The following is a 254391-nucleotide window of genomic DNA, read 5'->3' as shown; positions in this document are numbered from 1 at the left end:
GCTATATTAGCATATTCAAGGGAGAAAGTGAGCAGCACAAGTTTACATTTAAACCCTATGGAATTTGTAGTGGGTTTGTAGAAAGTCATCTATTTGTCTCAGACATTGTACTTTCTGTACTAACACATACACAAGTGTTAGTTTATGAAGTATAGGTAAATCACAATAACCCTTTGAAGGCATACGTCCTTTCAGCAGTTTTGGATTCCTTTGGATGAAGAGTCTGGCTTAGGCCAAGAGGTTGGCAATGAAGCATGGAAAATTTCACCTCCAGTGATGTCAGAATTAAATTCATACGTTAGTATCTGATAACTCTCTGTCAACATGGTCTAAGTTGATGATCTTAGCATATATATTTCCTGAAAAGCAGGCATGTCTAAATCACAGGCAACACAACTGATATGCTTTTTGGATTGATAGTGAGGACTGACTCAATATTGCAGTTGCCCAGAATAATGCTTTCCTCCAGGTTAAGACTAAAATGAATCTAGGGTCAAGACTGCAGCACAACATTACAGACTATAAATACATAGCACTGCTCTCTGTAGGATGGAATCTCAGTCTCTGTGTTTGGCACATAACCCCCAAATTTGTGGAACGGCCCTCAGAGAAGCCCCCTTACAAAATTAAAGACAATTCTTTCTCTCCCTCTCTCTTTTTTTTTTTTTTTTTTTTTTTTTTTTTTTTTTTTTTTTTTTCCCCCCCTGGAAAAAATGCACCGTGTACACAAGTCTATAGTTTAGACCATGAATTCTGTGGCAAAAGAGTACACCAGACCTATTAGCAGTTTCTATTAATTGATAAATTCATACAAGCAAATGGATTTGTTTTTAGTTTTGTCCCCTTCCTGCCCCCCACTGCATTGAAACACCCTTCACTGGGCTGCAATAACAACCCTGAGTAGTTATATAGCCTTTCATGTCTGAGAAGCACTTTACTTTTAGATTAGAAAGATTAATCAAAGTTGCTAACGCAAATTAATTACTGCTACAGAGAAGGCATAGTAATTATGCATAGTTTGGCATGGTTCATGATTAGTACATGCCTAGTTTCAGCAGTATTTAGTACAATATGAATTACGGGTAGTTCATTAGTCCAGGCCCCAGATTTCGACTTGAGGCAAAGTTTCTTGCTCATATAAAATTCCCTCCCACCTCTTCCTGGGAGAAAACGGGTTTCACTACAGTCTTTGTTTTACCATCTGGAACAAAAAAAAGAAAGAAAAGAAAATAAAAGAAAAGAAAAAAGAGAGCAAGATGATGCAATCAAATCTGCATGGTGTATCCTCCCACACAATGTACATAACACATTGCCTCTCCACAATGCCAAAACTTCTTTATACCTCCAAGCGTGCTAAAGCGTGTCACATTCAAGCTGATGCATGCTTGTGTTTCTTATGCACTGTTTCATGGTTAAGACATTTTTAAGCAATCTATAGAACATCTCCAAAATACCCATCAGAAAAAGAACTTTTATGAAAAGTCTATTCAAATATTTATTGTCCGTTTTGTCTGACTTCATTAAATAAATTGTACTTTAAATTCATGTGCAAGCTCTAAATACCCAGTCATCCAATACAATGCTATCTAGGTTTGCATAAGTGGTTACACAGAAATAATCGGAGTGTCTGTGGTTCAGCTTTCTGAACATTAGCCTAGGTACCTGAGGTCTGTACTTCATATGCATCTTTTCTATGGAGATACAGATTATGATGCTATAGGTCACTATGCACAGTACTCCATCCTTTTATTCATCTTTCACTTACAAATCGATATAATATGAATTCTATAGAGATATTTATCAAGCTTAGTCTTAAGATTGAGATGGAGTCATTTTTTGACCATTAGACCTGCAGCCAATTCAAAGCATTGAAGCAGATTTCAGGAGATTGTAATTATGGATGAAGAGACTAAACTAGGTTTGAAACCACCACTAACTCTCCAATAAAAATAGTCAAATAGTACTAATGTACTTTGTAAATATTGCATGTACTCTGTATACTTCCTCCTCTGCAAGAACAAAGTCACTTCGCTGAGCCAATGTTGTCTCAATGAACAGATCACATACAATGAAACTGCTATTTACAAAACTGAAAAAGTCATTGTATATTGTCTATGCGTTGACATGGTTGTTGCCAGTATTTTGCTGAATACTATAAATAAATATCCCAGCAAGTTGTCCATCAACAACAGCTTCCAGTGAGGTTGGGTAAGATGCTGAATATATCCAACAGAGCTACCTAATGCCTTTTCAGACTGCCAGTCATGACGCCTATTTAGTAACTGAGATAGCCACGTAGGGGCTGGATATGATACAGATATGATACAGGATCTGTGGGACACCTGGGCTATTCTAAAATGGCACTTGGAGGCCAGGCAGGATATATAGTTTGATTTAAAATGGCACTATTTGCCTGTGTTTGGGACAGAGATTCCCCTTAAATCTGGCTACTCAGCTATCTCACGCTGTGTAATCATTCAGGTGTGGAGTAAGAGCCACCTTAACTGAGCTCTGCCTTTCTTCTCCCCTGACTAAACAAAGCCGTCTAGCAAGCCAGTGCTGTAATCATTTGAAAAATTTGATCACTAATAGAGTTTATCTTTCCATACCAAAAATAACTAGAAGTGAATGACTCAGAGGAGTTTAGGAAAGATTATCTAAATTGTCACGAATGCCAGCACAAATGAAATTAAGTTCAGAGTGAGAATAGGTCTCCAATATGGAAATGCTTTTTATTAGACATGTATTTCTAAACAAACTTTTTTTTTTTTTTTTTCTTCCTAGATGATTTTAAAATCCTGTGTGAGATGTTTCAAAATAGGTAGCTAAAATTAGTTTTCCAAATGCATGGTCAGTTCTGCAAATAAGCAACCAAATTTGCAAAATCACGTTTTCCTCATTTCCTCTAATTCCTCCTCATTTTCTAAGGAAGCATGTTGCACCTCAAGATAATAGTTTATATTAATGTTTGTGAAGCATTGATTGGGACATCTGTAGTTACATTCTTGCACCTCAAAAATTAATTTAAGAACAAATGCAAATAAAATTAAGAAAAACATAAAAAAATAAAATAATGTCTAGTGCATCAAGTGAGTTCTTTAAACTTAAAACGAGACAAGAAGAACAACAGAAAGACTTTCCCCCTGTTAAACTTTAAGATAGACCAGGAGTAAAAAAGACACGTTTGTTTGTTTGTTTCATTGTTTGTTTTTTTTGTTTGTTTGTTTGTTTTTTCCCACAGATCATGTTACTAAGAGTTAGAAAACAATCCAATTAAAAAAAAAAAACTCTCTCTCTCTCTCTTTTTTTCTCTCTCCTTTTTTTTTTGTTGTTTTTGTTTTTGTTTTCACTAGGACTGGAGTTTTGACTTATTTTAGTAGTGGCAATACTCAAAACATCCAAGGGTGGATGTGGTATTTAAAAAATAATGTACTTTATGTTACATGACAGATAAGTCTTCCTGTACAAGATATGCACTGTACTGGGAGAAGATACCTGGCTTTATGGCTAAATCTGTGCTTTGTACAAGTGATGGCAACAGAAAATAAGTAAAATGCAAGATCAATCGACAAGACTGAGAAGGGATTAATTGGAAGCTTAACTCCTCACATGTGGTATTTGTTAGCATTTACTCTTCCTCCTAACCATTCCTATTTCATTCACATATGCCTGTTCTTCTCACAATTGCAATCAGCCAAATTTACTATAAGGATTTATAAGCTCTGTAGAGTATCTGAATTTTTAAGGGCAAATCTTTGAATTGTTTTCATCTTTTGCTGCTGCTCTATGCTTCCTAACACTGTGAAGATAGATGGAGAAAGTAATAGAAGATGGAAAGCTGACTGTTCTTCATTTACTTTCTTAACTAAGAGAGAAGCTCTGATAAAAGGTAATGTAGATTTTAAAAGTATGTGGACAGGCAGTACAAAAGAGCTTTTTTCTATCCAGATGGGAGACAAGAAAAAACAAACAAACAAAACCAGTAGTGCATACAGGCAAGCAGCTAGCCATTTTCTAATTTGGGAGCTACTTATCAAAAGTCTGTTACAAATATTTGAGTAACGAGCATTTTTTCCAGAGATAATCTAGTACAGGGTCTTAAAATTATACAGATAAATCTCTTCCATTAGTTACAGGATTACTGAAGTTATGAAGAAACATTAGACAGTACGTTAGACACATGAAACTAAAATTAATGAGAGCTGTACTTCATTAGTATGCCATGTTCCCTTCTGAGGCTGTAGCAAAACCTAAAGTGTGTTTTTGATTTTCCTGTAATTCATAACAGTGAAGATGATCACCAAAAGAATAAACATGGTCTGTGGAGTCAGACTTTCAGTAGTTCTACTCCTAAGGAAATCTAATGCTATTTTTCCCTCACCCATCAGGTACTTCACATAATTCTGCCACCTAACTCTCCTGACGCTTTGTTTGCGGGAACTGGAGCTATTGGGCAAATGCTTCTCAATTAATCAGAAGGAGATATCAATGCAATTATATATTTATCTCATTCCTACCCACTGTAATAAAATAGGAGCATCTCGCATCTTCACATAATGTGCTGCTCCCCTTAAAGTTATGAGGAGCTTTAGCAAAAAGGGAATGCATCCTTTCACTAAGTATCTGCAGAATGCCATACACTAACACCTCACTTGATAAGTGTGCTCTAACTGGGGATACCGTGTACGAGTCTCAAACTGATGATTATGCAAATCTTACAGATAGGCCCTTTAACGAGTAGATTACTATCCCGACTACATTTGCAATCACTGAGTCCTTCATAGTTCTGGCTAGTTCAAGCCAAACTCCTATTATCTTTGCTGTTTTGCACATTTTTCTTTCTTTGCAATAATAATAGTGTTCTGAGAATGAATATATCTCTAGGCATGTTTATCCCCACGCGTTTTTTCTGTCATGCAGAGCTTGGGACTACATATTCCACTGGCTTCGTGTGAAATGCGGCGTGCTACTTAAGAGACTGCCAATAGAACCAGGCCACAGATTAATTCTACTGCCAAGGTGCCGTATCAGTTTACTCTCCATGTAAGATCTGTCCCGCATGGTAGATCCACCAAACATTTGTAAGTGAGAGACATTATAGCTTAAAAAGTAGGAAATTCTTCTTTCCTCCAGTCTCCTCATGGGGAAAAGGAGATTAGTTGCCTCCATCCACCAGCTGAACCAGACCTAATTGCTACATAGAAATGACAGTAAATCAGACTGTAAATCAGTGCTGAACTGCATTAGTTGGCTGTTTGTCTTGGTGACAATTTAAATATATTAATTAGCCATGTGTGCTGTATGATTCATCTTAAGACTCCTAGGAAACTGGTAGTGTTTCCATATAGAACAGAGTCCACCTCAGACACTTACTACAGAATCCCAACCAACTATTTATCTTTCAGCGATCTTGAAAATGGGTGTTGCTAGCCACATCCACTGCTATTTACTGTAAAGAAGTCTTTTCTCATTGCTTGATGGAATTGTAACAAATTTGGGTATATGGAAGAGGCCTGTAATTTAAAGGCCTCTGCCCCACCTGTTATGGGAATGTCTCTGAACTGGGATCAAGGAAGCATTCTTTTTCTTATTTAGATGTTTTTTTTTCTGTTTGCAAGTCATGACTTAATCTATTGAAAACTGAAATGGTTGTTTTAAAATTACAATGTATCAATCTCTTCTACCCTTAAATTCTAGTTCACTGAGAGGTGATCACCACTCTATAATATATATTCATTTACTCAGCTTTGTTCTACAGTACATTTTTAAAGACATTAGCATTTTTCACACCTTTTTTTTTTTTTTTTTCTCTTTTTACTAGAAAGGGAAAGCATGTGCATTGACTCTGAGCCATACAGAGCTGATGTAATTTCATGGCAAGAAGACTCCTGCTGCCCTTAAGAATGTTAGTACAAGTTCTGAACTGACTTACCCTCCTCTGGAATAATTATGCATTCCACTCTGGCACATTTTATCATGCAATTCTCCTGCTTTGTAGATTACATGTCTTGAGGAGGTACAAAAGGGAAGAGCAAAGACTGTTTTATTTCTATACATGCATCTAACAATTATATATATACACACATACACACCTCAAATAGTACTTTTAAATGTAAAATTATGTGAGAATTTACTTTACAGACTTATTTAATATGTACATTAAATACAGGTATCCTTTCATGCATCAAGGAGATGCAAGCATCTCTTGGGAGGAACACACAAAGTATGGGGAAAATACATTGTTAAATTATAATTGAACAAGCTGGAACTTGTTCACGTTAAACAGCCCACCCTCAAACTGCAAAAAGCCAAATTACGCCCTCAGCGACTTCTGAAAAGCAAACTGCCTTCAGTGGATTTCTGCAAATTTAACTGTCTAGAGCCTATAGCCACATCAGAATAAGTCTCACTGATCTCGGAGATTAAGCAGTCCCCAGCCTAGTAAGTATTTGGATATGAGACCACTTGGCAATTCCACATAGTATTAGATGTTAGCACAGGATGCATTTATAATTGAGAGCTTGGGTGTGAGGGGGTGTTCACAACATCAGACTTACAGATATCATAAATGAACCTTCCAAAGAGGCATTAGGAGGAATTTAATAGCTTACATCTCTCTGACTACAGCAAAAGCCTAAAATAGGTTAAAAACAAACAAACAAAAATTTGGAGGCTTATCTTAAGTGGTGTGAGTTCTCTTTGCTAATAGCAGATAGTAAAATCAGAATGAATGAAAAGACTGAATTCATTTATCTGTTCTGAAAAATGGAGAATAAAGTATGGTTACGTTCAAGAAAGACTACAGACCGGATCACTTTTTAGACTGAAAGATGTAAATACATATGTTACCAGAGTCAGCAGAAGCATACTGGGAAATAGATATGCTGCATAACGCTACTAGGGCCCTTGTTCTTCAGGATAAAGCCAGAAAGAGGAGACTTTACCATCCTTACAGTCACTCTTTCAGATATTACAGTGTATTTCCTTGAGGTTTGTGTTTCAAATCAGCATTTCTTTTTGGCTTTCAGGATGTCACACGTGAAACTTTGAAGAGGTTCAAGTGCTAGGAACTCTCTTTATGCAGTGTTCCATAAGAGATCATATTTCATCCCCTGAAACTCTAATTAGGTTATTAAAAATATCTACCTTGTTGAACAAAGCAGATAATTTTCCTTACTAAGAATTTATCTGGACTGATTGGTCAGTAATACTGATTTGGAAAGTCTGCGTTTCTAGTGGATATGGAATATATATAAATATATGTAACTAAAAAGTTTAAAAAAAGACCCACCAGTATTTTCAGTTCTCATCTAATTCAGAACTTCAGGAAAACTAACAAGACAGAATAGTAGCAGAATGGAGTAACTAAGACTGCTGGACCTATCTATATATATGAACTCTACCTAAAACTTACAATCCTTTCTACTGTCTGCACACAAGTCTTCCTTTTTGGAAGTTGCCAGCTTCATGTTCAAACCAAAAGCAAATTTTCTACAAATGGATCAGATTTGTGATGTGGGGTAGGGGGGAAAATACACAGGGCATCACAGAGGCCACATAGACAAAATGCAGTTATTCTTTATTTTTATGCCTATTCTCCCCACTACCAAACTGAAGCCTGTGTTATATTTTTTTCACTTTTTTTAAAGTCAAATTTTCCATTAAACTGAAAAATAATGTGTGAAGTTGTTAAATGATACTGATGCTTTTTGTTCTCCCTCACACATATGGCTAGCTGAGAATACATAGCAAGTCCAAGCTTGAAATGAATTTTTTTAAGCAACCAGTATATAACACTAAACATGATTTAATAATGGAAAGACTGGCACAACCTTAAAGGAATATCATCAAGTAGGCAAGGTATGCTTGTGACTTATTATAAAACAGTTAAATCAAGTAGGAAGCATAATCCAGATTCTTTACATAATTATGGCAGAAGGGTGTGGAAGAAGGAATATCAATTATTTCTTAAAGTGGAGATATAACAGCAAAATAAGCTATACATTGATCTCCCATTTCTCTCAACTGTCTTGAAAATGCCTGTAATACTTCAGTTAATGCTATCGGCAGCTTAATGTTTTGGGAACACTGGGCTTACTCTGTTGTTGCAGAAGTTAGTAAAAAAATTTATTGCAATTGTTACCAGGTAAAGCTTAACATCCCTAGGATAGTATTGTCTCTCCTTAATCAAACTGATCACAGAAAAAAATGAAACAGAACTGGTAGTCCTTGTTTTAACTTTAAATTAGTCACAAGGAGAAATTGCTTGGTAATAATAGTGGAAAGATACTATTCAAAGTTATGTATGGCATTGTAGAAGTGATTCAAAACACTGAAGACAATTTTATTTATGAAGAATTTATTTTATAGGGTTTGCATTTACACTCAGTTAAAGCTCATATAATTTCTGCTACAATTAAAAACAGATTCTGTGTCAAATGGCACACAACAAAGACTTTTGACTAGTATTGAGAATGAGATACACATACACATAAAAACATGTTAATAATATTCTGCATTTTAAAAGTACTTTCTTTCTGGATCTCCTTGTGTAAGCCACCTTGCAATTCCATGGTAAAAGACTGAAATTTCCTTAGAATTTTGTCCTTTAAAGGCTCTCAAGTTTTACGACATTATTCTTAGAGATTGAGACTAGAAAACAGAAATGTGATTTGTACACACTGGGTTAGGTCTGAGGAATCAACAGTCCTTTACTAAAGCTATTGAAATCAGAGGTGTGTCTGTGATTACCAAAGAGATCTTCCGGTGATAAAAGAAGAATTGCATCAGCTTTTGGCTCAGCATGTCAGAATGACTCAGCATCTCAGAAGAATGTGTTTCCATTTTCTTTCCGGTTGGAAGATGGTGAGCCTTCGTTAATACTTTCTCTTAAAATGCCATGAAACAGGCAACAGGAGGATGTTAGATTTCTCAGTGGACTAACTTGACAGCCTTTATTCAGAATAGTATAAAACCCATACAGAATTCACTAATACCTTTCTAGCATATATCCTTTCTTTGCAGTAGTAGAAGGAAAAGGTTTGTTTCAACAGCTCTGAAGCTCTCCCATAGTAAGTTACCAGATCATTTCTGCAAGTTTGTACAACTCATAGCACAGGAAATTCTAATTTGGAATTAAAAGTTAATTGTGTGAGCAAACATTCCTGGTAATTCTGGTGATTAATTAGTCCTTTCTTCTATGATTTTAGCCCTCAATCCATAATTTTGTCCTTTCTATAGAAATTCAAAGGAAAAAATAGAACATCTCAAGAAATTCTCATTAACCATTGCTCTATATTTTGGGTATTATATCAAAGTACCATCATCATCAAAATGCAATTAACCATATAGTATAGCATTTTCTTATTATCCTTCATACTGCCAACAGTCAGAGATTGAATAGTGAACTATATAGCTGTTGGTTTGACTCAGCAGGATGTTTCTTGTGCTCTTTTCTTCCCTGTAAGCAATGAGTTTGCATGAAATTAAGGCAGCCCAAGTTAAAGTTAATTTGGCAGGAGTTTCTTCTGAAAACAGAATTATAACTGTGCAAGCCAACAAAGTCAAAAATTGCCAGCAAGACTTGTGAATGCTGAGTAAATTTACCTGGATATTTGATTTTAGTCTGCACTGAATCAGTCAGTCTCAGTTAGAACCAGGCAACTCTATAGCTGTTCCTGGAGAATACTGCTGATTATTCTGAGTACTTCTAATGCTATCACTGAGGACTAGAGTTAACATCCAATTGCAGGCAGTTTACGCTTGTATATAGCCTTTTATCTACACTTCTGCTCTGCTCATACAACTGCAGCACCCTCTGACAAGCTCAGACCACCACACCTTACTTTCTATTCTGTCCCTGCTCTCTAATATTCAAATCACTTCCTTGACCACTGGCAGGAAGCAATTACAATCTCTGCATACTTTAACAAGATGTTTAAACAAGATATCATGAGACCTAAACTAACTAAATTTCATCATCAGACAACGACAGACCCAGCACTTCCTTTAGGCTCTACTGTGCCTAAAAAGTGGTCTCAAAGAACTGGAAAAATCTAAAAGCTACATCTCCAGTTAGCCTTATTCCTAGAAAAGGAGCCTGAAAAGATCCCTAACAATTACAAACATGTGGGGATAAAATAGACACAGTCAAGAAAAAGAACATGTATTTAAATCAATCAATCATTGTCAAATATTATACAGTGTTCCAGAAAGTCTGTTTTTTTCTCCTGATATAAGACTATGCATTTTCTAGGTTATATTCATGAAGTTTGAAAGGAAGTTTAAAAAACATTTTTTGAAGTCTGCCATTTCCTCTGCATCAAGTTTAATAAGTCTGAAATAGGCGATGAAATAATGATGAAGTCAAGACTAACTTTTGTGTACAGTTTGCACAATACAGTTCTAAAATACAATCCATCATCTAATCTAGAAAAGCATCTCAATGCCAACTGTGGTTTTCAGCAACATGCCCTTTTGAATCAGCATTGAAAGTAATTTAACAGTGTGACTGATCAACCCCCCCAATTACTTAGTTCCTGACACACAAAGAAGGCTAAGGGATTTTCTGCTTATTTTGTTGATCTTGCTGCAACAGTGCTGAAAGTTGTTTTACAATAATTAAATTAATTTATGTCGTTTTTGTAGGAGTTGGTCATTTCTTGGAACAGACTGAGCTTTGAGAAGACTGGTTTTCTATGTGAAATATTGGCACCCAGTCTGCTGCTACAGTAAGCATCCTCTGTTCACAAAACCCACAACAAAAAGAGTCGACATTTACAGGCCAACTACATTTATTTTTAGCCTTGGTTGATAAGCAAGTCAGGTGTGTACTATCAGAAGGACTGAAGCCAGAGAAGGCCATAAAGTTGCAAAATTGCTGCCTAGCACAAGGACATTTCCATTTTAAACAAATGGAAGCATGGGTGGTGTTTTGTTTTGTTTTGTTTTGTTTTTGTTTTGTGTGTATCAGCATTTCACAGGGTATATTCTTAATGGAAGAAATATTTTACTGGTGAAGATACCAGTAAAAATTTCAAAGCTCAGGAGGAGGAAAACATGTTGATTCAAAAATTAGAAGCCTCCTTTCTGCCCAAAGCACCAGTCACCTTCTCAGAGTTATTTTACCAAAAAATCCTGAAAAGCAGGTAACTGCCAGCTATGACCAATTATGCTGCCTTACAAGAAAAGTGGCGATGAAATGAGCAGCATACCAGAACACTAATACATGTGTTCCATTGTGAAAGATAAGACACAGGGACCAAACATTGGTTGATAGGAATCAAGAGGCTAGGACCCCTCTGAGCGAAACACTGAAAATCAATAGCTGAGCTGTTCCATGCCCCTAGATGCCACCTGCAGTGACAGACGCCCAGATGGGTATGTGAGTGTGCTTACACTGGATCCCTGTGTGCCACCTTCCAGCGAGCAGAACAGCATTAGCCTTAAGTCTTAGCAAGTCTTTCATGCTTCTGGGTGAGGAAGAGGAGATTCCCAAAAGGAACCACCAACATCAGTAAGAGGTACTTTCTAATCAGGGAAATTTTTTGCAGTCTTATGTACATAGATGTTTAATAGTTTCATGCATCTTACCCCAACGTCCTGCTTTTCAGTTACCAAGAGAAAAGAGTTCACATCAGTGTCTTGCTTCACAATGCACACAGGACATGTAATCCATATGTGACTCAGTGACCTGTATTCTCTCTCACTCTCACAACGTAAGTTTTTGTAACAGTGTACTAAAAATATATATCAAAGACTCACTTCAATGCAAAAGGCCTATTTTCTCTCTTCTGTTAAGCAGATTTGGATAGAATGGACCTTCCAAGTCTATTGCCACCTTCTCTATAGAGATGTAACTGTTCTTTGGTTGTTGTCTCCTTGATACGATTATAAAAAAATCTCACAATGAAAATTTCTGTACTAGAAAACTTCTGTTAAGATACTGGGTCACCTACAATATTATCAAAACAAAAGCAAAAAGAAGGAAAATTAGTAGGATATATTAATTCACCTAAGTTTTCTGCTATCTTATTCCTTCTGCAATACACAAATATCCTGAAAGTAATACTGTCTATGTGTGGAATTAGTGGTTCGTCACTCATTGACCATTCCAATCATTACACCATTGCCTAAATTGCTGCTAAGACAATGTTCATGTGTTATAAGTTCCTTGCTTTTACATTAATCACTAGAAACGAAGGCATTGCACCAGTTCAGCAACTGCTACCACACCCGGTTCCACCAATGTCAAACAAACATCTGATAGAATTTCTGCCTGATGCAAACACATACGAGATCAATCTTATTGATTTTGTGAGATGGCTGCTAACTATTCTCAGTTTATTTGTAACTGTTCCTGGAAGAGTCTTACACCTTTACACCTGTGTTTTGGATTTGAACTTATCTGAAAGAATGTAATTGAATGACTTCTTATTATTACATTAAAAATTAAAGACCAAATAAATTATATTTGGAAGATCAATCTGGATAATCGAAACAAATCTGGATAAGGCAGCTTTCAGTTCTATTTTGGTTTTGAAATAAAGATTCTGTTGTCTTAATAACACAAAAAGTTTAGAGAAATTGATATTCAATTTCTTTATTAAGTTCAGTTTCAGTGTTGAAAACTGCAGTGACAGACTTTAAAAGACAGATTTTAAAAGACAGATTTTTAAAATTTTACAAAAAAAAACACTAATATATTAAAAAAAAAAAAAAAAAAAGTATTTCACATGCTTTCCAGCAGGGGGCAATACCATATGGAGCTGCTTAACCACATGCCATGAACCCTGTACTCCACAGCAAACAGGGGAGTAACCCCCAATCGAGTAGTGGAGTTGTCCACTTCTTGATCAGACAAGTTCTCCTGCCCATAGCCATCAGGAAATTTCAGGTTATAAACGGGGTGTATCAACAAACTTGTATTAGCTTTTCTTCCAAAATACTTGCACAGAAATTAAGAGCCCCAATGCCATTAAAACTGAAAGCATGGTAAAATTCAAATACATTTATTATTTCCTCATTTCTACTTTTTTGTTTAACTCAGCTTGGGCTACATTAGCTTGGAAACTTCTGCCTTCAGACAATGAGAAATTATATGAAAAGGTCTTGCAAAAAGAGGAAATAATACAACTAACAGAGAGACAGTGGGCTACAAATAACTGAATGACCTACGGAAATACAGCCAAATCATGTCCTATATTTTACCCATGATGGCAAGATTGTTTTCAAAATAAATGCATGGTTTTAAATAATACATCTATTTTATATTTTTAAATAAATTAAATTTTATTAATTTTAAATAATATAATATGAAAAATAAAGCGTGCTGTAAAAGAAAACCTTAGATAGCACTCTAAAAATAACACCAAACCAAACCAAACAAAAAAAAAAAAAATCCATCCCTACAATTAAGATTTTCCTGTCAAGTTCTTTGGCTGAGTATATGCAGGCACTAAATTTCACTTTCTTGTTTATAACAGCTGCAGGAAGGAGGCTTTTGGGGTTGTTCCTCTGGCCTCAACCCAAGTGCATGCACACACAACCACATTGCCAAATTCCCCCAGTTGACAATAGGGAGATGGGAGGGAAAGGAGGGAGCAGAAAAAGAAGAGAAATAAGTCCTATTTTTCCCACCCCTGGGCTCTGAAACAGGTCTTGGCTGCACTACCTATAGGAAAGATACAATTGCAATCAAGCTCATAACAGTGTAGCATCCCAGTTAAACACCCACATTTTTATCATTTTTATCCTTCTGCATCTTTGCACATAGACTCTGTAAGTCTTACTTTAAAAGGGTAAATTGCTCCAATGCTGAGCCATGTGTTAGCAGAATAACTTGCCTTTACCATGCAAGACAATTCAGACAAAATATGTCAGATCAGTCCTGGGATTACCTCCCACAGGTGCACCCAGACACCCACCCACTCCCAAAATCCTGCCAGCAGTGTCACACTATGCTGATCAAATGCCAGTACGCTCCTGTTCATAAGGGACTGGGCTTATAATGAGAATACCCCAGTACTGCATATCTCCAGACTTGGGTTCTTCACAGTATCTAGAGCTTAAATGTCACAATGTGCTTTCCTTCCCCTTTCATAACAGATAACTGGATACATCTACTTTCATCTCCCATGTCTTAAACAGAACAGTATAAACCAGCAAATTGTTCACTGACATAGAAAGTATTAAGCAAAAATTGTTTCACCTTGTCCTGAAGTAAAACGCTTTTCTGCTGTGCTTCAATGGACACTGGGTTGCCAGAAACCTCATATACATTTTATAATATGAAACAGTAACTGCATTTAAAGTCACAAATGCTTACTGCCATTCATGAGTAAATTAAAAATAGCAGAATTTGTTCCTGATATTTTACCTAAGTGCATACAAATATATATATATATAAATATACAAATTCTGATATTCCTTCCCTTCATCCTCCAAACGGTTAGGAGTAGAAGTGATCATCAGAAGCTGAAAAGCATTTTGATCTTTGTTACATTGGGACTATGGAATCTAAGCAACTATTTTACAAGGCATTGTAATTGTTTGTACTTGCAAAACTGGATTAAGAAATCACTGCTATTCTTAAAACACATTTATCACATACATACAAAAGTCAGCATATTTCTGCTTCGAGCTGAGCCTTCAGCCAACCAGAGTGAATTCCCGTGCACCGCCCACGCTCATTCTCGCATCCTCCCCTTCCCCAGAGCAATCACTGCATCTGGCCAGTAAAACATAAAAAAGTCTCCAACATGCCCTACCAGGGTACACCTGCCCTATGGATGACCCATGTATATCTCACCTATACTCTATTGATGTTGTCACTATTTCCAGCAATTTCAGTGTAATTACTGAAACACAGGCATTAGAAGTACTGAATAAAGAAGGTGAGATTGTGGGAAAAGCTTTCGTTTAATGTAGAAGCCCAATTTTATTTCAAAGGAACTGAGAATTAAAGCAGTGGCATTAGTCCTTCACAGTAAAGCAGGGAGAAGAAAATGAGGTAGCCACAGAAAGCAAGGTTTCATCAGACCTCTAGAATTTATAAATACAGGGCTTTTCTGCACTTTTGAAAGTTCTATGAAATATTTTTTCCTGTAGCTTACATCCATTTGTTCTTTGGTAGAAGCTTAATTTAAAAAACATGTCTTTTGAGTTGAGTGGAAGTCTGACTAATTCTGTTGTAAATGCTTTTAAAGATGAACAAAACTAACACTCTAATTGAAAAAAGGCTCACGCATATACAACAGCCACAATCAGGCTAGTGCCTGAGTTATGAGACTACAGCTCTCACTTTTATTAGCCAAATGAAAATCAACATCCATACTGCTAAAGTTTGTAATAGTCCATAAGGAAATCTTCACAATTAGGGATTCAGAAGCCAGAGTTTTACCCACCTATTTTCTCTGCCTATTTCTTCCTTTTTGAAATGTCTGTCTCTTCTGTTACAGCCCCAACACCACACCCCCAAAAATACTCTCATTTAGATTTTATCCTTCCATCTCTTTAGTGATGCACTCTCCTTTGTAGTATAAACTGAACAGCATTCACAGCCCTTTAGCACCATTATCTCTGCCATGTTTCTTCTAAAAGGAAGTATGGTTGGTCTCCAGCCCCTGCCTCAGTGGCAGGTCTGCTGCTCTTGTCTCCACTCTCCACACTTCACAGAAGATGAGAAAAAAAGCAGCAGGGATATCCTCCTCCTTTCCTACCTCACCTCCTCTCTCCCTCTCCTGCCCATGAAAAAATTCAGACCTCTTGGAAACTAGATGAAGCATCAGTTTACCTGATGAAAAGTAGTGGTTCTGTTCATTATGGTTCGTTCTTTATCTGCTCCTATACTTCCAGAAACCTCTCGAGTCTTCATGATATCACTACTTTTCATATTAGAATTTCTCTTAATGATATTAAGTACTTGTAACACAGTGCCTATAAACAAGATATCCTAATATTTTTCATAGGTACCAATCTCATCCTTTATTTTAAATTACATTTCCTGCTATGATCTATACTAGGTTGCAAATTATGAGATGTCCAGTTTCCTTTCTACTTAAATCCTTGAATACATCTTCCTTCCCTCCATCCTCTATATGCAATCGTCTTTAAAAAGAAAAGTCATTCTAAACTCCTAAGAAAAAAAAAAACAGTTGCTCAAAGGAAACTTGATTTGAGTTATTGGAGTCAAAATATATTGTTATGCCCTTCTTGCTGGCTAAGAATGCTGCTTTAGCCTTACCTATATTCTACCACTGCCAAAGAAGGAAGTCTATTTTTTTTTTCCTCTTGGCAACTCTTTTGGAGGTACACTATTGTGTTCCCAGAGTACTCGTTCTCAAAGGCTATTGTGAAAACTGTAGTAAACAGAACGCTCAGCATCAGGATGCAAGAAACAGGATCCAAGGCTGAAACTATTTGCCAAGAGTGGATGTGACCGCTGCCCCATTCAATCCTGGATGGTACAACAGTTCATCTCAGCTGCTAGATATAGCACATTCTGTAATGAGGAGGACAAAGGTGGCAATTACTGAGAAACCATGTTGTTGGAGAAAACAGCATCAGGATGTAAAAAAAAATTTCCTTTCCATCAGGCAACTAAACAACGGATCTCAATTACAGATAGTAGGTTATAGTCTCAATTTGTATCGGCGTATTTCCACATACTGTTGAGGAGCTGCATGATTACGACAACTGAGTTGATGACAACTGAGAATTTGGCCTACAGATTGAAACTGAAATGCTCAGAGTATTTCAATTAGCTCCTCTGCTTTTTGGCAGAACATGTGATGTCAGACTTGCCAAATGGTTCACATTTGTATAAAACTAGAGAAGAACCAGAAAGTGGTAAATCTAAACATTTAGGAAGCTAAGATTAAATACAGAATTAAACTATAAAGCAGAAGTAGTATTACATAGGGAATAAAGTACTGTGAATAGCTATGGAGGCATTGATGTTCTTTCATTTAGAATATGGAAGGAATAATGAAATGTACAGGGAAAAAGAAAAAAAAAAACATTAGATGATAAATCTGATGGTAAGAAGAATATTTAATGGATTTTACTAATAATTAAAATATTTACCATAGTGAATACTTTACATAGAGAAATAAAGTATCAGAAAAACTCCAGTCAAAGGCAAATAATTGCTTGATACTACCAACCATTAAAATTCAGGCACATCAAGAAAGACTGTGGATGTTAAAGACAGAAAAGATTATTATCTGATTTGAACCCCTATAAACCATAGAAACTTCTACAGAAATTGCTCTATCAAACCTGTAGCTAATTCCTGGTAAATCAACCATATCTTCTAGAAATATATTCAAAGTCCGTTTGAAGGCTCTGGGTAATAATACGGAACTTTCCAGATTACTTGTTTCAATTATATTCTTAATCTGAATCTGTATAGTTGAAATCATAAGCATTACATCTTGTACCTCCTCCTCTAGTTTCCACTGCTAGAAGAACCCTCCCTACATAGATAGTTACTTAGTCAACTGACCTTTAACTTCTCTAGGTGGGCCCAAGACCCTGATGTTGACAAGTTGTAACAACACTAAGAACTGTTGTGCAGCAATCTTACTCTCTTCTAGTACAGCTTCCCACACACTATTATATTACACTTGAGTCATATCAACAGTCCTCCAATGATCTTTGCAATGTAGAAGCCCATTTAAATTGTGAAGCAATTAGGGAAACATTACTAATTTTTACTAATAATCCACCACTTCTAATCTTATTAGTAAGTGGATTCATTGGTGTTGTAGTAACCAAACATAAAGATGCTCTTTGCAGTGTCTGTACATCCTTGCTGGCACATACAGCCAAAAAGGATCACTACTATCCATCAAAAACTTTCTGTGCAGTAAGATGTCTTTTCTCAGTCTTAACACTTTATCATGAGCCACCAACAAAGTGGCCAAACAGAAGTACCTGGCACACAGTTCCTTAAAGAGGAAAAAGAGCACCTGTAACCACAGAAGAGATTCAGGTAGGAGTTGTCCGTGAGAAGGACAAGTAGAGGGTCATCTGCAGGCACAAATTAATACTTGAGCAAAGCAGGTGTTCGTATAACATCTTAGAGAACTTAGTAACTTTATAGAAGCTAGTTTTCTCACCTTTGTCACTTAAGTCAAGTATGGGGTTTTTGTTTGTTTGTTTTTTAGGAGGAACAAATATTTCTGTTTGCTTAATAGCTTTCACCCACGCAGGAATCTGAAACAGTTTTTAAGAACTGGGAAACAAAGGTACAGGCAAGTAACTGTTTTATTCTACAGTTCACAAATGGCTGTTTTCCATAATGGACTGCAGAAAAGTAACCAAAACCAAAGAATTGGGGCAAAGAACCCCCTCAGAAACTAGCCAAAATTATGAGGAAAGGAGCAAGAGATTATATTTTGTTTATTTTACCCTCAGGCATGTAAAAGCCTTGATTCCTGCAGTTATAGACACACACAAACAAATAACTACTACATTAAAGTAGTTCCATGGCAGTGACAGTAGATGTGTGTAAACATATGTGGCGTTGTGGTCTAAGTCTAAGCACTAGTACTACAGTGCTACTTTTTAAATCAACAAAGAATACACAAGATATTCGGTGACACACCAAATATCTTCCTCAACTTTTCTGTCATTCGAGGTACTGCTCAATCCTTCAGCTCCATACTTTAAGGAAGGTCATAAACAGACCAAATCACCTAACTGGTTTAAGCAGTGAAAATAACATTAAAAAGTAATAGCTTATGGAAACGTTTTTATTCACCAGGAACAATTTTGTAAAAAGAATTTCCCAAACTAAATTTTGAGCAGTGAACAGTCTGGAAACTATCACTATAGTAATGCTTTAAAAATTACTCACAGCCTAATTAACATCTGCTTTAAGAGTTTAAGTTATTACAGGGTCATTTATCTACTCAAAGCATCTTCTACACAATTGAGCAAATTTTTAAGGTTTAACATTTCTACCCATAAACTACCAGTGAAAGACATTCACCTAAAAGAACGTGATAGGTAATTCAAGTCTATGTTTCCCATCAACGTCTCACCTAATGACGGTTTTTCTAATCACAAAATAGGTAACAAAACATATGTAAGAAACTTTTTTATTATTTTTTTTTAGAAAGCTCAAAGCAGACAAAAAAATTTAGCATCAAAAGAGAAAATAACCAAATAACCAAAAAAAAAAAAAAAAAAAAAAAAACAAGCAAAAGAATAAATAAATAACAAATAAATAATACAAATGAGAAATTCTATAGATGGAAAAGAAAATATCCTCCAGAAGTTCTAATGAGCATGATCTTAAACGCATGCTGTTATGAAATAAGCTTAGAAACATACACATCTTGGAAATGTCCTCTCTAAATTTTCCCCACCTGCAGTAAGTCTTTTCTGAAACATAGCTGACTAGAAGGTGATTAACCAAACTGCAGCTATTCTTCTTCCACCAAATGCTGTCCTAATCTTTTAGGGGAATTATTCCTCTGAATTTCATTTTCCACTGTTAGATTGGCCAGGGTCTTACTAGAACAAATGGGATGGACATTGGGGAACATGTATCACAGGTTGCACTGTTCAGACAAGGAAGAAAGTTCAAGCACTCAAGATTCACTTTTCTCATCTCAGGCAAACTGCAGCTTGCAGCACACGCATAGGTGTGTTTCTCTTCTGTCCCTATGACTGAGAAAGTATAGGCTTTTCTAAGGGAAATTTGAAAGTTATGAAGAGTTCTGTGTTTAAATACAAGTAGAAGGGAGACCTAGGAAGTCAACCCTTTCTAATCTCATTTTGTTTTTCCTTAATGTTTTGTATTATGTGAATCAATCTAAAGACTCTGGAAAGTCTTTTTGATCATCATTCTGACAGTTGTTTTACTTTTGGTTTGATGTTTGGAATTTTGTTGTTGCTATTGTTGTGCCCTACACAACAAGCATAAATTTCTAAATTAAGAAAGTATTTCTTTTAACTAGTTTGTGTTAATCTGTAATCTCTTTTAACAGCATTTGGCAAAAGCTGAGAATAGAAAACGTATCTAATTAAAACAGTAGGGAGAATCAGAAAATACAACTTTTTTGTTGTTGTTAATGGCATTTTTACTAAAAGATGAGTTCCAAAGCATACACCTGGAATCACTGCTGCAAAGTACCCATGAGAGATCAAAAAAGCCTTCCTAGTTCCTTGCTTCCCCAAGCACAGAAAGAAAATCAAGGCAGTGTTTCAGTTAATGCAATAATGAGGTCAGAAGAACACAGAAAATCTGCTCCTTGTTATAAGAAACCTCAGAAAACCTTCTTTTCCTTTTGTCTGTGACCCCACCCCAACCATACACACAATTTATCAACTATGTTATTACGTTTCCTTGCTTTCCCTTTTCTCACTCTCCCATTACGAAGCCAACCCACTGAGGGCCCCAGCCAGACCCCGGGGACCCCAGCTGCGCACTTGCGGATCACGATGCACTCTTCCCTTTTTTGGACATTGGGTGAAGCTCTTTGCTGCTGCACAGCAAAAGGGGATGCTAATTCAGGCTGTGCATGCATTGGACCAAATTCTGATCTCAGACACCCACACAATTCCTGTTGCAAGTCACATGTGTGCACATTTCTGACAGCAGGATATGCCCACTTGCACTGTCTTAATGCATCAGCAAGAGTGGTGTGGCTGCCTTTTAACAGAATAAAAGCGTAAAGAAATTATTTTGTAAAACTTGGGGGCGTAGGCAGACTGATAATATTCCTCTAACTGAATTCCAATGGGTAAAAGAAGAAAAAAAAAAAAAAAAAAAAAAAAAAAAGGAAGCAAACCAAAGATACTATAACAATTTTCTCACTTAAAAGGGATTTTAAGAGAGACTGTCAAGCATCCAGGGCAACTCTCTACCTCTAATATGGGTTGAGCGACAAATTTCAATTTGAAATTAGTTAGGGAGATATTTTATAATTTATTCAAATGGTCATATGGAAGAGCTTCAGCATCAGCTCAATTGTTATTATTTAAGCTTAAGGAACCAGACTGTAATTATCTATATTGTCATTGGCAATTATCTATGATTGGCATATGGAAAAAGCAGTACAGTGTTACAACTGAAAGTGTAGCTGGAAGTCAACACTATTCAAAATGTTTAAAAGAAATAACTATTAAATCATTTTTCGGATGTGTGAAGGAATATACAAATATGTTCTCATAAATACCTTTTACCAGATCTTAGGGATACGTGATAATGAAATATTCTAATAATCATTCTTAAAAGACAGGAAGATAATGCAATCAGAAAGAGGTGAATTTAACCTCCACTAAATTGGTTTTGCTCTCATACCAACAGATCTCAGAGCAGGTTGGTTTACTTTGTTTTCCACATTCCTAATTTCACCTGGCTACTAGAACTCATCATCTGTTCTTCCCAGTTTAAGTGGTTTCAGAATGTTAGAAAAGTAAATTAACATAACTGGGAAATAAGATATATTGTCCTCTGTTTCAAAAAATACTGCCAGTAATAGAAATGCATATATACTTACATGAAGGTTTCTCAAAAATATAAAAATTAATTTAAAGAAAGGTTTGAGAGCACTTAAAAACTTAACCTGGTAAACAGATTAGGCTGTAAGAGATCACATCATGTAATTAAAAAACAGAAATCTTCTCTAAGAACAACAACAACAGACGTTGGAAAAAAAAACAAAACAAAACAAAACAGTACAAACGTAGAACATAGCTGAGGTTTCTAACAAAATAAATAAAGAAATACATGTAAAAAGGTACACTCATGGATAAAGAACTCCAGACAAAAAGAGACTGGGTCTGTGTGATGAGTAAACAGGAAACTGGGGACAGAAAAGTTAGAATGGAAGGAGTTTGCTGCCATATGTGAGAGCAGTTACCCTAAATCACTTCTTTGTTCTGAGCTAAGATTAGACATTTCAATAATATAATTCAAAGGAACAGGCTAAATTCTTAAAACCAATATTTTTTCCATTTTTAGTAGTCTTCTGGATATATACCTAAAGACAAAAATAATTCTTTTTTCTCCCAATAATTACGAAGTTAAAATCTTGCAATACTCTGCATCTAGCTTTATAGTATGCAAAATCAAGTCTGAAATTTTGCTTTTCACATTTTAGGCATCTGTTGTTATGCTTTCACTCCATTCATTATACACTACTGTAACGTAGAGAAGTTGTTCTATCTTGCCTGCAAAAATGTCTTTGAAGGACAAAGTGGTCCAAGTCACAGTCTACAATGCAAGTTAAACAAGACTTTCATTTTTTCTTCCCAAAAGTGTTGCAACTTCTATATTCTCTCAGTAGTAAATCATCTATTTTTAGTCTTGTAAATTATCAGGGCTATGTCCCCAGTGAGTTGAAAGTTTTGTGGAGGACTTTGCTGTAATTTTTTTTTTACCTCACATTTCACTCACATTTACAAGTGTTTTCCTCACACTGTACTCATTTGAATACAGTGTAAATGATTATTGAAAAAACAAATTATGGAAAAGCAGCTGTAACTGAAAAAGTGAGTTCAGTTGTGACCCAGTATGTACCATTATACTCTAAAAAGCGGAGCTATGGAAAAAACATACTTTGCAAATAAATATATTTTCTCTGTAATAAAAAATACAACATAATTTCAATCATAAATTCCCAATTTAATCAGATTTTCTGCCCTATCTACTCATATTTTTCATGCTCTGGTAAGCTAGTACTCCAAGTTCAACTGCTGGGCCAAAGAAAAATTCAGTAAAATGACAGTTCCACAAAGACAGATGAACACATAACAGGATGCTCTGGCCCAAACAACAGAAGTTTTCAAATGAAAGTAAGGGAGTCCTCAAGGTGACTTTAGTTCGCTGTAACAACAGTAGGTCACCAAGTTATAGCCTACAGTGTACTAACCTGCTGTATTTTATCATTTATTCATATATATGGCTAAATACCAGAAATCAACGTCATGTATATTCCCAAGATAACATTTTTTTTTGCTTATACAATGATACATGGAGTAAGAAAATATTAATAATTCGGTTCACAGAGTAAAATCTTGCATAAAGAAATTACTTTAATGGCATCTGATACATACATGTCACATTGAAGAGACACTTGTATATTAATTTATACTGATGCAAATACAAGTAAGCATACTGTACATGTCAACGTGCTATCAATAACATATTACCATTTGTTACATATATATGATGGACTCTTTAAACAGCATACTATTTTACTTTTGCTCTGCTAATACTGAGTACTCAAGGATTATTACAATACAAATAATAAAAATTTCATTCTGAAAAACAAGTCACAGGAAAGGTTATATATCAACTAACTTCAGTTGTAGTGAATGACAAGTTCCAGTAGTGTGGAAATAGTTTTAATTACTATTTGACACATATTAAAGCCACCAACCAACAACACTCCCTAAAACATTCCCTTTTTTAATCAATTAAATTTTGTAACAAAGAATTTTTAGCAGTGAGTATTTATATCCTAAATTAGAAATACAAGGTTTCTGGCTGCTTTGTGTTTTGTTCCTGACCCAATGTTATTTTTCCTCCATTTCTGATCCAACCAGCTATTTAAATTCACCAGGATGTTTGCACATGTTTCCTAACTCACATTACATGTTAACTAGTACATTCTTTTTTACTATTATTATTATTTGTTGGCATTCAACACTTAATATTAAAAAGCAAATTCTATACTACGAACGTCAAGTCATCAGTACTCAGTAAAAGGCCTGCAGCCTTCTATAAAATGACAAATAATCTTCACAGATGATACAGAATGTCATTCCATGAGAGAGATTACAATATGACAAAACTGAGAAAGAACTTCTGTATTGATAATGAAGGGTTTCAAGAACACAGTGGGCAGAAGTCCTAACATACTTGAAAAATATTTAACTGAACAATAATGGAGCAATGCCAAATACTAAAAGTTACCAAAGATAATTTTAATTGTTGTAGATATAATAGTGTTCAATGACAGCTGTTTTGGAACAAAAAGGTTATTTCCTGCAAATTATTATAATATTTTTCTCCCAAAATAGCCCCTGATTCACTGCTAAAGTTACCTGGCATTCTCTAATGGTTAGCACAGACTAAAAACCAATTATTAATTTTATTTTTTAAAGATTCTTAAGATCTTAAATGAAAATAATGATTTATTAAAAAGCCTAATAGGAATCAATTCAGAAAAGCTGCTGACAAACCAATGGAACTATTTGCATGAGTGAAACATCAATGACCTTAATACAATAGCTATTTCAAAGATCAATAAGAATTAAAGGTACTGCTTCTCTACCTAGCAAAATTTCATGAATGCTGGCAGCACATTTTTGGGTTGATTTGTGATTTAATCAGAGCGCAAGCAGATACCATTTATGTAGTAGAAACTAACTGTCATCTGAGGCCTTTGAGTTTACCATTTGTACACATTTACACAAAGTAGCATTATAAAAATATTATGCCCTAATACTACAAATATTTATGTACTTCTTCACTATGCTACCGTCAGGAGTCTCACAGTGATTGTGAATCCATGTGTAAAAGTTAGCAGTCAGAGTTGTGTGTGAGCTTATTTTGTTGGAGTATACCAAGGAGGTCACAACTTTCATGAAATAAGAAAAAAGCCCTTGCAATATATTTTGTGAGATGCAAGAAAAGTGTGATTACATTTTATTGGTTTGCTACTCCTTCTGGTGATTCTTTTAGAAATAACATTAATAAAGTTGTATAATTTTAGGATGCTTAGCACTATATTAATATATATTAACTAAAAAGACAAAATAACCCTGCTTTTTAGCCTTTGGTTTTGTTATTGGAAGATATGCAACCTATTACTGCAAAGACTAATGAAGATATTTAATTTAAGATAATTAACTCTCTATAATTGTCTGAACACCTAATTCTCTTTTAGACTTTATGATGTACATCTGCCTTATGTTTGTAAGTATGCAAGTATATAAACCTGATCTACCAGCCATTTGAAAAAGACAGATCATCTCAATTCTCCTCAATTTAAAATCCTCTAGAGTTTCTCTCAGTAATGGAAATCAAAGTTGTGGTAACATCACTGTGAGGTCTGTCCCACAGTGACTGAAATTCTGAGAAACTAATCCTTAAGGCTGGACAGTATACTGGGAGATGCTCTTGATTCAATGACTTTCACTGGGATTTGGCAGTTGCAGTGTATACTGTTTTCCTACAGAATCCTCATTTATTTGAGCGATAGTATTTCTGACATCTATCTGGAGCACCCTGGAGACTGGGGTAAAATATGTAAAAAGCAGGGATTTTAAAAATAGTATTTCAAATTAATTCCATCACAACAATGTATAAAAACTATAAAACAGGACAAAGGTCATAGGAAATGGAAGTGCCAAGCGATCTTCACACAATCCTCCAAAAGAAACAATAGGAGGGGGGGAGTTAATTCTTTTTTAACAATTATGAGGGAGTAAATATCACAAAAACTAACTTTCTCACACTCTTAAAGAGATTATTAAATTCTCTTCCTGAACAAATGTTCATTTTGAAGCTGGAAGCAATGTTCTCTAGATGCTTTAAGTTAAATTTTGGACTTAGGAGTTTTCAGTTGTCTTTACTGGAATCAATGAACTGCTGTGTGAGAAGACGTAGCAAACTACATGAACATTAGAAATATGGGGTTTGATCTGCTGAAACAGTTATATACCAAGTCCATTAATGAGCATAAACAATTGTATAAATACTAATGACTTACTTTAGTAATAAAAGTATTATTCACATTTTATATATGAGCAAAATGAGCCACAGCTAAGTGACTTAGCCAGTGACCCACAGGAAGTCAGTGACACAACCAGGAATAGAACATAGACCTCTCAGCAGCTAGTCCCATGCTTTAACCACAAGACCAGCCACCCTCTTCCCATCTTATATTAGCACAACTGTAAATCTTGGTTGCATCAGCTACTAATTTAAGATGTCTAAACAAGTTCAACTGTAGAAATCTCAGTTTTGAAAGTTTAATGACTTAGATTCATAAATCTCTCTTAACTTAATCACACAACAAATTAGGATAAAATGGTGTTTTTAATAGAAACTTAAAATGACCACAAACTTTTTGTTGCTTTAAAATGATTCCTTCAGAAATAAATTTCTGATGTATTAGAAGATCTGATGGATAGCAGTATATGCTTGAGCTCTTTATTACTACATTCTTTTGTCTGAAATCTGCGTGTGATACAAAATTTAGATCCACCTGATCAGAATGGACTATAACATGAAGACAATATCCTATTACAGAAGAACCAGACAATCCCAGAGAAAACTTATTCTCTTCAAGACAGAAAGAAATCGGAGAAGTTGAGAGTTGGGGAAAGACCAAAGATAATGAATAAACCATTATAATTAGAGGTAGGCAGCCTGGTGTGATCTTGGCTTTACAGAATTTAAAGCAGGCATGATTTGGATTTTGATCTCTTTTTATCTGAGCTTCAAGGTTCAGGAAAAGGAGGATCATTTTTAGTTAAAAGGGTTCTTGTTTTGACCCGCTCAATAGTTATCTACAAAAAATCTGCATTATGCCTAGTCCTATCACTTTTGCTGGATCCAAGGCACAGCATGCTAAAATGCAGTATAACAATACTGTAGGGTGATCTCCAAAGAGAGTCTGGAATCATACCAAGGGAATAGTCTTCCACCATCACTTATTATTTCCATATAAAACTCCACTGATTGCAGTTTAAACTCCTGATTTCCTTCAAGTAAAACTGCATATAGAAAGAATGTGAAAATTGAAGATAGGCATGTGGCAGAATATTATGAAATACTTATTGCAAACATATCTTCCCAGAAGACCAAAAACTGCCAGTAAAGAGAGAATAAGATATGCTAATGCAAAATTCTTGTTATCAATAAATGAACAGCAGCTATGTAAATTGAAAAAATACATAACCCAAGATAAAGAAGACAGGGTAACTGTAAAAAATGCAGCAATACAATAGTTTCATAGCTTTCTTAAACCCCTTTACTTTAAAACAATGCAATTTACACAGCCAGAACTGTTCTGACTGCTAGATTTATAGTCACACTGCTGGAGTATGAGATTGCCCTCTAGATGTTACGCTTGGCTAGATAATTTTTCATTCTTTCCAGTATACCGAGATGGGACACACTGTGTGATTTGTGATTTTAAACTTCTGTAATGCACCTGGAGACCTAAAGCATAGACACAATGGAAACATCAAAATAATTAAGTAAATTTGAAACTAGTATATTTGCAGAGACAGGAAGGCGTATACATTTTTCACCTCCGTATCCTTAAAAGATTTCTACCCTTTTCAAGACCTACCTGGCATACCTTAGAATCAGTTGCACAAAAATTCCTTCATTAAGATTGGAAAGAAAAATAAAATTGTTTAAGACAGACTATTTGGGCCATACCCTTATCCATCCCAAGATTCCAAAAGTACTCTTTCTCATTTCAATGGGACTATTTTTGCTGTATAATTCAAGTCAATCTGCTTCAACTTTTCTTAATAATTAAAATGAATAAATAGTATACACACACCACAGGAATAAAATCTTTTTTTCAGATGCATCAAACTTCAAAAGATTTACCATTTCTTCCATGTGAAAAGAACTAATTAATCCTTTTAGAACCAGTAAGAAAAATAAAGTAAAATTGATCTTTTCTGAAGACAAGTTGTCATCTGACTTTAAAATCAGAACTGATGTTGAGGCCCTTTGCAACTTGCCTCTGAATTTAGGGAAGAATTGCCCGTGATTCAGGAAGGCCTGAGCCTGACATTTCATTCTTGTTTCATAATGCTTAAGGTCCCAGCCAAACCTGGGAATTCGTTCAGATAGCAGGGCAGACAGTCGCCATAATCAAAAGCCTGCAGTCAAACGATGCAAACAAAAGCCGCATGAGAAATTGATAAAGAGATCTCTTTATTATTACCATTTCATTACTGAAAAAAGAAAATCTAGAATTAATTTTAGAAAAGATAATGTATTTGTAGCCTGCTTTCATCAGCAACACAAAAACAATTGGCTTTCTATCTTCCATGAGTGAAAAAAATGACCTTTGTTGATAAAAAAAAAGCCAGATTAATTCAAATAATAAATAAGGTGTATTTTTGACTACCAAAGAAAATTTAAGAATTCTTCCCTTGAATCTTCAAATTAATATTAGCTGTCTTTCTAAAAGATACAGGGCACCAAACACTACATAAAAAGCTGTTAAGCAGGAAATCAGATTAAGTAATTTATTTTTCCTTTCCTGTCTCAATCTGTTAAAATGCATATTTACAAAACCTAAGTAATTTGTACATAATAAGCCAATATTACATTTCTGCTTTATATCCTACAAATTCTTTTCAAAGGATGAACTTGTTAAAACAGCACAATGCTTATAACTTAAAGAAAATTGTATAGTATTTGTAACAATTCTCTGAAAGCTCGGTTTGGTTGATTTCTTTGGGCTGAGTTGGATATGTCTTTATTCCACACATGGAATTTAATTAAAAGTATTATTTATGTGTGCATGCAATTTTATTACAATTAAAAGTAAAATCTAAAGTATGTTTTTTTTTCCTGCTTTACTCATGACCTTATTAAAAGTCTAGCATCAAAGTCTGACTTTATATTCACAATCAGATGTTTATTAATACCTGCCATTTTCTGGAATGCTCCCAGTTTCATGGAGTTTTTTAAAATGTGCATTTTAAAGTCCTGAGTTTTTGAAGAGCTCCTCTGTTAATCAGACAAATTAAGGGGGTATATTCTCCAGTAGTTTGCACAGAGAACAGTGTTGTTTCTGTTCTCAGCAGAGCTAAATTTGAACTCTGTGGAGGTGTCCAGCTAAGATCCTTCTTTTAATATCCTATTGAAACTTTACATAAGATATTGTTGTAAAGTGGTTAGAAATAGTATTAAAATAGGTATTTAAACCTCTTTTATTGGTATATTATTTTTACCCACATTTGCCTGTTTATTCATCCATGGCATCTTGAGCTAATTCTGAGGTTTTGTTTTACTTGTTTTCAGTCCCTGGCTTCTAATTCTGAGTCAGCGTACTACTGAATAGGTATTACTGCAGTAAGCCTAATTAAAAAAAAAAAAAAAAAAATATAATGAAGAAAACAAACAAAAGATTTCCACTTTTCTAGAGCTAAAAAATTCCAGATGGAAGGAAAATAGAAAAAAAAATCCTTTATATGTCAAGGCAGAAGTAATGCTTGCTTCAAGCCCATACAAATAGATAATTCTCATAAAAATTAACACGAGGCTTCAAGCCTCTACAGAGATTGTTCTCATAAACAAAAAGCTGTAGGCAATGTTAGTATCTATAAGTCAACCAGGTATTTTGACGTATTCAACTCTAATCTATAAATTGCCTTCAGTATACAAATAATAAAGCAAACGGAGACTCTCTTTCAAAATGCCTGATGACTAAGAACCATAATGAGGCAAATTTAGGATCCTCTGAATCTTCTAATGATGTCCAATAGATCAAGGGTTTTTAAAGATAAACTGTTGTATCCTGGGGCATCTTGACTTACAAGATGACTCTCTGAAGAAGGTTGTTGATCTTATGACTTACTTTTAACATCTAACTTCTATTTAAAAGAATCTAAGGGTGAAATGGAAGGAGGTGACATGCTTGTTTGAACTTGCTCTGTCTTGAGACTTACTGAGCATAGTCTATACCGCTTCTCTCTGCATGCCTGAGAGGCAAGGGGAGGGGGGGGTCTGTAGCTAAAAAAAGTGGGGGAAAAAAGAATTTCATTTACCTCCGTTACTGCTAAGAATCTTTTCAGAAAAGCATTTACTCCTGCCACAGTAGGATGCAAACTGACGTGAGGTGACCAAAGCAACTACCCGCAGCGCAGAGAGGAGTTAGCTGGAGGAGAATGGGAATGCAAAAGAGAAAGCAGTTAGCAGCCGGAAAAACTAAATTTTCAGTTACAGGAGATTACAGGGAGCAGAGATCAAATTCCAGATCCACTCCAGGGCCCGCGGTCTGCCCTCACGCAAGGTACACGCTTGTGATTTGGCTTAACGGGCACGGACCCGGAGGGAACCGGCTCGGGTGAACGGACGGGGTCTGACGGGGAAGGGCAGGGGAAGGGGAAGGCGCGCCTCCTCCTCCTCCTCCTCCTCCTCCTCACCCTCACTGACCCGTTCCCTCTCCGCGTCCACCACCTCTCCCGTCCCTCTGGGTGCTCGCCCGCCCCGGCGGCCGCAGCCGAGCCCCGCACCTCAGCCCCTGCCCCTCCCCGGAGCCCGCCACCGGCCGCGGCTCCAGCCCCGACCCGCGCAGCTCCCTGAGCCCCGGCCCGCGGCGTCGGCTCGCCCCTGGGCGACGGCCGGGTGGGCCGGCGGGGGGCGGCGCAGCGGCGGGGGAGGCGGCGCCTGGCCGGTAGGATGGGCCGGGCCGGGGAGTTTATCCCGCTGGAAGGGAACAGTGTCCCCGGCTGAGACTTGACAGCACCAGGTCAGTGCGGGCTACCGGGGGAGGGGAGGAACCTTCCCCTGAGGTGAGGGGGGCGCGGGGACAGCCGCGGGCTCAGGGGGGAGCCGCGGGCTCCTGAGGGGCGCCGCGGCTGGGGGCGAGGAGGGGCTGAGGGGAAGCGCCTGGGGCGGGAGCGGAGCAGTCCCGGCGTGGGGACAGGGCTCGGGCTCGGCCCCGGGGCGGGGGGAACCGAGCCGCCGGGGATGCTCGGGGACCGGGCGGGCTTCGAGGGCGAGCGGGCTCCCAGGGGTGCTCCCGGGGCTGAGGGGCGAGGAGGGGGAGTTCGGGAACGCGGGGCACGGTCCGGGGGGGTCGGGGGGGCTGCCGGGACACGGCTCCGCTGCCGGTGGGGGCCGCCTGAGGGGACGGCACGGGGCGGGCACGGGGAGCCCGGCGCCGGGGCTCCAGGTGCGCCTTGCCGGGCTCGGGGTCCGGGGGCTGGGGTTTGGGGTCCGGGGGCTGCCGCCCCCTCGGGGGGGGCCCAGGGGCCATCCGCTGCCCGCCGGGATGGGGGCACCGCGGGCAGGGCGCAGCCCGGTGCTGCGAGAGGAGAGCGGGGCGGCCGGGGAGCTGCTGGCGCTCACCTGGCCCCGTTCGCGTAATGAATGAAGAGCGTTGGTTGGCGGTTTGGGTTTTTCTTCTTTTTATTATTTATTTCTCAACCGCAGAAAGTCAGGGAGCCTTCCTGAGCCTGCAACAGCCGAGATGCTGTGTTGAAATGTGTTATGTCTTGATGGCATGCCTCAGGTTCGCAGGAGCATTTTGTAATCTTCCTGGTGTCATTTCTCTCCAGGGTATTCTACAACTGGAGAGTGCAAGTTCCTGTGGTGTTGTAACTTCACGGCACTGTGTACACATGACCATACAATGCTGACTTAACAGTGATGTATTTATTAATAATCAGTGACGTAAGACTGGTATTTGCTCTGATGGAAAGCTCAGGAAATTATCAATTTCTCCACGTGCTGTGGGCTCTGGGTTCCTTTAAATCAGAAGGATCGATTACAGCTCTCCCCGAAATACCTGAGGCCGTGGGCTAGCCTGGTAGTCGTGACCTGCTGCCCCATCTCTGAACAAGCTTTTGCTGTGGAACATGGTTGTAGCGTTCCACTTAAAAATGAGTAGCCAAAACAAAAATATATAAATATGTACATTGCTGGTAGCAACTATTCCATAATTTAATCAGTAATTTAGCTTTTAAAACGTTACTATAGTTTGTTACTAGTTAACTAAAATTTTCCAGTGTACACCATGTATGACATATGATACTCAGTGCTGTCCATGGGAGTGAACTTTCCTCTGTTGTGCTCCCATTAATATCAAAATTTATTGTGTGAAGTGGTGTTTGACATCATTATTCTTTTGGCTGTCACAAAAAATAGCTTCAAAAATTGTGTAGAGATTTAATTATAAGATTAAAAGAAATCTGTCTAAGCAGTGTGTTAAGGCATGTGGTGCAATATAAGCATGAACTTGTCAAGGGGAGAGAAAATTGAAAAAGTAATTGGCATGGAGTTTGAATGATAACCAATCATAAATGTACTTCAAAGGTTTTTTTTACACAGGCAGTACTTGAATTTGAATGTTCTTAGGCATCAGTTTTGTAAAATATCTCATTAACTAACTAAAGATAGTATGTGTTTCTTAGCAATGCCTCCGTGTCAGGTTCCTGGACATTACAACTTATTACACGTCAGCACTCAATGAAACTTCCATTACAATATGGTCATTACACAAATAATTTTTTCTCCTCCAAAATGCATTTATATTTCATATAGTGAAATATCACAAAAAAATGAAGGTGGCAAGATATTAGAAATTAGCTGATGAACATTGAAGCTATGCCTCTTTTAGCTTTCCCTATGATACTGATTAAAAACATCCAGTATCAATACTGTTTCTATGTCCGTCTCTTTTCTGTGAATTTTTGGAGACATCCATAAGTCCATTTCTAAATCAATAAAACAAATTTAGGTCCCACATCAATTACTAGCACTGTAATTTAGTACTTCTAGCAGTGGCTCATAAAATGAATTTTGAAGAAAGTTATATGGAAAAAACAGGAAAAAGTTTAAAAGTAGAAAGAAAACTGCCTTGTGAAATGATGGATTAAATAATGAAACGTATCTATCATAGGTTTTTTCCGTCTTGATTTCTGAGGCTTCCTTTTGTTTTACATGTATGTTCTGTTCAGAGTGGCATCAAATATATTTACTAGCCAGTTTTTGTAGCCTAAATGTGAATTGTTAGTTATGCATATTTGATATTTGGAATTTGAGGATTTTTACTTTTTTTTTTTTTTTTTGTCACAAGAATTATCCCGATACTATCTTCTGGCATACAGTAAAACAGTTTCCAGTGCAGTTACTCAAGAGAAATTAAAATACAATTATAAGTTCTCTACAGTGGGTACTTTTGAAGTCATGGACACAACACTCTCCATTAGTTGTTATTAGTTTCATTTTTAAATCACTGGTAGACTTATTTAATAACAGACTCTGTCCCAACTTAGCATCATATTAGATGAGTGCTAATTACTCTGTACTGTGTTTCCATAATGATCTATATTTTTTAATGTTAGGGATCTATTTTTCATGTACTTTACAGCAAGTGTTCACTGTGTGTCAGTTAACTTTTTGTGGCCTGACAAAAGAAAAAGTTAGAAATAACACAAAGCAAGAGAGCATTGTTATACTCAAGTCCTGCGTACCCATGCCACAAACAGAAGCTGGGATTTCCCAGTAGCAGGTCAGTTCTTAAGGATTTAATTTAACTGCTATGGATCACTTGGAAAAAATCCCTACTGCCACCTCTTTTTTTTGCCTGCAGAGGCTTTCCCAAGACTGAACAAAAATGAAAGAGCCGTAAGATTTGTCTTCAGATATTCAGATTCCCATGAGCATGAAACATAAATTGAATCCTACATTAAATGATAAACTTCTTGCGTTTCTCTCACCAGTTCCACACCACCACCTTGGCCCAGTGGTGTCGTTTTTTTTCTTCTTTTTTTTTAAATGAAATATAGTTTGTCTTTTTAAGTTGTTATTTTTCACTCCTCTCACACGACAAGAGAAATATAAACCTAAATCTTTTGCTTTTTTTTTTTTTTTTTTAATTCAGGAGGGGAAAAAAAAAAAAAGGCAAGGCCTAATCTGCAGTCTGCATATCTCAAAGCTTTCACAGAACTTAAGACAACTTGATCACACTCAAACTTTCTTCCCCCTTTTGAACTCACCTTCCAGCATATTATTTGGTCTGTTTCTCCACTCCTGAACCACTCAGGAATTGAGTGCTTGAACTGAATTGAACTAAACAATTGCATCATTCTCCAATTAAGATTTGTGATATATGAACTACATAGATATTTTTAATTACCTGTATTGAAGTAATGCCTAGCAGCCCGGTCAAAGCTTGGGCCATTTGGTACTCAGTCAAACAAAAAGGTTTTCCCTGTCCTTAATACCATGTGATCTATGAAACGAGAATGCAAATAGTTACATATTTGCAATGGAGACACAATATAGTAGTGAGATTGATGCAAAAATTGTAATTTACACTTTCAGTGTTTCAATTTATGCTCATAACAGTAACAGATTCTTACATTGGTAACAGATTCTAAACTGTATAATTACAAATGGAAAAAACTAAGGTGTATTTGTTACAACAAATGTGGTAACTTTCAGCAAAAGAAGATTTCCAAGCAGCACCTTACTATCTATTGCTGTTTCACTGGCCTTCACTGTAAATAGGCAAAAGAAATCCTACTTAGAAAGGAGGAAGATAGGTAACTACCTCAAAAACCAGGTTGTATGTTTCTGGAATCAACTACCAGATGATGCTTTGTGGACTTGCATAAGCCACCCCCTTCCCTCATGACTAAGCAGATCACCTTCATGCCATGCAGTCTGCACATTCAGGACAAAGTCTATGAATTCAAGTCTATGAATCCCAAAGTCTACTCTGCTGGTTGATAATTAGCAATTTAAAAAACACAAAGCTTACGTAGCTTTCTGTATGTATGTTCAGGCACAAGTGTGCTTGATGAATGCCGTGATGAATGTATATGTATTGTTGTGCACATACTTGGAGGGCATATGTGTGCGCAGGTAACGTATTAACCCTATGTTATGGAAAGACTTCCTGCTTATCTCAGTGATGTAGAAAATCTATATATAACATGAGATAACACACTGTGATAAATATTGGACAATATCCAAACGGAGAAATACAGAGAACATTCCACTGTATCAAAAAAAGGTCACGTCAGTTTATTGGAAGATGCATAGAGGCTAGAAAAGAAGTCCCGGCTTCGTTTAAGTCAGTGGAGGTTCTGATGTTTCAGTAGGGTCAGGTTTGCCATCTACGTGCAGTGTTTGAAATGTCCTGTATGCGGCTTGCTACAACTACTGAAGTCAGTCAGTGGTTTTAGTATACAGAACATAGAGGGCCCAACTCTAAATGAGTTGCTGTTTTCCCAGTGAGACTAAAAGGCTGAAATGAAATAACCGTGAATATATATTACAGTAAAAACCCTAGGTTTTTGTTAGTTTGTTTGTTTGTTTTTAATGGTTTAAGAAATGTAAGTAAAACAGGAATGATATATTTCTCTTGCTTTTGTTCTAGAATTTGTATGATCACTTTCTTAAAGTATTTTAACTGTAAGTGAAATGGTGACATTTTGGTACAGACTTTACAGTTGGGATTAGTTTATTCCAGGCCCTCAAATTAGGCATGTGTCTGAGGTCTTGTAACAGCTATTAGGAGAGGAAAACATGAAACTTCACACTGTTTTACGGATCGTTGGTGATGATAATTCCATGATCTCCATGGGGGAATTGTGTCTTTCCTCTTTATCACAAATTTGATTGTGACATATTTTAGACTCCCTTCTGCCAGAATCCTATTCCTTTTTTGTAGGGAACTTCCAGCTACAATTCAACTGACTTTACCTGTGTGCGTTTCTATAGTTCTGAACATGAGATTTTGCGTACAATTTTAGCTGTCCTGTAAGACTTATATAGAATAAGTGAGAGGGATGGAAATGTTCTTATTGAGTCTCGTGTTTTTCCACTGAGTTTAAGCACATTACTTTTCAGAGAATTTCATATTTGCACAAAGTAGCCCTGCCCAATTATGATCTGGTCTTAAACTTTTTACACAAGATGTGATTACAGTACATTGCATAAAACAGGATTTTATGTTATAATATTGCATTGTAAGTCCATAGTACTTGTGTGTTTGTTTAGATTTATTGAACAGAGGTGTTGTGTAACTGCTGTAACTATTCACAGTTGTGCAGCAGCAATTCTGAAGTTTGGGAGGCTTTCAGCTTAGGTTGCTATCTCTATACAAATAGAGTGATATATGTTCTTCATATTTATGCTAGGGGAATATTTTGATGTTTCTCAACCATGGTGGTTTGAAACATATGTCAGACTACCAAAAGAGTCAATCTGTTACACCAAAAAAAGGAACTATGAAAAGAAAAATGTTAATTACAGGCTTTAACACTCACACCAAGATCTTCTAGTAGGGGTGGTCAGAAAAACAGGTTTTACTACCTAGGCCTGGTGCTTTGTGGTGCTATCTAATGTGGGGGCTTGTGGAAAAATGCAGCCACTTCTATTTACTGCCTTTCATAACGCACATATTTCCTCATGGTAGGTTTAGGTTCTGACTTCTTTATGTCTACAGTAAATAACACTCAAGAGTTTATCCTTTCATCTTGAATATGTTTTACTTGGAGTTTCTGTTCATTCTTCCCTACAGTAGTATTTCAGCTACAAAATTTTATATGAAATCTCAGATTTTAAGCTTAGTAGAAGCTTGTTAGAGTATGGTATCTTGCTAAATTGATTTCTAATCCTACCTAAGAATTTGAAAAATATAAAGCCAAATTTTATTTCTAGTTACACCCAGAGATACCTGTAGATAAGTAAGTACAGCAGTGCGGGAGGGCAAAAGGGTGCTTTGTTTGCACAGAATTTTATCTGTTTTCTCTAACCTTATTCAGGACCATATTTGATTGAATCATGAGAAAATTTGAAGAGGCTGAGTTGCTCGTTCCCTCCAGAACAATGAAAATGTCTGTTGTTTGCTTTCTAGCTTGTTGGATATGTGAACCAAAGTTATTTCACTGACCTAGCAATGTAGCTGTTCCTCAGAATCTGCTGAAGTTCACTACTGACAGTGGATGGAATTGCTTCTTGGAGAACTAAGTTCTGTTAGATTGCTACTGTGTTTCGTCTTTATCTCCTGGATGCCATCATTTGCATTTAAACTATGTGTATCTAACAAGCCTGATTTGTGCATTAAGACATGTTAATATGTATGATTTTTAAATGATTAGAAATATTATGAATAGCAGTCTAATACTTTATTTATTTTAAACATCCCATAGTAACAGTCAGCATAAAGTAGCTTGGCAAATGACTAACATATTGTAAAACTCATAAGAAAGTGTAGATTTTTGATGTTTTTGCCCAGAACATGATTAAAGAGGATGGAAACAAAAGTTCTGCAAATGTGCTTTCACTTTCAGAATTTCCAGCTGTTGCTGAAGATGTTTGAGATGATAAACAAGATGAAACTAAGCTATATTTAGAACAAAAGGATTTATCATTAAATCAGTTCTCTGAATGAAATAATCACTATTTAAAAGTGGGGGTCATTTCTTTTCTGGATTTTTTTTTTATTTTTTTCTATTTTTACATTCATTCCAGAGTTAGTGCCAGAATTGCTAAATTAGCCCGGAGTAGGTTATTTAGTAAGGATCTCAGCTAAGTATGAATTGTTGTGATTAACTATAGAGTAAGTTTCATCATCAGTATTGCAAAAGGTTACTATCACAGGTACTGAAATTAAAATAGGGAATTTAAAAAGTGGCATTGGAAATTTACTTTGAAGGTTCCAGATTTTTGACAGTAGTTTTAAAGCATTTCTCATGGTTAAGACAATGCAAAATAACTTCCCCAAAAAACTATGGAAGCTTAGTTTTTGTTCCTAGATCACTTTTTTGTTATTGTGATGTGTGCACTTAAAAAATGCAAGCAAATTTTACCCTTGCTTCCCATGTTTATCTTTCCAGTTGATCTTGGTTCTAGTTTTCAAGCTTCTTGGAGTATTAGTTATGATAGGAGTTTGCCTCTTGTCTTGAAGTGGTTAATTGTTTTTGTGATGCAGAGAAGAACATCATGGCATGATGAATAAGAGACCCCAGAGGGTTCCTTGCACAGTTTCCTTTGGGTACTGCCCAAAGACTTGTTCTCTGGGTCTGCCTCATGTGATCAGGCTGGCTAACTTTACCCAGTTAAATTGGGTGCGGCGGATGTTAATTATGTTCACAATATCTCATTTAGTGTTTTGTTTTGTTTTTCAGTAGTCCAGCACCTTGTATAGAATACACATTTAAAATCATCGCATGGGTTCAGCCTAGATAGGATGAAACATCAAGTTATGGAAGTTACTTTCTGGCAGATAATTAGATTCAAGGAAGGAATTTTCTTAGATCAGGATTACTGATTTCATAAGGAATAGTGATTATAGCATAATTGATGTAGGCAGGAATTCTTGACAATTCTTGAAGAAGTACTAGAAAACCCTTCTGTATCAAGATCTTATTTTTCCCCTGGTAAAGATATTTTCTTGTAGACACATCTTGAAAATTTTGGGATTGAAAGTCTTAATCCAAAAATACACTTTTCCCACAAACACATCTTTGTGTTTTAATTTTTATATATATATATATATATATAAAAACAATTAAGCATGCTGATGTCATACTGCATAGTAAGTGCCTCATTATGAAATGAGCCTGCGTCTATCAGTCTACCATTGTTTCCACTGTTCTCTGCATTGGAATACAGAATCTGTCAAATTTTTAAGGAGTCACAGTTTTGTTAAGACGTTTTTATGCAAGTCCTCTGCATTGTACATAATATGCTGTTTCATCTTTTTGTGACGTAATACTGAGGATGTGGAAGTCATGTGCACTTTCCATTCTTTTTTGGGTCATCAGGGTGCCACTATTAAGTAGGTGGGAGATCAAATGAAAACCCAGAAAAATACCCTGTACACTCTGTATCTTTTTCTCTCTCTTTTTTTTTTTTTTTTTTTTTTTAATAAGAAACAATATTATCAACAAAGTGTTCTGCTTTGCAAACAAAACTATCCACAACAACATTTATGCAATGACATGTGAGATTAAGGCACTGACTCTGTGGTACAGTGGAGCAGTTAGATCTGCAATAGAGGCTACTGCTGGGCAGTACGTTTTAGTATCAGTGCAGTGGGGGACTAAGACGGGGATGTAAGGCCAATGTGGGCCCAGAAGAGAAGAGAGTTGAGGAAAAGTGAAAAAGCTGTCCATAATGAATGTTAGGAAAGGAAATTAAATAATTCATTTATTTATTTAATTAAAGGAAGGCAGTGAGAATATTGGCTAAGACTTTGTCCTTTTGCTTGATTACTTTAGCTCTTTTGGTGTTTGCCAAATAAGATATTAAAAAGCAGGGAAATTCTTTAACAATACAGATGTTTGAATTTCTTTCTCAAAGTTTAAAATTTATTGTTGGAACCTTCTTGATCCTGAATTCTCTCTAGTCTCTTATGAGATTTTCAGCTTTTCTTGTTTTGAGATATGCTGACAATGCCATAAAGTGGTCTTTCACTGTATTTTGGCATCCTACTCATTGTTCTTTTTCTGCCCAAGTTCTGTTTTTTAAATCTAGGCTTATTTATTACTCCTTTGAGAACAGGAACTGTCTGATATGCTAACAACAAGTGACAGCTTTCCTGTCACTAAGGACAGGAGAACAGGCAGTGAATATTGCTGAAGTCTGAGGTAAGTTTAGAATAACAATAACTTGTACATACGCTAAATTTGATATACTGTAGTGTGACTACATTCTCTGACGCAGGCTGTGCAACGGATTCCTGTCTCCACCCCTATCCACTAACAGGAAGGCATAGTGTAATGTTATAGAGCATGTGGCAATACTACATTTCTTCTGAAGCTTGACCCTTAGACAGGAGGGTATCTTTTCTGTTGTCACTGATGAAACAACTATACTGTGAATCTCCTTATAATGCCAGAATGAATGGATATAAACAAAAAATTAAATAATAATAATTATATATATTTTTAAATAAGGTGGACATGAAAACAGTGGGAGATAGTAGGGGCATCTCTCCATTTCCTCCCCAAATCTGCATTTTGAAGAGAAGAATAAAGGGAGGAAAAGGTTTGAGGTCAATAACATGAGAGACTCAATGTAAGAGGGAGAGACAAAGTATAGAAAAACATTCATTGTCCTTGAAGGAAAGCAAAAAAAAAAAAAAAAAAAAAAAACAAGGAGGAAGAAGAAATTCATTCAGATATGGTTGCCACTTCCCTGACAATTAGTCCAGGAAGGGCTAATGATTGTAGTGACTATACCTGGCATTTACTCTACAGGAGAAAGGAATTCTTTGGAGTTTGAAATTGCAAGATTTATAGTGCACTCATTTAACAACTAATATGGAAATTAAATTAAGACAATGTGGGCAAAATACTGAGCAAAACTGTTTTCTGATTCCAGTATGTCATATAAAGTCCTGTATAACTCAAAGATGGCATCTTCTGGATGAGACTTTCTGAAATTGAATTGGGGGGAAAAGAGGAGGAAAAAAAAATAAAAAGGAAAATATCTGGAAAAGATGAGTTTTATATTGGGAAGAGATACTGGCAGACTCCCCAGGATGTTTCTGCCTTCATCTTCTACAACCGTTTATTCATTAACAGGTTCCTGTATGCCCTTTGAGGATGTCCAGTCCATTTGAAGAATAGTCAGTTTTCTTCTACAACTACAATGGGGGCTTTTAGTTCTACAACTATAGGATTGTTTTAGCTCATAGTAACTAGGGGTGATTTCGGGGGGCTATTGTATCCAGTATATGTTGTTACCTCTTCTCAGAGCAGGAGAATCTGATGAGGTAAATAATAAGCAGTTTCCTGCTGTAATATTGCCAATTCTATGTTGTAGATTTTTGAAGCAGCAAAATATTTCTTATGCTTTCATATGACATTAAGATAGATAGGTAAATGCTTCTGTTAGATGGTAATTACAGGAAATTGATAATTTTACTCATTTTGTCTGTGAGGATGAAGAAAGTAGCTTGTATTTTAGAACTTTCCCTCTCTGCCATTTCCTTCTGGCACAGACACAATGTTTTGCTGGAATGAAACGCCAGTTTGGGAAAAATAGTTCAATACATTTTATGTTAGTGCTCAATAAAAGGGTGTACAAAGGAAATGCATATTTGGTGAGATTTATGAGAGTTCTAGAGGGTTATTCACATTCACACTGATGCTGAGTGCCTTCAGAATTGTATGCTTCCCCTTCCTGAAAGCTAAGACTACTACACACGTTGCCAGCTCGCAGGCAGATAGTAGCACCACATTTAGGAAAAACTCTGATAAAAAATTAAATTACACAGTGAATTTGAATGGGGGAAAAAAAAAGAAAAAAATAAAAAAGGTATTTATACTCCCTGGACTCAGGGAAGTCTAAATGAACTCAAAGGCTAGATCCATACTATTAAATTAAGAGATGCCATAACTTGTGCACAGGCTCAGGAAGTGGATAGTTAAATGGCTAAATTATCAGAATTGTCCCTGGTCCAGTTATAGCTCAGCCAACAGTAATTCAAGTGCTTTCAAGAAACACTTTGAGAGTGAGCATGGACAAGTGACCATTCACAACAGGACTTTTATGTGAGTCCACCCCATTTTGACAATGAAGAGACAAATACAGCCAGAGTACTCTTCAAATACATCCTGGTACTCTTCAGTTTATTAGTATAGCTGAAACTAAACGTCTCTCAATTTGTTATAATTACCTTTTAAGTTTCTTCCTGCCAACAGAACAAGATGAGCTGTATTTGATGTTCCATTCATAGATTTTTAGCCCTAAAAATTAATAAACCATAGATTGGAGATCTTTCACCATAAGTTTGCAAACTTACAAAGAAGAAATAGGAGTTGAATACCTGGAAAAATAGAGGTAGTAGACCATTGGCATTTATGTAAAGAAAATCTATATGCCATTTATTTTATGTTGTATGTCTGTTTGGCTGAACAGAAATGAAAGAGCATATGACATAAAGCCCAAACTCTTTAAAAAAATACTCCCAAAGTTTTTTTCTAACCCCCAGTGAAAGGTCAGGCTGTTAGCAGAGCTTGTTTTGCATGATGACAGAGTTCTCTCTATACATATACATCTTAGGTATCTGTCCTGAGCAGATGTTACTAAAATTTGTTTATATGACATGGTCATTTTATACTCTGGAAAATATGAAAATTAAACAAAAAAAAATAAAATTATGTCCTACTGTCCATTCCAGGAATTACAGATAAACACACTAACTCACCTTTAGAGAATACATTACAACCTGTTTGCTCTGAAAATTCCTTTTGGCTCAAGTGAAAGTACACAGTGCAAACAAAGTTATGAAATGTGTACACAAGGTGTGAGAGTAGATGGTTCTACTTGTGTATAACTTTATGGGTCTGATCCTTCAGGGTAGTCAATGCAATCTGACCTTTACACTCATCATCTCATCGATTTGAATGAGATTACAAATGAATATTAGAATCAAATCAAACCACTTTATTTTCCCCATTAGTATCAATAAATGACAGCCAAGGTTTTATTATTATTATTAAATAGAAAGCACAGAATGGTAAAATCTAAACAAGATGAACACGTCTTAAGAGTTGAACATTTAAGATCTAAAATATTTGACAATGTGACCACTATTTTAAATTTCATTTCTATTTTAAAAGCTGATAAATATTTTGATAGTTTAAAGGATTTTAACAATGTCACTGTTGATTCAGTTAAAGGAGCAGAAGATAGCATATTTTATTAAGATATAACAAAGATATGGCAAGGAACTACTATAGGTAATTAAAAAGAAAAACCGTTCCAGAAGAAATACAGAGTAAGTTAGCATAGTACTCTTCAAAAATATTTCTATAGCTTACTAATAAAAATATTATAAACAGAGACAGAAAGCACAAAATAAGATGAAAAATATAATATTTTAACTTCAAATAAATGACTTTAAATCTCAAGAATAGCAAGTAGAAAATTTTAGGCCTTAACATTGTCTTAAATATGGGTGACTGGAGATGGAGGGCATGGGGAAGCGCTGCATGAAAACTATTTACACAGAAAAATACCCCAGGGTTACTCAGCATTATTCTTAATTAGAGAGTAATTTTGAAAGTAACTTTTAAAAACAAGCCAGTGCTGTTTTTAACCCACCACAAACTGGATTAAGTCACTATCCTGTTACATGCAGTGTACGCAGCAGCATGACCACAGCCAGTCTAAACTGGATCAGGAAGAGTAATCCAGAAATGCAAAGTTCCCGAAGATCATTTCCTGTTTTCTGAATCTTGAAGGCATATTTTTTCAAACTGCTGCTCTCACAAAGATTTTCCAAAGTGTATCAATTAAAAATTAAAATGCACTAAAATAATTTTTAAAAAAAAAAAAAAAAGAGGATATCTGGTGTGTTTATGTCAAATCAAATTCTTCAAGTGATTTGTAATGAAGGCAAGAGTAGCACAGAAGGAAAATAAAGGAAATACTATGTGCATTATCCTGACTGTTAAAAAAGTATTATTCCTTCAAATTCTTATACAATTTGTTCTATGAACAGTAGAATCAATGAAACTAACTTCCTGTGGATATGGGTTTTTTTTATGGATTTTCACTTGGATTTTCTGCTCCTTATTACAGGGTGAGCTCAAACTGTTGATCTTTAAGTGGTGACGCTAACAACAATTTAGGCATGTTTTGATAAAACCCCTCTACCCTGGAGTCATTCTGACTGAAATAAGCCAGTGTTTCCAAAAGCTATTGGGAGTGAATAGAGAAGGAACAATAAAGGCACACATTAGGGAACAGCAAGTGTTATCATTCTTCTTTCTTTGGAATTGCATTTATCAATGAGAAATTAGTATTTTAAAAGTCATTATTTAAATCACAGTTAAATACCTATTAATGCTTTCGTAATATGGTTCAAATTGCAATTGAATCTAAATTCTGAGTACTTTTAGGATCTGCTTGCCATCTTCTGAAGTGACTGAAATATGGAACTTCTTAGAAAGACCTTTCACAATGAGAGACTGTATCTTAGCATTACCACAGGGAACTGGAAGCACCAGAAATCCCATGGTCAGATATGTTCCCTATTGGTAAATTAATCATGACTTCTGGAGAAGAAGGCATAGAAAAACAGATAAATGTTTTCAGTTTATTCTTAATTACTTTTTCAGTCTTTTGAAATTTCTTTTCCTCTGTATTTGAATCACCAATTGTTATACAAAATAGTTCCAAATAATAAATTCATAAAGCCTGAAGCTTTTTCAAGAGAACAAAAAAGCTGCAGATTGTGGCCTCTGGTAGAGTAAATTTCAGGGTTAATTTATAACTAAAGCAAATGTATCTATAAAAACAAGAAAAGTTCCATAATAAATATGTTAACAAATGACAAGAAAAAAGAGGCTTGATAAAAGATAACTGAACTTGTTTGGCACCAGTGATTTTATGACTGAGGAATTCAATTATAGGTGTGTTGGGAGTACCAAATCACAATTCTTTAAATTACTAATGGGAAACAAAGCTCTTTATCATGCTCTGAATGTGTTCACATGAAATGTTCAGTCCTGCCCTCTGTAAATAAACTTCTGGTGCCTACGCTAGGCATCTGCATTGAGACTCTGTGTCACCAGAATAGAAAAAGATAGGCGATTTCTGTTGAATCACTTTTCAAAGGTGCCTGCTGATACACTCTTCTATTAGAAGTTAGGTTAGCCAACAGATTTCATCCTGTAAATTTGCACTTCTCAGCTTGTATTTTTTCTGTTATTATTTGCATTTTTCTAAAAACTCTGTGGATTTGTTTGCAGAAAAGTTTTATCAGCGTACTCTACAGCTCTATGCAGTAAATCTCATCAGTTTGGATTTGTTTACTGTCTTTGTCAGATACATACGCTTCATGGAGGTCTTTAACCAGTAATGTAGATAATGACTTTGTACTTACACAAGAGAGGCAGATTAGCCTTGCATCAATTGCAAATTAACTCCCACAGTCTGCATATAATCTAAAATGTTTTTAAGACTGTCTGCTACTTGCTTGTTAGAGTAGTAAACCAATACCTCTTGTCCGTCATTGAAAGAGGAAGGGCTGCTTCTTGAAATGCAAATTTAACTAATGGGGACATTGCCTTGTTAACTAACTGCTGTTGCAGGAACACTTAAAGGACTGCACTTTGATCGTATGCTGAAATTACAGCAGACAATGTGCATCACTGCTATGAGTTGCAGACAGTATTTCAAGTTTTGTCTAAATTCATTTTCTCTAAGAAGAACTTCCTTACAGATTAAAACAGTTAGGACTAATCTGAATCTTTATGGGTTTTGGTGGCCTTATCATTGCTATCACATTCAAATATGATCACGATGAATTTATATTAGACTACATTACATTATGTTATAATATGGCATTATTATAAGAACATCATATGCACAATGCTTATCCAAGTACTAGGTCAGCAGACTTATATGAAAAGCTAAAGGATAAAAATAATAAAGAATAATAAATAAACTTTATTTCCTCACAGTTTCATTTTGTATTAATATACCTGTAGTTGACCAAACATATTTGCATTAGAAAAGGCTTAATGTGTAAAAATTTTACCCTGAATATCAAAAGAGCGAAATATTCTTTTTAGCCATGTCTTTGCCTATTTTACTCTTAGTGAGCAAATTCTCCTCTTCTGGATAAAAGCTTTTTGAAAGCTGTTATTTTTTGCAGTCTTGGCCAGTAGAAAATGTTCAAGTATAGGAAGCGTCATTCAATTTATAATTATTTACCTAATTATCTCTGTGGGCTTCATCAACACAGTGTGATATAGGCTAAGAAATGTCAAATGTATGTCTCATATACAGTAAACATTTTTAATAATTTAAACAGTGTTTGTTATTGGTAGTTGGTAATCTGCTTCTATCACAGACTGAAGGAGAGAGCCAGAGCTCATCTACAGAACAACTCAGAGTAAGAGACTATTTTAGCTGTTTTGAGGCAGCCTCTAGAGGAACATCACTTACTGACTACCAAGGAAATCCAGAGGTGTTATTCTTGTTAGCCATTCTGCATTTGTGCCACAAAGGAAGCTGTTGAGAAACAATTTTCCAGCCTCCTGCTTTCTGGTCAGCTTCATGAGGATCCCAGCAAAAAATTATGCCAATATAATAAGCACAGAAATGCTGAAGTGTATGAATTTGTGAGACAAGACCAGAATCACCAAGAAAAAAGAGTGCTGTAGAGATAGTGATTGCTCACCCAAAGGAACTTGACTGTGTTCCAGAAACAAACCACTATCTCACAGCCAGTGCTACCCTGATCCTCTGAATACAGGGAGACGGTAAGACTTAAAAATTCCTCAAAGTTTCATCTCAAATGACATTGCAGGAAAAAAAAAAAAATAATGGGTGAAAGATTCAGGGAAATACCTTTGTTATGTTCCTTTTTTTTTTTTTTTTTTTTAGTTAATGTACCGCATGACTTTCCTCTCAACCTCTAGGAATGCATTGGATGTTTGTCAAGACCACAAAGTTGTCCGTACTGTAGAAATGTATGAAAGTCCTCTCTATACAGAGTTGCCATTGCTCTTTTCCTTATCTGTGAAGGAAACACAGCAACTCCCACTGGGGAAATTTCATGTTAACTTGATCTTAAAATAAAAAATCAAGGGAAAGGTCATATCCTAATAAGCTGTGCAAATCTAAATTCCCAGGGAGCTTCAAAATGACATTGTATGACTAGAGCATTAACAATTTTCCAACAATGTATTTTTGAACTGCTTCCAACAGAGTGTTTTTAACATCCGAGAACAAATAGTAAAATAAGATACAACTAGCAAGATAAAAAATACAATTGAACTCTGAGATTCATAGTACATTGCCATTGATAACCTGGGGGCTTTTCTTGTGACAAACACAATTTAATTAATCAGCTTTTTCTGCTTTCACTGAGATGTAAATCTTGTAAGGAAGTTATTTATTGATTGATATACACATTGCTCTGATCTCAGTATCAATAGATCCTACTATCATTTGAGAGGCTACCTATGCATACTATGTTATGTATATTGGCAAAGGAGATTTGAATAATGTTATGTTTAGATATTGACCAAGAGATGCAATATTCCTATTCAATAACACTTCCCCCACCACCCCATAAGCCCACATTAAGAAGGGACATTCAGTAACTTGATGGGACTTTTGCAGTATTTCACCTCAAATCATTGGACTGAACATGTTCTGTAGCATTGCACAAAGTATTCCATAGTTCCAAATAGTGAACTGAGTCCAATACCAGTTTACATTTGAAAATGACTGCTCTAGAGTTTAGAAATTTTTGAAATGTGGGGGAAAACACAATGTAAAACTAATACATTTAGATAGAATGCCATGTATGTTTTACTAGCACATCCTTTACGTAGGAAAGGTACGTGTAAGTAAAGCTATAAAGAGAACAGTGTCTTTTTGTAACCCAATGAAAAACAGTTTCTACTTTTCAAAGTTTGGTGTTTAGCTTATTTTGTGATGATTCACTTCACAGTAGAAAGTGAAGCTGAAGATCAACATCAAATTTAAATTCCCAAACTCTCCCAGCCTAGGTGGGTGTAATGGAGTTAGATTACAGTTGTCCTTGTTTTCGTCCTTGTCATATCCCTCTAAACCAAGTATATCACTGTTGGCAAAGAGGCACTTAAGCAGCTGCAAAGTAATCTCTTCCTCCTATACTCCTGTAGAGTATAGGAATAAGTTTTAAACACACACACACACACCTTGTTACACAGAGGATGGGAAGTATAGGGTGTGGAAAGTAGTCTGCTATTGAAGACCCCTTCTAATCTTTTGTATTAGAGATAGATCAGGAAGTTTCACTGGGAGTTGTACATATACTGTGAATGCAAGAAGCATCTTATCCTGCCATTCAGCTCTACATTACAGTACACTGCAGTGGATGTAATCTAGATGTCCCTTGAGAATTTGTTTCTTTTTGTTATAATCTCAATTATATTTTAATATGATTCCTTTAAAGTACAACCAAGTCTTTGAAGAGGTCAGTCATCTGTGTTGTGGTCATGCTTCAAATTCAGCCTATAGCAATTTAAAAATTACTCATTTTTGTTTAGCAATAAAAAATAAAATAGATCTATTTCAGAACAGTAGAAAGTAACAGTAGCTAATCCTCAGTATATATTAAGGCCAGGTTGGATGGGACTGCGAGCAACCTGGTTGTGGGAGGTGTCCCTGCCCCTGGCAGGGAGTCGGGACCTCTATAAGGTCCCTTCCAACCCAAACAATTCTATGATTCTGTGATATTCCAGATCAACATCATTTTTTGTTGTTATATGCTCAAGGGATTACAAAAAGTCACAGTTATAACTTTTAGATCCTCACATGAAACTTGCTTGCCTAGGAATGAATCTACTTTACAGAATAATGGAGTATGACAATATAATTGATTGCAAGGTTAATTGCTGTTACTCTGCCCAAATTAAAGATGAATAGTGGATTTAAAATTATAACAGTCAAGTTATCAAGTATTCCTTAGTATATGGGCAATATTACAGTGTATAATTTGTGCTTTGTTTGTGAAAATGACATGCATATTTAAATAAATATATTTGCATCTAATTATTCAAAATTACACCTTCCAGAAAGCTTAATTAATTTGATTTTTCTTCAGTATGCTAACTTACCCCATCTCAATAAACATTCTTGAAAAATATGCAAGTTCATTACAAGTAATTAAATAAACATTTTTGCCCTGAGTTGGGGTGTACACACTGGATTTACCTATTTATCATAACATGAAACTGGAACATTTGTTAGCCATCCTCTTAGGTTACTTGCAGAGGAATTCTTCTAGTATATTAAATATAGAAAAACCAAGATGATGACAAAAACACGTGACAGAGAAGGGAACTGAAATTTTCTCAATCTCTTTCTTCCCCTCTTTTTTTAATGCTGTTAAAATTTAACATAGCCACTCTGCTTGTACCACTATTGTTAATGTTGCATAACCCTATAATTATTAATCCTACTGCCACCGAGTTAGAACTTGATTATATGCTTTTCTCCTCAGTTGAAACTGGGAAATGCTTTAAAAGATAGAATTGGAATGGCAGTTCATGTTTATAAAAAGAACAAGCAAGCTTATATGAACTGGGACATCTACAGGCAATTCTCAGGCTCAGGCTCATACAGAGCTTCATGGAATCTGAAATCCATGTGAACACAGGCCACTGGGGCATGCTGTGATATTGTAGCTTGGAGCCAATAGACACTTGGTGATCTCAACAATATTTATGTGCAAAATACGAAGTGCAATTAATGTCTTTATAATTCACGTGAGCATTGGTAGATTCTTTACAGCCAAAAACAAACAACCAAATAAATAAATAAATAAACCAACCAAACAAAGAAAAACCATTGTTCTGAAAGTAAGTTAATACACTTTTCTTAAAAATAGACTGGTTTTAGCTGTGGATACTCAACATTCTGTTTGTTGTCCTAAAATGATATCATGTTAACTCTTAAAAGTTCTTTGTCAAAAATAGGACCACTAGTTTCCATCTTCCTTTCAGAATGAATTACACAGTCATACAGTCACTGTGCACATCAAAGCTCTGCTAACTTTGTGTGTCAAAGCGTGACAAGAATGAGACTTGCTGTGTAGGCTCTGGTTTAGCGATCACCAATAGCAGTAACTGAAGAATGACATCAAATGTAATTTTTAAAACGATATCTTCTCGTTGAGGCAAAGACCAGTAGCAGTTTGCACAATGGAACTGCAAAGTGACTGCTGTTTATTGCGGGGCATATATGTTTGTTTAAACAGTAACGTTGATATACCCTGCTTTCTGGTTGGGTGATGTGTCCAGGAAGCGCAGGAGTGGCATACAGTTCATGTGAAGGAAGAAGTGAATTGCGTGAAATAATCGTGCAGACCTTAGGTAAAAAAGTTTGTTCCTTCACTGCAAAAGCAAAGCAATTTCAATACTTCAAAATAGAAAGGTTGACAGAAGTAGTTCCAAGTCATACAAAACACATGCTTAGGACATTAATGACATAAAGGAAGAATAACCCAACAGCAAATAACATTGAAGATTTTTTTTCAGTTTTCATGCACGCTGGAAAATATGAACTTTGCAAGAGCTCTTGTTAGAGAACACAGGTAGTTTATGCATCAGTAACAAACTTAGGATTCTGCAGTTTTGCATCATAATCCAGGTTACATTTAAGTTCTTTTTGTAGTGTATTAATGGTTCGAAATGAAAGAAAAGCTGAAATCACGTGTTTTTCTCCTGTATTTTGTCTACTTCTTATTAAAGAGTTTCAGGAAGAGCATTCGTCTCTTTGTTCAGGTTCAAACAGAACTTACCCAATCAGTTTTTAATATGTGACTTCCGTATCCTTAAGAGAAAGGTATCTTGTGTGTGGTGTTTTTTTTTGTTTTGTTTTGTTTTTATTTTGTTTTCTCCCTTGAAAAGTGCATTTGGAATGGAGTTAAATATCTCTGTCACATTCTATGCCACTCTCAGACTTACATCAGATTCTCAGAAAAACTTGTGATGAGGGAGCCATTTCTCAGAAAATTAAGGATCAGTGACAGAAGGCTTAAATAACCATGGATAACGGCTGAGCATGTACCCTGGTGATCCATTATCTGAATGCATGTATCGTGATATTTTCTTTTTGAGTGCTACAGGGAGTAGTATTTATTAGTACGAGATGGTAGTAGCAGAAATGATATAATTGAAAAGTATTTGATTTTTCCAATGGATAGGCTGACCTCAAGGACTTAGAGCTTGTTAGGAAAATTGTTACCCTATCAACTTAGATTTTAATCTAGTCTGTCCATTTCAGATCTCAAGATAATACAAGTCCGTTCTAGGGCTTCTGGGTAGTATCTGTTCCCCCACACTGATTCTGGGCTCTCGTGGTTTTCTTTCTCTGTTCTGGAGTTACTTTTGTTCTGAGTTCCAGGCCCCAAGAGCTCTTTCTGAAGTGTACCAAACGGAAAATTTCCAACCAAATTCCTGTAATTTCTGTAGAAAGTGAATAATACAATGATATGAAAGGAAGTAAGTTGATGTTAATTTAATGCCGACTGAGTTTTCATAGTTGCTAGTTTGGTATTCTTTTTCTCCAATTACTATTATTTAGTAGTAGGTGGGCTTTAAAATTAATATTTAATATAATAGTCATTCTTCAGTGCTAAATTTAATTCAGAATGTTTCCACCTATTTTTCTTATGGGATAAGATACAGGGTACAATGTGATAATACATTGTATTTTATAGGGACTCTAAAATACAAGAAAGGGGAACATTGTTGTGATGTTCTTCTCACGTAGCCCAATGGAAGATTCACAAGTGAAACTGTTAAAGGTAACTTAAATTTAGAGCATGGTTCATAATTAATTCACTGGCGTTCATTAAATATTTCTCACAATGTTGCACAGTGTTGCAATTTCAGTTACAAAAGCAAGTTTACCCTACTTATGACCCGATTCTACACACCTTGTGTAGACAGTCTGAAGTCACCTCAATAGTTTTAAAGCTATCCGGAAAAAAAAGATTATGTAGAAAGATGGAGTACATAAGAAGCAAAGAACATTGATCTACATGTGCGATAAGCATCATACAGTATTGAGAACAGTAATTACTGAATCGCATGTAAAAACATGTCTTAGTTGGGGATATTTTGGAGGGTCAAAAGTACAGTAGTCAGATGACAAGGAATTGCTCTATTGCTGAAAAGTGGCAGAGCAGGTTATATGCTTCTTAGTTTGTGCAGTTGAGAAGGTTAATTTTTCTGCTAATTTAAAAGATCAAAGAGATACATTTGTGCAACAGATGATAGGTGTACAAAAGTTCACATAGGTCTATTACTGAATTATGTTAGTAGAGTACTTCTACTAAGGGCTGTTACAAAGCATGCTGATATACAAAACGAGGTACCCAGTTTTCTTTTGCCTGGTGTTTATCTTGTCAGAGTAGTAGCAATGATGGAGTTAAGAGCAGCATCCTTCAATGCTGCACTGGGCAATATATAACTCTGGAGTGCTGTGTGTATCACTAGTAGTGCTCTTCCAAGGTTAGCAATGGCTGATAGAAGAATTTCAGCAGCTAAGGAAAATACACTTTAGTCCTAACAGAGTATAGATTACTGGACTCACAGAAAATTGAACTTATTTTTGTGGTAGACTGTTTTAGGGGCTATCTAGAAGAGAAAAATGCTACATGTTAAGTCATCTTTGCTACTATTTATGTACCTTCCCAAGTTTGCCGCATTGTTTGAACTAGCTCAACACCACAGAGTTTAGTGGCTGTATATGTACCTATACAGAGTATTATCTTACATGGATATAGATAAGAAATAACTTATATATATGTATGTGTAAATATATATGTGCATGTATATATATGTATATATATAAAGTGCATATATAGGAAAGTGTGTTCCCAGTCATGCTGGGGTATTTGTTGTATATAATTCACAAATATCATTAAGCATGTTTACATTAGTGAATGAGTATTGAACATGGTGCTTTTTAACTTTTAGGATTTAGTGATTATCCAATAGGTTAGAATATTTAAAACCATAATAAATAAAAATATATATTTGTGTTTCATCAAAATACAAGCCCTACAAATAGTCTTACCGTATTAAAATACAGTTTGTGTTTTTAGTATTTCAGAAAATGACAGCTTTGTGAGGAAAGCAGCTCTTCTTGATATGAGAGAAGCATTTTTATGGATAATTTGCAACATATCTGACTGCCAGGAAAAATTTTAAAAGTGGGATTTAATTCAAGGAATGAGTTTCAACTCATGTTGCATTTGTTCCTCCTCCTTCTCTTCCTGTGGGAGTATTCAGTATTCTGCCATGGCAGGGAACAGAATTTAGGATATTAATGAGTATATTTTACCCTGTTAAAGTTGTATGCCTTATTATCTCATCTCTTGGAAACAGAGACGTCTTGTGAACGTTAAAAAGCATTGACTTGATGAAGTCTGAGAAAAGAAAATCCCAGGCTTCTTACCAACAGTCTTATGCATCCATAAAAAGATCTCAGTAAATTCTCTGCTACTATTCTGTGGGTTGAGAAATTTTTATTTGATCAATTAAGTATTTATGTTATAAAAATCATTCAGTATTAGTATAAAGTATTCTAAGATGTCTTAAAAATATATTAACTAGATGTCGTGGACATAACATACAACAATTACTATTGAAGTTATTAACATTTCAAAAAGATATACAAACTGTGTATTCAGGTTTGAATCCCATAGTGGAGTACATCTATCAGTTAAGGTACCGGTCTAGCAAGAAATTTTACAATAATTATTGACCAAGCACCATTTTTAAAGAATAAAGTCCATGATACATGTATTAAAATACATTAAAAGTCAGTTATAATGATCTAATGGAAGCAACTAAATATTGGAGCAGAAGACTTTCTTGTAAATAGCTGCAGCGGTTACACTCCTCTTGTAAATTTTGCCATACTAAGGGCTTAAATATTTGCTAGTCTGGCAAAGGCGTATGAAGCCACAGAGGAATTTGCAAATTTTCATATAATGCATCACGTGTGAACACAGCATAAATTTACTAGATAGCATTTCTACTGTACTAAAGTATGTTGGGGCAATGTTGTCTTCTAATGCTGTCTCCTAACAGTCGGCAGCTGGCTAAGCTCTGAAACTGGTGTTTCATGGTAGCTGTGAGAATTTTATTGACTCTGGGCACAGTGCTGTCACTGCAATTAGTGATAAATTTTACATAGAAAATACAGTATTTTGCAAGAATCTAATTCCTTATGGATCAGTATTGCAACATATATTGATATATTTGTTTATATGCATATGTATGGTACATAATTTAATAATACACCCTAACTAAAGAAATCCTCCCCTAGTCAGGAACTGAGTTTTTAAAAGTACCTAACTTTAAACAGGTGTTTAAACACCTGAAGACTGAATTTCTGTTGAAGCTATAAAAATTACTACGGCCCTCAAAACCAGCTTGATGGCATCTAAAAGCACAGTCACTAATCAGGCTGTGTATAAGTCTGTATATGACGCTTCTGAATCTGGAATTTTCTTTTAAAATAATTTTAATAGCATGCACTTATAAACTGGGCTGAAAACCTATGGAATGAAAAGATTTATTTTTTTAAAACTCCTTGTTAATTTCTAATTTATCTTTTTCTTTTTCTTTTTTTTTTTTTTCTTCTGTTAATAAAAATGTGTATTTCCAATCAACATATGAGAAATCAGGATAACACTTGTATCTATTTTGTGACAGAGCATTTGATTTTTTAATTAATTAATTAAAAGTTACATTATCTTATTGTGGATCATTGGGATAAAGAGAAAGATATGTGGAGTACGGTCTTCAGTCATCTTAGCACGAATTCTGTTTCAAAGATTTGGAAGCAGACTGTTCTCTCAGATTGCTTTGGTGGCAAAACAAGAACAACAACAAAACTAAAAAATTGGTGTAGGTTTAAGCTGCGCAAATATAAAGTGTTTGAATTATATGAATTTCCTGCAGTTAGTAAAACTTTTACTAGATCTCTGAGTAATATCAAGTCTGCCCAGTATAATAAATAAATGCCAGCTATAAAATGTGCAGTCTTTGAGCCAAGTACAGTTCTGACAATGTTAATGCTCTCATCAATTGATCTGTGTTGGCAACGTTCTAGTTGATAAAGCTTGCACTTTTTTGTATATTTTAAAATCAATGACTTACTTCAGTTTTATGAGGCCACTTACATGAGAAGAGAAGGCCTACTCCTTAGTAGCTTGGCACATTCAGTTAGTCAGCTTTGCCAAAGGGGGCAAAGGTCTCCCTTAAGCAGCCAGCTCTTTCTGATTACAAAATTGAATGTGATTCATTGCCAATCTATCAGTATCCTTTTTAAACTACAATGATTCATAGAGAGTAACGCCTACATTTTATGTCATGAGATAGTTTTACAATATTGCCAGTGCAAGTTAAAGGCATGTTGTTTGTTTCTGATTTCATCAGATCATTCAAAACCAAAATTACCCAGATTTGAGCCCTCCTAATGCAATTAGGCACGTTATAAATGCTGATACATGTTCTCTACCCTTTAGAATTCTGTACACATTTATTCTGATTTTTCTTTCAACAACCAGATGATATCTTATTTTTCACAATTTTTTGCTTCTGTTTCTTGTGTTGTTGTTCAACAGAATGAAATAACAATCATATTTTCGAGAAGGTGAGATATTTTTAAGACATTTTCAAACTAAAAGCATTGGAAGACAAGTTTTTAATTGAGACTAATATTAGTTCAATACATGGCACCTCGCAAAGCACAGGTTGCAGCTGCCTGTAACTAGAAGACTGTAGTTTTTCTGTTCAAGTATTTCTAAGAACAAATTGAGGGTCTGTTCTCACAAATGCTGAATCGGAGTTAACAGAGTAGAAATTATCTCTACAGCTCAGTGTTCTGCCAGACTTGTGACAGTAGCAGAACGCTTCCATTTCTATTGTAATCTTTTACCACTGGGAGCCCAGCACTGTGTCACTTCCAGAATTTTGTAGTTATGTTCTCTGTAATCTTGAAGTGCTCTTCCTCTTAAAGCTGAGCTATCTGTCTATACAGCTTTTCAGAGATATAAATCAGTATTTCTTATTCATTTACTTTCCCTTGTTCGATATTCTCAATTTCTATTTAAACTGCTAGTTTATTTTATATCCTGAAGTAATTCAGTGTCACCAATATCTATCTGGTATAAAAAATAATAATAAAAAAAAGAAATGAAAAACCTCCATTAAATAATTAAAGTAATGTTGTAGAATTTGTACTGTATCTGCGTAGCCTGTGGCATTTTTTGAGATTGTTTCTCATTTGCATTTGTATTTACAATAGTTTATGTTGCTTTGAGAATATAAAAGCAGCTATTTTGAGCAAGAACCCAGGCCATTTGTGATTTTATGTAAATGCTATAAACACAGAATAGAAAATATATTTAAATTAAACTTGTCTATTATTCCCTTAATGGGCTTCTCTTCTCTTCTCTTCTCTTCTCTTCTCTTCTCTTCTCTTCTCTTCTCTTCTCTTCTCTTCTCTTCTCTTCTCTTCTCTTCTCTTCTCTTCTCTTCTCTTCTCTTCTCTTCTCTTCTCTTCTCTTCTCTTCTCTTCTCTTCTCTTCTCTTCTCTTCTCTTCTCTTCTCTTTTCCTTTCTTCTCTTTTCCTTTCTTCTCTTTTCCTTTCTTCTCTTTTCCTTTCTTCTCTTTTCCTTTCTTCTCTTTTCCTTTCTTTTCTTTTCCTTTCTTTTCTTTTCCTTTCTTTTCTTTTCTTTTCCTTTCTTTTCTTGTTGGTTGTTGTTTTTTTTTCTGTTCCTGTTAGCTACTCCCTGCTGAAATTGTAATAGATTTTATGGGCTGTGCTTTTAAGCGATCATAGTTTGTAGTTATCATTTGGCTACAGGAATAAAATGCATTTCCTACTGGTTTATGGGTTCAGACTTTTTTTACGTGTTGAGACTTCTTACGTGTTCAGACTTTCACCATTTCTTGAGTCTCTTCTGATGTTGTACTGTGCAGTCTTGGTGAGAGGTGGATGCATGGACCCCCCTCACCACTAACTTTCATCTGTCTTTTTGGAGGATCTCAGTGTCGCTGTTCTCTGCAGCCCTTGGACCATGCAGCATTTGGATTTCTGAGCCAGTTTGTTAAGTCATCCACATCCACGGTTTGCACTGGGGTGATGTGACAGAAACCTGTATCTGGTGGCAGTGTTTCAACGCATTTCTGGAGTATCTGTGTTTTTGTTACACCTTTAACATTCCCCTCAGCCCCAGCTCTTTGCTATCAGAGTTTTGGTCCTGTGCTTGTTCTGCAGGTTAGTACAGCAGACTGTAAAAGGAGACTTTCATAAGCTCATATCCTCCTGTTTAGTGATTAACCCTTGAAGTGTGCCTGTTGGCTGTGCTCTGCCTCACTGAGGTGATACATCCCTCCTCCTCCGCACAAGGGTGCAACAAAACCATTTTGTCTAGAACCTTTGGGCTTGCATTTACACAGAATGTTTCTCCCATTCTTTCAAAAGTATGCTGTTTCTGCTGCATCCTTGTTGTATTGTCAATTATCTTTTCTAACAGGCGTGCATTTTTGAGCCATGTTTAGATGGCTTGAGGGCTGCATCTGAGGAAGAGAGAAGAAAATGTCTTGTGCTTGGAGTCAGGGCTGAATTAAAAGTAGTGCACCACATCATCTAAGAGCTTATTGCTTCACTAAGGCGCTTGTTATCATGGAGCTGTTTTTGACTCAACTTTTGCTAGAGGACACTAGATATTTTCTTTGTTCTTACAGATAAATGAAGAAGTGGGGATGAAGCATGCTTTTATTTTTGTTGTTGTAACTTCTAGCTTTAGTTTAGCTTTCTCTAATTGCAACAGATTCATATAAGCCTTGTTCTTTTGTTCTGCAGTGATCTTAGTTTCCATTCCTGTAAATAGTTTTGCTAAGTTCATGCTTAAAAGAAAAATTGGAGGTCAAGTGAGACAGCAGTATGAGCAGAAGTGGTGTCCAAGGTGCATGCAGAAGTGTTTTCATTACTGCTACAATACACAGTCCTACGGCAGGAATGCCAAGGATAATACTGAGTTTTCAAAGAAAACTGATTGAATTTACAATACAGGAATTTAACAACAATTATTCTGTCAGTTACTGAAGTAAGCCTGGCTCTATTTTCCTCGATCATAGCCGTTTCTAACTTGCCTTGTGCTTGGGTAAAGACTGCTTTGAACAACTATTTTAAGTTCTATAAATGTATTGCAGTTCAGTGCACACTTCTTAGCATAAATGAATCAGTTTCTGCCCTGAACTTTACCAATGTCCATGGATAAAAAGAAAAAATCCTATTTCTCTCCACTTCTTGGTAATGAGAACATAACATTACAAAACCCTATAGTGGAATTTTTAAAACAAGTCTTTATGGCTTTTTGCTGTTAGTTTTTCTCACCACAGTTTGAAGCCAATGAGTTTGGCAAAAAATCCTATGTGATTTTGTCCAACATTGAGTTGGGGGTATCAGCCAACAAGGCTCTTTATGTACTTTTTTGCTTGTTTATTTATTTAAGAGCATCACCGATTTTGTCAGTGGAGTTCTTGGAAAGAGCTTTTTTAGTTATGTTGTGCTCCCTCTGCTGACTCCGCAGCAACAGAGCACGAAGGAGTACGGGTCCTGCATGGTGGAACGGTGCGTTCGATGGGAGAACCTGCAGACCACACTGCAGTAGTTGTTTTAATGTATTAAACAGAATATGTCCAAGAGCTTTGAGTCGTTGTTTACAATACAGAAAAAATGTACATACTTTGGTTTAGCCAAAATCATTTGGATATATTTAGTGCCTTTGTTTTGTGCAAATTTTGCCTATTAAGTAAAGTCTATTATACTTACAGGTACTTTGCATGAAAAATATTTTCTTTACTCATGAAAACAATGTATCTCTCAAAGGCTCAGATTAAGCTTAAAACCTGATTGCACTCAGGCATAATTAGGAATATTAAAAATGTGTAGAGCAATGCCATCCCTGCTGAAAGAGGTTGCAGTTTGATTCTTACACAGAATAAGAAGAAAAGCCAGTATCTTTATTTCACTGGACAAGTGGAGAACTGAGGCAAAGAGCATAAACAGGAGCGTGTTTGTTTGTTTGTTTGTTTGTTTGTTTGTTTGTTTGTTTGTTTTTCTTCCAGGACAAAGTAGCTGTAGTAAGACAACACAACTTTCCCTAAATAAGTAGAACAATGAATAAACCAAACAGCTACCTTACTAGAATTGGTCACCATTTACACCTTCCAGAGACATGAGTTAATTACTGTTTGAACACGGTGTGTCACAAAATCAGACCATATGCTTCACATTCAGGACCTGAAAACAGCACCGATGAAAATGTTGGCTTAAGATACTTATGCATTGCCAAATACAATTTCTGTGTCAGAGGCAATGAAAAAACTGAGTTATTGAAAGGGGGGGGGGGTGCAATTACCTTATTGCAAGACTGTCCTTTCTCCTCTTAGAGACGTTTGTAGCATTTCCCTTATAAAAGATTAATGAAGCTCTTTAACTCATTGGATGCGGTACCATCATTTAGGGTAGATGCGTTTTGGCAAGGCACACAAGTGAAATGTTTCATTGTTAGATAGATAAATAAATTAAATATTTACGGGGGTATGAAGCTTACTCTTCACTATCTCTACTTTTTTCTTAATATCTACGAATGGTTATGTGATCTTAGCCGACTTATATGTGATGTTTTTCAGAGATGATCTGAGGCTGTTTTAATTAAATTAATTAGCAAAATTCCCATTAAGTTTTGCAACACTTGTAGATGAGTTTACTTGACAAACTGTATGACACATTTATAGGTGAGATGAAATTTAAACTATTCCATGAAATATGTTTTAATTTTTAAAAACTACAATAATTTACATGACACTTATATATGTTCATATTTACACCTGCCCATATGCTATATCACTGCCTTGATTTACTTCTCAAAGCTGAGATGCTTTAGTTTTGTGTGTGTGTGTTTTTTTTTTCTTTTCTGATTTTCTGTTAACTTGCATTAGGCTAGGATGTTCAGGCTGCTTCACTAAATACCTCCAGGGTCATATTTTGGTAGTTTTGTCTGGAAAGAGCGTGCCTAGAATGCAGTGCAACAGGCCTTTCAGGTTAACTGAGCACAGGTAGTGTTTATGGCAAAGAGTAGCCTGTGATCCAGGATGTTTTTCATACCATGTTAATCTCTTATATGTTATGTTTTCCTAATACAAAAAATGTACTGAGAAGCTCCCTTACAAATTGGAAATCAATTCAACGTTCAATTTCTACTGAATGATCTGGTAGTTCTCACAGTCAGCACCAAAGTGTAAGCTGTCACTGTGGCTGACAGTTCTTACAAATATCAGATGAGTTCATGTGCTGTGCTGCCTTTTACTTCCTTGTAGACAATAGTTGGAAACTGGTTAAATGCATGTGAAGGGACTTATAGCAGCTAGTATCATCTCTCCATATGTAATGTTATCTCAGCAGCATTCTCTCTGGTGTTTTTCATGATGAAATGCTGAAGCATGTCCATTTGGTTTTGTATGAACGACATCTCTGCTACTCTTGCAGTCTTTTGTTGGTCGAGAATGATTTTTACGTATGAAAATCTTTTCAGTCTACTTAAATTATGTTGTTGGTTTTTTTTGTTGTTTTTTTTTTTTTTGTTTTGTTTTCTGGATCTCACATGAGCATCTTTGAGTTTTATGAAGGAATCCTATAGTGGCCAGTTGATTAGACTTGTGTTTTGGATGTTTGGGTTTGTGTTTTTTTTGAAAAAGCCATGAGAAGACTACAATTAAACGCTGTTTTTGCAGAGGGAAGTGCTGGTATTCACCTTTTCATGAGGAGGAAAATAGACAAAGATACAGCATAAATCAAGTAAAGTTATATACAGTGCTTTCAGTAATGTACAAATAAAATTAGCATGTTTTTCTTTCTTCTAGTATTTATAATACAAATTTGACTAAATAGTAAAATTAATTTTGTTTCCACTGTAATAGCAAATTGTATTCAATTTAAGAGGATAATCATGATTCAACTGAGATCAGTCATATGTGAAATGTGAACAATTCTGAAATGTTTCTGAATAATAATGATTTGGGATCATCAATGCCTACCTGTTTTGTTGTATAAAGAAATGCTCTAATATTCTGATCCAGAAGTAGGCAAATAGAGATTTACAACATAACTGAAGTTAACTATTTTCAATGGCAGAAAAGGAGTTAATACACATGCAAACTTCTTTGTGTTGACTAAATCCTACCTGTTTAAAGCATTTTGCTATGCTAGACCCTTATATATTTTAAAAGAAGACATCAGAGAGATATGCACACGTAGTTGTGGATATGTTTGTATGTTCGTATTTACAGTACAGTTGTTAGGTACCTGAGTGGACATTGTAAACAAAATTATAGCATAGATAACATAAGAGTTTTTGAAAACTTAAAGTATGTATTTTTTGTAGTGGAATTATTTAACAAAGCCTTTTTAGTTGCCTGAAGAACCGATATTACTGGTCAGGGGATGTTAACCTTGGTAAGGGGTGCAGTGTATGGGCTTTTTTTCAAGGTATTGTAAGTGTCTGCTGATTGAGGATTTTATTACCTTAGAATGCAAATGTGAGTAACATAAAATGGGATTACTGCATGACTTGTAGCAGCTGTTAGGTCCCCCCCCAGTTCTTTTCCATGTCTTTGAGTATATAGAATCACAGAATCGTAGAATATTTTTAATATTGGGTGTTCTTTACTTCAGTATAATATTGTCATTTTTATTTCCTCTATTCCTAGCATACAATACAATGTGTGTGATGAGAACAGATGCACAGTTAAAAAATAATAATAATGAGTTAGGAAAAACAAAAATGCATGAAACAGTCCCTTGAATTAAGCGACTGTTAGAATAACAATTTTTTTTTTTAATGTGCTGCTTCTAAAACTTCATAAAAATCCAAAACATCACAGTTCAAGGCTAGAAATACTTTTACAGTGAAACTCCTCTGGCTTTATTGTTAGACTTTGCTGAAACAAGCTAGCTGTACCAACTGTGTAACCAGAAGATTGCTGCTGAAGAGTTACCGTACCTTTGTAGCTTTTGCAGCAAGCTAGACCCCTGCACTTACATGCTTATTTGAGTCTTTCTAAGCTATAGGATATCTGTGCATAGTGAATTTCATACACACTGTGTGTTATAATGATTCAGAATTTTCTTATAATTAATTAATCATAAGTTAAACGTAGTCAAATTCTCCAACACATCACAATCATTCACTGTGTTATAAAGTGAAATATAGGCAAGCACCAACTTGCTCTAGAGCTTACAGTGGTTTGCAATTATTTTTTTTAATTGGTAATCCAGAGTGCTAGTCCCTCTAGATTGTTTGAGAATTGTTAGAGAGTTTCAATGGATGATTCAGGAAAGCCAATTAATTTTAACATCTGCTTCATGTATAATACAAAAATTGAGATTAGTGGCAAGCAATTGAGTTTATCTCTATTCCACGAGCAACTGAAGCTTGCATTTGCCTTAAGCCTCAAGCCTCTTCAGCCCTTCTCTGTGGGAAAGGGGAAGTGCAGGGAAGGGGTCTGTGCAAGGGCCACACTAAGTATGAGCATCCCCCTGCCTTCTAATGACATGTTTGCCTGCAGATGTTTCTTGGCCATACGATAACACCATGGGGGCATCTGCCCATGTTGAGTCCTATGGACTCCGCGGGATGAACTGTGGCTACACCCAGGACCATGCCTGTAGGCAGCCTTCTTCACCCTTGAGGTAGCCCTCCAGGTGCAATGTGAACATACCTCTCTATGTCAATTGCTTAAAGAGATTTAAGCCAATATCTAATCTGTAGATGTCTGTAGGTTTTTTGTTTGTTTGTTTGGTTGGTTGGTTGTTTTATTAGGGTTGGTCTGGTTAATTACATGAAGGGACTCCTAAGAAGGAGTTTAGTCTATCTTATTGCTTTATTCTGAAATCTGTTTAAGGATGGTTACCAGTATTAATGGCCAGGGACTTACATCTCGTGCTTACAGAAAAGTTGACTATTTGGAAGATACTATATCTTCCAAACATGTATAACACCAAGATACTCTGGCAACCTCTACTGAGTTATTACAGGATAATTTCCACTTATGGCAGTTAGAAATTCTGTCAGTTGTTAGTAGGCAGGTCTTGTTTCATTAAAAATAACATATGGGTCTGTATATCCTATCCAATGGCTGAAACCTTTGGACAGGTAGACAGTTGGCTGAGTGTGAGGTGAACCTAGCCAAAAGTTTACCCTTAAACACCATTTGCTCTACAGAACTCTATGTTAGTAGGGACATAGTGATAGGCATGGCAGTATGAATGAGCTATAGGGTGCCGTTTTGCTCTACTAGAGGTAACACGTATGTTATGGAGTGTGTAATACAGTAGCAACACTTCCGTACACACTGCAGTCAGAATTTCTTATCTGAAACTTAAGAACAAGAAACATCTTACAGCAGCTGATATCAGTGTTCAAGGTTGTTCTGCAAGCCCTAAAAGGAGAAAAAATGGTAGTAGCTTTTCTGGGGAAAGAACTATGTCCATGTCCAGAAATTGCTACCTTAGCACAGTAGATAGGGGAGGACAGTCACTGTGGCACTTATTTATAGCCCTCTAGAAATAAGGGATCATCTCAAAGTAACAGAGCAGGTTTGCTCCATTATATTCATTTTGCAACAACAGATTTGGCAGTGTGACAGAGTAGTTTTGAGTAATACAAAGTAGATCAAATCAAAGTTTCTGTTATCTAGAGGTTAGCAGCCACTTAATTGATGGGTCTGAAGTCCAAATTAAACAGCCAAAGTGACCAAGTTATTTCAGTTCCATATTGTCTATTCTATTTTTAGATTAAAACGTCCTTTTTATAAGTCGAGGAAAATTAAAGACGAATGCTAGTTATGAAACATTCACTGGAATACAAAGTTTTTCATAGTTGAAATATGTCTAAATCAAGGATTCCGATTCAGCCAACTGTCAGAAGAGGACTCAAATAAACATTTTATATCTCAATCTAAATTTACTCAATTTGCTGAAGATTTTCATAGATTGAAGCTTTTTATTGGTTTACTGCTTTCAAGAACTCCATAAATACCTATGGGATTTAGAACGTACTAAAATAATTTTCCTTGAGCCTTAGGTTTAAGATTCTGGGATAAAACATACTTGCCCAGCTAAAGATTTCAGGTATTTCTGATTTTTTTTTTTTTTTGGAGTAAATGCACCGTTATTTAATGCTAACTACTTTTCTTTTTCTTAGTATGAAAAGCCTTAAGATTTTCACACATTTTCACACATAGGAAAAATGATGATGAGAATTTGCAAAAGCAAAAAATCAATTGTCTAAAATTTCTAACTGTTCATTTTTGTGTTATAGAGAGATGAAATTAAAGTCAAAGTAATCCATACATGTAAAAATGGTGAAAATTGTTTCCAGTTGTATTTTAATTTCACACAATTATTTTTTTAATAACTTGCATGCCTACTAAAGTACATAAGTGTACAAAATTATGCTATTAAAATGGAATTGAATTTCATCTGGCCATCTAGAATTGTTTAGATTATTTTTTCTATGTATATTTTTGTCATTTTTTTGTGAATCTAACTACCATTGTTCTTTGCCCCACAAGTTGTCTCTGCTGCCTTTTGAAGTGCAGATTAGATCACTCTAGTATAGTAGCATACCTATGACTAGCCATTCTGTTCTAAGAGTAGCCTAAGCTTTGGATCCCAACAAATCTCATTTTTTCTTATGACATATGACATTAGAGCCTTTCTAAGAAGAACCTCAAAGGTGGGTTAACTGCCCAGTGTTATCTGTGCAGTATTTCTAAACAGACTAATGCACTATGTGATGACAAACTCAAGCAAAAAGATGGATGGGACTAAACTTTTCCCTAAAACCTGCACATGATTGTGAGTTTGCACCTCAACACTTTGGACGTGAGACAATGGGGCCTCTGCTAGGACCCAAACTCATTACAGAAATAACTATCTTCTTTTAAAATGTTTGTTTCTTTTCTTGCTTTCAGGCATTACAATGGTTGACACAGAAATGCCGTTTTGGCCCATTAATTTTGGAATTAGCCCAGTGGATCTGTCTGCGATGGATGATCATACACATTCCTTTGACATAAAACCATTTACCACTGTTGATTTTTCAAGCATTTCTTCACCACACTATGAAGATATTCCTCTTGCAAGAACTGATCAGACAAGCATTGATTATAAATATGACATCAAGCTCCAGGATTGCCAAAGTATGCTTTTTATTTTCCATTATTTCTTCATGTTCACGTTTGCTTTACGCTCTTGAAAATATGCTACCAACAGTAGAAATTAGATGAATTAATATGCCCAGATGCAGATACCCTGTGTCAACAAAAAGATGTCCAAAAGCTATTCTGACAGGGCTGGTAGGAAAGATGGAATACACGTAGCACACCTTCACCCTTTCAGAGCAGCAGTTAGAGACTACGCAAACTATCATATACTATCTAAAATGACCATAAACTATTTTTATTAATCACATGAATCCCACTCTTTTTTATGAAACCTTCAGTTTCCTATTCATATCTCTTGTGTGTAAAATGTCTATATTAAAATCAATGCAAAATAAATATCTTGGATGGTGTTTTTTTTTTTTTTTTTTTTTTTTAAACATGCATACACAGCATATTAATTAATAATACATGCAGCTTTTGAATTCTGAACAAGGTAAGAAACCGATGGAATAGAAATATTGGCTATATTTATCAGTGTTCCTAATGCATACATAACCTTGAAGCTTTGTGAGCTAGTATTATTTATACGCTATGAAAAAGCCCCTCTTTCCCCAGTTATATAAAAAATACACTTCCTTAAGAAAGGAAGTGGCCTATTCTTAAATAAGTTACTACTGCATTCCTACTGATAGTAAGATTAAAGGTTGCTGTGCCTGGAACTTTTTTAAAGATCCACTGACATCACTTTTGTTTGTAGAAAGCTATACAATAATTATTTCAGGGAATTCTTGATAGGAAAATTGTGGTATTTAGTTTTGGTGGTAGTAGAGAAGCAGGTGCTATATACCTCTGGGTTATTTATGAAGTGAATTAAAATACATTTTTACAGCTAATAACTTATTTTCCTTTTGTTTGATTAGAAATTTCCATAACATTTTAACAACAAACTAGAGAGTCCAGTAGAGTTTAGGTACACCAAATCATCTTGATCTTTACTCAGATAATTTTGTGCTTTCTTTTCTTCCCAGTTTCTATACGAAAGAAAACTTTCTAGTTTAAGTTGTGGAGCCAGCTAGAAAACAAAGCATTCACCTTTTATAATACTTATGTATGTTGTATAATTCCTGAGCTGTGATCTGATGTAATATTATAGTGTCAAATGTCACAGCTTTCTTCTGTGATGGGTCATGACGGATTTAAAAATATCATGTTTGTTTGTTTGAACTTGTTTAATATTACAAAGTGCTGTTTCAATAATTAGAAATTTTCAGAAGAGAAAATTAATCTCTAGACTGCATCCAAAGTGGAACAGTGTTCACAGGAGAGTGATTAATTTCTTTAAATATCCAAATTTTTAAATGTGGGCCTGTTAGATACTTAGACTACTTTTATGAGATTAGAGACTCCAGTTCTTCTCCCTGCAGTTGTACTGAACACCTTAAAGTAATACAATGTAATTAGATACTGGGAAAAGGCATAAGCCCTTTTGAGAATAAGGTTTTCATATATATATATTTTGAATCTCCATCTTCAAATCACTCAACGCTACAGTTCTGAAAACTGGATCTGTAACACGGTTTCTCCATCAGAATCTGCCTCTTCAACGTTTTTCAGCCCATGTACTACCAGTGAAATATCTGCTTACGGTTTAGTTTCCTTTGTTTACTACTTGTCATTTTGTATTATGAAGCACACCTATGAATCTGACTATAATTACTGTGATTGCTTGTGATTATTTCTTGCTGCTTCTTCTACTATCTATTTAATTATACTTTGAGTCTATCATTTAAATCTCCTTTATATGCAGGTGCAATCAAAATGGAGCCTCCTTCCCCACCCTATTTTTCAGAAAAAGTTCAGTTGTACAATAAACCTCATGAGGAGTCTTCCAACTCCCTTATGGCTATTGAATGTCGTGTGTGTGGGGACAAGGCCTCTGGATTTCATTATGGTGTGCATGCATGTGAAGGTTGTAAGGTAGGTAGTTACAAATGTGTTTTCTCTGAAGTAAGATTTGATACAATTTTCATCTAAATAATCATTTGGTAAAATTAGAGGGGTATGTTTTTTAAAAAAGAGTTTTAAATCTTTTTAAAATTAAATTGTTCTGTATACAATGTAAATACTTTATAATTTAATAAGTGAGAGACTAAAATATTGTATTTTTTATTAATTATATTACTGATGTATTTGATTTTTATTGTGCATTTCTTCTACTTTTGTCAATTATGCAATTATATTTCATTCTTGCTGTCTTGGAGATCACTTGTAGAATTTGAATTCATAAAATGCAGCAAAAGTAGACTCATGCTGAATTCCAAAGCTCAATACTCCAAGCAATTTAAAATTCAGGTTCTATTGTTAACAGAATCTGATTGATTAGAGTTTTTTTACTCAATTTATATTTCTAGGTGATTACAGAAATGTCTAATGATATTAAAGAAATTGGCTTTCTGCTTTAAAACACCATTGACCACTTTTGATGTCACTGATACTTAGTGTCTTTAACAAATAAAGGAAAGTGAATGGTATAAGAATTGACTGTCCTCAAGAATGAGAAAAGAAACACTAGAGATAGGAATTATTAACAATTCATTGAGTTTAAATTCACATCATCCTTATTTTCAATCTCTTGAGGAAAATAAGTGATAGTAAAGATCCAATGCAGACCTTAACTAAAAATTATAGCACTGAATGAGGAACATACTTAAAGCAGTAAGTATGTTGTTGATTACTTACATTGCACTGAACTATATAAATAAGAGTCAATATTGTTTTTATTGTTAGTATTATTCTACGAGGATAAAGTTACAAGGAACTAATTATGATAAATTCAGATAAACTTTATTAGCTACTTATCATGGATCTCGGAAAGCACCTGTAGACTGTCAAAAGACAGAACTCTGAATTTACATAATGGTTTCTGTCTTCATAAGACTTGAGTAATAATTACCATGAGTTTGGCACCAAGTTTTTGGATTTTTCATGAGCCAATGTACTTTGCAAACTTGTAAAATCCAAAAAGTAGGAACAAACTAGAAAATAAAAGAACCTAGAAGATAGAACACTGAAATTTATATTGGAAAATTAATTTAGCATTGTGCAAACAAAAAGAAATAGAATAAATAAAGGAAAACAAATTCTCTGTAAGCACTCGAGCTCAAAAAGGAAAACAAATAATTAAAATAGAATAAAGAAATATGTGGGAAAGACAATCTAAGTAAGTAGCAAACCCATAACCTTTTTATATACTTGAGATCAAACTGCTCTTTGCAGAATTTTTGGTTTGTGGTCATTTATAACACTTTTCCTACACTGTGAACTACATTGTTTTCCTACATAGTGAGCTTTAATTTTTTTAAATGTTATGTTCACTTTATATCCAATTGTTTCATGAGCAACTGAACAAATCAAGCCTTGCTTCTGTTGGCATGGTATTCTTCATGCTCAGTACTTCTGTAGTGCTCTCAACTTATGTTCCTAGGATCCTTTCAAACCAGTAGATCCCTATTAGTTTCCATAGCTTTTTGAGATACTTTTCTATCAAACTGATTTGAAAATAGCTAATAAATTCAGATTAGGAGCATGCTGCTACGCAGATGGTGTGATCATGGCATTGCCTATTTAAAACAAATTTAGGCTCAGTGTTTGTGTAGAAACATGTTTGTATGCTTACAGAAGTAAGACAGTGACACTGGCAATGTTTCTTCTCTCCTTTTACATGTTTTTATGTTTGCTACAGGGCTTTTTTCGAAGAACCATCAGATTAAAGCTAATTTATGACAGGTGTGATCTTAATTGTCGCATCCATAAAAAAAGCAGAAATAAATGTCAGTACTGCAGATTTCAGAAATGCCTTGCTGTTGGAATGTCACACAATGGTGAGTGTACATGGCATGTTTTAAAACAATAATGTTTCTTCTCAAAAATAATATGAAGCATATATATGATTACTTAATGTGATGCTGTAACTTCTACAGTCTTCTGTTTCTCTACACCAGGCAGTTTAGAAATATGTATCAGAGAGATTGCCTCTTTGTTTAGCAGGCTATGTATATAATTGGAGATTGCTGAATATAAAAATAAGATAGGTAGAGATCTGCATTTAGCAATATAATACATAATATAATGAACAAGTTGGTTTTACTCTCCATTATTCTTGCTCATTACATTGTAAGTTATTCTTCATGAACATATTCCTAGTGTAATTGTTATTTTTCAGGTCATGGTCTTATTTTCTGGTAAGGCTCTGTTCCATACTGTAGCTTAGTATCATTTTCCTGTAAGTCAAAAACTTAACTTAGTTATGAAGAATGAAGTGGAGAATTTACCGAAAGTTTGTGAATAACAGCAACTTGAATTTGATGCAGAGAATGCTTTTCCAGGGCAGTTAACATCACTAAGTTAATACCTCCTCATACTAGAGCACAACATATTTGAATGAATGGGCCATACGCTGTACTGGTTTAAAAAAAAACTGTCCTCCTCCTCCCTTAGGATACCCACATCTGGGCATAGATTCCAATGTGTGGTAAGTAGGAGCGTAGTGTTTCTCAGCATGCTCATTCAGCTGTTGGCCTTTCATCATATTAGTGTGTATAGCTGTGATTCCTGTGTACTATGCACTGTCTGACCTCTCCACCATCCAGAGGTGAATATGGCCTCCCATCTGTGACCTGTGTAAGCAGCATTTCCATTTACTATATGTTGTAGTCTTAGCTTGCAAAACTGTATGCAATTGTGTATGGTTCTGTGATTGCCTTCTTTACAATAGGTAAGCAGATAGCATTAAGCATATCACAATACTGCTCTCTTGCATAAGATATAGAAGAAAATCCCACTGAATTTTAAAATTAACATATCAACTCATGTGGAAATACTTATTTGTGAATGTTTGGACAGAAAGACATAATGAAGATTCTTTGCTGCCTCGCTTTGGCAAAGTTGAGTAGAAACAGGAATTAAATGTCATAACATAGAGACTTATGTAATTCTAAGGGTAAAGAATTGCAAGCATGACTGGGAAAATAATTTCTCTGTGGCTTTTTTAGAACTTTCATTATTTTCAGTATGAAAAAATAAGTGTGTTGTCCCCAAGAGGGAAGCTGAACTGTGGTTTGTGAAGTTATTACTTCAGTGAATGTAAAATGGTATGGGAAATGTTTTGCTAATAGAAAATATGGTTTTCAAGTTCCTGGGATGTAACAGTAACTCTTAAAAATAAAACTAATTTTGAAATGCTACTGTGGGTATTTTTATAGTAGTTCAGGGGAGTTTATTATTACTATTTTCAAGGTGCATGCCAAATTCTTTCATAAACTAGCAGCATGGCTTCCACAATGTGAACCATGTCCAGTGCTATCAAGAAGGGGAAGGCCAAGATCATTCTCTCTGGCTTTACAATGTAAAAGTCCCAGGAAATATTTTTAAAATGAGTGCTTCACCTGCTATTTCTTCCTGGTCAGCCACAGCAAGGAAGAACCTGTGGCACCAGCAGGGACCGTGGTTATGAGGGGCAGGAGTGAGATATGGTTTTGCCATTTCCCCCAGGGCTTGAAAGAATGCTTTAATTGACTTTTGCCACCAGTTCACTTAGCAGGGATTTAGTAGTGCTTATACTCAGGTATTGGCTTCTACATTTGCATTTTTTGCTTGCTCCAGATTGTATGAAACCATACCTGCCCCCTCCATCATTTAAAAACAAATTTCTAAAAAAGAACTAAATTTTGCCTGTGAAGACATGAGTCTCTATAAAGAAGCATGCAGAAATGCAACACTGGAAGTTGTCAGTGGCACTGAGACAGATTCTACTGTTACATCCACAGATTAAAGTTTGTCCACTTGGATAGTGAAACCATCTGAACTTTACATTCTTGGAATCAGAATGTGGACTATTTGTGCCGGAGGGCTCCAATCTATGACTCTCTTTTCATAGATATATTATTGCAAAATGAATAGTTAGGGCACTTAAAAAAAAAAAAAAAAAAAGGCGGGGGGAGAATGCAAGGAGACACTTAGCAGCTAACAGTCACATTTTTTCATGTATAAATGCTACATACCACTTGGCTGAAGGTTAAGAAAGACAGTAGTGTTCTCATGCTTTGGATATTGTTTTCCTTTCCTTCTCTAGCCACAGTGCTGCTCTGCATTTAACCCTCAATTGCTCAGATTGTATTCTGAAGTGCCACTAAGAAAAAGTTTTGTTCTTTCCTTTTGGAAATGCTATTAATTTTTTCTCTTACACTAAAAATACTATTTATATAGAGCTAGCTAATGTACTGGACAAATGAGCCCACATGGCAATATGTCTGTATTACAATTTCTGGGAGCACTGAATTGCTGAATCTGGGCACATGCTTCAAGTAAACTCAGCAAGGTTTCTGCACTGACTGTCTGCTGTTCTTCAGTGAAAGAAACTGAATTTATCATCAATATGGGAACTCATTTGTGCTCCAAAAAATCCCTGATCTAGACAATCAGAAGAGCAGAGTGCTACAGAGAGTAGTCTAGAAGCTGTCGTAGAGACTTCTTCAAGTCATAAAATGTGGCATAAGGATAAGTGTTTTTTTCCACAAAGACTATACTATGGCATGCAGGAGAGGGAAGATAGAGTAGCAAAGAGGATAAGTGGTCCAGAGAAATAGAAGGTGAAGCCAGGGTCATAGGAAGGTGGTGCAGAAAAGGGAGAAGAACCTGTCACCCATCTACAGATCCCTGAAAATTTTCTCAGCCACCAGAAATGCTGTGAACTCTTCTTATCCACCCTGTGAACCTGTGAACTCTCCTTTTTCTACCCTAACCTCCACAAGGATTACCAATCCCTCCTACTTCTCTCACCCAAAGTCCCACTGCTGTTTCCCACATTCCTTCCATAAACCCACTGACCTTTTCCTGACTTTTATCTCAGTCCCCTGAAAACAACGACAATAACTTCTCCAAAAGGAGACTTCCAGGCTAGTACCACGAAACTGAATTTTGACTCAAATTTGTATTCCATGCCAATAAACAATGACTAGGCTACTGTGTACAGACAGCATTTAAAGGTGGATCACTGTTATTAATCCATCCTAAAAACACACATTTAGAAACAAAGAAACATGTGGGAGTAACAGATTACTAATAAACATACAATTCATCTCCTAAAAATATTTTAAAAAGAAAGATAGCAAACTTTACTCCAAGCACAATTTTCACATGCCAAACATGACAAAAATGGCATCTTTCTGAAGGATTTTATCACTGCTTAATTATTTTACATAAAAGTTCACTATTACGATGACAGGCAACAAGATAGACCCTAAAGGTGAATATAGTACAGACAACAGTAAGATCCCATTTCCACTCTTGAAGTAAATTCACCTATTTAGAAGAAGACTTGGTCCTATCAGGTAAATGCAAACTCTGCTGATATTACTGGCTGTTTTGTTGCACTGATAGATGTAATCTGATAGCTGGCAAGCCTGCTCAGGTGGCTTGTTTTAGGTCAGAGTATTGTTTTTTTTAGGTCAGTAAAGGAGAGCTTTGCTATACCACTTTGATTAGCTAAAGAGCTAGTGCATTCTTTGATAACTGATTTAACATTTGATATAATAGCTTTCTATGATATGAGTAAGCTTTGCGATATCTAAGTCAATTCTGAATATAGCATACAAACATTCAAGAATATGAATTAATGCTTATAACCTAGGTGGCCATATAGCAATATGTATTAATTTCCTTTCAAAGTAATGTCCTCAGCATTTTAACAAAAAGGCTTGTTACCTAATTCAATGCTACCTTTGGCAGTACTACTTCTCTCTCTCTCTCTCTTGGCTAAGTAGAAGACTTAGAACTATTAAGAGTAAATAAATGTGTGATGATCTCCAATGCAATCTATAAAGTAATGGAAATAGTTTTGTATTAGAAGCACTGGGGATTATAACACAAGTCTACTTTGCAAAGGTAATTGGTTATCCTTTGTTGGATGTTAACACACTGGAAACATGATTCTGGAACACCCCTGGTTATCTTGTTTTCCATAAGGAAAACAAATACAGTGTAAATTGCCTTTTATTATAAATTCTATAGAGTGTTGTTGTAAATGCTAAATAACAAATTGTTGATAGGTTGCTGTTAAACAATACCAAACTGCAGGCATGAATACTGTAATTTACTTTCTAAGAGACTCAGCAAGATGAGAAAATGCAGAGTATTCAGGGTATAGGATACAAGGCATATGTAGAAACTGTACATACTATGCTGTCATTTTATACTCTAAGCTAAAAGTAAGCCTATTTTATCATAGCATTATCTGTTCAATAATACAGTTCTGTGGAAAACTGCCACAAGTTTTAAAAAAGAAACTAATACCACTCTGCTAATCCCCACCCCCAGACATTTTGGTGACTTATAGAAATGTAGTTGGAAAAAAAAAAACAAAAGAACAACAAAAAAAGGCGTTATTATATTCACCCATTTTTGAATTTGCAGCAAAATGTTACCCGTCTGGACTCTGTTATTTAAAAGAATACATATATACCTCTTAGTTATTCTCTAATGACAAAAGAGTCTGTTTTGAAAACCCCTGATTGCTTTAATAAAATCTCTCTATCAAACAATTCTATTCCAGTAATCAGTGGCATAGTTTGTGTACACGCTGTGGTATATCGTCAAGAATTTTCCAGTAAAGAAAAAGAAAGTGGAAATTCCTATTGTTTTTAATGCCTTGGGGAAGCGTATAAATTATTTTAGAGCTAAGTTAATATTAAAAGATAGGAAGGAAAAGCAATATACTGTCCATTTTTTATCCCTTGTTCGTAAAAATAATCTTGGGGGTCTTGTGATAGTGAAATTCTAGATTATAAGCTTGCTTCTGCAAACCATGACTGTCAAGAATGGGTCCACATCAGAATCATGTTTTATACTGGTGTTTAGTCAAGCTTCGTTTCCATAGTATGTACAGAATTAGTATATAGAATCAGACTATTAAGAATACATGATTTATTGCAAAGATAATGTTATTATAAATAATACCATAAATTTCCTTAATTCAATATAAAATATCAAAATACTTTACAAGTAGAATTTATCATTAAAAAAAAGAAAATCTAGTCAAAAGCACCTAGCTCATGATAGGATTATGAAATCTCTCAAAGGACATGTTTCTTAGAATTGTTAAGTATTTCTTACTATGTGTGAAGAAGTCCTCAGGTCGTACTAAATTGCACTCCATATATTTCAGGGAGCAATCAACATTTTATAGACGTTAGCAACTCCGATCTCCCCTTTTTATTAAGAGTCCTTTATATGAAGCTAATATTTGCCTTGCTTTGCCTTCCAAATTAGAAAGTTTACTGTAATAGTCTGACAAGTCTTGCTAGACTTCACTTAAGATTTCAGTTTGCAAATTCGTCATCAAAAAAAAAAGATGTTGAGAAGGAGCCGAATGTGTTGGCAAGAAACCAATATGAAGCATTAAAGTATCACAAGATTTTTTCCATTGATGAAGGTATTACATAAATACAGATTTAACAAATTAATCATAAAATATAATACCATGAATATTACAAATTTTACGATTTTAAATCTGAAACAAGGTTTAATGAAGAACATAATAATTTATAATGAAAATAAAAATGTAACGAATGTATAGCTCTGTTTGATACGAACTAATTAAACTTCAACGCTTTTATTGGCTATATTATTTTTAACACCTTCTTGACAACACATGTAGTTGTTTGTCTTTTTAACGACTACTTATGATATGTATGCAATAATATATTTTAGCTTTATTATGGTGATAATAATTTGATTCTTTTTTTAAAAAAATATTTATTTTATAAATAAATATATATTTTTATTATAAATAAATTCTATTTATTTTTTATCCTTAAATATCACCAAAAATCTGTAAATGCTATCCAGTGTTCTCAGTGAGTTTTCACTGTGTTTACTTCATTAAATATTTCCTATTTCTTTTGGCTTATATTTTCAATATCTAAAACGCAGATATTAGTATAATGGGTTCAATTTTACCAACTTTCATGTGTATTTAAAAAAAAAAAATAATCAAGGAACGGTTTCTGTTAACAACAAATAAGAATTTTGAACAGTGATAGAATCCATTTAACTGCAAAATGACCACAAAATGTTCTTGATTTGCAGAGTTCATTGAAGCCTATATGGTTGAATTAATTCCTTGGTAGTCGTGCTGAATGTTCTCATCATTTTATTTAGGTTACACTAAGTACAAATATGAACTCCTTTTGTTTTATATCAATTTTTATACATCACTAACTTTGCCATCCATTCACATTGATATCTTAACAGAATGCTGGTAGTCTCTTTGAGCCATTACCGTATGTCATATAAACTAAGTTCATCATTTTTCTGTAGTTATTTTGCTCTCAGAAATAAGGAGGGCTGGCAGTGATGTCTCACTGAAAACTATTGTTAGTAGCTGACTAAGAGTACTTAGTGTTCCCCATGAGAGGAAAAAAAAAAAGTACCATGGTATATATGGTCCAAAACAAATATCATCTGGCAATCATTCAAAATTTCCTTCATGAAAAAATTATAAGCAACATACATTTACAGGAAAAAAATAAATGTTAATTTGTTCCTGTTGAACCAGATTTCCTTTCATGCTGATTTTTATTCTGACACATAAGCTCAAAAAATGCCCCAAAAATATGAAATATGCAACATCATTCAGAGACTAAGTATACTGAAAGGAAAATGTAGTAGAGTTGTAAAAAAAAATAAGCATACAAACAAATAAAAATAAAGAATACTATGAAATAGGAGAAATGATCAATATACTAAATGCTATATGTTGCATGTTTTTTTTTAACACAATTATTTATTCTCGCAAAAAAAGTGTCATTTTTGTTTATCAGCACACTGCCAGCATCCTCAAAACAGGAAAATGGCTGATGATTTCCAAAATAAACATCCCAAGTATAACAATTCATATGTATGTTTTTAAGAGCAATTTTTCTTTATCCAGGAAAGACACTAACCACTGAAAAAACATTTATAATATTTCTCTTTCCTCCTAAGGCTAAAATGCAAACCTTTATTTTTTCCTTCTGTTTTTTGTTTTGATGCTCTGTTGCTCTGCTTTATTTTCTTACTATAAAATAAATCCTGGTTACTGAAATATGATATGATAAGTCAGCTTTGATCTGGATGGCTCACTTGAAATATTTTCCAAGTCAATCTCTGTAAGTATAAGCACTGCCTTGACTATTAAGTATGTAGGTGAAAACTACAATTTTTAGCGCCTGCCTTACATTTGTGTAGAGCAATTGTGAGATCATATGACTAGGCAGAACCATTTCCTGTTCTTTCAGTACAGCATGTATGTAGGGTCACCGTGAAGAACTCAGCCTTTTCCTATTTTATTCCCTGCACAACCTTCTTTCCCATTCCTTAATTATTTTGGTAACATTTTATATTGCTTGCTAACTTAAGGTCTGTTGTACTATTTAGGAATCTATTCCTGCAAGGTATGTGGGTGGTTTTTTTTTCTAAACAAATGAAGAAGCTGAGATCCACATGGTGGTTTGCCCAAAACCATGCAAGGCTGAACATTCTTTCCTACCTTAGGCCAACTGAATTTCAATACCTTAAAGATTCTTTACATTTTATTTAGATTGGAGGTAGAATCAGTGGTTTTCACCAATTCTGTCTGTCAGGTGAGCTGACAATAGTTTTGCATTTCTAAGCAAGTTACTGTAATCTTACTGTTTGGACACGGATTATTTCCTCTTTGAGACTGGTTTGTTTGCATATGTTTGAAGTACTTCAGTAGGTTGCCCATAATACTGGATAGAATCATCTTAGTCTTACTTGCCTACCTACTATTTTAATTAAAAAAATGAAGAACTTATAATAAAAGGTGGCAGAAAAAAAAAAAAGCTATTAAAATATGCATATACACTATAACTATAACTATGCATATACACTATAACTATGAAAATTACTTGTCATCTTTTTCAGCCATCAGGTTTGGGCGAATGCCACAAGCGGAGAAGGAGAAGCTTCTGGCAGAGATTTCCAGCGACATCGACCAGCTAAACCCTGAATCTGCTGATCTGCGAGCACTTGCCAAGCACTTGTATGACTCATACATAAAGTCCTTCCCTCTGACTAAAGCCAAGGCGAGGGCGATCTTGACAGGAAAAACGACAGACAAATCAGTTAGTTCCCTCTGTTTTGTTTTGTTGTTGTTTTTTTTTTTTTTTTCTTTTGAGTAAATGATTTACCACATTGACAACACATCTTTAAAAAAAAACAAAAACTTTGTTGTTGGCAGTTGCATGTTTCAAGCTGTGTCTGAAACACAGGAAATGTTTTTAGATAGGATAAGTAAACATTATTTGAAAAAACTCCAAGTTCACCTAATAAAATACTTGAAACCAGTACAAGAATTTGAAGGTCATCTTAACCTTTTTGTATTCTCTGATCCATTCTTCCCGTTTTCCTTCTCCTTTATCAGAGGTTATCTTCCACACTATCTGTTTAAGGTGGCTATCTAGCTGTCAGCAGTTTGTTGCTATATTCTTCAAGCATCCGTATCATAGCATAGCATCATAAAATATTATCAGTACTGGCTCTATTCAAAGGAATATCCTTTTCGTAAGTGTCAAATGATTCACAGTACCATCAGCATCAGTAACCTTAACTACGATACTTATGGTGCTCTGATGACTTCCTGCTTTTAACTGGATTATTGTGTATCAGATCAGTATTCTATGCTGATACAAACTGAACTTTGAAAAGTAAGGAATAGAGATACGTGTATTTGTGGGTTCCTTTGGAAACTTCACTGGCAGTACCTAACTTTTGGTATCAGTGGAAAGAAGGACAAGTAAGATCTGATAATTGTGGTAGTTTTTTAAAAAAATGTTATCACTATTTTAGAAACTAAAGATAAAAATAGCTTTTCCAAAACTAACTGTTTGACATATTTTCTGAAATGATTGGCAGAAATTTTATTGCCAGGATTACAACAAAGACTGTATTTAATATTCTTTGTAAATTTCAAAGGTAGGAGAGGATTTGTTTTTTGTTGGTCTGTCTTTCTAAGGGCAGTTAAAATAATTTTAACATTGTCTCTAATTTGGTTGAAGAATTAAAAAAAAAAAAAACTTTAGATATGGTGATACAAATTTAGATACTTGCAATTTGAGTAACTAATCATTATGGAGTATATAAAGTTTGAACTACTGTAGCTTATTTATTGTGCAGTAAGCTGATACACTAAATCCACTTAAGGATCATTGCTTTTTCAGAGTCTTTCCACAATCCTTTTCCTCTCCATACTAGAAACAGTTTTCTGAGAAAGAATTAATGCAGCAGTTCAATGTAACTAGGTATCTGCATTGGGAAACATAATAGAAGTGGAGTGTGTAATCATATGTCTTGTTTATTGCCCTTCATCATAAAAATGTCACCAGGAGGCTTATTCTTTCTGCAGCTGCCCACTGTACACCTGTAGTACTACAAGTTCATCATAAGCTTCATACTATGCTGTAGTGATTATAGATGTGATTAGCAGAGCGAAAAGGAGAGAAGACAAGATCAATCACAGATGAGCATTCATTAGGCACAAGAAATCCCTCTGCTAAGTGAATATCACAGCCAAAAGAAAAGTCAAATTTATCATTTGAGCAAGAAGCACAGATATATCCCCCCAAAAGATTCTCTCCATCTATTTTATACATAATAGGAGAATTCATATGGGAAGGAAGTTGCAAGGAAATTTCTTTATTCAGAAGCAGAATAACTGTGCTAGGAGATTCTATTGCTTCTTGTACTGGATTCTTTAAATTTAAGTACAGAGAAGATAACCTGATTTCCTGCTTCTTCATCACACAAACACCAAGTATTTTAACAGTGAATAAGAATGTTTTGCAAGTTTTAAGGGTAAGGTAGCCAGTAATAATCAGTTCATTGCATTTTCATTCAAATTAATAGGTTTTATGAGTTAATGCCACCTATTAAGTGTGGTGTCTTAAATCTATCTCGACCTTAGACTGTTAGACTGCATCAATTGAAAAATGATCAGATATGTTAAGTCAGTATGTCAAAATTAAAATTACTGTTAGACTGCATCAATTGAAAAATGATCAGATATATTAAGTCAGTATGTCAGAATTAAAATTACTGGGTAAGTAATTCATCCTCTTTTGGGATATAAAGTGCTCATTTGACATAAGATTTTAGTCACAATGTTCATCTGAACTTTTTTTTAAATGACTTTTAACTCTTGATTGTCATCTCCTAATGTCAATAGAATGATGGTATAATATGGTCATTCTAAAGCACATATACATGCTTAGAATAGACAATTTTTTCTTGTACTGATGCTGCCACTTAGGATTTTATAGAAAGAATAGAAAGGAAAGACCTACCAGTACTAAAATATACATTTTTAAAAGCCTCCCCTCAGTCTTTTTATAGCAGTGCTTTACGTATGCATATGCATGCATATACATATGTGCAACTGTATAGAGAATGTTTTTTTCTGCTGACAAATAAGCACCCCAACTTGAAAAATACTTTATCCTGCTGGCTGTGTGTTTATTTTTTCAGTTTCACACTGAAATCCTAGTGCAAGTGGAAAAAACACTGTATTTGACTGAAACTCATGGTTTGGAGCTATGATTGCCTGTGGTTACTGTGCAAGCACTAATTTCATTGGTCCTGTAAGCAGCAGAATATTGAGTTAACTAAAAGAGTTTAGAAACTGAAATCCTCTTGTGTGGATACTATTATTTGAGTTCACAGATAGACCTTTTGTCTTCTAAGCAGCTGTATCAGTTAAAGGCAAAGCTATGACAGCTGTCATCCCTCCCTCTCTTCCTAGCGAAAGCGGGTTGGAGATCTGTGTTCAACTTAAGAATTTGGCACTGAGTAGACTGAAAAACTGGTTTAATGAATTTGGAATAGAATATTAGAAGGTTCCACAAGCTAATTCTATGAGAGAGGACTACTGCCCTTGTACAGGTTGTCTTAGGTTATTTTCTAATCTTTTCTACAGCTTAAAGTGAATACGAAATCTTAAGAATGAGCACCCACAAGGCATTAGAATCTGTAATCATAAAGGATTTTAAATTTTAAAATGTACTTCTCTAGTCCAATTGTTGGTGTGTAATTCCTTGTATTTTAATTAATCGGGCATGTTAACAAGCATATTAATATCAGTAGGTATTTGTTCAAAGCAGCATTGAACTGTTTAGTTACTTATTCTCTATGGAAAAGGTTCTTCAGATAAATTCAAGAAATCCTCAATTAACCATTTCTTTAAAACCAGAGGATACTTCTGCAAATCCTGAAACAGATTGTTGAAAAGAAAAGTTTTCTTTTTCTTAAAAGTTACTTTTCTCATCTGTTTTCAAAATTGATTTATTCCAGTTGCATTTATTTCACAGTCAAACTCATTCCTGTGTTCTGTATTGTGCTGCTGCATTGTATCATGTTATTTGTGATCTCTTCCTCAGAGACAAGTTTTAAACATAACACATCCTAACTTTGTTATTTTTAAAGCAATTAGCAGTGAAAGGTTGAATTTATCAGATAATACCATAAATTTTATAGTACTTACAGTACTTTCTAGAACTTGAACGTAACAGAATATGAAGTAATCAAAATATGAACATCCTATATCTTTCCACAAAAAAAAGTTGTGTCAGCAGAAACGCAGACATGTCATTGTATACTGACAAGATTATATTTAATATAAGAGATATAATAAATATATTTAATATAAGAAAGCAAAATTCATGTAAAAGCATTAACATTTTCGTTTGTTAATAAGTATTCCAAACTTTGAATTCTGTTATTACAGAACTTCTGTAAAGTGAAGGGAGTGTCATGAATATTCTAATTATTTATTAATATTAATGAAAAATTATTTATTTATATTAATTATCTATTCCTACCTTCCTGCCCTTCTAGTTAAGAAAAATGTCACCCAAAGTCCTATTTTTAGCATTTGCATTCATAAAGCATGAGAAATCCTTAGGAACTACTTGTATTTTCTGTAAGTCATTTTAACATCATGAGGATATTTACTTTAATTGGTTTATGAAGGTTTAACCCCAAAGCACCTAACCTTGATACACTTCTCAGACATTCCTAAGAGTTTTCTGACGAATTATAATTCAGTTTCTCGTAAGTCAAATGGTCATAGAAAAAATGTAAAAGTAACTTTTATTTTCCTTTTATTTTTAGCCATTTGTTATTTATGACATGAACTCTTTAATGATGGGAGAAGATCAGATCAAGTGTAAGCATGTGTCACCGCTGCAGGAGCAGAACAAAGAGGTAGCAATTCGCATTTTCCAGCGATGTCAGTTTCGCTCTGTGGAGGCAGTGCAGGAGATCACAGAATTTGCCAAGAACATTCCAGGCTTTGTGAATCTTGACCTGAATGATCAAGTAACTCTCCTGAAATACGGTGTCCATGAGATCATATATACTCTCCTGGCTTCTCTGATGAATAAAGATGGAGTTCTTATATCTGATGGACAAGGTTTCATGACACGGGAGTTTCTGAAGAGCCTGAGAAAACCTTTTTGTGACTTTATGGAGCCCAAGTTTGAGTTCGCTGTGAAGTTCAATGCACTGGAATTAGATGACAGTGACCTAGCAATATTTATAGCTGTCATTATACTAAGCGGAGGTAAGTGCTGTCTTATTTAATGATATTTTATATAATAGAATCGATGCTTTAAATTCCTGTCCAAACAGGAAAGTGCTCAGCAGTAAAGGATGGGAGTGAGTTTATTTACAGGTACTTCTTGGTTAGCTTTCAGCTTTCTTGGTGTTGTTTACCACTTCTTCAGTTTTGGGCAGAAACCGAAAAAGTAAATGACCTGATATTAGTGTTGGAGCTGCAAACATCTGCTGGATCAGCAAGTAATTTAGTTAAAAGACAAAAACAAAATCAGGACTGTATTTCTGAAAAAAAGAGGGAGGGAGGGGGGTGGAATTTCATTGGCAAGACTTTCTGAAAGTTTAACTTCTGCATGAGGATTTTTTAAACCTGCAATTAGACTGTGTGGCTTGCTAATTGTACACAAATAACTTTGACTCCATAAAAATTTCAAAATAGATGTGGCATTTGGCTTGCAGGATTGCGATGGGTTTTTTATTGGTTTGGGTTTTTTCATTCACACAAGGTTTTGTTTGCCTTGAAGAGGGAAAGAAAAAAAAAAAAGAATGCATTTCTCAGGAAAATGATGCTCTGAAAAATGCCTCAGAGAAACAGGCATTGTGTGTCCACTCTATTCACATTTCCTAAGCTGCTCTGTTTATATTAATGTTTATACTTTGAGTGAAACATGAATCTAAAAGTCCATGTATCAAACTACATTAATTCTAACACTTCTTTAAAAGGCAGTGAATTTTCAGCTTATGTCAGAGAAAGTTACTATGTTTTATCTGATTCTGAGGTTATACAGCTATTTTGGGACTTAGCTACCCAGATTTAGTTCACTTAGAATCCTTCCCACCAAGAATCTGTGATATCAGATATACATTTCACGTCAGATTGAAGTTCTTGTACTTTGGTCAATACTATCAACTTAGTGATGTCGCACAAAGAAAATTTTACCCAACTGATCTGTGTGTATCTTGGCTTAGACCGGTGGTGCAGATATCAATGAGAGGAATGTGCTGAATGTTCTGAATTCAGATCCTCCACAGAGCAATGCAGAGTATTTTATTATTAAATTATGTTTAAGCAATCAAACACAACAACCACATGCTATTGTTCTAAAATGAAACATCCTGTTGAGAGTGCATTGCTTGTTATGCATAGCTTCCTATACATTTAAATTCACAGAAAATTACTTCTGGCATTGTGTTTCATTCAGTAAAAATGTAGTATCACAGTATGGGTTATTAGACCAACTAAATCCACTTCAAACAAGTACCGTTCCCAGAAGACATTTTCTCGTGCAAACCTTTGAACACGATGATCCCTGAAGACTCTGAATTAATTCAGTAAAGGAAAATATGTTACTGGTGTATTTTTGGTTGACTTTGATGGGGGAGGAGAAATTATACAAGCCTATTAGGGCACTACACAAAACATGCCAGTATTTTGCATTTTCTAATATAATGAAATTTAACAGATGAGAAACAGGCCTCTTAAAATGCAATCCTAATTGAAAAAAGGGAACTTGCAATCTGCAAAACTAGATCTGCTATACTTCAGTGATGTTTGGTTTACATTAGAGGAAATAGGTATGATGTAACTAATCATACATTTTAGATCTCAGGAGGACAATGATCAGGAAAAAAAAAAAAAGACTTCTCTGAACCAGTTTTATCAAGAATTTTTTTTAAGAATAATTTCTGAATTTTACCAATTAGTTCTTAAATAACTCTGAAGTAAATACATTCCATAAATATATATATATGAGACTTATCTAGAAAAATTCTTTAATTTTGTGATACCAAAAATCCCTCACTGTCTTTATTCAGAACTTATTTTTTTTCAAAAAAGGATGATAGTTATTTGTACAAACTGAGATTATATTTTGAAAGCAATTAAGCTTTGCTGACAATTAGAGAATAGTTTTTATCATTTAATTTAGAGCCAGATGCTACATGTATTGAACTGTATATATTCCGTGGTCTGGAACAGAAAACCAGTTTCTCAGATGTCTTAGATACTCTTTTTTTTTTTTTTTTTTTTTTTTTTTTCTTTAAGAACTTTGTGAATATCAAAACAGGACAATATCATTGAAAATAGGATTTTAAAGCCAGTACATATTACCTCAAAGACTTTAGTAGCTACAGTAATACCGTTATGTTTAAGTCACTGCAAGAAATACTGTGTACAGATATCCTAAAAAGAAAACCAGTTAGCGAAACAGAAAATAATCCTAGCTGAAAGTGAATTTGTCATTCCTCATCAAATTGATGCTGGTGCTGCCGTCTCCATGAGTGCTATCTCCTATGCAGCTTTAAAGAGAAAAGGAAAGGGAAAGAGAAAGAGAATTCCAGCTGGAATATTACATGTAGAAAGCTTTTCATTATGAAGTGAAATTTGTCACAAATCCGATAAAACAGTTCAACCTTTTGATATCGAAATAGTTGCTGTTGTAGTATATGTAGCAGTAACAAGAAGCTGACAAATTAGCTGTAATAGCAACAAAATGAAAGCACTCCCACTTCCACAACCATTTGATTGTTTCCGAGGTGCTCGGTGCAGCCACGCTGTCTCAGTGATTCCAAATGTTACTGTGAACTTGTTATTGCAAAGCTGAAGTTTGTTCTTGATATCTGTATATTTTGCTTTAAAATATTTCTGTAAATACAAACAAATCCTAATACTCCTAATTTTATACTGCTGAGACAGAGATACTGTGTGTGAGCAGCAAGACATTACCTTGTTCTTATGAAAGAAATACTTTATGCCATTAACAGCAATGCCAAACTTATTACAGCGTTCTTTTAGTTATAGTAGCTTTGAAAAATACACTTCGGTAAAATGAGATAAGGAAAACATTTTTCATGGAGATATTTTTCCTCCCTCTTGTATACCTCTGTGCCACTGAGGCATTTCCTCAGTTAGTAGCAGCCATCGTGGTAAAAATGTTAAAGAACTTGGAGCATCTTAAAAAATGCTATGTACCACTGAGGTGAAAATGAAATCTATCGCAAGAAGAAGATTTAAGGAGAATGAGGTGAATGTTTGGGTTTGTCCAAGACCTACTGGGCTTGATCCACATTTATAGGTAGAATAAACTCACTCAAAAAAAAAGTAAGGGAAAACTTAAAAGGTAATTCTATAGCATGTTTATATATTATGGATGGACCTGCACTCCTGTACAGTATCTTATACAGTGTTCAGCATATAGTGGTGCTGGGGAATTGTGACAGGGTATGCCTGTGAGGACCCAGGCTCTCTCAACACACAAACCAGTATTGCAATTCAGAAATGCTGCTATATTCACTTTTTCTGGTCTCTGAGTGAGTGTGTTCTTTACAGTGAACCTTGAGCTGTGAATAACTGAGGCTTGTTTAAATATTGCATTCAATAATTTTGCTACAATCTGAGGTCAAAAAAAGGTGAAGTTTTATCACTGAATAGTACCTAGAAATAGTCCGTATTTGACTCTTACACAAATCCTGCTCTAGCAAACCTGTTAGAACAACAACAACAACAAGAAAATACTTCCTAATCAGAGCAAGCCATGCAGATAATCACTGTGGGCTTTGAACCACAATTCTGGTGACTACAGTACATGTGACTGTCTCGGAAGAAAAACTCAAACTGCCAAGTCATATCTGCCTCAGCAAAAAAAGTAGTGCAGTTGTTTGGTTCAGCCATATCTTTGCCTGTTTTATCACAGTAAGATATTAGAATGTATATTTAAATGCAAAATTCTCTTTGTTGAAGATAATAAAATATAAAAGCATGGATAAAAGCATGTAGATAGCAATTTCATGTGTGAGGAACAGGAAAAGTTACAGTTACTGTTAGGAACTTGGAAAAAGCATCCAAATCTGTAAGTAGATATCAAACAAAATATTTTTCCCTGATACAGTATAAGACATACATTTATACAAAGTCATGCTGTTGACACCCAACACTAAGGGGTTATTAGTCTTTCCCAGTCACTGTGAACATTTTTCTTTTTTAGTTTTAAACAGCTTCCTGCAGAATGTTCAAATGAAACAGCAAATATGACAATGAATGAAAACCTAAAGAAAAACTGAGTAAAAAAGTAATAATAAAAAGGGAAACATGGTACTCTCTTAGTCTGAAAGGATTAAAGGCACGTAGCAAATAGCACACAGGAAAAAAAAAAAAATCAATAAATTGATCTTGTTTATCAGAGGCATAAAAATGGTTTCCAATTCACTGTCATCTCTGACCTTAATCACATCAATTACCTGTCCTTTGGCCTTCTGTAACCTAATTTCATTTTATCGTAAGAATGTCCTTCTACAACTCAATTGTTTCTCTTTCACATCCCTCCTCAGTTCACATTGCCATTTTCTCCAGGAGCTTTCGAACAGCATATTAGGTTCTGTATTCTTCAGAGGCCTCCACCACAATGTCTCTTCTAGTTTCCTCCCATTTCTCTTTCTCCCTATTCCCAAGCTGAATTTCTCTTGAGTCTTACTGCTAATCATTTCCTTTGTATTTTTTTCCACATGCCATGTCTACCTTGAGCTTCATACATTCACATTCTCACTCCTGCACAAAATACATCTTTTCCTCTTGTAACCCAATGAGTCTGCAGCATATACATTTAAAAGCATCTGAACAACTTGAAGTATTTGCCAACAGCTTGAAATAAAGCTTTTGCCTCTTATTTCCTTCTTTGCTCATTTAGATATGTTTCTTGGAACAGAAACAGCATTTTCCTCTGTAAGAAATTTTTACTGAGAAAGTATAGCGAACTGTCAACACCCAAAAAAATAATGTCCATATCCTGAAGTTCTCATTCATGAAAAATCTCACTTGCCTTCAATGGGAATTTTCCTTCCTCCTGATTTGGCCTATTTAAAAATAACATCTTATGATCTCCTAGGCTTTTGTCATAGTCATCTTTTCAGACTGTAGTTCCACTGGGTCATTATAAAACCATTAGACTGGGTTTTTCAAAGGACCTTAAGGATGTTAGGCACTTAAGTCTCACTGAACTTCAACTGACCGAGGGCACCCAAATTTGAGGGGCTCTCTGAAAAGTTCCAGTCTTGATACTGATCTTCTGGGTTTGCTCCCTGCACTCTAAAAATCGCACTGGGGAGTGCAGTGCTTGAATTGGGTTTCACTTCTGAAAAACTCACACCCTAAAAATTCCCACCACAAAAGAAGCAGGGGGCAAATGGAGATTAATCTCAGAGGAAATCAAGGCCACAGTCTTTGTGCTTCTTTATTTTTATATCGCTGTACACTGAGTCATACCCAGCTAGTTCAGAGTTCATCTGCAACACAGAAGTAAAATTTAAAGCTATCGCAACCCAAAGCCAAAATTGTCAGTTTTTAAGTACTTCAAGTTGGGAAGTTTCTGAAAGATATAAAGAAAGCAACTAGATTTTGCAGCACATGTAATCTAAAAATAAATATCTACAATTTATTAGAAATGCTCTAAGTATTTTTAAAAGTGCCTTAGTTATATTGCCAAAGTAAATTAATAAAAAGAAGCTTTGGAAACAGTTTGTTTGGAACCAGTTTCCTGCTTGCTGATATTTACTTGCAGACTTTCTGAGCCATATTTTATAGTGTTATCAGTTGAATGGTGTAAGTAAGTGACCTCTGGAAAACAAGAATGGCTTATTAGCATGAAATACCAGAGGGAAAAAAGTATTGTGTGTCACAGAGTCTAGTCAGTTACAGCAGAAGGTAGTCACATCATTAAACCACAGTCAAAGAAATACCAAGCTCCATGTTCATCTTGCCATTATTCCCAAAATTCCCAAAATCTCCAAATCTTGCTTCTTTGATTTAGCTGCCCTTTCCTAATTAGTGACTTAAATGTATTCATGGCTTGCCTACTCGTTTGTTTCCATTCCAGCTTTGCCTTTTAGTTTACACTGCAATTTTTTCTCCTTTAGGTAAAACCCCAAAGTATTTATAAAGAATTTTGTTTTTCTCCCAGCCCTTTTTCTAGTATACAGCACAAGCCAAGGTTATATAGTAGAACTGGATGCATAGAAAGGTTACTAAGATCATAGGAAATAACAGCCTATTTTTAAAATGTTGAATGTAGATCAACCTCCTGACCTTTCTGAAAGGGAAATATTTCCTTAGGAAAGTAACTTAAGGCTAGCTATAGGCATTACTTTTTATTGATCAACCTATTAAATTGATTTCATGGCTGCACAGAAAATGTTATTTAAATTATTGACTTTTTCTCATGGAATACTCTTGATAATCAGGATGCCTTACCCGGTGGATGTGAGGATTACCATATGTGAGGATTTCATAATGTTAATCAACCTTTGCTTTGATGGCTATAGAATTAAATAACTTACTTCAAGTTAGAAAAAAAATAAAGAATTATGTTAAATAATAATGACAACCACTTAAGAAGATACTCGCGGGCAGACAGAAATAACAGAACAGCTATTATTTGAAAGATAATAATGGTTGATGAGGAAAGATTTGCTTCTTTTCAAATAATATGCCAAAGAAAATCCTGGACTCACAGCTGTGGCAGTGCAAGTAGCTGATTTTGGTTGTAAACGTCCATCCTAGATTCCTCCTTATGGAGGAGAAGGCTCAGATGGCATGAGCCCTGAGAAGTCATTTTCTGCCACATCTATCAGTTTTCCACTGCTATAAGCATATGTGGCTAAACTGAATGTAAAAGCTATGATGAGATTTCTTAATAGCAAGTGGAACTTGGGTGCGGAAAAGACCTGAACCGGTGATTTTTATTTTTCTTGTTAGTATGACTGCGTCTGTCCAGAGCTGTACTCAGTCATGGAATATGTCTCTCACAGAAGTTGAATTTATGCTTTTTTTTTTTTCTTTTAATAAGCTAGCATACACCTTAAAAGTAAACACTCTTAATGGTAGCAACTACATGCAAATCTGCTTGAGTATATGTTGATTTTCATAAATTGAATTACCTGGTACAGACGATTTATCTTCCAAGTATATCTCACTGTTCTTTCCCATAGACACTCCAAGTTTACCAGGAAAAAATGCATTTCAGTATTGTATAAACCTATCCCTGAATGCACCACAGAAATCCTTGAACAGTTTCTAAGACTGGTTTTAATACTTTTAGCAAATTCTAGCAAAATCTTACAAATAAGTACATGTACAATAAGCTGTCAAACAGTTGTCAGTGTTATCTGTAAATGTTTAATATACTAAGAAATATTTAAGAAATTAATAAACGAGATTGGTGTTTCCATATTATTCATAAATGTAAAGCTCTTTTTGTTTTTTTGTTTTTTTTTTTTTGTTGTTTTTTTTTTTTTTTTCTAGACCGCCCAGGTTTGTTAAATGTGAAGCCCATTGAAGATATACAAGACAATCTGCTGCAAGCTTTGGAGCTCCAGCTGAAACTGAATCATCCAGAGTCATCACAGCTGTTTGCCAAATTGCTTCAGAAAATGACGGACCTCAGACAGATTGTAACGGAACACGTGCAGCTGTTGCAAATAATAAAGAAAACGGAGACAGATATGAGTCTTCATCCACTCCTACAAGAAATCTATAAAGACTTGTATTAATGATGATAGTAGTTCTAATCCGCTGACATAATGTATGTTCTTCAGATTGCACTATTTCTTTGAGGGAAAACTTTGCATACCTAAGAAATTACTGTGAAACAGCATTTAAAAAAGAGAGAACTTAGTATAGTAGATCTATTTTATGCATATTGTTTATAAAGACACATTTACAATTTACTTTTAATATTAAAAATATCTATATCATGAAATTGTTGGCAGTATTTTCAAAATTAATTTTTTTAACTATCTTATTTCTTAAAATTGCTTGTCCAGTATGATTGCTTCACTGCTTCACTGAAGTTGGTTAAGCATGCAGTTAAATTTTCAACTTAAAAATAAAAATCTTTCTCCTTAAGTATTTCTAGGGAAATATTTTAAGTATTATGTTTGATTCTGTACTCCCAAGGCAGCAGCAAAATAATAGTAAAATTGAATCACAGATTAGTGAAACTTCCTGTGAGAAAAACTTCCTTAAAAGTTAAAAGTTAGACAAGTCAGGTCTGATAATATTTGTGCCTACCTGTAATTTTACACTGATACAGCTCTTTAGAAAAGTCTTTGTGTAAGCAAGAATTAGGCCCATCATTTGTGGGCAAACCCAAAAAACAAAAACTTGACCCCATTTCAAAAACTGAGTAAGGAAAGAATATGCACTGCTCATCCCTCATAGGAAGCAGTCTTGTCAATAACTCTGCTCATGCAATTCCAAGGCAGGTGAGCAGCAGCCTGTGCGGAGGCACCGTGCAGCTGCCTCCCCATGGCCTGCAGTGCATGTGCCACAACAGCCAGTGCTAATGCAGCCTTCAGCCACTGTATGTAGTTAGAATGGGTTAACATAATACCACTTGGCCTGAGACCTTCCCAAATTATTTGATGAACTACCATTGAAAAATATCTTCAGCCAAAATGTCATGGAAAATTGGAATAGAGTGACTCCTCTTAAACAAAAGCAAGGTTTGAATTCATGCTTGAAAATATTAACCTGTAATGGAAACCCTGCTATATTAGTTTGACTTGAACTATCATTATTTATCACTGCAAACAAGAATGCTTTGAGATATTCACTGCTGTAAAGACTGGTAATTTTCTTATATATATTGCCCTATAATGTCATCCAAGATTTCCACTGGGAGTAAAGCATAGGAGAGTGAGTAAATCAATCTTCGTTTGGTATTCTCAGTGCAGCTGAGAGATTCCCTTAGATTCGCATGTACTGTGGCCACATTTACTGTTTCTGAATGTAACTGCTGAGAAAGTCAAACAGGTGTGGTCCACACTGGGGGACCTGGAGAGCGAATTTTGCAAAAAAAATGCCTCTGATTGTAACATACATTATTGAAGCAAGGTGCGATCCTCAACTGAATACTCTTAGTTTCCCCACAAGATCCAGATTTTATTTATGTAGCAAAAAGTGTGCCTTCAACTTAGTTAGACAAGTTCAGTGGTGTTATATAAGTGGCCCAAAAGGAAATGTAAATGGGAATATGTGAGTAGAATTGATGTTCAGTGAGTCTAAATTGGCCTTACTCCCAGTGTGGACCTTAGAAATCTAAGTTGGTGCAAATTATGCAATATAGAGGCTGGCAGAGTTAAATATTAAAATAAATCCTTATGCTCATGCCTTATGTACCTGAAAATATTTCCTACTACTTGTTTCAGATAACCCCTGGGCCTATGGTCAGTAGTAAGCATTATGCCCACCAGGAAGTGTTTGGAGAATTGGATCATTCAGCCTCAAGGTTTAAAACCCACAGATGAAATTGCAGAGAGATGAAGTCAGTGTGAGGCTAAAGTGAGCAGCTTTGATCTTCACTAAGTTCGCAATGAGATCATTTCAGGTAACTTAGAAAAGATTGCCCTAAAGCAAATGGAATGTTGCATGTTAATGATGCTCAGGATTGCATGTTTCCTACACATTTCAAGATAGGCACCTTGTACTAGCTGAGCATCAGATTCTGACAGGAATTACATGCACACTAATTTATGATTGTTACAATTCTAAAGAAAGTATTCTCTCTCTTATAAATCTGTTTTCCACTGGACACTGGACATTTGAAGTTTTGCCATCTACCACTCAGTGGGAGAACCTCTATTTAATTACAGAGTTCACCCCCTGGATAGGAGAACGTGTCAGAGACTGGCTGGTACTGAAATGGACCACAGCTCCAATACTATATTCCTACAATAGTCCTAATAACAATTCCTAAAAATATACACTGCAAAATTTATTAACCCAAGACTGCATTTCTTACACAATCCAATTTCACATCAGCATCACTAGAAATGAGATATCAGAATTAGATTTAAATAAAGAGAAATTCTAGGGCATGTTCTTACATAAGTAATATTAAATATTATTTGAAAAGGACAGTGGAAGAGATGCATTGACAATAAAATGTAATTCATGACTGTTACAGGAAGAACTTCTGTGTATCTTAATTCTATTTATTGCAAGTGGTAATGTTTTTGAAAGTAGCAGTTTAGCAGTGGCACTGCTTAAGGATTTCAGTCCAATATGGACATATACAATGCATATATTTTGAGAGTGGTAGGGTAATTGTCTAAAGTAAAAAAAAAAAAAAAGAGAAGGCAGATTTGCAGGAACAGGTGTTATCCTTTATTATTTTGAAGGCACTGAATGCCCAAAAGTCTATACTTTTCATTCAACTGTATAAGCTGCTTTAATAAAATATATTGTTCTCCCTACATCCTGGCTTCTCTTACATTTTGATAGTTATTCATCACGTTTTCCTCAAGCCAAGGAAAATGTTAATTTTTACATGAATTACTAATCACAGAAATGTTCTGATTCTAAGCAGTTACATCATGGTTAGGAAGTTTTGCCTAAAATACTTTTCCACAAGAATAGGTCTTAAGGGAAAAATGTTCATTTAATGGACAATTGCTATGTACTAATTTAGAACAAATGACTGTTATGAGGATATGAAAACATTTTCTCAAAAAATAGTGTTTTCTCTTGTGAATTATATTCAGAATTTTGATCTAATTGTAAATACTTTTTGTTTCTATGGGATTTTATTTATTAAAAACAAAAAACTTGCTAATGGAAGTTTTTAAGTAGGTTGTAATATTTTCAGTCTCTCTGGAGTTTTGGTTAGAGTGGGCCATGCCATGAATGAACAATTTGGTTTTTTGATCTTCAGTGCTACTAAAAACATTTAGCAACTCAAAAATAGAAACAGCTGGTATATGCCTTTCTTTGAAGAAATTCATTTTCCTTGTGTTTTACTGTCCTTCCTTAGTCATCTGCTCACAACATTGTAACATCTTAGAGATGATGGGCTGAGTGGGATACTGGTACGTTTCCAGAGGTTTTACAACTTCTGAGTTTTCTGTCTTTTATTTTGCTGATAGGCTTTTTCAGTAGAAAAAAGCTGGAGGCAAATCATGTCTAGAGAAAGTCATTGGGTATACCTGCACATATCCAGCAACTATCTGCCTGTTTCCCTTACTATGTCAAGCATCAGCTAGTCATCAAAATGTTCCTTGCAGAAGCATGAAGTTCTCCATCTAACAGGAAACATGAGAGCTTCTTCAGACAACACGCACTGGTGACTATTAACCTAGAATATATTGCTGTGAATTTCAGAAAATGAAAATTTAGATGAGACAAAAACATTCCCAGTGAGACTATTATCGCAAAGGCAGTTAAGACCATTTTAATCACCGCTTCTATAACAGTAATGAATAACTACTTACCCTACTAATGCAGGTAGCTAACTGTCTTTCAGCACTGCATGAAAGGAAGCAGTGAGTTGTGTGATACTAACATAATCTTTTCCTAACATAGACAGCCCTTCAGTAGTCTAAAATATTGAAGCCTAGAAAATGGACCTCCTGATAAATGTTGTCATGACTTGTGTTACAGAACTTCAGAATTGCCACAGGCCTGCCCTGCTCTATCACTTCAGCATACATGCTCTTGGTTTCAATTCACCACTGGTACAGTTAAACCCTAGGGGATCAGGATTCAATATTTGATTTGCAATTGTAAACTCTGTTCTGAAGTTGAGTACATTTTAATAGGATTTTTTTTTTTTTCTTTTTAAATGTGAGTCAGTATCCCTCGCTTAAATGAAGGTAACATCAACTTTGTAAACAAGCAATACAAAACTGCAGCTAGAGATTTATAGAAGGAAGGAAACAAAAACCAAACCAAACCAAAAAGAAAGGGAAAAAAAAATCCTCCTGGATCAGCAGCAGCTTAATCATACACTTGTCAAATGCTTCAGCTTTTCATTCAAGCATAGGAAAAATTTATGTGCCTGTTCTTAAATCCCATTCCAACTGCCTTGCCTATGGTGTTTAAAAATCAGTTGCATAGGTGTGTCTCCAACTACATAAACACAGCAATATCCTTTCACACTCATCAGCACTAACTAGCCCTAAGCAAGTTGGTAAATGTAGCAAAAACAATTTCTGAATTTCTGATTATTCATTTTCATATGCAGGATGTAGATATGAAATTGGTCTATGAAATTAGACTGGAGAAGCAGCTCATGTTAAATATTGCTCACCAGCTTTAGGAAAACAATCAGTAGCTAATGACTGACTCAACAAGAAAACAAAGTTAGGGAAAGATTCCAAGCCTTCAGTTGCAATATAGCAACATTATATATGTACATGTATGTGTACACATAAGCAAGGACATACATAACATTCATTTATAATATAGCTCCTAACCAGCAACTACTTACTAGTATCTAGTAATCAGTGGGTGGAAGAACTCCAGACAGAAAATAAATTGCTACTTGCTACCTTTTTGCTCGTATACCAAGTGGGTTGCCTCAAAATCCATAGCACTCATTTTCCAGTATAAAAGCAGTATTTAAATGTAAGTACTTTTGCTTCTGGTTAATCCTGCAGTGCCATCTGGCCCTCTATTTCATCAGTTGATTCTGCCACACTCCGACTTTCAAAACTATATAAATTCAGCTGGATATCTGCTCAGCATGTGAGCTGGTGTTTGCTATATATTTGCTGAAGTCTCCGTGTAGAGATGGAAACTGCTATGAGCAACTGCATCTCAGGATATAGAGACAGTGTAATTTCACCAAGTCTGCTAATTTTTCAGACCTGGCAAAAATGTACTCTGTTTCAAGGACTATACAGAGTATCCCTGTTTACAGTACCCCACTATCTGGACCTTAGTGTTCTGTATGAAAGCTGTGGCTTGTGAAGATACCAACTCTTTTTTCCAACACATGCAGGATGTAATCTGTGAAATGTATCCTAATCATACTTGTTTGTATGCAAGGCACCTAAAGTTCCTAAATGAGATTAGAGAGCCCTGCTATGTGTGGCGTTATAGAGACCAACACCGTTACAAGTTGCTTACACACCAAGACAAGGCAGGCAAAGGAAGGAAGCAGCATGGAAATTTTGTGCTGCCCTATTCAGGATCCATAGATGAGAAGCGACACTCGGATCAGTACCCAGCCCCATGGCTTGGGCTGCTTCTTACAGACGTCTACATTTATACTTTGCAATAGCTGATTGCATTATGAGACTGTGTTTGCAGTTAAACAAAGAAAACAGAGTATATACATTGACAGGCTCCCAAAACTTGAAGTTACTTCAATTCATGACACAGGCCTTACTCTTTCATGACACAGGCCTTAGATGTTTGTTGTACCAAATCCTGGGCTAGGTCAAAGGAAGAGCATGGTCTCTGCACTGGACCTCATCTGGATCATACAGTGAGAATTCTCTGGGCCCTATCATGCAAGCCTCACTCAAGGCAGTAACTATTAGATCTTTGGGGTTAAATTATTTGGGACTTCTTTTAAATGTGAAACCAATTTACTTCAACAGTTTTGCAAATGTCTAAAATTAGTTCTCAACTCTCAGATGGGACAAGTTTCTAATTATGATTTTTTTAACGGAATATAACTTTCAACTCTGCTATGGTAGAGGGCTTGCATGGTAAAGCAGAAAAGCCTTAGCTGCAAAGGAACATAGCTCCTCAAGATTGTTTAAGGACTGTCTTTTTAATTATTAAGCTTCCTTATTGTGCTGGAAATGGGCAGCATTTTCATAAGAGCATTGGCCAAGAGGAATATCCATTGCTCATTATATTATATGCTGTTACCCAACAAGGTTTTTTTAGTTCTGTAGAAACAGCAAGGGAAAACTGTACTCTCTAGAGGCAGGGGAGGGAAAGAGAAATACGCAGCACCATTGGTTCTCACACTGGGAAGAGCTGGCAATGCAGGAGAAGATCTTGTCCTGCTTGCTGCAATGATGATTAAAGCATTCTGTTGTGTCAGCATATCCTCAGTTTGTTAGTGCTAACTCTCAGCTGGCCATATCCTGCCAGATTTGCAAGCAAAGCCTGCCAAGCCATCTCAACAAAAATGTAGCTTTAAATATTATAAATGATGCTGCATTTTGCTGTGGAAATGTTTCCTGAAAAGGCTGTTCCAAAACATCCTTTATTGTTGGGGGAGGGGAGCAAAAGGGGCCTGGGAGAGGGAGGAGGGAGGAAAAAGAGCTACTTTTAATAGACTTTTTTTTTCTTTTGAGGCCAGAGATTCATTTCACATCATTCTGCAAGACCAAATGGATATTATTATTTTTTTTCCCAGTGACTATAAAACATTACAGTAATAATTTTGTATGTAAGTTTTGGCAACTAAGCTTGGGGTGGGAGGAAGGACAGAGGGCATCTTATTTTATAAGGGATTGCAGTGAGGGATTTTGTAATTGATCAGTTAGTAAAATCCTTTTGGAGGACATCTGTTTGCTGGCAAAGGAGATCTCTCTTCTTCCCATTATATTAAATAAAAAATTACTGCAAAGTGAAGGAGGTGGATCTCAACAAGGGCAAGGTTTGGGTTCTAAACCCCCCAAAAATGGGGTTTGGCCTGTATTTAATAGCAACAGAGTAGCACAGACTGCTCAATGAATCCCTCTAAATTGGCTATTCTTATGAAACGTTGATTACTAAGTTTCTTTCTTTTTGTGTATATGACCCAGAACCAAAACCATGGGACGTAATCTACATGTAGGGTTCCAACCACTCATGCAGACATGCACAGAAATTCAAAATTATTGAAATTAAAAATTCCAAATTTTGTCCACCTGTACAGCAAGGTCCTTTTAGAGAGAACATGGTCTCGTAAAATTCCTTACAGTTCAGCCTGGAAATAGAATAATTATGCAAAGAATAGTCTGGTTATAGTGTGCCTGAATCCAGGTTATTCTAGCTATCTCTTAGCTGAAACTTAATCAAAAGATTTAGTAGCTATTTAGCTTAATATTTCTGCACATATTTTATATTTCTATTTTCTTTAGATTTCACATTTTTCCACATTTTACAAGAGTCACAGTCCACCCCACCCCACCCCCATGATTAATTCTAGGCTGATAGGCAGTCAAACACATAATAGCTATGTTCTTACAGGCAAGATGGCATGTTATACAGGCTCTTCTGCATCCATCTCTTTGATTCCAGACTCTCAGACTCCCTGTCTGTACAGATTGAGGTACAAAAATTAGGTATTTGTAGTCTGTAAACATTTATAATAAAATGGGAACAACGGTACTAAAGCCGGCTTCAAGGAAAGTTAGACTTTTAAAGTACTTTTCCTTTGCAGAATCAATTTATGGAATAAGATTCCCTGAGTGTCATTTTTAGCCTTACTTGCAGTCCAGTGGTAAAACATAGTGCAAATGTCTATCAGAAACAGTTTTAAGAAAAATATTAAAATTTAAACAGACTAAATGCTTAGTAAATGAATATCTTTTTGATCATGCAGCTCCTATTTAAATAAAAATGTAAATTTAAAAGCGTAATGGAAAATTTAGTCACTGGGAGTTCTCTACCTTCATTACTGCCTGAACTCTACAAGAAGTGATAACTGCAATTACAATTGCAAAGGTCCAGAGTCTGCTTGCAAGTATAGTTCAAAGTTAGTATAATATTGTTAAAGGCAATGGCATTATACCAAAATGAAACCACAGTGGATGAAATCATACTCAAATACAGATTTTGAAAACAAGACAGAGGTACAAAGGTGGTATGTAGGAGTTACTTGGATAGTCTAAGTTCTTAAGAGGGTAATTTTGGCACCCAGCAATAAAAATCTTGTACTCATAAAGTCAATGTTTTCTGATGTGAGCTATTTTTTGATGCCCATAAACACGACCTTTAATTTGCTCTTTGTGGAAGATTGTGAGGCACATACCCGCAAGGTGCCATATAAGTGCAATGTATTTCTACCTTGTGCTACCTCACTAAATTGTCATTACAGGAGATTATACAACTTAATACATATATGATGGGAAAGGAAGGAATGGGCTGTAAAGTACCCACTTACAATGTTTATAGGTAATCCTTCATAGATGTTCACTCTTCAGTGAATTTTCCATTTGTACATAGTAAAGCTGTATACGTCAAGCAATATGAAGCCTGGAATGTAATTAACCAACTTATATAGAGTTTGGTCCAAAACCTTCTGAATCCAAGGAAAAATCTCCAAAACTGTGACCAAGTCTAGAATTTAGTAGTTGGTCTTGTTTGGAGAAAAATCACATTTGTATTATATATGATATAAGCTAAGTGCTTATGGTTTAGATTCTAGCAGCTCTCAATCAGACAAGCATTGGAGCTTAGTAGAAGGGACATGGGTTGTTCTATGCCAGTTGGCTTCAGTGGTTAAGAACTGGGCATAGTTCACTAGTATAATCACATCTTCGGTCTCCTTTGGATGTTTCCTCATCTCATTTTGCATTTTCATCCAGATCAGCTCTCCTGAGCACTGGAAAGTGTCTGCTAGCAAAGGAGAAGAAGCAATACAAAAGAACTCCAGGTGTAAAACTTGTTTGAATATTCCTGTCTCTACTCTGTTCTACTACATTTCTGTTTACAAAAGTGCTTCTGCCGGCGCACAATCCTAGTGAAATCACCTCTCAACTAGGACTACTTGTAGAATCAGCCTTCAGAGAATGAAATACAATAATGAATGAGTTTCAGGTCCTTGACCATTACCACTCACTCTTCAGTAATTCATAAAGCAATACTTACAGTGCCAGCAGGACAGAGTAGGCCTACAGAGCAAACTTTCACAAGAGTTGTAGCAGAAGCATTCTTTAGAATCCATGTTGCTCTTTGGTATTGTGTACACTGCCTCCCAAACTGAACCACAACCCATTGCAGACAGTCAAATTGCTCACAAACGGTACTCCACACTATACGGTCAAATGTGAGGAGTTTGGGTACTAAGTACTGTGTGGGCCCAAAGTGAACAGGATTCGATCCCAAATGAAAGACTGGGAATATCTGTCCCAAATATGCAGAAAAGACACTTACAAAGACAAGTTAATGCTAAGATTTAAAAAATAATAAAATAGACCTTAAAAATAGTGAAAATGGACAGTCAGTGTCACTGCTACCCATTCTGAAGCAATACATTCATGGTCCATAATAAGCACAATGTGAATCTCTTGCCAGCACTCTGCCATCTCTAGCTTGGGCCAACTGGTTGTTTTTCAGTGACTGACACATCTCCTTCTGTACCAGTAAGGATCCCCTAACCTCCACTTGCAGGAATATGAAGATTCGGTTGTTGGCATTAATCAGAAAAGAAGGAGAGAGATGAGTTTATTGTACAAAGGAGTGTGTCCAACTGCTTTTCCTAGTTCGTATCTTTTCTTAATGAAGTAGCTGCACAAGGAGCTGACTCTAAGTGCTAACTAGAGGACAGCTTGTGGCTGTTGTGGCTGCTGCTGCACCCCAGATTCTTCCCATTGTCCCCAGTTCCTGTTCCCTGCATCCGGCCTGTGCCCTTGCTGGGTGTGAGTGTCTGTCTTGCTTAGAGTTATGATAGTTTGGTTAGCAGCCAAGGGGCTGAGGATACAAATTATAATAGTATTTCCTTCCCCAGAAACCATTGTGCCAGGGGATGGGAGCTATGCAGACCCAGCTTCTGCAGCTATCCTGAGGTCAATGGCAACCTTAAGGCATCTCAGGAAGGAGCATCTTGCCAATTCCATAAGGCAGCAAACCTCTCCAACAGCTCTGAATGTGAGAAAACTGAGAACTTACTTACAGGCAGTTTTCCTGCTGAGCATGAATGCGTGATCAAGATGTCAAAAAAATGATCACAGTGGGGCAGAAAGAAAGAAGTGCATTTCTGCATAAGCAACTATAAATGTAGCTACAAAATGAACTTCTGGTCTGCACTAGAACAAATACGAGACTGTTCACAAATTCCATGACTATATCAAAAAAAGCCCTTGATCTAGAAATATTTCCCTATGTGGACAGTTGCCTGGCATGAGTGAAAACCCAGGTTCAGACTTCTTGTGCCATCGTACTGCAATCTAGTTTTCCTCAGCTCTGGCAGGGAACTTAGCCATTGCAGTAAGGTTCTCTTTTTTTTTTTTTCCTGATGGATCTCTTCTACTTTGCATAAATAAATAAGCATTGAAAGTTACAGCACTCATCTGGAGAGTAGTGCAGGGATTTGAAACATTTGTTCCTTGCATTACAGGTGAGTGCTTTAGCACATTGGCCTTTCCTTGTCCCATTCCTGATCTTTCTCCATCTCTGCTCTGTATTTACTCAAATAAATACAAGGTCTGGAATTCAGAAATACTGAGCAACAAGCAACTTGACTCTAGATACTTATATATAGGTTTAAGAGCCTAACTTTAGGCAGTGGTTTTGAAATTCTTGTGCAATTCACATTGTGAGATAGTGTAGGGACAGTAGCGTGTCTAGGAGACACAACAAACATTCTCCTTTACATTATAAACAAGCCTTAAATAAGTAGTGGATGGAGCTGTTACCCAATCTGTTGTTTTGTTGTTGTTGTTTTTAATTAAAAAAAAAAAGGGGGGGGGGGGCATTCCAAGGTACCCTACAGATTTTTGGAAATATGTCTTGTGAACTATTTTTTCTTTTCAGTAAAATGACAACAACAACAAAATGAATGGGTCCCATGTTACAGATCAGACAATGTTTCTTAACAGGGTTTTAAAGCTTGTTGTTACACAAATGCAATTCCCACTGCCAAGAGTAAGCTAATATATTCTTGGCATGCTTGGTAAGTCTTAAATCAGAGACAGTGGGTACATTCTGCTTGACGTCCAGAGGAAGAAAACTTCACTTGGATAGCTGCATGGTAAAGAACTTCTTATTCAAAATCCAATTCTACAATGCTCACACACAGAAGACCTCCTCAAGCACAGTAGGCATTTTGCATATGTTAGGACCTCAGGGCACAAGAATGTTGTTGTATGATTATATCTCCTGATTTTCTTAGAAATTACCCCAGCTGCGTTTTAATGCTTCTTCTATAATTTGAAATGAGTAATTGCACAATGGATTAAGAATCCAACATGTTTTATTGGGCATTTAATATATCTTTCAAATGTGGTTTCAAAGATAAAATCTCAGTCTCCAAATTGCACCTTTACCAAATAAAACAAGTTGCTATATTCAGACCATTCTCGGCTCTCAGGTTTTACAACAGTATGCATGACCAATCCAATAGAGAACATTTGTTCAGGAGTGGTCTTTCTACAAACAGCTTAAAATGCCTTACAACAATCAGTACTAGCAAGGTTCATTTTACTGACTGGGGGAAGCTGGTGCATTGGGCTTGGAGGTAAGTGGTTAGCCTGAGTTCATGCAGAAAGCCAGTTACATACTAAGCCTCATTGTCAGTTGCCTGCTACAGTACATTCAGCAGTATTCCTCCAACTTTTTCAGAGGAAAGCTCCACTGGCCATCTTATAAAGCACCACCAGATATATTTTAAATTACATACAAGAAAACTAAGCTAGGACTGTTACTTTAAAACTCCATTTCCCCAACTGTGTGTTTGCTTGCAAGTGAGCCACTTTTTTTTTTTTTTTTTTTTTTTTTTTTTTCCTAGTGGTTTTGTGTGCTGCTCTCTCATGTCTCATAGAAGAGCAAGAGTGGCTAGACAACATGTGAAGAAGCACTACTCTAGATTACCTCAGGTCAGTGTAGTTGTTCAATAAACATTAAACCAAGGTGAAACTATCTAATGATACATTCTCTAACCAATGTAGTGCATCTGGGTAATGGTTTAGAGTGTATCACTGGAGCTGACTTTGATAGGACAATATTACCAAGAAGTGGAAATGAGAGAAGACAATGAAAAAGATTCGTTGTTCAATGTATTCTTTGCTTAAGTTTTCATAGTAGAAGATTAATTCCTAACAGATGCATAGAACAATTAAAACTAGCAACAAACTGGAGTATTGAGAGTAAAAGAATAGGTTAAATACATTCAGCTGGGCTAGATATATTCAAATTAGCAAGCTGTAAGGAAATTTACCCTGGAGTATTGAAGGAAATAGTTGAAACAATCTTAACCATTAAATGATTATCATTAAGAACTCATGGATCATGGAAAACAAGTCTCAAAGGACTTGAGAAGGACAGCTTCTTTTCCTGTTTTTTTTTTTTGTTTTTTTTTTTTTTTTTTCTCTTCTTCTTTTTCTTTCCTTCTTCCCTACTTAAAGGAAAAAGAAAGGAGCAGAAAAATTAAAGACTAGGTGAGCTTCAAACTCCCAGTTGGTTACTAATTTTTTATTTGAATTTTTGCTGTTTGATCAATCTTAGAGCATTCAGCCAAGAGCAAGATAATAAGGAGTCCACGTTTTTGTCAAGAGTAAAGTCATGCCACATTAATTTAATTTCTTCTTTTTTAAAGAATAAAGGGGAAGCAGTAGATGTGCTATAGCATGACTTTGCACAACTGAATGTAACATTCATATAAACAAGCTAGTGAAGCACTGGAAAATGAAGCTATTATGAGTGCAAAAATGGGTGAAAATGTATTTCTCAATAGTTTTCCATGAAAAAGAGAAATCATACCAGCTGAGTTGCACAGCAGTTTTTTTGGGTAGCATCTGTTTTAAACTTTTCCTTAATTATTAGGATAATAGAATATACAGTGTACTTGGAACATTTTAAAATCAGATCACAACAAGGGGACTTCAGTGTTCTGGAGTACAAGATTTTAATTCAGCCTGATCTTGAGCTATTGGAAGAAGTGTCAGGAATCAATACAGTGAGATTCAGCAAATACAAATGTGAAATTTTACCTGTGCAAGAGAAAATTTAATATGCCATTAAAAATTGTGGAATAATTGGCAATGTAACAGTGCAACATGGCACGAGCATCTGGATAAAGCAAATCATGATCCCAATACACAAAGTATTACTTTGCTGTTGCTAAAAAAAAAGAAAAAAAAAAAAAAAAAGAAAAAAAAAGCAGGCACTACTTGGTAGCCAAAACATCTGTTTGGCTGACAACTGATTCTTACCACCATTATCCATGATTATCATGCCCTTGCCCTGAGTTTGATGGCACAGTCCTCTAATGACTGGAACACAGATAATAGGAAAGGGGGAAAAAAAAAGAAAAAGAAAAAAAAAATTCATTCCTCATATAGGATATGAATTTCTTTTTGGAGGGAGACCTTGTTTCTTGGTGAGAAAAGCCATTCTCCCAAGACAGTGGTAAACAAGCCCCTAATATAGTGACTGTAGTCTTTTCTTGATGGCATTTCAAACTTATCTATGTCAACACTGGCTGACAATGCGTGCTTCAAATCCAGGATATACTTTAGAGACAGCAACGCTCTTTCGAAAGACATTTTGAAACCAGACAATTGTATTAATCTGTCTCTCCCTCTCTAATAGACGCTTAAACTAACCAACCTCTCGCGCACAGTCTACTGTTCCCACGAATTGCTGGAGAGAGAGGACTTGATGTTCCCCAGTTCAAGAAAAAGCCTCAGGAAATTGCAAAAAGTCCTAAAAAGCCGCAGTTTGTTTTCATAACATTCTTTTCCTTTTAGAGAAGTAATAGATATTTTTTAACATTCTCTCTGATATTTCAGGAGTTAATGGCCAGTAATGATCTAAAAACTGCGGGAAAAAAAACAACTAAGGCACAAAGAAAGATGGCTTGGCTAATTATCAGGGCTTCATTTATGTACGAAAAAAGAATGTGTAAGTTAATGTGTAAGTTAGACCAAAGGGTTTCAGATTTTATTATTTTATTTTGTTTTATTTTGTTTTATTTGTCAGCATCTGGTCCTGGTGGATTCCTAGGTCCTCTCTAGGTCCTCTCTTCTAGCCTTTTACAAAGGCAAAAATATGCATATACATGTATATTATGGGTGGACTTCATATTACTTGAGACTGCCTAAAAGCCAGGCATCCAACAAGTCTTGTTCTACAAAGCTGGGAGTTGAACTTAGCACAATCTTCTGCGAAGATCATTGTCTCAAGCTGTGATATGGCTTGCACTCATGAGTTGCTTCTCTTGTAGACAGGGCAACTTTCAGATGGCTAAATAAAAATGAGACAAAATCATGGCCTATAATACTTTCTACAGTATTGTGACACCCTATGTCATCATTCCAGTCATATAAAGAAGGCTTCTTTTTCTCATGTATTATATGAAATTCTAAAGGAGTCCACTACTATAAATAATATTGAATATCCATGGAACCTAGCAAAGCTGGCGTAATTAGTTCCCTCTTCAATTTTTCTTCCTCCTCTGGTCTTCTTTTTACCTTCTTTGATACCTGAAAGTACCTTTATACATTCACATTCGTGAGACTTGTAAAATAACCAGGACATAAGTATTTTGAGTCAGGCAAAGGAAACTTGAGACACAAAAAATGCTGGGTTTGTCTGAAAAATCTGAAATTTTACTCTAATCCCCTCCACTTGCTGTGATTGTGTATACTTCACCACCTACTGGGATGTGGTTACCAAGATTGTTTCCAAGTCTTCAGGGTGCTCAAGTGCTGCAATTATTTCATTTCACTGAAGGCTGTTATCGCTGGCTTCTTCTAAGGACCTTGGCACAGCTTTGCTGAATGAGCTGAGAGATTTACTTTATAGAATATATGCTCAGTCCTAAACAGTGCTGAGCTTCTTTGAAGGGGATCTATGTCATTCATTTGTACTATATGCACATGAAGGTGTTAAAGGGCATTTAATGTCTTTCAGAAAAAGTTTAATTGCAGGATCGAGTTCTCAAAGATCATCCTAAATTGGAATTTAGAGCTCTTTGTGTTAATCTTTGTGTAATCTGGAAATCATTGTAAGAGGAACAGTTTGTAAGAATTTGTAATACAGGTGTGATAATGTTTCTCTTAAGATTCAAGAGGGGTTCTGATTTACCTTTCCAAAAACCACAGTCCCATTTTGCCTGGGAGCCTATTTCAGAATGCACTGGGCATATTACTGGAGCCCCTCCCAAAATGTTGGGTGCTTAGAACTAGCTGTTCCGGGTGACAGTTCTCCTCTTTGTTTTCAGCTGTTGCATTTTATTATTAGAGGACAAGCAATACGTTAAATACTTTCTTAATGTTTGTTTCTATTAGGCAATTGTATTTGCCATGGGGATAATACGCAATCAGGGCTGGAAAAATCAGCAGTGTTTGCAAGCTGCTTGTTGCATGGGTGAGGTGAAAATTTTTGAGTGGGTGCATCCAAGAACAAAAGGAGAAGGGTCTGCAAGGCAATCTTTCCATTTAAATGTGGTCCAAGTATTCAAATGTAGCAGAAAGTACAAAACACTTTTAACAGATTGAATTGAGCAACAGGTTGTCATGTGATCCTCTCCTACTGCTGATGTAACTAGTGCTACTATGCTTATCCCTATAAATGAACTAGGTATTTATTAATTACTTCCAAAGACGGAAATGATTATTCTCTATGCATGTCCATACTATTCGCATTAGCAAAAGCTTATCCACTGAAAGAATCAGCTCACTAATTAAATGCATTATGATAACAGGAGCAACAAGTTAATTGTGTTTCATCAGTGTGTTTCCTTTATTTAGCTTAAATGTGTTGTGTTTTTTTCCATTTCACTGGCAACAGCATTTTTCAGATCTGTGGCTGCCTACAAAGCCTGCAAAACCCCACCTTTGAGACAACAAATAGACTTCACTGTGTGTTTAACTTCCTGTGTGAATGTGCAATTTACAAATTTGCTCATAAAAAGCAAGAGATTTTGCAGGAGAACAGCCTACACCTGCTATTGTACAACAGCATCTGTTACACAAAGCTTTATATATATGACCTCAAATAAACCTGATTCAGAAAAAAAGGAAACTATACCGAAATGCTCCTCTACAGCAGTCACTTTTTCAGATACTTTTGCTGTCTACCTCTATTTTTTACCTCCACACTACCAGAAATAGTTCAAGTCTCTCAGTTCCTGCATTGGAAAAGCAGAATGGATTATCTGATCTCTTGGCCCTTTCTAGCACTATTGTTCTATTTGTCTGTTTCAAACTGTGATATTCAAGACCTTCTCCAACCTCTCCAAACAAACTTTCCTTAAACTGCAACTTCTAGCCTTGAACTGCTTCTTTACTGCTTCTCTGAATACCAGTTCTTCAGAGCTAGCAACAGCTTGGTTATTGATTTTATCTGAAGTAAAAGTGGACACCAAGTAAAATACAGCCTCGCCTCAAATCCTTTATTTTACTGAACTTTTTATGTCATTTTGTGCCTGTTTTAAAGTAACAGAATATATAACAACACACACTGGACTAGTTTAGCAGAGGCTGAGGGTTTGAGCCTACCAATCACCATAGATTTTCTTTGATTTAGATGCTATAATTAAGTATTTAAGAGAAGAAAGAAAATATTATTAGGGGAAAAAAAAAAAAAAAAAAAAAAAGGAAAAAAAAAAACATTCTTCTGATCAGATGCTCTCAGAAATCTGTTCCTGAAGCATATCAACGAAATCAGCGTTTATCTATTTTTCAGCTTAGTTATTTTTCCTGCTATCACCTGGCTGAAATATGTGAGCAATAACCTATAGCTGAAGTGAGCCTCCAATCTCACAATCAGCTTTTGCAGTTGCTCCCAGAAAACATAATGATGTTTCATTATTGCTCCCACATTGCCCTGGGGTCTGTTACAGAATTTACTAAGACTGCACACGATTGGCCAAGGTGTAATAGAAAGAAGCAGGTGGAAAAATAAAATACGATTTTAATTTCCTGCCATGTACTAACCTTTTACTATACCCAAAGCAAAAGAAGGATTTTAAACAAGATCTTACTTTTTGTGTGTCACTTGATTGATGAACTGTTTAAGTAATTCTCACTAAATGTATTTAAAACATATTTTTCCCTGCCACAACATGCTCTTGGATTTCTTCTCTGGGAACTTGTGTTTACAGAGCTTTGCAAAGCATAAGTGCTGGAGCTGAGTTAGCAAAATTCCTTGGCTTGCTTGTGTAGGATTGGGCATATAGACAAAATAGTGGAGTGACAAACTGTAAGCAAAGCACCACTGCTTCAGTTCTGCCAGATAGATAGCAGTGGTTCACTGCCAGATGATAAAGAAATGACGAAATTATCAGCAAGAGAACTTTGTGACTTACAGACTGTACTGATGCCTGATTATTACTCCAGCTGGGGAATACAGAATTGGGTAAATGTCTAACTACAGCAGAATCAAACCAAACCACTTGACACTGACCTAGAGAAGCAGGACATCTAGAAGGAGTCACTGACTGATTAACTGAAAAGCAAATGCCATGCTAAAGCAGAGAGCACAGAGTGAATAGAATGGCCTATTTCTATGTTTTTGACTGCATTGTGCCACTGTATTTAAGGTCAGCCATGGTCCTGAGGCAATTCTGAAACAAGCAATGCAGAAATGGGCATTTTCTGAAATGGTTGTTTCCAACAGGTGAACCCTCATCCACTGTGCCCGCAGTCCTGTCACCAATGTGGCAACATCCTACTTCATCAGTAGTTCTGCAGAAAACAAGGTGAACCCTCAGAGCAAAACACTACTTGGACCTTGTATCCACACACAAGCATTTCATCTCTGGTTAGCTGACTGCCCATTAACTCGCAGTAGATAATCCCACTATAAATCTTGTTTGGACACTCCTCAAGCATTTGTTCCAGACTACAAATGTGTAAGCTTCCTCCTTGCTCTGACCCTGTTTGGCAGCAGAGTATCACCCCATGCACATCTACTGTAAAGAATCTCAATCCTACTGCATTTTTTTACTTTGCTCACAAGCGCAAGGTGCGTGCAGCTTTTCACAGGCATGACATTCTTTCCTCCCAGCCTGAGAAAAAGCATATTGTATTGTTTCACAGATTGCTTCCTTAAGCAAAACTCGTGAGGGGGAATTGCTTTGCATCTAAATATAGTGTCCTTGTGGTAAGAAAAAAATAGTGAAACAGAAGCACTTTTAATAAAGTGCTGCTTTTATTCACTGTTAGAAAAATTTCTTCTCCTTGAAGGATGGAGTGCTTTGTTACAAATGCCTCATTCTTCTTTCATTTTTAACCCAAATTCCCAGCTGTAATTGGTCCCAGGTCACATGATATTTGTTCTGCATCCTCAGATGTTAGCAGTCGTTATGAGTCATGCTCCCAGAAAGAAAGGCTATGCTGCATATTTTCTCTAAGCCAGTCAGAGTGGGGGGAAAGCTTTCAAACACAGCAACTCGAGAGAATTCCCTTGGTGTTTTCTGTGTGCAGAGGTAATTTTCACACCTCCTTTCCTCACACGTTAGTCAGCTAAGATTAATGGAGCAGTGGCCTTGCTTGGTTGCTGGCAATGTCCCGACAGCAGTGGAAAGGACAGCAGAGCCTGAGCTCGTGTACAGGAGAGGCAACATGCCAGCCATCAGTGAGACAGAGCTGGAAATACTTGTACAGAAGAGGTTTAAGGCAAATCTGTAAGCAGAATCAGAGTGTGAAGAACTATCATCCTTCTGAAATATCAACAGTATTCAGATAAACTGGCTTTAAAAACACTTAATCAATAAGTGTTTGGACTCAAACTTCAGACCAATCCTCTGTAGCTACCCCTGCCTTGACTTCTGAATGATCATTTTCACTCTCAGTTGTTTCAGCGAGCAGCTGGCTGTCTCCTGAACATCTTAAACTGGCTAAACTGCTTTGTTTGCTGGACTTCTATTCCTGCCTCCTCATCTTGGTGGCAGGTGTTACAAGTTCTTGGTGGCTGATCATTAAGTCTCCCTTTGTTTTATGCCTGCCTCTGAACAGGAGAAGCCTCTCCAGTTATTGAAAAGTGAGTCCCATTGAATTTATGGTTATAAGTCACTATTCTGTCCATGAAGTTGAGAACAGTATTATTTATTTCATTAAATATTTGCAATTTTTCCTAACAGAATTATGAATCATGTTAAAATTCTTGGGTAATTCCTAATGCTTCTAAGCCAGCAACCCTGCCTGCAATTGCTGTTCAAAGGTAGCAGAGAACAGGGTCCTTCCTGATGTTAAACAATTTGCCTGTTTTCCCTTAGTCTGAGCCATTATTCAAAGCAAGTTTTTCTATCATCTGATAGGGGAGGCATGGTGCATGTTTTCAGACTAGTCCTGGCAATGGCTACACAGGCACAACCACAGCATCTATATAGAGTTCTCTTGTTTTCCTTTTGCATCTGGCAGTCACATCTTTGACAGAGAGACTCTAGATATCTAATATACCAGACTTAACGGCCTGACTCAACTTAACAATCACCCAGTGGCTCAGGATATTAAATAGAAAGAATTTTTATTTTATGTTTTTGCAGGTAGTAGCTCTGTGAAAGGTAATAAGTAGAACCAACAGCTTGTATCATCTGTTTCTTCTTTCATATTCCTCCAAGGTAATAAATGAAAAGAATGGCTGGGTTTCTGGAATCCTACTAGGGTTTTGTTTTATCCATTTAGTTCCTCCTCTGTTTATACATAGGAGACATGTCAAATGTCAATGAAATCACTAGAGAATTAATTTTATTTATACATAGGAGAGTACAGTTCTGGCAGCAGGATTTTAAGTACCTGTTCATGAAGTCACTAATGTCTATAGAACCTCACCTGGAAAGCCACTTCTAGGAGCACATGTTAATTTAGTATTTGTAACCTTTAATTCCTTACCTCTGTTGAGGTAATGAACAAAAGGTCTTACTGAGCATCCTCTTCTAAATGAACAGGACTAATTCCAACTTGTCTTCTGTTAAGTGCTATGCCACATGTATTACTTCTGTCCATACTTCACTGTCTTTACACTATTCAATAACTTTGCTGGTATATATTAAAGCTTACTTGGTTTGTGTTCGATACAAAATATTTTTCAAGTAACATAACACTTGTATAAAGCAAAAATAATGCCTGCTTCATGATGCAAGGTTCAACAGTGCTAGCATTAATATATTTTCCAACATTAGGATTAAATTCTGCTGGAATTATTGTAATTTAGCAGAGTACTATTTCTGAAATCTTTTTGTAAATGAACACAGCCAGTGTATTTCACATGGCATTTATCAGCTTACAGGCTCTCATGGGAACCATAGACATTTGTACCAGTGCTGAATTTGGACTCTGAAATTTTGTATACTAGAAGCTGTAGATAATACTCTAGTGTAGCTGATGATGATTATAGATAATTATATATTGGGCAGATCATTTCTATAGCAATTTTTAAGCTTTCACAGGAGAAGAAATGGAATAATTTCTTGTCTGAGCAAAAGATATCTATTTAGTGCAATTGTGCTAGGAGCAGTTCTGCATCCAGATTAGTAACTGGAATACAGCCTGAACTATAAAGCAATGTGCGGGGATTGCAGGATGCTAACTGAGGGAACAAAATAACAAATTTGTTTCTTTCACATTTTACCCAGCAATTTAATTAAAGAAAATGTAAGTTTTCTTATTCTGCTAAACCATACAGGCAAAGAAATTGCTGTATTCTGACTAGACATAGAAGGGGGTTATCTTTTGCAACTGGTCTATGTCAAGTAGTGTACCTGCAAATTCAAACGAATCTTTTACAAGCCCTTATGCAAGCCAAACCTGTTTACTAACAATATGCTGTCTTGTTGCCACAAGGATGACTCAGCATGGCAACATCTTATAGCATCAGTATGAAAAAAGAGGAAGCAATGGGAACAAAAGCGATATAGATGTCAGACGATATACTTCAGAAAAAAAAATGCTTTTGGTCAGCACGTGCGTAAACATTTACGAGAAAAGAATGCTTCTGGTATGCTGATTTTTTTTAGTGCTGTAACTTATTCCAAAATATGATGGAGTCTGTGTTGAAGCAGGATCATTCTGGAGGAACATTAGGAATTCACACAGGAAATTTTTAGAATACACAATGCTGTTTTAAAAGATGATTTCAAAAGAGATTGTGCATTGAATAATACTCAGGCTATATCTTATCTGTCTATGCCAAAGTGAAAAAAAAGTTGCTGCAGAATGATTCATTTCTTCCTTTCTGGGAGGATGGGCAACATACTGACAGCAGGGTGTCCTGGAACAGACCAAAGGTGAGAATGGGCATCATGTGCTTCTGCTACATCTATTGTCAGAAGATTTGGAGGCCCCAGTTTGTGTCATTTAGCAACCTCTGACTTCTGCTGCAGCCTTTAACTTGAGTTCCTGTCGAATCTGGATCTCAGTAGCCAAAAAACTCTAGGGACACCCTTGGAATAATCTTGAGGCTGTAGAAAACTAAAGGATAATTCTTGACAGTGTACTTCTGTATTTTAAGAGAACCTTTCCTATATGCATGGTTTATTAAAGACAGTGAAAATGCTATCTATTCCTTTTCCTCACACCAATATGCCTCCACATCTCTTTAAAACAACTCCATTGTTCCCACAGTGATGAGACTGTCACATAAATCACACACGTGCAACAAGCATGATTAATTATAGCTCCAGAAATATGCTTACCCACATTCCCATTCCTCCACAGCCCGCAAACCCCTGTGGCAATTAAAATATGTGGATTATGGGTTGCTTTCCTAGGGTCACTGGAAAGCTAAGGACAGATATTTTGAATCCTCAGTATTTTTTCAGTGATGCTGCTAGTCTCTTAGACATTAGTATCAAATTAAATAAATAAATAAATAATCTAGGGCCAAGTTGGTTCTACTATATTTTGAAACCTCATGTTGATGTAACATGACCTTGCAGTGCTGCAATAGGCCCGTGTTTGAAAAAGACAACAAAAGTTCCACCTTACCTCAGTACTAGACAAAACCACATGAAGTTCGTGAATAGCCGAGGTTTGGTGTAATTCCAAAATGGCAACACATTCTTGTGGTATATTTGCCCTAGGTGGCCTCCGCTTGCCTTTCAAGTGATAGGAATTAAGCATGATGACCAAATATTTTATGTTAAGATGTTAGTTCCTGATACTTCATTTAAGTGAAAGAGAACATTCATATGGGGAGGGATACAAGGCAGTGTTTGCAAAATGCAACTAGAAAAAATTGAATACAATTAAGAAAACTTCGGTTAAGCAATGAAGGAAAGCTGAAATACTATAATGGAAGAACATTTTTTCCCTGTTAAGTTCCATTTCTTGGAATCTTAAAAGTAAATTTAACCTACTTTTTAGGGTCAACTTTAAACTTGCCTTGAAGTTACCTTAATCTTTCTGTGATGCCTCTTTCTCACTCCTATGAGTTTCTCAAAACTAGGGAAGACCCTAGAGGAGGAGTAAAGAGTATATCCTGAAGTACTGTGACAAAGTGCAGCCACTTTCTCACTTTTGTCTCTCTTTCCTCTGAAAATTCTTCCTTTTCTGGCAGCCATGTGAAGAGTGAATCAATGTCTCTGAGCCAGTGAGGGTAAAGGAGACCAAAGGCTGAGAGCTTAGACAATACACATCATAGCTCGGGCTGGCTGGCCGTGTCAGATTATTACAGGAAAGAAGGAGAACAAAATGTAAAAAGCTTGAGAAACACTGAATTGTTTGTCTCTTTATGATGAGTTGGCCTTCTAGGAATTATTTAACAGGTTATTGTTCTTGTTTCATGAACAGTTCAACAATTACAATCAAAGAAATAAGCAGTTGCTGCTGTGCAATTTCTAGCCTTGAAAGAAGTTTAAGAACAATGAGCAAAGGCAGACTGGGAGATGACTTGGATGGGAGTTCCTTTAAAATTCGAAGTTCTATATGATTTTCTCAGTTTTAACAGACATTAGAAACTGAAGTGGAGGGATTTACTTTAGGATCATCAGAACGTTTAGGCTGAGGACATACTTAATGTTAATGATGAGCACAGACCTAAAGATAGATTCAACAAAATTCTGGCAATTTTGCTGTAGAAAACAATTCTACATGGGTTAACAGTCCATTTCACCCCCTTACACTTCTTTCTGTGGTTTTGAACATTGTAACACTGGTTTCATGAAATGAAAGTTCACTCCTCTTGAAAAAAATATGGACAGTTTTCCTGGAATTAATTATATGAACATAATTCCTAGCCAATTTTAAAACATTCTTTCTAATGTGTCTGCCTTTATTTTACTTTGTGGTTGATGAAGTTAAGCTTCTCTTCTTCCTAGAAGAATTTCTTTATTTCCAATATGAATTAACTGCTACTGAAAATTCCTCTCCCAAAAGCGGTTGCAAATAGGTAGTCAATTATGAATTCCCTTGGCTTCCACAGTTAAATGTTCTGATAATGTCACCAAAATATCATATAGCACAGTCAGATCCAAATGACATTGGATCCTTTCGTTCAATGGCACCAGACAGATAGCAGTGGAGTATCTCTAAAGAAAGCTAGTACTTTGGCATCTCCTTTTTGTTTTGGCTATACAATGATAAGATATAGCAGACTCAAGTTTTTCTTATGAAATAAGATGATATCCACTACCTTTTTTCTTCACTGCTAGTTAGAATCTGCTAATTCTGAGTACATACTGCCTCGCAGAAACGTAAAATAGATCACACCTCTTATCTCTTCTCTTCAAACAGCAGTTAGCAGCTTAAATTTAGGTATCCTGTAGTACAAATAGAAGTTATGTCACAGGTAGTAAAGTACATATATTTAAATTATTTATGTACATTGACATTATTTAATTTTGTGGCCAAGTGGAAGAGACTAAACATTTGAGTTTGCCTTGAAATTCTGATATGTGGAAGAAACACTGGTGAGATTATCTACATCGATATTCTATGCTGAAGTCTAAATTACAATGATGAACTCCAGATTCTTCCTAACCCTAAACCACTTATTAAAAAAAAAAAAAAAAAAAGATAGGTAGAAATAAACTGAATAATATTTAGCCTTTCAACAGTTGTCATGCATGTGGTTATTTTGCACATCTCTGAAAAGATTGCATCTGTGTAAGTAGCAGAGAAGCAGGGCTGACACTGGTGGTCTAGGACTACTGATTCAAAAACCATCTCCGTGTGACATAATCTGAATGGGAGCCATTGTACTGCTGCGTCCACAGCTTCAGAGCTGGTATTGAAGAGAGGGTTTCATTCCTCTGAAACCTAATGTAACCTGGCTATTTCAGTTGTGCCCTGAAAAAGAGATTTTCTCTTGAGGACGAGATGAAACCCATGAAGTTTAGGTCTTTAGTCAGCCTGCCAAACATATTTGTTTTAGAACCACTGTTATCACTCCAGTAAAGACGGTAGCTTTAGCACAAATGCAACATTTCACGTTCTTTTTTAACATCTTCCTTTGAAGCAGAAAGAAAAATCTCACTGTAATACAGAATACTAGATGAGAAAAAGATAGGGTTTTATACTGTTTAGCAATTCCTATCTGTTTTTGTTTGGTTGGTTAGTTTTTTGTTTTTGTGTTTTTTTGGTGATTTTTTTTTTGGCCTATAAGAGGGTATTTATAGTTACACTGGCCATCCATAAAAATCTGTATGGACATATATGGGAAGATTTTAATTAGCTGAGCATGGGTTTATTTCACCTCTCTGTTCTGATTCAATGTCACTTGACTATGTAAAATCAGAAACAATTGAAGGCAGAAACAAAGAATTCATTTTGTATTAATATTTGCCCTGTTGTAATTGATAAAATAATTTGTCACAGGTATAAACAATTGATGGTCCTCAATCCCTCTATAATCAATGTTATGTAAATAAATGTAAGGCCCCCATTTTATCAGCTGTCACAGAGTGGCTTTTTCCATGGTTCAGAATCTGAACTTCTACCACTACTGCTGGTTCAGAGTTGTAGGTATGAATGAATAGTTAAATTCTCTCCTCACCAGCAGTTTTACTTTAATCCATATTTTCTGGGTCTTTTCAATTTACTGCAACCTGCATACAGACCATAAATGAGCTTTAGAAAGCATTTTCAAATTCCTACCACTTTCCTATGAGACCAGAATATTCCTTATGGAGTAAGGAGGCTTATGGAAATTTTAAAAATGCATTACAGATACTTAATAGGATGAAGGAGTAAATTTGCATTTAGATAGATGTTACCATTCCTATGAATACGTAATCATTTTTAAAAGGAATTACATTTAAAGGTCTTTTTAAAGGAATTATGAGAAATAATAAGTCTTAAATAATAGTCCTCTATTAACATCAAAGTAAGTGGAATGTAAGTGGCTCCATTCTGTTTTGCAAATAAGGACACTGAGTAACCAAAGTGTTATTTGCCGACTGCATGTCAGAATGAGGAATAGGACCCAGGATTCATATTTGTAGTCTAGCATCCTGTCTGCCTAGACTATGGTGCCTCTAAGCCTGCTGGAAAGGTGTCAGAAATGTGGCATCTTTGTGAAAGTCCATGGGGAAAGTATATAGACCTTGCATAACAGTCAGTTGCTGTTTTATTTATTCCAAGTATTCAAATCCAACCACAAGTCATTTTTTAATCAGACAGTGTTGACTCAAGGGAACCATACACCCATTGCAAGAATTGGTGCAATCATGCTACAGTCTTGCAGTGAGTTTTGTTAATAGTTTCTAGTCCCAAGACTTTCCATTAATACACATTACTGACACCAGGCTGTCATCAGATAACCATGCCATTAATATATACAATATCAACCACTTTCAAATCCTAAGATTTTTGCAAGAATCAATGGGTATTTACTTTGTATGATTTCTACAGCAAGCAGAAATTGTGAAAGGGCTGATAAATGCATATGACTGTCCTGTGTTTGGTGACAATAGGCACATAGAATTGTGCCTATATGAAGTGACACTGACTACTGTAGATAGGATGGGGGACATTGGAGAATTTTATTTTATTTTATTTTATTTTATTTTATTTTATTTTATTTTATTTTATTTTATTTTATTTTATTTTATTTTATTTTACATCTAAAAGCCTGAAAAATTTAGCTTGGTTTCTGGAATACAAGATCAGATTCTTTCAGGATTCTTGCATGCACCCAAAAGTGTAGAGTTTGAAAGGTCAAATTAGGTCTTCAAATTAACCCACACGATGCCCCATATCAGCAAACATTGCCCTCAGTGACCAATCTGGCACTTACAATGACTTTGTTTAGGTGTGATTGATTGAAACTCAGTAAACAATTCTGTTTGAAGTTTCAGGGGATGAACTGTAGTCAGCAGTTCACTCAGAGTTATGTTAACTCACCTGGTTGAGGAGGAATAGAAAAGTACAATTTTTAATTGGTCAGCTGATATGAGCAAAGTACAACGCTGCTGAAAAAGAAGTTTAGAGTACTAAGTTTAGAGTTGCCCTTAATTTAAACCAAACAGCATGTTTACCAACAATTATGTATGGGACTTGGGGAACTTCTCAACATTAACCAATTTAGTCTTTCAACACTTCTGAAAGCCAGATTATATGACAGAGGATATTGTGTTCTTTAACAATGTAATGAACACTTTATGCTGGCTATATCCGAATTATTTTCTCTATTAATACATTCACTCAACAAGATAGTATCAGGAGGGAAAAGCTCAGTATAAACTATAGTTCTGTAAACAGCATTGGTGGACACACATACTTTCAAGAGGAAAGTAGAACCATTCTTTTAAAAGGTAGACCTTTAAAAGGATGTCTCAACTTAGAATAAGGAAACTGAGTGATAATCTGCTCAGAAAAATTGCACCAACAGCCCAGAAGGTATCTAAAACATCTCCTTTTTTTTTTTACCAGCTGGTTATCAGGTTGTTGTCTGGTGATATTAAACATTTGGTAAGAGAGATCAGTTTTGAACTATTTTATCTATTACATATTGAGATTGATACTTTTGCTTTAAAAGTGCTCACCACTCATCAGCCTTCCAAAAGGGAATAATAACAGTTGCAGTCCTGCTCTTGGATTGACAGGCAAGTTTATAGACAAGAAGATGAAATCCCAACTCCACTCCTAGTCTCAAAATACTGCGAAATTCAACCCTGCTAAAGTTATAAAGCGTGAAGCAAAAACTGAAAGATGCTTTCAAAAAGACAAGAAAAGGTATTCAGATGAAAGGCAGCTTTATAGGCTTGGCAGATGGCTATCGAAAAGTTGTTTCTAAAAAGAAAGTTAAGCTAAGGCACAGTAAGATGAATAAGCTGACACCAAGAGTGGTGGTTTATTTAGTATACGTAAGTCTTGCTTTTCAGTCTGCTGTCTTAATCTATGCTGTTCTTGTGCCTAAAAATAAACCTCCTCCCACGGTAAAGAAAATTGTTTACTGGCAGTTGGGCCTGATTTAAGAATTAAAAAAGAAGGAAACATTAGTTGCATTTCTGCAGAAAGCACTTAATCAGCAAATATGAGTTCCTTCAAAATCTCAGTATGTTTAATTCTCCTTCCTTTTACTAAGCAGTCTTCCCCTTCAAGCCTCAATAATTTGTTTCCCAACAAAAGACAGAAATAGTTCTAGAACAGCTTTTACTAATGTTTACTGTGGCATATCATGCTTATAAAGTCTTTTTTAATATGTAACCATTTAACTTCTCTTGGCAAGATAAATTCATGGTGATACAGATATTTTGTAAATACCATACTTACTTAGCATCTGAGTCAGAACTGATTGTAAAAGAAATTACATTTGTAATAGACTTGTTTTTGCAGTGTAATAAGGTATATTAAGCAAAAATTTTTAGATGAGCTAGAGCTGAGAGTTCGGTATGTTCTTTATGGTACAGATGGCAACTATGTGCCCTGCACTGCTGTGAGGGTATTTCTGGGGTCATCAGCCATCCCATGGGGAAATGAGTCAGCAAAAGCGTAAGTGATTTCAACACTTCTGTTATAAATTCCATAGATTAGTAATATGAACTTTACAAAAGTTTTGCTAATTTGGGACCTGTGAGACTTTCCACTGAGTAACTTTAGCTTTAAAAAAGTATACACAGCACCATGATATTTGCATTAAAGCAGTGTTAGGGATTGAAGCAGGAACAAGATTTTACTTTGCTGTTGTATGGCTGCACTTGAAAACAATTCCTGCCTTAGGTTAAACCTTAGCCAAGGCAAGACACAACTAGCTATTATAGGCTAAGTGAATGAAGAACATTAAGGTTCTGGGGACATTATTGAGACAGAAAAATGTGTTTATACCACAGTTTAGAAGCTACAAAAGAACTTTAAAACATAATGATAAATAAAAGTTAGATAAACCTAAAATAATTGTACAAATAAGTAATACTAGGTAGAAAACTTATACCTCTAGGTGAAAAGAAAGCTAAAGAAGCAGTTTTCACAACAAAAGAAAAAGAGGTATTAGAGGCCTCTAGGATCTGATAAAAGAATAAGAAAAGCATGCATGGTTTAAACTGTAACATTCTTCAGGAGCATGCACAAAAATTTCTATCTGATCAATGGCAAAAGGGAAGTAGGGATACCAATGGGCTTACCAATGGTCAGGAAAACTGGCCTGCTAAACCAGGAAGACTAAGGAGCATTGTGTCTGCAGCTGTCAGTAGTGTAGGTAGTAAAGTTCAGATGTCATTGCATGACTGTGGTCTGTTTAACATAATGAATGTCTCTTTATATGGCTCTAGAGTTAGACTTCAAAATTGCAGCTACACCCTGACAGCAACCGGCAGGTAACACAAACATATGTGGAATGCAAATGTGAAATAGATGTGTCCTGGGGACAGTTCCTTCACAATATTTTTTTATTATCGTTCCCCAAATGACTAGTTCTATATATCATCTCACAATGATTGTGTCCATCAGGGTGGGCAATAGTATGGCAGAACAGGAATTTTTATTCCATTGTTCCAGGCATCCTATATATTAAATTCATGCAATTATATCTAGAACAAATTTAGCACATGTATGTTGTTCCAGATGTTAACCACTTTAAAAAGCATACACACGAACCCTTTCAGAGGTGTACTCATCAGGGTACCCTCTGGTTACAAGCAATTTTCCCAGTCCAAGATCCAAATACATAAAGCAGTATCCTAAAGGCAGTTTGCAGAATTGTGATTCTCCTACGGGACTTTGTGGATACAATGCAATGAATGGAACATATTCATCCGTAGACGGAGTTCCATCTGTGGCAGGTCGAAGGCGTTAAGCAATTCGAACATCCCTCATTTTTCTCTAATGTTTCAGGACACAACAGAATAGCAATCACATATATTAAATGTGATAAACGTTGAAAGCCAATACATTTTAGATCAGTAAATTGCATGTGTAATTTGTATCTACTATTGTCAGGGAAAGGCTATGAGAAATGGGATGGGGGGCAAGCTTTATGCACGCTATGTATCTGTATAATTTTGCTGGGACTTTGAATATATGTTAATGATTTGCTTGCCTGTATTGACTTTTTTACGAATCTGAATGCCAATAACTAGTAGTCATGTGTTCATCAGCTTCTGTCTTTGTGATATGAAATCCAATCGGGTCATTAATCGCACAGTAGGTTTCATGCTGCATTACAATGACAAGCTCATTGTTATTCAGATGCAGCCACCCATATTGCTTGGCTGCATGCCTCTGTTCTGGATTTATATAAGAAGGGTTTGAGCAAAAGAACTGTAGGTTGGTGTACATTTTATCATGTGTGAAAATAATCTTGCAGAAACATATTCTAAGGTATTAATTTGGCTACTAAAAAAGCTATGACTTTTACCTCATGCCAAGCAATGTGCAGAAGTAATCTTGAGGTAAAAGCTCAGTGAAGACCAAGCACTTCAAGGCCAGCTCCAAATGTGGGTTTGGATAATAGCTCAGTTACATCATGTTAAAAATAAAGTGCTTAGTCTTCTCTTTTAACGTCAGAATAGTTCTAATAGCTCTAGTTTTTCACCTGTTTCAAGGTGAAAAAGCCTGCATTTTAAGCAATGAAAACAAAGTCTTCTATACTATGGTAGCTTCTGTATTAGTTTGTCCATCCACAAGTCAAATGCAGCATAAAATGCCACTCTTTCAGAAGGTTAGCAGAGGTCATTTTCAACCACCCATACATCCTCTGAGACTCAAAGCACCGTTTACTGGTTGTACTGCTCAGAAAAAAGCCTGACCAACTAGTTCTGTCCTGTTTCTGCCTCTTTAGTTTGCTGTTAATATGATCTTACTGGCATGTTCATATTAACACAGTCACCCCTTTCAGTGACCATGGTCATGATCAGCGTTAATATGCTCATGTTTTCAATTCTTAGAATAATGTAGAAAGTCTTTCTGGACCAGCTCCTTCCATTTTGCCCTGAAATTTCCAAATTATATCTTTCTTATAGAGCCCTTTCCTACTAAACACTGTTCAAATCCCACCCAACAGACCTGGTAACATGCTGTAAAGACGTCTACTTTAGTTGAAGTAGCATGCCCATATCAGCATGCAGTTTTAAAGGACTTGTGATTGACTTACCCATTCTAGTTATAATCCGCCACAGTCATCTCACTTACAGAAGGTGTTTCTTAGACAAACTATTGGTAAACTATTCCAGATCAACAGCATTGCTTTTTTATTCAGTGAAAGTGAGGCCAGCCATTTTTAAAGTGGTGCTATTGATCCTTCTATTTTTTTGCTGAATCATATTTTAGTAACAATAACCAGGAGCAGATATCATCAGTGAAGTCTCTGAGCCTACAATTTACCTCTAAAACTTTGGTTTCTAAGCCAGAGATCTGCTGTGTAGCTAAGTCAGTGAAGATGCATAGCAAAAGAGCAAAAATGACACATTCTCCTCCAGTTCCTTGAAGTATATAAGATGTCCCCAAGGCCCAAGTCCTGGTAGCCTCCATGAAGCTCACTACATATACCAGTACAGCTGTCCTTTATGTGTATTGACACGTAGAAACTAGGTTTTCCTATTCTGTACTTCCTTTTATGATTTTTTTTTTAATCTAAAAGCTGGATTTCAAACTCTACTGTGCCTGCAGTTATAATCCTAAGGGAATCCAATTGCTGGCTGTTTGTACCTTACTCATTGTTCAAACAGGCCCACATCTTGTAATGGCTCTGTGCAGGGAACTGGCCTATTTGGTACAGCTTGGCCTGTCCTACAGAGGCAGAACTCTTCTATGTTTCTAACATAATTACGCCAAAATTTGCTGTAGTTACTTCAGCTGCCACCATAGAACAGGCAAGGCCAAAATAGGTTAAAGTACTTCTGTACGAAGCCTACAGAGTTTTGAAAGTGTACCTAAAAAGCAGCCCCTCAGCTTGATATTCCATTTCTTCAGTCCAGGGGCAAGCCTCGTCCTGTGCATCCAGTAACAGCTGTACGACAAACCTTTAGCCCAATGTTCACTATGGCTAAGACACCAAAAGAAACAGAGCCCAGCAGGTAACGCGGAAATGAAGAAAAGGATTTAATCTACACTTGAGTTCAAAAGGTACAGACAGAGGTAATGAACAGAACACAGGAAGGGCAGGGACAAATGAGCCAAGGAACTCTACAAAGAAGTACAAATGAGATACTAAGCCATTATAAGTTGCTCCCTTAGTTTATGATAGGCAATTGTTTGCCTTTGTGTGCTCATAAATGCATTTAAAACAAACAGAACATTTCCTACTATAGGCCATGGCACTGGTTTTTGTGTGTGGGTTGTGTTTTTTTTTCCTGGTAAAAGTTTTAAGAATAGCATAGGTATATTAAGATGCTGACATGAAAAACTCAACAAAAGAGCTACAAACCTTTTCCTGTTATTAAAGAAACGGAAAGTAAATATTCAGGATTGGGAGATATTCCATAAGAGGATGTTCTGTTGTTTTGTATTTGAAACCATATATACTTTTGGCAGCAAATTGATTTATTTGGCTCATTTCAATTCTTAAAAAATGTGGTGATTTAGAGATTCATCCTGATTTGCTTGTTGTTTTGTTCTTTTTTCAGTTATGAACCTGGATAGCATTTTGGAAGATGTTTGAGACACGTTTCAGATAACATCTGAATCCCAATAGTATTATTTGTGTCCTTAGTGGCAGATAGCTATGTTAAAGCATGCTCCTGGATTAGAGAGTGTTGAGATTAAATGGAGTGTAACCAACTTTTCATTTTGCTGTATAATAAAAATTAACCTATTTCTGATTTCTTAATATTGCAAATGAGCTAAAAGTGTTGGAGACAAATTCAGTTTTAGATGTTATAAACACATCCACATGAACCATAAATCGCTAGTATCTGGTCTGCATGTGGTCCTGAAAGTTGTCTTTAGACGGTCTGATATACAGCATTCTCTAAAATCTATTCTATCCCTACATTTAATATAACTGGCAATGCATAGGAAACCAGAAGAAGAAAAACAGTGAAAAAAAGTCTCTCTTCTGGGTTATTCCTAGAATGGAATTCAGCTCAGGATAAACTAATGTTAAGTAACACCTTCATTTCAGCTCCTTGGAATTGCCTAGTACTTGAACTATAAATAATTAAAAAGTATATAAAAACATCATCCATAAAAACATCATGGAGGATATAAGCAGGTACCTCCACTCGCAGTGTTACAGGTAACCAGGCAAGTGAGTAAGAATGCTACCAATTTGGCATAACAAGATGACTCTCCAGATATGCTGAGGTAAATGAGCAGAGTGATGACAGAGATGCTCGTCTGCCAGCACACGCAAATAGATATTTGGAGTCGTAGCCTGGTGCTTTCCATGAGCGCTGCACTCACTATTTTGGCAGGAGATGAGCACGCACTTAAGATGGAGTGCAAACCCTGCTGTTCACAGTTGCCATAAGGGTCCCTTGCACAGCCAAAGCAGTGAAAAGCATCTTCAGTAAACAAATACCAAGGCCAAAAGGCTGTCTACAGACAGTTTGTTCAAAATTGTGAGCATAAAAAAGAACATGTGCTCAGTTACCAAAACATATGTCCACATGAGCATAACTGTGTTTCCCAGCACTCATTGGAGAAGTAGGTAAATATTGGCTACCACTATTTGAAGAGAAATGCCATGAGCAAAGCTAGTATTGAACAATTAATTATTCAGGCATACCTAAACATTTGAGCCACTGTTTTTGGCATCTGCATGCATGTGAATGCAAGAAGAACTGTGTGCAGAAAAGCTTGAAGCCAAACTGAAAATAAATAAATAAATAAATAAATAAATAAATAAATTAAAAATATTTCCAATTTTTCCAACTGTTTACTCCTGCCAGTTAATTCAAAGCACATAAAATTGGGAGTGGGGTGGGGGGAGGGAGGTGGAAGGTAATTAAGAAATGCAATGTTGTAAACAACAGAGAAATAATATTCAATATCTGACTGATCTGATAGCCTTCTAGGTCCTTTTTCTGAATGTGGTTTAATGACTATTAGATGCATGAAGTAAAAGGGGTTTTGTGTGTGTATGTTTTGCATTAGATTCAGTGCCTTTTTATATAAAGACCCAGGCACACAACGTCACTAGTATGAAAGTCGGTCTTGTCTTTACAACTTTCAGTGGAGCGTAGCACTTTTTGTGCATTTTGCACAGGGCAACTGCGTTCATTGAAGTTGTGACTGAAAATTGCTGAAATATGGACATCTAGTGGAGACAGCTAATTATTACAGTTTACCTTCCAATGGAAATACACCCCCCCCAAGTCCCCCCCCCCAAAAAAAAAAAAATAATGAAATGGCCTGTTCCTGACTGTCTTGCAGGAGCCTGGAGTTTTGTCCTTACCCTTTGCTGCCTGGCCACAGCACAGCTGCATGCGGTGAAGGTGACGCAGTCAGAACTTGGCAAAATAGAAGCTGTGCGTCACTTAACTTACCTAGGTGATTGATGGAGCAGAAAAACTAACGACCCATGAAGGAACAAATGTTTCTCAAACAAAAGGTAAATAAATCTGATAATGGAGCTGTAAGGATGGGTGAAAATCAGAGGTTGTAAGTGCCCTTAAATCCCCCTGAAACTGCAGCCTCAGACCTACTGCATGAATTTCTATGGGGAGAAGAAAAGCAATAACTTTGGGAGTGTCGAAAGCTGTGATGCAGAGAAAATTAATGTTTACATCATTTTTAAATGCATACAGTTTGTAATACACATTGAGAGCTAGCTGAGGACAAAATTGCAAAATGCATTTTATTGTAAGTGCACTGCAATGGCTGAAGAGAGCCCCCGGGTCATACTGACAGGATGGCACATCAGCTGGATCCAGCGGTGCCCTAAGAATTCCTCATCAAGGTGTGTTTAAAGTCCGAGAATACAAAATCATTTTCCATTAAGTATGATATCTACATAGTCATTTTTAGTATTCTCTTTTCTCATGCTATTCGCTTTATTGCTGTCCACCTTGGAATTTCTGCTACTATGGGATTTCTTACTGGGCTGATGCTTGGCCAATATTTGTCCAACTTCTCTTTTTTTTTTGTCCGCTGTGAAAACTGTCTGAAACTAAGCAGAAACTAACCTTAATTTATTTCTTTAATAAACAAAATTAAGATACTGCATATTAATAAAAATGAAAAGTATTCCCTTGTTGTTGTTGTTTTTTTTTGTTTTTGTTTTTTTTTTTTGTTTTTTTTTTTTTTTTAAGTTTCCCAAAACAGTCCCATATCTCTGTCAAAGTTAATGTAGCTAGAATTTCCATGGGAATTTGTGTTGATCTGGGGAAACTGGAACTGGCTAATGTAAATAACTATAGCCCATCCTCCAACTACTGTTCAAATCACCTTGTGAGAAAGAAATGGGCTTTATTTAAAAGCAAGTGTCAAAATATTTTTCGTGGACTACAGCTAGCATGGGATACAAAAACTTTACAGGAACATTCTGTGGAAAACAGAGACAGAAATGAGTCTAATGACAAATCATGACTTAAGTTTCATGAAACTCTATTAAAAAACTGTTTTTTTGAGTTGTATGGAGTCCAAAATTAACAAAAGACACTACTAGGACATCTCATTCTTTTACAATTTTATGACTAACTTCCTTGAGAAGATGCAAGAAAATGCTACATAGGCAAATATTTTTACAGACTGACATTTCTGTTTCCTTTAATAAGCCTAAGAATGTAAAATACGTCTTTAAGAAGTACCTAGCCTGTATGTTTCTGCTGAGATGGCACTGGGAATTAACTTCCCAGCCCCTTGAAAAAGTCCCCAAACATCCAGAAAACAACCACCTTTGATAACAAAACTCTCCAGCACCTTCTGCATATGGCAACTTAATTTTATTGTCAGTAGAAGCTTCACAGCATGAAAATAAGTTAATATTAGGTGTTAAATATCGGTAAATATAATATTAAATGAGTTCTCATTGTATGAATAGAATGTGTTTTATCTAATGGTACTAGGCAAACTCTAATACAACTGCTATTGTGGAAGGACACAATAACATGAAGAAGGATTGAGAATACATGATTGGAAATGCTTATGATTTTAAAGGATATTTTTCAAATATGTCATCACTAAGAGTTTAATTAGTCAGATAGTGAGAGCCTGTCTTTCCTTTGTAACTGTTTTTCAGTTCTACTCCTCAACCACTGGCTAAGAAATTCTGCACCAACAGAAGCTAGCAGCTTCCCCCTAGAAAGACATACTGTTAGTTCAGAGGGACAACCACATATGAACTGGTACTAGCGTCCCCAGATAGGATATTTGGCAGGAAATCATGAGTATGGCAATGTGAACAACAGGACATTCAGAGCCAGGCAATGGACAGCTGAAAACTGCACAGCAACGGCAAGAGTGTTAACATTTGAAGCAATGTACGTCTAGTTGCTCTCATTACAATTTGGAAAAGAGGGTTATATCAGACTTTTCAGAAAGCTGGTGTTGGTTTTGGACCTTAATTTGATACAGGATAACTAAGCTCAGTATCAAGAAATAGTAAGTAATGGAGTACCCCACATTAGAAGCAATGAACCAGCCACAGACAACACAAAATAGGCTATTCTCACAAAGATACTCTTGAGCCAAAAGACTGTAAAACAGGAATGGAAATCTGAGAGATGATTTAACAAAAGGTATGGGCTTTCAGCCTCCGTAGGGCAGTATAGAGTACTGCAGTTTCTGTGGCACTTCAATGAGATCAGAAAACCTCCTGAAAGGATAAATCCTGAAAACTGCCATGAAAGTGATCTTCGGTCTTCTTAGTACTGTCCCTTGTCTCAAGGCAGGATCAACTTTACTTGAACTGTTCTTGAAATATGCTTGTCTAGCCTGCTATTAAAATTTCCAGCAATGGAAATAATCCTATCCTCCTAGATAAAGATTGAGTTGACCTTCTCTCCTAAGTACAACATTATTTTGCAATGTAATCTAATGGTCATGCCTTCTATAATGACCTGTTTTGTCAAATTTACATTTTCTAGACTGAGTTATTTCAGTCTTTCCTCACATGTCACTCTCATCACTCTCTTCTCGACTCTGTCCAATTGCTCTACATGAGCAGTTCTTCTAACTAGACACGCTTCAGCTGAGATTCCATCTCATGCAGAAGAACTATGAGTTACTTCATGTCTTGGATATGACACTCCTGCTTATAAATGCCAGTGTAATACCTTTTTTCACAACAATATGACATTTCTGACACATTCCCAATTTGTGATTGACTATAATCCTCAGGGTTCACTTTTCAGACCTACTGCCTAGTGATCTAGCTGCTGCCTTGTCATTGCTGTCTCATCATAAAAAGAGAAATCCAGACATTCGTGAAAGCATCTGTACAATCACTGATATTCTAAAAAAAAAAAAAAATATATTGTCATGACTCGTCTTAAAGAGAGCTTGTCCTTCAGATAGCAAATATTCTGGCTGAAGAACAATCTGAACTTATAATCAGAAAAAGAAACAAGAACAGATACGTATTCTGCATATTCAGTTGAATAAATTAGTGTGATTTAGTTAATTGACTGAATGGCGTATACTGTGGTTTCCCTCTCAAGGCTGTATGAAGATAATGAGATGTGGAGAAAAGCAACTGACCTATAGTTTTCTGATGTTTTGTCTACTTTTCACTCTAATGTACGTCTCATTGTAATACGTCTGCACAATGAGAGAATATAGACATATCTATCCTAGATATGGTCTACTTACATATAAGACTGACTTGATTTGACAAAATTTCGAGGAATTTTGAAACCAAGTGTTATCGTTGATATTTGCGTATTTTCATGTTACCTAGAATAGTTTAGCTCACAGGTATTTTAATGGTAAAGTTCTAAGAATGAACCTGAAATTATCAGAGCTATGTACTTTGGAGACAAGAATATAACAGGGCCCTCTGTGGTTTACCCTCAATGCTTTGTATGTGAATCAATGTTCAAGATAAATAAGCACTCATCAGGTGGTATGTAAAGTAGATCTGCATGGGAAATAACTAAGAATACTTGCTTGGTATTCTCATGTTTTGCTCTACATTTCTTGAGTAGCCTTATAACTGTCACTCCCCTCTCTGTGCCTCATGAGTCTGTCTGTAAAATGGGAATAAAAGATGAAATACCTCATCCTAATGATGTGGTTTTACAATTTTCCATCAGTACATTCACTGATCTCCTCACTGAAAATCAGATGGACTTCCCTACCGAGAGTCTGTCCCCCACAAACCAAAATGTCTTGGTCCTTTATTGGACAGGGGTACCTCACAACGTAACCCCTGAGCAAGAAACGGTAGTTGCGCTGTAACTGCGTGTATGACGGTGAATTTGATGAGGCCAAGACGTGTTGATTTCATCAAAAACACAAAAAGGGACATTTGCTTCTTACTACCAACTGAAAATGCTTCGCATTTTATTCTTTTTTTTTTTTTTTTTTTTTTAATTACACTGCCATTTCCTCCTCAATTCAACTCTGGTAATAAGCTGCACAATCACCTCTGTTAAATTGTGCAAGTAGCATTGCATTATCCTAGGCAGCCACATGAGTCACCGCAAAGTCAAGGGTTTGTCACAGCGCCAAAACCAACCGCTTCAAGCTGAAAACGATCTTTTTCCCTTACCTCCCACAGCTATAAAGTTCCACCCACCCGTGTATCTCAGCCGCCCCTCATTATGAAGATCATCACTCATTTCAGTAACAGGCGTTCCACACAAAACGCCGACTTTTTCGCTTTATTGAACCGCCAGCACGGGCTGTCGGGCAGCCTGCGGGCACTCCGGCAGCACCCAGGCCGGCAGCAGCCATCCCCGAGCGGAGCAGGCTTCCCGCGGCCGCCATTTTCCCTCCCCTCACGCCATTCCTCCCCTCAGCCTCCGCGCAGGCGCAGCGTCCCGCGGGGCGGGGGCTCGGGGCGCTGCCTCACGGCGCCCGGCGGCGTGCGCGGCCTCCCCGCGCTGCGGAGGGTGCGGGCGGGCGGCGGGGCCGGGCAGGGCCGGGCGCTGTGTGTGGAGGGCGGCGGCGTGGGGGGGGGGGGGGAGGGTAGCGTAAAAAGGGGTGAACTTTCACTCTTCAATATGCTTTGTTTCCGCTTTTTTTAGGAGGAAACGTTAATAGTAGGAAATGGCAGAAGCGGTTTTCCGTCCCCCGAGGAGGAAAAGAAGAGTGTTTGAGTCGTACGAAGCCCCCTTTCCCGTGGATGTAGGTGGGGAGGATTTCAGAATGTGCCAGGCTGAAATTATGAACAACAATGTTATTGTGAGGAACCCCGAGGACATTGAGCGGCTCTATAACAAGGTGGTGTACAGCTTCTGCACAGTACCTCTAGTGCATAAGCACAGGTAGAGCCCGTAGAGCATAATGTTTGTTTAAAACCTGCCTGCCTCATGCTGCCCTGCCCTGTTAACCTCCATTAACACACCACATCTTCCTCCTCTCCAGACATATGTACAAAACATACTTTCTGTAACAAATACAGAAAGTATTTCATCCTTAACCCAGCAAATAAATACTGGAATGAAGTGACATGAGCAAAAACAAACAAAAGTTCATGTCTGTTATGTTTGTTTGTTTTTTCAATGCTTATGCAGTCTTGCAGAAGCACTTTCTTGTTTTTAAAGCTCAGAAAGTTGGAATATTGATGTGTTATAAATGCTTGTAAAATTCCTTTAAGCTCAGAGTTTATTGAAGTTACTTCTTGAGTAATATGAGCTCTGAGCCCTTTATGCCTGAGTACTGTTTCATCACCATTCTTAAGCTGTAGTTTTATCCATCTCTGTTTTCTGTTACACATTGTCACACATCAGGTGCCTTCTTCTGCATCTGCTTTCAACAGTCTGCTTAGAGATGTCATCTGACAAATATTTGAAATTGAGGAAAAAGACACAAAACTCCCCTGGTTGAAGTTTTGAGTGCAAGAGTACTGTGCATGGGTTGTGCTTTCCCATTAAATCTACTTTGATCCAGATTTTGGAGGCCTCATCCCAAATTGAGACTGGCCTGTGTCAGGCACTGTACAAAGGTGGAAAAAAAAAATGTAGGCCCTGGTTCAGTGAAGCTCACTAACACAGGGACAACAGATCGGTGCAGACCAGCTCTGACTGCAGCCCTTCACCAAACTGGCACAAGAGGCTGTGCTATCAGGCTAGTTATCAGAAGCTAAGCAAAAAGCTTTAGGCTAAGATTACATGCTTAAGATTTCAAATACTTTTTTTCAACAGATGAGGGCAGTAAATATTCTGTCACTTGAATAAAGGTTCATTTTTGTCTGATGATAAAATAAAGATTTTTTCCTTATCTTTGAAGGGTTATTTTGGAAAAGGTATTCTTTCGAAAAGTCGACCAGTGTACAGCATTTCCAATCCTTACCTGGTTTCTAAATGGCAAGGTAAATTGTGCCCATTTGTACTTTATTCACTAAATAATAATACTTTTGATTTCTCTTCACTTGTTGAAGATATACATGTATATCTTCATATATACATCTATATTATATTATATACAATGTATATACTATATATTATATATAGTATGCAATAATATATAATATACGTCATATATATACATATATACTTCATATATTATATACATGTATAAACAGCACACAGAGTCTGTCTGTTGTGCCAGATCAAAATCCATCTATTCCCATATCTTGTCTCTGATGATGGCCAGTACAAGATTCCCAGAAAAAATACGTATGTTGATATCTCCCTAGCGCATTCTTCTAACCTCCACTGATTTGTTTTGGGACTCTGTTAAGTAAAGGTGTATTCGTTGGATGTGTCTTCCCATAACTGTCCAGTTTTTCTAGGTTTTAATCTGCAGATTTAGTGTCCATGAAATCATGAGGCAAGGATATGTGAAAACTGTCTATCTACTAGTTGCTAGTAGTTGCTGGTGTGCTCTTGGTTCCTTAGAGAAAGACTGTCATGCTTTATCCATCTGTTCCATGACAATTAAGTCTACACAGACCTTACTGGATTTTATAATATCCTTGCAGAATTGTCTTTTTAAAAGCTGGAGAGAAATAGTTTATTTAGTTACCCTGTGTAGACCACTTCATCTTCATTACCTCTGTACCTTTTCTAGTTCTCATGTGTCAATACACGTAGGACCAAAATGGCACAGTATTGAAAATGTACTAATAATTGAAAATTATTAGGCTGTAGATTCTCAATGATCAAAATGTCATGAAAACTTTTTAATGTTGATGAAGCAATGTACGATTTTTCTTAATACAGGTGCTAATGTAAACATGCCTATAATTACGTCAAAAAAGTAAGTCAACTTATATTCTTTACAAGAATAATATCATATGTAGAAATGTAGAAGGTAGGAGTTCCTATTTAGTGTTTTATCTTATTATTTTCAGGTGATGACTTCTATTTCTTTCTGTTGTATTTCAGTTATAAATTACATTTGAAAAAAATGAAATAAATTAGATAGTTTGTTTTTTTTCATGTAAGCTTATATATATTAAATGCTAAATAGAAGCCAAGATTGAGTGCATGCATAGTAACATGGTAATTAATTCACAGTAGCAAGCATAGCAAACTTCTTCCTCAGTTGAGGAAGAGAAGGAAATTTCTGGGGCTGACTTTAAAACCTTTTCCAATTTCTTAGCGAATTAACACAGAGCTGAAACAGCTCTTGAATTTTATATTACATAAATGCTTTACCTTTTTACCATAGTCTCTGTTAGCATTGACAGTTTGTCCATATAGCAAAACAGCGTGGAGTCACGTATTTATTTAGTTCTGCTTAAATAATGTATGATCTAATCATAGCATGCATATTGTGTTTGCTTTTATTCTGTGATGACATGATGACAGAGTAAAAATACTATAAAATGTAAAGTTCAACTTCTTCAGTCTTCAACTTTAGGTAAAAACGTAGTAGCAACATTACTACTACTACTACTTGCAGAAACACTTGCCATGCTTATGAGTCTACTTTGTGACTGCTTAATGTGTTAGCAGATAGAGCTGAGCATTAGTGGAAGTATCATTGCATTGGTGCAGAAGGTGCACTGTGTCTGTCTCAGTAGATTGGAAGTGCTAATTAAATGGTAATTAAGTCATTGAACAAAGAGGAGTCTGTTTTTGTAACAACGTACAACACTGAATTATATGGCTTTATTATGAGACTTCAGAGAGGATTGGTGCTTTGTGTTGACACATGAAATTTGTGTTTAATTGCTTTTGCAGTTCAGCATTACCTGGTCTTATAATTGCTGTGTTAGAGTTTTGTTTTGAGAAGTAAAGCACATTGTACCATAATTGTCCAGGTTTGATTAAGGACAACTGTGCTCAGCTACCTGTAACTTTCACAGAGAGATTAATGTCTTGAACTGGATATTAATGCTATCTTCAAGTTGAGAACTAACACCTAACATCTGGGATTATGGTAATTATTAGAAACTGTAAATCACATTTACAGTTTTCAGCTAATAAATCACTGTGGGATTATTGCTATTCCTCAGAGATGAGAGGAATTTGGTTTAAAAGTTTTCAAAAGTAGTTAAAGCCATGTTTGAAGATAACTGTTCTCAGTGGTTAGCTGTGTAATAGATGAAGTATTTAAGAGCTCTATATTCAAATTCTTTGTTGCAGTTTTTAATCATGCAAACTCTGATACTAAGATGTTTTTTCAGGGAAGTAGTACTTCAGACTTGTGTGGACGAACTGAGTTTTGCTTGAAGTTTCTGCTTCTTGAAACTGTATCAGAGTAGTTCTCCATGTGGAGTTCTGGTGTAGCATTCTGTAGCCCTGTTTGTTGCCACAGAAATTTTAAAAGTCAAAACAAAGCCAAAGAAAGTAGCAAAATCTTGGGTGTTCCTTCTTGTCTGAAGTGTTCGGAGGAGTGGAGTGCCCTCTCATGTTTTATGGGGCAGTTATTGGGATGCGTGTTCAGATTTGTTTTGTGAACTGTGTTGAGTCTTCCTTTGTCTTTTTTTTTATTTAATACACTTGTTTTTAGGGTATTAATTAGAGGCTGTAATGCTCTAGAACTTTTCATTTATTTTGCTTGTTTACTAGGTACCAGTGTCGTGTTCAGTGGGCTAAAAGTATTCTGCAAGAGCAAGGACTTGATGACTGCTCCATTACTGAAATTCTTAAAAATTACACTAAGCCTCTTGAGTTGCCACTTCTGGAAAGGGAGGGAGCTGAGCAAACTGGTGATAGTTGTAACAGCACGGGCCCAAATGCAGAAAATACAGAGCTTTCCAGACATTCTTCTGCAGACACTGGAAGTGTAGTAGATCCTGAGTCCTGTAGTCCTGAGTGCCATAATGAAGGCCACCAGAAGGCCTGTTTGGAAGGAGGTCCAGCTTCGGATTCCGTGGCTGCATTTGGCCCTAAAGAACAGAAGCCCGCTGACTTGAAAGAGGCAGCTGAAGTGTCTTGCCAGAAGCATAGTTTTTGTGTGCGTTGCAGCTGCAAGGCTAAGGAGAGCACTGAACGCAAATCTTGTGAGATGGTCGAGTCAACCGAATGTGCTCCAGAATATGTCTTGGTGGAGGAGGAAGACGAAAGTGGCTTATGTCCTGAAAGTGACTCTGCTCATGAGCAAGAAAATGTAAGGCTAAAGAGAGTCCTGTTCTTTCAGAGAAATCATGTAATCACTGCTAATTTAAGCATATGGTGTTTTTTCCCAGTTTAAAGTTTTAGTAATATATCAATTTTTTGTTATAGCTTGTCAAGAAGGAAAAACTGGTGTGTAGAAAAAATCCATTTAGGATTTTTGAATATTTACAACTCAGCTTGGAAGAGGTATGTTTCAAATAAGTTGTAGTGTATGTTTTAACCACCAAAAGTAAGCATTGATATATATTACACTGTAATTTAATATCTGTCCCTGAAGTACAGGGTTCTCCCATGTCTCCTAAATATTTGGGATGTTTTGGTCATTAAACAAATTTTTGAAGAACCTGCAGTAATTACAGGAAATGTTTGTTTTAACAACAACAACAAAAAAAAGTAGGGTCCAATCCCATTTGCTTCTCCCGCTGACATCAAAGAGACCAGTTACAGGAGTTAAGTGTAGAAATATGAGGAGTATAATATTTATATAAATCCTGTTTCTATTGTGCTACTACTAAATATATCCATGTTACTTTAATACAGTGCCTTCAGGAGTCTACAGGGCGTGAATAGATTTTTTTTTTGTAGTTTTGCATTAGATGAAATTTAAAGGTTGTAAAGAAAAGGCTCAAATGAAAATTTCAGGCAACTTGTTTGTCTGATGACATTAGGATTCATGTATAAAATGAACGTGAGCCCTTGTTCGTGTGAAATATAAACTACAGGAAGAGTCTAGATACCAGTTAAAATTTACTCTGTTTATTTTTTCAGGCTTTTTTCTTGGTGTATGCTCTGGGATGTTTAACTATTTATTATGGTGAGGTAAGAGATGAGACTGACCTTGAATTAATGGGGATGCCATTGGTTTTGAACTGTTTTGGACTTAATTTTTTTTTACTGATTATGGCAGCATTGTATGCTGTTAATTCCAAAAGAGGAGAAGGCACAGTAATTCGTAAAATTTTATTATGAATATAATCTGTTTATCTGAATATTTCTGTTTTTAAAACATTGGTCTGAAAGTGTTATGTCTACCCAGACAAATGTATCTAAGCAGGGTCTTTCTGGAGAGAAAGTTTTCTCATTGTAATTTATGCAATAAATATAAGGAAAGGAAGCATGGGAGTAATAATATGGTGAATATTCTTTCTTTCCTGAAACAAGAAAATTCTGTGGCGTTTTAAGTATTAGTTTATAAATATATCAAACTACTGCTAATGTAAGGATAAAATAATTGAAACCTATGCTTCTAGTTTAAGATTTATCAGATTTCCTTTTAAACAAAAGCCTTATGGGAGTGATCATGAAATGATTAAAAAACTAAATGGAAACTACAGGATTCTGTCTTGTACTTAGGGATTTCACATTTTATTGCCTGAGGTTTGTTCTCTTTGCAGTGGGACTGTGATATCTGATATTTTGCTGCTGTGCTGTACTATACACGGTATTCTCTGTGTGCTGTAATATTAATATAGATGTGTTAATGCCTTTGCTTGACTTCCAGGAGCCCTTAACGATTTTGAAGCTATGGGAATTTTTCAGTGAAGTGAAGCCCAGTTTTAAAACTATTTACATGGCATATCATTACTTCCGCAGTAAGGGCTGGGTCCCCAAAGTTGGACTGAAGTATGGAACCGATCTCTGTGAGTAGCATCCTTTATTTTGCGATTGACTTCCTTTCAGATGTGACAGCCAGTGCAAGACTTCGGTGCCAAAGATAAATTGAACAATGAGGAGCTGCATGACAGCAGAAGGCTTTGCTGCTTGTAGTTAGCAAATGACATCTTTGGCTAGACTATAGATTTGCAATAAAGTTAGGATGTGAATGAAACATAACATTACATTTGCAGTAGCTGAAGAGATAGCTTAAAAGTCCTTTTGTTTTGCGTAATGAAATCAAGAATTAACATAGGATTGCAGGTTACATTTTTTTAATCATACAAAAATAATTAGTAGTGTCCATAATCCCTTACTGAGTAACTGAAAACAAGTATGTCAAGATCGTGCTGAGCTAGTCCTCTAGATTGGCATGTAGGTTTGGCTGAATTCAGCTTCCTTATTCTTAATACCCAGGGCTATGGATAGGGTTTTGGTACTGATCACCTAATGTGTATGTGAAATTTATATTAGCGTGGTCATCATTTATTTGTGTTCTAGCCTGAATGTGGTGTCTAGCATATCAATGCCTTTGGATTTGTGCCAAACAAAGTGGATTAGTTTAACACAGGCAAGTGTTCGGCCCTCTCTTGAGCTCCTCTAGTGTCTTGTTCTTTGGCAGTAGCTTCTTCGAGTTGCTACATATTGCTACGACTGTGCATAACAGATAACTTGCAAATCACGATTGCCACTGGAATGAGGTGCAGCTCATGCTTTTCCTGACAAGGTCTAAGCTAGCCAGCCGTAAAAGAAAGCCTGTGCTAGATAGTCACCTCTTAGAAGCTCATAACAAAGGGGAGACAGGAAATGTAACCATTTAGCTCAGTTAACCACAGTCCAACTTCAATGAGTCTTGTCTTTATTGGAACATATAGAAGGAAATTTTAGTGGGTCTACAGACAGAACTGTGGCAGTATTTAAGATCTTGTGCCTTTTGCCTCTCCTAAAACTTGTGGAAAATGTCCACTTCAAACAGAAATTCACTGACTTAGTGATCTTCCACTTGCATTCCAGCAGCTCAACTTCTACTGCAAAGACAGTGTTAAAAGCATGAGTCTGTTACAGAAAAATTCCATCCTAAATCCTTTTTCTCCATGGCAATTGCGAACTGTCTTTTGGTTCTGTGGTTTTTGTTTATTTTTTTTTCTACCTGCCACTATCCTTTCTCTGCTGCTCCCATGTTTTTTGTCTCTCTTCCCTCCCTCTTCGCTTTCTGGGACAACTTAACTCTGAATTCAAACGTGTTGAAGTTTTGTCTTGTGTAATTAAAATTTATGAAGCATCTGAAAATATTTATGGACCCAGATATGAAACTCAGAAGGAAACTTTGATTATCTAACTCAGATGTTTCTCTCCCTTTTCAGTGCTATATCGAAAAGGACCACCCTTCTATCATGCAAGGTTTGAAGCTGATGTTTTTTATGAACTTTGTTTTAAACTAGAAAATTTCTCTCACTATTTTAGTATCTTCACTGATTTAAGACATACTCTTCACCCAAAATACTTTGCCAGATGTATTCATTTAGCAGAGGTACTAAGTCACACAATTTTATTGAATTCTTGTGACAGTAGTAAGATGTTTAAAATTAAAAGTTTCAATGCACTCAGGAATGTAATTTAATTTAGTAATAATGACTTTTAAAAATATATGGTATGAATAACATGTAATTTGGTTGGAGATTTGACCCTCCAAAAAAAAATAAAAATACCCCCCGCCCCCCCCCCCAACTTTTAAGGGATGATTAATATCTTTATTCCTTAGCTAGTCAAATTGAACTCCTAAATAGTAAATTGATGTTAAGTGTCAGATTGATGTTCATAAGAGAATAGCTCCAAGTACTGGCAGAAGGGTAAGGAGGCAAAGTGCCAGTCAGTGTATTTGCAATTTCATTTTTTCTCCTCTAGCTTATTACAGACTTAAGCTTCAGAGCTTACTTACTGCATGCTGGCATATTGCTTAACATGGATTTTTAGGCTCTATTCTTAAGATACACAATCTTCCTAAAACAGTAATTTTCTTTCTGTGAACTGTCCAATTTGCTTTGTTTTCCAGTTACTCTGTCATTGCTGAATTAGTGGATGACACTTTTGAAGGTTCTCTTCGCAGACCATTCACCTGGAATTCCTTGTCTGGCTTGAACAGAACAACTGTTAATGCTTCTAAGGTAATTGTGTAAGCTACCCATTTTAAAATAACTTTGAAATGACAAATACACAATTCAGTTCCAGAGAATAGAGAGCTAGGAGCGAGGCCGGAAAGTGAATCCTTCTAGTCTGCAGAAACATGTTGAGTTGCTAGTAGGCAAACGAGTTTCATTTGTCAATATCCACGTGACTTCTGGAAAAAGCTTATTAAAGTCCTGTCCCCTGTAGGAATCTTACATGTAAATGTTGCATGAAGAATAGAAAGACCTGAGGGACGCTTTCCTGGTTACCAATTCTGATTTTAAACCCGTATCCATCTATCAGGTTTCCTTTTCAACTGCAGAATTTAAAGTTTCCCAAAGACTTTTCCTGTGACAGAGCCTCATACATAATGCCTTTATTCTCGTAGTCATGCTGCTCAGGTATTGTGTTACAATTCTAATTTATTTCATAACCTTATTTTGCTTTGATGAGGAAAATGAGATATCCAAATTGTACAGCTCTTGGTTTGCAGAAGATGTCTTGTAGGAAACATGGAATCTGCATTTCTAATTAGTCTAAAACTTGTGTAGAAAGAAACCAGATGAAATTCTTGTATTTTGTTTACCAACAGGAACTTATGTTATGCTATTTGATTAGACCATCTGATATGACTGAAAAAGAGATGTCCACACCAGAATGTTTGAAAAGAATTAAGGTTCAGGTGAGTAATTCTCTTCTTTGCCTGTGTAGTTTTGCTCTGGGGCAGCTGGACAGCTAATGACCGATCATAAGAGCCCCCTTGAACTGCTGCTTGCTTTTTAGCATGCTTTGTTCTTGCATGAATAGCTGCAATAAAACAGCTAGATCCATTTGTGCCCCAAGGCAGGAGAAGTGTATGACATGCCATTTAAAAACTTTAGGTCTTCCAGTCTAAATCTGTATGTTACTGCTACTGTGAAGCATTTGCATGAGAAAATTATAACTATGGAGACTAATGTTTATGAATGTTTAAAAATGGAGAGAAGCATGAGAGGAGCTCACTTCAGGAACAAATATAGTCATCTGTTGAAGTTTTTCAGCGGTTATATAATATATGTCAATCTGCTAAGGCTTAATCACAATCTCTCACTGATTTTAGCATTTTTTTTCCCTTTTCATTTCCATAATAGGTATTGTTGTTTTTTATTTCAGGAACTTATTGTAACTCGTTGGGTGTCTTCCCGTGAGCGTAGTGAGCAAGACGACCTTTAACTGAATGTATAAGAACTTATTTTTTAAATACATTGCCATTTTTTAACCTGATCTCACAATGAACCATTGCCTCAGAACAGTCTTTATCAACATTCAGTTGGTATGTATAAATGTTGTCTAAAATTGAGGCATATCCTATTTAGTGGAGAGAATGTTGTATTGAAAAATAATGACTGGACTATAATAATGCATAAGAAGGGGGAGGAATTAAAGCTGTGTCCCAAGTCAAACTACTATGCTGTTTTCTTATAATTTATAAATTGTAAATTGTTTACAAAATGTATTATTTTGAACAGTGACTAGACTGTAGTGATTAGTAATGATGTTTTTAATACTCTGACAGATTCATGCATTAGTGCTGAATAGGCAGTATGGCTTGCAGAGCCACTGAAGTACAAAACATGGATCTCTGACTGAAAGCCTAAGCAATGAGGAATCAAACAGGTTTCTGATAATACCTCACAGATTCTTCAAAGTTGAACTGGGGAGTTGTAAGGCTCATTTAGTTCTGTGGTTCACACAGGGACATAATTTTCTTCAGAAAAAGAGACTTAAGCTTGAAAGGGATTTTTTTTTTTTTTAAAAAAAAAAAGGCAGTAATTACAGTGAGTCAGATAACCTTTCTGTCTTTAAACTAGGCAGCACTTTGTCTTCTATACTTACATGACTGTAAAAATCTCTGGCCTAAAATGATCCAAGTCTTCTAAATGCTATGGAGATGTGGTGCCCTTTGTTGGCTTTTCTTTTGATTTGGCTTTTGCCTGTTGCTCTTTTCCTTTGCTGTGCTTTTTTTTCTAAATTGGCATTTATTTACAAGTTCTCTTTAAAATTCTTTTGCCATTGAAAAGATGATGGCAAGTGATTGTTGTCTGAATATTTTCTCTCTCTCTCTTCCCACTCTCAACGTCAGAACACAACAATGAACAGTAGGCATGCACAGTGACAAAAACCAAACCCTATGCCCCTCAACCTTGAAATACATTATTATTTTTTCCCCCAGTTGAACTAAATCCATGTTAATGTTGCTGGGAGGAAGGCTTGGCTTAATGATTCAGTTGGAGGCTTAGGATTTGAGATATCTATGGTACCATTCATCTTCCACTGAAAACTGACCTGGTATGACAGACTTGATGAAGTTGTACAAACTTAGATTTTGGAAGAGATTTGGTTGTTGCAGTATTTGAGCGTTGTAGGTCGTTGGAACGTAAGATCAGTCCAGGCTCTTAGGTGGCTAGACCCTGGAATTCAGTGGTCCCAACTAAAATGCTTATTTTCACAAGCAGTGCTCAGAATTGATGAATTCTTCCCAGAACGTGCAAGGATTTAAATTAATTCTGGAGTCTAAGCACCTAACAGCAATTTTAGGTGTTAGGCAGTAGGAAGTGCAGGGACGCCTTTCCTCATTTGGGTAACCTCGTAAGGACTGGGAGACTGCTTCTCCTATGGAGTGAGGCATAGGATACTGCTGAGCAGTTCTGCCATACTACACTGGGTGCCTGCTGGTTTCTAACTTGCAGGTTCCTAAACAGGGTGTCTGCTACTGAGAAGATGCGTTTAAAAAATAAATAAATTAAAAAAATCCCACAACAATGAAAAAGAAACAAAAGGATTCAGCTCCTTCAAGTACAGCCAGCAGTTGTGGTTTAAGTATCAGCTACACTGGAGTTTGAGTATTGCTCCTATAGATTCAGGCAGGCATCTGAATTCCATCTTAGTCTCTGAACAGTAGGCTTCCCTGCTTCACAGCACTGTGAAACTTTTTTTTTTTTTTTTCCCCTGTGCTGTGAGAGAAAACATTTGCTGCTATGGTAAGGATATACTACAGTTACTGACAATGATGGTGGCTTTGAATTTTCCTTGTGCTGCTTTTGTTCACTATAAGAAAGGGGGTTACTTCTGGTCCCAGTAAAATTCCCAGGGCTGGTAAGAATTCTGTCAGCTCCGTCTGTTCCCACCAAACACAAAACCACAATCTTGTTTACTGAGGAGTTTAAATTGTAAAGACATGCCATGAATGCAGGAAATGATATGCAACTTAGTGGAAGATCTAGTGTTTTTCATTTAATGGAAAGACATAAAATGAAAATGTTAATTGTGTAATAGCTTTTTCAAGCTCAACATCTATGTATGTGTTCGCTGTATGTGGCATGGTGTCTTATTTCCAGCTGCAGATAACTACGGTTCATGTTTCAGTACTACTGAACCAAATAACTCAGATTGTTCTACCAGGGCACTGATACTTCCCATGTATTTATATTTTAACAGTTAAAATACAGTTCTTAAATGAAGTATGGATTCTGACTTACTCGGAAATAACATAATGTAATTTCTTTTTGTAAGCCAAATCTTAGTTGAAGGATTCTGACTTGTTCTAGAGGTTGCAGGATAAATCTCTAATAGTAGCAGAATTTTGTGTGTCAAACTGGTTGTCTCTATTTTGTTGTTGTTTTGAATATGCTTTTAAAGGAACTAGAATTTAGCAAGAAGTGAAAGAATATGGGGGTGGGAAACCGTGGTCTTTGCGACTAGACAGTGTTGTGGAGGGGCAGGGTTAATGCAGTTTATGCATACAAAATTATACACTAGATATGGGCAAAACCACAATCTTTTATGATTACTTCTCCATCATCGAGCAGATAGTTCGGGTCTAGATTTGTGTCCTACCTTATTTTGAAGAAACTAGTAGAAGGAAAAAGACAGAATACTTGTCTTAAACTAGAATATGTGTAAATAAAGTGTGCCAAATTATGAACAGTAGAATTTCATCCTCAGTATATGTTTTTCTATAATCTACAATAGGTAGAAGTGCTGTTGGAGCATCTCTTTAAACTTAAGTTTCTTTTTGGTAAATTCTCAAGTTTTACCTCTCAGATAAATGCTGAGTTTGTTGCTCAGCACAGACATGACACTACATGACTAGCTTCTAATTCTAAGCATCTGTCTTGGTGTGAGGATTAAGTGTACAAAATGCAAAGAAGAATTGGAAAAGAAATATGTCAGACAAAGAGGCTGGATTTACTTGTCATATTTATTAGCAGTTGAAGTAAAGGAAAATGACTTTGCATTGTCATAGACTTTAGACTTGAGCAGCAGGCAAGCACAAATTCCTTTTCTGCCTATCTGTAAACAGATAGGGAAAGTGATAGTTTGGTTTGATACAGCTTAAGTTACAGCAGTTCACTTGTTAAAACCCTTGATTACCCAGCAGTTATGATTTCTGATATTAAGGCTCTTGGCAGAACACAGTGTATAGTGAATGTAAAAAAGAAAAAAAAAAAATTTCCATAGTTCCCAGTTTCCATAGAAATTTTCTGCAGCATGTACATCATGTGCATGTTATTTCATTCAAAATACACAAATTTAGTTTCACCATCCTTCCATAATATGCAGGTTAACATACATGAAGTTGTATTTTTAAATACATCAAGCAGTTCATATATCTTAAACCCTGAGATTTGGAGTCTTAAGGCTTTATTTTCATGTTGTATTTTGCTTTAGGGTGTCTATATTTTGCATAGGTGTTTTAACATCACAACTTGTCAATTTCCACCCTGGTTTTCTTGATCAGGAAGGGGTACAATGTAGAAATCTTTAGTAGTTAGCTCCTGATGCAGGGTAATATATTTAGAAGCATTCTTTGTCTGTGGGATCACAAATTTCTCTGTAAATTCACTTTTACTCATTTGCTGCTTTCCTTGTGCAGTCAGTATGCTGTTAATGAATGCTAGTGCGTACGTGTAGCAATTGTAGTCATGTTCTTCATACCTAGGAAAAATATCTCATTAATAAGAGTTAGCACTAATTGTTCAATCATTGTGCATGAAGGAATATTTTAGTGAGTGACATAAAGAAGCACACGATCTCCAAGATCTGTTGCCATTTGCTTTCATTGCTGGTGCTTAAATATATTCTATTAATAGCAAGTTGTGCTTTCCAGACAGGGATACTAGAAATTGTGAGCATGAAACCAAAAACAAAAGCTGCAGATTTCAAAATAAGGAGTTCTTATTTTTTATACTTAACTTTGTTTTTACCTTGTTAATCTTTGCTTTCTCCTGTGTTTTTACTCTGTTACCTTGAAAAGTTCTTCCTGCAGCAGTAACATCCTGCGCCATTATATATGCTGCTTTGTGTGCCATTAACTTGGAAGCTTGCTTTAAAATCAAGCAGACTCTATCACTGATATATAATTGATACTGTTGCTTTGCTGTACAGAGTGCCAGTCAAATTCCCATTGGCAAGCATTTGTACCAAGTGTGCAAGGACAGAAACACTACTACCTGAATGGAGTAGCCATTTAAAATGTCCTGGTCTTTTTTTTTTTTTTTTTTTTTCCTTTTTTCCACTATCCAAAGCTAGGAGCACAACACCTTTATTTTTCACTGTCAGAATGTTTTGCAGATTCTGCCAAATGTTTCATGTTGGTCACTAACAACTTGAGTAACTTACTCCTTTCCCTCGCCGCAAAGTGGTGCTTTTTCTGTTGGCCCTGTGCAACTGGATTTGATGGTCAGTCTCCTGTCTGCTATCTGCCTACTTCTCAAGCTGCTTCTGTAACTGCCTCATCCCATGTCACTTCTCTATTGCTCTTCCTAGCCCTGTGACTCACTCCTAGTCTCATACTGTCAGTGGCTCCATGGTTTGTGTTGCCACAGGGAATCATCTGCAAGCCTTGCATGTCAGCCCTGGGAATTTATGAGATCTTCTTGCAAGTTCTGAGGACTATTGCTATCAAAATCAACCCTGAGCCCAGTTCAGGATTGCTCACTGTTTTCTCCAAAGCTCTTCTGGTTTGTTAAAGGTATTTATTTGAAGTGACATATGAGATCCCATGCAGTAAGCAAGAATTTGCTACAGTGCTCTTTACCAAAATAGTTGTCATCAAAAAAAAAAAAAAAAAAAGTAGGAGGAATTTTGATAGGGACCATCACTGCAGCGCAAAACAATGGAAAATTACATAGCAAAAATGCTGGATTCACTTAGGCTCAGTGCTGAATTAGGTCGCTTTGCCAGGAGGTGGCACATGGGGAAAACAGAAGGAAAGCTTGTGGAAGAGATGCATGCATCTACCCACCTTCTGCCATTGCTTTTTTGACATCAAGTTAACTTCAGTAATAACATTAAAGCACTGGGAAATGTAGAAGTGTCAAAGATGATTATAAAGCCAAAAGGATTTGTGTTCTAGAATAATTTTAAGAAATACCTCCAGGTCAAATTCTTTCATCTCCTGATATTAGGGAGATAATACACTATCTCTGAAAATTTATAGTCAAACACATGCAGAATTGCTAAAAACTACTTTTGATTTGTTGTTGTTTTTACGTAAGATGACATCTACTTCCATTAACTTAAACACTTCACAAAACTCTGCTCTGACAGACTGCTTGTTAAATGTACCATTATCAATGAGCAGTTCAAGGACTGGTGATTTCTGGGACAGCAGCTGCTTTGTCACCAATAGGCTTGGTGATGTGGCACTGAATGTTTTTGCTGGGCTGCATAACTTGTAACACCGTCATCAGGCATTAACTTGAAGGAAAGTTGCAAAGAACTGAACATTCTGGATGGAACATGCTGCTTCAATTCAAAATCTATGGGAGTCTTTCTGTGTGTAACTATCCAAAGCAATGTTACCAACCTGCTGGAAGAGCTAGAAAAGCCTCATTATTTTTCCCATTTCTGACCGCTGTCAGCAAAGAAGTCATCTGGAGGTAAGATCTGGGCAAGAATCTCATCAGTGTAGTCATGATTTCAGCCTTTAAATCTAAATACCTCTAAAACTGTTGAACCCTAGAAATTATTACAGAATTGCACCTGAATTTTTGTACTTCTGTACCCAGCGGTATACTCTTCAAAGGTAATGTTCCAGTGAAGTGTTCCTTTTTGTGCAAGATTATTTTGTTGCTGAAAAGTCCCCTAAAATGTTCTCTTATTTTAGCACTTTTATAGTCCAGCTACTTAAAAACACTTGCAGATTAGCAAGGCCACCGAGCATCAAGACAACCTGGAAGAGTTGAGTTTGTTAGCAATGTGTGTTGTGAAGGAGCTGAATGCACCACAAGCCTCATAGGTCCAAAATAGAATAGCTTAATTTATCATCCCAGGCTAAGTACCTTTATTACATTCACCTTTTAAACAACCTACCTGTGAGGAAGCCAGGCCTCTCCCACAGAAAATTCCTCTAGGAGCTTATCCCACTGCTGAAGAAGCTCAAACATATCTGGCTGTACTAGTGGGACACTAATGCACTGTTCCCATCCAGTTTCATCTCTGTGAATGCCCTCCTCATCGTAGTTATATACCACTCCTGAAAACAAAGAGCAACAGATAGCACTGGAGAAAATGGTTTCACATGTACTTTTCCGTGATTTTGAAAAGTAATTTTCCTTAATGCCATTCTTTCTTAACTAGTTAAGATCATAGCTTCCCATCAGTGGCCTTCTATGGCTAGAGTAGAAAATGCAGTGTTTACTTTTATTGAACAACTGTTCTTATTTTTCACAATGTTATTTTGGAGCTTTTGATAAGGAAAACAACCTAAGGACAGACATGTTTCTTTTTTGAAACCTCCTGATTAGACTAGTTTTCAATTAAATAAACATCTCAAGTGAGATATTGAACAATGAGCCACTCTGAGAACCTGTCACGACTTACTGTGGCTCTTTTTTTATTAGGGATGATTTTTGACTTAGAACTATGTTTAAGTCAAGATTTCCTGAAAACGTTTTTATTTGGGTGAACTTTTTTTTAATAGGCTGCCTAGCTTTGTGTTTCCGTGTCAGGAGTACAAGTCACCTGTCCCTCCCTCTGCACCTCCTCAGCATTTAGGTGGAACTGGGACTGGTGCCCTCGGCTTGAAGCCCTGCGCTCACTGCTGGGCGGCAGGATAAATGGTTGGATTGGGGTTTTTTGATCTTGGTGTGATACTCCTGCAGTCCAAAACTAATCCCGTTTCCAATTCCTGTGGTGTGCACAAGGAACCTTTGCACCGTTCCCCAGCAAGGCACCAGCCGTGTGTGTGCTGCAGCCGCCCTCCTACCAGCAGTCACGGTGGCAGAGGGGGCTTCAGCAACCCCATTACCTCAGGCAGAGGGGTGCAGAGGGCAGAGAGGCTCGGGTCAGGGGCCCGCACGGCAGCTCCCAGCTACATTTTACCGTCGCCGTTGGTTATCCCCACGTGCAGGTCGGCTCCCCCGTCGTACCCCCTGCAAGACAAACACCGCCAGGGGCTGAGCGGGGCCGCCCGCCCGCAGGCGCCCTCCCTCGGAGCGCGACCCCCGCGGCCCCTACCCGAGGAAGGAGCCGGCCGCGGGCCGCAGGAGGAGCGCCCGGCGCTGGCGGTGCCCGTGTCGGAAGGGGCAGGGGAGGCGCACGGGGGCCGCGGCCAGGCCGGCTCCGCGCAGGGGGCGGCCGCAGGCGGGGCAGAGCGGCGGCGGCCGGCGGCAGAAGATGGCGGCGCCGCAGTGCCGCAGCCGCAGCACGGGGCCCGGCTCGGGGGCCGCCTCCATGGCCCCGCCGCCGCCGCCGCCCTCCCGCTGAGCGGCGCTCGCGGCCCGGCCCGGCCCGGCCGGGGAGGCGGCCCCGGCCCCGCCTCTTCCCCCGCGGCCCAGCGGAACCGGGGAGGCGGCGGCGATGAGCACCAAGCAGGTGACCTGCAGGTGAGCCGCGGGGCCGCGGGCAGCCCCTGCCCGACCGGGGCTCGGCGCCGGAGGGGGGCTCGGGCAGGGGCCGGGGGGACGCCCCCCGGGGGAGGTGGCGGCCGCCGCCGGGCTCGTCCCCACAAAATGGGTTCCTGAGCGCTGCGCTGCTTCCCCACAGGTACTACCTGCAAGGAGTGTGCCGGGAGGGGAGCAAGTGCCTGTTCTCGCACGACCTGGCCACCAGCAAGTCATCCACCATCTGCAAGTACTACCAGAAGGGACAGTGTGCCTACGGAGCGCGCTGCAGGTAACGGGCCGGCCTCCTGCGCTCCGAGGGACCGGGGGAAGCGGTGCGTGCCCTGGGCCTGAAACCCCGGGGACACGAGGATCAGGAAGAGCCGGGGCTTTCTGAACAGCAAAAGGGATGAAATGCTGCGTTAAGCGATGATGAGCCCTGTCTCACACTGCTAAAACTGGCTCACGAATGCAGTGTTGTAGTTTGACAGTGTCCTAGCTTCAGGGATGATCCTATCCTGTAGAAACTCAGCTCCAGGTTTCCCATATGTTCTTACTCCATCCTTATTACTATGAGAACTGCTAAATGCTAAACCCAGAAGTTCAGGTGTGCAGCCTCACGAGGAATGGCACCTGGCAGTGCTTCGCTTCCCGTGTTACCGCGGTGGGCAAGGGGCCTCGTTTCAGCAGCGCTGTGCTGGGTTGCGTTGTGGAGCTCACAGCCGTGCTCCTGCAGATCCTAATGACAAATCTTGAGGACTTCCAGCTCTGTCTTAGAGCAAAGTGCATTTTTTTCATGTTCCCCTAGGTTTTGTGGGAAAAGTGAAAAGCTTTGCACCCTTTCCTGCAGCCTTCTGGTTGAGGCTCCTTGAGACCTCCAGTAAGTGCTGTGTGGTGGTGAATGTTGTCACATCCCGCCAGTCCGGGGTCCTTCACAGCCAAATTCTGGCCACAGATAAGAAATGTGTGTTTGCGCGTTCGCCTGACAGGAGCTGGAGGTTTCAGGGTGTTACTATGTTTGTAATAGCTTTGTTCCGATCCTTTCTTTGGCATTGTTAATGGTATCAGGCTTGGAGCGAGAAGCCAAACCTCAGTGAGCTGCCTGACTCCCATAAGCTGCTCAGATGGAACTGGCCGTTTGTAACACTGCTGCTGGCTGTGCTGCTCGCTGGGAGCACCTGGCACGCTGCGAGGAGCACAAGGACACCTGCAGCCTGTGCTGCTCTGCTCCAGCTGTTTGGGGACAGCTGAGGGCATGCGATGCACGTAACCTACTGACGTGTATGGCAAAACTGGGCGCTAAGTACAGGACCAGAAATGAGTGTGGAGAATATTTCTGTTCTCACCAGTAGCACTCTAGCATTCAGGTGTGCCTGTGGCTTAGCTGCACCGGTTGCTCCTGTTCTACTGCTAAGCATGTTTCCATTATTTTGCCAGGTGTCTTGAATCCTTCCCTGTCCTGCACACAAACACCACGTCTCCTTCCTGCCTGTGGTGTGGCAGCATGAGGTCTTAAGTGTTGCTGCTTGGAAGGGGAAAACAAGATCAAAAAATGTCAGTCCATACTGCACATCTTTTAATTTTGCTTCTCTGAGAAATGTCAGCAAACCTGTTTGTGTGGGGAGATGACGAAGATCTGATTTAATATGCACATGAATAATGTTCTTTCAGCTATGCTTGGTGTCTCTAGAGAAGAAAATCCAGGTGTGCGTTCAGAGGCATCTGTTTTCTGAGACTGAGAAACTTCTAGTCTGGCCTTGAAAGAGAGTCAACATTTCAGTCAACTTGTTAAAACAACCCTTTATTTTTATTTTTTTTTAAAGGTAGCTAAAGTAGCTATGCAGCTTTATTTTGTTACAAAAAGGACAGGGAAATGCATCGAGGGAGCTGTCCCTCTGCTGTGCCTCGGTTTATCTTTCATACCAGTTATTTTGTCTGTTTCTCTCATAGATATGATCACACCAGGCTTCCTGCGTCAGGGGGTGCAGCAGCTCCTGTGCCACCTCCCCTCACGTCGGGAGTGCTGCACAGCCCTCGCCAGCCTCCCGAGCACAACGCACCGGTAATCAAGAGCAAGCTGCGTGAGACTGGCAGACGGGAAAAGAAAACACTAGTGCTCCGGGACAGAAGTGAGTAGAGCTGGTTCTGTGCTCATCTTCAGTGATGTCATCCTCTGATCTTTATGGGAGTTGGGTATTTCTTCACCTTTTCTTTTTTTTGTTACTTGAATTTCAGCTGGAGAGGGGTGCTGTAGGCCTTCCTAAGTCATGAGTCCCCTTTCCTGTAAACACTTGTGCCTGTCAGTACCTTTCAGTGACAGCATTTAACTGACCTGCTTGTAACCTGGTGTTCCCTGAAAGGGGTTTATGGTCTGCAGTGGATTTTTTGGTAGATAGGTTGGGAATATTGTTAAAATATTCCCACTCCTTTTGTGCATTTTGTTCTCAATGAGAGGGCATCTGAAATGGTGAGAAGCCTGGCTGCGTTGTGCCAGGGCACCACTCTGTGGAGGATTGTGTCAGTGCCTAGGAACACAAGCCCCAGAGGTGTCCCTCCATGCCTCGCACCCAGGGACAGGAGCTGAGTCCCCCTGTTGCCAGCATGCTGTTCCTACCCCTTATCACAGTCGCACCAAACGAGCCAGTTGCCCCGATGTGAAATGGGAGGATTTTTTATCCTGTTTGTAAATAGAAGACAGCTCAAGAGACCTTGAAATTCGTCTTTTCAGTAAGTAGTTTGTGAAAATTCTTGCAGTTTGGGACCAAACTAGGCTTAAGGATGAGAAGATGTAATTGTGAAGGAATTTAAAACAAAAACAAAACAAAACAAAAAACAAACAAACAAACAAAAAAACTACTATTCCTTGAAAAGAAAGTACAGGAAGCTTCTTGAGTAGGTTTTGTGCATTGTCCTGTGTCGTTCATACTATGTTTCTTTTTCATAAGATCTGAGTGGCTTGAATGAAGAAAAGCAGAAGCCCAGTGCCACAAGTGATGTGGTGTGTTGCAGTGACAAAACTGATAACGTGGAAATGAAGCCCCATTCGTATCTGGAAGCTATTTGCAGTGGACTGGAAGATCCTGTGGCTGGAAGTTCCTGTGCTGATGGAGAGCAGTGGTGTCCTTACGCTGCAGCAGGAGCATGCCACTTTGGAGATCGCTGCCTTTACCTGCACGGAGACGTGTGTGAGATCTGTGGATTGCAAGTACTTCACCCTTTCGACCAAGAACAGAGGAAGGCTCACGAGATGGTAATAGTAACATGAAATTGCGTTGGATTTGGTTTGCTTGCTGCAAGATTGGATTTGTTTGATCTAAAATCCAAAGGTGTTTTGTGTAGAATAGCTTGTTGTTCCAAAGGGCTTCTGTTGTGCTGTTTTTCTGGCCGTACAGTGATCCTAACAGAGGTCTGTTTAAGTATCTAGGACTTAAATCGTAACCGCGGTGCAAGTAGCTTTATACAGCAACTTCTTTTTTTCCCCTTTTCCTCCTTATGAGAAACTTGCCTGCAGTTCTGGGAGACCACAACACCCTGAAACTCTACCAGGAAAATGTCTTTCGGAGCTTACAAGAGGTCTCAGTGGTAGGCTGCTGTCTTAGAGCAACCACCCTGCTGGTCTGCCGAGTCGCCTCTTCAAATATCCCAGCTTGTTCAGGGTGGATTTCAGGGCAGTGTAAAACAGGGGCAGACTGAACGGAGTACAAAGATTTTGGAGATGAACCTTAAGTAGGAAGGATGGGGGGACTGGATGAGGCATTGGCTGGGTTAGGAAGGCCTTAAGAGGCTGCTCTTCCCTGTCCCCAGATTTAGGTCAGAGCAGGTGAGGAACAGTTTTAATTTCAAGGCTGAGGAGGAGAAAGAGCAGAAGCTTCAGTGGTTACTGAGTCATGGTCCCTCCACAGCCTGGAGTGGAATCTGAGGGGCCAGAGTCTCAGTTCTTGCGCTCCCAGCAGATGCTGGCAAAACGTGCTGCTGTGGGAGTTCTCATCCCACATGCGGGCACAAGCACCAGCTCACCCTGTAGTGCTGTAAAAGTAAATCGGTTGATGGTCAGTACTGGGATACCCTGATGAGATGCTCTAGGAAAGCCCGTAATAAGGGACTAATCCCTTATCTAGGGTAAAGCTTAGTACCTGCTGAATGAAGAGGGTGGCTTTAATAACAAACAGGATAACATCTTGAGTGTGGTATCCATTCTGGACCCTGAATTAAATGATATTTAGGAGTATTTGAAGCATTTCCTTGTGTGATAGCTGTTCCATGACAGATGCAGGCAGGTGTACATTGCGAGTGTTCAGGCAGCCTTACTTCTGATGCTTCTGAAGCTGCAGAGAACATCAGAAGGCTGAATTGTGTGATCGCCCTTGAAGTAATTAAAAATAAACAATGATTACGAAGGGTAGCAATGATGCTCTTAATCAGTGTACCTTGTGTTTCCTGTCAGATTTCTGTCATAGACACTTCTGTTTTACAAGGAACAGGCTGCTCTATGACTACAATAACCACTGACATCTCTCCTGTGACAGATGTGCATGGCAACATTCGAGCACGACATGGAGAAGGCCTTTGCCTTTCAGGCAAGTCAGGACAAAGTGTGCAGTATCTGCATGGAAGTGGTATATGAAAAACCGTCAGCCTCTGAGAGGAGGTTTGGGATCCTTTCCAACTGCAATCACACGTACTGTTTGTCCTGCATCCGGCAGTGGAGATGTGCCAAGCAGTTTGAGAATCCCATCATAAAGTAAGTTTGTGTTAACTAGACTGTGGCCTGTGTCAGTGAGATGGGCTCTGCGGTGTGCTTTGACTTGATTTGGAAATAAATGTGGTCATTCCTTAGCAGTAAATGTTAGCCTAGCCATTAATAAGATCTAAGCTCAGAAAATCCTGGTCCGAGTGCTGGGAAAGTGCAAGGCATCAGAGTATGTCTGTGAGATGAGAAGATCAACCTCCACGTCCAGGTAGGAGGCATCAGGTAAGTTTACTTGCAACTAAGTTTAAGTTTTGGTAAGTTTACTGCAGCTAAGCATGTTGGCCATTTTTAACTCAACCCTCTCTCACTGCATTGACCATATGGCAAAGTGCAAACATTCAGCTGCAGAAGAGCTGAGTTGACTTCTGCCCCTGCTTCCTTCACAGGAACCTGCTTGCAAAACAGTAACTCCTTCCTATCTATGTGCTTAATTACTGCATTCTTCTCTCAAATATAGCTTACTCAAGCTAAACCTTCCGTTAATCACACATCTGTGTCTGAGTAAACGCCTTCATCTTCTAACTATGTAAAAAACATAATCTAAACAGATTCTTCCTTAGATGAAAGAATTTTAAACATCCAATTAGGGCAATTTCCTTTTCTTAGAATCTCTTTGAAAACTCTTTCGAGATACAAGCACACTGAGCAAGAGGAGGGAAATATTTTCAGTCTGCTGCCAAAGTCGACTTTCCTGGGCAACTTTCATTATGAATTCCATTGAAGTGAAAGTTGTCTCTGTACCTGCCTAATGAGCTATTCTGGTTACAACAGGGACTGTGGTTTTTTTGCAGAAACAGTGCTCTGGAATCAGGTTTGGGTGTGATTAGGCACTGATATAAATTCTCCAAAAATATTTTTTAAATTATTCACAATACTGAACATACCAGTTTTTGTATAGTTACTCTAAATGACGGACTTGGATAAATTTCAAAAGCAATGCCTGCAGAGACACGAGGTGTTTTTATGGGACTTACAGGGAGGTACCAGGTAATAAAGGTTTTCCTAGGCTTGTTGGGGTACCAGAAGTTGCTTATTTAATTCTTGATCTTAGTTCCTAATGAATAAATCCATCTCGTGAAACCACTAAATGAACAACTCATCAGTGCTGTAGATTTCAGATCATATTTCAAAAGGCTTAGGGACAATCCTTTTCCTTTATTCTTCTGGTTTGGCTTTCTGCTGTATGGGAGCCGCAGCGCTTCCATAGCAGTTAGTTTATTTCTGTGTATCAGGCCTTTAGCTATGTTTCTTCAGGAAATATCTATCGCTTTTGTTCAAGTTTTGAAACAAATGCAAGGCAGCACAAGCCTGACCGTGCCATTTCGGATTATTTCAGTTGAAACAAGTCAGAAATGTGCTGTACTAACCCGTGAAGCTGTCTGATGCATCCGTGTGACAAACTGTCGCCCTTTCACTCAGGAGCCTGCAGTTTTGGGCTAATTTATTAAGTATTGCTTTCAGAAAGTAACAAAGCATTCCTTTCTTGTCTTGATCCATTAAGGTCTTGTCCAGAGTGCCGTGTGATATCAGAGTTTGTCATCCCTAGTGCATACTGGGTAGAAGACCAGGAGAAGAAGAATGAGCTGATTGAAGCATTTAAGCAGGGAGTGGGGTAAGTTCATTAACCATAGATATTACTTACATTGTCTTTAAGATACACTAAGACTTACTCAATTAAAATCCCTGTATTTTGATACTTAGGTGATTACAAACCATTCAGTAAATAACTCTGAATCTCTGTTAACGGCACACCGTTTTTATTTAGCTTAACTTTTCAGCTGTTGTGAAAGGGGCTGTTGTATTTGTAGATCAGAAGTTGCTCAAACTCATTGTGCTCTGAAGGGTTGAGGCTTTGTCGTTTCACTTGCCAAAACTGGACTTGTACAGTTTCTGCTGATCCTTTGGATGTAATTGCCTGGAAGGCTGTCAGTTATGGAGAAAACAAGTAAGGAAGGAAAGCTTGATTTTTGTGATAATATCTTGATATATGGGCTTAAAATTTCACAAGTCTTTTGTAATGGCTACTGGAAATGGAAAATACATCACTCCATTCCCTTTATTGTCTAATAAAGATTTGCCTGGTGATTGGAGCACTGGGAGAGGTCTGCTAAAGTGTTGTTTTACAGCAGCTTTGCAAAGCTGTGCTTGCCTGGAGTATGTACAGGTCACTTAGTTCAGGGAACAATAAGGAACCATTAACTTATCTCATTGCTCACTCTTTTAAAGGGAAGCAAGTAGATTTATGCTTGACCCAAATGAGTCATGACTATTTTGCTAAAGGTTGTGCAGCTTTATTTTGTGATATGCACCAACTTTTAAAATTTGCCCTTTGGATTGCAGAAAAAAATAGGTTTGATTTAAAGCTGTAGCTGTTTGGGAAGATTTGCCTTTGAAGTATTGTTACAACTTTTCAGCAGAATTGCTGAAAGCTGTACTACTCCATTAAATCTTTAATCCATTTTCAATCCAGCTTCTTGTTTTACCTTACAGTCAGGCAAAATACTTGAATAAAATTAATCACTTTACACTGAGGTTCTTGATACTGTTGGTTTTCAATACCCTATTGCTGGTGTGGTTTTTCACTTTAATCCTGAAGGACTTTGTGCTGAGCGTAGTAAGTTGTGCTCAATATCTTGGCGTAGGCAGTTTTTAAATGACTGCACATTCTAAGTAAGGCAAGCTTTTGTTTTATTGGAATAGCGCCATCAGGTAGTGTTATGAGCTGGGTTTTGGTTTTGGCTTTTGCTTTTGTATTTTGAGAATACAAAAATGGTTTTTGCTTTAAGTGTTTGGCTAAGACTAATGTGTTGTACCTAAGCATCTCTGTACCAAAGTGGTCTTACAAGTACCTGCCTTGGCAGTCAGTTTAGCTTTGAGGATGTAATATTACACACAATGAGAAAATGTTAATAAAATGTTCACTGAAGGGGAGTCTGAGCTCAGAGCAGGGGGTCATCCCAGCACAAACCCATTCTGATTCATATGCCAGCACAGAAAAAAACAAGCCAAACTTAGAAAACTGGAAGTCACAGATCACTTGTGTTCTAACCCAAGACAAATTCCATTTTTAATGCACTGCCTGCGTTTTTTTTTTTTTTGTTTTTTTTTTTTGTTTGTTTGTTTGTTTGTTTGTTTTTTTGTGGTGGTGTTTGTTTCTTGTTATTGTTGAGCTTTCTTCTCCCTTCAGTTGCTATTTGGGAGGCTGTGTTTAGGACTTAGGGCTCAGTTTTATCACTATTTGCATATTAAGTTTGCATATAAGTTCAGTTGCAATTTCTCTGTAGCTTCACCTTCATCTATTTTTCATGGTAGAACAACACAACAAACTCCACTCCATCCCTAGTAATGCCTTTATAAAAAAAAAAAAAAAAAAAAAAAAAAAGCTATGTCACTAGAACAACTTAGTTGAACAACAAAGCTGATGAAAACTTAAATTAATACAGTATTGTCACAGAACTTCCAAAGGAGATGATGCAAGGAACTGGTTCATAAAAACTAAGCGGTAGAAAGCGATAGATTATGTTCATGGGAATGAGAACATACCTGTGCAGGATAGAGGGCATTCTTTGGACATCCTTCACTTTTAGTGTCTTAAGATTTTTTTCTTATTGTTATTTTTTAACTTATGATGCTGCTCTTTTATGTATTTCTTTGTTCACCTTTAGTTTTCTTTCCCATCTATTTAACTGTTGCCAGTTAACACACCAAGAGTTTTGGTCTTAACAGTAGTACTGTTGGTTTTGTTTTTAACAGTAGTACTCTGAATATGATGAGATAATTAAACCATGGCAAATTAACTGTATCTGCTTCCAAAGTCACTGAAGTTAATAACTCTCTCTTCTAATTGAATCAGAAAAAAACCCTGCAAGTACTTTGAACAAGGGAAAGGAACTTGTCCGTTTGGAGGAAAGTGTCTTTACCTTCATGCCTATCCAGATGGGACACGAGCTGAACCTGAAAAACCAAGGAAACAGCTCAGCTCTGAGGGGACTGTGCGGGTAAGGGAATACTCCAGTCAGTTGTAATTGAAAACACTTTTTGAATGTGAAGGGTACCACTTAAATGTGGTCCGTGTAATGCATGGCCTTAAGAGAAGAAAACATCCCCCGAATTTCCATGAGGGAAAAGTTTGAAGAGTTTGTTGTTGGGGAGAGAGGGCACCTTTCATTTAATAACAAAAATTTATCTTTTTTAACCAGTGCTTCTCATTGCAAACCTCTCTACAAAGAAACAAACCAGGTAGAGCTTTCACCTATAGTACAATTAAAAACTACTCTCAGTTGCCTGCATGTAGCTATCACTGAGACCAGCTAAGATGGTTAAAGACTTCTCAGAAACTCATCGTGCCTTGGCCGCCATCCTGAATGGTCAAGACAGGCCTAATTATTTTAATAGTATTGAGATATTAGATACAGCTCATTAATGCTGCCCTGTCTGACAAACTATTATTTATACGGTAACACTAAAGAGACCAGTTGTCACTTAAATTAACAGCAAGTATTGCTGTTTTAAGTATCAAGTTCAGCCTTTTTTTGTTTTTAAGGAGGACGGAGGATAACGGAAAATACTTTAACTGAAGTATGTCAAGCTAAATAAGATTTTTTTTTTTCTATTGCAGTTCTTCAATTCTGTTCGTCTGTGGGACTTTATTGAAGACAGAGAAAGTAGGACTGTGACCAGCACAGATGATCAAGTAACAGAACTTGGAGAACTTTTCATGCACCTTTCTGGGGCTGATGAGGATTCTGCTACTTCTTAATAAAGGCAACTAAAGGTGCACTCTTTGGTAGCAATCCAGCTATTTATTTAGCGATGGTTTTACTTATTACAGCACAGTTAGAATGAATGTGCCCTGTGGTTTACTTGTGCAGTCCTGGTAAAGTTTTCAGATAGTTTTTTGTATGGCAACAGAAAAACTAAAATATATTTAAAAAGTTAAACTGATTGCATGGAAAAAAATCCCTTAATACCAAGAGGATTCTCTTCCTCTTTGGCCTAACATATGCTGTCTTGTAAACTGAGTGGTGATGTTAAATATGGCTCTTCTCTTGCCGTTTAAAGCATAAGCTGTTAAAAACTGTTGCTAAAGCTGTTTAGGGTGCTTTTTTTTTTCCCTGCTAAAAAATGTGTATCTACAAAAACCCACTAGGAATTATGATGAGCGTAGCTTCTCCTTTCTTACAGAAGGGATTTAAGAGCTAATACATTATACCTCAAAGTACTTAGAATTCAGAAAAAGTTTTCTGTATTCTTACAGCGAGTGTTTCAGGAATGGGGCCGAAGACCATACAAGTTCGGTTCCTACCATTGTTTTAAAATAATCAAGTGTATAGTGGCAGGAAATGCCTCCTGGAGCACCTGCTGGAAAGCAAATACAATTGTGCTATATCCAGGCAGAGAGCAGTAGTACTAGTACTGGAGTTACAAACATACAGCTGAATTAATTTCACAGCACAAACTGGATATTGCACACTGCATAGTAAGTAGATAACTTTCAGTATTAATTGCAACAGTAATTTTTTTTTTCCAAATGTATTTAACTTGAAGGGAAAACCTTGATTCAGGTTAAATGAAGTAGCCAAAATTAAATGAGGTAACTAAATAATTTTATATCAGTGATCTTACAGTTCATATCTGTACAACATTAAATAATTGTTTCTTTTGTGACTGAAATTAGTTTTAACCACTACTTATCTTAACTGTGTGGGGAGCAGACATTTAGCCTTTTCCATCTCCATGTGTTTCTAGGATTGAGACACATCCTTCTGAGTCTCAGCCCCATTTCCATGTACCTCCTGTCCTCAGTTGCAGCTGGCAGATGCTGTTACTGAAAGCACAGGGAGAAGCTCCAACATTTACTACTTTTAAGTGTGGCAGTTCTTTAGGAGGACTGTCTCCAGCTGCTGATTTGTCTTTTCTGATTAAGGGCAACACTGATAGAGGGCCGGAAAGTTATGTATTAAAACACATCTCTTCTGAGCCACTTGAATTGTTACTGAATTGTATTTTCTTTAAAAATTTAATTCATGTTTGAGTTGCAGAAGCTTTATGATTCACTATAAGTTCTGTTTTTTTAATTACACTTTGAGCAAAAGTAGTTTACAGTATGATTGTGCAGTTTGTAAGAGGTTATTTCTGCTAGGTCATTTGTATTAACTTTGCAGTTAAACTAAACTTTGGTCTGGACTATCTTTTAAATGGCTAGTGAATGGCTTTTAAATGGCTACTGAGCAATATTCTGAGTACAAGCAAAGTTTTTGGGTTTTGTTTTTTCCAAGCAAGTTCAGCATGCAATTTTAAAATGAAGTACAGGGCTAATTTTACTGATACCTTTATGATGAGACTGCATGGCCTTGAAAGGCTGCTCATCTGTAGAGAGTATTTAAAGATAACCATTTCAGGAAACATGATCGACACAACAAAAATTGTTGTGACACAAAGTGTATTTAGAGGCATTTGTGCAAAAAACCTCTTGTCTCAGTGTGACACCTCGAGCACTACTTTGATGATCTGGAACTAGAATCTGTGTCAGTGTCATAAAGCAAACAGCAGGAACCTTCATCTGGTATTCACAATTTTTTTAATAGTACCAGATTACTTACTCCAGGATTATCTGCTTCATCTGCTGTTTGGCATTTCTGGGTCAAAACTAAATCCGAGAAGCATGTGGGATAAAAGTACTAGTTTTCTGTAAGGGTTCCAACAGAAGAGGGAGAAATCCCATCTCTGCTGGCTAACCGTTCCCTCAAATTGAGCAAGCAAATGTTGCTCTCTGTTCTGATCTAGGAAAAGTAACTTTTGTGTATTTCCACACTAATTGTTAACAATGCTTACTGTGAAGTTAGTCCTTAGCTTGTAAACATGGGTAACTACTTACTGTTCAGTTTCCTTTTTAAAACTGGCATTTGAAGGCACAGGTGATGGTCTTAATCTAGACATACAATATAATTCTTCATTACTGATTAACTACAGAGATGAAGAAAAGTAAGTACCTCTAAGAGCAATGCAGTTCTGTAAGATGAATATTCAAGAGCTCCAGCCCAGCCATACTTTCTACCCTAAAATAGTTAAATAGTTGCACCCTTTAGCCTCCCTGCTGGAGCTTTTTTTCAGCCATTCCTGCATTTTTTTTTTCCCAGAGATAAATATTTCAGTGGTTACATATACGGGGGGGGGGGGGAGGGGAACAATGGAGAGGATATTCTTTACCTTAAAGTTAAACAAGACATGCCTGATTTACTTTGCTCCATGAAAACAAACTGGGAAAACAAAAATCTGAAATTTAAAGGTAACTTGTTTTTCAAAATTACCTAGGGATTACATAAAAGGAACTTTTAATGTAAGAGCAGTAAGACAAACTCAAACCTTTTTAAATTCTTCATTTTACAGCTTTCAAAATCTAATGCTATACCTAATACTGGTTCAAAATAATCCTCTTGCTTTTATCAAGAATGTTGTTTAGTTTTTCCAGAGACACATAACCAGTTTTTAAAAATTAGGAGTTAATGGTTCCTCTTTTGGAATTCAGTGCTAAGGTAAGAGCAGCTTTCCACTTCTTTTTATCATTTTTAAACTTTTTCAAATTCAACTGAAGGTAAAATGAGAGACAAAGGATATTTAGAGAGGGCTATGTTTAAATACCAAGAATATTAATAAAAAGCGTGCAGAACTCTACAGGACTGTTTTCATCAGTCCTAAACATGAATTTTGTCATCATTCTCAATTGTAAGGGTGGAAATATTATTCCCTAGGCAATAATGTTATACTGATATTCTGAGGATAAAGTCTAAATATTTTTATGGTAGAACCTTTCTGGCTTACATACTTCAAATTCCTTTCCTTGATAATTGCTTTGTGTTGTTTTTTTTTTTTTTGCTTGCTGCAGATTAGAAGCTGAAATGTGTATTTTGACATTACAGGCAGTTACGAGTTGCATATGGAAGATGTCAAAATTCATGGCAAAACAAATCATCTCCATTTTGCCTAACAAATTTTAGAGGCAGCAGTTTAGCCTGAGATAAGTGGTTCCATTTCCTCACTAGACCTTGTATGTGGATACAAACCCCATACTTGCAAAGCACGTAAAATCCCAAGAATGGAAATTTGTCTTCCATTAATGAACATATTTGAAAATAATGCTATTTATGAGTAATTCTTTGATTAAACCACCAATTTCTTGTCAACTGCATATCAGCCAAGAGAAAACACACACTACCTGAGCAAAAAAAGCTTACAGAAGATGGAGCACAGAGCAAAAATGGTGCAGTGAAGTAGCTTGATAGTGTATCAGTACAGGTATGTTAAAAAATAGATGCTGCTGAAAGATTATTACAGTAGAATAAAACCATATTGTAATGCAAGTGATCAGAAACTGATGGTTGTCATATCAAGTATGTTTTACCTGTTTTTACCATTTTTACTGGTACAGTAGTATCTGTCCTAAGAACTTCAAAAAGTTATTCTGTTGTTTTTTCTGAACTTTTCAGATCTACACATCTGTGTCAGAACTATGGCTTACTATATTAAATGATGACAGTGAATCTTAAACCTAAAATTTAATTTATTTTATTAAAATAAGATAATCAGAGGAACCTTGGCTTACAATAAATGCATTTTCTCAGGAGCAATAAAAACAAAATTAAAACCCAAATCAGCAAGAAAAACTGTGTATGCTCAGTTTCCTCTTGATAGTGCATCTCTGACAGCTTCAGATGGGATGAAAACAATGCTCATTTCGCAGAAGTATACTGATACTGTTAATTAGCCTTTTATCAGCCACAAAAGCCTGTCTTTCTGCACTTACCACCTCATTGGGCTGCAAGAAACAAGTCAATAGTACCAAAATAAGCTGCTTAAGTTACTCAAGATGACCATAGCAAGACTGGCTAGCTTCCTTCTCTGAGCAGTACAGTTTAGAATATACTCCATTCCTTTGCAAGAGTTTGTCTTCTATGTGCAAAACTATTGCAAAACTATTTCGTGTTGAATTAGCATTTTAACTTATTTCATTGGCTTGATGAAAGCTCTTAGGCAGGAGCTGATTTCCACAAAGTTTTTTGTTTTGTTTTGTTTTCCTCTTCCCTCAGTCTTGTTTGCAGATACCCATTTCCAGCAAAACTCCCCCGACTTGAAGCGGCAGATGGCCTGGGGCAATCAAAGAGCACCAAAACGCATTATCTTTCCTCAAATGCCAAGTCGAGCCATCCTTGCTGTAAAAAATACCAATTTATCAGCAGATTTAAATCAATCCAGAAACACTGCCGAAGAAACATCCATCTCCTCTGTGTATGGGAAAAATAAGGCTCAAGTGCATCTATTAAAAAAATAGTAATAGACCTCTTGATTTATAGTCTGTTAACTATCCCAGTAAAAGAAACTGTAGAAAAAGGCAATGTGGAGCTGTGTCCCTGCAGGATAAGAACTGCAGACATCCTTAGCAGCTTGCTCTTAAAACTGGGATGCGGATAATCCTGCTGGCACTGATCCTGTACACCGAGGCATTAAAAGCACAACTTCTGTTACTTCTGTTTCTTTCCCATCACTGGAGAGAATAAGGGAAGGGGCGCACGATCCTAAAAAACAGGTAGTCTTGTGGATGTTAATGTGCACGAATTTATGTCCTCTGTATGCGCTGCACGATGCAGAGATGGTTCAGAAGCACTCCGGTTGATTTTGGGTAAAGAATGTTGCAACAATTCAATGGAAGACAGTATCTGAGGGAAATGCACATAAAATTAAAAGAGACGTTAGAGCTGCATCTCCTTCTAATTAAGTCTTACACCTTTATTTGATAAGCACCTTCTCTGCTTTAAGCACCTCCTTAAGAACCACACTACGTTATGCAGAGACACTGTAAGGAATACTTTGGGAATGTGCCAGTGTGAGCAACTGAACTCTGCCGTACGTTTTTATTGCTACAGGGAGTCTCAGGAGAGGGGAGGATACGTCTCATTATTTCATTGATATTACAATCAATGTGCAAGCATCTATGCAAATCTCCAAGATTTGCATAGGGAAAAGAGTTTTTCTTCTGCACAGGGAAAGAACTGCATCCTCTGCCTAATCATCTGTTTAGACAACCAAATTTAGAAAGAGGCTTTCAACAACCGAAGTTACACTTAAATGTAACAGCAAGATGTTTTTAAAACATCTGCTGTTACTCAGTTCCAGGTATTTAATGAGTACAAAAAAAGTCCCTTAATCATCCTCACAGTGACAGAACAAGGGTCAAGTATGCTTTGTAAAAATAACAAAAACTGGCGTGTGAATTTAAATCCCTTAGCAAGTTGTATTTGCTTGTACAGAGTTGTGGGCAAGGAAAATTGGAACGATCTCTTTTATTTCAGTGCAGAGTTAAGGGAAATTAATGTACAAACAAATTTTTGTTTTTTTGCTTATCTCTGAAATGGTTCAGGTATTGAAAGCAAATTGTTCTAATGTCAGTCTAACACACCTTCAGTCAGCATGCATATAGTTTTTAATGATTTTGTACATAATTCCTTTAAATCAGAATTATAAACTGCACAAGGGAGCTGGGTTGCTAAAGGTGCATGTGAATAAACACAAAAAGAGGAAGCATACCGCACTTCATTCCTGCATCTACCTTCAGTTTCTAAACCAATGCTTGTGTCCATCTAGAATGTTTTGTGTGCTAATAGCTATTTATAAAATACTTTGAAACTGTTATCTGCAGAAAAACAAACACTTACTTGTGGAAACAAGGGTCTTTCTTCCCTAACTTTCTTCAAACAATCTGCTACAAGCCTCTTCATTGCTTTGGGGCAGTTCTTATACAATTTACTGAGGTCTGGAGAAGCATACCCTCGGCCAACCATGAAAATAATCTAGAAAAGAAGAACAAGTAAATAGCAGAAAACCAAAGCTGTAAAAGTTGTTTCACTGACTGAAAGCTCTAGTGTACCACAATGATCAAACATGAGCACCACAGGCAAACACACCAGCACAGGAACAAGCACACCATGTAGATTTGTCCCAATTAGTTAACTGAAGAACATAATTAGAGTGACACTGTGGTTTATCATATTCCAAGCAGTGAAGGCACTGCTACAGTTAGAACAGAACAGCACATAGTACGTGCCACGGCAATTTCCTTGAGTTGAAGTCTACAGGTGCCAAATGATCCTCGCTCAACTTGAGCAGTTACAAGCAGCCAGTTCAGCACAACAGCTTCATTGGTCAGTAGAGCTGTATTTTCAGGTATCTCAGTAAAATATATCTGCAACACCAGACATACAGCTATCAAGTGGAAAGGAGCTCATAATGAGCTGCGATTGCAGCATAAAGGAAAAGAAGGTTGGTTTGTGTGGTGTTTATTGTGTGGTTTGTTTTTTCTTTTTTTTTTTTTTTTAATAAACACTATGAAATAGTGTTGGAAAATGCATTTTTCTGTTTTAGTCCAAGTTAATGGATCTCCACTGAGATTCTATCCAATTTCCAGTAACCTTAATGGCTAACTGAAGTGCTGGTAAGCCTATTGACTTGTAAAACAGTGTAGGTTTTGTTGGTTAAAGGGGGGTTCGTTTGTTTGCAGTTGCCTTTTTTTTTTTTTCTTTTTTTTTTGGGGGGGGGGGGCGAGAGGAAAGGGTGATTATTCTTTTGTTTTTAAGCAGGACTAATTGTGCTATTATTTCTTTTTCAAGTTATGTTAGCTCCAAAAAAAGTCCATATAAAGTTGCTAAAATAAGGTCAAATTGCCGAGGCTATATTCTGTCCTTCCCAAACTTACTTATCTGAGGGGTAAGTGTCACATGTTTTGTGATAGTACTGATCATTACAAAATTTCAATGTGATGAATTAAAACACATTCCACTATCACAGTTTGTAGACAGCTTTTAAAATAACAACAAGTCTCTTCAACTGACCTGGCTTCTCCTACTTGGAACAGATGATAAACAATAGGGGCAAAACCAGTGGTTTGTGTCCCCCCAGCTCATTATTAGATCTTCATTTAACATAGCAAAGCAAACAAACAAAACAACAAAAAAACTGAGGATCAGCAAAACAACAATCAAAAAGATCTAGGAGTTTTAAGTTCATGCCCTTCGGGGAAAAAAAAAAAAAAAGTTTCAATAATGAATTAACTCTACACTTGCTAAGCAAAAAAAAAAAAAAAAGCATTCATCTGAAGAGAACACAGTTGAGGTTTCAATCCCTAATGTGCCTCTTCAGCTGTTAACTGACTGGTAAGAATACAACCTCGTGGAGACTAAATCACAGGGCACTTAAAACATTTATAAACATTTTTTTTGTGGAGTAACTCATTATCAATATTTGAATATTCAACTACACAGATTTACTGCTGAAACAAACGATGTTGTAAACAACATTCCTATTGGTGTTTTGCATTTATCCTTATCTTACATTTCTTTAGGAAAAGTCAAAAATCATGCCTAGAAATAAAGTGCAGTATTCTGAAGATTGCTTCTTACCTGATCTCGGTTGTTTATGTGGGAGTACGGCAACTCTCCTGTCATTAGTTCGTATAATACTATTCCATAGGAGTAGACATCTGACTGGAAACTAAACGGGTTACTGTCCTGCATCCGTATCACTTCTGGTGCCTTCAGAAGGAGAAAAGAAACAAATTAAAAGCATTAATGGAGTACTGAAAGTATTAATTCAAAGTATTAACGGAGCTTTGAAACAGACAAGTGGAATGTACAATGGAAAGCAGAAGAGTTCAGAAATAATTAGTAAACAAAGGTAAAACTCAGAGATCTTGAAGTATCCTGAGTTCAGTGTTATTCTGCATCTTACAAATACACATGCAGATACATATACATACAATTGAGTGTAAACAAAAAAAAACAACACTTGAATTCAACAAGCATTTTGCCATTATATTTGCAATATATATTGGCTTTTTTTCCTTTATCTCTTACATAAAACTGCGAATGATTTTCTCACTGTCAGTTTTAAAGCAAGCATAGAGGTTAAAAGGGAAAGACACCTGCCTGACAAGAACACTATTTGTTGGGTAGGAAGTTCCAAAATATTACCTGCAAGTCAAAGCTGCACGCATGCAAATAATGGACTTAAAAAAAAAATACAAAAAGAAGAACGCCTAAAGCTGCGCTGCATAAACCGTTCAGGTTCCTTGCAGCAGACTCGCTCCTGCGGCTCCAGAGAACTGCGCACTCGGCCCACACCTGCACAGGCACCGAGCCCCCTGGTTCTGCTGACAGCCAGGGCTGGGGAAGGAGGATGAGGAGGTCCCGTGCCAAGAGCCTTCTCCATCAGGCACGCTGCCTTGAGTTAGAAGAACCGCTCGATGCTCTCTTCCACCCAGAAGCATTCAAGCCCCTATCTCACACTTCAGGAAGTGTCAATGGCAATAGGCAGTTTGGCACAAGAACGTTTTTCTGCTCCTCTCCTGAACTTACGAGAAAGTACTTCTGAAGAAAATAATTCAGATAAGATGGATGCAAAAATAATACCAGTGGTTAGAGCACCTGCATGAAAAGAGACCTTTTCCCCACCTGCTTCAAGGACTATTTCCCAGGGCATTCATGATACCAGTAGGCATTTCAAATGGACATGCAGTTTTGTTCTTCTGTTAACAGAACCCACATCCTTCCTCCAACAAAACCTAAATGCTCCCAAATTCTTTTCTGTTACTTTAAACATTTAACCACGTTCAATCTATTTGTCCATTAAAAACCCATAAGCAGGCAAGTAAGAGGCCTAAATATAAAACTGTTATACAGACTAAATTGCTTGAAAAATTGATAATAAAACGTTTACACAAAATAAAAAATTGCATATATTGAAGATCATGGAAGAAATGCAAGAGCACTCTCATCTTTGCAAAGCAAAGTAACATTATGATGCTTAAAAAAAAAAAAAAAAAAAAAAGTTGACTGATTTAGTGGAACAATGCATAAACCATCAAAGCATCTTTCTGATTAACTAAGACTTTTTCCCCTGAAGAAGTCCCTCAGAATTACTGAACAAAGCACTACTTAAAAGTACCACAGCATGACAACAACTCAGATCATATCAACTTTCAAGGAAACCAAATTGATCTTTCTATGTAATGACAAGTCAGCAAGATGGTCTATAACTGATTAAAACGACAAAACCGCAAAAAGCAAAAAATGCATTTTTTCCCTCCAAGATGCTTTATGTATATAGGCATACTGTTACGTGCTAATTTTAAGTATCTTATGGAAGTTATAAGGAGCTTTGTTTAAACTGATTTCCTAACTTGGTTTCAGGTTCTTTGCGCATTTTCTGTCACAAACAAATGTTGGCCAAGTATCCTGGTATTCTTAATGAACACTTCCTGCCTTTTCTCAAAGTACAAATACCCAAGTAACAATGAAGGCTGCTAGGAATTAGAAAAATAAAAATAAAAAGGAAAACCTGTTTCAAGTAACACCTGCAAGTCATTCAGCATTAAGGATCTGAAGATGTAGTATGTACAAACACGTCACACTCAGCAAGTCATCTCTAACTGGTTAACACTTCTATGAAGCATATACCACAAGCGTTGCTACCTGGGAGCTACAAAATACTGTTAATTAAGCCACATTCTGAATCTAAATACATCACACAGTATTAACAAAAATGGGTCAAGTGAAACTTCAACAGCACATTTACGGAACATTGGTGCTAAACAAGACATCCTTGTATAATTTTAATGATGCTTTTTAACTTGGTAATTGGCACTGTTCAATTATTCCATTTGCTGGATTCAAGTCACATACCTGAAAAGTTGCTTGATTTTTTCCAAATGATTTTTGGAAGGAAAATTGTGGAACTGCCTTCTAGGTTCTTGCAGAAATGAAACATGAAGGCAATCACTGGGAAAGTCCTCTCAGACAAGGACTTTGCCATAACACTTCAAAAGAATCCCCCCAAACTTTCCAGCAGAATTTGAGAACTTCCACACGCAAACTCACGTTCACCCACAACGCTGCTGAGCTGCCTCAAAACTTCCTGCAGCAATCTCGTGCAAGGGAAGGACCAGCGGTGGGCCTCACAGCTCCATCTGGGTGCATATCAAGCATTGTACAAGCACCAAAGATGACTGGTGCTCCTCCTCACACTTCAAGGAGCACTTCCCATCCTGTGCCCAGCCACCTGACAAAGCTGCTGGATGTGTAACCAGCAAGTACACGAGGTGGGATATCACCGAGTCCATAGCAGGGCACAGGGGAAGAAGAGGCCACAATGAAGAACACAGATAAAGACAGCATCTCACCCAGCTCCCCCAAAGCCACTATTAAGCAGATTAAAGGCTGCTGTTCTCCCGTGCAGAGAGCCCTTTGGGGGAAACGTAGGATGACTGCAGGAGAAAGACTCTCCTCTCCTCCTGGAAAAACTCCTTGCAATTCCACCAACAGCTCTGTCTCTACCCTCTATGTTTAGAGCTCCAAAAATGCAAGAGGAAAACCTTTAGATTCACATGGTGAATGGTGTCTACTTTGGACAATCAAGCACCTCAGCACTTCGTTCTTCAATTTTAACTTGTCCTACAACTGGAATAAATGTCTACACAGTACTAACAGCATAAATCTTCACTTAGATTTAAAGCTTTGTCCAAGATCTCGTGCTCAACAGACAAAACATACTTTAACAGAATGAAAGGAAACTATTCAAGAAGCAGCACAGTGTTTTGCTCACCATCCACAAGATCGAACCAGTGGGTTGTTCCACCTGTTGTGATCCACTCCACCTGGACTTTACAGTTGCCAGACCAAAGTCACCTATTTTCACTGTGAGTCCTTCATGAAGAAATATATCTGAACAGTTGTTAAAGAAATTCTGTAGAAAACTTGAGTAAATAATGCTGAATTTTCTGTCACGATTACAAAGCATCTGGTTAGGGTCCTCACAAATACAAGTCAACTATCCAGGAACAGTGCTGTTTTTTTCTTTTGCCTACTATGCGTTGCATCTTAGAGAAAAAGTAATTTTATGGCATCTGTATTTACAGAATTAACACTTAGGACCAAACAAGACTATATGTTTTAGTGTTACTTGTATATTTATCTTCTTTACAAGGTACTATAGAAATTAACTGTTGACATCAAATACAGGTACTTAAAGTAAATGCTGTCAAGAGACACAGAGGAACAGCACAGAAGTCATCACAACAATAAAAAGAAAACTAAGAAAAAAAATATTGCAAAACAAATATCAAAATAAAATTATTTACATAAAGCCCTCTGGTGGATCTCCTGAAATTTAACCATGATCTAACTACTCCCACTGGAAAAATGCAGGTCTGCACTAGTTGTAACGTATCTGCTTAATAGGTTTGTCTGTAAAGATTGAGAGGCTAGAACTTTCTTTGGATTATTTTAAGAAGAAATACTTCTACAATTTCATTTAAGAATGTCTTAAATTTGAAAAGATGATTTAGAAATATCACGACAGACAAAAGACTCATAGTTCAAGGTTACCATAATGAGGAATCACAAAGTCCTAACCTCCTATACACTAAATTCCTATATACTGAAGTGATTATTTTTCTAGCCTAACTGAAAAGGGAAATTCCTTAAACTATGGAACTACTGGATTTGACCTATCTTTTAATACCTTTGCAAAACATTCTGTTCACATTAGGAAAGGAAGTTACCACCCATGTGCTAACTCAGTAAGTTCTCTTCTCAGCAATTTCAAAATCAGACATTTTCAAGGGTGAAAGAGATCAGTTCACAACATACTCTGCATGCATTACTAAATTCACGTTTTTGAAAGAAATATATTGGTAAAAGGTCCCATTTTCTTGAGTTTAAATTAGGATTTTTGGCTTCATTTCTGCCAGTCATCTGAAGAGGTTTTAAATTTACTAAAGATACAGAGGATACAGCGTAGGGCCCACGAGTGTACATATGCATTGGTATGCACATGTAACCCCCATCAAGTAGCATGTCCCTACAGTAACTTCCAGCTAACAGAGATACATTGCATAAATACCATTTAATTAAAATAAGACACTTCTGGAGCAGGCCTGCTGCATCTCTTTTTTCATCTTTATAACAACAGTTCAGTAAGCATGCGCATACCTTCTATGCAAGTCCTTGCTAAACATATCTTCTCACTCATCCAGAGGAATTGCTCATTTTTAGTTATATACATTTGAAACAGTTATTTCAAGCCTCCAGAAAATCCATGTTAACAACAAATCACTCACATTAAAGTGTGATTAAGTTAGGAAAGGATACTATTGGACTTCATGTCTCTGTGGATGATATTCTTCGCATGTAAGTAGCTACAAAAGAAAAAACAGAAAAGTGACATATTGGAGGCTGTTCGTATAAACTGGGTCTTTGGATTTACTGATAGGCACTGTCAGTTTACTACATACCACGTTCATAATCTCTTGCTTTAGTGAATTTACAGGATACAGATAGATTTACAGGAAAAAGAAACGTAGCAAGTGCTAGTCAACTACAAAGCTCCAGCATTACAGAAAGTGAAAGCCACGTAAATAAATCTCAAGAAGAGAAACAGCAGCATCGCTGTCGTGTAATGTAATAACACCCTAGAGAATCTGATGCCATCCTCTTATTTGTGAAATTTGCATGCTCTGCTAAGGCTCACTTTTCACAAACTGTTTTAATCTGCAGTCATAATATATGTGCCTGGTTTGCTGGGTGTCAGACTGGAAACCTGGGTCCTGACTTACAAAACAGATGAGCACTGACAGCTTCAGCAAATGTCAGCATCTCCTATGCTATGAATACTCATTGATTGGTCTGAAACAGAACTGAGGTGGTTACTGTTTCTACTCAGACATCTATAGAACTTTTCCAAGATTTATCTGTGTGAGGGATCTGCCACTGGAGAATGAAAAGAGCCATCCCTTCATCTCACAGAAGTACTGTCAATATTAATTAGTGCTTACCAAAGCACTGCAATGTTATGGTAACACTGTGTGGTGGTAAAATTATTATTTTTGAGAGGTCTAAGAAGTTTATTTTACCGAAAAGAACATTCCTTTCAACTAAAAGCTATCAGTCTGCGATTATTTCCAACCTCTTGCTTCTGAGGTATGATAATAGTGAGGTTGCCATTCCTACAGGCTCTACCAAGAGCCATCTCTCCATACTGTCACACCAACTCCTTGCTAAAACCATGGCAGTTAACAAGCTACAAGTAGTTGGCCTTGTTAACAGGGTGATTTTTTCCTTATTGCCTTTTTCCCCTCTAACAGCATATAGATCTTTGCAATCACTTGGCAAAGAACAGGGGAGCAGAGGGAGAGATGCTGTCCAATGTTCTTTCACTAAGATATACGTAGTTGATAAAGCTTCTGTCTGACCTGTCTTAAATTGTACTTGCATTATTATACACTCAGAGTCCCTATATTATCCAACAACAGGGGAAAAAAAGAAGGATCTTAATAATTCCAAGTTTAGAATATGATCTCATCTATTGCTTTTCAGTAAGACCTTAAGGTACGACCTAGATAAAATACAGAAACATTGACTCTTACTGGCTAGTGGTCTAACATGAATTAAGACAAGATTATCAGAAAAATCCTAGATGAAAGAAAGTGACAATGCACACAACAGTGCTGGATTAAGGCTGCACAAAATCTTTTTCATTTGAGTACTTAACTTTGCAGTCTTAACAGTCCTTTGACATGGATCAGAGCGTAACCTTTTAGAACTATGTGGCAAAGATTTCATTAGTGTTTAAGAAGTTCTGAAATATGTAGATTCATCACAAATCTTCATTCACACGCTCTGTACACAGACACTAACTCCTGACTCAGTATACCAGCTGGACAGATTAAAGTCTCAGAGCAATAGCTCTAAGGTTGCATATTAAGGTTTGGGGAAGGAAAAGGAAAGGTAATTCCAAGAGATGAGAACAGACACCATTATTGATCCTACTCACTCCATTCCCTGTGCTGTCTGCCGAGCAATATCAATGAGCTGGAACATTTGGAACTTGGTCTCTTGAACATGCAGGTGTTTATACAGACTGCTTCCTTCACACCACTGGGTAACAATGGCCAGGTTATCTTTAGTCATGTAGCCCATAAAGAGCAAAATATTAACATGCCGAGTCTTCCTAATAGAAAGGAGCAGAAAAAGAAATTAGTATCTTTACAAAAAGTATTTTCAAGTTCTTTTGAAAATGTATTCCCATCTGAAGGAACGTATATTTCAGCTTTCAAGTCCAAAAACAAACAGTTTAAGTAGAGACGTGTAAAGTTTGTTTTTAAAAATAATAAAAATATGCCACAGTCACTAATTTGTTTGCTTTCTTTTTTATTAGCTTATTTTCTTTTTAGATAAAATACTTCCCTTTAATTCCAAGGAAGTTATTTAAGAACAACGTTTAAGAGAAAGAAGTCAAGAAAACTCAGGGTTTTTGAAATTAGTAACCAACAGTTACACTTGCAAGTGGTATTAGAATAAATGACTGAAATAATAAAAATCTCCCTGAAAGCTATGAAAAAGTGACAACTTAAAATATAAGACTGAATCCCAATAGGAAACTAAAGGGTTATTATAACCTGTAAAGGAGTTAACAGATGAAAAATACAGTTCCTATATGTTCTAACAGGTTCAGTTGCAGGATTCAGTTTTAAAATTAGTTACTTCATTTCAGTATTAAAATTAGTTACTTTAATTTTAACTAGACATTACAATACCAGTATTTGAAAGCAGAATACATGGAAAGTTACATGGATCAGGGGAATTATTCCCATGGATACAAGGGAATTATGCTGCAATTTAAAAAAGGTACAGATTGAATATTCTATCTGGTGATGAGCATTATGGCAGAATTTGTTAATCTTCACCTGCTATTACATGCCAAATGTGACCTGAAGGACTATGGTTGTTAGTATTAATTATCTGAAAAAAACAAATTTCAGATTTCAAATTTTCAAACAAATTTCAGTGAAGAACCACTGAGTTACTGCTGGTGTCTCACAGCTCTACAAGAGTATTCAGGGGTTTCGCCATATGCTCTCTTTTCTGTTGTTTTTCTCTGGAGATCTGCTTTTTCTACCTATCAAACATAGAATATTGGGTAAGATGGCTTAAAGGAGAGGTAGTAGGTAAATACAGCACCATCACATAACAAAACGTAGCAAAGAAACTGCGAACTCACCTTAATACAGCCACTTCGTTTCTGAAAGCCTGGAACTGTTCTGGGGTTGGATCTACAACCTTTAGTATCTTCACGGCTACATCCCCTGAAAACACATTTACAGTAAAAATTATTTAAAATGCCTTTGTTTTCCAAAAATAATAAATAATGGTACTTTACGGTATATGCAAAATCCCTAGGTTGCACACAGCACACCTCTAGTAATCTGTACATAGGTCAGGATTTTCCTGCAGGCACTTGAACTTCTGTAGTACCACACAACTCATTTACCTGAATTTGAGAGCAATGAAAGCCATTAATTGTTCAACATGCTTCCCTTCTATTTTTTAACAGATATAGTTGGCTAGAACTAAATGTATGCTTTTTTTGCAGGATTTGAAGCTATTAAAATCTCAAATGGGTGCAGTCACAGCTGTTTCATAAGATGATCTTTTAGTGTAGCTGCATTCTCAGCATATTACTTCAAGCATAGTCACAACAGAGCCTCTTGGCTTCCAAACAGTACGCAAAGTCTCATCACTATCCTTTTTATATCCAGCCTTACCATATACGTGTGTGTGTATAAACTTTTATTTTTTTTAAATACATACGAACTCTGTTTATCCTAAAGCTGGATATTTATTTTTACTTATAAACATCTCAAGTCCCTGAATCTCAGGGTAGGGCCTGGGGGAACAAAGTCGCTCCCATCGTAAAAAAAGGTCAGGTTCAGGGCTATCTGAGACACCTGAACACACGTGTCCATGGGACCTGACAAGATGCATCCCAGGGTCCTCTGCTCTGCCAAGGCCCCACCTGGAGCACTGCATCCAGCTCTGGGCTCCCCGGTACGAGACATTGGTGAACCTGTGAGAGCACATCCAGAGGAGGAGCATAAAAATGATCCGAGGGCTGGAACACCTCCCTGTGAAGAAAAGCTGAAAGAGCTGGGGGCGTTTAGCCTAGGAAAGGCTTTAGGGAGACCTTACTGCAGCCCTTCAACAGGAAGATAGAGGAAGACTTTTTTTTTTTTATTATTATTTTTTGTTACCACATTGTGTAGTAACAGGAAAAGGGATGGCAGTTTTAAACTGCAAGAAGGTTCATTTACAATGAAAAAAAATCTTCTAGAATTATATTGAGGGTGCTGAGACACTGAAACAGGTTGCCCAGATTTCTTGTGGTTGCCCCATCACTGGGAACATTCCAAGTCTGGCTGGACAAGGCTTTCAGCAACCCCATCTAGTGACACGTGTCCCTTCCCAGGGACTAGGTGGCTTTGAAAGGTCCCTTCCAACCCAAACCGTTCCCTGATTTGTACATAAATTTCCCAACTGCTAAGGTTCAGGAACGGGAGGAATAAATATTCTGTTCAGGAATAGCAGAAAAATTATGAACAATATAACTGATTTTAAGATTTCAGTAACAACTTGGGGTCTAAGTAAAGTATCTTACTGTTCTTTAAGCTGATATATTTTTTTTCCTAAAAGATTCATTTGAATTGATGTCAGTGCACATGCTTGGTTTAAATTTCAGTGTCTGTTGAAGGGTAATCCAGAAAGGAATGCATACATGACGTCTCAGTCCTATCTGTTTAAGGACTATTTCCGCAGAATAAAGTTGTAAAAAGCTTTACAGTGTACATGTAGAAAACAGTAAAACTGAATTGATCAAAAAGGTACAACAGTAGAATGAAGCTGACTGTTCTAACACAAGTAAAGCCACCAACAGCAAGACCCACCGATTCCTCAGTGAAATATGTAAACACCAAAATCGTATTAACTATGGATGGACAGAACATTTTATAATTCAAGAGGGGGTAAACTTGCCTTGACACCGTCCCAAGAAGGTAAAAGGGGCTCAGGAAAACTGAAACTTACTCTTAGTGCACATACAAGCAGAGAAATTTGAGAGCAGCTCTCTTCTCAGATAGGCTTATTGCACCGTTTGGGGGCTGCTGCCACTTCGCATTGCAGCACCACCACCTACACTACAGAAAAAATCCCTAGAACGACAGATTTCTCTGCTACCACAATCAACTCATTCTTAATATGGTCTCTCTTCCAAGATACACATGGAACACAGAATATTTTAGAGAATTTTATATTCTCTAGAACATAATGATCAGCTGAAGACATTAGGAATACTAACAGCTCAATTAAAAAAGATGCAAAATACAAAAAGCATATGCAGACTGGTACTTGAAAGTTTCAGAGAAAGTACCCTGATGGAAACTGCAGTACCTTCCACTGTAGTTACTGTATAATTTCAATTTACAGAAAAGAAGTGCAAGTATTGAACACATTGCTGTACATTTATATCTTCTTCCTTTAACTTCCATAAACGCAATGTACTTCATATTCCATCCTTCAGCATCTTCCTAAAAGGAATCATCTCACATTTTCAGTATGAATTTTTTTTTCTATAGTTTAAGAGACCTCTCTGTTTACACACCAGAACGGTAAAAAATTAATTGGTAGAAAGACAACCAGTCTCACATGACTACCAAAACCAGCCCGTGAAGTACCTGGTACATACTGCAACTACCGTTCATATACAATGCAAGACCAACAGATGTCTCTCAGTACGTGAAGTATATTGCTAGGATATGCCAAGACAAGGATGCAGCATCCACTGATTATAAACCAAGTATTTTCATATTATTTTTCAACATATTCTCCATTATGATCCTTGCTCGACTAATTAAGTGATGTTTTTAGTTTCACACTATTTATCGAATCAGGTGCCACACTTTTTTAGGCTGCATGGTATTCCCCAAGCAGTTTCCTCTACAGAAAGAAATACACAATAGCACTTGTTTGTTTAGCAGCAATCTGAAGACAATTAGCTTCCACCACCCCCCAACCACCAAAAACCTAGAACTGATTACCAGGGTCAAAGGGGAAATGAGTGTTTATGAAAGGTAGTCTTCCAACCCATTTAAACTGCCTTGGTTCTCTTTCCTCCTTTTAAATTTAGAAGCATGCTACAGGACACTACAGGATCCAAATGAGGTCTGTAACAGAAGCGGTGCAAATATTAAAATTAGTACTTAACCATCAGAACAATCTGGAAAAGTATGGAAGTGCAAGATACCTGTTCAACTAGAGATGCACTCCTCATAGCAAGACTGCCCTTGACACTATCATATCAATGAAATTGATAAATTTAATTCTTATTTTGGAAGACTAAGTCAGGGAATCTTAGTGGAAACCTAATACAGTTTACACACAGTTGTACACATTCTCTTAACAGCTCTTAGGTGCTCTCCAAACATACAGTGCAAACAGACCTTCGTGGCTGAGCATGTTAGGAAAGCTGACATCTCTACCTGAACCCAGAATTTCTGTTTAAGTTTGCAGCAATCTGCAATACTTGATTTCCTTTAGCTTCACCAAGACAGTTTTATTGCTGCATTTGTACTATTAGAATAGGTTACTAAAAAAATCTGCACTTCATTAAATTGTGCACTGTGAACTCCCCATTTCTACAATTCTAAATGGAAAAGACTTGCAAGAAATACACTTTTAAATCTTTCGAGACAACACTGCAACTGACGGTTACAAAAACAACTAACAAAAACAAAAAGAAAAAAAAAAAGCTGTCCTAGAATTTCACTTTAACAGGAAGTCAGCAACATTAAAAAAAAAAAAAAAAAAAGGAAAGAATGATTTCAGTTACTTTGCTTTGCTGACATTAATTCATAAAATCAAACTGTTGTCTTTTGGTAATTTAACATCATCTTTTCCCCGAAAACAGGAGAACTATATCCAGTTACTCAAACAAGACACTGAATCTTACTTATATAGAATTAGGTGATAGTTATACAGCTATTTTGTGCACACAACTGAAGGTCATTTGTAAATTGCAGCTCCACACAGCTCCCGTTTAACGCATGAAGTTCTTGATACACCAAAAATAGTTGCAAATGTTTTGGTAAAAAAAGTATTCACAAGAAATTCACATTTATAACCTTGTTTAGTGACATCTTACTTTTTTTCCCCCCTCTTGATTTCTGTGTTTCAAGGGCTTTGTGTTGTGTTTCTTTTTATATCAGATGCTCTGAATTTGGAATCTAGTTCTGTAGTTCTGCAGTGTGCTTCTTTTTGAAGTATTCCAGCAACCTTTTATTATGAACTCTCACATTAACCATGTTTTTCCCTTAGAAATAATCCACAGTGAAAGCAACTTATAGTTATTTCCTTCCCCTGCCACCTTGAATATAATTAAGCAAATTAAACCACAGAGGTATTAAAATGAAAAAAGGTAAATTTAATTCAACATCCTGCTGTGAAATTTCAGAACATGGTATTAAATAAAATAATGCTGGATCCAATATAACAGACATGGATATAGCAGTTGGTAGATTCAGATTTTGATGTCTGATATGTGTCTTAGTTTTTCCAATGTTAAAATTAGGAAATTAGTATTTCTCACCTAGGACCTTTGGTGGTAGATATGCACACAGCACCATTAAAACAGTTTTACTGTTTTCTAGATTACTGTCCTTCTACAGTATCAACATTTTGAGAAGACAAGAACTTACCATGCCATTTGCCTTTGTAAACAGTTCCAAAAGAACCTGACCCTATTCTTGTAGAAAGCATGACTTCACTTGCTTCTATTTCCCAGTAATAACTGGAATCTCTTTGTCCACGAGGCCTCTGGAACAAAAATAGGCATAGCTTCAGTTAATTATTTAATCAAGTAGATTATATACATTAATATATGCACCAAGATTAAATAATTTCATTCACACAAAATTAGGATGCACTAAAGCCTTGAGGATTTTGTTCTGTAGCTTGCATTTCTGTTTTTCTCAGTTTTGATAGGCAAAAGGGGTACCTAACAACACTAAATGAAATAAAAATTTAAATAGATAACCAAAGAAAATATTAATACACGTTCTTTATTTATTCATTTAATTATTTTCCAGAATACCATTTAATTATTTCCCAAACTATTTTTTTTCATAGAAGAAATACAAAATGTATTCTTCCTGGAAGACTTTAACTGCTTAGGAAACTATCTTTAATTTCCACACTAAGAACTTAAACCCTGATCTATGACCTCAAGAAAAACAAATAATTGTGGGTTCAAATAATCAAGTTTTTGAAGACATCTGAAATATTTAAGAAACTTACTTCAAAAAAAAAAATCACAACCCTCAAACTGAAGAACTCTTTTACATATTTAAAATGTTAAAAATAGTAAAAATTACTTACAATTTTGTTTTTTTCTTGTGTATTAGATCCAGGGGCTCTCTCTCTTTGGGCTGGGACTGGGGTTTTGGGCTGAGACCAGCCAGTTGGGCTCATATTGTTAGGACTTCCAGACAGAGCAGAGGGTGAAGCTTAAATATAAAAATAGAATAAAATAGTTATGAACCATAAAACACACACAAAATAACACTACACTTTTATTATTATTATTATTGAAACCATACCTGATTCACTATGGCTTCGAATTGCATCCTGAAACAGAGAAGATAGATCAAGAGTTAGTAAGTACATAGCAGCATACAAAGAAACAAGCACAAGTAGTTGTGTTGAAATACTTCTTGATAGTTTTGATCAAGTATCATACGATATTAACCAAGACCCTTTAAAAGATAACAGCTTAGTTATTTTCTAGTTATAAGAACCCTATTTGCTATGAAGCATGCACTTTTTCAATTTTTACAACATATTAAAAATATTCACAGCATATTAAAAGGTATTACTATCAAAAAAAGGGGGGAGTGGAAGACATCGAACAAGAATAAACACCAGAAATACTTTCTGCATTCCCAGCACTCTGTTGCTGTACATGCTTGCATTTCAGATCTGAACATAGCTCATGTCATGGTCCTGTATCTCCAGGGGACAATTTTTCAAAAAGGTTTTGGATTATAAATAGGAAACTTCAAAGAGCCTCGAAAGCATTCCAGGTCAACATACATCTTGAAATAGTACGGTAGAGATATTTCAACACATAATAAGCTACATCTTGTGCTCTAATACAAAAAACAGCTCCTTTTCAAAACATTTTTTTCACAGATTAAAGTTTGATGATATTTGAAAAGCATGTTCTTACACAGCTCACTAGTTGGTACAGTATGACAGCTCTCACCTCATGCCACAGGCACTTTACAACACAACTCTACAGCCATGCACAAGATAAACTAAGCTCTGACAAACATGACTTCACAACTTTTCTCACCTGCTATGTATTATCCCAAAGAACATACAGGAAAGGTAAAATATCCAGGTACTGTATAAGTACAAAGCAAGAACATGCACTACAGAAATGTTAAACACTGTAAAAGTTAATAGAAGTCAATTCAAACTTTCTAACTAATTAGTAGAATAACAAATGTAAGACTTCACAGGAGGACAGAACAAGCTGATATTGCACCACAGAGTTTTCAAATTAGCCCAAATTATCCTTAGTAAAGATTCATTCACGAAATGCATCATTCTAGCTAGTTAGCTGTATTCTCCCAGGCTTGAGTTCTAAACAGTGTATTCTTGCAGAACTCCTCTACTCTATGCCTGAGTGAATTAAAATCTATATAAACTAACAGAGAAGAATTTTTGCGAACTATTACCTTTGTCCATTTTGAGGACCATGAAGTTATTTTCAGGAACCTGCATTAATTACAAGGGGCGTTTTTCTACATCAGCCTGAGAACATAACTTCTTTCAAGCTGGCAAAGAATCACTAAATAATTTTCAATTGCTCTCGTAGTCACATATAAGTAGCTCTTATCCAAGAAGAAAGGTATTTTTGTTGAACTTCAGTCCTGATTTGAATAATATGGTTTTTGTTTATGAATTCTACAGCAAACGAACCAAAAGTGTTCTCCAGAGTTTTTCTTACAGCACAAAAAACACCATGCACCAGTGCTGCAGCCTGTCACCTTTGCTTTGATGTGAAGTACATCATGTTCCTAATCTAGGCTTTTGTACAGCTAAGTTCAACAAAATAGTTTCCAGAGAAAAACAGCCACACAACAGATGTATTTGAGAAGGTTTTAGACTTAAAAATCTGCATGACCTAATGCATCTCTAATCCAAGCCTGTTCAAGTTTATAATAAGTATCACAGTAGTATGGCTTCACCCGCCTAACTAAAAATGAAGCTCCTCTATCAATTTGCCTTTTTCAATTGTTGTCCTCTGTATTTAAGTATGAACATGCTACAAAGACTTTCATTAAATCAACTCCAAATTAAACACTTCATGTGGACACTGCCATGGCTTACAAGTTATAGCAATCCTGTTAATCACAAGAAAACAAAAGGCACCAAGGAAATACCTACTCTTCCCCTCAAACAAAATCGTCTGCACCAGGAACTGGGAGAAGCATTCAGGCTGTTATTCTAGGCCAACACAGTAAGAGATAAAAGAACAGAACAGAGGAAGTATAAAAAAATATAATGAAATGTTAGGATAAACGAAAGAAAATGTAACCTAAGTTGTTTGATATATGATAATTAAGTGCAATGAAACATTTAAGTAATTATTCCTCTTCAAGCCGAAAAATATATTATTCAACCTCTCGTAAAATCCTTCAGTAGGGTGGCCTTTCCCATAGCATATCTAAAGGTATTTACTATCTTTTTTTCCTTTCTTTTTTTATTCAATCCTCTACACTATTAAGAAGAGGCAGAATAGAAATCATTTCCTTCTTTACTGCTATGCATAAAGGACAAAAAAAGCAATGTCTCCTCAAAGGCTCGTTACACTACCATGTTTAATAATTTATATTCTCTTTCTGGACTGCTTCGTTTTTTGTGTGCCGTAGAAGACAGTAGGTCTGGCTTCTGAAGCAGTTAAAAAAAAATAAAAATAGAGCAAGCTGCAAGCCTATAGGGAATGATATCTTCCCCATGAAACCCTGCTGCCACAAAGCTTCTCACCAGAAAATCTTCATGGGGCTGCAGTGCACTTTGCTTCACTTCCACCAAAGATCCAGAGGACTTCTCTGGAGCATTGAAGAAAGCCTTCATATTTCAAAGAAGCCTACAAGCTAACAGCTGAAGAAACATGCAAGTAAACTCAGCAAAGGATTTGGTTTGGCCTAAGGAGTTTTTAAACTACTCCAGAGGGAAAAAAAAAACCAGCATGTTTTCTGTAGTTCTGCAATTCATCACTTTCTTTCTGCAAGCCTTTCCTGCAAACCACTCCCTTACACAAACAAATAATACTTAAAAATAATAATAATAATAATAAAAAAAAAAAAAAGAACTCTTTAGGCCTCACTTCAAAGAATTCTCTCTCAGTGCTGCCAGTCTAAGGCTCTAAGGTAGGAGAAGGAAAAAAAAAAAAAAAAAAAAAAAGTATTCTTGTAATCAAGTAACAGCAGAAGGATTCTCAAGATACAGGTGGTTTTAACACATGAGCCCGGAATCCCCATCAGTTACACATTGGTGTAACACACAACCTACTGTCAGTAAGCTTTGACTAGAGGATTCAAACTCTGAGAAGTATAATATCTAGACTTACACCTCCAGCCTGACTTAAAAACAAACATTAGCCCCCCAGATAATCCAGATTTATAAGTCCCTAAGAACATTTTAAAATATGCCCATTAATGCATACTTTTTCAGAAAAACAGAGCTTGTTTTCTTTTCAGATATGTGAAACTTGATTGTTAAGCTCCCCCATGTCTTTACAGACACCAAAATCTACCTAGAATTTTAGTAGACTGCAAATGAGCTATCAACTTTCTAGGCAATTATCACCTATATTCTTCATCACAGCCTACAAGGGAAACTGTACACAAATGACAGAAGCAAAGAAAAAAGTGTTTTTGGACTGGACAGGACATCCTGGACTATCAGATAGTCACAATTTACAGTTGTAGTTTAACTGTGTGATATTCCATCCCTCTCAGCATTACCTCAATTATCCGGCTGTCTACAGGCATTGTAGTGCTAACCATATGGACATTTGGGGTGGATGTAGATCGCTGTCTTTGGGAGAGGGAGCCCTCGTTGGAAGGATTTGATGGGTTGAATGTAAAGGCATGAGGTGTAGAATACCTGTGCTGGGAACTGGGAAGAAAAGAGAGAAAGTGGTTATGGTTATTTTTCGCCCCGTCTAGCAGTTGAAAAATACTGTTCAGCATAGCCTGTCCCAAAGCAACAACGTACACAGGATTTCAAACACAGGAAAAGCTGGGACTAACGTGCTAACTAAAGCATTTGGTGAGCTGAATTATTTTCACTTCAGCTTAGAAACACACCACTGATCTGGTGTGTACCTCCAAGTGTACATCTGCCATTATAAAATTTGCCATGGTTCACCTCAATCCCCATCAAATCTCATTTAAAATACTGATAAATTACATAAATTACTAACTCTGTTGGATTCATTCAGACCTGTTAAATTTAAACAAACCACTCGTTTCAAGCTTATTAAATGAACAGCTTAAAAGGTACTTTTTACTGCTAAGCCCTACGTTTTTAAGTTTGCAAGACTGTTCAACTGTTCACACAGAACAGCCAGCAAGGAAGTCATGAAACCCAATACTGGTTAAAAAGAGGCCAACAGTAAAATCCAGTTCAACGAAGAGTTGTAAATCACAACTAATGTCAATCAAGCCCTATTTATTACAAATCACACAGGTAGCTTAACCAAAACCAACCTTCACCAAAAAAAAGTATAGTTAAGAAGTCATTGTTCAGTAACACTGGAAATAGAGTAAGACAGCAAAGAGAACAAAATCAATTACTGATGTAGTTCCAGCTAAAGGAAATAAATAAACAAACAGAACCATTTGCAAGTCAGCTACGTGCTCTGTGTCTCATTCCTGAATAGGTCAAGATTTTTTCAAAGGGATGTAGAAAAAACAAAAGATGGCCTGCCTTCTTCAGGCTCTAGAATTTAGAGGAAAAAAATACAGGCACAAATTAGGATCAGAAGACAGGCCCCTTTGGAAGAAAATAAGATTTATTCCAGCATTTAGAACTACAGGAACATTCTTGCTAGGTCTCAGAACTTTCTTCAAAAGAACAATATTTTCTGCTTCCACTGTTCTCTCTTTAATCCCTTATTAATGGTCATAACGTCAGGACTTTATTTTATTTTACACATTCGAGTCACGTATAATAAGTGAGTTAACCCTTACGTGTATACTACCTGATCAGATGAAATAGATTTGATTCACACAAAACCAAAGGGATCCTCAAATTTTCTTAGTCAAAAACACAAATGTCTCCACAAGCCTTTTAATATCCTCACTTAAAACCTAAGGACTAAAAATTAAAAATATAGATTCCCAATCAATGCTTTGCTTGAATCTAAGAGCAAGGAAGGACATTATGTATCATCTATGACGAAGTGGTGTTGCCTTGCACATTTATCCCAACCTTCTATGTGACTGTTCTATTTTCAAGTAGTTGGGGGTGTTTCTTTTTTGTTGTTGTTGTTGTATTTTGTTTTTAAACAACTGTATTTCCCAAAACAGAAATGACAGGAAATACTAGCTTACCTAACAGGTATCCGGGAGACAGACTCCCGCATCCGTCTCATTGTCAAGGGAGGTAGTGCAGGGACACCACTGTCATTGATATTTGAATTTGGGAACAATCTGAAATATCAACAAAAACAATTACAAATTCAACTGCTACACTACCTCCTGTACAATGCTCTTTAAAACTGAGAATTTAAAGGGCTGTTTCTTTTCGGCATAATTAACTTCATGAACATGTCCCTGTCTTTACATCAAGTTTTCCTTCTGTATGATATGACTAAAAACTATGTCATCGGACTCCCATCAGACTTTCATGTGTTCTTACTAAACTTCAGATACAAATCTGCAAGACTTCAGACTTTCCTGACAGAGTACTTGAAGCCAAATTTTTTATTAAACCCAGGCAGTCACAATCATCCTAAATTCCAATTACTAATCAGCAGAAGCAAATGCATACCTGTTTGACCAGTTGTTTTAAAAAAATGCAATCACTAATCAAGACATAAAGCCATTTATAGATTTTAACACTTTTGGATACAAGAACTTTTAACATAATGATCTTCATTTTTTTCTAACTGGTATTATGAAAGTATTATCCTTCATCACTTTTCTCACTGTTCCATTCATTTTCAATAGGGTGTGGAAGGCACTGGCAGTCCTGAAACACTCACATTTCCAACAGCTAAAAACCAGCTGAACCACGATTTCTCTTCTTCTAACGCAAGTATTACGCAAGAGGAATTAGGATGCCTTCCCATGCTGAATCAAAAGGGCACTATAGTACCTGCCTGTTCATTCAGGAACTTTGTTTGCTTGTCCCAGAATATCTAAATTTACAGCAATAACAAAATGCATATAAATGGCCTTCTTCACCTGGGAACAGACAGTCATTGCTGGCTGTTTTATGAAGTCAATACACACGGTCTGGAACTCGATGAAAGTGATTACACTTCCCCAAGATCCAAATTCACCTCTATAATAAAAGATTAATAAAAAAAAAAAAAGATCCAAATTCACCTCTATTATAAAAGATTAAAGAAAAAGCGCTTGTCTGTCACAGAGTTACTGTTGCTATTAAAAAGAAACAGTCCTTACAAGAGTTGCCTGATATTGCTCCAGTCCACACACATGGTTGGAACTTTAGTGCTGCAGTGCTCATGGAATTTATAACCGCATGTCTGACATCGAAACCCATTTAAGAGGAACTTCTGGCAGATGTCACAGAAAGCAAGCTTTAGAAATGTCTTCCGAGCCTAGAAAACACAATGAACGATTAATGCAAGATACTAGCTTCTCTTAGTCAATTGAGATGAACATCTTTCGAGCTTGACATAAATAAAAGCAAGGATAAAACGTTATCAGTGCCCCCAAAATGTTACTGAACTTTGAATCACACTCAAGCACTTTTGCATGTATTTCCAGTTTGGTTGGACACCTGGAAAGTTTACAAACATTTATGGCATTATTTAATCAATAATTTAAAAAAAAAAAAAGAAGAAGAAGGACAAAATGTTCAAACATTCAAAATCACCATTTTGTACTTCGTAAGTACAAAAGAGTTGGATGGGGTGGGAATTGTTTTTTGTTGATGTTTTTGTTGTTTTGTCTACAAAGTATCATGAAAACTGAAAGAGGAGATCATTCATTAGCTCTATTCATTTGTTCTCCATTGAACAAATCTTACCTCTCCCAAAAGAGAGGCTGTCAAATTACTAGGCAGCATTAGCTCACAGAGTAACTCCATGACCTTGCAGAATTAACAGCACCCCTGTAAATTCAGTGCAATTGCCAACAGATCCATAAGGCTGCTGAGCCTTTTTTTTTTTTAAAAACAGATTAGACAGAAGAGACTGAAAATTCAAGTCAGTTCCCAATTCAGGGCTCTAAAGACATGATATTTTAATGCAACAGTTACAGAAACTTTTTTATATAAGCCCAAGTAATAAAAACAGCAATCATCTGACCACTGATGAATGTGTAACACAAGCTTTTAAAGTCTCCGATACCTATGAACCACTAAACGTAAGTAAGATTCTGACACTCCATCATCAATTGATATTTCATATTTAGCAAATTCAGTTCATGGGGAGTGGGGGAAGGATTCAAATCATCACGTCTGAAATTTCCCCCTGCTTAGAGAACCAAAAGGCACCTAATGCCTAAAACATTCTTTGACTAAATGCGTAGTTAAACTGGTATAATTTATATCAAAATACATAAAAAGAAATACTTACAAAGTTGTGTGTAGTGAGTGGAACATGATCAAGAAAGTCCACTTGTAATTCCTCACCAATCAAGGAGGCAGCATCAGTATTCCAATCCAAACGCACTTTTTTACTGAAAGAAAAAGTGGAGAGGACAAATTTATTTAGGAGATAAGAAGTTATGTCTCATCAATGATCTATGTTTTGCAAGCTTTCTTGAATAAACTGAAAGCAAATACAAAAAAGCGCAGCTAATTTCTTATAGTAAGCTGTATTTCACTTCTTTAACATAAAAACATTAGAAGCAACTTCGAAGCCATAGCAATTCAACTCTTTTTATGTCTGTTTTTAACATGTAAGTCATTTAGATATAAAAATTATTTGAACTAAGACACCTAAAAACTATAATGGAGTCGCAGAAATACCCTTATAAACAAAACAAAAGAAATTATGAATTATGACTTAGTGACATGAAAGCTGTATTATGTGCTTCAGCACTGAAGTTACTTGTGACCTCAAAATGGACTCAGTTACATAGAGACATAAACCCACAAATGACTGCCTCATGACTGAGGCTTAGAAGAGCATTAAGCCCACGCCTTTCGAGGTGTGAAGTTAAATGTATTAACTCCATGAGATACCTTCACTCCCTCAGCTTGTAAAAGAATCATTTGGTATTTAATAGCAGCATCCCCGGTCCTACAAAAAATAAGGAATACCTGAAGTGAGATTTAAATCCAAATACTGAAAATTTGTAGAGGAATGCAGAGCCTTAAAATTGAGCACACAGAGGAGATCTTCATTTAAGTTGGCCAAGAATTTCTAGCACTGAACTTTACAAACTACAAATGCACACGAGAACTGCACCTCAGATATGAAGTCATATCACATCACTTCAACTAGAGCATGGCAAAAATCTTTATAAAAGGATACCAGCAACTTGAGTGTACCCCTCAATTTTGAACACATTTAATACTTAGCTAGAAAACAAAGTCAAACTTTTTAATACCCAGGAAGCTTAAGGTTTTGCCCTAGAGACAAAAGAGTAAGGTAAAGAAATCAACATGGAAGCGTTCACAATCAAACTGCACTTCTAAAATAAATTAGTAAAACAGGGAAATTAAGCGTTATTGCTGCTATTCCAGAAACAAGATTTTAAAATGATCTAGCTGACAGTTTCACTTGTAACATTATGGACTTACCCTTTTGGTTCAGAAACAAGCCGAAAAACTGCACAGCATTCTGGCTGCAGACCTCTTACTTTAAGTGCCTTCATAAGACAATCATGTAAGGTCATCCCATTTCGCACATTTACCTGTGACCAAAGGAAAAAGACTGTAATGAATGATGGCACAATTAGTTTAATTTTTTTTGGAAAATAAAAGTGTTTTTTTTTTTCCCCTCCTCTTCTTTTCCCTAGAAGTTTCAGTATAAAAGTAACCAGTTGCGCATTTTAAGTTAATAAATACACAAATATACTTGACTTATTTAATGACAGACTGCTGTGCCCTCCCATTTAATTCCCTGCATGTTAAGCCAACATTTGGGACTGGCATGTTTTCTGCTCCTGCATGCTTGAGCAAAGGAAGTTTTGAAGCCATTTTATAACTTTTTAATTTCTTACTAAGTTTCTGTGAAACAATTTTATACAGCACTTTTACATGTAGGTAGCCTATAAAAGCAATAGAAATGCAGACAAATGGAATTACCTTAAATATAGAAAAAGACTTAATTCAAACTTCAGGAAACTTTGCTTAAGATTGTATTTATTGCTGGTACACTCAGCTGTAGAAAATCTCATAGCAGTGTTCCCTCAAAAAGTTCTACTTCAGCTTTATCTACCATACTTCACTGTGGACATTTAAGGGAAGAAAATGGTGACAGAAATGACTACAATTTACTTCACACAGGCATAATTGTTTACATCAGCCAATTGTTTTCTTTTACTGTTAAATATTTAAGCAACATGTCTTGCTCACATACATTCAAAAAATACAGCACTGAGAAACACCGGTGCTCAAAATACAGCCATCCTGTTTTCAAAATGTGTCCTCTAGAATTAGAAAACTGATGACAATGTATTTAAACACAGAAAGACCTTTTTGTGAAGCTTGGTATTTCTACTGCCAAATACACGTCATAGTACTCGCAATGGGAACAGTACTACGTTTCTTACATAAAAGTAACACAGACTTACCACTGTGCGTTGCTTGTTGGGCAAGAAAACCCGAATGGTATTACTCGTTTTAGAAGTATCTGATATTTTGCCATCATCAGATGCTCGGCGTTGATAACCAAACTGCTGGACGATAGTCGGCGAAATACAGTTTGGGCCATCAAAGACTGAATCCTTGAGTCCAAAACCGTTACTGATAGTCTTCCAAGCTCCCTGAATGTGCTCCATTGATGCAGTCTGAAAAACAACAAAATTAGGAGAGTGAGGGAAAATTAAAATATACATCGTACAGTTCACCCACATCTGCAAAGTTAGCCCAAGTCTTGAAAGCATTTGCTTTTCTGTACATTCACAGGTCATCGGGCATATATGTGTAATTCCATTCTCACTGCATCTCTGGTGTCCAAGCAGCAGTTTACCATCATCTTAATTTAGACACTTGATGCCTGAAGGTAGTTAAATGCTAGCTGCAGGCCAAAAGAATAGTCCTGTGTGCAAGATATGGTATGCAAGCATTAGCACATTGTATATTTTAAGACAGAAAAAGAGGCCCAACAGAAATTATAATAAACATTAGGAAAAAAAAAATACATCTGTTTTTATCAGTGACTCTGGGGGGCTGGCTTGGGTCCTCCTTTCTGTTTTTGTGGTTTGTTTGTTTTGAAAAGAGTAGCAACACTCAGTGACATTTCAACATAAGCATCTCCAAGTGCAGAGACACGTACACACCCCTGCACACTGCTAAATGTGTACCCAGTACTACTTTTGCAAACTCAGGGATAATGATAAAGGTATTTTTTTTCCCAGCTCTTACAACTCCAGTACAGTTTGAACTCCAAATCATATTCCAAATGCATCTTATTCAAAACTAAGCAAAGTAAGAAACAGTTCTGAAATTTGAAATGTAATCCTTGCCAAATTGCAAAGTAGTCAGACTCATTACCAAGCTTGCAGTAATAGTAATAATAATAGCAATAATGGAATAGTGAAAATAAGCTTGGTAGCTTATTAACCACCCAAAAAATGCATCCCTTTATAAACATCTGAGAAATTGATATTCAGCACTACCCAGTGTACTTTTGCCACATTAGTAGATTAATGCCAGCTTTAGTCTTAGGCCTTGTGCACAATCACTATATTCCTGCTCACCTCTATGAAGGGGAAAGAAAGTCATATTAAAGCTGTTAAATCAAAAAACAAGTCAGCCAGGAAGTACCAAAGCAACGGTCTTCCAAACAATCTTAATTCCATCCCCTTATGGCCCAGTAAAGCCTACACTGAGAGACCTCTGCTGTTTCCTAAAGCCACCAACAACTCAGTGCAGAACACCAGGCACGCCTGTACTGAACACCTACCAGCAGTTATTCAATCTCGTTTTGTGCTTCTTTGAACCCTCCAATTCATTTCAGGCCCAGCACCCATGATAGAGACTGTGTGCTCCCCCCACCCCAAACAGACACACACGTTGCTCAGAGAAAAAAGGCTGTTTGCTACAGCTGAAGAGCTGAAGTAATGGAATTCACGGAAAACATCTCCACTGGTGTTAAGTGTCCGTTTTGGGATGTCCAGAAGTATAAACTTTTAGTTTCAGAGAGGTTCCACTCAAAGCACAGCTACAAAAAGGTTGGTAAGCACTCGACATTGCTACAGCCCTACACCCAGATGTGACCAGTACCTAGAAAGGAACCATGACCAACACCCTGCAAGAAAAGGGTCTGGTTGATGTGAAACACCTACCACTGCGTGCAGACTGCAGCAGAAGCGAGAAGGAAAAAGAATCCATTCCCTCTCTTTAGTAAACCACTACCTACCTCATTCTCTACGTATCTTTTAATTTATGTAACAAATCCACTGCATGTAATACTGCTAAAAATATTCATGGGAGGAATTATATCAGGTTTCTGTTTCAAATTTCAGTGAAACAACATCATACAGAAAGGAACGGCATAATTCCGGTGCCATTCTCTGGCCTAGAAGTAATCTTCTTTCCCAAAAGACTATGGGAAAAGATTTTCCCATAATCTCTGAAAAGCACACTTCTGTAGTGTGTTCTTACCACCTACATGTTTTTGTCACGTCCTGTTTATATTTTCTAGAAACAGTCCACAGGCACAGAACATTAGCAAGCAAGATGACTGATCTCATTAACTAGGCAACAACGATGGCTAGATGGCAAGTCTAAAAAGATGGCAATGAGAGCAAGAGCAGTACTGATCCTACAGTATTGCTACTGTAGCAGTACTGGTACTGGAACTGGTACTATTTCCTGAACTTGTACGACAAATCGAATTAATTTAAGTTTGCAAGAAACATACTCAGTGAAAAAGTTACCTGTTTTCTTCCCTATAAATCTCTCCACCAGCTCACCCATGGGGTCAGGTGAGCACTGGTTCTGCTGAAAGACTGCAGCTGAAGAGGGCCAAAACTGTACCGGAGCAAACTTCAGGCAGTCAACCCGCTCACAAACTGCACCTGAAGTTACTCATGAACCACTCTTAACCCAAAGCAGATCGCCCTGTCAGGGTCTGTGCTCAGCCTTGGTACACCAGGTCAGAAGCTTGGAGATGCGAAAGATGTCAGGCTCTAAACCATAGAGAAGTTTTTCTTGTGTGTACTTTTCAAGGAAACAGACACAGGGTGCATAAATAAAAGGTCTTTTGTGCTCCCTTTTATTTCTAAGGCAACTGGTACATTTGCTTGTCCCCTCTCCCATGAGATCTGTTGTGTACCAAAACCACCTCACCTTTCTCCATGCCCATTAAGAACCCCACACCTCCACTCTCTGTGCCACACTGTGGCCTCTTACGCTCCATGCCAGCGGGGTCTTACAGGTTAGCTGGTGAACCTTTCTTTCACTGCAGGCGTACCCAGTGGCCACAGACATGAGCACACACATCCCCCTGCCTGCCGTCGACACTCCTGCACCAGTGCCACCAGCTCTGCAGGCCCACTGCTTCAAAGGTTCATAGTGTACCTTAAAATGCCACTGATATCTAAAGCTCTATACGTAATCAAGACCTAGTAGCATTTAGATATTTTAAATTATTTCTTTTTTAAACCTATGGCACGTTAATGACAGCGGTCTTAGAGTTGGTGGGAACAAGGACTGGGAAGACAGAGGAGTTCTGAAAAAAGGAGGGAGAAGTGGAGATCAAAGTGAGCAAAACAACAGAGTTCAGCATGCAGAACCAACTACAAGTACAACAATCCAAGCATTCGTAAGTATTTTCCTATACCTAGGAAACAGAAAGGAGAAAAAATGGTACATAAAATAGCAACAACTACGTTGAGCTTACAGATAGCTACAAGAGTAATTAGACAGCAGCAAGAAAAAGAATGGGAGTAAATTGCTATATAAGAATATTAAGATGAAACCCAATTAGTCTGTTCTCTGTCCTCCTCTCCACTTACCCACACTGTGGGGAATCCTTCTTTATTGCAGATTTCTGGGTACTGCACAGGACAAACCAAGCCAAGAGCTCGGCTGGATTTCTCTGCCAGCACGCTGAGGTGCACAACAGCCGGGCAACACCAACACCTCCCTGCTGCTACTGCTCAAGTCAGCTGACAACAACGCAACATTAATTTATTTTGTCATGCTGCCAACGTTTCCTGAAGAATTCAAGTGAAAACAGGAAATGACAAAAAAAAATTCGAACTTGCATCTTGACAGAAGCCGGGTTTCACACCACAAAAAGGTCCTTCCCTACTCCAGCAGCGCCCTGCCCCAGTACCAAAGGCTGCTGAGGCCACAGAAGGGCCTACCCACAGAAGTGAATTTGGAGCCTGCTGTACACACAATTACAAAAACAAGGTCATCAACTGCTACCAGCCTGCTGCGCAATACAAATGTCAGCAGTACCTTGCATCGTGCAGTCACGTCCTTCTCTCTCCTAGGAGCTTTGCCTCGTGTAAGCGTTTTGCTCAAGGAAACGCAGTACATTCAGAGGCTCTGAACAGTCAGCACTGAGGTAGCTGCAGCTTTCATCAGCAATTCATACATATATAAGCTAGAGGAGGCAGCAGTCATGTATGTCCTTTTCTTATAACTAACACTGCAAAGTGGCAGAAAATAGGAATAAACTGCTGCAGGTCAAGGTAATGTTCATCTGCTGTAGGGAGATTTACTTGAGCAAACCCACCTGAGTCCTTGCTGACTGAGCTTACTGGGTAACTTCACATCAAACCTGGGAGGGACTCCAGGAGCTTGGGCAGCAAATAGGGAAGAAAAAAAATGGGAAACGATTGTGAAAGAACCTTACACTAACAGCATTACAAGCAAATAAAAATGGAAGACTCTATTCCTGCCTTCCTGAGCAAGCAAGCCCCTGAGGTCTGTGCCTCTGCATCTTGGTGGCAGCCTTGCGACAAAAGGCAGAGGGAAGAGCGGGGTGCCCGGCAGGGCTCAAATTGCTGCAGGAGCGCTCTCATGTTCAGCCCTAGTGTCATGTTCTTGAGAGCCTACACGGCACATGTAGATTGCTGCAGAGGACAAGCGTTGGTGTCTGAGGAGAGACAGAGAACTTGTGAACTGTGACAACTCTGTTCTCGACCTCCTTGGCTCGTTGGAGGGACTCGTCAGGCCTCCAGGAGCCCAGCCAGGAACACCGGGACTCTGGCAGGACACGGGCAGCCACCACACACCTTCCCTCCTCACCAGCCACTGGTCTTGGGGCTGTTATCCGGACAGAACGGGGCCAAAACGACTGCTCCTTAAGAAATAAGTGAAGAATTACTCACTTTTCCACTGCCCTTTAGCACAGAGGAAACTAGCTTAGAAAACTATATAAATAAATACCAATTCTGAACACAAACAGCTCGTTTCACATACCAGTGTGAGGTAAGAGAATGGCAACTACTTGAACTGATGAAAAATGTATAATCCCACAACGTACACACATCATCTGAACACATACACACACTGAATACCAAAAGAAGCACAACAGCAGGAGCCAACAGGACACGGGTTGATCCCACTTCTGGCCACCCTAAGACGTAAGACGTGCAGTGGTGTAGCCTGCCTTTCAGTGCCCAGTCCCTTGTGCCCTAGCACCGATTCCTTTATCTATACGGGGACTTTGCTCCAAACAGCAGTCCATGAAAGCCACTTCCACTGAAACTAAATTTTTTACTCGAAATCTTCCAAGATCCACACCAATTCACCCCAGTGCAAAGCTATCTGATATGTTCTGAAGAGAAGTTTAATTTAAAACAAAGGAAGAAAGATTGTGTAACGCTGCCTTCATAAATACATCATTCTTAGTTTATGCTTATTCCAGAAAAACTAGTTTTTCTTCCTTTAAATGAGTTACGAGCCTGTTTTTGAAACATAATCATTACCAGATAGTAGATCTTTACACTGTGTTCAAGTAGTCCATTGCCAGCTGAATGCTTTCACACATCTTTTTAAGATTTTTCTTCCTGCTACTCTTCACTTTCATGGAAATTACTACAGTCTGTCTACAACCGAAAAACTGCAACAACAGCATTCAGATATTATTTTAAGTATTAAAGTACGAGCATATTGATCCCCTTCTAGAATCAGTACCAGTAGCAAACTGATTTAGTGATTTATTTCACATTAAACACTCAGGCTGCATGGAAAAAAATCTCACTATTCCTCCTCCTTCCACAGCTGTACTACGTGCTGGGACCAAGACTGCATCTTTACCTGGTATTTTTTGCACAGATGGCAGATCTTGATAATTAGTAATTTGTACAAGCATTAAAATTGAAAGCACAAAATGGCTACGTGACGCACACACCTAACTCTAAGCAATTCCTAGAGATCCCTCACTGAACAGTCCCAAAGCTTCATTTCCAAAACCAATTAGGTGGAAAAATCTCTGCCCAATGATAAACACTCCAATGTTTAATAGACTTCAGGAATCTTTTTTCCCCCTCATCAAAGCAGACATTGGGGAGCAGTACATTTGCTCTTATCTAAGCTTTACCAATACACTCTGCAAATGGTGGCATTAGAAAAATTTAATCCCATTCCAAATACAACCAACACTGAACAAAAAACTGGTTTAATTACTGTGAAAGTCACATTTTCCTGAATCAATTTGTCTGCTAGAACAACTTCTAGTTTCAAGGTTTGGTTAATCCTAATTAATAATATCAGAAACTGAAGACAAACTGCCTGCGTATCGTACTCACGCTGGGAGAAATGGAAGCATGGAGAGGCATCCTTTGGTCGGTAAAAGCTAAAGTAAGCAGTGAGTCAAAACAAAATCCTGTCCATTACAAACTATCTAGCAAATCTAAAAGATACTTTAAGTTACTTTAACTTTTTCTAGAACCACAAAAGCCTTTAGTTTGAACTGTTCAAACTTCAGTCTGTCTTCCTGAAGAGTGCCAAGCTGGTAACGAGGCAGCCCCAAAGTTCACAGCGTACAAAGCTGAACTCCTCTCAGTAGGCTCAGTTTAAGTGCCTTGCCCTTTCCTTTATTTCTGAAACAGATACCAAAACCTTTTAAAGAAAATGTAAATACAGTTCCCTCCTCCCAACAAACACATACACACTTTGCCATTTTTACCCACGCAAACACCCAACAGTCATACTCATAATGTATAACTCAACAGTCATAATGGCATACATAAATGCAAAGCGAGAGGATAAAAAAGAGAAAACTTTCAAAAAAATTAAAACTTTCAAAATGAAAACTTTTCTTAGAAGGTAGAAGCTTTAAAATTTGCTTATAAGAAATGTTTTCATCTCTGAGAGAGAAAGCTCACTAATGTTTACCCGAGTCTTTCTTAGCCCCCCTCCCATACAGCAATTTTCAATTGATTTAATATTGCATGGGTGAGCAATTGTCTAGGAAAAGCAACACAAAACAACAGCAAAAAAATAAATACATAAAAACACCACACCAAAGAAGTGTCTTCTCTGATATATGGTACTACATTTTTAAAAATAGTTTTACATAGCTGTAGAAGATAAAATACAGAGCCATTCCTATCCTAATAAATACAGCTGTTATGCACGCAAACATAAACACAGGGCAAGAGTTGGGGTTGGTTTAACAACCCAAGCACATCTCGCGTGCATCTAGAAGGCTGGGGATTTTCCTTCTGATGTTTTGCATTTAAAGAGATGAACACCATAAAGCAAGGTCCCTCTTGGTAGAATTGACTTAAAAAAAAAAAAAAAAAAAAACACAGTTTTTTTTTCCTAAATGTAATTGTCCAAAAAAGACAAACAAACAAACAAAAACCCCTGACCCACAAAATACAACCTTTCCACCTCAGTTATTCTGATCTTTTAAGCATCTTCTCTAACCTTTTTCTCAGCCATTCATTTCTTATCATTCTGTTGCTGCTATAACTTGAAGGTATTCAAGGAGGGAAAACACGGTGCGGAATACGACCGCTCAGTTTGATACACTTCCAGACTGATTAAACCTTTGCAAGTCTATTAATTTTCTGTATTTAAGATCAAAACTTTGGCTAGTAAGCATAAACCAAATCATACTGCTCTGCTTTTACAGCCCCAAAGTTCTAAACTGTTTTTTTTTCTGAGAAAAGCAGAACAAGTGTAAAACATTAAAAAAATAATAATAATAATAATGGTATTTTGCATTTCTGAAAGCATGATTAAAAAGAAAATAAAAAGCATTTCCTCTACAGCAAATACAAGCAGCACGCCATGCTGGTACTTCAGCTCTGCAATCATGGAGCTCTTCAAAAAGCACCACCTTCTATGCCAATTCTCAGTAAAGGCATAGGAAACCATCTTTCTTAATAAGTTTCTGTTCCTAGGCTGGATTTTGGGCTCTGGTTATGAGGTATTTATCACAAAAGCTATCTGCACCTTTGATTACTTTGTGCCTGCTCTCCTCCTGGTGGTTGCAATGGCTCCAGGCTACTCTTCCTGAACACCTGCTGCTAACATCTGTTGGGCTTGTCCTTTCCACATGGAGAGCCTGCTTGTCAGTCACCCATTTCTTCACAGGGAGTTGATACCAAGTTCAAACTCCGAGCTCTGTAACTTTCCCTACGAAAGCCAAATTCCTTCAATTAGAAGAAACAGAAGCACTGAACACTCTGCGGGTATCTAAAAGAACAGAAAGTGATACAAAATCCAAACCCTTCCCTTTCCCAAAGCAAAGAACAGTCCCAGGTAACAAGAAAACTGCTGTGGGCATATCCAAGCACTCGATCGTACCTTTTTACAGTTCTAGTTAAGTACTGTTGATGACTTTAGATTCACAATAAATAAATAGAAATAAAATTACTTTTAGAATTGTCACAAAAGGATGAGGGAAGCTGGGAAAGTATGCATTTTTTTGCACTTATGTCCAAGGTTTGCCAACAAAGCATCAGAATTCAGCAGGATGTAAAACCTAAGCTGATTTAGTAACTGTTACCTGAAGCATAATGCCCTAGAATATTTATCTTATAATCAAAATTGATAAATATCAAGAGGTGTTCACTCCATGGCTTTAAGGTGTTCTCCTACATCTCAGACTACTGCAGCTGAGATGATATTTCAGACTCTCACTATTCAATTTAGTCAATTCAAATGCACTGCTAGAAACAAAAAGCATACCGAACAGTGCTTCTTATACCTGACTGTATCAGAGTCACATCACAAGGCACCCTTGCCACCCTCAGACTTCTTGTTTCTCACCACGTTAACTTCTCCATGAAGTTCCACGTCCCTCCAGGAAAGACCCAGGCAGGAGGCAGCCCTTCAGGGGGCTGCGCAGCGCAGAGCAGGGCTTTGACTTTCCACGTGTATGGTACGTTACAGGCAAGGCAGCCTCTGTATGTACAGCTGATAGCAAGACTTGTGGAAAAAAATGCTTGTCCATTCTCAGACATGTGCTTATTTGCATTTTGAACTTGCTCATGCTTGAATTGTTTCAAGTATGGATGAAAGCCCCAAACTGTGTTTAGAGTTCCCTGGAACTCATCCACTTTACAGCAAGGATGAAAAAGTTACTCAAATGTCAGCAATCCACCAAACGCCCTTCCCACACAAGTTCTCCAGAATTAAACAAAAGCTGCTGAGAGCCTCAGCACAAAGAGGCCCCGGCTCTCTCCTCCCCAGCTGCATGTAGGAAACGAAGCACCACTGAGGACACCACCATGGCTCCTTAAACAAACCCCAGCTTTGCTGAAAAGGAAGGCAGCCCAAGATTAGGTTAATTAAATAACTACTGGGAGGTGCAGCTTATGAAGGCTATGCACGTCTGAATTGTTGTGTACAGTTCAAACGTAACACAACTGCTATTAAAAATGTTACAGAATAGCAGATAATGCTGCATGATCTGTTCAGTTAGAGCAGGATTCAGTGATCCAGCTGAGTCAAGAGTTAGCTGTCCTCTGCACTCACCCCGGCCAGTTTTCAACTGGTAAGTTCAGTTTATGACATGTGAGCCCTGAGCCAGAACCAGCAGAGCCCCAGGGAGGTCAGGGCTGCAATTTTAAGGGCCTGGGTATGGACAATGTACAAATCCACACCCGAGGGGCGAGGGGAGAGTAGGGGCAAACAGCACCAAGAAAGGATTGGAAGGAACCTTGAAGATACATCTCTGGGAGCTTCCAGCATGAGAATTGATGATTCCCTTTGGATTTTATAGCCAGTTATGTGCACCCGAGAATGGTTCAACGTATGCATCTGCAATATGAACCAAACCTAACGTGGTAATACTCCAGTATTTTAGTTACAAAGTGCCTGGACAGTTTTACCAATGTTCTTTTACTGTTTCCAATGCACAGGTATACGAAACTTGCATAAAACAGCAAATAAAAATTGAATCTAAGCAGAATTTACCAACTGAATACAAGCAAAATTACTTAATATATGCCAAACATGCACTGTCCTTAGTGCCTGAAGAGAAAAATTACATTCCGGTTTAACTCTATCTTACATTATCTCACTAAATACTTTTAAGAAATTACAGTTCTTACCTGGGTGGGGTTTTATTTATTTATTTAGCAGAGTGTTTCAGAGGTACAATCTCAGAAAAACAAAACAAAACAACCAAAACAAAAACCTCACCACTTGAAAGATAACGCCACAGACTTGATTTGTATCAGGTCTACATTACCCACAACAGATCACAACAGTAGTTGGGAGAAAGGCAAATGCTATTTAGAGAGAAGTATCAATAAAGTTCTAAACCGGGGAGGGGTTTTCCTCTACAAAGTAAACATCCACGGAGACTGACTAAAGCAAGAGCTTAAGTTAAACACGCGCTTCTGGTAAAGCAAATGCTGGAACTGCTGTAGACATCATACCAATTTTGTGGAATTTTTCAAAACACAAAAAAGCAAATTTCAGCAGTAGTCAGGGAATACAAGCACAGAACTCGGTGTGCTAAGGTTCCATTCCTACTAACGGTGACCAGGGGACTTGGAAGAAAGGAAGAGGCAGAGCAAAGAGGAAGGGAAAGACAGAAAGTGGTTTATACCTTTAGTTCTCCTTTACGTGAACGAAGTCCTATGACAAAACGATGAAGTACATCATCTGTGGAAAGTAATACAAAAAAAAAAAAAAGAGAGATTTACTACTTTAATAGACAAACATACACACCAAATTAATAACCAACAGATTATTTCATGAATTACATCTGCATTAGGGTTAACTTGTCTTCTCTCTATTCTACTACCTTTCGGGGCCCTCCATGATGTTTACACACTTCAGGGCAATGAGATGCACTGTGTAAGGCCAGGCTGCAAGACAACCAAGACAAACATGCCAGTAACAGCTAAAGAATCTCATTCTTATTCAAGAAACGTCATAAAAATCTTTTACTGCTGAAACTCACTAAAGTAAACAGCAAGTACATCCTGAACGCTTTCTTCTCAGCCATCGGGCCCTTACTTACACAGCAACCACCTCGCTGACTCAAACACTGCAACAACCCCTGGATCCAAAAACAAGAAAGGAAAAGGTAACAAGGCAAACCTCTGAGGCTCTCTATCTTGTGTACAAGCATTAAGTGCAAGAGGAGGAATTCCCAGGGAATCTGCAGAAGCCTTGGTTAAAGATACGAAGCTCCAATTAGTTAGCAGGGTCTGCTCCAAAAGGTTGCCCAGGGGGCAGCTGGGTTTCGAGCACCTCCACCAACACAAGCTCTGCACAGCTTCTCTGAGGAGCCCGGTCCAGAATTTGACCACATGCAGAGTTTTTTTTTTTTTAAAAAAAAAAAAAAAAGTGATTTTGCTGTGTTCAGATGGAGTTTCACGTATCTGAATTTGTGCCCATTGCCTCCTGCCATCACTGGGCCCCCTGAGAAAAGCCTGGGGTCCTCCCACCAGGTATTTTTACGCATTGACACAATTCCCCGAAAGCCTTCTCTTCCTCAGGCTGAGAAGTCCCAGCTCACCCAAGCCCATCCTTATATGAAATAAGAGGAAGTACACAAGGAAAAAAAAAAAACAAAAAACTAGAAGAGCCCTTATATTGCTAGTTCACTTTCAGTTGCCAGTACTGTCTCTCCTGGACAGGGCAGGTGTGTAGGGGCAGGAAGCTGCAAGGATTTTACCCAAAACAGCAAGCTCCCAAAGCCTAGCAAGAAACCAGAAGAATGCTTTGTGATCTTCACCCTACGCTACTTATTTTAAACCTCCTGACAGTCCGAACCGTACATCTGCCCAGCCTGCACAGCTCTCTGCAGCCTTCAAGCATGCTCCACGCAGAGCACTGCGATGCTTTCCGTGGTGGAAAAGGATAAAACAGGGGGACTGTGGAGCAGGCAGGGAGCGGGGGCCTTCGCACAGCACCGAACAAGCCGAGGGCTTTAGTTCTAGCAGGACTGGTGAGCAACGACTGAACTCAGGGAGAGCATTTGCTAGCAGAATTGGCAAGGAGGAGAGCGTATGCAGTGAGCTGACAAAAATCCCAGCTGTTATTGCAGACGGGAGGCTCCATTAAATCTGAGAAGTAGAATTGTTTACCTAAGACAATAGCAAAATCAAGGCAGAAGAAAACTACGCTGTGCTGGAGGAAGTGTGCCTACTGCAGGATTTCCACCTGAGCCACTCCACAGGACAAGGGACAGAGCAGGGGAAGCAGGTGTTCTGCACGGGGAACACTGAAGGAGAGCACGCTCACCCCAGATTACTCACAGTGTCCGAACACCACCTCCAAAGCAGTCACGATTGCTACGATCACACCGAATTCACAGACATCAAGAGTTTGAAGCACAGAGCTGTGAAGCGGCAGCTGTGTTTCGGTGCTGTCAGGTCACTTTGGAAGTAGATGCTGACGGCGTTAGGAAAGATACCCGGACCGGACCGGAGAGGAGAAGCACAGAAGCTCAGCATTTCGCTGTCTGTGAGCCCGGCAGCCCGCAGAGGGGACGTTCTGGGTGTGCTGCTGCCCATGCAGACCACAGCATCACCCTGCCGTGCCACACTCGCTGTTTCCTCCACTGTGCACTACCATCGGGCAGGCAGATATGGCACTTTGTCACTGAAAATCTATTCTGAGCAACTGTATTAAATGCATTTTCTGTTGAGCGAAGGAACCGGCAGCTTAAAATTAATTAACACTCGCTGGCCTTCTTGGAAATTATGACAAAAAAAAAAACCTCCTACTACCCTTACTCCTCGGCTGCGCTATTAACTCCCATCTTTCAAATTACACTGCCTATTTAAAGGCTCCACATGGGAAACTGAGACAGACAAAACACTCAATATACAAAGGAAACCAAAACAGAAAAACAAAAAGAAAAGCCTCTTCCAGACATAAAATATGCAAACAAAAAATAAAAAATATCTTGCAGCCACGGCAGTAATATTATTTCTGGTGACTGAAGGAAAAATATTTTCAAGCTTGAGACAATTTTAGTCTCAATCTGCCTGATAATTTTATTGAATATTTTCTTCAGAGCATATTGTGCTTCTGCAAAACAAAATAATTCCAGGTACCGTCCTGTAATTTAACATCACAAGGGCAGATCTTACTGGAATAGGTAAAAATAGCTCTAGTGAACATGCCAAAGGAGAGTCTTTCCACTATATGGCCACTGCTTAGATTGCAACATCAGCTGGCTCTCTTTTTATAACCTCTTGATTGCCAGTGAACAAGTTACACGGAGAACTTAAAAGGTTTGAGGAACAGAAGAGCAAGCTCCGAAACCCCTTTCAGCTGAAATCAATCCACTGGACCACCGACACGAAGGCTTGGTTGCAGCACGCTGTTAGTGCCTGGGTAAGCTTTCCAATTGCTTCTAAAAGCATTTAAAACAAATGATGTAATTCTGAAATACAGCTTATTTTTTGCTAAATGCCAGCACAAAGCTAGAGGCTTGCACACTCTCTCATTTCTTGTGGCTGCAACACAGCCTGGGAGCCCCCTGCCTCCCACAGCACCTGCCCTGGGCTGCTCCCCATCAACCCATTTGGGCCAATTCCTGCAAACACATCCCCCAGCCCCAGGCACCTTGGAGCACCTGAGGATGTTCTCTTCCATGCTTCCACAGAAAGGCAGCATCCATGGCAGCACAGACATCTACAGCTGCTAGGGCAGCGCTCAGCAAGGCACAGGGGCTGCTGCGCTACAAGCTCAAGCTCTTTTAGCCACCACTTGACTTACTGATGGCCGAAACTGCTCAGCTTTCTAGCTAGGTACAAGGAAACCAGTCTCCTCCCACCTTCAACACCACGCGCAGCCTGATGCCTTCTCAGGCCTACGTATTGCTACTGACTGGACACGGCTTTCTGCAGTTATTGAAGGGGAGAGGGAAAAAAAAAAGACACAAAACAGCAGGACGTGACTTAGCTTGCACAAAGTTGCTCTTACATTTTTTACTTCGTTCTATAAAAGACTGAAGGAATGTCAACGTATTTAACTCTCCGTACGCTTGGGATTGCTGCCCTGGTAAGAACCATGCCTTATAGCACCCCGCGGCCCCAGCAGTGTGTGCCTATACGAGGAGCTAGGCGTAGGTCTAGCAGGAAGAGTTGGGACACTGGCCGAGTGTTTTTACAACCATGCAGGTTTTACAATAAAATACAATAAATGCACAAAGAACTGATAAAACAAGCGGGTATTTTACTGGGCTTCTGAAACAGATCAGACCTAAAGAAATTCAGGTTCTGTTAGAGATTAGTAAAATAATGGAACTTTTTACCTGACAAGAACTTGCAATTAACAGTTGCCAGGTAAACTCTGAACCTCTGAAATCCTGAAAAAAGGAGTCACATCCCACAGCACATGTGTCATCAACGTTAGGTGCAACTTAAAAACAAAGTTTCTAAAACAAACCTTAAAAAACTCAAGTTTTACTGCGCATCAGAACACGCCTTTTCAACTGGAATAACTCATTTCAGAAGTTAGCACAGGTTCTTTCATCTTCACATTAAACAAGAACTTTACAAAACTGTTTTATTTTCAATGATGACGACTTGGGAATCAGGTATCTAGCATTTTTGATAGCAATAAATTAGGAATTTTTTAAAATCTTATAAAACTTAACTTGTATTTCTTCCTCCCAGCAGCACTGCCATGCCTGAAGCCCTCCCTCCCCTGCAGGACGGCCGCCCCCGTCCCTGCAAACACAACTTCCATGCCAATTCCACGCACCTGCAAGGGAATCCTCACCTTCACCTGTCTTACTGGGATCCCCAAAAAACTCGTGTGTAAAGTATCGCATGCAATTTATTCTGAACAGGGGGAGAGATGGACTGAAGCAGAAAGGCTGGCAATACCCAGCTGCCCAACAAGCAGTTGTGGCTGGGCAGGGGGTTGGGAAGGACACCTCCATCTTCTCCGCAGGTAGGAACAGCGGGCAGTGCCTTTAGTGCTACTCTAACAGACTGAAGAGACCACTCTAGAAAATCCCAAAAGCACGGCCAGACTTTGGGCAAGCATGATTAAATGGTGGAGAATGGAACAAGACAGTGGAACATGCAAAAAGCCCCAATTACTGATGGAGGTGACAGAGACATACACTAGGGCAAATGACGGCCAAACTGAACGGCTACAGAAAGACAAAAAGGCCAACTGGTTGCATATGAACCTTTCTCAATACATACTTAAAAGTCAGCCCTACAAAGGTAGCATTAAAGACCTCTTTCTTCTAGCGGGGCACCACCTTGCATCTCTCTGGGGCCTGCCTCTGCAGCTAGGTGTTCCTAAAGCACTCCTTGGCAGAGCCCTACCTTCTTCTCTAGTGGAAAAAGTTATGTAACAAAGCGCTGTGATGGGGGCTCTGAGCCATTTTTTAAAGTCTAAACCTCTGAGCTAGCTTTAATTAATATGGTTAACCCCACGCCACACCCAGCTTCACGGTAGTGAAGCAACCTCCCTGGCTTGGGAACTAAAAATACACAAGATGTCTCAACTGCTCTTAACCGATACTGTGTACTTCAAGTGGAAGGCCTATGAATTCACACCTTTTTGTCAGCTGTTAGCCAGAAATGAGTACTTTGGTGTGAAACCAGCAGCACGCATGCAGCAAAAGCTGAAGTTTGAAACAGAGCCACCTAATGCAGCAGTCCAAGGCCACTGCAGCCATCGGTCCAACACCTGCAAAGAGCCCCAAGCAAAGTGAGATGACCCCACAGAGCAATGCCACTGAGCTGGCAATAAAGGCCCTGCCAGCAGGTTGCAGATAATGCAAAGACAACGAGGCAGAGACACACACTCACCATGCACTAAGGTTACCTGCAAGGCAATTCAAAGTCTTTTGCCTGAGCTAAAACCAGTCGGCTCTGAGCTGTGCTAGAGCCCTGCCGTGTTTGCGGCAGCATGCAGACGTGAGGAGCATGCCCAGGAGAAGCAGAGCACAGACACACCTGCGACAGCAAACAACAGCGCTGACCTGCGTTTGCCACTACATTGTTCCACACGAATCCTGAGCTTTTGCTCAAGCTGAGCTCTAAAAAGCTCGTCACTCCCCATGAGCGGGCAGAAACCTCTGCAAAATAAGTGATTCGACCGCATTAGATCCCTTAAAAAATACTCCGTTATGTAAACATTCTTGCTTATTATCGGTTACAATTCTTAGCTCTGAAATCTGCCCAGAAAATGCTCCACTCCTTTCCCAATGACTCAAGAACTTTTGTTTATCCTCATCTACTGTACGCTCTGCAGCATTTCAGTACACAAGCTGACCATATTCTATTAAACTGTAAAAGGTCAGCACACACTGCTGCAATAAAATCAACTTTGTGTGAAATAGATGACATTTATAGTACAAACACAATATTCAAGTCACTAAAGGAATAAGCGTATGCCAGCTGCTTTTCAAAGCAAAATTGTTGTTTACAGAAAAATAGTGTACGCAGCAAGAGCCAACAGAGCACTGCGAATTATTCACAGAACTCTGTCCAAAACAGACTTGCTTTTCAGAAAGCCTACAAACATCACCAAATATATATCTGGATCACCAGTGGAGAAAGCCGTACAAAGTAAGGTGCATTTAGTTCATGCTGTCTCAAAACAAATAAGCTAGTGCACGGTCTTTGCTTAAAAAAAAAAAACTTTTTAATTTGTCATCAAGGCAACATTTTTCCCCCATTTCCTAGTGTTGTATCATCCTTTCTTTTAATTAACTTGTAGAGCTGACAAAATGCTTCCACAACCTTATTCAATACACAACAGATTTCTAAGTTAGAAGCTTCTTTCAGCTACTAGATTTCATACCAGAAATACCAAAGGCTTTTGTGGAAGCCATCGTGTACCACATTGGTTCAATGGTGATGAAAACGCCTGCTCATGTACAAACTGATCTTAAACTTACTGAAATCATGCTTAAATTATCATACTTGAAATTTTAGTTAACTCATAAGTTTTAATCTTGCTTTTTTTATTTTTGTTACTTCCTGAAATAAACATAATTTGGACTTATGCAATTCGGTATTTTTATGAGAAACAGAGCGCTCACTTCTATTCCTCTTCTCGCAGCTGCAGTCTTTAGATTTCTGCATTTTTAAGTTGGAATATGCTCCGTGAGCTTACTGTTTAAGAAACAACCACCCCTTCCAATTACTCATCTGTTTCAAGCTGCATTTACATAGAACTTTTGGAAATGAAACCGCACGCAGGAACTTTTACCCTTGTGTCCTCAGCAACTAGTCTCACATGGCCATGCCATCCAGCTGTCCTTCATCCTCTCCTCCAGCAACTCTTGGGCACACAAGCTTATTTCAACTAACCAGTTAAGGAGAGGCATCAAGAATATAAAGTTCCTAGGCTATGGAAGTAGGGAGCCAGAGCACAACAGAATCCTTCACTCTTGCAGCCTCTCCATCAGCTGGGCACCGCACCACAAGCCTTTGGTGTGCCAGCTGCAGCAGCACCTCGCCACGTGATGAAACCAAACCAAGAAAAAACCTCCCTCCTGCCTAGCTGGCAGGCCAAGAAGGTAGACAAGCAACACATGAATAGAGAGAGAGGGGGGAGAAAAAGCCTGGAGAGTGCTCAAGCACAGCAATATCAAATACGGGGAGGCAGGAGATGCTGGAGGTACCAGAAAGCTGTGGCAAAGGGAACGAGTGAAGGTGTCAAGGAGGGGAGAGACGGCATCTTTGCAGCAGAGATGATCACACACCCAAATGCAAATATGTATTTAGTAGATTTATTGGCTCATGTGCTCACATGACTTTATTAGTAATATAAGAAATAATTTAAACATTCTGTATATACAACTCAAAGATGAAGTTATCAGCACAAGTCCTGCATTTGAAACTAACTGATTAAGGACTGACTTAGTCATCATAATTTCAACTAGAAGCTTTGGATTTCATCTCCCGCAACAGCTTTAGAGCTAACAGCTCTCACCATCTCATCTTAATTTGTTTTCAAGGACAGAAAACAGGGAAAACTTGTTTTTTCCCTCAACTCCTGGTTTCCCAACAGTGAATGAGACAAATAACTAAACTGGAGGGGAGGAGGGCGGTATATGCCCCAGAAGAAACTACTGCTGATTTAGCACACCAAGAAATGCTGACCAACAACTTCCGTGGCTCATGTTTGTGGTTTATAAAATATGAGTTATTTTAATAAGTTGTAGTAAGTTCAGGCCCTGAGACAGCAGTAAACTTCTTGTGTAATTTGAATAGACTCTATTGCCATTAAAAATAAAAAATGAAAATTCTTATGTACACAGCAAAAGCACTAAACTGAAAAACATAGTTTTATTTCTTTGGAAAAAACAGGTATTTTGTCTTCTACTTCCAGATTTTCTTTCAAAGCAGGTTAGTCAGCAGTGTTGCACAATAAGTTGTCCAGTCCTGAAGATATTAAGTATGGCAACAAACCACATGAAAAACACATTCCAGATTTCTGAAAGCAGCACTGCTCCAACCCAAATAAGCTAGTCCGCTTCTGATTTAATAATCTAAGACTAAATTGCTCACCATATTAATCAATCATCCATTTCATATGCATAAAATACAGACCCACACTCATTTTTATGATTAATTGTAGCCTTAGGGTTTGCCTACGGAAAATATTCTTTAAGACAACCTAAATTAAAGCCATTTCCATTCTTAACAAGTGCCCACATAACAGATTTAACTGAACTGCTAGGAATTTACTCTCACATGCATCAGTGCAATCCTTTCTCCTGCACCCACACTGCAGACACATCCTAGAGGATAAGCCTATCCATTGAAATTTTATCCTGGCTTACCCAATGAAGAAATCTTGGGCAATATTTGGAGCTGGGCTTCTCAGAAGCCAAAAAAAAAAAAAAAAAAACCCTTAAAGTGCTGGAAGTTTTTTGTACAAAAATATTTTCAGCCATTGTTGTTTTGGGTGGAATCTCAGGCTGAGCCCATCAGAGCCCCTGGCTTTGCACAGCCACAAGGTGCAGCCAGGGGCACCTGTCCTGCTGGGGCAGCCCCCCCGCAGCTGGCTCCGAGGTCCCATTGTCCAAGGGAAGGCCCCTGCACTTACGGATGTCACTTAGAGGCTAAGGAGGAAAAAAAAAAACCTGCTCGGGTTATTGTGCCTGACGTAGGCGAGGCACACAATGGCGAGGAGCAGCGGTGCTGTCGGTGGGGGCCGGTTCCTGCTGTGTACATTGGGGCTGCAGATAAAGAGTCCGGGAACAGCGCTGCCCCGGAGCCGCACCACGTCCACACGGCGCAGCCGGGACAGCTCGGAGGGAACCAGGAAACCACTGCCCCTCACCCTGCGTTTTGAACCGAATCTACGCGGAAAACAAAACCCAAACCCACGGCTCAAGCAGAAACGCGCCTGAGGAGCCGCCGGTCCCGCCGGGTCGCCCCGAAGCCGTTTTCCCTTCACGGCCCCGCGGGCCGGGCAGCAGCGAGGCCGCGGGAGGCCGGGCGCAGACAAAGCTCCGGCCGCGCTGAGCAGGCCCCGGCGGGCGGCCTGGAGCGGGGCAGCCGCTGGGGGCCCCCCGCAGCTCGGGGCCGCCTCAGCCCCGGGGCCCGCCCGGGGGGGCTCCGGGAATGGGGGGAGGTGCGAGGGGCGGCGGCTGCCGCCGCGGACCCCCCCCCACGGCCCGGGGCTCGTCGGCACCCACCCGCCCGCCCGGCCCCGGCGGCAGCACCGCCGCCCTCATCCTGCCCCCGGCCCCTGTCAGGGGGCGAGCGGCCGAACGGGAGCTGCCCTCGCGCCCGGGGCTCGGCCGGCGCTGCCCCGAGAAAGGAGAAGGGAGAAGGAGAAGGGGGCCGCCCCGCAGCCCCTCCGCCCCGCAGCCCCTCCGCGCCCGCCGCCGCTCCTACCCGTGTCCCCCCCCGGCGGCCGCCGGCTGCGGGCCCCGCTCCCGTCACTCGGCGCCGTCCGTCCCGTTCCGCATCTAAAATGGCGGCCTCCCGCTCAGCCAGACATTTATCCGCCGCCTCATCGAGCCGCCGGCGCTCGGCTCCTTCCCTCCCGCCTGCCTCCCGCCGCCCTCCTCGCGGCCCGAGCGCCGAGCGATCGCTGCGGCTCCTCCCCGCCGCCCGCCCCCCGCCGCCATTTGGGAGCTCAGGCGCCGCGGACCCGCCCTGGGGGCGCCCCCGCCGCCCTCCGCGGGGCGGGGAAAGAGTTAAAAAAAAGCTAATTTGGAGCCTCTTCCCCTGGAGGGGTCAGGGAGCAGGGCCCTGCGTGCGCCTCAGCGCAGTGGGGATGGGGAAGCCCAGGGGACGTGGCGGTCACTGCGCAGTCCCACAGCGGGCTGCAGGGAGAGCCCCTGAGGAGTAACGCGGCTCCACCACGACTTTTCACGCACATTGGTGTTTATAGCTACAGAAGTTCCCTCAGGTGTTAGTCAAGTGAGCGTTAAAAAGAGCCTCCAGGAGAATTGTCGCGGCCCTGTTTGGGACTGCTCTGCAGAGGAAGCCATGTTCCGCTATAAACCAAGGATCGAATTTAGTTTAAAAAAAACTCACTAACTCTGTAGAAACATACCAAAGGGAAGGGAAAAAGCAGTACTGTAGGGCTTGCTTCTCCTAAACACCAAATAAGAAAGAAAAAAGACCTCAGCTACTGGTGCCCTCCAGGAAGAAGTGTGGTTGCCAAGTAATAGGAGAGTGAAACAGTGACAGCAGTAAGCACCCCTACACAGCTGCAACAAGTGTCCCTGTCCCTGGAATACCATGATTCAATACCTTATTCCTACATATTCTGGAAATTATTCACTTATTCCAGTGTAATATTGCCTTTTATTTTGAGGATATTGCTAAAACAAAGAAAAGATTTAACTAATCTTTTATAGCATTTTTCTACAAGGCTAAATACATCAGTTGTGTTGAAAAACACCTCTTTCTCCCTACTGCCATGGACTCAACCTACCTAAAAAATAAAAATAAAAAAATCAAACAGCCAAACAAAAACCCAGACCAAGATCACATCTATAAAGGATAAAATTTACAAATGTGAATCATACTTTACAATTTTCTCGTGAGCATCTTTTCTCTTGTGTCACATTTAAACTGACGATGTCCACTGATGCACAGTCACGTAAACAGGATTCGTAACCATGTATCAGTGCTGGCCCAAGAGAAATGCATACATCCAAAGCAGTGCATATAGTGAATATTCACGTGTCTTAAGACTAAGCATGTCCCTATAACATTGTAGACAGCAGTACAGACTTTGGCAAAAGAACCTCAAAATACAGTAAAATATGAATAAAAACATGGCATGAGAAGTTTAAAAAGAAAAGAGGATAGAACAGATGCTCACTTAAAGGGTGGTTTTGACAGAATACCATTCATACGATTTTAAACTTTCACAAAGAGTGGAAAGAGTAGTAGTAGCTATGGAACAAGTGACTACAGACAGGGAGGAAAGCAAGCCAAGTTTCAGATAGTTAAACAATGTAAGTTAGAGTTGGGTGGTGTGTTTTGTTGGTTTTTTTTCTTCCCTGCATTGTAGAATTTTAGTTTTATACATGTTTACAACAATAGGACATCTTATATATGAAGCTAGCAAAGCAGCGTACTTGTTTTGCTGGAATGGAAACTGTAGCACAGTCTGTTCTCATTAATTATTTTTGTTGTTTTATCCTGAAAAAACTCAAACTTGGTTTTATCCATACCCAACTAAGAGTGGATGCTCTTGGGCTGTTAACATTGCATACCTTTTCTCCACTCTCACCAGCATCTTTTCAGCCAAATAGCAGAGCTAAGCATTGGGAGTTTTTATTTTCCTATGAAAATAACATCTAACTCCCCATATGGGCAGCACAAGAGATGCCTCTCCACAAAAGCTTCAGCATTTATCATCATAGATTAAGTGGGTAGCGACTTTGTTACTTCCCTGGAAAGCCTAGATTCTGGAAATAGATCCATCTGAGCAACTCATGCACTCAAAGAATTCAGTGAAAGCTAGTCAGGCTATGAGATGGGGTTACATAGGCTTCTGTGTCTGCAGATTCTAACCACCAAAGATTTCTTTTAGTAAATCTTTTGAGTATAAAGTCATCCTTTATGATATAGAATAGACTGTCCAATACAAACCGAGTATATGCTGTTACTACTTTACAGTTCACTTCAGTATCTATTTTTAAATTCACTTTAGCTTAAATTCACTTTCAGGGTCAAGCCAATTTAAGTGCTTTAAGACAGTTAACAAAAGAAGCTTTACGTGAAAGCTCGGTATGTTTTACATACACATACCCCTTGAGACACTCTGCCAGAGGTAAATATATTGTGCCATATTTAACTCCACAGTACTGCAAACACATTTTCCTAGGTTTATTGACCACTTCATTCTGTCTTTATACACTTTTTTTCTTGGTTATTCCTTTTTTTTCCCCCCCTTTCCTACTACTATAAACACGTTCGTTTAGGAAGCATATTTATCTAGGGGAAAAAAAGAGTTCTTTGTCATGTCAAGGGCTATAGTCCTCTACAAATTTGTAGATTCCTTCTTCCAGAATCAATTCCATCTCTAATACTATGGCCCACCTATTAGGCACACCTATGCCTATGATTCTTGGGTGGTCCTTATATAAACTTAAGAACAAAAATATTTGACAGAAATGTCAATTGCAATAGATTTCAAATGTGAGTTTGTGTGGAAGCACATCAGAGTGAAACTGAAATAGTTTTTCATTAAGCAATACAGAAATAAATTATTCTGAGAGAGCAGCCTATAAATAGTAAGCAACAGTTTTACTGGAAAAAAATGGTATGAGGCTTTCTTCACTGATAGTCTTACATAGAGCATATTCTTAAACTTTTCAACAAGCTGTCTACCAGTTTGCCATCCTCCATATGCTCCCACTGTAATTTATGGTATTATAGATATCCAGTGTCTCGAGGCTTATTGCATGTAGTGCAGCAGAGAATTTCATCTTCTCCAATTTCAGTGCAATGCAATTGCTTCTAGGAAAATCCAGAGGTGCTGCACTACCCCAGCCAGTTCTCTCAGACTGCTCTCCAGACAGGAGGTGTTGCTTTCTTGAATTTTAGGTACTCATTTGCAGTGCCTATTACCAAGATTTATTTTTCCTCTAACATGAAATGAAGTAGTGCCACACAGGAATACTGCTCAGAAGTTTGAAACCTGAGAACATGAACACAGGTCCTGGTTACAGACCATTGTCCCTGCTGCGTGACTCAGCTCATGTCCACCGGCTCATTCCATGTTACACACCTTGGCTGCCCATTTGTTTGCAAATGATGAGGAAAAAAAATAATACAGATCATTAAAGCCACATAGTTTCAAAGTGATCTGTTAAATTGTATCTGACATAGCTGTATTTTTTTAGGTAACCATAGCTGTGGCCATCTGGAGTTAGAAATAGATTTGAGATAGCAGTTAGATTCTCAGCAAGAGGGCTGAGAACCTGAGCCATGTACCTTTTGTCAGAAACAGAGCCTAGGAAGCTTCCAAGAAGAGCTTGATACAAGCTTGCTAAGTTAATTGGTATACCACTGTATACTGAGAATATCAAAGCAAGAAAATAGTTTTTGAGTAATGTTTTCCTAAAGCAGAGATGCTGAAGCATGGATATTCTGCACAGTGAATAAATATTCAGTTTGAATAAGTAATATGAGCTCTAATAGGAGAAAAAAAAAAAAAGCTTTCATTTGTTGCTGTTTGAAGAATCATTGTTACTTCATAGATAATAAATACAGCAGTTTGATTTATACATGTATTCTATTTTTGAAACCTAACCAAGCTGGTTTATTGGGTTTATTTTGACTTTCTGAAGAAGTCTAACCACAATAAAATGTACTCAGAGCTAGGTACCACAGTTTAAAAATAACAAGCATAAATAGCTCCTTCCTGACAAGCTTCTTAGAACCAAGCCTGAGCATATAATTGCTCAGCTTCAGAAGGTTTCTATTATTATTATTTTTACCTGATACAGAGCTACATAAATAGTCTGGTCGTCTGATTTGGCATGACCTCAAGCATTATTTTTCCTGTGCATGAACAGTTTCTGGTGTGCAGTAACCAAACCTCATTCAATACTTGATTTCTCTAGAAGTTGCTCATTGTAATGATGTACATTAGGATGACAGTAAAAATTTCAGCTTCGCTTGAAGAATCACAGGTACTGAACCAGGAGCAGCTGAATAAAAAAGGAAGATTTAGATGCATACACACATCTGACTAGTGCAGACATATGCACACGTTCAGAACATACGGAGGGATGATAGGCAACAAAAAGCAAAACTTACAATTTTGTTAAACAAGCTTTTTTTTTTTTTTTTTTGGAAGAAAACACTATTCTTGTACTCACATGGCTGTATTGAATACAGAAAGGCTAGCTTATGCTCTTTTTGACATCACACAGCGTTTATCAAAGGTAGATCCTAAGAGACAAGGGAATCAAAAGCAGTCTAGGCAGCATATCTAACAGCTTCCAAGCCACTCTCCAGCACTGCTATTCCCAGATAAAGCCAGACTAATTATAATATAGGTATAAGGTTATGAATACCTGACATCATTCAAGGGTTTAACGTAATTCTGTCTAGCAGGAAGACAAAAGTCCATTTTAGTCCATCTGTGTACACACATGTAGTAAGATAAACAGAAGGCCCATTTACTGAGTTCTGTTATAAAACATGATGCAAAGTTGTTTTTTTTTTTTTAAAAAAAAAAGTATTTGGCTTTCAGCATCAGCCTATTTATCCATTGTGTTTCAAGTTCATCTTAAACATTCAGATAAACAAAGATAGCTGATCAAAGGTGTACATTGCCTTGGCAAGTATACCTGTTTTAGCTAGCCTTTGATACTTTGTGTATCAGTGTCATATACAGCAAATTGTGCATGACAATTAAAATTCTGGTGTAAGCACATATTTTCATTAGTATGCTATTTCTGAAGTTGTAAAAACCCTTCACTGTTAAGCTGAGTTTTGTAGCTGTACAGGTGTGTAACGTGGCTGTTAGGCATGCTGTTAGGTAATAGTTCAGCTGCAGACCAGGATGCATTGGTGAAAATTTCAGTAGGGGCCAGATGTCTGTGACAGGCACAGATGTTGTTATTCTTGTAGCAGCAGAATGCATCAGCAGTCTTCACCATGCGAAGCTCTGTAGGATGACACAGTGTAGATATGCTAGTCCAAAAGGCATATGGTTAATTTAGAGTCTAGATTTTAATGGAGGGGATGTTTTAATCATATGTTTGATGTCATTTGTTAATTTTTTTTTTTTTGCTGTCTTTACAAACTCATTTCTCTTAGACTGGTCAGTGGTAATCAGACTGACTATATGCATCAGGATACGCTTTTCCTCAGTGGAAAAGTCAAATTACTTTTAAACCTGCTAACACAAGCTGATGTTCATTTTGGTCCCATTTTTGTAAGAACATTTTTTGTTTCTTTTTGCAAGATACTAAAAAAACAAAACAATGCTATGAGCAAAACAACTAAATTACTTGAACAGTAATTAGCAAAGACATCAGGTCAAAGGAATGCAAACATACAAGTCTATTGCTATGCCTCACTCCAAAAGTGTAGTATGCCGTGTTAGGTTTGTTAAATCTTTCAGCAATTACTGAGAAATGAGTATCAACATGTCTGCTTGTACCTGAGTATTTTTAATACTTTCAAGATGGATATCTCCTGCTCAGATGTATTCAGATTAATTTATTCAGACATTCCTTAATTTCAAGCAATTCCTGGTGGAGGCAGAAGCTTTATATTAGCAACAAAATAGGTGAAATGCAGAAGACAGCTTACATGAATGGAACAGTGACTTAAGAGCTTAACTCATTGCTAAAGCATTGCTGCCGAGACATCAGTTCTGTTCGATAGCAGGGCTGAATAAGAAAAAAAGCAAAGTCTTTTGTGGGTGACTAAAGCTCTGTATCTCACGGAGCAAGTGTTGCTAGAATCTGTGAGTTTGGGTATTCTGATGCTGTGTGCAGCCACCAACTTTCACACAGGAAACAAAAAAAATATATATATGGGGGGGGGGGAGGAATAAAGTTGAAGGGAAGAACAGGAACAGCAGATTCTTGTTGCCAGTATATAATATGTATTTACATACAATTCCAACTTGGGGTTTGATGATTTCAACATACCACTACTTTAATTCTTCTCTATACACCATGCTATTACTGTAATCCTAACTGGAATATTACTTTCAGCACTATGGAGTCTTTGGTACTTTATGGTGGTTCCGACACAGCAATTGAAGTAAAGTTAAATCTTTCCCGAGGCAAGTAGTGTGAAACTCAAAAGTAGTATTGCTATCTGAGAACCAGTGGCTGAGATCTCCCCAGGACACTCCTGGCAGATACGTATCTTTTAAGGCTATCTTCTGAAAATAAACTAAGGTGGATTTCCCCAATGCCCTTGTGAAAGCTGTGAGGTTAATAAGAAACACTGTGACCAAAGATAACTTGCATTGATGCATGCAGCCTTCAGATGCTTTACACCAACGTCTCTTGTGCTTGCTTGACCCAGCACACTCTGGGTAAAAGCTCTGACTTCTTATAGCTGATTGCAAAGTTTGATCCTGAAAGCTATTTAACTAAATATTTGTGTGAAATATTCAGTACAAAGCAGTTATTTCCCCCAGTAATGGATTTTGGGTTATTGAGTTTAAGTAGGATCATGCTTTTAGCTGACGAGTACAAGCAAAGTTTTTTTGCTAAACTTTAGTATTTTGTAAACTTTAGTATTTGATAACAAAGTTAATCAATCAATCAATAGAATACTGTGTTAGTGACTATAAACAGTTTTGTTCAAAATAATCAGTGCATATTTTCATAAGCAAATTTTCTGCATATTCAAAATATTTGATAAGATTTAGTAAATTTAGTAAGTCTCCATTTAGTAAACTGACTAGAAGAAAAATAACCTCTTCCAGATGTACCAGTCATTCTGATTAGCTTCTGGATTCTCTCCAAGGTAGGCTAATACTTTAAATACACTAATATGTAATGATACGTGCCAAGCCTTAGTGCAATTATGTTTTCATTTGAACACACCTCAGACCAGTCCAGAGTATTTAAACATTATCGACATAAAAGCTTTAGCATCATGCACTACCAAAAATACCACATTCAAGGTAGTAAATGCTGGTATTACCATGTATCCCAGGTCCTCTAAGAGCTGGAGTGCGGCAGAGCAGTGCCACCACAGTAAGCTAAGGTACAGATGTTGTACACGTGCATTAGCCACTATTTTATATTTAAAGCCTAGGATTTAAGGAGCTTCCACTTATCAAAAGGTACTGCTTTTGGCAGCTACTTCATACATTAGAGAAGCGGAGAAATCTCGCATCTAAATGAACAAAAGGGAAAACAGGCCTATAAAGAAGAATTTCCATTTCTGTAGCAATCACAGGAAATGTTTGAGTATGGGTAAGAAGTATACATTGTGTCAAATATGAGAACAGATTATAATATTAAATAATACTTCATAGCTTTGTTGCATTTAATATAGGGCATCTAATTCACTTGAGGTTTTAAATGTGGAAAATCCTACTTTCTTTTAGGCATAGGAAATAGACTCAAGTGATTTAAAAACTTCTGGTTATTTTTCCTGGTAGCTTTCTGTTGCTTGTTTTTGTAGGAAGTTAAGAATTCTCTGAGGAAAGCGCCAAGATGTTTGTGTGGCTTTATGAGTAATGGAAAGAATTTACAACAAAATATGCCACTGCTGAGTAGTGATATGGAACAGTAAATAATAAAATAGTCAAGAAATAAGGATAGCTGAGATTCCTGTTTGTAGAATAGCTTTCCTTGAGGAATGTGAAACTGGTACAGAACAACTTATATGAAACATTTAGGGTGATGATGTTTGCCAAGAAAGCCTTACTTTGAACTTGACAAAAAGCAAATATGTTTTAATTACCTTAACTTTGCAGTTCAACTTCTTGGTAAGAGAGTGCTACTTGGAAGTAGTTGTTGCTGTAGAATTTGATTACCCTGAGTAAATTCTATTGTTCTGCTGGGCTAGAAATCTAAGCAGTCTTTTACAATACCAAAACCATACTGAAAATATTGTTTTACAAAAAAGATTCGACAAGGAAATAAAGTCTTAGGTAGCCAAAGTTAAGGAATATTATAAATATTTATGTAGGTTATTAAAAATAGCTCTTATCTTCTTATGAAAATAGATATTTTTCACATGGAATACTGCATTCCTAGTTCAAGGAAAAGAAAGAATAGTAGTTTCAAGGAGCCTTTTATCACAGAAAGACAGAATATAGAATTATCCTTTCATAATAACTTCATGCAGTGGAAAACTTCCAAGGCAATAAGCCACGTAAGTACTGTTCTTGCACACCACTGTTTACTACAAGGCATAACACCCTTAGTCTTCATTAGCATTTTAGAATAAGTGAATATCCTTATGCATGCCAGTATGTCATACTGGAGCAGCTGTTGGTATGCTACACATATGCTAATGTAACTGAAAGCAGCTATCTTCAAACAGTCTAAACTGCTTTATTTTTTAAGTTTAAACTGAACTTGTTATTCTGATTTCCCACTGATAATACGAGAGTAAACAACTAGGAAAAAGACCACTGTTATCAGGGAGCCTTAATCGCTATCTGCCTTCATTCTTCTCTGCCTTCCCCCGCCTTCACTACTGCCATCGGTTCCAAAGTTGTTGCATCACTTGCATGGCATTAGATGTATGCCACCCAGTATGCTTTCCCAGCAGGAATGCCAACTGCATTTATCTATTTTTATCTATAGAAGGCTGCAGTGGGCTTTTCAATTCATAGAAGTAGTCTAAATAAATAAAGTTCTGCAAATTATTTTCACTAGAATTAGACTCTCAGATTTAACTGAATCAGCCTTTGTATTTCATTAGAGAACTTCATTTATTGCCTTAATTTCTTGACACAAGCTTTCACTTTCAGTAAAAGCAGTCTCAATTCTAACCTGCATAACAATCACAAATGATGTGCCCAAAGCAAACCATAGGTCTGACAAAGTGGACAGCAGTTCATCTTTTTCTTTGGGGTTAAAGCTTCACATTGAATCAGAACATTTGGGCTACATTCCTCACTGGGGGAGGTGGAGGGGGGGGGGGGGAGGAGGAGATTCTGAATTTCATTAGTCTCTCTGCACTTCAGGTTTGTCCTCTAAAGAAGCAGCAGAAACACTGCTGTGCTTTATGACCTAAGTGCAATTTCACAATAAATTTAACATAGTGACCATCCTTTGGCAGCTGTCTATAATTAGATTTCCCCCCCCCTTTTAGCGCCTTCTGCACGTTTCCACCCCCTCTTTCACACTGGATCTAGCAATCATGAGACTAAACGGTGAGTCAGATTTTTTGTTTTCATGACTAATCCAACAGTCCCAGCACTTCTTGATCAATGCAAGGGAAGGAGCAGAGAGGCCCAACTAGTGGATGATGTGTGCAGAGACTGGAATCTTCCCACTTAGCAACAGCCTACACATCCAATTATTTGGTTTGTGAAACGACAGCCTAAGTAGTTAAGTAGTTAGAAACTCTGTGATCCCAGAAAGAATATCTTTTTGTATATGCAAGGTATATCTCAAAGGCTATACCTTCTTACTCTTCTGTTTATCACACTGATATAAGTAGTAATGTTATATGCAGTCACAGCTGCTAAATTAGATTTGTATGTTTTTCATATACTTCATTTGCTGTTATTTATTTTACCTCTTACACTATAGATAGTCATGTTTGAACAAAAAACACAACTTTTTCAAAAGGTTATAAAAAGAACAACTGGAATGAATAGAAAGGTAAGAAAGCTTGCTGATAAACACAATTTTTAAGACAGTTAAGACAAATACAGACATTCAAAAAACAGTATTAGGTTATGAAATATTAGATTAAATCTTTTGCAAATGAATGCAAAGCAACAGTCTAGGAAAGGAAAACCTACATTATATGTTCATTAACAGCAAGGGTTTTCTGGTTCTGTTCTTGTCAACCAGATAATGAGATGTGGGATTTACTGTGAATAGCTCCCCAGAAGTGCCAACTCAGTGCTCAGCAATGGTTACAACAATGAGAAAATGCTAGGGATTTAGGATGAAAGCTAAGAAGCTAAGAACAAACAAGAAAAATAAATACTTATTGCACTGTATAAATCAAGATTGTACCCACATTTGACTATAACATGCAAATCTATTCCTGTGCCAGCATATGAGTCTAATAAAGTTAGGAGAAGAACAGAAAAGGACAAAGGGGATTATCAGAGATAAGAAAACAGCTTCCATAAGATAAGTGACTAAGTAGATTAGGACCTTTCAGCTGGGAAAATAAAAGAATGACCAAGAGAAAAATAAAGTTATTTTTATAAGATAAGTACTTCTCACATGCCCATTTATTCAAATCTATCTTTAGCTACTACAATCTATCTTTAGCTACTACTCTAAGTTAGGCAAACTCAGAAAGTAGGTACTTCGGTGTGTATTTGTAGGTATTTCCTCTCCTAGGTTAAGAGCACTTTATAAACTACAATGAGTCCAGTGATAGATTATTAGGAAGACTTCTTTAAACAAAAACAAACAGGTGTTTTCCACCTACTATGATTTCCCACACAATCAAGGTAGGATTTTCTTAGCTAGAGACTGACTTTCTTTCTGTGCATTTGACAGTCTTCTGTATTTTTAATGCTTTCTGTAAGTTATCTTTTGTTATCTTTTGAAGTTTGTATCTGCCTAGCTATAGCTTTTTATATATAAAATACTGGAGCCAAGGGCTTTTAAATTCAGAAATAACTTACACTTTGTTTCTCCTTCATTAGGTTTGGAGGGAAAAATCCTTTTGGATTATTTCCCCCTCCTTCCCCCCCCCCCCTTTTTTTTTGTCCCTCCCCTTTTTAAAATCAGTAAGCTGCACTGTCTCTGGAATAGCATCTTCAAACTCCAAGACACCTACAAGCATTTTACCCTTTTAGATGTTACTTCAGAATGAACCTGATTTGCCTAAGGGCACATATCGCATTAATGAGAAATAACCTGAACAAAACTGAGGAGCAAAGGCTGGCAAGTCTGTTGTTTCAGCATCCAAACAATATTTCTTTGCAAGGAGTCTGTTCGCCAGAGTATTTTATTGTGTTATTCTAATGACTCCAGTAGAGTTCTGGAAAAGGAGATATTTCCACTGACCTCTTTTTCCAAGGGGATCCACCTAATTCTTCAATCAGCAACCTTATCATTTGGCGTCCTGTACAAGGAGGCCACCAATTCACCTGGATACATTCATCTGAATAATGAGCTAGGTATGGAGGGACAGCATAGCTCATGATTCAGTAGATGGCTCTAACCTAAGAACCTAATTTAGCATTCCAGAAGTCAAGCTGCCTGAAATGCCTGTTGCAGATTTTCAGTGCTAAGCAGCACACTGTATGAGGGTCAGAGATCTAGCTCTAAGTCAGTACAAGAAAAATGAAGCTCAGAAGTCAGGTTTGAGAACCCTCATCATCACAACACATTCATTTACTGGCAAACTCAGCAGACGAGTTAGCTTCATGCATGACTGATATTGGCATTGTACCATATTACTTCCCCCTGCAAGTCTTATTATGTAAGAACAGCAATCGTCACTTCTTGGCAACAGTTACCCTGCCATTTCACCATACTGACAAACAGTCACACGAGATATGCTAGGAGTTGAACAACAGTGAAATATTCCTATACATCAAGATTTCAGTTTTATGTCATCTCATTACAGACCACAATTAAAGTAGAATGTGTACCCTATTGACAGGGGTCAACTGAATAAATCTAGAAGTAATTTACAAAGAAAATACCTTCCATTTGTTTAATGGGATGTATCACAATGACTGAAACAGAGACATCTGAACTCAATTACCAAATTTCAACTTACATGCACCTCCAAAAAAAATCCTAGATTTTAGTGTTCTGCTATATGTAGCAAGTACATGGAATGCAATAAAATTACACAGCAGATTCCCACCAAAAAGGTATACATAGCTTTTCTGAAATTAAGCACTACTTTTACAAAATGCAGCCAATATTACAAAAACACTTTTTTCCTGTGATGAAAAATGCACCTAGATTTTCAGTGGAGAAAGCAAAGACATTGATTATTATCAGTTTTTCGCTATTTAAGTGACAACATTTCAGTCAAATAATTTCAAGCTATTTTTGTCCCTTTCCTATTTCTGGATTGAGATTTTTAGATTTAGGACAAGGACAAGATCTGTTCTCTGAATGCTCTATTATTGTAAGAATCCTGATATACCAACCTAAGAACGCCTAGGCTTTTTAGAAGAATTATGGCTCAGATTTAGGGATGCTCTTGCTCCTTTACAAAATCCTCACAAACATCTTGAGGTTCCATGTTTTGCCTTGACTGACCTCTAGAACTGACACAGTATGAACACAGTTTTTTTCCTCCAACATCCAGAAAATGGAGGAAAAAATACCAATATGACAAAAATATTTTGAAAGTTTTTGCAGTAAAGTAGAAATACCATCTAGTTTAATTTGAACAGTTAAAAAGCTATTCTGTATTTACAAAAAATTTGTACATAACCTGAAAATCCTTGACAGGTGTATCCTAAAGTAACTGAGATAGTAGCTTCTGGAATTAAGATACAGAGCACATAAAAATATGTTGGTACCATTGTTTATGTGTGGCACTTTTTTTTTTTTTTTTTTTGGCAACACAAAGCAACATTAAGTGTGCAGCATGTTTTCAAAAAAGCAAACCTAAAGCACACAGGATGGATTGTTCACAAAAGAAAGCCTATAGACCTAATGTGGGGGGGGGAGAAGAAGAAAGAACACTTTCCCAGGCAGGTATTCTGGAAAGTATAGCAGACTCCACCCAACATTAGTAAACAGACAGTTTACAGAAAAGCCAAGCTCAAATGAGAAGTAAAATGAGGAACTCTGTAGTCAGAAAAAAAAAATAATACAGAAGTTTACTAAAGAAGTTATCATTCGGTGTTAAACTTTATCATCCTGATTCTAGGAACTAAATGATATGACCACAGGCTACAAAAATAGCTACAGAAGAAGTCACATGGAGTGATGTAATGTGAACGTGGAATAAGTCCTTGCTTTTTATAAACTGAAAAAAAGTTATATTCAGTGAAACTCTAGGAAAAACACAAGCCAACAAAAAAGTTAGCCTCAGTGCACTGAATCAGGTCAAGGCCAGCATTCATCTGTATGCATTTGATGCTTACATCAATATTCAATAGTAGAAAAATCTGAAACCTTGGCATATGAGTGCAAAGCACTGCACAAAAAACCTTCATTTTGGGAAGAGTTACTAGCCACTTAATGGAGTGTTTTACTTTCATATATCTACTTTTGTACTTGGGCAGAAGAAATTATGAATCTCTATCCTCATGAAGGAGATGCATGACTTCCCAAATATGGAGGAGTTTTGATCTGTTGCTTTTCTACCATGTGTTTTTTTTTTTTTTTTTTTTTTTTTAAACAAACATACAAAGGAAAAATTGAGATGCAGCAGAGCAATGTGATGCAGTGCATTTCAACCTTGCCAGCCTGCCCTCCCACTCCTACAGTAATAAGCTTCAAGATGACATACATATATTCTGAAGTCCGAAATCACAAAATCACAGAATTGAAGGGGTTGGAAGGGACCTCAAAAGATCAGTGGGTCCAACACCCCTGCCAAAGCAGGTAATATTTTGAAGAAACCTCATTCACAAGTGTAACCCTGAAACATTCCTAAACAAGCCAGAAAGAAATATTGGAAGTTGTTTTATTTTCTATTAGCATCCATTGGAAAATGCTAGACCACAGTGCTGACCTGTGAATGGTTAAAAAGGAGATGATAATGACTGTATGCGATGTGTTAATATACTAATGCAAACAAGAGCTTAATTCTGCATGCCCTGGTGCATGAGATCATTGGCCAAGTGGCTGGATATTTCAAACCACATGAGAGAAGCCGTGCTCTTTCCAGCTTGGAATATGGCCACACACAAAGTTTTAGAATCTCCTTTAAAAGAAAACAAAATAAAGTGCTGAGTTGCACATGACTTGCTAAATCCATCTTTTAGAACTGGCCTTGAATTTGAAATAGCCAATAAATGTATTTTGCATTGCCTTCTCTTTCTACCACATCATAACAGGATTAAGGAGTTGAGCAACAGGCTCATTTGGCTTTAGAGACTGTGATAGCTCCTGGTTCTTAAAGTCGCTCTTATGAGCCATCTCCATTGATTCATTCCAGTTTACTTTTATTCTAGAGTACTTGAGTACTGAAATGTGATGCTTTGTACCATTTAGTTCTCTTCATAGACACAGATAATGTGTCCAAAAGATAAAATGCAGAATAAAAATACACACCATAATATAGCGAGTTTTAGATTATAATGAATGACAACTACAAAGGCCTTGGATTTAAAGCAGTGATGGGCTCAAGCTGTAGCTCTGCCAGAAACTAGTCAAGTCACTTAGGTGAGTAATTGAAATGTGCTTAAACAGATGTTAAATCATTTACTGGTTCTGAGACTACGTTAAACATAAGAGAGATTTTCAAGAATCCCAAAATGACTTTGTTAACAAGAGTACACATCAAGAAAAGACAAGTAGCAAGGCAGGAACAGGGAATATCTGTAGTTAGTGGCACCTACAGCTTCTAAAGGAAAAAAAAAAAATAAGAAATCATTGACTCAAAATCATGAGGAAAAAAAAAAGTCCTGTTTAAAGATTACATCTGTCCCATGGAGGGGAGGGGTGGGGAGAGGTGTTGTTTGGTTGTTTCAACTCCCTCAGCTTCCCCCAAAAGATAAGAGGCTAGCACACATTGTATTATTACCACCACTCTCAAGTTTACTTGATCCCAAATTCAAGAGCTCTTTCCCACACTCACATTTCAGTCTCCTTGCTTTCAGTGACTTAGTTCTGCTTCCAGTCCTAGCCTCACCACCGCTAGAAGCAGCAGCCTGGCAGTACAGCAAGGAAAGCAGCTTTTCAGAAGAGCCCTGTTCTTGTGGAAGGCTGCAACCCACAACAGGGCTGTGAATTTTCATATCCTCACAGGACCAATACCAATCTTCACCAAACTTGCATGATGCAAGGAAGTCACTGGACTTGACAACACTGAAGTAGTGACTGAGGTAAAAACCTCAGCACTCCTGAGAGTTTTGCACATGCCTGTGTTACATGGGCTATGTCTAGAAGGCTCTAAAAGGGCCATTTCCAAAGCAGCTGTAAGAATAACTTTTGTTAAGTGCCCATACCTACTGCCCTTCTGCACCTCCAGAGGCACCAGACTTCTCAGTATGCTCCAGCTATGCCCAGGGCAGGGCCACCAGGTTCCAAGCCTTCATGGTCACATCACAAATGCAATCTGAGAGGTCATCTCTGAGACATTAAAGACAGTTTTAATACGCAGTTTTCAGTCATGCTCTGTTCTAATATTAAACTTTATACCTCAGTGAGGAAGGATAAAGCACGGGTAAGCTAAACTTCACAAGACTTCTGGGCACTACTGTAATGAAGACTCTGTTCCAATATTTTGGAACATATTTGCAAAATGCTTTGTTCAGTCAGGGTCTGTTTACATTCCAAGGTTAGAAAATTGTCACGCTTCCCCTGTTCTTTCGACACTTTCAATTGTGTGAGGCATCAGCTTGGTTATGTGAGGGACATACCCATTCGTAAGGTAGAATTCCTGCTAGCACAAGGTGTAACCAGAATATTGAAAACAATATACCCAAAATACCTACTAACTGGAAAGCTATGGGGAAAAAAAAAAAAAGTATTAATGAAGGATGAGCAACTGGAAACCAAAGAAAAGCTAACACTTTGAACAGGAAGAAGGATTAAAGTGCACACTAGAGCAGAAAGAGGAATAATTTCATGGCTCTAAACTAAAAAGGGGGTGAGTGGGGGGGGGGGGAGGGAAGAGGGAGAATGACTTTCAGTTATCTGTAGAGAGTCTTATCACAGAAGGGTGTGCTCTCCAAAGCCACACATACTGCATATCCTTTCCTACTAGGAAAAACTGATTCTAATTTAAGTTTGATCTTTTATGCGTTCTTACTACTCATAATATTTGTACATTTGTTTTACATACCTGTAAAATCTAATGTCTATCTAGGAGGAGTTTCACTAGAACACCTGCAGCACGGACAGTCTGCTCTCGCTGTCCAGAACAGAATCAGAGTCAGGGGAGTTAGTATGCTGATAAGCGACTGAGATGACCTTATAACATGTGAACTTGGCAGTTTTATGGCTAGCAACCCTGTTCTTCCCATGATCCATGAAAGAAGGAAGAAAATTATTGCTCAGCTCATGCTGCAGTAGTTAGAGGTGTTCAGTTGTCCCTCTGGTATTATTTTATAGCAGCTATATTGATCTAAATTTGTAAATGTCAGGAGGTACGAAATGCAAATAGCATCACAAATCAGCAAGTTCCCTAGAGAATAAAGCTGATTACCACCTTGTTTCCAAGCTGTCATGTGACATAGGGTTCTGACTTACTTTGATTCATCTAACTAATGTGAAGGACAATTAAACACTGCTGAGATACGCCATATCAGGGGCTCTGGAAAACAGCAAGGAGCATGGATTATGGATCTTTTTGGAAAGTGTATGCAAACTTTCAGTGGGAAGTTCAAAATAAAAGTTGTGTGGCAACAACTTATCTTAAATTCTTTGCCAATATACAACATTTTGTTAGCAGTAAGCTCTGGTGTCTTGAAGCCAGCTGTATATCAACAACTCCATATTTAACCCTGCAAAGGGAAATTCTTCCACATACTGTAGCGGTATGGCTCATCCAGGAGACAGCCTGTTCCTCAAGCCAAACCAAGATTATAGTCCCTGACCAATTCCTTTGAACTATGACTGCAATGTTTCTAATTCACATGATTCTACCATGAGTAGGATGATTCTGTCCTGTGATCCAGCCAGTCTTTTGGAAATCCAGCAGCTCAATTCTTGTATCATTTTCAGCCCTTTCTGGGGAAATTCCCTCCAACTCTCTGCTACTTCCACCTCCCGAGGTAGAACATCTAGGCCATTGCATCACAAGGCAGACGGATCAGTCTTTCTCTCTTTCAGGAGACAATATGATTTTTTCCAGCTTAGGTTAAATAGGTAGGGCAGTCCTTAATGCCATCTTCATAGGAGGAAAAGAAACAGAAAGTGTCCAGAAGTCCAGGCCAGCACTCATCCCCTCTCCCCATCTGTTCCTGCAAACAGCAGGCCAGCCGGGCTCCACACACTCTCTCAGCTTAGAGGAGGTCTGAGAAAGAGTTGAGATTTCCTCTATTTGCTCAGGTTTGAGAAGAGAGCTACAGTCTAAAAGCTGTCTTAAGTTCATGGTAAGAGCAGGTGCACACTGCAACCCACATGGAGTAGGAATGTAAGTAAGGGCATCAAAACCATGATTAAATGAGAGCAGGCTGCTGTAAGTGGTGATCAGGTGCCTCTCTAGCCAATCTAGCCAGGCAGAATGGTGGAACAGAGCGTGGGGTACTGCTGGAAGCCTTTATGGCCAGGCAGTTTCAAAAGTTCCTGTACCCCAAAGGCAAATTGCATTCTATATGTTTAGGACAACTGGCAACATTACAGAGCCAAGTTCAGAGTGCTCAGGATAATCTAAATAAAACACATTCCCTCCATATGCTTTTCTTGGTTTTGTTGTGGAAATTTTCTTCCTCGGGATATTTTGGCATCCAACCTGGGCTTTTTGAAGTTATTTCTGCAATACCACCACTAAATTTATAGTTGAAGACATTTTCCATTTCCATTCATCCATTTGTTTTCCTATCACAAAGCATACTGGAGAGGGAAGAGTCTGGCATTTTAGCTTCTGCTAAGTATGAAAGGAGATGGTGCTAGGAGGGAAAGATAGTTAAAAACCCTTGGGGGGAAAATTGCCGTGGTACTGTACAAAAAAAGGCTCAAGTAGGATGCTTCTGCTTTAAAGAAAGTTAGTTCTCTACTCCTTAACCTCTTAAGTAATTCAACTACATAAACCTGCTTACAGAATAAACTGCAAGTTCTACATAGAGCCTCCTTCAGGTTTGACTTTTTTCTTCTTTTACCTGAAGGGAGGAATTCAGGTTCATTTAAGCTACAGTGACTGCAGTCTGTTTCCTAGCTTGAGTCCCTTAACAGTGCAACTTTACTTGCCACCTGCTAAGCAGGTCTCTCTGGATTAGAAATTACTTGATGTGTTAGAAGTGTTTTGGGAAGAGCCCCCACCTCCCCCCAAAAAAGTTTTAGAGAGTAAAGACGGGACCATTTCTGAAACTTGTCAATAAATGAAATAAAAAGTTAGGGATAAATTCTTTCTTCTCTGCATGCTAGGTCTTCAAGTTCTGCCATAACTGAGGTGGATACCCAAACTCAGCTTTGGTGACTGCTTCTCAGTAGGTCTTCCAGTCTCTCCCAAGGGAGATATTTTTCTTTACAGAAATACATATTAATAGTAGCAAAATCCCAAAGCTTATTTTGTTGTAAGCAACTGGCCTGCTTGCTACAGTATTTGCTAATTTGGAATGAAGGACTGTCATCTAAACCAGAAGCTTTGTCTTGGAACACTGAAACCTTTCCTGACAAAAGCTTCACCAAAATAGCTCAACTTCCATGCAAAGCTTTTGGCTTTGAATGTCATTTTCCAAGGAAAAACATTTTGTTGAAAGATTCTTGATGAGCTCTCTTTCTAAACTGAGATACATTTTGAACAATCACTGTGCAACACAAAGAATGTGAAAAATCATGAGCTTTATCAGTGTCATCCAACAGATGCATTTTGCTTAAGTAATTAACTTGAAATAAACATACATAAGCATTCTCTGCTGGTTTGCAGTTATTTTCAGGGTATAGCAAGTAATCTAACACTGCATCTGAAAACAGCTGCAATTTATAGATGAGTGATTTTTGCATATGAATAGATTTTGTTCTGCATATGACTAATTTCTACTACTTCTGAAAGAGATTAAGCATCTTTTCCTTCCTGTTAGAAGCAATTACAAGTTAGTTGGATAATTGCTTTTTTGCTTGTTTGAAAGAAGTACTACATTTGCCAGTATTGAACAATACAGCTAGATTGAAGCTGTATTTCATTTTTAACTTTTTTTTTTCAGTTGCTTTTGATATTACCCAACAAATTCCACTGGAGCAGAATGTTAAGGCCCAACTAGTGATAAACCACATGACTCTAAGCAGTTAAATTATGTGAACCTAAGAGAATCTGAATGTTTTGAATTATCTTCGTGCTCATTTCAAAACATATCTAATACATCTTGTTTTGTTCAAGTACTTACAATATATGCTACGTTGCAAGAGGGGACGTGATCAGGTTATATACCTGTCTGTTCTAGTATAGGTAAAGAAACAAGTACTAGTAGTAAGAAGTTACCATGGGTATCACCATTGAAAGCAATTTGAATGTATACGTATTCTGTAGGGGCTCATTAGTATCTATGCTCAAGATGTTAATATTGGTACATGTCCAGAAGTTCAATAAAATTAAGATACTCCTACCAATCCCATGACACAAGCTTCACTAGGAGCATTGATATACCCTTTATAGGTAATTCAACTGCAACATTTGAAAGGGTTCGACATTTATGATGTAGGAGCCACGGGATATTTCAATCTTCAGGCCTACTTACTGGCACTAACGTTTCAAAAATACATTTTTCTTGGATGATCTCCGATCACTGCTTGCACAAAGATTAAAGTAAACAGGACAAGCATCATGGTAAACACCTGGTTTCGTCAATGATTTTTCCCCTCCACTAGTGGAAGACTGACTTGAACATTCTGTGTCTTATTACTGCACCGTAGAAGAGGGACCACCAAAGCTCTGTTAACATACCCAATATGTTTTTGTTTCTCATCGGGTCTTTCTAAAAAACAGCACAACATGCATGTAAGAGCTAGCAACATTGCATTAAGATTTCTGCACTGTTCAAAAGAGCAATGAAATACTGCATTTTGCTTGTTGAATTAAAAATAAATAAATCCACTGGTCGTTGGAGACAGTTAAGCAATGAGATCATATCTTTTTATAATCTCAGAATTTAATGTGTAATTGAAACCAGGAAAACAAAAACTGTCTTTTTAAGACAAGCTGTATCCATGAAGTATGTATGAATTCACATTTGGAGATGCAGGATACAGAAAGGTGGGACTTGGTGCAGTTTGTCATAAACAGGCAGGGTTCCACTTGTCGTAAGCAAAGAGATAGTGCGATAGCATAAATAATATTTTTCATATAAATCGATAGTTAATAATTTAAAGTTGCAGTGAGTGGGGAAAACAGGAAGCATGACAAATGCTGGATAAAAAGTACTGGTGTGAAAGCTACACTTAGTACTTCAACCACAAAGTATTCATTTCACTAAACTATACCAAAGAACAATTATCCTGTTACTCCATGGTTTATCTCTAGTATCTTTGTCCATAAATAAACACTTCAATCAGTAATCTCTTTCATTTACCATTATCCTGATGGAATGTGACTGTTCATTATATACCATAGAATCTATTTAGCTTAAGAATAGTAGTATAATAACCAAATTTGAATCTGGGTACTTATATAAAGCTCTATTGCACAAGACTAAGTCTAAAATTTCTAAGACATTGCTCTGGTTTTATGTAACAGTTCTTCTTCATTAGCCTATTCAGTAATTTGTGCAATTCTTTGGAGAAATAATTTTTCCACAAGTCCTCCTTGGCAAATAAACTTTGAGTAGGAGTAGCATATATTCATGCAAGTTAAAAATTCACAGCTCTTTAAACAATATCAATTGCTTGGATATTCCTGATGGAGGTCAGACTATCATGGAATTCTTGCAGCTTTGTGTTTATATGGAGAATTGGGAAGGTAGGCAAACCTTGGGGGTTTTGAGATTTTGAGGAAAGAACTGGGAGCTTTTGGCAATATGTAAAGGAATCCAAATGCAAGCCAGTGAAAGAAACCAAATTCAGGAAGTTGCTGGAAAACACTTTGTAGGAGGCATTCACTTGCAAGATTGGAGCGAGCAATTAAATTGGCAGGGAGACTGAGGTAGGCAGGTTGGGTGGAACTGAAGCAGGTTTGGGGTTGTTTTTTTCACACCACTACACTAAGCTAGTTCTTACAGTTTAACTCTGGCCAATGGATATGTCATTAATAAGCAAAACAGGATAGCATAAACTTCACAGCATGGAGTTGTATTATTTTTGGTATTCTAGGCATATTTTAATGCCTCTTAAAGAATTGAATCTTCTGTAAATCTAAAACCAATCATTGTGCATTAAGTAGCGTATTGTGAATTAACACAGTATGTGGGCGGTCTTACAGTAAGAGTCTTTGAGGTAAGGGTTCCTACATTCACATCAGGAAAAAAAGAATGGTTATCTAGGGAATAAAGTCACTACAAGAAGCCCCTCCTGTACATGCCTATACACGTCAAAACCCTCATCTACCGTTCACAATATAGAGATGGAAGCTTTAATGGGAAACAGCTAATCTGAATAGTGGATGGTAATATAGCCAATTGGGCTGCACCTTGATACGTTTGTCAAATAACTGCAGTGACTGCGTAAATTCCTGAGTGCTGGTTGCTTCATTCAGTGTTGCCACATAGGCCTCAAGATATGTATGCATATAAAGCATTTCTAAGCAGTGCTCATTTAACGTATGAGCTGAGCACATACAAAGGGGACACCGAGCTGTCACAAGGGTCTGTTACATACTTTGTGGAAACACAAAATTGGAGCTGTCTCCAATCCCCATGTAAAATTAGTTCTGATGTTTAAAAGCTTTTCTTAACTAACATTATATACTAGGCACTTAGCTGTCTCTAGACAGCAACCATATATTTTTGTACTTAGCGGGCAATGTATGGTGTACTGTTGAGAGTAAAACCATCCCCACAGACAATTTGAAACTCTTTCTCATGACAACACAAGATTTATAAGTATATAGCCAACTTTAATATATAATCTGAAGAAGACCAGAGCTGCTTCTACACCTTGAAAACATTATCCTTGATTAAACAGTGATTACCATCTTCCCTCAGATTAAAAAAAAAAAAAAAAAAAAAAAAAAGAAGATATGTGTATATATATTTATGTATATAATTTCAAAATCAAAGCCTTGTACTTACTGCATCTTCTTCTGCATGTCATCTGATGGCACTGGGAACAGATCCCAGAATGCAGCTTGGCAGGTATTAGTCTCCTGCTTATAATAGACTCTCTAATTGCAATGCATTTTTTTCTCTTTTGAACTAGCTAGCTAACCTGTAATTTTTCTTGTTATCTGCCCAAAGCTAAATGAAGTATCTGATACACCCAAGGAATTCCTCACCTGCTACAGGTGACTTCAGATGGGGAGTTGCCATCACCAAATAAGTATAAATCTACATGTAACCAGGTTTCAATAATATCCCCAGGCAAGGCAGATCGCTCATGCTTCCATTTTTATACTGTTTATTCTTATGAGAACAGTGAAGCCCTCAGCATGCAAGTCTCCTCCCCTGAGCTCCAACATGAGATTGAAGCCTAGAGATTCCAATCATTGAACATGTATTGACTTGATTTAATAAGGCAAGGAGAACCTCAATGAGCAATTGCAGTTGCTGCTGCTACCCATTAGCTTCAGGTGTTAGCAATTCGGCAGATCTGTAATGAGTATACTTTAGCTTGACCCACTTTCTCCTCCCCATTTTGCAAAATCAGGGTTATTCTTGTTATTTTGCATTTGGTGCTTTGCACTTAGGCAAATGTTTTACAATAACACATCTTCTACTGTCACAGTTTGAGAATATTGACATGTCTAGCTGTACAAGTCAATGCAAATACAAAGGTGGGGAGGAAGCAGCAGCAGGATTTATTGCAAATTACTATGTTGTGTTAGTGCAGCAGCAGGAGAAAAAAAAAAAAAAAAAGTCTTGAACTAGAATACTGATTCTACATTCCTTCTCCCCAGTTTGAGAAACACTGATTTTTTTTTTCTGCCTTTTGTTCCTTCAGCTGTTCCTGTTGCCTCTTCTTCCTGCTGCCACCCTTAGTAGCAGATAGCAGCCTTACTGCCCTTAGCAGCTGTCTCCTTGGTCTAGATTAAGACAGTGGCTATGGGTGGTCTACCTGTCTGTCGGTGCGCAGAAGCCTGCCCTCTTTTTTAGAGGGTAATTATGTACCTTCTCTATGAGTGGAACTACTGCAACCTTTTCTTCAGCTGTTTCCTCTGTTGAAGAAATATCTTCTGCTGTTAAGCAATTTAATGGACTTCTGCTTTCTGCAAGAGCATGGAGTAGGAGAAATGAGGTTTCTTTCTCTCTTGTTGTTGTTATCGTGCCCTTTCTTTCATTGTTGTCTCTGTTCTGTTGTATACGTGGGAAAGCAGACAACAATCCTGAGAATAATGTAAGACAAACCAGGCTCTTTGCTCAATATATATGAGCTTTGGGTAGAAAGAAAGTCAATTCTCTTGCAAGGAGATGCAACGTTTCCCTAAAAGGCTTCCCATGTGGTCTACTGGGCAAGATAATGTTGCACTAGAACTATGCAGCCTTCCCCCAGTAAATTATTTCCTTTTATTTGTAGTTAGTCATTAGATAAGCTCTGTGTATGCAATGGTGTAGCAAAGTTCTGCTTCTGGACAAGTCCTTTTTGTACCAATAGCAAATCTCCGCTCACCACTGTCGTTGCGTATACACACGGAATCAAATTAAAAAGAGCATGCTGCACATAAGCCCAATGCAAAAAGCCTGTAGTGAAGAAAGTAGACACAAAAATCAGGCACACAGCCTAGGCAGTTCAGAATGAATGTTGCAGAAAAATAATTAATCCTAAGTTTTCAAAGTTTGGCTTTTGGAACAAAAGGCTCAAGGTTTATAATGGAAAATCTTGGATACCCTTCATGCTAGGTAGGAGCACTGCTGTTGCTGCCTGTAGTTACAAGCTTCTATATCCAAAAGTGTTTCATGTCATGTAGTTCCTGTAACTACCAGGTTTGTTTGATATCCACTATGTTTCCTAACAAAAAAAGGTTGAATAATTCTCCATACGGAAGTTTGAAGAAGGTACTCAGTTTTAACTAGCTTTTTTAGGCACCAATGAATAAGTAGACAGCTTAAATTCTAGTTGCCTAAAAATACTAGAATTATTCCCATGTATGTAATAAGAAGGAAAATAACTGGTAAAAGGAAATAAAAATAAGCTGGTGGTTGGGCTTAATTTCAGTCCGGCTTAAGAAAATGCTTTCTTGCTATCCATAAATGCATGGGGTTAGTTCAAGCACTTTTTTTTTTTTTTGCATTTTAGTTCACACCTGGCCTATAAATGATGCACAACTCATGGAGAGGGAAAAGCAGCCTATGGTTCTGTAACAGTGTCTGAAATACCACGGTGAGCTTGGAAGAGCTTTCAAGGTGAACATGTTTGTGGCCTCTGCTTAGGAACAGTTTAAGTCCTGCATTGTCCACCTGCAGGTTCCCCTGTTTTAGAAAGAGAAAATGATGTTCTAAGTCTTATGCATGTTATAAAGCAGGATCATCTGTTTCAGGCAATCCCTGCCTGTGGGCAAGAACCTCCACGAGACGGTTCTTTAAGCGTGTGGTGCTGCTTTGATCAGCGTGTTGATACAGTGGGAAAGTTTACCAGATTACAGGTATGTGTGTAGACATTTTTTAAAAAGCAAAAACAAACTACAGGTGCAGCTAAAAATACCTCCGTGTAAAATTCAGTCAACTAGTTAAAAATGTGAGTAAAGCACTTGTGTCAAAGGGTATGAATCCGCCATCATTTAGCAAAAATATTTCTGCTCTGTGTTTTTTTCCTTTAGTACAATGACTTTAAGTTAATCGCTAGTTCAGTAAAGAACTGTGGCTTCTATAGTGTGCTTCAGCTTTTAGATGTTTTTTGTTTTTTGTTTTTTTTTTTTTTTCCTCTAGGCTTCTGTGTCCACAGAGTTTTATTTGTATGCAAACATTTGTGCAGGTGTCTGCCTGGTGTTTGGGGCATGCAAAACCAGGGCTTGCCAAAACTTTGATTTTTTTTTTTTTCCTAACCAATCATTTCACATACCAGAGCACCAGAGGGACGTGGTCTTCCATTTCAATTAAAGTCCACATTCTTTATGGAACTATACATGCTTTCTTCTTGTCCTGTGAGTTAATAAAGGTAGAAGACACAGTAGAACAAAGCTTTGTGTAAGAATTCTGGATTCTTTCTCTGGTGTCTCCAAAGTAAGAAGGTTTCTTCTGTCTGACCCCCCTGACACTTACTGCTGTGAGGAATGTTTTAACAATTCGTGTCCATAACTGATAAGCTGATTCTCCCAAAATTCGAGCTGAAGATAAGAGCGGTCACTGGTTGAAAATATTCAAAGGAGGGAACAAGCTAAGGATCCTCAGACATGGGGTTCTTTAAGCAGGGGCTTCTGCATACCTTCTGGAGTCCACACGAGCAAGCATTAAATTTAAGTATCAAACTGAATATACTTCTATTTGATTGGTTGTCAAATTCAATATATTCTGAGTATCAAAATGAACAGGGATTCAACTAAACTTCTGTTGCAGTATGATGAAAAAATATAAAACCAAGCACTTTTTTTTGTGGGAAAACTATTTAAATGTAGTAGCATTTTGTGAAGTGATCAGCTGAATTGCAAGGGGAACATAGCTCATTTTCTTGCAGATGCTGGTCCGTTCTTCCAGATGTGCACACAACAAGAGCACAGCTGCTGGTCTTGTTTATACAGATGGCACCACTACCCCCATTGGCTTGCCCACTGGGAGAGATTGTGCTTTGAGCATCTTTGTGCTTTTGGGGGGGGAAAGTACAAGCAAAATTCCCTTGTTCCCCCACCTACAGAGAGGTACTGGAAAGGAGCACAGAGGGTTCAGCAGACAGCACAATCCATGCTATAGGAACATATGAACACCAGCAAAGATAGCATACAAGCTCCGAAACTGAAGCAGGTAGTGACCACATCAGCTACAATGATGTGATCCAGACTAGTTTGCAGCTGAGGCAGCACTGACTTAATCGTGGTACGCAGCGTAGATAGCCAACAATATTAATCTGACATGGTATGAATGCCCAGAATACCCATCCCATTCTTTTTGCTTCAGATTTTGAAGATGTATGGGAGTCTGCCAGTGCTATGAGCTATAATATAGCTTAGGAGCATAGAGGGAAGAAGTACAGTAACCTAGCATTCAGGCAAAAAATCTTACTATTCCATTTGGTTATACCTATTCTTTTTCTTGTGGCCTGATTAGTGGTAATCTTTCGATGGTTTCCATTTGACTGAATTGTTGGAAATGTAACGTGACATTACTATTAAAAACATAGAAGCTCCTTCCTTGAAGCAGATGACAAACAATATGTGCTTCATTCTGAAACACAAGCGTGTATCACTGCCAAGAAAAAGGACACTGGGCAAAGGGCTTCTGATGCTTAGTGTTTGGCTTTGGTCTCTGTTTGTGAAAAAATGCACTTCCAGTCATTTGGGTGTGGGGATTTTCATGGAACAATCTTGATTAGCTTGCTTTCCTAAGGAAAGGAAGCTTATGTAATGGTTCAGTGTATCTCTCGCTCCAAATTACAGACGTGTTTAACACATGAGCCAAGGTCTCAAAAATAATTACGTTTCTGCAAGTTTCTTGGAAGTCAGCAACCAAAGACAGAAAAAGGAACCATATTCATTCCCGAGCTGAAGGAAAACAAGAAAAAAAAGAGAGAACTCAGCAACCAGCCATTGTGCATCATACTGTTTTAACATAACAGGCCAGCCAGGCACTGCTTAGCTACAGCATCTGAGGTTTTTGCTCTATGGGGGTGACACTGGAATAAGAAATATAGTAAAATATCCTTATCTGCTGTTACAAATTACAATGTAGCTGGGGCACCAAATAATTGAAATGCTGGATGGAAGTATACACAGCAGTTTGGTCATTGGCTAGAGGATCATAATTTATTTCATGTAGCACTTGAATGGGTGAGGGTGGGCAATAACTTTTGATCTCTCTTCAGGATCATTTTCATTTGCCTAGATTACCCAGATTCAGAATGAGAATCTGAACCTACCTACTGAAGTTGGCAGTAAGTTGACTCAGATTTGTATGAGAAACAAGAGCAGTGCAGTGATATAACTGTGTAGGAAACTTTGTCCAAAGTCATTAAACGCTTTTTTTTTTTTTTTTTTTTTTTTTCCCCTTGTGGCAGAGCCGTATCTGTGTCATTCCTTTTTCATTTATTGTTCTAAGCCTGGATTCCTTAGATAACTTTGCTAGAGACTTGAGTTTTATTGTAGATATGGAAAACTGCCTAAAAGTTTGGCTCCTTGGTTGTTCTGGCAGCATTCCTGCATCGCTGATATTCAGATGCAATACATCCTACTTGCTCCAGCAATCACTCTTTAAAACAAGGCAGGAAATAATGGACACCAAACAAAGTGAACTCTGCCGCTACCTTAGTTAGCAACCCCAGAAACTCATGAAACTGTTTTGTGAGCTGGATCTTGGGAGAGCTAGTCCTAATTCCTTTACCCTGGTTATGTGGGCCTTAAATATAGCTACAGGAAAAGGGGCAGCATTAGTGTAGATGTCACTAAACCCTGCTCAACATTGCAGGTCTTGAATTGCTAATGTTTGGATGGCCAGCCAATAGCTAAAGAATTTCGGTAGCATACTCCAGGCTGTCCCCAGAGTTCAGTTGTTCTCAGTGCCAGTGGCTAGCACTGGCTGCTGACCGTAGTGAAAATGCATGCAGAGACACCTGGGGGATATTAGGCAACGCAGTTAACAAAAACCTAGCTGACTTCTGTGAAATGCTATGGCTGCATACAACCAAAAGCAAAGGCATAGAATAATAGATGGAGTTACTTGAACATATAAGGGTAGTATGCTAGATTTTAAAGCTATCTGAGAACATGACACATAACATACACTGCACATCTGAGTGGTGTAGATAGCCACACCTGCTTGATGTTTCCAAGTACAAAATTCTGATTTCTGTTGCTTGGTAGTTTGCCAACAGATTGTTTGGGCTGTAAATTTTCCTGCTGGCTCTTTGCCCTAAGGTGATTTTGTGGGTGTGGGTGTCCATGTGGACAGAAGAGCAACAGTTGATGAACTTCTCAGGAAGGAAAAAAAAAGTAAACTTTACTCTTTTAAGGATTTTTCAACTATTTCTACTATTTCTTTGAAGTTGTAGTGTACCCAGTCTTTCAAGCAAGAGCTTCAAATTTGATGAATGGATTCATTTGGTTAAAGATGTGTCTACTGACATCTTTTAGACTGATAAAATTCCCCTTGCTGGTCATCCACCAGATTCATTTAGAGGCTGAGTCACTTGGTCATTTGCAATCCCCAGCAAACAATTAATAACCAGCAACAGCTCCTACAAGACTGCGAGGGGTCAGCATTGTGCCTGGTGTCCTTCCTCACAGTGGGGCTTAAACACTGAAGCCCTGAAACATAAAACACCGGTGTGAAACCTCAAGAAATTCCTGCACATTGCCCAGGGCATGCCCCATGATCACAGGTTGCACTGTTCAGACGTGGCAATGAGAGAACACAACGCTCAGACTCTGGATGTGACTTTCAATGTGTTTACTCTTTACTTAGAAAGTCTATCAGAGGGACAATAAGAAGAAAGTCCCCTCCTTCCTTCTAACACATGCTTTCCTCACTGCACCTGAACAGATCTGGGACTGTGCTAAGCAGCTTTCAGGTTTCCATGATTCTGGTTTGCCTTATCTTGGCTTCCCTTCAAACTTCTACCTGTTCTACTGCTCCCGAAAGTCAGCCTGTTTTGGCAGCGCTCTATCCTACCGTTAAACTGGATCTGTCTGGTACAGAAGCCTGCTCGTCTCTTCCTCTGTGGTGGTCGTAGCTTCCTGGGAGCCTCAGTGAGTCTGGCTAGGTTCCTTCACCGAGAGAGGCAACTGTGTGTCCTTGAACATCTTACGCAGTCTCTGCCTCAGTTCTCTGTTTTGGAAAATAATTGGTATTTCACGTGCCTTACCTTTTGTCTTGACCTCTGTTTCAGTTACAAGAAAAGGTAGGGTAGGGTTGCATACTAGGCATGTAATCGCTTATTTTTACGAAGCTGCAAGAGGAAGGATTTCACAAGAACCTCGACACCCAGCACAAGACTGAGGGAGTTAAGAGAAGCTAGACTTCTCCGGCAGCTGAAGAACTTAGGAGTCAGGCAGAAACTTCAGACCTTAATGTCCTGGCTGATACAAACTTAACAGAGGGGATGCTATTGCTTTCTCTGGGGCTTCTGACCTGCTGTCAGAAATTGTCCCTTTCTGGACAGTCATCAAAACACTTGTCACTTTTTTCTATCATAACATACAAATGGCTGTTACACCCTTAAAATGAATTCCATATACATGGGTGAAATGTATTAAACCTCAGACTATCTAGGAAAAAAATTAAAAATCTATATCTCTGGGAGGTGAGTTTGACAGCTTTTTGTTCTCATGAGAAATGTAACCTACGCAATCATTTTTATTAAACAGGGGCTTCCAAGGATTTGTTCTATAGCTGAAACAACAATTTGATGGGATATTACAGAAGCCCAGCAGGACTGAGAGCAAGGAGTGAACCCTCTTGTAGGTGCGTGTGTACAGTGCCTGGCTCACTGGGCTTCTGATGCTTGCTTAGCCTTCAGGCTATTTCCTAATGGGGAGAGTTCCCACAGCAGCTCTGCCTTGAGTCACACTAAGTCAGGCTCACTGACCCGGTGACTTCCATAGCGTAACAGAGCAGTGTATTTAATTCCTTTGTACTCTCAGAACCTCTCACTGTACGGCAAATTTAATCAGCTATTAAGCTGAAAACCTGATGTGCTGCAGAACTATAAAGGAATCTGTCACATTCGTATACCTAAGTAACAGGTATTTTGAATCCTTATTTTTTAGGTGTCTTTGTTTAGAACACACACAGCCTGAGATGATGTGAAAGAGCTCAAATGCCTGCCTGCTGGTTCCACTAGCTTTTCCTCTCATGCAAAGTAAAATACATAGCTCCAAATTTGTACTATGAAGGTAATGAGAGAAATGAAGAAATATAAATCAGCAGTACAGTTTTTAAGATACTTGGATTGTGCCTTTTAAATTATTATATGTTACTGTAGCATTTCATTTTAACTACACTATGAAAAATCATAACTCATGAAACGCTGCACGTTGGGTACTTTTGGGTCACGCAGTTGGGACAACAGAGGTTCTGTCTCCGCATGTTAGAAGGACCCCCAATAGAAATGCCTGTGCAGTTTTAAACTCCCACTTAATTCTGGCAGGAGGTCACTTCGAGGTTTCTTTAGAAAGCACAGTGTGAGCTACCAAACTTAAGACAGATCAAGAACCAAGGCCATCCCAAAATTGCATAACGTTACATGGCCGAGGAAGTAAGGTATTCGGTCCTATTGCCCCATCCCCTGCAATAGAACCCATTGCAGCAATGCATTGAGAAATTGAGTTAAGAGCTAAGAGGAGGCATTGTAACATCCCAGCAACCTGGAACGGGGCTGGTAGAGGTACACAGGGCTGGACTTTCGGTTTGCTGTGCAGGAGCAAAACTTCACAGCTCTCGTGAATGCTAATGAGTCCCATGACTAAACCGTGGCATACTTTGAGAGTGCAATCCATAATACATATAATCTCAGTCATCATTTGGAAACTTCTGACCTACATGCAAACTTCCAAGGAGCTACTGCAGATAAATTATCACTGCAATTACGGGTAGCCATGGAGCTCTAGGATTGTGTGTATATAATACATTGTTATGCAAACACACATCTACTTTTAAACCTCCGCTTCACAGTCATCGTGGTTTTAATTTCAAAGCATCAAAAAGGAGGCAAAAATAAAGTCTCTTGCAAATAGATCTTGATTATATCTAGAAAGAATTTTTGCAAACAATTCAAAAACAGGCAGTCTGGAAATCCTAAAATGGAACTGTGCTAGTGAGAAAAGGACAGTTGCCCTTAAAAGTTGTCCTTAAAATGCAACTTTTTACTTAATAAAATCTAATTCTTGTGCTGGTTTAATGTTAAACAGGAAAAGATAATTTCATAGATAATTGCATCTTTCCTCAGAACACAAGCAAACTCCCACCAAGTTTTTCATGAGAGATTCATAAAATGCCTCTTAGAAATAGCACTCATTTCTTCCTATCTGACTCATTATTGCAACCTTGTGAAGCAGTATTTAATCCCGCAGGTATTTAATCTCGATCATTTAGCCTGGACATTTCACAGATTAACAAATCTTTTGTATGTCACTGTACAAAAAAAAAAAAAAAAAAAAAATTTAAAAGCTCTGCAAAAACTGTGAAAATAATATTCCCCCACTCATCCCCCCCGAGACTCACCAGAGCCTGAAAATGCTTCCCACGCCCAGCTCGCCTGCTGGCACTGTCAGGAGTGGTTTTCATCCGAAGGAGAAATCCGAAGACCGAGAGGGGATCCCATCTGGGAGGATTTTGGTAAACAAAAACAAAGTGTACCTGGGGTTAACAGTTCTCAGCAGAGCAAAGGGAATAAGCTGAGACAGAACGATCTGCCTCTCCCAAAGGCTGTAACGCGTTCTTTGTGTTAGCAGAAATACCTGGACCCACACACTGAACTCTTGAGTGTCACATGGGTGACAGAGCTAAAAAAGGCAAACCCATAGGCTTAATTTAAACTGCCCCCAATATGTTAGTGTTTTCCCCTGAGGCAGCTTATGTGTCTCTTCCAAACTTTTCTAAGATTTTCCTGGAATTTTAATATCCCTCTCTCTTTGGTTTCATACTTTTTAACTCTTTTATTTTTAGATTCAATTTTTCACAGTGGTCTGTAGAGTCTGCTTGACGCCAGCAAATGTAACTGGATCCCAAATCCCTGCAAGCCAGGAATTGCAGCCATGATCAGCATGCTGCCGAGCAAAACCTTGGCACTGGTCAAAACCAAATAGTCTAAATCCTCTATTTATCTTATGGCAGGGCTTGGGAAAGCAGGCAAGAGGAGTTCATCAAAATGTAAAAAAGGAATAGCTGGGAAAGGCTAGGGGTAAGTAAACAGAAATCAAAGATGCAAATAGATCTGTTCTACAACAGATTTGTGTGACCGGACTTCCAAAAGCAAGAACAGAGGTTTACAAAAAAACAGATATTTTATTCTCTAGTAACCTAGTAACAGGACAGGCACGCACAAAGCAGATTGCCTTTAAAAAAGGCTTGTGTCAGCAAGGTTGACTTTAGTGGAATAAATAAGAATAAGCTGCTTGGCAGCAGATCACTGCTGACAATAATCTCACAGGTCAGATTTTCCAAATTTGTTTCATAGCTCATTCAATACACTCATAACTCCAACTACCATTTCTGTCTAGGAACAATATGGAGCAGCGTCTCTCACCCAGCCTTTGATAATTAGGTCTCAGGTTTTTACCTTGATTTTACACGGTGTGCAACTGGAATAAATCCACTCTGAGACTACGGAGCTGAATTACCTTGCTTGAACTTTTAATTTTCTGTCACTTGCTGCCCCTTCTTCCTGTAAAAGAGAACAAAATTAAGGATTGACAGTTTATGTGAGTGAGAAATTGTTCATCCTAACTATTCTAGGATCTCTAACTTTGGTAACTTGTGTCTGCAACAGAGTGTGACCACTTCACGGAAGAAAAAACAAGAGTATCAAGGCAGTTATTTGCCAAAGGTGACATGATGAGTCAGCAGCAGAGCCCAGATTAGAGTACAGTGTTCAGACTGCCCATCCCATATGCAGCTCACTAAACCACTGTTCCTCCTGCAGCCTCAAGGGAATAAAGTTCATTTAGTTAGGTGGTAAATGCTCAACTCCTGCCCTCACGCTTCACCTTGTTATTTATCTAAGTTTTGGCAGGCTTAATTGTTTGTTGCCAAGAAAGGCTACAGATCAAGAGAAACAGAAAAAGTGTTGGTCTTATCCTCAGAGAAGTGTTGCAACAGCAAAACTCCACTTTGTGAGAACAAGAGTGGTCTGCACTTGGAACACAGTTGTATGTAGCACTGAAATTGCTTGAAGTGATTTTTGACAGGACAGCTTTTTTGTCTCTTTATAAGTAAAAAATGCAGAGTAGAAGACCCCTAAAGCAAAGATCTTGAACAGAGCAACTGACATTGTATGTCCCTTTTCTCCGTTGCATGAAGAAGGTTCTGTATTTTTTAAGCCATTTGGCAACTTCTGTAGCCTTGGCATATTTTCTTCTCCTGGCAGAGATAGTATTTGGTATTCACATTTGTTCAGCTAATGAGAAACTTGGAAAGCCAGCCCCAAGCAGTTCTGCCAGCTGTGAGTGATGCCACGTTACTTACATGCAGGGTCTTCTGCCTTCACTGGGCTGTTGGTGTGGGAAGAGATGGGACAAATGGGCCCAGTGTAATGCTTGTAACATTTCAGTTCCTCTTGGATCACAGTTCCTCCTGGTTCTTCTTGGTACATCTGCTTCATGGCTAACCTTCCATTCTCATTGTCCTAGTTTGCAAGCTCTTAAAGGGAAACCTAAGAAAACTGATATCATTCTGCGGTTTATTTATCACCTGGCACTGAACAGCACAGTTTAGGAGTCTCCGTTGTCACTGTGATGCTTCAGTGTTTCATCACATTAAGTGTAACTAAGGTGGAAGTCTTGCAGGTCTCCCATATTCAAGCAACTGTTCTGTAGAGTTGTTCTCAACATCAAGAATTTTGTGTAAGAGACCCAAAACCGTAACTTTGTCTTCCTGCTACTGGCTAGCAGCCTGATACAGCTCCCTGAAAATGCTTCAGATCATGGCTTAATGATGAGTCAAAGATTTTTGCAATTTGTTCATTGTCAATTTTTCATTGTCAATTTGTCCACTGAGTTACTTTTTTTTTTTTTTTTTTTTTAATTGCTAAAACTTTGTTGATTTCGGAAAGGGAGTTTCTGATCTGCTATTTTTTTTTTGTTTGTTTTCCAGCATTCAAGATATTCACAGATTATGTAAAACAGTGTAAGCTGACACAGCAGTTGTCAGAGAGCTCAGAAGTAGTAACTTTCTGCTTAGTCCACGGGGCTCACAGAAGCCTCACAAGGCAGAAAGTCCAGTGCATCCTAAGTGGCCTGGTCTCTGGGAAGCGTCTATGGACTATGGACTATCTACCACCAAGCAGCCTCTTGAGGTCAGCACAATCCAAGATGTAATGGGCACTGAAAGTAGGTGAGCACCAGGAAAGAAATGTGTGACACCACATTGGGCTTTGTCAGGGGCTCTTCTCCACTTGGGAAGAATTTTCCATGATGAAGCATGGATGGCAGAATTACAAGTCCCTAAGATATTGAGAACCAAAGTGTGATTTGGGGGTACATGTTACATTCTACTTAATAAGTTATTTGGCTAAAAGTGGCTTTAAATGTGGTATCTCTTTGTATGTACTTTGAATGTACGCAACAGTACTTTTTCTATGATGGATGATGCAGAAATGCTTGCGCTGGGCAGAAAATTCAGCCAGATACTCTAGGAAGCCTCCACAGTAGCCTAAGGCAGCTGTAAAAAGAATGTGGGGTGCTGCTTAGATATTTAACAGTGGGGACTGAGTTACCACTACTGGTCATGATTCATCAACTTTTTGCATATCTATCACCGAGCAATATAAAGGAGTGAGTCCATGAGAGCAGAACACACAAGAAGCCTTAAGCTCTTACCATGTAAATATTTGTAAAGCAGATGGTGAGTCCTGAGCATTAGGGTAAACATACATTTTTCTGTTTTATTCTCAAATGCAAGTGTATTTTATTCAGACCTCAATCTTGGTGCTGTGTAGCTGCCACTAATAAACAGTTTCTTTTCAACTAATCTCTAGAGAAAGATTCCTACCTACCCCGTCATGCCTCTTGCAGGCGTGTTGCTCTTTCCTTTGTTGATTTATTTTTTCTTTTTTGGACATTGTGAAAAAAAGGTTAGGCATCTGTGCTGTGGAAAAAGCAGATTCTAAAACTAATGATACGGAGATATAGTGTGGAAGGCATAGAAAATCTAAGTTCAAATCCTAAGGTTTTTATTCAGTTCTGCAACTGTAGGGAGAGCAACTTTACTTGTGTTTTTGAGAGGGGATGGGAATATCTCCACAGTCCAACTTGCAGTATCAAACTTTAGTGTCTTTATAGAAAGAAGTGGACTCCCATTTTTTATTTTGAGTTGCTTTCTGGAAGATCCTGTCTCTTTCTGTTGAGTACAAAGTGTGCCAGGATTAGCAGAGCCAAACCTTGTTACATTAATTCCTTCAACGTGAGGATTTTGCTTTAGACTGAGGAGGATTTGATCTCTCTCTTGTTTCACTTGGAATGAAAAAATTCCTGTCAAATGCTAACCAGATTCAGATCCCTGAGCTAGAGTGTGGTATTTTGCTCAGTACATGTATCTCATTGACACATTTGCCTCTCATTTATGCCACCAGCTGAAAAGCTTCAAAATCTACTATCATAAGTATTTCCTTCATGTAGGGATTTCATATGTATCATGATCTGAATTTATCAACAGACGGAGCATTGATTTATAACCTATACTGTGTGCTTCTTTTAATTAATTGTTCACATGCAGGTCAATTATTTGAAGTAGCTGTAGCAGGCTTGGTGAAACATTATGTATGCAAAGAATATTTTCAAGGACTCAGTTTCCTAGCAAGACCATTCTGTTATTGGCTTGGACTTGCCTCATGACTGTTGTTACAGGATTTTTACTTTAGTTCTTTCTCACTCTTTTTGACTATGTTTTGTGGTTCCTTGCTCAGAACAGAAACCCAAGCCCAAAGGAGATAAGTGCTCTCACAATTGCACGTATACAGACTTGGGCAGGACAGGCAAGCAGCTGCCTGGATGTCTGTAACAAACACAAATTCTGGCTACAATTAAACACGTCACTATTTAAATAAGCAAATGTGTTACTCCAAATAAATTTATTTTTAGATGATACAGTTTCTTATATATATATATATATATATATATTTAATTCTTAGCATTATTTCAGAATCAGAGAAGTAGGCTACTCTACTTTTTGCATCACTTTTATGTCCTGGTAGACTACTGCCCTCACTTTTGGGGTTAAAACTGACCAAAATTAAAACCAAAATAATATCATCAACATCCTGGATTTCTTATTGGAATTTCTATGCCTGGCCATTTTGATAATCTAAGATGATGTAGCAGTTAACATTTGGTTTGCCCTTCATATACAGGCTCTCAATACCCTTGAAATCTCCGTGGAATTTATAGTGCTCTGTAGATGGAGACACAGAAAACCAGCAAGTGAATGTGAGTCGGGAGTGAACTCCCATGTGACTGTTACATCATTGGGAAGTACCACCAGGCTCTCTCCTGCTTAGATCAATCACACCACATTACTAAGTAACACACTACAATTTTTGTACATCTGGGACAGGGCTGAGTCTAAAAATGAGAGTCTAAGATAATGCAGAAGTTATATCATTTTGGAGGGAAAGAACTGCTTCATTTTATTTGCCTCAGAAAACTGATGGCCAGAATCATTCTTCGGGGTGAGCTAGGTTGTAGTTAGTACATTCGTGAATGCAGCTAGGAAGCACTAAGTTGTTGGGCTTTATAAACTGTCCTTGTAGCAATGTGGCATCTCAGCAGAGGAAAAAAAAAGGGGGAGGGGGAGGATCCTAGAGTCCTCCAAGTCAACAGTTATGCCTGAGTTACCATAAGGACTTGTGGGGCAGACGTAAGGGGTTTTGTCTTAGACCTGCCACCCTCACATGACCACAGACAAATTCTCTGTGATGCCATTAATAACATAATTGAGTAATACAGTGTTAGGTGTTTTACTATCAACATGGTCAACGTGCCATCTAAACAGCATGGAGCAGCAGTAAATACACGTAACAAGGATTCTGAAAAATATATACTTGCTGTGTATGTGTGGTAGATGTAAAATATTACCATTATAGGTCCTTCCAAGTAAGTCATAGTTTCATTAAAGGCAAGTTGCAAAAAGGGTGGTGCACATACTGAGATCAGGCCAAAATTTCAACTGAAATTGTTGGAACAAGATCTTTAGACTTTCATTGCTCTTCATTCTTCCTTATCCCATGCAATATACATACATAGGAAAAGCAACCATAAAGCGTATTTATCTTCATGATATGGGGTCAAGAGCCAGGATGAGAATAAAGACACTCCTTGGTGTTGATAACAACTGCTTTGTGGTTGAAACTGGATCCTTGATGTTCAGTGCCTTGTTTTATGTGGTGTGGTGGGAGGAGTCCCCAGGCTCCATGTTCCTCTGTTATCGGCTGGGAAGCAAGTGCTAGAGTTTCTTTCCTAGAGGAGGCTGACTCCTGATGGGGCTCTCTCTCATTTTTACAGAGGGCTAAAACAGCTTTTCAAGTGCTTTATGAAGAAGTTTGGATTCAGTGTCTTAACCTTAGGAAGAACAAAAAGCAACAATAAAAGTCGAATCAATGAAAACAGCTTTTGGTTTTATATCTGTATCTGTATCTATCTATCTGTATTATTTTTTTTTTGCAAACCAAACAGGCTGTGGCAAAGGTATTAAAAGTGAAACTCAATAGATACAAATTCAATTCACTGATTTAGTTTCCCTCCCTTGACAGAAAGTAAGATTATGGAAACTCTAGTCCAAAGTAAAATAGGAGTTAAATTTTAAATCCAATCACTTAACAGTCACAATAGTGACTATATACAATAAAAGTGACAATAAAAACTTTACCTTTCAGAATCATCTGTTCTAACTACACAACCACAGACATACCCTTACCTTGCACAACAAGACAAACAGGGCCACCACAGCACAGTGCTTCTTGCCCTGATTCATAGCCAGAGAATTTGATACAAAGCTACAGACCCTGTATTTTTTTAACATGCCCTTAATGAGGTTGTGGGAAGGGTAGGCTATACAGCCACCACAGGATTAATGTACAGACAAGAAAAGGAACATTTTGCAGCTCTTTCTTTCAGAGGAGCACCAGCCTGAACTTTTTTTCTGATCAGCCCTTGCTATTTACCATACAAAAAGTAGAAGATCCTAGACAATAACGGAAGAAATACTAAGCAGGGTGAGCTCTCTCTAATCTCCAAGAGCAGAAAAACTCATGATTTTAAAAGTCTGTGATCATTTTAAATGTTTAGATTATTTCATGTTAGTGACAGCGTGACAATTCCAGTAGTGACAATAAGATGCTTTTTGGTCTAATTGTGACACTTTGAATCCCTGCATGGTTTCAGTTCAGTCACTTCAAACCATTCCTGAGCCAGCTCAGATAGCCGAGTTATACCTGGAGCACAGCTGCACGTGTGTTCAGCCATGCTGAGCGAACAGTTTGCAGCAAGGGTAGGGTTAAATGAGCTTCACTTACACATCTCCAGTTGCTGTCTATGAAGCATGAGTCAGGAGGAACCCCACTTGATTTTATGCTCCCTGGGGAACAGGCAGCCTTGGCAGTTCAAGGAAAAACTTGTTTATAAAATGAACAAAAGACGGACAGATTGGGACAGCCCTCCACAATGTCACTGTGAGTCCCTTTTAGGCTCAGAAACACACTTCAGCTGAGCCTGTCACCTGCTCTTGAGCCTGTTTACTGTACACATTGCTAAGTGCAGTTATTATTGCTTGCTCTCTTTCTCAGATCTGGGCGTACCTTGTCAAAAGACCTTATGGAAAATGCCTAATGTAAACCTAGCTTGCTCCTCTGGAAGTCTGTCAGCTCTCTATCTATTGTTCAGCAGAGCTTTGGTTATCTGACACTGCATACCAGGGAGGTTAAGTGAATGTCAGCTCCTTTAAAGGCACAGGTACCTGGAGCATTGAAGATTGCATCTGTCCTTCATATGTGGTTACGTGAGGTCTTTTTCAAAGTCATTATCTAGGTTTCATTATATTGCCTAAATGGTTTTGGCTATTTCAGGCTGGATCTGAATTCCAAATGACACCTACCCCTAAGGCTTTTTATATAAAGGTAACTGGGCTCTTGCATCTGCGGCAAAACATGCTGATCTGCTTTGCCTGCCCGTCTGCTCTCCAGCCAGTCTGGCTGACAAGGCCAAAGGCATGCTGCTGACTCAGGCACAGCATCCCTGATAATTCGTAGCACTCCTGTGTCGCCAGCCACGGATCCAGAAGAGACGTTGTAATTCAGTAGCGAAGGAAGCACTGCAAAGTGCTGAGAGGAACTACCGAACCAGAAGTGCAAATGTAACTCTCATTCAGTATTAAATTGGAAATGTAGTTTAGAAGTATTCCTGCATCTCGTCATCGTCCATGTTTCATATCCTGTATGCTTTATGTTATACGCAAAGAGCAAACAGCAGTACCGGCTGAGGTTTACCTCACAAAAGGAAATTGTAACCAGAGCCAAGGTAGTATGAGAACAGCGTGACCTTTAGAAATTCACCAACTTTTGCACGCTCAGGCGCTTTGTTTTAGGGGGCATTCACATTTCCCTTACATGTTCTTCACACAAATGTAGAGTTACTCGGATGGGAGAGCTTTTGCACCATCTTGAGGAAGGAGCACTGTGACTTCTGTATGCAGGTTCTCTGCTGTGCAGATAAGTTTAGTACAGGAGTGCTGGCCGAGGGAAATCTGATGCCCAGCTCTTGCACCGACCCCAATAAAGCTATGAGAATCCCTGCAGAGAATGTCTCCCAGAGCAACTTAACCAGTCAGGCCGAACAGAGTCACTGGGAACTGATTCCCCGAGTCCCAGCAGATTAATGGCTAAACCTGATTAGAAATTTTGAGTAACCAGAGGGCAATATTTTTTATCACAACATTAAAGTCTCTGTCCTTCCTACCCCATTTCTGGATAACTCACAGCTGAAAACTCATTTCACTCGGTCTTTCAAACATGAGAGTTGGCTTCTGATCTGGAACCACGCATGGAGAGCTTTGACCCAAGAGGAATGTATTTATTAAAACTTGAAACCATAGAAGCAAGGGGCTGAAACTGACTACCAACTCTGCATTTTAAAGGCTACTTCATGAGTTTGCTAAGGTTGTTTACAAAGCTTCAACTTACAGATACAGTATAAAATATTATATTTATTGGAGCTAAATACTAAATACCATTCTGTACAGTCCTTCCTCAAAGCAAGAGTTAGGTATTCTAATCATTTTCATTTATTAGCTGCTTTTGAGCACTTTTGCTCCCCTTGTTAGCGGGGGTTCTGTATCTGGGTAAGAAGTGTCATGGGACATAGGCAGTCAAAGTGTGTTAGCTGCCTTTCAGCTCCTTCCCAGAAGACAGGGGATCCTAGACAGGCAGAGATGCTGAAAAGCTTCAAGGGAACAGTTGGAGATACACAGATAATCATCTCTACTTCATTAAACCTCATTAAACATAAACTCCACTGATGATTCAGTAATGTGAATGTATAAATTCAGTTTGGCTTAACCCCTGCTTCATCCTAGGACCCCAATCAAGTGAATTTACCTCTGGGTCCTGCATGCTGGCGAGCATGCAGAGCAGTGCAGCACTGTGTTCTGTACGTACAGCGGGAATGAAGCTCAGAAAGGTATTGTTTTGCTCAGCGTTGCATACCCATGTGAAGCTGGTGTCCTCTTATTTGTCCATTTCTTACCATTTGTCAGGTCTAACAGAATTCATGTCCTCACCCACGTTGTCTGAATACACAGAGAGCCAGAAAAATCACTTACAGACTCCCTCACACAGCAGACTCCCTAGCAGAGTCTTTATTCTCCAGATAGAGTCTGCTGCCCCCTTTTTTCCTAAATGTTATGTAGAATGGCATAAGCAGTAACCAAGTGTAGGGCAGTGCTGCACAGAATAAAAGTTACTTGTAAAGCTGTGACAGTTTAGCCCTAGAATTTCAGCTGATTTATTTATTTATTTATTTATTTATTGAGCTTTATATCTCATCTTGAAAGAGCTTCTACTTTTCTGAGTGTGAAGACTGACCTACGGCCAAACTCGGGGCACAAATATTCAGCTCCTGAAGTTTGGAGTCAAGGAGTCATTCCATGTGTGCATCACTGTGACAAGGCAGTAAAATGGAAAACATTGAAAACAGTGTTTTTTCAAAGCTTTGCTAGAAATATTATGGAGGAGATTTCTTGTGGCAAGAGCAGAACACTGAAAAAACAAACTTGCCGAGGCTGTTGCACAGACCTACAGGTACCCCCTTGCAAAACTCCTGCTGCTGGGCAGTAGCAAGACGCAATCCAAACCATTTCCTAACCATCACCAAGTGACTCCGTGCCTATGACGGCAGCTCTGTTAAACATACTTTCCCTGATGAAACAGCCTGAGTGACAGGAGCCTGCAAATACAGCCTTTGGGGCACGAGAATAGTGCACAGCCATTTGTGACTAATGGGGTATCCCAAGGAAAGGGAAAGAGACTCACTAAGTAGGTTGCGGGGCATATGTTCATCAACAGTAAAACAGGTAGCCACCTGCACTCCCTTCACCTCTCTGTTTATTTTACCTGTTGACCATAGGAAAACAATCAAATGCCTTTAACACAAATTTTGCATTAGCGACATTGGCTTACCTGCATTTACCTAGAACTGGGGGTAACAGCTTTGTGTTGTTCTTTACTGTTTCATAGATGTTTGAAACCTACCTATGGTAAAATGCTTAGGGGTGAACGGGTGATTCTAATACCTGAATAATGTTAGAAATCACAAATAGTAACAGAAAAAGACCTTCCAATCACAAGGTTCCAATATGGATAAACTTGAGATTTTTTTAGAGTCATTGCTGACACAGAGAAACGTACATCTGTGTAAGCGCAGATGACTTCAGTGGGGTGGTAGAGCTAATAGCAGATTGCCTTCTACTAATTGTAAGTCTGGAATAGCAAAAGTGGTGGAATTGCAAAGCTGCTGGGATACATGATGTGGGGCTCTGAGGAACAGAGAAAGGCCCCTGCATCTCAGGAAGATTATATATTTTTCTTCCTTGTCAATAACACATAATCACAGACTCAGACTAATTTATTTTTATAATTTCAGGGAAAATAAATTGCCTGGTACATGGTGATCAATGACTGGGGGCCCTGCAATTTACAATGACCTAATGGGCAAGAAACTAAATAGATGCTAATTTGATATTTCAGTACTTTTAGACATTTAAAAGTATCTTCATGAAGAAATAAACTAGCTTCTTTCCATATGTGGATTCCTGCACTCCTTCTTGACAACACTGTAATAATCCTATCTGTTCTGAATGCCTGAAAAGGGAGGAGCTCACACCTTTCAATGATTTGGTATGTTTTAGACATCCTCATAGTCAGAATTCTTTGATTTGTTGAGCTTAAAAAGAATGTATTTTAAAAGAAGTATGATCATACTCAAAAGATGAAGTAGGAACCTGTTAAAATTCTTGCTCGGGACTAATTTTTTGATGAATCAGAAATGGTTTTGATTTCAATCATTTGTGTGTAACTGCAGCAGAGATCATGCTTTTCTAATCAAGATAACACATTTTGGAACTGGGAAGCATTTGGGAAAGAGAACTGGTAGGCTGTTGCACACTACCATAAATAATGAAGAACCATAACAACTATTTTATAGCAATCCAAAATAAGCTTAAAAAATACCAAAACTACAACCATTTTTTTTCAGATTTCTATACAATTTGTATTCTGCCTTTTAACAAAGTAGCTTGAAACTTATTTTATACAAATGTTCCTATTCTGTTGTCCAACAAAAGGTGTATGATGCTCAATTGATATGTTAGTACAACCCATTACACTCAAATCCCTTCTAAGATTAGTTTTATAAATGTCTCTGACTACCTGGTAAGCGGACTCCTAAAGTTCCCCTCCCTTGGAAAGTCTGGAAACAGCTTTGATTTCTGCTGAAGGATGAACAAGTCTGTGTAGGATTTTGCATCGTATTCTCATTGTTGTCATATTTCCTTTTGTATTTACATCAGTACCAAGCTGAAAATATTTGAAGTGTCCACAAGTTGTGTGGGGAAAATTGCATTGGACATCCAGACCCTGGAGGTTGACTGGACTTGATCCCTTAAAGCAGCCTGCTACAGTAACAGTGCGATCTGGTGAACCCAGCCTCCAGCAGGTATCAGATCTGGGATGCAGGAGAGGCTGATGATGAAACGAAAGGGGACTGCATGCTATACTGAGCACATGCTGTTTTGGAGATTGTATTCTTTGTCTGACTTAAAATAGGTTTTCTGTGTGGACTTACATTTTTTTCCAATGGCAATGATTCAGACTTGAGCTCTGCAAGAGGACCAAATGAGGGTAAACCCTGTCTTCTCTCCCCGTGGCTCAAAGCAAGTGATACCCATGTACTCTTACATGGAAACTCAGAGTCCCAAGAGCTTTATTTGGTGCCATCAATGTGACTTTGGTTGTGAGGAGCCCCTAAATAAAACACCGCCATTCTTGTGTCAATCCATGATTTCTAGCTCACTTTCAGAGTACAGACTCACCTGGAAAGAGTTAAAAATAATTTTCCTGCTGTCCTGCAGCAAGGCTTTCCTCCAGCAAAATACCTGCAGGTAGCTAGAAACAAGTACTACTGAGATATAGGAGCAGAGGGGATTCTGCAAACCTGTCCTTGTACGGCTAGCAGACAAGCAGTAACAAGTCTTTCTTCCCATGGTTGTGGCTGTGGCAGTGTTGGGTGGAGGAGATTGATTAAGGGGTTGAATATCTGAAACCCCTCTTTCAGGTGACTTTATTCAAGTCCTGTATCACAAAAGTTCAGTGATGCTTAGGCCGTTCTCAGAAAAATGTGGATCTTGTGCTTGCTGGTAGTATGGGAGCGCTGGAGCTGGCACGTTATGGCTGCAGACTAAAAAATTCCAACTACAAGGATATAAAGAACATGTGGAAGCTCCTGCAGCCAAGTGCTTGCAATCCATAAACCACAAACTGTGTCTGGGCTTTGCAGATGAGAGGCACTGTAATTCATTAGCGAGCACAGCTGCACATGTAGATAGAGGACTCTGTATTTTAAGATGTGTTTGGAGCCTGTATGACTGTAGCATGCATGAGCTGTTGCCATGGCACAAGGGCTGAGCTGTTTTGGAGGACATAGCTGCTATTCAAGGCATTGTCACAGTGGTGCTTATGGAGTCCACGACCCAAAGTACCAGTGTTTGTAAGGAGCTGTGAGACAGGGCCTGGGAAACAAGCAAGAAGGTGTATACCTTTATACCTATACCTCAGCTGGTGTTGAAGAAGTTAGAAGAGCCACGATGAAAAACTGAGCTGCATTTCATGTTTTTGTTCTCAGCTGCAGGGAGTCGAGCCTGACAGGCCCCTCAGTGCAGCTGGCTGTCAAACAACTAGACAAAATAAAGACCTGCTCAAAACAAAAGTCGTAACAGTAAGCAGTAAATATCAGATCCTAAATTAGAGCTTCACTTCTCAGAAGTCATTTCTGAACTGTCCCCTCAACAGACAGTTACAACGTGCATGTGTCTGATGTAATGACTCTGGCACTAACAACCTGCTGTGAACTGACTCTGCTGGGATTATTTCATTCACAATGACCACGTTACTGAGTTAATCTATATTGCTGTCTAAATTAGGACATAAAACTAGGAAGAAATTCATTGAACCTCAGGTCTAGCTCTCCTATCACAGAAAAATTGCTCGTTATCTATCGAATGATGACCTGCCATCTCCCATTTGTTCCTATTTGAATCCTACCTGGCCCAGTGGGGAAGCCTGGAGGATACCCTAGGACTGTGAACAAGGCTATCACCATTTTCTTTGTGTCACCTGATAAAAGATTTGCTCGTGCATGAATTGAAATTGAAAATATAATAATTGACTTTTTTTTTTTTTTTTTTTCTCTGTAGGCTGTCCTCCAGTATTCAGAAGGGAACACATTCTGGTGTTGTGATGTGTAGAAGAGAAGACAGTGAACATGTGGAGTACAACCAAGTTGTAGTGACTTTGCTGTGAATTGCACAAGCAGTGGTGAGTAGTTGAAAAGTTTAATGTATTTTGTAACGGAAGCCTCCAAGAAGTATATGCTGAATGGAATAATTCTAATACCCGAATCTCTTAAGTTTTGTCAATTTACATTTTCTCTCACTTGGTGCGTTCCAGTGAGTCACAGCATGATCATATTTAGAATTGTAATAAATGCCAGCAATCATGAGCACTTGCTATTTATAGAATGGAGAAGTGAAAACTAGTACTTTCAATGTAACAATTTAAGCTTGCTGAAACTTTCCAACCAGGACAGTTTTCCACCAGAAAATGTTGATTGAATGGAAACTTATTGGGCTATTTGTGGTCTATCCTTAATCTTAGCATCTCTCTTTATGCTGGCATTGAAATGTATCCTGTTTCGTTGATACTGTGAATGACTCCTTCTCATTTTCTCCTTCAGCTCACACCCAGTAAAACTGTAGGTCTGTCTTTAGCACTCCAATACTGGACTGATAAACATGTAGGTGCAACTGTTTTGTAACAGAAGTTTCAAATATTTGAAGTTTTTACTCAAAAGAAACGTACAGATATGAACATGTGGTTGTCACAGCTAGGTCAGTTTAGATTATTTTCCTCCATGTACTTTGAGCTGACTTGACCCACAGTGTGCAAATTGGGTATCAAAACGTGCATCACTGGAGTTTGCCAATGTCAAGCTATTCCTGTGCATTCTAGGAATACCATTACCCATTCTCTGGCTACTAGGGCAACCTCTCACTCTATTTGGTGTTGATCAGGGAAATTCCTAAATGTGACAACTACTGCTGCCTTGCTTCTTGTTAATCTGAGGAGGGTCAAGTCGCTCTAGTCTTCAGAATTCACTAGCTTTTTTGTCTGTTTAATGTTGAAGTAAAAAAAAAAAAATACCCTCTTAGTTTTAAAACTGACCATATTTAGTCTTGCTTCAGACTGTCTCAGACTTTGCTCTGCTACTTACTTCTGCTGCAGTGCTAATTGCTTTTGTCTCTCTTTATAATCACATAGTATTGGATACAATAGCTGCCTCCTGTGCTGCTTTCCTGGGCCTCATTAACTCATGCTGAAGTTTCATATTTCAGATGCCAGTTTAAAGCTTTGGTCATAATCTTCAAAGTAGTTAATGGATCAAGCCTTAGCTACTTTAAAGGCTGAATTTTGATCTGTGAACCATCATGACAGCTGCACTTCCTCGGGGCAATGTAGATTACAAAGCCTAGAAGGAAGTGTATGAAAGGGAGGAACAAGGCAATCTTAACTGAGAGAAACAAAAAATATCTGGAAGTTATTCTACAGATCCAGACCTTTCAAAGCTGAACAAAATTTTTCCCTTTGAGTCACTCAGAAAACTGATTTTCCCCCCTATCGTAGAAGAATCCTGTCAGACCGACCAGAAACACCTCAGCACCATAATTAAAACAATTTCTACTGTGAGGAAATTAAAGAGCTACCAAAGTCTACTGCAAATTGTGCTTAAATGCAAAGTTCTCAAATATCCAAGTGCCATAACATCTTCTCTCTCATGTCTTCAGTTGCATCGTGGCCCCAATGTTATGAGATTTTATGATGCAGAATCAACAACAACAATTAATGAGAAATATTGAAATAGAAACAAGCAGATGCATGTGGGTATTTCTTCGAGTCTCTTCTTCAAGGGGGACTTTTTGTGAATTTGATTATGAATATAGTACACAGTTTACTTTTGATGTTAAACTAGACTTTTTCATTTCTTTTCTAGGCTAAATTAGTGTATTTCAGGCTTAATGTTTATGCAAACACTGAAGTCCCAATGGTTAATCTTCCATGGAGGTTTTAACCTATTCAGTTAAATTGGTATAAACACTTCTGTAAAGTCTCTTAGTTTAGTTTATGTCAACTTGGAATCTGTTTATGGCAACCCAAAATAAGCTATTCTTAAGCTTGACTACAAATGTCAGCCAACTTCTTGCACCGATTTTGACTAAACTGATTTAAAATAGAATCTTAACGTAAACCAGTGTAACTTTCCTGTAAACTGGAAACTTCTTTGGTAAACTAGAAACTTTAGTGTACTGCATGTCACGTCCTCCCTCTTGTGGCTGACAAGAAGATTCACACAGTTTTGGGGAATGTGCATTAAAGCCCTAAAATGGATCAGGCTGTCCTTAGCCACGACCTGGCAACACAGACGGTGGCCTGGCAGTTATTTTGGTGTTCAAAGATATATAAAAACAGCTTTATAAAAAGAGAATAACAAAATACTTGAATTTGTTAATTTGGAAAATAGAATTTATAATTATTCTGGAATAAAGTAACTACTAAATTAACAGTAAACAGTCCTGCTAAAATTACTGATACGAGAATAGCTTGTACTGAGAGAACACTAGTAAGGGAAAGTTGGCAAGGATGGGTAATTGGGAACTGGGGGTGGCTTGTCTGAGTTAGGAACAAAGGGAAAAGCTCCAGAGGACAGCCAAGAGAAATAAGGCTGGCAAATTTGAGAGACATTCTGGAAACGACATTTCCAAATTTTGTCCCACTTTGGATCCAGTACTGGTAGAAAAGTGTCTGAAAAACTGGATGCAACGGAGATACCGAGCACTGCACCTTGACCTCTCTGCAGCAATGTGGCATTTGTTTGCCCTGTCTGGCCATGCTGCCCTTCCCAGCCTGCTCTGCCCATCCAGACACTGAAGGTGGAAATACAAAGTGGTGTGACTGGTGGCTGGGGTAAGCTGCGCTTCTCCCAAATAAGAAATAGCTGCCCAAGGCTTCAAGAGAACTATAACTAAATTAGAGAAACTAGATCCCTTGCTTGATTGACTACCTAACATAACTGAGCAACTCAAAATGCCATGAGGATCTCAGTCCTGGACTTCCAGATTTATTTAATTGTTGTGTTTACTTTGCTAACACCATTATATTTTTTTAATTTTTATTTTTTTATTTGGAATTTGTCTTAAAAACACTTGGTGCCAGATGAATCCTCTATTCTCTTTCTCCACCCTGCCAAGGCAAAGCTGTCTTACATTCCAGCCCAACATAAGCTGAAAGCTGGCAGTAGTTTCAGATCTGCAGAATCCTTTAGTCCTGTCCATACTGTGATTGATCTGTATGCTGGCCAGACCACAGTTTCTAGAGGCCCTTCTTGCCCTTTCACTGACCTGTTTGGGACTGGCTTTAAGTCGTCTCACTACCTCACTACATAAATCACGGAGAACGGATGGGTTGAAAGAAGGAAGACACAGATGTTCTGCTTCCGTTCTGTGAGCAAAACTTCTGAAGGAAAAGATGAGCCTGCAAAGACAATAAAACACATCATCTGTAAAATCTAAAATGGATTGAGAAGTCTTTCCTTGCTGAAGGCATAACTTTCAAATGTCTTTGGGAAGCTGCATGTTAACACATAAATTATCCGTACCTCCCTGTCACCTTACACTGTGTTTTTCCACATCCATGCTCCCCACTGTGTGCATAGCAGGTTCCCCTGCCCAGCTCTCTCATCCTGTGCTGTGCTGTCCCAGATGCCTACCACATTTCAGTTGCCAGATGCAAAGCACATAGCTGCTCCACCTCCAGACTCAGGCCTATTATAGCAGGTGTTATTGCACATAGTTTTTCACACTGAGCCTCTACTTCCTTTCATGAGGGATGCAACAATAGTGCTTTGCTAGGGTCCACCTCTTCTATGAGAACACCAGGACTGAGGAATGTGAGAAGTTTGTCTTAGAGGCAAGGAGGTTCAGGACATAGGGAAAGAAGAAGAAAAGCATTGCATAATGCTTGTGCAGCCGGGACAAAGTCCTCCTGTGCCCCTAACTTTGCATCCCAGGCCATCCACAAAAAGGTATTTAGGGAAAACAAGAAGGTGGTAGCACAGGAAACATATTTCAAAGAGAGGATGAGATGAACCTAGGTCTTCTAATATTGAGGTTGGAACACCTTTCTTCGTGATGGTACAGCCAGAAGGCTACTGCCAATAGCCAAATGGGCTGAAAAGGTAGTGAAGTACTGCCATAATGTGTGGACATCCCAATGATATTTCAACACCAGTCCACAGAATTCACTGCACCGATCAAGCAGGACATCGCATGGGTTAATGCAAAATAATCAACACAGGATGAAGTGTTTCTGTTTTGAAGCAGGATTGGTGGGATAATCAGAGTTCTGAATTCATTTTTTTTGTGTCAAGATTTCTTCCAAGTCTATTTTCAATTACATTGTCACCAAATTTCAGATTTTCTGAATTTTGGGGGAGCTGCAAACAGCCCCAGTCTAACAAGGCTGAAGGTGGGGGGTCAGGCCGCAGGTCAGGGTCAGTGGGTCCATGGGCAGGTACAGCTGTGGCTGAGCAATACTCCGCAGTACCCTGCGTGGGCCAGGACTGAAGGCCCAGGGCTGGAGGCCCCAGGCAAGGCTGGGCAAGGCCATTGCAGCCTATCAGCGTTCCTAGGGCCCCAAGACCCAATGTGATGAGCAAAGGAGACTTCTGGCAAGGCCCTCAAAAAGCAGGGATAGAGAAGACAAAGGAATCCACCTGGAGAAGATAACAGGCTGGGACTCCAAGGAGTCTGGAAAGATAAAGTGTGTGTTGGCAAAACTTTCCATAGCAGATCTTGGAGAGGCATGGTCAGGAGACAGAAAGTATACGTTTGTTAAATATGTAAACAGTCATTTTGCCAGCAGTCTGCTCTGGTTCCTGAAAACACTGGGCTGTCACCAGGCAGAACCAGTATTGGCCTGGTCACCCAGTGGTGACTCATTGTAGCATTCGGCCCTGAGAGGCGGGGAGGGACGCTGAGTTCAAAGTGATCGTGAGCTCCTTTTGTCACAGCTATTACCACTGAATGTTAAATAGAAATGTGGTGTACCAAAGGATTTCAAGAGAACAACTAGGCCAAGGATGAGCATCTCTTCCATACTGAAGGCCAAAAAAGTCTTGGATACCCCGTAGTAACAAACACTGTCATCCAGTAAAAAGATGGCAAAAAAAATCATACGGCTATTTAGCTTTGTGCTGGAGTTGTACATCTAGCCTCATAGTTTGGGCTCCCTCTCTGTGATCTTGGCTACTCCTCTGTGTTCACGCACAATGAAGTAACATCCAGCAGGCAAGGGAAGGTAACAGTGCAGAAGGGACCTTTGCTGAACAGCAGTGCTATAGGGTATTCACTGACTGGACATAATGGAAACTGGACGAAACTGTTGAAAAGTTAGTCTTTTTTACATGTATTTATTCAACCCACTGGCACAGACATTTTGGACATCCTGCTCACATGTTTTGCATTAAAACATTATGAAATCCCAAATTCTGGTGCCAGATGGTTTTGGATTACTTTGCTTGTATGAAGGGTTTCATTTGGGTGCATGGAAAATGTAAAATATTCTGGTAATAGCTTTAGCAGGATATGCTGCATTTGTGTTATTCTTTAACTATGCTATATGCCTCCTATACATTATATTCCGAGTCATGAGAAAACTTTAAAATGTGAATTGAAATGTTCTGACTTCCCAGAACAGACTAAGCTCTGTAGAATGCTTAAAGGGATTGACGTGAAAGGAAATATTCCTAAAGACCTGTTATGCTGAGAAACCACACAGTGAATTAAAATAGCCCTCTCCTTACAAATACATGCCT

At 37.8% G+C, this 254391-nt stretch overlaps 5 protein-coding genes and 1 long non-coding RNA gene across 18 annotated transcripts; 3 read left to right on the top strand and 3 right to left on the bottom strand.

Moving 5' to 3' along the window:
• Positions 1-26159: 26159 nt before the first annotated feature.
• LOC311213172 lies at positions 26160-31196 on the bottom strand. Its single transcript, XR_014618736.1, has 3 exons — positions 31079-31196; positions 29773-29882; positions 26160-26745 (listed from the first exon to the last, which is right to left on the bottom strand). It is a non-coding gene; the product is annotated as an uncharacterized lncRNA (long non-coding RNA).
• On the top strand, positions 30363-91379 carry PPARG (peroxisome proliferator activated receptor gamma). 3 transcript variants are annotated; one of them, XM_084293020.1, is made up of 8 exons: positions 30363-30476; positions 64276-64503; positions 66275-66444; positions 68210-68348; positions 76450-76649; positions 80689-81139; positions 88424-88703; positions 90331-91379. In XM_084293020.1, the coding sequence occupies exons 2-7, from the start codon at positions 64284-64286 to the stop codon at positions 88669-88671; spliced, it is 1428 nt and encodes a 475-aa protein (XP_084149146.1). In that variant the 5' UTR covers positions 30363-30476; positions 64276-64283; the 3' UTR covers positions 88672-88703; positions 90331-91379. The 3 variants fall into 3 exon arrangements, with proteins under 3 accessions (XP_084149146.1, XP_084149144.1, XP_084149145.1); XM_084293018.1 differs by having other exon boundaries at positions 88424-91379; XM_084293019.1 differs by lacking the exon at positions 30363-30476 and adding an exon at positions 30498-30519 and having other exon boundaries at positions 88424-91379.
• TSEN2 (tRNA splicing endonuclease subunit 2) lies at positions 90375-137329 on the top strand. Of its 4 annotated transcripts, none has more exons than XM_084293022.1 (13): positions 90375-90509; positions 100578-100665; positions 127242-127437; positions 128446-128527; positions 129381-129417; positions 131178-131718; positions 131835-131912; positions 132495-132545; positions 133228-133366; positions 134744-134780; positions 135433-135544; positions 136138-136227; positions 136698-137329. In XM_084293022.1, the coding sequence occupies exons 3-13, from the start codon at positions 127264-127266 to the stop codon at positions 136755-136757; spliced, it is 1401 nt and encodes a 466-aa protein (XP_084149148.1). In that variant the 5' UTR covers positions 90375-90509; positions 100578-100665; positions 127242-127263; the 3' UTR covers positions 136758-137329. The 4 variants fall into 4 exon arrangements, with proteins under 4 accessions (XP_084149148.1, XP_084149147.1, XP_084149149.1 ...); XM_084293021.1 differs by lacking the exon at positions 100578-100665 and adding an exon at positions 122485-122662 and having other exon boundaries at positions 90382-90509; XM_084293023.1 differs by lacking the exons at positions 90375-90509; positions 100578-100665 and adding an exon at positions 127017-127106.
• A 2445-nt stretch (positions 137330-139774) lies between these two features.
• Positions 139775-144308, bottom strand: MKRN2OS (MKRN2 opposite strand). The gene is made up of 4 exons (XM_084292579.1): positions 144048-144308; positions 143913-143962; positions 142902-143064; positions 139775-140522 (listed from the first exon to the last, which is right to left on the bottom strand). Exons 1-4 carry the CDS (start codon positions 144263-144265, stop codon positions 140297-140299), a joined length of 657 nt encoding a protein of 218 aa, XP_084148705.1. The 5' UTR covers positions 144266-144308; the 3' UTR covers positions 139775-140296.
• On the top strand, positions 144297-157581 carry MKRN2 (makorin ring finger protein 2). 2 transcript variants are annotated; one of them, XM_084292578.1, is made up of 9 exons: positions 144297-144415; positions 144576-144704; positions 146363-146541; positions 147358-147662; positions 148939-149153; positions 150664-150774; positions 153016-153160; positions 153781-153936; positions 154911-157581. In XM_084292578.1, the coding sequence occupies exons 1-8, from the start codon at positions 144390-144392 to the stop codon at positions 153919-153921; spliced, it is 1251 nt and encodes a 416-aa protein (XP_084148704.1). In that variant the 5' UTR covers positions 144297-144389; the 3' UTR covers positions 153922-153936; positions 154911-157581. The 2 variants fall into 2 exon arrangements, with proteins under 2 accessions (XP_084148704.1, XP_084148703.1); XM_084292577.1 differs by lacking the exon at positions 154911-157581 and having other exon boundaries at positions 153781-153941.
• Positions 157582-157711: 130 nt separating this feature from the next.
• On the bottom strand, positions 157712-235405 carry RAF1 (Raf-1 proto-oncogene, serine/threonine kinase). 7 transcript variants are annotated; one of them, XM_084292570.1, is made up of 20 exons: positions 203749-203882; positions 199872-199967; positions 194511-194566; positions 184105-184320; positions 183110-183222; positions 181938-182040; positions 180799-180956; positions 179722-179820; positions 178129-178282; positions 176546-176605; positions 174691-174718; positions 174470-174597; positions 173791-173908; positions 169266-169350; positions 168039-168215; positions 166358-166404; positions 164811-164929; positions 161612-161743; positions 159872-160006; positions 157712-158875 (listed from the first exon to the last, which is right to left on the bottom strand). In XM_084292570.1, the coding sequence occupies exons 4-20, from the start codon at positions 184309-184311 to the stop codon at positions 158735-158737; spliced, it is 2004 nt and encodes a 667-aa protein (XP_084148696.1). In that variant the 5' UTR covers positions 184312-184320; positions 194511-194566; positions 199872-199967; positions 203749-203882; the 3' UTR covers positions 157712-158734. The 7 variants fall into 7 exon arrangements, with proteins under 7 accessions (XP_084148696.1, XP_084148695.1, XP_084148694.1 ...); XM_084292569.1 differs by lacking the exons at positions 199872-199967; positions 203749-203882 and adding an exon at positions 235211-235405; XM_084292568.1 differs by lacking the exon at positions 199872-199967 and having other exon boundaries at positions 203749-203889.
• Between the last annotated feature and the right edge of the window lie 18986 nt (positions 235406-254391).

This window comes from Netta rufina, assembly GCF_964035555.1.
Source record: "Netta rufina genome assembly, chromosome: 10".
Classification (NCBI taxonomy): domain Eukaryota; kingdom Metazoa; phylum Chordata; class Aves; order Anseriformes; family Anatidae; genus Netta; species Netta rufina.
This window is presented reverse-complemented; position numbering and strand designations above follow the sequence as displayed.

Bases quoted from the DNA above. Each gene is read 5' to 3' on its own strand.
- MKRN2 (XM_084292578.1), top strand. From the start codon at position 144,390: ATGAGCACCAAGCAGGTGACCTGCAG. The intron at 144,416-144,575 runs GTGAGCCGCGGG...GCTTCCCCACAG, and splicing joins ACCAAGCAGGTGACCTGCAG to GTACTACCTGCAAGGAGTGT. The intron at 146,542-147,357 runs GTGAGTAGAGCT...CTTTTTCATAAG, and splicing joins ACTAGTGCTCCGGGACAGAA to ATCTGAGTGGCTTGAATGAA.
- PPARG (XM_084293020.1), top strand. From the start codon at position 64,284: ATGGTTGACACAGAAATGCCGTTTTGGCCCATTAATTTTGGAATTAGC. The intron at 68,349-76,449 runs GTGAGTGTACAT...CATCTTTTTCAG, and splicing joins TGTTGGAATGTCACACAATG to CCATCAGGTTTGGGCGAATG. The intron at 81,140-88,423 runs GTAAGTGCTGTC...TTTTTTTTCTAG, and splicing joins TGTCATTATACTAAGCGGAG to ACCGCCCAGGTTTGTTAAAT.
- TSEN2 (XM_084293022.1), top strand. From the start codon at position 127,264: ATGGCAGAAGCGGTTTTCCGTCCCCCGAGGAGGAAAAGAAGAGTGTTT. The intron at 127,438-128,445 runs GTGGTGTACAGC...TTATCTTTGAAG, and splicing joins TTGAGCGGCTCTATAACAAG to GGTTATTTTGGAAAAGGTAT. The intron at 133,367-134,743 runs GTGAGTAGCATC...CTCCCTTTTCAG, and splicing joins GAAGTATGGAACCGATCTCT to TGCTATATCGAAAAGGACCA.
- RAF1 (XM_084292569.1), bottom strand. From the start codon at position 184,311: ATGGAGCACATTCAGGGAGCTTGGAAGACTATCAGTAACGGTTTTGGA. The intron at 160,007-161,611 runs GTAAGAAGCAAT...CTTCTTTTCTAG, and splicing joins ACATAAACAACCGAGATCAG to ATTATTTTCATGGTTGGCCG. The intron at 158,876-159,871 runs GTAAGTGTTTGT...CATTTCCCTCAG, and splicing joins AAAGACCCTTGTTTCCACAA to ATACTGTCTTCCATTGAATT.
- MKRN2OS (XM_084292579.1), bottom strand. From the start codon at position 144,265: ATGGAGGCGGCCCCCGAGCCGGGCCCCGTGCTGCGGCTGCGGCACTGC. The intron at 143,065-143,912 runs GTAAAATGTAGC...CTTTGTTTTCAG, and splicing joins GGGGATAACCAACGGCGACG to GAGTGGTATATAACTACGAT. The intron at 140,523-142,901 runs GTAGGTTGTTTA...TATTTTTCCTAG, and splicing joins GAGGCCTGGCTTCCTCACAG to GTATGAAGAACATGACTACA.